Source organism: Oryctolagus cuniculus, chromosome 2 (genome assembly GCF_051225735.1).
Source record: "Oryctolagus cuniculus isolate XC-2025 breed Fujian yellow rabbit chromosome 2, ASM5122573v1, whole genome shotgun sequence".
NCBI classification, from domain to species: domain Eukaryota; kingdom Metazoa; phylum Chordata; class Mammalia; order Lagomorpha; family Leporidae; genus Oryctolagus; species Oryctolagus cuniculus.
Window position 1 is genome coordinate 181148315 of NC_142868.1, and position 280157 is coordinate 181428471.

Genomic DNA, 280157 nt, shown 5'->3' on the forward strand with positions numbered 1-280157 from the left:
AACTTAATAAGAGTTCTAAAAATGTAGCTTTACGAGCTAATTCTAAAAGTCATAGGGAAGAAGCGAGACGCACAAGAATAGCCGAGTGAATTGACACAGTTTGAGGAATGAGGAGAACAGCCCTTCCACTCCGGACATTTACAATAAAGTGGGAGACACAGTGAGGTCGCTGTGCGGGCGGGTAGTCCAATCAGCAGGACGGAACCCCAGAAGGCCAGCGCACGCTGACGGGGAGCTTTCTGGCAATGGGAAAAGACTACTGTTCCAGAATGGTTTGGGGGCCGTGGGTTGGGGACAACGAGTTTCCTACCTGGGAGAAAAGTGAGACTAGGAATTGTGTTGGTGTTGATCTGCTTCCTGAGAATGTCATTTATCCCGGGTGTTTTCATCCGTGGAAGGTGGGGGCTGGGGTTTGAATGTGGGCTGCGCCCTCTGATTTTGGCAGCAGGAGGTACCGGGAGGGACGGTACCCTTCTCCAGCAGGGACGACGCCCTTCTCCGTCTGGAGGCCCTGGTTAGTTCCTGTGGGAGAAGGCTCTGTCAAGCGAGCCTGCCCTGCGTGCGTCCCCTCCTGAGTCCCCCCCCCACCCCCACCGGCTTCTGAAGCAGCACCAGGAGGTGCTGGTCCACACTCCCGCACTGCCACGCCTCTTTCCTTTATAAGTGGCCCAGTCTCGGGCGTCCTGTTTCGGGCCAGGCCAGTGTGTACAGAGGCCAGAATTGCAAGGGGGTGGTGAAGGGGGAGGCTCTAGGTTGAGCTTACCAGGCCAACTTCCAAAGCCGCCGAGCAGAACGGAGCCACCACGGGACACGATGGCTCTGCTGGCTCTGGCTCTGACGGGTGCTGAGGTGTTAGAACAGCCGGCGTTTCTCCCAGGGCCTCCTGCGCGTTGTGTCTGCTCAGGTCCTCTAGGGAGCAGGCACGAGGTGGAATTCCGAGGTCAAGGCATTGTTTGGGAGGGTGCCTAGGAAAGAGACAGGGAAGAGGGCCCGGGGACAGTGGGGAAGCTCCTGGCTGCGAGGTAGAGCTGACAGTAGTGGGAGGAATGGGAGAAGGAAGACTGTCTAGAACGAGATTCAGGGAAAGGTCTTGACCTTGACAAAGATTGCTCACAGGGGAGTCCCAAGGTGGGAGTGGACTCCGTGTTCTAGTCCCCCACCCCTTTGTCAGTCATTGGCTCCAGGCTGGGGTGGCCGGCCCCTGGAGGCATCCACCTGGGGTAATTGCCGTTACACCTGGAACCCCAGCTTCGAGAGAATCTCTGCGTTTCAGGAAGACACACCAGGACAACACTGATACGAATATGGAGCCAGCCAATACCTGACACCCATCTTCCACGGACCCCTGCCCCACACCATGTGCAAGGTATAGTTCAGGTGCATTAGAGTGCAGGTAAAATAAAACCCTGTGCAACTATCAGAAGAAAATACAGGGACCTATTCCTATAACCTTGGAACAGGAAAGCTCTTTCAAGAAGTGTATACAATCTAGAAAATATAGAAAGATTTTAAATTAGTTTTTACTGATTTCTACGATGTGTTAAGAAAGTATTTAGTGCTGACACACTCAATGGTAAGAAACTGAGTGTTTCCCCTTAGGGTGAGAAGCTACACAAACACGTTGCCTTTCACCAGTTCTGCTGAACTGTCCTGAGAGACCCAGCTAGTGCAATAGGAGAAGAGAGAAATAAAAGGTATACAGAATTTGGGCCGGCGCCACGGCTCAATAGGCTAATCCTCCGCCTGTGGCGCCCACTGGCACACCGGGTTCTAGCCCCGGTCGGGGCGCCTGATTCTGTCCCGGTTGCCCCTCTTCCAGTCTAGCTCTCTGCTGTGGCCCAGGAGTGCAGTGGAGGATGGCCCAAGTGCTTGGGCCCTGCACCCCATGGGAGACCAGGAGAAGCACCTGGCTCCCGGCTTCAGATCAGTGTGATGTGCTGGCCGCAGTGCGCCAGCCACAGCGGCCATTGCAGGGTGAACCAATGGCAAAGGAAGACCTTTCTCTCTCTCTCTCTCTCTCTCTCTCTCTAACTGTCCACTCTGCCTGTCCAAAAAAAAAAAAAAAAAAAAAAAAAAAAAGGTATACAGTATTGGAGGGAAGAAGTAAAACTACCTTTGTAGAGAACATATAGAAACTTCCAAAGGACCAAAAAAATGTCAGAACCAATAAATCTGAGCAGGCTGCAAGATATAAGGTTAATATACAAAAGTCAGTTGCTGGGCCGGCGCTGCGGCATGGCAGATAAAGCTGCTGCCTGCAATGCCAGCATCCCCTCTGGGCTCTGGTTCGAGTCCCAGCTGCTCCACTTCTGATCCAGCTCTCTGCCGTGGCCTGGGAAAGCAGTAGAAGATGGCCCAAGTCCTTGGGCCCTTGCACCCATGTGGGAGGCTCAGAAGAAGCTCCTGGTGCCTGGCTTCAGATTGGCACAGCTCCAGCTGTTGCAGCCAATTGGGCAGTGAGCCAGTGGATGGAAGACCTCTCTCTCTCTCCACCTCTCCTTCTTTATGTAACTCTGACAATCAAATAAATAATAATAATAAAGTCAATTGCTTTTCTGTATTCCAGCAACAAATAATTGGAATTTGACATTAAAAATATCATTCACATGAGCCCAAGAAAGAAAGCAAGGCAGGATGCTTTAGGTGTAAATCAAATAACATATATACAGGATATAGACGAGGAAAACTACAAAATGCTGATGGATAAAAGAAAACTGATACTAGAGAAATAGTCCATGTTCATGGATAGAAAAAAGCTCCGTGTTGCAAAGAGGTCATCCCTTCCCAACATGATCTATGGATTTAACACTCTCCCGATTAAAATCCTAGCGAGATAGTTTGTGGAGTTCAAAACACTTAAAGTTTATACAGAGAGACAAAGGACCCAGAATAGCCGACACGATACTGAAAAAGAGCAAAGTTGGACGATCGGCGCCGCCTGACCCCAAGGCTTGCCGCACAGCCACAGGGGCCACAGGCATCAGGACAAGGTGGCGCTGGTCAAGGAACGCACGGGTCAGTGGGGGGCTCACTGCTGTGTAGAATACAGAGCCCAGAAGCAGAGCCGCGTGGATCCAGACACCACAAGTCTAGGGCAGCAGTGTTTGGCAGAGGGGCCAAGGTAATGCAGCAGAGAATTTTAAAATCCTGATTTATTTATTTTCTTTTTTTTTATTTGAAGAGCAGAGATACCAGAGATAGAGACAAAGAGCATCCACTCACTGGCTTATTCTCTAAATGCCTGCAAACAGCTAGGGCTGGGCCGTACCAAAACCAGGAGCCAAAACTCAGTCTTGCAGGAAGCCAAGTCCTGAGCTTCCACCTGCTGCCTCCCAGGAGGCAGATTAGCAGGAGGCTGGAACGAGAAGTGGAGCCAGGACTTGAACTCAGGCACTCCTGTGTGGATGCAGACATCTCAAGTGATGCCTTGACCCATTCCAAAGATAGTTTTTTCTTTTCTTTCTTTTTTTTTTTTAACAAAGGTGCTGGAACATGTGGATGTAGGCATAGAAAAAAAATCAATGAATCTAGACACCACTTTTATATCCTTTGCAAAAATTAGCTCAAAATAGGCCACAGGCCTAGTTATAAAATGCAAACTCTGTAAAATGTCTAGAAGGTAACGGGGGAGAAAGCCCAGGTAATGTAGTGATGACACCTTCAATACAACACCGAAGGTGTGATCCAGGCAAGTAAAACATCGCTAACCGGAGTTTCACTAAAATTCAATTTCTTTTGCTGGGTAGGCATTTGGGGAGCCAGGAACTCCATCTGGGTCTCCCACAAGAGTGACAGGGACTCAACCACTTTTTTCTTTTTAAACATTTGTTTATTTATTTGAAAGGCTGAGTTACAGAACGAGAGGGAGAGATGGCGGGGTGGGGGGCGATCTTCTGTCCACTGGTTCACTCCCCAGATGGCTGTGACAGCCAGGGCTGGGCCAGGCCTAAGCCAGAAGCCAGGAGCTTCTTCCAGGTCTCCCACATGTGTGGGCCCAAGCACTTGGGCCATCCTCCAGTGCTTTCCCAGGCACATTAGCAGGGAGCTGGCTCAGAAGTGGAGCAGCCGGGACTAGAAACCAGTGCCCATGTGGGATGCAGGCAGTGGCTTAACCTGCTATGCCACAAAGTAAGCCCTAGGACTCAACTACTTGAGCTGTTATTCCTGCCACCCTGGGTGCAGGTATCTGGGGAGCAGGCCAGAGGAGGAGACATTTCTGTCTCCCTTTCAAATGGGTGAATATAAATAAATAAAAAGTTAAAATATTGAAATGTTTTGCTCCTAGAAGGACACAGTTAAGAGAATTAAGACGAACCTCAGACTGGGAGAAAATCTTTGCAAAACACAAGTCTGATGAGATTTGTATCCAAAATATAGAAAAGACTGTTAAAACCCAATTTACAAATGGGCCAAAGATCTGAATAAACACCTAACGAAGACACAGAGATGGGAAGCAAAACACATGAGAAAATGCTCTGTCTCGTACGTCTCTAAGGAATCTCAAATCAAAACGCTGGGATGGCATTGCGCTTCCGAAATGACGAAAGCCCCCAACACTGGCAACACCACAGGCCGGTGAGGATGTGGGGTGCCATGAACGTTCATCCACTGCTGGTGGCAATGCCAAGAGTCGTGGTCTTACCACACAGTCCAACAACTGTGAACTGGGCATTTGCCAAAATGACTCAGAAATTCTGTTCACCCAAAAACCAGCACACAAAGCTTATAGCCGCTTTGCCGTAGTTGCCAGTCGTTGGAAGCAATTAAGATACTCTTCAGTAGGCTGAGTGAATAAACACACTGTGGTGCACGGGTGCGATAACACATTATTTGTCGATGAAAAGAAAGGCGTATCAAGCCACGAAAAGGCGCGGCGGAAACGTAAGTGCACATTACTGAGTGAGGAGAGCAGCGTGCAATGGCTACCTGTGGCTGATTCCAGCTAGGTGTCGTTCTGCTAAGGGCAAATCTGTAGCGACAGGAAAGGGATGGGTGGTGGTTGGAGGTTCCGGGAGAGTGGGAGGGCGGGAGGGCGTGCGACTGGGTGACGGGGTGTCTGTGTGCTACTGTGACGGTGGCTGCCTGACACTGTGCGTTTGTCACTGCCCACGGAAGTATGTAGCACAGAGAAAGAACCCTAGAGTGGACTATGGACTTTAGTTAATATTAATGGATCAGTGGTGGCTCATCAATTGTAACAACTGGACCGTACTAATGCAAGATGTTAATAAGAGGGGAAACTGGGTGGGGGAGGAACCGTGCTAAAGCAAGATGTTAATAAGAAGGGAAACTGGGGGGGCGGGAGGGAGAGGGGAGTTTGGGGCCAGGTGGTGTATAGGGACTGTCCGCTGAAATTGTCTGTAAAGCTAATACTGTCCTAATAACGTCTGTTAAAATTTGTTACAAAATTGATACACGTGGAGAGCAGAGGGCAGTAAAGCAGCCACACTGCTGGATTTCTCAGATACCTCCAGGCGTGCAGGCGTCCCACGCGGTTGAGGGTTTGTCCCTCTCAAAAGGGTCTTGGCTTGAACGATAATTTCCCTGATCACCGCAGGCGAAAGGTTGCTCATGCAAACATACACAGAACCCCCATAAAGCAAGAAGGGCGAGGTAACCAGGAGAAAAACGGGCCGGAATAAGGGACGAGCAGGGACATTCGCTAGCTAAGGCTCCGGGACGGAGACGGAGCGATGGGTGGCTCAGCAGCAGAGGTCTATTTTCACATGGTTTTGGGCACTGCAAGTCCAGGATCCAGATGCTGGTGGGACTGGGGTCTCCGGCGGCCTCTGTGTTTGGCTCACGATGGCCACCTCCGCCCGGTGCCCTCCAGTGGCCTTTCCTCTGTGTGCGCAGCCCTGGGAGGTCACGCCCCCTGTCAAGGACACCGGGCACAGCGCTGCGTTGGCCTCATTCTTGCTTCCTGCATCTCGAAGAGTCCCTGACTCCACAGGCAGCCACATGCTGAGATTCCTGGGCAACGTCTGACTTCCGGGGAACACACTCAGCCATAACTGTCGGCCATTCACAGGAGTCCAAATGGTGACTGGATGCGTGCCGACATGGTGAGCATCCCAGACCCCAGCAATGCGCAAGGCAAGGCAGAAATGACGTCCCCTCCCCCTACCTGGGTGGCAGAAATGACGTCCCCTCCCTCCACCTGGGTGGCAGAAATGATGTCCCCTCCCCCCACCTGGGTGGCAGAAATGAAAGATGAAAGGGCCGGCACTATGTTGTAGTAGGCAAAGCTGCCATCTGCAGCGCCAGCATCCCATATGGGCACCGGTTCTAGTCCTGCTGCTCCGCTTCCGATCCAGCTCTCTGAGGTGGCCTGGGAGAGCGGTGGAAGATGGCCCAAGTCCTTGGGCCCCTGAACCCATGTGGGAGACCTGGAAGAAGCTCCTGGCTCCTGGCTTCGATCGGCGCAGCACCTGCCGTTGCAGCCAACTGGAGAGTGAACCAGCGGATGGAAGACCTCTCTCTCTGTGTAACTCTAACTTTCAAATAAATAAATAAATCTTAAAAAAAAAAAAAAGGAAAGAAGAGGGATTGCACCCAGGGTTGGTGGGGATTTAGGGAAATGTTGATGTCGGGACCAATCTGTGGGGAGCAACTCAGATTAGACTGTTACTGGAATTAAGACTTATTCTATGCATCTGCTCTCCCACAATATGGCGCTGGGAGAGGAGGAAACAGCTTCTACACAGCTGCCTCCAGTTCAACCAATAAACAGCAGGACCTGCTCCTGATTGGAGGAGAGCAGCGTACTCGGCGTGTGGGTAGCAGAGTTGGGATTGGTGGAAGAGGACTATAAAGGAGGAGAGAGACAACATGCACCAGGAACACCTGAGGAACACCTGTGCAGCCCCCGAGAGAACCGGCTGGCGGTGTGCCGCTCCCCCGCGGAAGTGGGGAACGTGGCAGGGGGAGCCGCCCCTCCACGGAGGTGGAAGGGACGGTAGCCAACCCGGGAAGAACCAGCAGCAAACCCGGGGAGGGCCGAGCAGACAGAAGAACAGCGCAGGGTCCTGTGTCGTTCCTCCACGAAGACGGGGAGCGACATAATGGTGCCGTGACTCGGATAGGAAGCCTAGGCAGGTTTAGTGTCGTTCCTCCATGAAGAGGGGGAGCAACACCAATCGAAGCAGCTTTTTGGAGAACTCCACTAAAATGAAAATCTTCTCCTTGGATCCAGCAGCCCCACCTTCCTGACTTGATCCTGACAGATCATTTCCTAACGCGCTATTATCTTTATGTGGGAACTTTCTCGATTCCTTTAGACTCTGAATCCAGTCGGGGGCCCTTTGTGAGATCGGTCCTTCGTCTCCGGTTCCTCAGTCAGCAGAACGTCTCTGCTGGCATTTGACTCCCTCCCCCAGCTGCTGCGTCATTTCTGTCTGTGAGCTCATCCTCAGCATGACTTGGTCTTTAAGACTCCCAAGGGTCATTCACTCTGCCCCCTCCTCCTCCTCCCGGGGGATTACCCCTTCTGATCCTCTGTGGTCAGAGCTTTCTGCCCCATTTCTGGTAGCTACAAGTTTTCTTTTTCTGGAGTTTGGTCTTTGTTGTGTTTCAAAATGAACTTTAAACCATGCTGTAACATTTTGCTATTGGGGACAGGTTTGGGAAAGTCCCATGTCTGATTAGATTTTGGTTTGGATTAGATGTCTTAATAGATCTCCCATGGCAGACAAAATCTTGAAGTCAACCTTCAACCCCCTCCTCTCTCTCCTTGTTTTTCTTTGTCTGGAATGATCAAGTTACTTTGGAAGACGCTGGACTCTTGTAGACTGAGAAAAAAGTGGCATTTGAGGGTTGCAAGCTGTGCCTGCCTTTTTGGAAGGAGAGCCGAGCTCGCTTTGTGCAAGGTGATCTTTGGCTTTGGAAGGTGCCGCCTCTGTCGGCCCCGTGAGCCACTCGACGACAGAGCAAGGGCCTCCTGTGCTTCTTGGCGAGTGTGGAAAAGCAGGGACGGTGCCCGCCAGGAGATGGCTTCGTCAAAGATGTTCCCACCGAGGCTCACGCCGTCTCCAACACTCAGCGTCTTTGCTGAATTTGTCTCTGGGGGATTTTGTTCAGCGCAACGCCCCTCTCCTAGTTTGGAACCCGTCCAGGCCGTGTCAGGGATTGCAAAGCTGTGTGTGTCCCCCGGAATCAGTGGTTTGCACGAGACAAGGGGCTGGGCTGGAGAGTGTGGGAGACAAGGGCTCACTCACTTCCTCCTCTTGGGTGGGCGACCACAGCTACGCAGATGGCCCAGGCCATACCTGGACCTGGGAGATGCTGTCCCCGTGAGGGGCTGCTGTAACCTGGCCTCCCAGCTTCCTGGCCATAGGTGCTTGTATCAGCCTGCCAGGAAGAGGCCAGTGCTGGGGCAGGAAGGGAGGATGGGGACGCAGATCTCCCGTGTGTGTGGGAGGGAAGTGACTTCCTGGGGCTGTGCAGTGGGGTGTGTGAGTGTTGGTGTGTGTGGGAGTGAGAGAGTGGGTGTGGGTGTGCAAGTGTCAGTGTGCATGCATGTGACGGTGAGCATATGTGAGCATGTGAGTGTGTGAACATGCGTGAGTTTGTGTGTCTATGAGTATGTTAGCATGTGAGTGCGTAGGTAGGTATTGTGTGTGTGTGAGTGTGTGTGTGAGGGGATGAGTCTGTGTGTGGCTGGGTGTGAGTGTGTAAGAGTGTGTGTGTGTGTGAGGGGATGAGTCTGTGTGTCTGTGTGGTTGGGTGTGAGTGTGTGTGTGAGGGGATGAGTCTGTGTGTGGCTAGGTGTGAGTGTGTAAGAGTGTGTGTGAGGGGATGAGTCTGTGTGTCTGTGTGTGGCTGGGTGTGAGTGTGTAAGAGTGTGTGTGTGAGTGGATGAGTCTGTGTGTCAGTGTGTGGCTGGGTGTGAGTGTGTAAGAGTGTGTGTGTGAGGGGATGAGTCTGTGTGTCAGTGTGTGGCTGGGTGTGAGTATGTAAAAGTGTGTGTGAGGATGAGTCTGTGTGTCAGTGTGTGGCTGGGTGTGAGTGTAAGAGTGTGTGTGAGGGGATGAGTCTGTGTGTGGCTGGGTGTGAGTGTGTAAGAATGTTGTGTGAGGGGATGAGTCTGTATGTCTGTGTGTGGCTGGGTGTGAGTGTGTAAGAGTGGGTGTGTGTGTGTGTGTGTGCGTGAGAGAGAGAGAGAGAGAGAGAGACTTAGGCCTGGGACTCTAAGAAAGTGATGTGGCTGCCATGGGAGGAGACTCGCGCTGAGGGCAGGGGCCCTGAGGACGGGAAGCTTGCTTCTCTCTGGGCCACGCAGTCTCACTCAGGAAGGTCACAGATGCGTGCTGGGGGCTGGGGACCGCCCCCTTTCTCCCCTGGAGGTTGCAGGACACCTTGTTAGCTTGTCTTCCGCTGTGGGGCAGAGAAAGACAAGGCCTGCCCTGTGCTCCAGGAGGAGAGAATGAGGCCACTGGGCTCCGGGCAGCCCCAGCCTGGGGAGCCTGGGGCCGGGGCGCGGGGCTCTGCAGGCCCTCCCAGGACCAGCCTGTGGCGCGCAGGCCTGGGGAGCCCCGGCAGGCTCGCAAGCAGCACAGACGCCACCCCCCGGCATTACATCGAGGGAGAGAAGCCCGAATGCGTGCCAGCTGCCGCCTCTTCTGTCTGCCCAGCACTGAGGGAACAGAGCCCCTCCTTCCTGCGGGGCACCTGTTTGTGTGGTTTGGCTACAGCTGCTTGCCATCCTCTCAGAGACAGGAAGTGTGCTGGGGACCAGGTCAGGCCACCCGGAGCCCCGGGCCTGGCCAAGGTGCTGCCTCGGTGTCAGGGTTGTGATTCAAGTTTGCCCCGAGCAGGTGCAGCTGAGGACCTTCCAACAGCTGCTAGGCACGGCCGCCTGGTTCAGAAGGCTGGTGGATTCCCCGTGCCCGAGGTTTCCTGCCCCACACAGAGCCCGCCTCTGTTGAGCCCCCCGTCCTCCTCCCTCCCTTCCTCCCCCCCCGAGGCTCTTTGCCTCTCCCTATCTCAGGTCAAGGTGAATGTTCTTTTTCTTCAATTTCCCCAAAGCCATGGTAGCCCAAGGCACGCGTAGCATGTTTCCCCTGCATGTAACTGGGAGCTGCTCTGCATCTTTGCACAGACAACACCTTCAACTTGGGCACCAGAGGTTCCCTTGGCCGAATCCCCCGCCCCCGCCCCACCAGCCATCTCGCTCCCCCAGGTGCCTCCTGGACTGCCCCCAGCACACACAGAGCTGGACTCCCGGCCCCTCTTCACTTCCCCTCCGGGGTAGCCCAGCCCCACTCCCTGCTCCAGGCTGTCTCTGGGCCAATCTTCGGCTGCTCGAAACCCGCTAAGAACCAGCTTCCAAATGGCTTCTACCCCGAACACATCAAGTTCTTGGTCCTTTCCTCCTTCCCCGCCGGTCTCCCCAGGCAGGCAGAGTCCCGTCATCTCTTCCATAGCCACGATGCCACCCCCTTGGTGGCAGAAGTGGCAGGGATCTTTATTGACTGTTTAAACAGCAGCCTTCCCCTCCCTGCTGCCCAGGTTTAACTACAGCCCAGAGGTGTTTGCATCAGCACCACCTGCCTCCTTGGACCATCCTGCCGCACCTGGATCCATCCCTCACTCATCAGCGCTTCCTAAAACCCACCTAGAAGAGCCTTCTCGGAATAGCCCAAGCCCTCACGCCCCCCTTCTCCCTGCCTCCCAATTGGAGGACCAGCCAGGGGGTGCCTTGAGCCGTGGGAAGAGCCTCTTCTCTCTCTTCCAATAAGGTCTGAGGCACTGCTGCTTGCCTGGGGTCCATCCCGAGTGCTGCTGGGCCTCCCTGTAGCTGAGGGGCTCACGGTATTGTTGGAAACATCCTCACCTGTCCTTTCAAGAGATGAACTGGGACTCAGGACGTGCAGCGAAATCGAGACTGTTAATGGCTTTGCAAGGTCAGGTGTCTGATGAGTAGGCACGCCCTAGCAGTTACTGCAGCCGATTTATATCCCAGCGGGCAGGCCTCTCCCCCGCCCTCATTGGCTGAGTACTAGGGGGTATACAATCTCCCAGGTCGCCACCCAAGTTACAAAGTTACCTTCTTCCTTCTCTGTACTTTATAATTTCTTCTCCTGAGTTACCTACTCTGTAACACCCAGTTTGCCTAGTGAGTTTTGCCACGTCTGTAAGTCAGCTAACAGTAATTTTCCGCTCTGTGTTGAACATGGACCAGGAGACATTTTCAGACCCAGTCCCTGCCCTGGCAAGCCCTTAGCTCCCAGCTTGTGGGAGAAACGTACCCTGGCTGCTCCTGAGCTCCACCGTGTGCCCAGCCCTGGAGGGAAGGAGGCGGGCTGGAATTTGGCCTCCCAGGTGTTGCACACTGGCTTACACCCAGCTTCCCAGGCTGGTCCTTGGTCAGGGCAGCCTGGGGAAGAGCAAGGCGCCTTACCCTGAGAGGCAAGACACAGGCCCAGGCTGGGTCTGTTCCAAACTCACTTGAAGCCGTGGGCAGCCCCTCCCCCTGTTCTAAGCACCATGAAAAAGCTGTGGAGGAAGTTTTCAGTAGTGGCCTGATTCTATCTGAGCTGTAAGTTTGCAAGATGGCACTGCCTCTGTGAGGGGAATGCCCAGACCTGGGCTAGGTGGGGAGGCCGTGTGGGCGTACAGGAGGGAGGGAAGATGCCTAGGACTGGGAGGAAGCAGTAGAGACAGATAAGTGGGCATGGAGCTACATGTGTTTTGGAGGGGTAGTTGTTAGGCCTGCTTGGAACACCCATATCCCACAGGCAAGACCCTGGGTTCAAGACCCACCTCTGCTTCCAATTCCTGCTACTACAGATCCTGGGAGGCAACAGATGATGGCTCAAGCACCTGGACTCCTGCCACCCACGGAGAGGCCCGGATGGAGTCTGACCCAGCCCTGGCTGTTGCAGGCATTTAGAGAGTGGTCCAGTGAACAGATCTCTTTCTCTCTCCCCAGCTCAGAGGGCAACTAAGTTAGGAGCCTCCTGCCTCCCTCCCAGGGACTCTGGGAAGGGAAGAGCCAAAGGTGGGAAGCCTGAAGCAATGGGGGGAGGAGGGAGGTTGGCTTCCTCTCTTGCCTTGGGGGGTACATGGAACACCCCAAAGTCTGCAGCCTCCAAGCCCTTGGAGTTCCTGACTAGCTGCCGGGTCCTGCAGCAGCGAGGGAAGCAGAGCCCAGTGGGCCGGGCCTGCTGCCTCTTCCAGAGGCCTGGGGGCTGATCTTCTGCCTCTGGGCTCCACTGGCCAGGGCTGGCAGATGGGGGCGGTTCAATGGGTTGCACCTTGTAGGTGATTGGCACTCTGGAGGAACAGAGATGGGGCGGTGGGGGGGTAGGGGGTGGATCCTATGAGGCAGGGGAAGAGGGAGGACAGCCAACAGGCCCCTGTGAGAGGGGCTGGGCCTTTGCTGCCTCAAATGTAAATGTTGCCCCGGTGGCTGCCAGGAAGGGAGAGTGGCTGATGGAAACCACGCGTCTCCCAGTAAGTGGGAAGAGGAGCCCTGCTTTGTGTGCGGCGTGTTGGGGGTGTTGCCCTCGGCCTCCTGTGCAATGGAAAAAAGCTCCTGTTTGAAATAATACAAAGTGAAGAGGCACTCGGAGACAAACCACATTTCGCAATTAAGTAGTTTACAAGGTCAGTAAAGGAGGGACAAAATAAAGCAGCTGGAAAAAGCCTTGCTCAGGACCAAAATTTGCCTACAAGTTCAATGTTACAGTCGGCACGGTGACGCAGTCATGTTGCGTGGCTCAGAGAAGGAGTTGCCAAAATGATGAAGCTCGTCAGGGATGAAGAAGCTGTAAGTTTTGGTGCAGGGACTGCATTTTCTAGTGTTTGGAAAAAAGAGAGCGATTGGTTTTTTATAATGCAAACTATCATTTTCTACTTTTTCCAAATCCATGCTGAGGCGAGCTAAAATCAGAGATGCAAACATAACCGCTGTTCACTTGTAGTCTGTAGAACAGGACTCTGGTTTCTTTAAAAAAATGTTTTAAATCTATTTGAAAGGAGAGAGAGACACACAGAGAGACAGAGACAGAGAGAGTGAACCTTGGTTCACTCCCCAAATGCCAACAGGCAGATCTGGGCCAGGCCAAAGCCAGGAGCCAGGAGCTCCATCTGGGTCTCCTACGTGGGTGGCAGGGGCTGAATCCTTGAGCCATCGCCTGCTTCCTCCCAGATTCGCATTAGCAGGAAGCCGGAAGCAGAAGTGGAGCCATGGCTGGAACTCGGGCGCTCCACCATGGAATGCAGGTGATGTCCCACGCCAAACACCTGTCCTGGGACTCTTTTTTTTTTTTTTTTTAAAGATTTTTTAAAATTTATTTGAAAGAGTTACACAGAGAGAGGAGAGGCAGAGAGACAGAGAGAGAGAGAGAGAGAGGTCTTCCATCCGCTGGTTCACTCCCCAATTGTCCACAACGGCTGGAGCTGTGCCAATTCAAAGCCAGGAGCTTCTTCCGGGACTTCTACACGGCTGCAGGGGCCCAAGGACTTGGACCATCTTCTACTGCGTTCCCAGGCCATAGCAGAGAGCTGGATGGGAAGTGGAGCAGCCGGGTCTTGAACCAGTACCCATATGGGATGCCGGAGCTTCAGGCCAGGGCGTTAACCCGCTACGCCACAGTGCCAGCCCCTGCCCTGGGATTCTAATGTCCGCACCCAGCACTCAGGTTCCAGCGTAATGTGGCTCCCACTGCCCTTCCCTGCATTTTCTCCCCTGGATGCTGCTCCAGCGCTGCTGCTCGTCACTCTGTTTGCAAGCTGCCACCCACGGGAGTCCTTGCTTCCCCGGGGATGCCCTCCGCCTCCTGGCTCTGTGGAAGAATGGATATCAGTTTGCAGATCCCACCCATCCCCCTGGTGATTTCCATTCAAGTCTTTTGCATGGACTGTAGGTCTCAGATGAAACTCTCCATCTTGACATCTGTTTTCTTGGCCCCATTCATCACTGCTATTTTAGAGTGTGTATCAGATAACTCCAAGATCTGGATCACCTACGGGGCTGTTTCTATTATGGAGATACTTTTTGGCTCTGACTGATGTTATTTTTCATCATAGAGGATTTATTTTTGCTTTCCGGAAGGCAGTTAGCGGAGCGGAAGGTCATTCTAATCCGGTCTGGGATTGAGCTGGTTGGGAGCTGGCTGTCAGACCTGGAGAGGCTGATCTGTGTCCCGCTCACCTTTCTTCCTGAAGCACTGGCTTCTCTGGGCTTGTCACGGAAGGCCTGGTTTGTCTTCCAGAGCCTTCCTCTCGGGTGGAACTTCCATTCCAAGTTTGTCTTCCGAACCCCGTGAGATTGCCCGGAAGTCTCTTCGCTGAGCTTTGCTGCTGGTGGTAGGGATCGGGATCTGGGTGGGGGCAAATCCTGGAAGGAGACAGGGTTAGGGCGGGGCCACCCCAGCACATTTCTCTTCCCAGAGACCTGGGCCCTCGGCTCCGGCTTGCCCTGTAGTTTGAGCTCCAGCTGGTCTCCCAGCCCCGAGAGAACTGCCAAACCCTTCAGCTCAAGGGCTCAGCTTCCCTACTTTCTGCCTGGGGTTTTGCCACGTGGTCCCAAGCAGCTCAGGGACCCGCATGTGCCGCATGGGGAGGGGTGGCCCTGACCGTCACCTGGATCCCTGGGCTCGCCTGTCCCCACTGCCTTCGAACAGATGGCTTGTGCGTTTTGCCCCGCTCCTGCTGGCCTGGGGGAGCGGGGGAGCACTGATTTTCCAGGAAGTGGAAGCCTCCATCTGCTCTGTAGAATGTGAGCTCCAGGAGGGCAAGGCTGTGTCTCTGTCACCTCTGTGATCTAAGTGTCATCTGGCCCTGGACACGTCCACGTGTCTGTCAGAGCCTAGTGCTCTGTCCTGTGCTCTTGTTCCCACATGCCCTACTCCATGTGGCTATCCCTCAGACACCCAAACTGACCACACCCGAAGTCTTGTTCCGCCACCCAAGTCGGCATCCCCTCCATCGTCCTGCCCTGGGGTTGCCATGACGACTCCGGCTCCCTGCCTGCCCTGCCTAGAGTCCCAGTGTGGCCGAGCGGCCCCAGAGCGTGCCATGAAGTCATGCCGCTGCCCTCGTCCAGTGGCCACAGCCTTGTCCCCGCAGTGTCCCCCCGGGCTTGCTCAGCAGTCTCCTCACAGTTCTCCCGGCGCTGCACTGGCCCCCGGCCAACGCGTCACCCTATCCGCAGAGCGATCCCTTGAAAACCAAAATCTGATGATGTCATTTCTCAGCAGAGCCCCTCCATGACTTCCACTGCTTTGAGCAGAAAGCTTGGGAGCTAAGCCTCACGGAGCCCCGGGCCTTGCCCGCGCTGCCCGAGCCTCCTCCCAGACCTGTGCACCCTGGCTGTGCCCTTGCTCTGCACACTCCTCTCCAGGCCTCCCCCCAGCCCGCCACCTGCCAGGCGAGGCCCCTCCTCCGCGTCTGCCTCTCTGCTGCCTGTCCGTCAGCTCGCAGCTCAGGCCCCCTTCAGAGGGGCTTCCTTGAGCCCTAGAATGGGACAGGTTGCCCTGTTTATCTGCCGTCCTCGTGTCCCTCCTCCACTCCTTTAAGAGCTTATTTATTTATTTGAGAGATAGAGTTACAGATAGAGAGAGGGAGAGACACATAGAGAGATCCTCTATCCACTGGTTCACTCCCCAAATGCCCGCAACAGCTGGGATTATGCCAGGCTGGAGCCAGGAACCAGGAGCTCCTTCTGCGTCTCCCCCGTGAGTGGCAGGAACCCAGGAACTTGGGCCATCATCACCTGCTCGCCTCCCAGGCACACCAGCAGGGAGCTGGGGTAGAAGTGTAGAATAGGTAGGACATGAACCAGGCTCTCGGATAAAGGACGCCGTCTTCCCAAGGGACGGCTTAACCCGCTGAGCCACAGCACAAGCTCTGTAAATAGCTTTTTGAACAAGAAACAGAAGACAGACAAGGACAGCAATGGCCATGGGGCAGAAGGCAGTGTTGGCAGCACAGCAGGGAGAGGACTGGCAGGTCTCGAGTGTCTGGGCAGGACCACAGAAATGAGAGCCTGCAGTCCTCTCCCTGCTGGGTGGACAGTGCCCCGCCAGGGAGCCCGCAGCTCCGGGTTCCGGCCCCGGCCCCGACACAAGTCAGCACCGGTGGCATTTCTGTAATGCTTCCCAGTCTACGAGGCATCATAGGAGAAGGGGTCTTAGACTGGCTCCACGGCCTCCAGCAAGCAGCTTTTAGAGGCCTGTGGGGAGAGAGGAGGTGGGGACCCGGCTCCAGAGCCAGCTACCCTGGGGAGGGGAGGGGCCGACGAGGTATCATTAAGGTTTGTCTGTGGAAGTTTGCTTAGACTTGTTTTCACTTTAATTAACCCTGCCTCTCAAAGTAAACCTTTAATTAACATGTAAGAATGATGCATCTTTATGTGTATTTGAAAACATACATACAGTGTGTAATGACCCAATCAGAGTAACTGGTATATCCAGCAGACATGTATCACTTCTATGTGTTGGCAAAACACCCAAAACCCTCTTTCTCCAGGAAATTTTAGAAATAAAAACTGACAACGACTCCATCGGGAAGAGAGGTTTGGTGTCAAACAGCTGCTCCCCACTTTTAGCACGTCACTGGGGGGCCCCAGAGCCCGCAGAAGCGGACCCTGAAATGAGGACTTCCGGGGTGGGGTGGGTGGTTTGGGAGCTGACCCCCGGGGGCAGGAGTGAGGGCTGGGGAGAGCAAGGTGAGAAGCCCAGGTGGCTTCCAGGTGAGCCCAGGTCACCCGTGTGTCTCGGAGCCTTGACAGAGGAACCACAGAACCTCCCAGAGCTGGCATCCAGCGTGCGGGGGGCGGGGCGCCTTTCTCCACCAGCTCCCGCCCCCTCTGGGAAGGTCACCCCCAGGAGAGTCATCGCCCTGCTGGGCTCTGCTTGTCTGCAGGCTGAGAATGTCACGGGGAGAAGCTTTTGGGGCAGAAAACAAAGACTCAAGGGTCCCCAAGCCACACGTGGGCATTGGGAGACGGACGGAGCACACGTGGGCTGGTCCACGTGCCAGTGCCTGCAGTCAGGCTATGATGTGGGCCGCCAGGGGCCCTGAGGCACGCTGGGAAAGCGCAGGGTCACTGCTGTCTGGGGCCCAAGAACCTGCGCGCTGCGGTCTCCTCCCCTCCCCCCGCCCCGCCTCTGCTCTCTGAATGTCAAGGCCTCTCCTTCCTGGGGAGCTGGCTGGAGTCCTGGGCCACTGAAGGTGGCGGTGTCTGTCCGGCTGGGGACAGTGAAGCCTTGAGAAGAAATATAGCTGTCAGCCCGCGACAGCACGGCCGCACGCTGTGACGGTGGCAGGGCGGCTGTGCATAAAGGAAAAGCCTTGGCCATGTCCGGCTTTCACCCTCCAGCAGCGTGAACGGGAGGAAAAAAAGAAAAAAAAAGAAACAGCATCCTGTGGGAAGGCGGGGCAGGAACACAAAGATTTAAATCTCAAGGTACTGCCTGTCCACGGTCTCCAGCCTGGCCTGCTGGCCTGCGCCTGCCTGGGCTGTCCACTGGCGGCAGGGGGGAAGGGGTCCCCTTGATCTCTTTATCCCAGCCAGGGCTTCGCCAGGCCACTGAGGTCTCACTGGGGCTTCTGGGAGCTCCTGGGTTCCCTGCCTGTTGCCATCAGCCCAGGTCATTCCCGCCCGCTGCGCACCTGCCCCAGACCAGCACCGCACTGAGAGGGGGGCTGGCCTGCATACTTTTTCTCCCAGTCTGCCCTGGAGGCTCCTAGAGAATGCAGAATGTGCCACTTGGGCCTGCCTCTTGCCTCACCTTAGGAATTTAGAAAATCCTCTCTCCAGGGGAAGTTGCTAGGAACCCAAACAAAAGTCCTGCTGATGTGCAGGGCCATAGCTGGGTAATTGGGTGGAGCCCCCGGGCTACAGGCCTCAGGCTAAGGACAGAGTCGTGCATTCTGTCATCAACACAGTCCTTTAGTAATAGCCACGTGCACCTACTATGTCCCAGGCACTAAGTTAGGCATTACACACCCCTTGGAATTCTTCAATAACTGCTTTGAGATATTACTGACATACCACACGATTCACCTTTATGAAAAATAACATATATTTATTTATTTGAAAGGCAGAGTGACAGAAAGAGAGAAAAAAAGAAGTTTTCCATTTGCTGGTTCACTCTCCAAATGACTGCACCAGCTGGGATTGGGCCAGGCCTAAGCCAGGAGCCTGGAACCTGGAACTCCATGTGGGTCTCCTATGTGGATGGCAGAGGCCCAAGCATTAGGCCATCCTCCGCTGCTCTCTCTCAGGCACATCAGCAGGGAGCTGGATTGGAAGTGCAGCAGCTGGGACTTGAACGGGTGCTCCGATTTGGGGTGCTGACGTCACAGGAAGTGGCCCAACCTGCTGTGCCACAGCACCCCCCCCCCATTTACTCTTCTAAACAGTGTCACACAGGGGTCTTCCCTCCAAAGAGACCCCTGTACCAGCAGCAGTCACGGCCCAGTGTCTCCTTTCCCCAGCTCTTGGCAGGCAGCAGCCTAACCTTCTGTCTCTGCAGATTTGTCTGTTTCAGACATTTTATATAAGGGGCCTTGAAGGGTTCATGGAAAACAGAATTTAAAGGCAACATAACATCCATCAAGTTCAGGACACTTTTGCACATGGTGGCCCCAGCCATTTGCCCCATCCCTGAAGGACTGAGCGTCCTGGGAATTTAACCCTGTCGAGGCACTCCTTTCTTAGGTTACTAACCGAAGAAGCGCAGGTGCCTTTTAAAGACTTTTTTTTAAGGTTAGGAAAGGAAAAGAAGTCAGAAGGGGCTGCCTCAGGACCCCAGGCAGGTGCCTAGCAACTCCCCCAGCAAAACCCTCGCAGAACTGCCCCTCTCCTATGAGAGGACTGAGCGGGCGCGTCCCCGGGTGGGGTGGGCGCAGGCTGGAGCCTGGGGTGGCCTTCTCAAAGCCTCCTCTTGATAAGCAGAGGAACTGCTCTTTGGCCCTCCAGAAATTCAGCGAGCAAAATGCCTGAGCATCCCCCGAACACTGTTGCGAGGAGCTTTGCTCCTCGCCTGTCCACCTTTGCTCCCACAGGGCCTCGTTCGCCTCTTTGCTGGTGCTTTGTCTTCGAGACCCCAGCAGCAGAGCCACGTGTCAGCTCCTGCTCCGATTCTTTGTAGAAATGCTTCCGGACTTTGATGCCACTTACTGCAAGTTTCCACTGAACACTCGGCTTTGGCCTGCGGCTTGCCTGGGACAATAGTTTTGGCATACTCGAGCAGAGAGTCTGCTCCACTGGAATTCTGCGTCCAGAATCATGTGAGCTGAACCAGCTGGGGTGTCTGTGGCGCTGGCTGTTTGCTGTTTCTGCCATGAATCGCCTGTCCAACTAGAGCATGAGCACAGTTTTGTCCTGGTGGGTCGGTGCAGGTGTGTATGCCAGTGTGGTCTTCATCTTTAACCTCGCCCCGTCCCTTCTTAAAACGAGTTCTCCATCTGTGTGCATCTGACTTCTTTGAGGCGCTGACCCCATAGACCTGTCATAAAGCACCAGCGATGTCACCATTCTTCCACCCATCTTCACCATAATCGTAAATCTGATGTTCGTTCTTGCTTCGAGCAGAACCCACGTTGCATTGTTAGGGGCTCTTTTTTAACTGATGTCTTCTTAGTACCTCAAGCGAGGTCCTGTTCAGACGTACGAAAGCAAGTTAAGATGTGTTTCCTTTGGGGCAAGAAATATGTGACTTTGTTAAGACCCTCTCCGTGGAATCATGCAGCACGTGGCCTGTGGCTGGCTGCTTTCACGCAGTGTGTTTTCTTGCCTAGGCTACCATGAGTGATCTTGCGTGTCTTTCTCTTGCCCAGTAATATCCCATCGTATGGAGCTACCGCATTTTGTTCATCCATTCATCAGCTGATTGACAGTTGAGCTTTCTCACTTCCGGCTATTCCTGAACGTTCTTGTAAGAGCTTTCGTGCGGCCACGCTTCCAGTTCTCGCGGGGACATGTCTGGGGCAGAATTGCTTGGACATCTGGGAACTCCACTGAACATCTTCAGGAACTGCCGGTGCATCCAGAGTGGCTGCACAGGTCACATCCCACGGACCGTTCCCTGCCTCTGTCCTCTTGCTTGAACGGCCAGCCCAGGGCAGGTGCGGGGGAGGGGGAATCTCCTGGTGTGTTTTTTTTTAAAGATGTATTTATTTATTTGAAAGTCAGAGTTACACAGAGAGAGGAGAGGCAGAGAGAGAGAGAGAGAGAGAGAGAGAGAGAGAGAGGTTTTCCTTCAGATGGTTCACTTCCCACATGGCTGCAACAGCCGGAGCTGCGCGATCAGAAGCCAGGAGCCAGGAGCTTCTTCTGGGTCTCCCACATGAGTGCAGGGGCTCAAGGACTTGGCCATCCTCTACTGCTTTCCCAGCCATAGCAGAGAGCTGGATTGGAAGTGGAGCAGCCAGGTCTTGAACCGGCGCCCATATGGGATGCTGGCGCTTCAGGCCAGGGCGTTAACCTTCTGCGCCACAGCGCCGGCCCCTCCTGGTGATTTTGACTTAGCACTGGGCGTCTTTTCCTGGGCTCCTGGTACGGTCATAAATCTTCTTGGGAGAATTGTCTGTTCAAATATTTGGCCCATTTTTTTTTTTAGTACACTTATTGGTCTTTTTATTGTTGTGCTGTAAGTTCTTTACATATTTTGGAAACAAGTTCGTTTTTCCACACCTCTTGAAATGTAGGAGAGACATGAGTCAGGCCACGGTTGTGGCTGGCTGCAACAGACTGAAGAGTTCACTGCCAGGTGACAGAAACCTCGCGCAGACCACATTCCATCCCCTGCCGAGGGTTCACCGAGGGCAGAGCCTTGGGGGGCACACACAGAACTGCCCCTCTCTGGAGCCTGCTCACTGCCCAGTTACACCTCTGAAAACCCTAGGCGATCGGAGCTAGAGAGCTGCAAGGGGCGCGAGGTGGTAGGATGCCAGTCCGTTAGTGCACAAGGGGGGGGGAGTCTTTCTTTTCCAAGGAGCAGGGGCTTTGCTTTCTTAGGCAAATGAGATGGTACAGGAAAAAGGGTGCTGGAATTGTAACGGGTATGCAAATGTAAGGTGAGGTTCTCATTGTTCCTGTTGTTGCCGCTGGGAGCCAATTAAAATCCTGTCTAGGATATCACAGAGCTGGGGGGTGAAACTTCAGCTGATTGTGTGTGTGTGTGTGTGTGTGTGAGAGAGAGAGAGAGAGAGAGAGAGAGAGAGAGAGAGAGAGAGAGAGATTTGTGATTTCTAAGCATATTCCGTTACCAAATATATAATCATTTACTTGCTGTTTTTCTTTAAGTCAGTTCCTATTTCTTTTAACTAAACACATATTTATAAAGGAAACTGTACATCCCAGCCAGGCATGCTGGGCCCGCCTCCTGTTCGGAGTGGAAGGCACCATACCACACACATAGAACGAGAATGTGGCACTGTGCTGGATTCAAGCTGGCCCGGCTCACTGCTCCGTCTCTCTGGTCTCGGCTCCCGGGGCCACCTCCCTGGGAAGGAAGGCTGCCAGGAGCCCCAACCTTGTGGATTTTCCATGCCTCCCCCCTCTGGGTCTCCCACCGTGGCTGAGTGATGCGGGCTGCACGGGGGCAGGGAGCTGTCGGTCTTAATCACCCCGGTACCCCTGCCTGGCTCAGTAAACGGGGTTAAGCCCGCATCTGCGGAGGCTGTAGAGTGCTTCTCTCCGTTGCTTCTGTTCCGCATTTAGCAAGTGGCAGCAGGAGCCGAGGGGGCCGCTTGCCCCTCAGGTCAGCAGGAGGGCAGAGGGAGACTGGGGTGTGATTCCCCGCACTGCAGGCACCCCCAGCTCTGCCACTGCACACCTGGCTCTATCCTCACTTGCCCACTTGGCCGCTGAGAGGTGCCTGCATGGGACCACGTCACCTCGCTATCCTGGACACCCTACCGACCTCACGGAGTTCTGCGAGCACGGACGGAGACAGCTCCCGGGACCCGCCTGGCAGATAGCATGGATGACAGCAACCCGAGAGATTTAGTCAGTGAAGGGATCAAACGGCTGCTGTGGAGGCGGGCATTTGGCCTGGCAGTTAAGGCGCCTGCATCCCACGTCAGCACGCCTGGGCTCCATCCCCAGCTCCGGCTCCCGACTCCAGCTTCCTGCTAAGGCACACCTCGGCGGCAGCACATCTTGGCTCAAGGACTTGGGTCCCTGACACCCTTGGGGGGAGATCCAAGCTCCTGGCACTGGCCTGGCCCAGCCCCAGGTGCTGTGGGCGTTCAGGGGTCAATCAATGGATGGGAACTCTCTCTCTTTGCCTGGCTCTCTGCCTCTAAAATAAATAAGCACAAATTTTTTTTAAAAATTACTAACTTTGATTACTAACTTTGCCTGCTAAAGAGCTTCTGCTTCCTCCGGGCCCAACTTACAATAATAATATTGTTAGTTTCCCTTTATTGAGAACTCAGTATGTGCCAGGCACCTTGCCAGACAAGAGCTTTCTATGCGTCCCTGAATTGTATCCTTGCAAGGATCATAAAGCAGGGGCTTGCTAGTCCCATTTCACAGACAAGGAGACTGAGACTTCAAGAGGTTCTGTCACTTGCCATCCAGACCTTTCAAAATTCCAAACTTTTTTAAGATTTATTTTATTTATTTGAAAGGCAGAGTTAGAGGGAGAGGGAGAGTTAGAGGGAGAGGGAGAGGGAGGGGGAGAGAGAGAGAGAGAGAGGAGAGAAGAGAGAGAGAGAAGGGTCTTCCATTTGCTGGTTCACTCCCCAAATGACCTCAACAGCCAGAGCTGGGCCAATCCGAAGCTGGGATCCAGGAGCTTCTTCTGGGTCTCCCACATAGGTGCAGGGGCCCAAGGACTTGCTGTTCTCCCATGTCCTCTACTGCTTTCCCAGGTCATTAGCGGGGAGCTGGATTAGAAGTGGAGCAGCCAAGACTGAAACCAGCACCAGTATGGGACGCTGGCACTATAGGCAGAAGCTTTTTACCTTCTACACCACAGCGCCAGCCCCCAAGCCTGCATTCTCAGCCATCAGGTTCCAACAGCCACCTCACACCCCACCTCCACGAGGACTTCCTGCCTGGCAGCCTTGTCCCTTCACATCCTCACAACTCAGCGCTGTTGCCTCTCAGGTGCAGGCTGCCTCGGAGTGCATGTGTGTGCGGGAGGCGAGCCAGCGCTCCCTGAGGCCTGAGACCACGCTGGAACATCGACAGTTCTGCCCGGACCCCGCTGCATCCCCAGCCCCCTGCACAGACGGCACCTGTACCTGTCCAGTCAGTGAAACCGTGGGGGCTCCTCTGTGTCTGCTGCCAGGCGCCCGCTCTGCCGAGGACAGAGAAGAAGTGGGAGGCTGCATTTCCCGAGACCCGGATGAGCTCCCCGGGAAGCGCCGGGCTGTTTCCCTGGCTGAGTGTGTGGAGGGGCGTGGCTCTCGCCCGGCACCTGCCCCTCGAGGGGAGGGCGGGTGGGAGTGCAGACCGTCCTGGAGGCTGAGAGGGGGTTGGCTCTGGAGGACCCTCTGGGCCTGTGACACCTGGGCTGTGCTGGACGTCCTCTTTGCTTTTCCAGATTCACGTCTACCGGCGCCACCTTCCCCACGGCTGTCGGGAGATCAGAGAAACAGGAGAAGGCGGTGCTGCGTGTTTATCCCACAGGGGATTGTCCGGGGCTGGGAGCAGCGGTCACTGGTCCCTGCTTTCTGTCTCAGATGCTCCCCTGCACCTGACCCCCCTCTGGGCAGAGTCCCTGTCTGAGCAGCTGCTCACACCGGTCCACCTTGAATGGGCCCTCAGGCCCTGGGGGACCACTGAGGCCGTGCGATGCCTCTCCTGTGCTGTGGGGCTACTTCTGGAGGTCAGGGCCAATGCTGCACCTGCTCCAGGACCCGGGGCCTGGTTCTAATAGGTAGCAGTTATTTTTATGTATTTATTTTTAAAAAAATTTATTTATGTATTTATTTGAAAGACAGAGTGACAGAGAGAGATAGGGAGAGACAGAGAAAGATAGAACGAGCTAGCCTACATCACTGGTTCACTCCCCAAATGTCTGCGACAGCTAGGGCTGGGCCAGGACAAAGCCAGGAGCCAAGAACTCCATCTTGGTCTCCCATGTGGGTGGCAGGGGCTCAAGCGCTTGGGCCATCTGCTGCTGCCTTTCCAGGCGCACTAGCAGGGAGCTGGGTCAGGAGCAGAGCAGCTGGGACTCACTCCAGCCTCTGAAATGGGGTGCTGGGGTCACAGGTGGTGGCGTAACCCGGAGGCCTCACCCCCGAGATGACATTCCTGAGCTCTTCCTATTTGTGCCCGCCACTGTTCCGGAGGGCTTCAAACAGTTCTTGGAAAATATAAAAAACTATGCATGGATTCCATGGTTTTCTTGTTTTGTTTTTTGTACAAAAATAGCCTTATCGTTAAATCTCATTTTCTACGAACTTTCTGAAGTGCCCGCTTATTAGCACTATAAACCCAGGCTGGCGCCGCAGCTCAATAGGCTAATCCTCCGCCTAGCGGCGCCGGCACACCAGGTTCTAGTCCTGGTCAGGGCGCCGGATTCTGTCCCGGTTGCCCCTCTTCCAGGCCAGCTCTCTGCTGTGGCCAGGGAGTGCAGTGGAGGATGGCCCAGGTCCTTGGGCCCTGCACCCCATGGGAGACCAGGATAAGTACCTGGCTCCTGGCTTCGGATCAGCACGGTGCACTGGCCGCAGCGTGCTGGCCGCGGCAGTCATTGGAGGGTGAACCAACGGCAAAGGAAGACCTTTCTCTCTGTCTCTCTCTCTCACTGTCCACTCTGCCTGTCAAAAACAAAAACAAACAAACAAACAAACAAAAAAACCAAAAGCATAAACCCCACAGCCATCCATGGTCATGAGCCCCATCCTCCAGACAAGGAGTCCAAGACACACAGAGGGTAAGCAGCTTGGCCCAGGGCACATGGTCGCGGCTTTTAACCAAGGCAGTGCAACCGCTGAGTCACCGATGCGGGGCTGCCTTTCTGTGTGTTGTCCTGGGACTGCTGTCTCAGCCTGGAGACCCACAAGAACCTGTTTCTTTGCCAACCCCGGGGGACTCAGGTAGAATGGGCAGAAGGTGGAATGTGGGTCACCATGGCAACCGGATCAGCAGGTGCACCCTCAGGCTGAGGTTCTCGCGCTGGCAGAGAGGAGGGCGAGTGGGCATGGGGCAGTGCCTGAGGTACCAGATGCACTGGGAGGACCTGGAGGAGTACCAGGTGGGTAGAGGGGGCTGGAGAGTCTGGGCAGTGGCGGGAATGTCCCAAGCCATGTGGGTGGACGGCAAGCTCCTGCCTGGAGCACTGGGGTTCACTGGGCGAGATGGTGGAGGCCTCATGTTTGCTAACCCTGCCTCTGTGTGGCCCAGGTCTGTCCTCGGAGGCTGCCTCCCTTTCTGCCTCTTGCCACAGAGCCCACTCTCCAGGTCTGGGTCAGCACCCTCCTGCCCAAGGCCATCAGGAGACCCAGGGACGGCACCAGTGACTCCTCTGCCACTACCTCAGGCTGGGCTGCCTCAGTTTCCCAGCTCCCCACTCCCCAGAGAGCCGGGGTAGGGGTGGGCCGAGTGCAGCACTCACCTCTCTGGGGTTTGTTGCAGGCCCTGACCTTCCTGACCAGAAATGAAATTCTATGGTGAGTAGAGGTCTGGAGCCCTTGCCTTCCCCTGCTGGGTTCCCACGCTGGTCCCTGGTCAGAGCCACACAGCCCTGGAGAAGAGGCGGGGATAGGCCTGGCAGGGTCCCGGAGGCCCCAGGGTGTTGAGTGAGAAACATCAGGCTCTGGGCCGCCATCCAAGGCAGGTTTTCTGCACAGCACCACAGGGCTGGGGGCACCTTCTGGGAGACGCAGGGCCAAAGTCCCTGTGGGTTGTTCATGGCTGGGCGGCTATGACGTGCCAATGAGCGCAGCCTCTCCCCTCTCCTCCTCCCTCCTCCTCCCCCCACCCTCCCTCCTGTACCTGGGGTGTGAGGGTGAGCTGTCCCAGGCCCTGTTCTCACGCAGGTGCTGTCCAGGGCAGGAGGCTTCCAAAGACAGGCACCATGCAGCATGGAGAGGCTGCAGCCGCCTCCTTGGGAGCTTGTGGGGAGGTGGAGGACAGGTGTGGCCAGGCTTGGCCCAAGCCAGGCGCTCAAAAAACTCCCTTAGGTGAACACACTGGCTCACCAGGTCACTTCTGGGGAAGGTGAGGGTGGGGCTGGAGCGGCGAGGTCATTTAGACCCTGGCCTGGATCCATCTCCATCCCCCTGACCGTCTCTGCCCCGATGAACCTTCCCCAGGCACCTCGTCCAGCCTGCACGCCAGCAGTGTGGGACCCTGTAGGCACACACAGGAATGCAGGCTGGCCAGGGCACAGGGAGCTACGGAGGCCAGAGACAGCCTTGCAGCTGTTCTGTTTCCTTTGAAAAGTAGCAGTCATCTGTTCTTCTAAACCCGGAAAAACGTGGCAAGACCCCCCGACCCGCTTCCTGCGGCTCAAATAACCCCTGTTGTTTTTTTCTGAAAGTAGCACAGGAATAAGGCCAATGCCTCTGTTCTCTCCTCCCTGCAGCATAGGGGGTTACATGCATCATGGAGCCTTCCAGAACTTTCCAGGCAAAGACCTGCACACAGGTCCTTCGACAGCTCTGCCCCACCCATCCGCAGGGCTGGCCCCCACATACAGTGCTCGGGACCTCGTTTGGTTTTGGGTTTTCCTGTTGACCAGTTGTACAGAAAGCACCTGGCGACCTGCCCCATTCTTTCTGGAGGGCCCTGGATTGCTCCCTCACGGGGACGAACCCTGATCCATCCCCTGCCCTCTTGTGATGGACACTTAGGCTGCATGGCGCTGGGCACCACGTACTCCTCCATATGGGTGCTGATTTGAGTCCCGGCTACTCTACTTCTGGTCTAGCTCTCTGCTGTGGTCTGGGAAAGCAGTGGAAGGTGGCCCAAGTCCTTGGGATCTTGCACCCACATGGGAGACCCAGAGGAAGCTCCTGGCTCTTGGCTTTGGATTGGCACAGCTCCGGCCATTGCAGCCACAGGACCTTGGCTGCAGGAGCTCCTAGCACTGACGTGCTGGGCAAAGAGGAGATGCCTTCGAGATTTGGGGAGACAGGGACGGTGCTCATCCACTCTCAGCTGTGACCATGCCCATTCCTCCTTCCACCCTGGGGGCTTCTGCATGGTGTCATTGGGTCCCAAGTCTCATCCTGTGTACCCCGTGGCAGGTGGCCACGGGGCCCAAGGAGGGAGAGGGGCGTGGGAGGAGCTCATGCTCTTTCTTGATTTTCATTCATTTGGCTTTGGCCTCTGAAGGAGCCATCCTGGAAGGGAGCCATCCTTGGGGTCTCCTCCCTTCTGAGCTGCCCTCCCAGGCCCTGGAAGGCCCCTCTTCCCGGAGAGAGGTGCACCTGCTCTGTGCTGGGGGGGGGCTCCCAGAGAAGGCTCCAGTCCCAGCCAAGCTTCTCCAGCCAGCTTCTCTCCAGGCTCTGTCTGCTCTGCTGCTTTGGACAGCCCCATTCTTGAGCAAGAGGGGCCTGTGTGGGCCCCTGGGTAGCCCCTGGCCCACAGGCCTCCACCCTCGAAGGCCTTGAAGAGCAGAAAGGGGTCAGCACTGGGGGATGGAGTGAGGAGACACTGCAAAGAGAGCTGAGTGCGGGCTTCTGCGTCTCCATGTGGGATTCCAGCACAGAAGACAGAATGACACCGCCCTGAGGACGGCCGGGAGCTCGGGGACTCCTGGGGTGACACGAGAGAGACGTCTCTGCGGCTCCCAACCTGGGTGAGCCTCCGGCCCCAGGAGACCACAGCCTGGGGAGCAGCTGAGACATGGAGCTGCCACAGACAGCTCTGAGGGTGGGAGAGGATCGGTGGAGGCTGCAGGTGCCCAGAAGCTTGGGAAAGGCACTGGGGCCTGGCCGTTCCACCAGCATCGAGAGGCCCCCGGCGGTGTGAATGCAGCGCATCCGCCAGTGAGGAGGAGGAGGAGGAGGAGGAGGAGGAGGAGAGACTCTGGGTACCACAGGGAGCCATCTCCACAACACACAAAGCAAAGAAAGCCAGGGCCGGGGCTTCCAGGTAACACGGAGAACAGAGCATCTCTTTGAACACCTGTTTCCTCTCCCGAAAGAGCACAGGAAGAAATCCCTAAGGACGACAAGAACATGAGCGCTGTCAGCAGAGGAGAGAGCGCCGCAGCCCAGGTGCCAGGCAGACAGGCGCAGCATCTGGAGGGCGAGCTGAGCACCGGCGGGAAGAGAGTTGCCAGCGGGGGTTGGGACGATGGCGTTGGGAACCCAGGCCGTGGGGGCCAGGCGAACACACAGAGGTGGGCTGAAAGCCTGTGTGGTTCCTTTCCTATCCCTGCATCCCACCGAGCACACTGCCCGCCCCAGCGGGAGACAGGGGCTCGCCGGGAGAGGGCTGGGGCCCCCAGGGACACGAAGAGCAGGGGGCATGTCTGCTCAGCACGCAGAGCTTTGCAGTAAGTCTGACTGGAGAGCCAAGGGATGCCAGGTATTTGAGGAGAGAGTAACAGACAGGCTGCAGACACTCAGCGATGTCACCGTGACATCTCAGAGAGCCAGGGATAATGAGAAGTCCCTAAAAGCTTCCACAGAGAGAGAGAGAAAAAAAAATATAATAGGTTCTGTACAGGGGATCAGGAATCAGAAGAGCTTTGGACTTATTTTGGAAGACAGTGGCTAAACACCTTCAACATTCTAAGGGAATTTTCTAGTCTAGACTTAATCCTAGCTAAACTAGCAGGTGTTGGTGCCATGATTAAGACACTACTTGAGACGCCTACTTTCTTTTTTTTTTTTTTTTCAGGCAGAGTGGACAGTGAGAGAGCGACAGAGCGAAAGGTCTTCCTTTGCCGTTGGTTCACCCTCCAATGGCTGCTGTGGCCGGCGCATCGCGCTGATCCGAAGGCAGGAGCCAGGTGCTTCTCCTGGTCTCCCATGGGGTGCAGGGCCCAAGGACTTGGGCCATCCTCCACTGCACTCCTGGGCCATAGCAGAGAACTGGCCTGGAAGAGGGGCAACCGGGACAGAATCCGGCTCCCCGACCGGGACTACAACCTGGTGTGCCAGCGCTGCAAGGCGGAGGATTAGCCTATTGAGCCGCAGCACCGGCCCAAGACGCCTACTTTCTATATGGGAGTGCCTGCATTTGAGTCTCAGCTCCAGCCCTGATCCCAGCTTCCTGCTAATGTGCACCCTGGGAGACTGGAGATGGCTCAAGTGGCTGGGTCTCTGCCACCCATCTTGGAGACCGGGGTTAAGTTCCTCCCTCCAGCTTGGGCCTGGCTTGGCCCTAGCTAGTACAGGCATTTGGAGAGTGAAAGAGCAGATAGAAGATCTCCGTCTCTCTCTGTCTCTGTCTCTCTCTTTTTCTCTGTTACTCTGCTTCTCAAATAAAATAAATTATCAAGAGTGAAGGTGGAATAACATTGTTTCTTGACGTGCAAATGTTTAAAGTTTACCCGTAGGAAGTTTTGGAGGATGAGTTTCATTAAAACTAGAAAGTAAACCAAAAAACAAGGAAGTCATGGATCCCAGAAACACTTTCAACATGGAAGAAGCAAAATGAATTGCAAAGTGATAGGGAAAGGACACCAAATGATGGCGACAGTGCAACAGGCCCAGAAAGCAAATCAGTTCAGAACAGAGTTAAGGAACCAGGGGTCCTAAGTGTGGCACCTCCAAGAAAGTAAAATGAACCCATAGATCATGCGATGTCTTTAACCATATGAAGAGGAACTTTACAGCTATGCAGAGAAAGTTCGAAGGTGTTGTAATGTTAAGCAAACTGAAACACAGGCAAAATAAAAACAAAGTGATTACTAACTCTGGGAAAAACAAAAGGCCTTGCAAAACAGAAAGCCATCATGTTACACTAGGGAACTTGGCTGTAGGCAATATAGGAATACAACTTCCTAATAACAATTTCAACACTGATTATTGACCTAGGCAAATTGTTTTATATTGGGAGAGGGCAGGGAAGAAATGAAGTATATATAGAGAAATAATGTTTGTTATAGCAGGAGGTCACAAGGTAAAGTCTATAATAAAAAATAATGTCAACATATGGTAGTATCAGGATACTATTAGAAATATTATGTAAACATTAAGTAAACAACAAGAGAAATAGCAAAATATTTGTAAAATGTTGCCTCTGGTGGGCAAGAGTAGAGAGGTGATGGGGAGGGAGTCTTAGGTATAAGTAATTTTAACTGGAAGCTTTATGGCACTATCTGCATTTTTAACCCACTAAGCTGTATTACTTTGGTCAACCAGACTGTTATACACAGGATGCTACCATTTTTAAAAAAGATTTATTTGTTTATTTGAAAGTCAGAGTTGCACAGAGAGAGAAGGAGAAAGAGAGAGAGAGAGAGAGAGAGAGAGAGGTCTTCCATTTGCTGGTTCACTCCCCAATTGGCTGCAACAGCTGGAGCTGCACTGATCCAAAGCCAGGAGCCAGGAGCTTCCTCCAGGTCTTCCCATGTGGGTGCAGGAGCCCAAGGACTTGGGCTATTTTCTACTGCTTTTCCAGGCCATTAGCAGAGAGCTGGATCAGAGGTAGAGCAGTCGGGTCTTGAACCGGTGCCCATATGAGATACCGGCACTGTGGATGGCGGCTATATCCGCTACGCCACAGTGCTGGCCCTGAGAATGCTGCCATTTTTGTAAAGGAACATGCATACCTAAACACGTGGAGAACACTCTGGAAGGTTATCCACCTGGACTGACAGGTTCTTGGAGAGGACCAGCTGCATGCAGGTTAATGAGGGTGCGCCGTCTACAGAGTGGAGGGGCAGCTTTGCTGGGGACGCCCAGCTGCACGGTGGTGGCTCAGGGGAGAAAGGGACCATTGTGGGCTGCCCACAGCCAGGTGGGGCCACTGTTACACAATTTTCCTGTGTGACCTTGGACAACATGTTGCAATTTTCTGTGAATATGACAGAGAAACAGGTTGGGGAAGACCATGCAATGTCCAGGAGCTGGGGGTGGCACTGGGGGTAGGGGTGGTGACTCAGCCCCGTTGAAAGAAGCATCAAGAGTCCAGTGGCGGAGGACACGTGGAGGGGAGGGTGTCCCTCTCCCACCTTCTTACCTGTGACTTGCGTGAGGACATAAAGGCCTGGCTGCTGGATCCGCAGATGGTACCAAGGGGAGGGGCAGGCGCCTTCCCTGGCCAGGGCTGCCTTGGCATGGCTCCCCAGCCTTTGATCTTCCACGTCCTTTGATCTCTGTAAGAACAAGGTCCCTCTCAGTGGCCTTCTGTGGCGTCCCCCTTCGCCCCTGCCTCCCAGAGGCCTCTCTCTGGGGCTCAGCCCCTTCTGGCTCTGGCTACAGACTCTGCAGACCCAGAGACGCACACTTGGCCCCCCAGCAGAGCACAGCCTGGTCCGGTCCAGGCCCCTGTGGCTGGGGTGCAGGTGGGCTGCACTCAGTCTGAGCTCTTTGAACTACTGTGCGTCTCTCAGGTTGAGCGTGGGCCTGGTTTGGGAGCCTGCGGTTTGCACCCAGCCTCTGCTTCAAGGCTGCTTTTTCTCTTGGCACCTCCGGGAGGCCCCACTGCTGTGAAATCCCCATTAGCCCCGGGGGTCCGTCTAGAAGTCGGCAGGTGGAATGGTCACAAGTGTATTTCCTGGGTTTGAAGAAAATGGCCTGGGTTTGAGGCTTGGTTCTGGCCGGGGTGGGGGTGGGGAGTTTCTTAGCCCCACTGAACCTCAGTTTCCATCCTTGTTAGACAGGGTGTGCTGGGAGCAACAGCAGCTCATCTCACAAAGCTGTCATTAGGACACTCTAGATGGTGGCATCAGTGTCGCTGTGCCCGACTCAGCACGGAGGATGTGGTAGCTGTACTTAGCCTGGTGCTATCATCCCCTCTTGCCAGTGAAGAAATATAGCGACGTGCCCTGGGTCCTACAGCTTGGACACAGCAGTGCAGGGGCTTGAAAGCCAATTTTTTAGACTTAAAAGGGCCATTTAGGACCACAGGGCTACCCCAAGAGGTGCAGACAAAGCCCAGGGGGCCAAAACCAGACGCGTGGAATGTTTGCACTTGTCCTGAGCTGTGGTCGCCATCTCATTGGTGCAGCAGAAATGCTGGGAGCTCGTAGCACCTGTGCGTGCTGGGCCTTGTCTCGACCTTGAATGAGAAGCTTGGGGATGGGGGTGGGGGCAGATCCTTTTACAAACTCCCGGTGGGATTCGAATGGGGGACCCCATTGAGAATCATTCGAGGGTGTCAGAGGCCTGGGAGTGGATGGGTGGCCGGCGAGAGCCACAGACACCCAGAGACACGGTGCGCCCGGCTGGAGGGAACCAGGGCACCCCAGAGGCTCGTTCTGCAGAGGGGTAAACTGAGGCCCTCGAGGGGACTTGGCAGGTGCACGGCCCGTGGGGAGTGCGTGTGGAGGTGTGGTGCTGGGCCCCTCCGCTGTGCGGGCTCGGCCTGGAAGGGAGCCCCGGCCCCAGCTCTTCATTTCTGGCAGGCTGAGCGTGTGAGTTTTCCCTGCGGCTTTGACTTTGAGTGCATTTGCGATGAATCCAGAGCTCCATTAGAGCCACGTTTGGAGGACAAGAGCATCTGTGGCAGCCGGGACGCGGCCGTGATTCGTCTGCGGGCAGCCTGCCCAGGAGACAGCCTCGGGAGGCGCCAGGACCTGGCAGGCCCTCGGGTGGAGCCGGCGCCCTCTCACCTGGGTGGGCGGTGGGCTCCATCCATCTCTTGCCAGCTTAAGGCCTTGGGCACACCCCATACACTCTCGGAGCCTCAGTCTACCCATCTGCAGAGATAACAGCCCCACACCCCTCCCACAGGAGGCTGTTGGGGACAGTCAAGGAGACGGTGGCTGCCTCTCCTCTGCGGGTCTGCAGTGCCTGCCCAGTCCAGTGCCTTCCTTGGTGCCCTTCCTTCCGGCTTCCCTTCCAGACCTGGGGGGCAGCTCGGGGCCCCTCATGAGGCCCGCAGGGTCAAGGTCCTCTCCTGCCCACTCCTGCTTGTCTGGCCCTGTCTGGAGTAGGCACAGAGCCTAGCTCTGCCTGCTCAGAGAGGTGCAGTAACCCGCCCCACGTCACACAGCTCACAGTGGAGGGACAGGACGCAAGTGCACCCACAGCTGTGTGTTCAGAGGTCTTCATAGCAAAGGGGCCGTCAGGGGTACTGAGGGAGACAGCCAGGTGCCAGCCATTACCGGCCCCTGGGCTTGCGTTGCCTGCCAAGGGCTGGAGCCCAGGCTGCGGGTCACAGGGTCCAGGTGGGACACTCACACACTCACACTCACACAAACGGGGGCTCTCTTCTCCTGCCGCTGGCCCCCTGCTGATGCTGCCCTGGACCAAAGCTGTCAGGAAGCCAGAGGCCGAGCCTGGGGTCTGGCAGCTGCATGGGCAAACGGGGTCTCAGTTTCATTTCTTCTGGCTCTGCCGTGCCAGGCTCCTAGTGGTGAGCCGTGGGCTGGACAGCAGAGCCCCCTCCCCAATCCCCGCCCGGGGCTGGGCCTCCCTCTGACTCTCCAGGGCCCGGGAGGCCTCCTGTACCTCCGAGGCACCCACCTTGGGCTTTGCTCACTCACTGTGCCTTGGTTGGAGGTCAAACTCCAAATCCCTGGGGATGTCGCTGACGGGCCGCTAGTCATTCACTCCTGGGTGTGAATTAGCTCCATCCCCGTGGTGGTGGACAGAGGGGAGGGCTGGGGAAGGAGAGGGACCGGAGGGTAACTGGAGCAAGAAGGGGTCCTTGGGGCAGGAGCAGAGCAGGTCTGGGGCAGGTCAAAGTCTTCTGCAGAGGGCAGAGGGCGCTGGTGGGCAGGAGAGAGCCATCCACAGACGGGGTGGCCACGGCTCTCCTCTGGCCCGGCACTCCCCGGTGCGCTCCCGTGCCGGGCCCCAAGCCAACACGGCAGGTGCCTCCCTGTGCTGTCCTTGAGCGAGGCTGGGGCAGCTGTCACCTGCCCTGGGGGCTCAGCACTGCTCAGTGGCAGGGGCAGGAGTCGAACATGGGTCCTGGCCACGAGCCTGTAGTTACGACGCCCCCACCTCACACTCACACCAATGCTCAGCCCACCACACACATACCACTCACACTCACTCTCCACACACACACACACCATTCACACACTCACACTCTCACACTCACACTCAGCCCTTTGCTCTCGCTGTCAGTGTGCTTTATCCACACGACGACACTGAGGCTGGGAAGTGTTAACAGAGCCGCCCCCCCACCCAAGGCCTGCCGGCCCTGCCGGGGCAAGAGCTGTGGTCTAGGACGCGGGTGCCCGGCCACCATCCCTGTACTCCCCTGGCCACCCTGGTCGCTCCCTGAATCCTGGGAGGAGGCTGGGGCGAGAGGGTGGAGGGCGGGGGCCTCTCCCTCCCAGGGGAGGCACCCGCCACCTCCCATCTGTGTCGCCCATGAGCCGCATCTCCTGGACTGGCGCAGGGCCCATGGGGAGGAAAGCGCTGGCTGTGTCCCGCCATCTGCTTGACCTGGCTCGCGGCCTAGCAGGCCAGCGCAGCCGGCGGCTTGCTGGCCGCTGGCTTCTAACGCTGGCTTTCCACAGAGGTCACCAAGTGACCTTTTCCCTCCAGGCTGGGACAGTGCTGGGCAGATGGCCGGAGCTGGGACCCCTGCTGGTTTCTCCATCTGTGAGGGGGGCCTGGAAGGAGAGGTGCCGGCAGGGTGCTCCCCTGTGCCGCTGCAGCTCCGGCACCTGTGTGGCGAGTACGTGCTGGGCTCCGAGCACCCCCGGGCCTTTCCTCACGCCAGGCTCAGCCTGCATCCGCACCGTGTGCTGGGCACGGCCAGGCCTCGCCGATGTTTCTGGAACAGTAGACAGAGTTATCACTGCTCTTTTTCCTTCTTTCCTTCCTTCATTCCTTCCTTCTTTCCCCTCAATCTTTCTTAAAGATTTATTCATTTATTTTAAAAGTCAGAGTTGCCAAGGTGAGAGACACAGAGAGAGGTCTTCCATCCACTGGTTCACTCCCCAAAAGGCCACCATGATCAGCACTGGGCCAGGCCAAAGCCGGGAGCTTCATCCAGGTCTCCCATGTGGGTGGCAGGGGCCCAAACACTCTGACCATCTTCCACTGCTTTCCCCTGCCCATTAGCAGGGATCTGGATTGGAAGTGGAGCAGCCGGGACATGAATCAGCGCCCACGTGGGATGCTGGCATCACCGGTAGTGCCTTCACCTGCTATGCCACAGTGCTGTGTCTGTGTTACTGCTTTTTCTTTCTTTGTCCAGCCTGAATCCCTTCTGTGACCGTGGCACCACCCAGTCCCCTGCCCTGCCCCCACGGCCAACACGCCTCTCTCCCCAGCATCCACGACACCTTCCTGAAGCTGTGTCCTGCTGGCAAGAGCTACAAGGAAGCCACGCTGACGTCAGAGCAGCTCAGCTCCCTGCCGGCCCTGAGGGTGAGTTTAGGCAGGACAGGGGTGCCTGAGGGGGCAGCAGGGGTGGGGTGTGGCGGGCAGCAGGTGCAGGCACAGTCGGCAGGCTCTGGGACTTCCAGACAGAGGGCCTGCAGAACCAGGGTTCCAAACACTTGTCACGCATACCAGGCCCCCCTCAGTGTCATATCAGCTGTGCCATGATCAGCAGAACCAGGGCGTCGTCTCTGGTTCTCCCCGAGCAGCCGGGAGGGTGGGACCTGGAGCCCTGGCACTGTCCTCCCGGCCGCCATCTGCCACCTGCAGAGAAGGGCATTTGTGTCTGTTCTTGTCACCCTCTCCACCACCCCCTACCCCTTTAGCCAGCCCTCCCTGCACCGTGGGCTCCTGGCAAACTGGGGAATGGAGTGGAGACCGAGTGCTCACATCCCTTTCTGTCTCTTCTGTTCCTGGGGTGAACCTCACATCCCAAACCCACCCCTCGATTTCCTGGCCTGTGAAATGGGTTGTGCTGCCAGAGTCATTGGCAGCCCCCACCTCCCGGTCCTTCAGGGACAATCGTGCACGGTTTGTCTCACTGTGGAGAGGCCCTGTCCCCACCCACCCAATCCAGGGCAGCCCGCAAGACCCCCGAGGTGCACTGCCGAAGGGCTCCCAACTCCTTCCTGAGGATCCAATGAAAATGCGTGCATTGCACAGAGAGACGGTGTCAGGCCGCAAAATCGCGGCCGTGTCCGGCTTCCCTGCGTCGCATTCAGACCCCGGCGGCACAGCGGCTGGAGCTTGCCGTGGCGCAGGGAGAGGCCATCTGGGGCAGGAAGGGCCCTGGGTGCTTTGGGCACCACTGGGAGGAAGCCTAGGGACGCTGGGGCGGAGGGACTGGCTCCCGAGGGAGAGGCGGGGAGGGGGCACCCACAGAGTCGTTCAGCCAGCAGTCCTCGGCTCACCCAAGTGATAGCCTTGACCTTGGGCAGAGATAGAGCTGGGGACTGAAGCAGCGGCAGGGACAGGAAGGCAAAGACGTGAGAAAGGGTGAGGGGTGGAGCTGGGAGAAGCTGGGCTCCCGGCATGGATAGAAGCAGAATCCTCAAGGAGGCGTGGGGACAGAAAGCTCTGCCTGGGCCAACGCAGCACAGGCAGCTGGTCTTCCTGTCACCTGGTCACCGCCACTCCACACACACACACACACACACACACACGCACGCACACAGGTACTCAACCAGGGGCACACATGACACACACGTGTACTCAGACAGGTGCAGCCACAGTCAGCACGCTCTGGGACTTCCAGACAGAGGGCCCTGAGAACCAGGGTTCCAAACACTTCCCATGCGCACCAGGCCCCCCTCGGTGTCATATCAGCTGTGCCATGATCAGCAGCTCTCAGGTGAGGCCATGGCGGGTTGGGCATGCATGGTGCACGTGTGTACTCAAACATGGGCACACATAGTGCACACACGTGTATGCAAACACACATGCATCCAAACATGGGTGCACACACATACTCGAACACGTGTGTGCATGGTGCACACACACATGTACTCAAGCATGAGTGCACACAGCACACACATATACTCAAACATGGGACCCATGGCACACACATGCGTGCTCAGATATGGGTACACACAGCACACACGTGTACTTAAACACACAGTGCACACACGTGTACGCAAACACGGGTACACATGGTGTCTGGGATGTCTCAGACCTAGACAAGGATGGGGCTCGGGGCAGCCAGGGAGGCGAGGCAGAAAGGGGGCTTCTGCCCTCCCCAGGGTGCGGTGCGGCTCCCACACTCTGAAGGTGACTGGAAAGGACTTAGAGCCCACCCAGCCCAATCTCGGCCAAGCTCCCTCCCTGAGTCTACGAGGGGGTGCGGGGGGGGGGAGCTGAGGCTCTCCAAGGAAACACCTGCCTGGGGCCAGGGAACGGCAGAGCCAGGACCGGCCCACGCTCTGGGGGCACAGGCACGCTCTGGCCCTGGGCTGGCACCCCACTTCTATTCAGAGCTTGGCTGAGTACTGACTCTATGTCTTGGAGTCCCAGGGGCAAAGCCTGCCCTGGAGGGTGAGCCCTGGCCCCAGCACACCCTCCTCCCAGGAGGGCCTGGGGGCTCTGGTCTAAGCCCCAGAGAGCAAGCCCTAGACCGGGGTCAGGACAGCTGGGCCCATGTGGGTTGCATCTGCTCGCGTGCAGGAGGCCCGAGCTGCACCTGGGGAAGAACTGGGAGGGTGAGCACGCCGCACCCCGACCCCAGTCCTCTTTCCATTTCACGGTGGGGGAGGGGAGCGATGGGGCCAGCAGAGATGCAGAAGGGGCCAACTCCAGCTCCGTGACAGGAGAGCAGCCAGGAAGCAGGGCCTTGGGCCATGTGACATTATTTTTACTTTTTTTTTAAAGTTTATTTACTCATTTTCATCTACTTGAAAGGTGGAGTGACAGAGAGAGAGAGAGATCTTCCGTCCCCCGGTTCACTTTCCAAATTCCCACAACAGCCGGGGCTAGGCCAGGTCTAAGCCAGGAGCCTGGAACTCCATCCGGGTCTCCCCCGTGGGTGGCAGGGGCCCAGGCACTTGAGCCGTCCCCTGCTGCCCCCACAGGCACACGAGCAGGGAGCAGGATCAGAAGCAGAGCATCCGGGCACCCCAAGCAGCAACTCAGCCGCTGGGCCACAGCACCCACCCCTCGCTTCACTTTCCTTATTTCGTATTTCTAAATGGTCATTGGTTTATTCTGTTATATAAATAAAACCCAACGCCTTGTGGAAAGACTAGAAAAGGGGGGAAGGCAAATGTAAAAGTTACCACCGGCCCTTCTCAAGGGACCCCTGCCGCGGCCGCCTGGCTGGGTTTCTCCCGGCCTCGCACCGTGCAGATGTGTGCATGTTTATTGGGATCACGTTGACTCTTTCTCCCTACGTGGGTTTCTTTGTGGCTTTTCCAGCTGGTCTGGAACAGCCAGAACCATGTCATGAGCGGGGAGCCGGAGCCACTGCCACAGCTAAAGAACCAGGGGACGAGGCCTCGGGCCAGCACGGGGAGAACGGGGCTCGAGGTCTCTCGTTGGCTGGTCACCTCGCACGAGGAGCGACTGTGGGGAGGGGAAGCGAGGAGCAAATAGACCCTGGCCCAAGGAGGCAGGCCAGGCACAGTGGAGTGTGGCGGCTGCCGTCCTGTGGGCGGGTGAGCACGGGCTCCACCCTTGGGTCCAAGCATCTGGCCGGGGATGAGGACAGTGGACATTTCCCACCAATGCCAGAAGGCACTTCCTGCAGGGGGAATGAGCTCCCTGTCACGGACGGGGGGCAAGCAGGACAGCCAGGTTCCTGGCCGGGGTGTTCTAGCCAACCGACGGCCACACGCAGATCGGCTGTGAGGCGTCCGTGCCTCCCGACCCTCCAGGTCTGTGGCCGTGGCCCCGAACTTGGTCCTGAACGTGGTCTTATTCTCTTTTGCACCATCGACCACAATATGTCCCAGACCTTTTGTTCCCAGAACAGCATTTGATTTTGAAGAGGAACTAGAGATGCCAACTTTCCATTTTGCCAAGTACGGGCGTTAGAAAATACGCAGCAGCCGCACTTGCTGTGGTTTCGTTTCTAAGAAATACTCATTTTAAGTCAAACATGCAAACAACCAGAGCTTCCCAGACACACCCTTTCTGTCCTCGCTCTTCACCCCGTGGCCCTGGCTGTCCACAACTTTGTCACTGACCCATCGCTGGTCCTCCTGCGAATTTGAGGGGACTTAACTGCAGGACGAAAGGTCCCTCCGTGTCTTTCCTGTCCTGCGCAAGCGGACAGCAAGCAGAGGCTTGTGGGGGGCGGGGCCGGGGTGGGCCGTGTCCCCTGTCACTCCTGCCACCCAGGTTTTGAGAACAGCGGGCCCAGGGAGCTCCGGGGATGGATAGGTCTTAGCTCAGGGGTTTAAGTGTCTGGGAAGAAAGCTCTGTTTTCTTAACTGGGGTTCCCTCACTACACAGTGGCTTCTTAGTGTGGGGAAGATCTGCTGTTACAGAGAGCTGGGTGCAGTGGCTCCTGGGGGGCGGAGGCGGGCAGCCCGCCCCGGTCTCGTGCACAAGTTGCAGTTTTCCTTCTGGCCCGCCTGTATCTGGTGTCTCTGGAAGTGGATCAGTTCAGTTTTTGTTCTTGTAAATAACGACCCTGCTTTCTGTAAACACCCATGCCTGTGGCGTGGCGTGAGCTGGCTGTGTGTCCACTCAGGATGGCCGGGCAGGGACTGGGGGAAGTGTGAAAGTCTCAGAGCAGTTATGGGGGAGGCCTGCACAGAGACAGGGCCCCCTGCCCTACCCCAGGGCCCTGCATGCAGGTGGTCTTGTCATAGCCCACCCCTTTGGCGTGCTACCCAGCATCTACTGGGGTCAGAGCAGGGAGAGTGTTGGGAGCCTGCCCAGATGGAAGGAGGTGTGCTCTGGGGATGGCTGCCTGGGGCTCAGCTCCACCTGGCTTTGTGTGTATCCACAGTTTTCCTGAGCCTTGCTGAGCCCCGCCCGTGGGCTGGGATGCAGTCGCTTAGAAGAACCTGCAAAGAACCCAGGCCAGGGCCAAGAAGCAGGGACAGGGCCTGATTTTTACTCAGCCTCTCAAGAACTCACCAAAGTCGGAGGGACAGGGAGGATGCTGGCGTGTCTTTTCAATTTATTAATTACTTATGTTTGGTTTTGGTTTTTAAGTCAAAATGATTTATGCAGGCCAAGAGCTAAGGTTCCTGTGCAGGCTGCCCCACTTCCTGTCTCCGAAGGCAACCATTTTCAGCTCTTGGCTGATTGGATTCTTCTTCCCCCATCCTTATTTATTTATTGGTTAATTTTGAAAAGCAAGGAGACACAGCCAGCCAGCCAGCCAGCCAGCCAGAGATCTTCCACCCACTGGTTTACGACCTCAGTGATTGCCACAGCCAAGGCTGGGCCAGACTGAGGTCAGGACACCGAAACTCAATCCAGGTCTCCCATGTGGGTGGCAGGGACCCAAGTACTTGAGCCGTCACCTGCTGCCTCCCAGGGTGTGGAGCCGGGACTCACACCCAGGCACTCTGATATGGGATGTGGGTGTTAGGGGGAGAGTTAACCGCTGCACCAGTGCCCATCCCAGCCCTTCGGTCCTTACCTCTGCACCTTGAACAGTACACTCGGGTTTTGTTTTTTCTTGGCATTTCACATCCCCCTAGAGGAGAAGCTGGTTCCCTCCCTTCCCTCTGGGCCCAGCCTTCCCATCTTCCTCCCCACTGCCCAGCCTCCCACTATACAGTAGCTATACAATAATCCCAGAGCTGAGTCATGAAATCAGCTGTGGTGACTTCCCCTTCATGCATATTTTTGTTCTTTTCTTTCTGGATGTAGTCATTGTTTTTGCTTAGTTTTCTACAGACTTATCGTTAAGTCAACACCAAACCTTTGCCAATTATCTAAAGCTCCTTCAAAGGCATTCAGAAGAGAGAGGTTTTCTATTTGTTTCCTTTTCTTAGCAAAATTTCTCTTGGAGCCTCTGACTGATCCAGTTCCACCAGGACTGGGTTGCCCTGGGGCTGGTGTGATCCTGGACTCTCCTTCCATGACCATCTTTACTCCCCTGCACCTCGCCCTGGGAGCTTGCATTTTCTGGATTCTTCTCTCTCTCTCTGCATATTGCTCTTGTTGTGCTGGAGCACATCCTCAAGTAGCGTTCTGGGAAAGGCTACCTGGAGGTAAACGTTTTGAGACCTCACATACCTGAAAACATCTTCCTTCACCCTCCACCAGGAGTCTGGGTGAACTGAGTCATAGGCCGCATACCCCACTTCTCCAGAATTTGGTGACATGATTGCACTTAGCTTTCACCCTGCTTGTTGGGAGCCCAGAGTCTTTCTATTTCTTGATCTATTTTGTAACCTTTTTTTTTTTTTCTGAAAACTGTCCCCCAGTATCTGAAACTTTGACTGTGGTATCAGGAATTCCTGGGAATATTCCTTGGTGGGGTCCTTTCCTCCGTGTCTGAACCCCCACAGGTCCCACTACCCTGGGCTCCCAGCTCCTTCCAGTCATGCATCTCTCCTTCAATCATTTCTTTGATAATTTTCTCCATTCCATTTCCTCTGTTCCTTCTTTCTGGAACTCTAATATCCTGGTGTCCTACATCCTGAATTGATCTGTTATTTACTTTTTAAATTTTTATTTTATTTATTTATTTATTTATTTATTTTTTATTTATTTGAGAGAGAGAGAGAGAGTTCCCATTTACTGCTTCACTCCCCAAACACCCAAAACAGCCAGGGCTGGGCCAGGCCAGAGTCGGGACCCAGGGACCCAACCCAGGTCTCCCACAGGGGTGGCAGGGGCCCAAGTTCTTGAACCATCCCCTGAGCTGGGCTCACACCCAGGCACTCCGACTGGGACTGGGTGTCCTAAGCGGCCTCAGCCACGGGACCAAATGCCTGCCGGGTCCCGTATCTCCATCTCTTCTGTGCGACTTGGATCTTTCTCTCTGGGCGTTTTCCTCAACTTGTCTCCCACTCTCCCAGCCATCCTGAGCTCGCTTTGCTTCTCAGGCGATTCCTGCTTCGGAGAAGCCTCTCCGTCCTCCGGGATGCAGTGTCTCCGTGGTCTCGTCCTGCCTCCCGGGTGCTGTTTTCCATTGCCTGTTGAGGTCTTTATCTTTTGCGTCTGAGGCCTTCTTGGGTATCTGGCAATCGTCTGCTCACTGTGAAGCTGCCTGGAGCCCTGGTGCCTGCCTGGGGTTTACAGACTGGGAGCTTCCTCGGAGGACGAGCTCCAGGGACCATTTCTCGAGGATTCCCTGAAAAGCCAGGAGTCGCGTTCAGCCAGCCAGCAGCCCAGAGCCAGAGAGCCAGCCAGAGGGGTCCTAGCGTCCCACACCCCTGTATACACTCACCGCCAGTTCCCTGGAGCAGAAAGCATCTGTTAGGATCTCCCCAGAGAACAACACTCTGGTCTCCTACAGGCGCTGGGGAGGGACAATTCCCCCAGGGCCGAGCGGGGAAGCTTCTAGCACTCCAACTGCTTTCTAACACTTCCAGTCAACCCCCCTCTTAGACAACCTCTGTTTCCAGTGCCACCAGAGGCTTCAGCCGCCCGTAAGGATTCCGGGACGTAGACCAGGCTGGCGTCACGTGTCCCTGCTGTGGGTTTGGGTCCCGCTCTGTCACATGGACGGAGACCCTGGTCTGTCTGCTCCTGGCATCGGGGCTGTGATCGTCTCTCATGCCCTCTCTTTCTGAGGCTCACGCCTTTAAGAAAACCCTCGGCTTTTGGTTCAGTGGAGTGAGAGAGCGTGAGGCTAGACACCAGCATTCATTCAACTCCTTTCTTTATCCCGCGATAACCTGCCTTCCAGGTGCGCAGAGCAGCAACCTAGCCTAAAGCTACGTGCTAATTCAAAGTTTGGGCGGTCATCCACTGCCAATGTGAGATGACTATTTCTTGACCTGGCTGGCAGTGAAAGTGCACAGGATGGAAGTTTGTACATAGAGTTAAACCTCCCTTATCTTCGATTTCTGCTACCCAGAGTTCATCATCTTTCACAAATACTAAACAGAAAATTCCAAAAATGAGCAACCCATAAGTTTTAAGTTACTTTTATTCCAGTATACGGTTATAATTGTTTACTTCATTGTTAGCTATTGTTCGTCTCTAACCTTGCCAGATGTACCCCTTAAGTTTTATCATAGGCGTGTGCTTGTATATGCAGGGAACACAGGGCTGTGGTCTCTGGGGTTTCAGCACCTGTTGCAGGTATTGGAACAGAGCCCCGCGGATACAGGGGACTGCCCCATGGTAAAACATGGCGAGGCCCCCTCCACACACAACCATGACTGCCCCAGGACTCCCCCACACAGCGCCGCTCTCCCAGCCTTTCCCTCCCCGCCACACCCAGCCTGGCAGGTGCTCAGCTCTGTGGGACGCCCAGCAGTCAGTCTGCTCGGGGGCCTCCCTCACCGGCACACAGGACCTGGGAAATGTCGCTCCTCTCCCCTCTGCCTTTGTCCCCGTGGGAAGGAGCAGAGGTTCCCACACAGGGTCCCCACTGGCCCAGCCCGTGAGAAGTCAACTCCATATTTACTGCAGGCTGCAGGCTAAATTTTAGGTCTTGGGGACTTTTTTACAGGGACTTTTCGTGAGGAATCTGGGTATAGAACAGGAGGATGAAAAACCATGGGCACCTCGCAGAGGCACATTGTAGACCCAGCACCAAGAGCTGGGGCCCGGTTGGTCTCCTCCGGGCTACCCAGTGGCTGTGATCCGGTGTGTCCCCTCCCCACTTCCCAGGAGGCTGAGCGGCTTTGTGGGCACCCAGGCACAGCTGGGCACAACACCCCTCCCAGGGCCTCTTAACCAGCTGCCCCCGCCCCCAAGGCAGGCCCAGCTCCCCGGATGAGAGAAAACTGCTTCTCTAAATGACAGTCCTCTTCATCTTGCAGAGCTGGGTCTGGACGTGGTCCCAGGGACCTGCAGGTCCCCGAGCCCTTTGTCCGTGGGAGTCGGCTGGGCTGGGCACAATGTGGGTGCAAGGGAGATGGTCCCTGGACACCAGGGGTCTTCCTGGTGCATTTCTTGATCAACCTGGTCAGAGCTTTGTCACGGCCATGGCCTGCCTGCACCCCCTGAGGGTGGACAGGGTCTCCCAGGAGAAGAAACCTGGGCGGCGAATGGGCAGTGACCCATGCAGGGGCTGACCCCCAAGCTGCCCTCCCAGAGGCGCGGTCCCGGGAGGAGGAAGTAGCAGGACCCCCTAACTCCCCACGTCCAGCCCTGGGGCACGCAGTGGTCAGCAGGGCGCAGGGCCCACGCCCCCAGAGACTGCCGCACCCCCCACAGCCCCAGCAGGGACAGCTGGACCTGGTACTAATCCGCCGGCTGTATTTAGGCCATGACTCCAAGCCCCTCCCTCACCCTCGGACTCTCCCCAGCTGCTAAAAAAAGCAGCAGTTTGGATAGAAACAGCAATTCCACTCCTGGGCCCGGCGTCGGCCGCCGTTAGTCACGGGCTGCGTGGTCACGTGCTGTCTTCTTGCTGCGCCTCGCTTGCTTCTCGCAGAGGCTCTGGCTCTGGGGGGCACGGTGGGGGCCCCACCCCCAGGCTGCAGAAACCGAGATCCTGGAAAGTTACAAACCTGCAAGTGCAAAAACCCACAGGAACCCAAGACTTCTCTGCTCCTCTCCTCGCGTCTATTGCCAAGCAAGGGGCACCTGTGTGTCTGTGTGTACACGTGTGTGCGTCCACATACATGTGCATCCACATGCATGTGGTGTGTGGTGGAGGGAGCAAGAAAGATGGGAAGGAGCCCGTGGTCCCGGCAGCTGGGGAATGAATGGAGGAGAATGGCTTTTTCCGTTTATGGCTGGGGCTCCCCAACTGGCCCCTCTCTTGGTAACAGAGACACCAAGCTCCCAGCACCCACCTCCTGAGGTCCCGGGAATTGACCCATCCCCAAGGCCCCAAGCCAGCCCCTCCTCCCACAGAGCCCAGACTCTGCTCCACGGAGAAAGGCCAGAACAAAGGGCCCAGCGGGGGCTCCCAGGCTCCCACGGACCCCGCCTTGCAGGACTGAGCTCACACCCAGCCGTTGGAGAGCAGAGCAGCTGGCTGTCCCACGGCCCTCGGGATAAAGACAGGGGGCTGAGCCAGCGCCCCCCCCCCCCAGCCACACAGAGCTGGCGACTCAGCTCCTCCCTCACCCAGGGCTCGCCAGCTGGCGGCCCCCCAGCACCCCCCCCCCCGGCAGCCCTGGGATCTGCAGGATGTTGCCCGTACACCATCTCACTTATTCCTCCAGGTAGCTGCCTTCCTGTCCTGGCTGGCAAGCAGAGAACCAGAGGGGAGAAGCCACTGTGCACAGGCACACAGCCCATAGAAGCAGGCAGGGTCTCGGCCACCAGCGCTCACACCCAGCCGGCCCCACGGGAGAGTCCCCACTCCCTGGGACCCAGTCAGAGCTGGGAGGGCCGTTGGGGAACTGGCTCACTCCCAGCATTTTCAAGCATCATTAGATCTTTTTTCTGACAACTTCATCAGTTAGCAGGGCTCAGAATTGGCAAAAACCCTTATTTAGACATTCAGCCAAAGAATTACGAAGTGGCTCATTTCAGAGAAAGCCCAGGATGTCGGAGGCAGGCTCTGCTCTGGTCTGAGCTGGAGGCCATGGAGGGGCCGGATCTGGCCTCTAGCTTTGGCCTGACCCCTGGTACCCTGGTGTGGCCCCTTGGTCTCCTGCTCCCCCACCCCACCCCACCCCGGGGCCTCCTCATAGACCCCGCGTCACACCTCCTCCACCCTGGGGAGTGGCCTCCAGGGTGGTCTCCGTGTGCCCTGTCGCTCACCCTGCTGGTGTGCACAGGGCCTGGGGCTCAGCCTGTGGCCGCCGGGCTGGCTCAGCCGACAGCATACCCCAATACACCTCCTGGGGGGTTTTTCGCACACAGGCCTTTAGGGGGTGCTGTCCCCGACTCATGACTTCTCATGAGGCTCCCCAGGACAGAACATGCCATGCTTGCCCCTGGCGAGTGTGGCCCTGGGAGGTTGGACTGCCAGGGGAGCCATGAGCCACGGGGCTGACGACCCCCCTGGAGGTCACCTGAACCTGAACCCCTGGTGCGGTGCAGGCGCGGGGACAGGCAGCTGAGGCCCAGGGACCTGCAGTCCTGGGTCCTGCCCTGCAGAGCCCAAGCCAAACAAACCCCAGCCCCAGCCCCCAGCCCCGCTTTTCAAGAGCCCTGTCCCCAGGGCCCTCTCAGCCGCTGGCTTGAGGCTGTGTTCCTCGCTGGTCTTTCCTGATAACTTCATTTGTGCCCCCAGAGACCTCAGACTTGTTTAAAAATAGAAAAATAAACAACGCTGTTCCTGAAGGGCCCCCTCCCCCTTTCGGGCCTCCTAACGAGGTGCTGGCGCTGCCGGCTGGGGCTCCGTTCCCAGGGTTTTTGACCCCGTGCAGGCTTCGGGCCGGCTGCTGCCTCCGCAGAGACCAGACTCCTTGTAGCCTTGAAGGCCTGAGCAGCTGGTGCGGGCCAAGGCGTGGGGCACGCTGGGTGTCACCGCTGCTCTGCAAGGCTGGGCTGGGGACTTGGGCACCCAACTCCAGAGGGACCTGCATGGGGGACTCCTGTTCCCCTAAGCCCCTGCCTCAGCCCCTCACAGGACCACAGGCCCCTTCCAAGTACGGGGCTCTGGGTATGTCCCCAGCAGCCAACCTCTGATGCCACTCAGGCTCATCAGGCTGGTGGTTGAAAGTCCTGGACTTGAACTTGGAGTTTGTGTATGACCTCAGTTTTCCTCATCTGAAAAATGGACCTAATAATAGCAGCCCTGCCTACCTGAGAAGGTTTTGTGAAGACTGGATGAGAGGAGGAATGTAGACAAGGTCAAGGACGCTGGGAAAGTGACCGGGACCTCAGGCAGCATTCCTAGGGGCATGGCCATGTCCCCTCCCACCCCCCAAGTGGCAGGAAGCCCCTGGGCTGAGGGGAGGGCAGGGTTCCTGCATGACCAGCACCACGCCCCACGGAAGGTGGCTAAGAAACGGGTTTTCTCTTTCTCTCCACCCACCCCTACTCTCCCTCTCTGTCTTTCAAATAAATCACACACATAAATAAACAGTTTTTGGAAGAGGAGGCAGGTGTTTGGCACAAGTTTAGCCTCCACTTGGGATACCCACGGCCTGTACTGGAGGGCCTGGGTGTGGGTCCCAGCTGCACTCCCAGTCCCAGCTTCCTGCTAACGTGCGCCCTGGGAGGCAGCCGGCGATGGCTGAAGTCCTTGGGTCGCTGCCACCCGTGTGGCAGACCTGGAAGAAGTTCCTGGCTCCTGGGTATTTGGGGAGTAAACAAGTGAACGGGTGGTCTCTCTCTCTCTCTCTCTCTCTCTCTCTCTCTCTGTCTCTATGAAAAAAATAAATAGAACTTCAGAGCTCACTGTTCCTCCCAAAGACTTGGGGGAGGGGGCAAGCCCTTTGCACAGACTTGTTCATGGCAGGGGGTGGGGAGGAAGGGGCCCCTAGAGTGTCACCAAGGTGAGTGGCAGCAGGGACGCCAGGAGTTTCCATCGGCCCTGAGTGAAAAGTTCTCCAACAGCGCCAAGGCCTGGGCAGATCAGAGCAAGTGCCCGCCCTCGAGGCCTCGCAGCACCTGCCACCAGTGCCCGACAGATGGGGATCTGGCCTTGGAAGGGCTGACCTGCTGTCCTGGAAGCTGAAGCGGAGACCAGGAGCAGGTGTCACTGGTGCCCCTCCACCCACTGCGGTCACTGCACCCTGAGTCCCAGCCGGGGGGAGGGGCTCCAGCAGGCCCAGCCAGAGCCAGGCCCAAGGTAGTGACCACCACACCACCCTCAGGCAGAGGGGCACTCAAAGATCAGAAATGGATTCTCTCTGGCGAGGGCTGGGGACAGCTGCTTCACCCTGGCCCCGGCCCCCAGTGCCCGAGCCCTTCCCTTGTGCTGCCCCCCTGGGAGCCACTCCACCTGCAGAGGCGTTGTCAGAGGGACAGCGGCGGGAAGGCCTTGACACAGGGACTGGTTCCCTCTGCACGCTCTCCCAGGCCAGGCGGTCAGTGGGGTCCCTCCTCCCTGGAGTCCCAGCTTCCTTGGCGAAGGCCTCTGAGCCCCAGGGACCCCGGGGATGGGAGGCTGGGGACCCAGCACAAGGGGTCTTCAGGGCTCTTAGAACCCTGTGGAATTTTCAACAGAAACGCTCTCGGCTTGCTGGTCACCCACCATCGGCCTCGTGTTTCAGGGAGCATCAGGAAGGGTGCTATGACAGACAGGGCAGAGAGACAAGCTGGGGCCGCCTTTGCCTGAGCACCCCTGCTCCCCGAGACAGGAGCCCTGATTCCCGGCAGGATGGCGGGAGAAGGCGCCCACCGGCCCCACACATGGGGCTGGCCCTTGCCGGGAGGGGGGGTAAGGGGAGGGAATGGCAAAGCTCCCGCCTGGAACCCCCCGGGGGGGAACACTGCTTTGCTTGCTCAGCATATCATCTCTGGGACAATAGTTTCTTTTTTCCTAAATTTCATTTGTTGTTAAAATAGTACGTCAGCATGCAAATACGTTTTTAAAAAACATCTTTTGAGCACCCAATCACCCAAACGTGAGCTCTCGCTTTTTTTTTTTTTTTTTCTTTTACCATCTTCGTCCCTGGGCGAGCTCCCACTTTATGCCACTGCAGGCACACACAGGCACAATTTTAGTCTGTGCTTTTTTTCCCCATTAGGCATAAATGATTGCTCATGTCTGTGTAATTATCATGTTAATGGTTACATAATTGCATTGAGCTCTGATTTACCAAGGCTTGTCCCCATTGGTGGCCCTTAACATCCCTGCCAGGGGGTTATTTATTTTTTTGCTACTATAAATAATTTTGCAATAAACATCCTCACGTGTTATTTTCTTCTCTCTCTCTCTCTTTTTTTTTTTCGGAATGGTTTTCTCAGTTTCAATATCTAGGTTCTCCCTGGAGGCGGGAGAGAGTGTGGGCCGCCCACTCTGGGATTTGGATCTTTGAACCTTGCAATGAAAAGTAGAGGCAGCGGTTAGGATGCCAGTTAGGACCCCAGCAGACCCCATCAGAGCAGCAGGTGATGGCTCAAGTACTCGGGTGCCTGGCACCCACGTGGGAGACCTGGATTGAGCTCCTGGATCCCGGCTTGGGGCTGTCCCTTCCTCCTGGCTTCAGCCCTGGCCGCTGCAGGCATTTGGGGAGTGAACCAGTGGGTGGCAGCTCGCTCTGTCCGCCTGTCTCTCTAATCATCTCACTGAGTGTGTCGCAGCACAAGAACACGTGTGTCCTCCAGAGGGTGGGGGATGCACAAAACCAAACAACGCGGGATTTTAAAGCTCCTTCACCTGAATGAACAATAAAAGAGACTGGAGCCTGCCAGCCAGCGCTGGAGGCCGCGGTGCACGCCGACCTGGCTGCAGGCGGCATCCAGGAGCAGCCGAGCCTGTGCTGGCCAGTGCCTCTTCTCCGTGCTCCCACGAAGGTGTCTGGTGAGGGTCCGTGCACGGCTGGCCCTGCAGCCACAGTGCTCTCAGCTCTCCCAGCTCCTCCTGTTCACATGCCCGACAGGCCCCCTCGGGCCGCCTGGGAGTGGGGGAGAACTTCATGTCACCCCGCGACAGCTCCTGGCCTCCCCACCAAAGGCAGGTTTCACAGGACATCTCCTTCTTCTCGCCTTGTTCTCTGTGAGCTGGCACCGGCGTTTGTCCTAAGCACCGGCCCTGGCTCTTGGCCCGGACCTGCCCGCTGGCGGGAGGGGCTGGATGCAGCCCCGTGCATCCTCCCCAGGGTGAGGCTGGGGCTCCCTGGAGTGTGAGAGCTCGGGTTGAGGGTCCGACCGAGCTGGGACCAGATTCCCGCCTCTGCTCTTGTTCGGCTGGTGAGGCGCTCTGCTGCTCGGGTTTCCGAGTCTGCGCAATGGGCTTCCCGACAAGGGATCGCTACCTCCTGGGGCGCCGTAAGGGGTGCACGAGGAAAGGCACCCTGCGTGTGCGCTGTGGCTTGGATGCGATGTGGCCGTGGAGCCTGTGCAGATATTTGGGTCCTCGGGTCATAAGCTGACCGAGCACCAAAAGGGACACAAGTCATCAGACATCATCCCCGGGGGTGGCGGGTGGGGGCCCTGCGTCGCTGAGTTCCAGAGAGAGAGGTTGGGTGTAAAAGCCTGCGTGGGCCCGGCCTCCATCTCTGCTCCCCAGCTCACCGCGTGCCCCTTTCTCCCGTGCTGTGCCATCACCACCCGCCATATTTTACCAGAAGCCAACCAACAGGGCAGGCCGATCGTGAACTTGAACCTCCAAAACCGTGATTGAAAATAACCCCCTTACAGAGAGGCTGCCTCGGATTTTAGCGAGGAAAAGCTGACTCATCCAGCGTGGCTGCTGCAGAACTTGATGTACAGCGCGTGTCTCACCAGCACCGAGCTCCTTCCTGCCCCCTGGGGTGCCTGCAGCTCTGGCCCCCAACAGTAGATGCTTAATAAATGCCTGGGTAGTGTGGAATCGTGGCTGGCCGTCTGGGCAACCTAGCATTCAAGGACAGCCTGCTGCTATGGGGCCACGTCCCTAGGATAAAGGGACAGAGGATAGAAGGTGGGGCTTTTCAAAACTCCAGTCATCCGGAATGTCAGGTGCGGGGACAGTAGAAGTCCCTTCTGTGGCTTAGGGTCAGACTCTTTGGAGTCCACTCAGTCTCCCAGTGTTCTGGGCGCAGCGAGGGCCCCAGTCACTGGGCACAGCGGGCTGGAGCGTGCGGCCTTTTCCCTGTATTCTCACTGATCCAAGGGTTGTCTTGCTACTGCAAGACAATCAAGCCCGGTTGTCTGCATGTGTCAATCAAAGAAGGGCTGTGGCCGGGATTCGGAGTGTGGTTCCCAGGGTGGTTCCCTGGGGAGCGTGGTTCCCAGGGTGGCCCCGGGGCCACTTGTCCCCAAGCAGCTGCAAAGCAGTCCCGACACCCTCCGGAACCTCCGATTGTGCACAAACAGGAAGGCTGGGTGTAAACAGCCGGCCGGAAGCCGAGGGTGGCGGGCGCAAAGAGCAGAGGAGCCGGCCTGTGGTGGCCAACTTGGTCGCACGGGTTACCGTCTCCCGCTCTGGCCTAAGTGCCTGTAAAAGGCAGGCCCAGTTCACAGTGGAGAGGGGTTTGATGGCAGTGACCGGCGACCTTGTTTGTATTTCTCACAGCAAAACCTATAAACTGTCATTCAGCTCTCTTGCGGGGCGCCAGGACTCAGTGCGACAGAACCTGGGCCCGGCTGCCACAGCCAGGTGCCCTGCGGCTCCCCGCCCCCCAATTCCAGGAGACAGGGCAGGAGTGCAGGGCCTGCTCCATTCTCCTGCCCTCTTTGAGGGAGCAGAGTGAGGAACAGGGAACAGGTGCCCACCGCGTCCCCGGGTCCCTGCTGCCTGCACCCCCCGGCACATCTGGCTCACTGAGGGCTTCCAGCGTCTTTGCTGATTTCCTCAAAATCTCCCACCCTGCTGAGCACTGCCTGGACCATGGCCGGCACTCCTGAGCCTGGGGCCAGTGAGGGTCTTGGGAAGGACGCCCCCTTGGAGGTTTGATCCCCCCTTTCTGTCCTCCACCTGCCACTGGAAAGTACCTTCAGGCCCCCTGTCCCCCTGCTCTCACCTGGGGCCCCTCAGGGCAGGGAGAGGGGCCAGGACCCACGCTCTCTGTGTTGGAACTCAACACAGCAGCCAAGCTGTGGCGTTGAACTTGAGAGTCGGTCATTCAACAGCCGTGTTTTCTTTGCTGCTCTGGGGCAAGTGGTTTTCATCAGAAAGGCCGGGGCGGAGAATGGAAACATTCCCTAAATCCATCTGGCAGAGTTCGGGTGGGGGAAGGAAGAGGGGAGATAGCTAAAAGGCGTGTTTCAAAGAGAGCCAGCTTGTCGCAGGTGGAACCCAGGTGGGCAGAGGAGGGCGGAGGTGGGCTGCAGAGGCGAGCAGTGGGGGAGCAGAGGTGGGCTGCAGCCCAGTATTTGGGGGTGCAGGAGGGAAGGCAAGCTTGGGGGTGTGTGTGCTGGAGCAAGGTTTTCAGGCTAGGGGTGAGGCTGGGGGCTGCCCCTTCTCCAGCCGGGGCGGTGCAGGGAGGGGGCTCTGGCCCTGTGGGAGTCCGCTGACAGCAACATGCCCACTCACTAGGGCCGTGACTATGACCAGGGCATTTGGTGTGGTCTAGGGGCCTGAACGGTGTGCTGAGATGCAGACTCCGGACAGGAAGTCTGTGGGGTGTGGGTCAGGAGTTCCAGCTCCCTGCAGGACTCAGACACACAGCCCGAGTCGGCGTCTCTGTAATTCTCTCTCCGCACACGGTGGGCACGGGATACGCTAGCCAAGCTCAGCAGATGACGCTGAGGGGCCAAGCCCAGCAGCTGGGTAAGCTCCTGGCAACACATTCACCCAGGCGACAGCTTCCCCCCAGAGCTCTGCCAGGGACGCTGACAGGGGATGGGGGATGTGACACGGGGGCAGGGTTACCAATGGCGGCTCATGGTTGTCAGAGGCTGCCAGTAACAGGTGTTTTGCAAATAGGATCTCATTTGATCTCCGTGAAACCCCTTGAGCAAAGCAGGATTCTTCTCATTTCACAGATGGGAAAATGGAGGCTCCACCTCTACAAGGTCACGTAGTTTGCTTCTGTAGTTCTCGTCACCCAGGAACGTGAACTTTGCATAATCTGTTGTAAAATATTGTGAAGCTGGCCTCAAGCTGCTAGAAGAGGCAATGAAGGGCCATTGTGGTGCGGAGGGTTAAGCTGCTACCTGTCTGGCGCCAATCTCATAAGGGCGTTGGTTCAAGTCCCAGCGGCTCCACTTCTGATCCAGCTTCCTGCTAATGCACCTGTGAAAGTAGCAGAGGATGACGGCCCAGGTGCTTGGGCCTGTGTATCCATGTGGGAGACCCGGATGGAATTCGTGGCTCCTGGCTTTGCCTGGTCCATTCCTGGCTGTTGTCATTTGGGGAGTGAACCAGTGGATGGAAGATCTCTCTCTCTCTCTCTCTCTCTCTCTCTCTCTCTCTCTTTCCCTGTCTACAACTCTGCCTTTCAAATTGAATAAATAAATTAAAATAGACCTTTAGAAGGCAGTGTAGGGCAGGCATCTGCTCCTGGCTATGGCCCAACCCCAGATGTTACAGGCATGGGTGTATGGGTGTATGGGTGTGTGTGTGTGTGTGTGTGTGTGTGTGTGCTTGTGAACCAGTGGATGGAAGTGTTCTCTCTCTCTCTCTCTCGCTCCCCCTCTGCATCTTAAATAAATACAAATTTAAATTTTTTGAAATCAATGCATCCAAGGGGTCTTCCAAAGGGTCATGGGAAATCTGTTATGGATTTCAAATTTTTTTTACATCCAAAATAAACATCTTTTAATTCCATTTTTCCATGAACATTTTGAGGTCCCCTTGTAGATGTTGATAAACAGGGAAGGGAACAATTGGCTTTTGGATTCTATTTCTTTTCTTTTCTTTTTTTTTTTTTTTTTCATGTACAAGTTGTACTCCTAAAAAATTGAGATTGTACAGACCTGGGCAAAAGCTGCAAGATAGCAAAACCATGTACTATAAAATTTTATAGTAACTTTACAGAGCCTCTGTGAGACGCCCCACCCCAAAGGATGGGCAGCCCCCCAAAGTCAGGCCTGTGGTCCCCTCAACTGCGCCCAGGGGAGGCCAGGACAGGTGGCTCTGGGGGCAGCGGCAGGCCCCGCGGGCCTGGTCTCTCAGGAGAGACTGGCCTGGCTGATCTGAGCCCGGCTCAGGCCACCTGGCCGTAGGCTGTTTAATAATGTTTCCCGTTTTTACTGCCTTTTCCCCTGTTTGTTGCATTAGCGATCTGCCTCCAGCTCTGTCCCGGCCAGCCCATCTGTCACCAGGAGACAGCTCCACGCCGGCCTCTCTGTGTTTAGAGCTTGGGAGCCTTGGAACCTGAGACACAGAGGCCGCCTCTTTCTTATAAACACCGGGCAGGAAGGAGCCTGGGGGTGGCCCGGCCGGCCAGGGGGCTGCTCTCCTCCGCGCTCCCGCCCCAGCTGCCAGGGTTCCCTCCGCACGCTGGGGGTCACGCCGAAGCAGCCGGGCCTGCGAGGGGTTTCGGGCTCCGGGTGAAGCCCCACGTTGCCCTCTCCTGCTCAGCCCTGCTCTCCACCCTGGCGACCCCTGGGTAGCCTGGAGGGACAAGCCGAGGGAAGGGGGTCCCAGGGGCTCCCCTAGGTGCCTACTCCCCAGCCCATGGCTTCTCCCAGAGTCCTACCACAGCCCTCCTTCCTCCCTGGTCTGGCCCTGGCTCCTGCTCCCGTCCCTGACGTCTTCCTGGTGTCTCCTTGCTGGCACTTGGTGGGTCCTGCCTCCAGCACGCACAGGCCCACCCTTGCTCCAGCTTCTACCGCAGTCTCCTCTCGCCCACGGTGCCGAAGTCACCCAGCTTTACGGCTGGCATCCTGAGTCACGTGACAGCACCTGCCCAGGATGTGAGCTGCCTCTGTGTCCGGCGCATCCACACGGTATACGCTGTCCTCCCACCCACTTCCTCGTGGCTGGCTGGGCTGTCAGATCCACTCACGGAACCAGAGTGAGCAGTAACGCTCCCGAAAGCCTGGACCTAGGAGACTGAGTCCGGCCCCTCACCTGGCCAGTTGCTTTCCTTCCTTGGACCTGAGTCTCCTCCTTTTGTAAAACACAGAGAGAACAGCTTTCCTGCCCCTTGTCTACAAGACAGTCACAGCCTAACCCAGTGCCTTGCACACAGTAGGCGCTCAGCCTGCTCGGGGCCTGTGAAATGACTGACCCACACCTACCCAACACTGCCACCTGGTGGTAGAGCTGCTTAGTGCTGAAGGGCCAGCAAATTTTTCTGAGCAAGGCAGGCAGAGGGGCCGCCCTAGGACGGTGGCCCACCCAGCTGCTCTGGGGCACCCAGCATTCCTGCCACCTCCTAGTGACATGCTCGTCCCACTTCCCCGGGTGCTGGTAGCCCAGGGACACAGGTTCGGTGTGGGTTTCACCAGCCGCCAGTTTGTAGACTTTCCCCCAAGACCTGCGTGCCGCCAACAGGGTGAGGGACTTTTTTTTGTCACTTGAATGACCCTTTGAGACTGTTATCCTTTTCTTGCAAAATCATTTGATGCTGTTACTTTCCCTGTACACACTGCTTTCACCGTATGCTCCTGGGGGCTGTGTTTTTGTTTTCTTCTTGTTGAAAACATTTTTCAGTTTCCTCCTATGCCTTTGACTTGGTGGTTTTTCAAAAGATCTTTGCGTTACTGATTTCTAACTAACTTACTGTTGTAGGGCTCAGAGAACATACGTTGTATGATTTAAATCCTCTTAAATGTATTATAACCCTGGATAGGGCCATACGTTGCTAACGCTCCAAGGGCACTTGAAAAAAATGTTAGGAGGATCACGCTATAAAATATCAATTAGACTCGGCTGGTTATCTCTTAAAATATTTTATATCCTTGATGATTTGGGGCGAAGTCAACTTATCTATTGGTTACTGGCAGAGACAGCTTGAAATCTCTGCTACAGTGGTGGCTTCGTGCTTTGCTAAGGAGCTACAGTGGGAACAGAGTCTCACACTGGCTCGCACATTTCCCACTCCTGGTGGTCTTCACTACTCTGTGTAGATCCAGGCTTGCTTCCGGAACTTTCCTTATGCCTGAAGGATTTTAGCATTCTGTGTAGCTCTGGTTGGTTGCTGATGGCATCTCTCAGCTATTTTTTTTTTAATATTTATTTATTTGAAACTCAGAGTTACACAGACAGAGAAGGAGAGGCAGAGAGAGAAAGAGAGAGAGAGAGAGAGAGAGAGAGAGAGAGAGAGAGGTCTTCCATTTGCTGGTTCACTCCCCAATTGGCTGCAATGGAGCTGAGCTGATCCGAAGCCAGGAGCCAGGAGCTTCTTCCAGGTCTCCTACGCAGGTGCAGGGGCTCAAGGACTTGGGCCATCTTCCACTGCTTTCCCAGGCCACAGCAGAGAGCTGGATCAGAAGTGGAGCAGCCAGGACTTGAACCAGTGCCCATATGGGTTGCTGGCACTGCAGGCAGCGTCTTTACCCACTACATCACAGCACCAGCCCCACAGCTATTGTTTGGAGAACAAAAGTCTTTCCTTTGGGTTTGAAAGCTACCTTTGCTGGGTACAGAACAGCAGGAGAGAAACCCCCCGCCCCCACCCTTCAGAGAGCAGATGAGTCCTGTTAGCGTCATCCGGCTTCTTTAGCTCCGGACTGGAACCCTGGTGCTGTGTTTGGCCGGACTGGAACCCTGGTGCTGTGTTTGGCTGGACTGGAACCCTGGTGCTGTGTTTGGCCGGACTGGAACCCTGGTGCTGTGTTTGGCCGGACTGGAACCCTGGTGCTGTGTTTGGTCGTGCTGCTCCCGTTGGGTGCGGTCTCGCTGCAGAAGGTCTTTTCTCCCTCTTACTGCCTTGGACCACACTCCAGCTTCCTTCTGCTCGGTGTCTGTTGAGCTTCTCACATGTGCGCGTCTGTGGGCTTCGTGGTCGCGCCGTCCTCCGTCGGCTAGAGCAGAGGGCCCTTGTTGGGGCTGTCTTACCAGTCAGGTTCCACTTGCGCCGTCGTCTGCTCACTGCTGGGTCTCCCTCCCTGAGCTGATTTCTCTTCTGACTGAGGGCGGCTCCTATTTTCCTGCCTCTGTGCATGTGCATGACTGGCGCTTTTTGCTGTTGTTATTGGATGCTAACTGTTGTGAATTTTATGCCATACGGTGCTAAATTCTGTTGTATGCAGTTCCGTTTCACTGAGTTTTGTTCCTGGGTTGTTTTGTGACCACTATCATTTTGTCCTGGCAAGATCTGCCTTGACAATGTCCTGAGGTTGGGTCCACCTTTTACCCAGCTTTCGTGACTGGGGTACATTTATCACCACCAAGACATTTAAACTGCTGCGAAGTTCGCTGGGCCGCACCCTTCAGAGTTCACCCGTTTTCCCACGAAGGCCCCTTATCTGCCTCAGGGCCCTGCCTAGCAAGCGTCTATAATCTCTTCCAATCCCGACAGCTCATCTTCCCTGACTTTCTGGAAAGCACCGGTCTGGTATTTTTGCCAGCTCATCCTCCATTTGTCTGAGCGTGTGACAGTGGGGTCGTGGATCTGTGCGGAGGCTGTCGCAGAGCCAAAGTGTCCTCATCCCATCTCCCAAGGGGACTCTGGACACCGCCGTGGCCCTGCGCGGGTGACCTTCCGCCCGGACCACCAGGAATTCCACTGTGAAGTCACTAAGTAGAAGGAGCTCGCAAGCACAGCTGCGCACGCTCAGGCACACACAGCGCACGTCAGCATCGACTGGCTCATCTGTCCACCTGAGAGACGGCAAAAGGCCCCTGAGCTCACACTGATGTCCCGGATGAATCGATGGCCACATCCAGCCTTCCCGCTCTTGCTTATCTGTACCTCATTTATCTCTGGTTTGTTCAACCCAGGATACTCATGGTCTCAGAACTGCTAATCCACACCTCTGTAAGAAACAAACTTACTAAAACACAGTGTTTCCTCATAAGCCTTCAGATCTGATGGTCCTGGCCCAAATACTGTTACCCAGTGCGACTTGGTGGACCGTCTTCTTCCCACCCCTTCCGTGCGGTTTTGTCCTGCGTGCATAACGCAGTTGAATTTGTCACCGTCTGCATTCCATCCCGGGTTCACTGGTTCACTGGCATCCTGAAATTACTGTTGTTTTTAATCTGCTTTCTTTCATTTGTTATTATCTGAAGTGGTTGGGGAGGGGGAGAAGAGAGAGAGAGAGAGAGAGAGAGAGAGAGGTCTTCCTTCTGCTGGTTCCCTCCCCCATTCCTGCAGCAGCCAGGACTGGGGCCAGGCTGAAGCCAGAGCCTAGAGCTCCACGTGGGTCTCCCACGTGGGTGTCAGGGACCCAAGCACAGGAACCACAGCTGCTGCCTCCCGGGGCTGCTTCCAGTAGGAGTCGCTCCTATGGGCTTTAAGCAACGCGTGGGGGCCTGGATCCCCCTCCTCCACAGCCCTGAATTCGCTCCTTGGAGACCCTCTGTCCACTTACCGCCCCGCCCCCAACCACTGGCAACCCCCGATCTGTTCCCGTCTCTGTGGCTTTGCGTTTTCCGGAATGGGCCCAGACGGTCTGTAATATCTGGGTCTGAATTCTCTTGCGCGGTGAAATGCAAGGGAGGAGCAGCCACAGGGTTTCCTCTCCGCTGCTCAGTGGCGCCACCGTGTGGATGCTCGTGGTTTGCCCACTGTCCTGTGGAAGCCCAGCCTGATAGCTGTAGTTTGCATTCTTTCAATGATGACTTTCGAACAACATCCTTTTTCATTTAAAAAAAAAATTGGGAGGCAGAGAGGGAGAGACCAACAGAGCAACCATCAGCACCCTCAACGGCCAGGACTTGAGCCATCACCTGCTGTCTCCCAGGGCCTGCTCGGGCAGGAAGCTGGAACCTGCAGAGGTGCTGTGTTTTTGTACATTGCTAGAGAATCTTTGCTCAAGGTCATGCAAATATCTTCCTGTGCCCTTCCGAGTTTTATTATTATCCCAACAGAGCAGATCCTTGATAAACGTGGACTTGACTTTTGTCTATGGCGTGAGGTGGGAATCAAGACGCGTTTTCTTCCGAACCCAACACCACTTCCTGGGAAGCCCTTCCCACCCCTCGCTGCACTGCCGGGCCTGTTTGTCCTACGTCGGGTGTCCTAGGTCCTATGTGGGAGCCCGCTTCTGCAACCTGGCTTGCGGCCAGTGGTCTGCTTGCCTGTCCTCGCTCCAACACCACCCTGGAAGCTTCCAGAGCTGAGTGTGGCTCGCGATCCAGCAGTGTGTGCAGTGTGTGCCGTCTGCTTTCCTCCTCTTCTCTGGAATGGCTGGGGCCACTCTCGATCCTCTGCATTGCCATATAAAGTTCAGCGTCAGCTTGTCAGGTTCCGCGAACACAGCGGCTGGAAGACTTTAACTGGAACCGCAGTCACTCACGGATCTACGTGGGGAGAATCAACATCATAATAACTCAGCCTTCCAGCCCACAAACCGGGGAAGCTTGGAAGACCCTCGTCATTTTCAAAGACACTAAAACCCAAAAGGCTTGGGTGCATCCCGTCTGCCTGCCCAGCCTTGCACAACCAAGAGGGGTCTTTCAGGCAGTGCGTCAACTCCTCAAGACTGACAGGTGTCTGTCACTCACATGCCCCTCCCATCATATACCTCCACTCTCTGCCTTCCTAGACAGGTGCTTTACCTGTGTTTGAAATGTTTCAAAATGCAACATGAATGACATCATTTGAATAAGAATTCATAGGGGCTGGCGCTGTGGCGTAGCGGGTAAAGCCGCTGCCTGCAGTGGACATCCCATATGAGTACTGGTTTGAGTCCTGGCTGCTCCACTTCCCATCCAGCTCCCTGCTAATGCGCCTGTGAAAGCAGCAGAAGATGGCCCAAGTGCTTGGGCCCCTGCACCCATGTGGGAGACTTAGAAGAAGCTCCTGGCTCCTGGCTTTAGCTCAGCCCAGCTCTGGCTGTTGGGGCCATTTGGGGAGTGAACCAGCAGATGGAAGACCTCTCTCTCTGCCTCCTCCGCCTCTCTGTAATTCTGCCTTTCAAATAAATAAATAAATATTAAAAAAAATAAGAACTGAAAGCCGATACAGTGGACAAAAATCAAGCTTTACTCAAAACCTACACCAGAAATTAATAACATTCGATTAGCAATGGGAAATGGGAAATGAAATAATATTGCGTTCTTTCTTAAAAGGATGAGATCTCAAAACTCAAAGTGCCCCACTGATGTCATTTTTGAGTCACTGGCATATTTTCGTGTGGATTTTTTCCAGCCACTGTAAAAAGCTCTTTTTTGACAAGGCTGTAGTTGGAGAAATGGTGAGGAGATATTTTTAAGCTAAGTCCAAATATTTTCCCTCTGACTTTCATGTTCAAATCAAATCTCTTGTTCAATAACTTCGAGAAAGATCTTTAAAAAAAAAATGCAGCGCTTTGGCAGGGACTGGAATCTTTTATTGTCAACACACTGTAGTTTCTATTTCCAAAAAAGTTCCCAGCCTTTGGGGTTATTTTCATCTTCTCGGGCTGCATCACACAACGCTGGGGATCACAGCGCTGCACCACCTGTGTAAATTTCCACGCCGCTGTGTTTATGTTCCCATCACCGACAGCACCTCCAAGCTGGGGTAAGTGTTGTTCTCGAAATGGAAGCTGTGCCTGCCGGTGGTCACTTCCTGCCTGCTCCGGACCACCGACCACTCCTCCATGCCTGAGATGAGAATTTCCTGGGCAGGTCCCCGCCCCGACTGGCTCACATCTCAGATTGCCAGCATTACAGCATTGGGAGCCTGGAGCCCGTGCCCCCGCCCCCGCACCTGCGGATGCAAAGGGGTCTTTCTCCTGCTGCAGCTCCAACTGGCTGTTCCTCGGGCTGCCCAGGGCCGGGCTGAGCTGACACAGAGCTCGGAGCTCAGGGGCGAGAGCAGGGAAAGGCACAGAGGCCGCATCACCAGGACCCTCAGAAACTCCACGTAGCACCCCGAGCCCCTTTCCCGGCTGCTGCTCCTGGGCTGAGCAACGTCTCTCCGCAGCAGGCCTCCACCAGAGGCATCCACCTGGGAAGCTACGAGGCAGGGGGCCAGGGCCCCTTGTTGGCACGGAGAGAGGTCCGGGACAATCTGCTGCAGGTGCCACCAGGCCTCACAGGGAGCCGCACCAGCTGCACCGTGGCACAGCCTTGGTGACGGCTGCGGCGCTGGGGGCCTCAGAGCAGTGCCCCTGCCCTCTGCCCGCTGCAATAGCTCCTCCTTCCTGCCAGCCTAGGCTCCGGGGCCGCCTCCAGTGCACGTCCCCTTCAGGGTGACACAGCCGCTGCAGCCAGGCACGGAGGACTCTGGCCACAGGCCACATCTTTGACTTCAATCTAGATCCCAATTTTGCACGTTGTGGCCACATACACACACGCACACACACACACACACAGGTGTTTGGGTTTTTTTATTATTAAAATAAGAACTTTCAGAAGAATCCATTTCCAAGGTTTTCCTTAATTTTTTTAAAAAAAGATTTATTTATCTGACAGAGTTAGAGAGAGAGAGAGAGAGAGAGAGAGAGAGAGAATCTTCTGTCTGCTGGTTCATTCCCCAAGCAGCCTCAATGGCCCCGGTTGGGCCAGACCAAAGCCAGGAGCCTGGAACTCCATCTGGGTCTCCCAGGTGGGTGCAGGGCCCCAAGTACTTGCTGCTGCTTCCCCAGACCGTTAGCAGGGAGCTGGGTTGAAAGTGGAGCAGCAGGCCCTGGGAGCAGTGCGCATACAGGATGCTAGTGTGTATTTGATGTTGATTTGGTGCAAGACGCTGTCTGGGACACTGGGAGGGACAGGCTGGGGAGACCCGCGTGCTAGGCGGGCTTGTTCCCACACAGGCGGGGGGACCTGGGACAAGTCCCTCCCTTCCCCAGAGCCTCGTTCCCATTTCCAGGGGCAGAAGACTTGGTCACACAGGTCAGATCGCCGGCAGTTAAGAAAAAACTCCACACAGATTTCAAACTTTTTTTGCACCGAAATAAGCTGGTCTTGTAATTCCATTTTCCACAAACTTTTTGGAAATATTGCCTAAGGAAGCTTCTTCCTCGTGCTATTTTCTCGTTTGCATATGATGAATAACAATATTGTCTGGGAGCAGCGTGGGCTTGGGGTTGCCTCATTATTCACTCAGATCTTGCTCTCCCACTTTGAAATCGAGCCACTCAGAGCTCTGGTTCTGGTTCAGTTTACGTTTTAAATATTTAATTGACACATGATTGTACATATTTATGGGGTACAACTAGTTTCGTTTACTTTTAATAGCTGTCGTGGCTGATCCAGAGAGAAGAAATGTGTCAGGGGCTCATGTATTAAATCATGGTTTCATTTCTAGCCCCATCGACCAATTAAGGGATTTTTACTGAAAGTAAGCGAGGAATCGTCTGACTTCCTTTGTTAGTCATTGACTCTTAGGAGTTCATTGGAAAGAACCACATTTCTATATTTAACGAACAGACTCAAATCCACTGACCCGCTTTATATGGACAATTTCCGAACAATAAAAAAAAATAGAAGAAAAAAAGAAAAATGTGTTTCTCATATTTTCAGTCTGCAGAGGTAAGCCTTGTTATGGGTGCGACCACATATTTTTAACAACAAAATCTCATTTTCAAGACATTCTCTCCAATTTGGAAAAGCAATAACGCTGCAATGAGTCACTTTCACCTGCAAGAAGCGAGTGCATCCGAGTTCACTCGTTGGTGACTATCTGCCGGGTAGCAAGCCACCCACAGCCACTTGTCATCATCAAAGGTTAGCAGATTTCCTTTTGGAGCAAGAAAAACACATAACTCATCTTTAAGGCCGACAGCTCTTTCGAGAGCTCTGCCAACAGATAACCAGCAAAGCCCTATGTGGTTCGGGAGGTTGCCATAGTCACGTCCCTTCTCAGTACAATCCATCCTGAGCGCCCTACTAGATCTTACTTATTAATTAATTATTGTTTACTTATTAATGAGGGGGAGAGAGACAGAGAGAGAGAGAGAGAGAGAGAGAGAGAGAGAGAGATCTTACCCATTGGTTCACTCTCCAAATGCCCACAACAGCTGGGCTGAGCCGGGCTGAAGCCAGGTGCCAGGAATTCAATGCAGGTCTCCCATATAGGTGGCAGGGAGCCAACTACTTGAGCCATCAGCTGCTACCTTCTAGCACATACATGAGCAGGAAGCTCATGTTGGAAGTGGAGCTGGGACTTGAACTCGGGCACGGCAACATGGGGTGCGGGTGTCTCTAACAGTGTCTTAGGTACTGCGTCAAATGCCCACCGCTTAAGTTCTTTTTCATTTTCTTTTTAAATCAATCCCACCAGTGCACCCTCTTGCACCTGCTGTACTTCTCGATTTACCCTCTGGGCGGCCATAGCCTACAGGGAATTTGGCTGGGAACTAGTCAAACTGGGAGTTTGACTGTGGTCTCGCCCCTGAGGGCAGGCAGGACTTGGAAGCTCAAAGTCTTAATGGTGGAAACCTGATCCAGGGCAGGGCGGCATGGTGGGAGGTCCTTCCGCCGTGGAGGGCGTGCCCGTGGACAGAGGCGCTCAGGAGGACAGCACAAAAGCCTGCCCAGGGTCCCTCTCTGCCTCTGGGCTCACCACGTGCTCCTTCCCCCACCCAGGCTCCGCCTCGCCCTCCACGGCCCCCAATGTTCCTGAACCTCCAAAACCATGAGCTAAAGAAACCTTTTCTCCTTGTAAAGTGGGCTGTCTCGGGCATCCTGTTGCAGTCACGGCGAGCCAGCTGGGCTCATTGGTTTTCCAGGTGTCCATCCTGGCACCCGCCCCTGCCAGCAGCTTCTCACCACGGAGTGGCCTCTCCCTCCATGGCTACCCTCACTTTCCCCCACACACGATGCTTCTACCCAAGAAGTCACTTCCGCTCAGTCCTTATCGCCTTGGCCTTCAGTGGCAGGCAGCCATGTGGCTTTCGTGCATTTCGTGGCTGGACAGAATGTGACACGGCCACTTGGGGTCATCCACCTTTCACTGTGGAGCAGAGCGTCTACATTCTGGGCTCTGGACTGGTGCTCATCTCTGGCCGGCTTCAGCAATGTTTGCTTAGCATCTCCCCATGCATTTACCATGCCGTGTTGCGCGTGCTGTGCTTGTGGCCACGGCTACCACACAGGCGGCCCCAATTCCAATCTACGAGACAAGCGGTACACGTGTGTTAAGTCCCTGTGTGTGTGTGTGCGTGTGTGTGCACCCATCTGATGTGGGTCTGTTACCGGCAACAGCTGCATCCGAGATCCTCGTCTTCGTGTAGGAAAAGAATTTCAGGCACGAGACAGGAGCAGGGAGCATGTCAGCCACGTTTAATGAAGACAGTATACCTGACAGACGGGGCGGGCAGCTTGGCAGAGGACCAAGAGCGCGGGGACCCACCTAACAAGGTCATTGGACTCTGCTGTGCAGGTGCTGGTCTGTTTCCAAGGCACGAGTCTACATTTCTTCCCTCATGCAACTGCACGAAATCCCATAGACTGGTCTTCACCCGCTCTCCCACGTGGGCTGATGTCCAACTTCCTACCCAGGGGCATGGTTCAGGTGTCCCAGCAGCCGGCCCCCTTCCATCAACGTCAGCAGAGCCAAGTAAGAAGAGGGGGCGGGTCTTGGGCTCAGGGGCAGGGACCCTACTCCCTGGCTGGCCGGGAGCCACTGACCCGCCTCGCACGAGGCTGTGGCCGGAGTGGAGAATCCACGCAGTCCTCCTGGCCCCGGGGCCAGAGGCGGGGGTGAGGGAGCCCCATCTCGCCTTTGAGAGGGAGCGGCGTCGGCTCGCACATCTCATTCACCGGCAGTGGCCTTCTTGGCATTGTCCTCTGTTGTGGTTTCCTGGCAGGAATCTCGGGACGCCACCCACCTGCACAGGAGCTAATGTGGTGAATGGTGGTGATACAATCCATAAAGCCACTTGGCGAGGCCCGCGCGGCCTGCACACAGATGTAGCAGATAACACTTATCACCATTGATCTGAAGCCACTGCACCAAGCATTTCTGGGATGCTGGGGTTGGGGGGGGGGCAGAGTAGAAGGCAGCCTGGATTCCCCTTGGGCCTGGCCACTCCTGGGACGTGTGTATGTGTGTGCGTGTGCGTATGTGCATGTGTGTGATTACGTGTGTGCTCCTACCTACAACTCCTAGTGTGGGTGTGGCTATCTAGCCACGTCTGTCACTGGGAATCTGGCTCAGAATGCGAATGTTTACATGTGTTGCTTGCTCAGACTCCCATGGCCACCAGGCCCCCTCGGGGGCTCTCTAAGCCCTGGAGGTGGAGCGTCTGAGGTCAAGGTGAGAGCCGGGTCGGTTGCTGCCAGGCGCCCACGCCGCTCCCCAAGGGTCTGCCAGCATGGTCTCTGCCGTGACCTTCGCAGGGTGTGCCACGCTCCCTGCAGCAGTGGCCCTGTGTCCACACGGCCCCCTTTTTTATAAGGACGCCAGTCGTGTTAGGTTAGGGCTCACTGTATTGCGCGAGAAGGCGCCTTACTGTAATGGATCCCATCCGCGTGGTTGGCTTCCAGATGCACGCTCTGATGCACGGTGTGGGGGGGGGGGACATCAGGGAAGGAATCCGGGGGAGACAACGCAATCTGTCCTAGCCCAGACGATTCTAACACAGGATCCCTGGGGGTAGGATCTCAGCTTTCCCCCTCCCTCCTTGTGTGTGTGTGTGTGTGTGTGTGTGTGTGTGTGTGTGTTCACAGTGTAGTCCAGGCACCAGTGTGGTAAACACATTTTTTTTAAAGTTGTGGGAAGAATGCTGAACACAAAATCTCCCCTTCTTAACCAAACTAGGTGCACGGTAGGGCATGGGGAGCGAGAGGCCTGGGGCTGTGGCACTGATTTCTAGAACTCACTCCTCCAGCATGGCTGGCACTTGTCACCCGCCGAACATGAGCTCGTGTCTTTACGAGGAACACGGTGACTTGTTTGCTCGCTAAAGTCTGAGAAGCACACAGCCACCTGGGGTGACCCACACTCAACCGCCTCAGATAGAAACCCCGCAGAAAACAAACCACACACTGGACAATGCCACTGCCTTCGAAAGCAAGGGGAGAAGGAGTTGCACAAGTCTAAATCGGAAAACTCAGAACCGGAGAGCTGAGCACCAGTGGGTGCTGGGGAGGTCCAGGGCAGGGATGGACAGGGAGGCAGACCCCCGGGGGCTGCAGCTGGGGTCCAAATGCCCATGAGAAGGTGATGGGGCCCCTGTGAGCTTAAAGTCACACCCAGCCTGGAGCCTCTATCAGTCAGCTTGTCACTTAAAGGGGACTAGAAACTCAGTCAGAGATTTGCTTTAACAAACTAGAAATGTGGAAGATGAGGAACTGCCCGTTCACACCCGCAGTGTGGACTTGTGGGATCGTAGCTCGCTCAGCCGGGGTGCACACAAGACTTGGGGCGGGTGGGAGGAAGCATTGGGGACTCATCCTGGAATTCTAGAGTGGAGGAGGGGTCTGTCGAATTCCAGGAGCAGGAGCACCGGCACAGAGCGATCCTCACGGACTTAGGAGAAGTGGGCTTTCTGGAGCCACATGCCCCCTCCTCACGTGGGGACCTCATACGAGGCAGAGGTTGGCTTCAGTGGCCATTGGGTGGCCATGCTGACCGCTGTGGTTGTGGTTCGGCTGCTGTGGCCCCACAGCGAGCCCAGTGGGTGGACCGAACCCTCACCCACCCTGACTTGCAGAATTGCAGGCTCTGGGAGGCCATGGAGTCACCCAGCAGCACAGAGGGAAGCCAGGGCGCGGGCTGGCTGTCTTCACTATGTTCCCAGTGACTCACTGGGGGGCCCAACTACAGGTGTTTGCCCTTCCTGTTTGTCCACTTTCCAAGTTTTCTGTATAAAATGGAGGGAAATGAATTACCACGAAACAACAACACACACCAAAATGAGGCTTGGCAGTATCTGGGAGAAGGACGCCAAGCCCGGCCTCTGGCCCCTGGACCTCCGGCATGCCCCGGGGTCCTGGCTCCTCGAAGCTGAGTCTGCGCCAATACTTAGGGTGCGGCTGTTTCCTCTAACCCGGGACGCTGCACCTGTGACGGGGGCTGGGGCCTAGGGAGGCGCGGACCCGCCCCTGAAGGCCCTCTCCCCGCCCCCACAGGTCAACCCCTTCCGAGACCGCATCTGCAGGGTGTTCTCCCGCAACGGCGTGTTCTCCTTCGAGGACGTGCTGGGCCTGGCGTCGGTGTTTAGCGAGCAGGCCTGCCCCAGCCTGAAGATAGAGTACGCGTTCCGCATCTACGGTAGGCGCTTGGGGCGTGGCGGGAGGCGGTGCCTGGGCAGTGCCCCGGAGGACGAGCAGGTCTCTGCACACATCGGTGCCTTGGGATGCTGTTAACCGGGGGGTGGGGTGGGGGGGGTGGGGGGGTGGTGTTACCTGAGTCTTTGCAACTCTCAAGTGCGCAGAATAAAAAGGGTGGATAACTACCGCGGCAGCGGACAGGTGCTCTCCCTGCGTGCCTCAGAGGCCAGTGGAGTCCTTGGTGCCGCTCTTGGGGAGTCGCGTGTGCGCAGGAGAGACAGACAAATAGACTGCACATCGGGGCTGAGGAGTTTGGCTTCTATGGCGGAAGGATCGTTGGGTGAGGGGTTAAGAAATTCCAACGCAGGGGCCAGCTCTGCCGCTAAGTGGCTGAGCCACGTGGGACAAATCAGTTCACTTTCCAGGAGCTCGATTTTCTCACCGTTGAGTGAAGGGGTGCAGAGAGGTCCGTTGACGTGGGGGGGGGGGGGCTCTGATGGTGCCCCAGCAGTCACAGGCTCTACAACCAGTGCCACTCGTCACCAGGCAAATGCCCCCTCAGCCTGGCTGGCCTGCCGGGAAAGGATTCCACAGGGAGTCGGGAAACTGACCAGGCTTTGGTGCACCGTGGTGGCTCCTTGGCCCCAAGGGACTCGAGTCTTCATGGTCTCACCGTCCTTTCCTGCCTGCTCCCTGGTGGGCCTCATCTTGCTTCTGCCTCCCCCAAGGGGACTTGGGTAGAACAGAGGAGGGGGCAGTTTTAAGCCAGGTGGACTCAACTCTTTTTCCACACTATTTTTCACATGTGTCATCCTGCCCAGCATCCAGTAAGAATGAATCATGGTTTCCTCCCGAGAATGGCTGAGTCAGCTCCTATCACACTGTCCCTCCATAGATAGCAGCCATGAACTCCAAGCAAAACGTTAAAATTGGGGGCCAGCATCATGGCGTAATGGGTTAAGCTGCTTCCTGCGACACCAGCATCCCATGTGGGCACCGATTCATATCCCGGCTGCCCCGCTTCCGATCCAGCTCTCAGCTATGACCTGGAAAAGCAGTGGAAGGTGGCCCAAGTCCTTGGGCCCCAGCACCCACATGGGAGACCAGGAGGAAGCTCCTGGCTCCTGGCTTCAGCCTGGCTCAGCTCCAGCCATTGTGGCCATTTGGGGAGTGAACCAGCAAATGAAAGATCTCTCTCTCCCTCCCTCTCTCCCTCTCTCTCTCTTTCTCTCTCTCTCTGTAACCCTGTATTTCAAATAAATAAAAATAAATCTTTAAAAAACATGTTAAAATCAACTAGCAGATAGTTCTGGACAGCTATCAAAACAAGATAGATTCTAGGAAGATTTGACACTTTGGGGGAAAGAAATGGAACTGAATGGGTTCTCCAGGTCACCACCCTTTTTATCTTTTAACTTTTTTTAGCTTGAAGGTGGGCTTCGGTGAGTGCATCCTGCAGGCTGCTAAATTTCAAACCCTTCTGACATGAACCAGAGAGCCTGGCGCAGCCACGGCCCCTGCCGAGCGGAGCTGGTCGGGGGAGGGCGTGGAAGGAGGCCCAAGAAGGGGAGCCCTGTTCTGATGTATACAGTGTGCCCCGTCACTCTCCAAGGCTTCGGACCACATATACAGAAGCCCACTTAAGGATTATAGAGCTGACCTGAGATTAGAGCTGCCGCCACATTTCAACAAGGCCCCCAGGTGACAGGGACTGTGCCAAAACCCCAAATTCAGCCCTCTTTGGAGGAATATAACAGAGTACAGAGTCTCCACAGCAAAACAGCTGCAGCGTCCAAGATGCTGTGCAAGATCACTCAGCTGCAATGGCTTTCTCTTAAAGGAGGTGCATTCTCAAGAATAAAGACCGACGCTGACATGACCCGGATGTTGGAATTGTGATAAGGGTTTAAAAATCACTACTCTAAGCTATATTAGCCAGGTGTCCCAGAGAAACAGAAGCAGTTGTGGGGGGGGGGGGGTTAAGAAGCAGGAGCGCTGCTGGCCAAGGACAGGAGGGCACAGATGACTCAGCTCGGAGCCGGTGAGCGCTCCCTGCCTCTCCTCTCCCTGCTGCTGGGCCTGCGAGCCCCCGGTGCTGTCCACCCACACTGATGATGTGGCCTTTTTTACCCAGACTACTGAGTCAGGTGCTGTTCTCTTCGGAAAAGAAAGGTCATAAACACACTCAGGAATAATGTTTTACCAGTTACCTGGACATTCCTTAACCCTTGACACCTAGAATTAACACATACAATGAACCACCACAAAACCATTCCCAAGGATGTGGAAGAAAATATGCTCATAATGAATGAAAAAATAGGAAGGCTCAGCAGAGAAGTGGAAAGAATCAAGCTTAACGTGCAGAACTGAAAAGTGAAACATCTGAGAAATTCACAGAGAGAGAACCAAGACAATGGAGGAAAGAGACAGCAAACTTGAAGACGGATCCATGAAAATCGTGCCATCTGAATAACAGAGAGAACGAACATTGACAGAGTTCAAGAGCAGGGTCGGGGACACAAAGGACAAGAGAGGTCTAACATACGTTCACTTGGAGTCTCAGAAGGAAAGCAGAGGATGCATGGGGTGGAAAAGATTTGCAGAAAGAATGGCCCACGCATTCCAAACTTGATGGAAGGCGCAACTTTACAATGAACTTGAAGCACACAGGGCATCATGTACACAGAATTCTGTTGGTTTGGCCGTCTGCACCCATCAGTAACGTCTCTCTTCTTCCTTGCCTGCAAGTATTTCTGGGAAGCTGTAACGGCCATCGTCAGCCAGCCCCTCCCATTCCGGGTGATGGCCGTGCTGGCTCAAGTTCCTGTCTGTGTCTCCTGGCCAGGGCAGCTCCTCTGGGAGAATGCTGGCCAGGGCTCCGTGTTCGTGTTGTCTTTGGGCTGCCAGGCTCAGCAGCTCACCTGTGTAAAGGCAGCTGTATCAGGAGGAGTTTTCCATCAGTGTGCATGCGATAAATTCCTGCAAGCTTAAAGGCTTTGGATGACGCGCTTTATAATCTCCCAGTTGCAGGTTAGGAATCCCGAGGCGGCTTGGCTGGCTCCACCTCTTAGGGTTTCAAGGCCACAGTCAAGGTTGTGACCAGGTGGAGCGCTTGACTGGGGAAGACTCGACTCAATGAGCTCACTCAGGTTGACGGCAGCATTCAGTGCCCCATGTCTGCAGAGCTGAGGACCCTGACTCCTTGCTGCACGGGGGCTGGAGGGTGACCTCAGCTCCTCACCACAGGGAACTCCCAACTCGGCCATTTGCTTCTTCCAAAACAGCTAAGAACAGCATTGCCTGAGCTCCCGTGTTGGCAAGATGGGGTCTGATACAACGTAACGTGATGAGGGAAATGACAGCCCATCGCACTGTCAAATTCTATTGGTTGGAGGCAAGTCACTGTCCTACCCACAACTGAAGGGCAGTGGGGTGAAGCCGTGCTTGGTGAAGTGGTCACAACTCTGCCTGGAGTGCCTGGATCCCATGTCAGAGTGCCGGGTTCGAATCCAGACTCCTCCGCTTCCAGTTCAGCTTCCTGGTGCGCACACCCTGGAGAGCAGTGCTGGTGGCTCAAGTTAGGTCCCACCCACATGGGAGACCCAGATGGAGTTCCATGGTCCTGGCTTTGGCTTGGTCCAGCTCTGGCTGTCTTGGGCATTTGGAAAATGAACATCAAGAGGTGCAGATAGCAGGGGAGGGGCCCATAGTTTGTCCATCACAAGCAGCGAGGGACTCATGGTGGGGGGAAGCGGAACAGGTCCCCCAGAGTGCCCAGGGGGCAGCTGGGGTGGGGTCAGAAGCGAGGGGCTCCCTTCTCCTCTCCACGGCTGTGTCTCTTACCTCTGCTTCTCCTTGTGAACTTTCTCTCGCTGCAGATCTGATCTCTATGCCTCTGTGCCGCAGCCCCCGACACGTCCTGCGGGCTTCACTCTGGCCGACATGGGCGTCTCTGCTTCTCCCAACCTGTCCCTTTTCTCAGGAAAAGCAGGTTGGCTCAGCCAAGCCGATGATCTCGCTGCCCCTGGGTTGGGCCACCAGCCTTGCCCAGCCAGCTGCAGCCAAGAAGGAACAGGGTCACATAAACAAACAGGGCTCCAGCGGCGGCCACTGGGGGATGGGGACACTTCCCAGGGATAGCAAAGTGTAGGCTGGGCAGATGTCCCAAACCACGTCTGCCTTCGCTGACTTTCCATGGTTTCCAGAGCCAAACAAATAAAAACAGCCAAGCCCGCAGGAAGTTGGATGAGCAGCGGGTTCTCTTTCAGCTTAAGGCACAGGAGCTAAATCACGTTCCAGTTCCGTAACAGAAAAGGCGCCCTTCGTCCCCAGAGGTCAGCCTGAGGCGCTCCGGTGTGGGAGCAGACACCCATCGTGGACCCCCCCCCCCCGCCCCCTTCAGGCCCCCTGGAGCAGGGGAACAAAGAGCTCAGAACCCTCACGCAAATCAGCAGGGCAGGCGGGTGCCCAGGGGCTCGTCAATCCCGCGGCTCACCCAGACGGCCCCCCACGACGCCGGGTTCTCTTCCGGCTCTGAAGGCTCGCTGCTCACAGAGCTGCCCGCAGGATCCGCGATGGACACGGAGACCCTGAGCACCGTCTGCACGTGGCAGCTGTCAATAAACCCAAGTGGGCGTGGTCCACCGGGAAGGAAGAGGCAAAAGGGGAAGGGAGACGGAGGAGGAGGGGAAGGTGGCCGTGGCAGTGGCCGTGGTGCCATCCTCGGCACAGGTCCAAAGACCTAACTCAGTGCCCTACCCCTGCGGGCCCCGCAGACCCACCGCATCTGTGCTGCCAGGAAGCTTACTGGAAACGCGGCGCCTCGCCACACCTGCTGAGTGAGACCTGCCTTTTAGCCGATCCCCGGGAGATTCCTCCACTCCTGAAATTTAAAGAGCTCTGACCTAACCCACCGGCGCCCACACTCAACAGCACATTGGAACCATAGAGCTTGGACCCCAGCTTGAGACTGGGTAGATGGGCACTGGGCACAGCGTGGTTGGTGGGCTTTTCCCAAGTTCAAGAGCCACTGATGTAAGGCACCACATTAGCCGGGGTCGCACTCAGGTCTGGGTTAGCGTCTATGGTGGAAAAGGGAGTCAGGGGCCAGGCAGGCCGGAGCTGGGGCCATGGCTCCGGGAAGGAAGCGGCCTCTAAGCCTCTAAACCTGCCAACAGTATGGACCTTTGTCCTCATGGTCATGAAAGCGACAACCAAAGGCACAGACAAGTCACTCTCCTGTCACAGGAAGCCCTACCCACCCAGTGACTTTGGCTTATAGTTTATTGGCCGAGCCATGTCCATGGCCATCCAGAGCTGCAAGGGAGGCTGGAGAGCTGTGAGCTGCTTTTTTTTTTTTTTTTTTTTTTTGGTCAGGCTGAGTGGACAGTGGGAGAGAGACACAGAGAAAGGTCTTCCTTTTGCTGTTGGTTCACCCTCCAATGGCCGCTGCGGCCAGCGTGCTGGGGCCGGCACATCGCGCTGATCCGAAGGCAGGAGCCAGGTGCTTCTCCTGGTCTCCCATGGGGTGCAGGGCCCAAGCACTTGGGCCATCCTCCACTGCCTTCTCTGGACACAGCAGAGAGCTGGCCTGGAAGAGGGGCAACCGGGACAGAATCCGGCGCCCCGACCGGGACTAGAACCCGGTGTGCCAGCGCCGCAAGGCGGAGGATTAGCCTAGTGAGCCGGGGCGCCGGCCGAGCTGTGAGCTTTAAACTGAGCGCAGTGCCACCCTCAGTAGGAACCACAGCCCTGCTAGTAAGGACGATGGGGAGAGTAGCTGCTAGCCAGGGATCCAGCAAAACCAGCCACGCCTCCTTGGAATGGGCTCTGTTGTGGGGTCACTCTTGCCACTCTCTGTACCCTGGGAGGGGAGACTTTCTACCTGCCAGAGACCCACCCGCAGCACAGCCCCCTCCCCAGCGATAAATTCCCCATTGGCAGGTGATCCCACACCTTCCCAAGACCTGACACAGCCTTTAGGGAAGCTGGCATTGGGAGAGGCCAGGGAGGAGAGCCAGGAGGAAGGACAGAGATGTTGAGAGGATGACAGAGCCTTTGGGGGCAACTGAGGGCTGGGCCCTGACTCCCACAGCTCTCTAGCCCCCACCCCCACCCCTCTGCCCCTGCATCCCCCACAGGAGGAGGCATCTCGCTCCAGCAAGCCTTCTTCCCGATGACTTGGGACGGGAGCCATGCAGTCTCTGCAGATGGGAGCTGGGCCAGCAGGATGCCCGGGGACACTGCGGGGTCTCCCAGAGAGGCTGTGCAGCTTGTCCTGGCAGGGCGGTGTCACTGCACTGCCTGCTGCCCACGTCCCTCCTTCCTCTGCACCTGCTCCGAGCCACCCCCCGGAGAGTGTGATGGCAGAGCTGTGTGGGGATGGTGGCCCCAGCCTTGGTCTGTCCCCAGGGCTCAGCAACTCCAGCCATTGGGAGACAACGCTCAGACAACAAGGGAGCTGGCTGTGCCTTCCACACCCACATCCTGCCTTGGGAAATGGAGATGAGTCGTGGCTCTCCCTTGTGGGACACTGTGAGGCCAGCAAACTCTACGCCTCGGTTTCCCTAATAGCCTAAGGTGGCTCTGGCTCCAGGGCGGGCTGTGACGTGGTCCCTAAGGTTGGCGTTGCTAGTGTGTAAGGAGCATCGCGTGATGCAGTGCTGCCAGTCTGCTCTTGCTGCTACGTGTCTTCTCGCCTCCAGCCTCAAGCCCACGACGGCCATGCATTTTCCTACGTAAACTTTGCAGCAGCTTCTCCTGCGTTACAGACGAGGAAAACGGAGGCTCGGTGGTGAATTAGGATCCATTGGTGGCCAGTGGCAGGAGCTCCAAGCCATAACAGCTCACGCCAGAGAGCTCCTGAGATGGCTGGAAGCCATGTGCTCATTTCTGTAGCCCTTTTGCAGCCAGGGGCTGTTTGAACCTTGATGCGCGCCATATAGAACAATCAACTTAAACGATCAACTGCTGAAGATGTATGGGATCTCGGGAAGCGCCTGAGGTTGCCTGGGCAGGGCCAGAGTAAAGGATTACATGGGCCGGTCCATCGACGTCCAGATGCGGCTGCCCACTGCGCTCCTACTGTGCAGCATCAAGGCCAGGCCCCTCCTGTCTGTTGCTGGATCCTCAAATAGAAACACCGAATGAAACAAACTACACCCTTGAATGTGTCGCTGCCATACTCAAGGTTGCTTCCTTGTCCCAGAGCATCACAGCTTCCCTTCCGGGCTGTTCCCAGCAGTCACTGCTTCTGCTTACATCTCATTGGCCAGAACTGAGTCACGTGAGCCTATCAAGCAGCAAGGGAGGCTGGGAAATGTAGTACCTGCTTTGGGTGACCCCGTGCCAGCCAAGGACTGGCATTTCACTGCAGTAAAGATGGTAATGGGTGGTGAAAACATGGACTTCTCTGAGAGTTTGACTGCCTCGTTTTTTTTTTTTTTAAAGATTTATTCATTTATTTGAAAGTCAGAATTACACAGAGAGAGGAGAAGCAGAGAGAGAGAGAGAGAGTCTTCCATCTGCTGGTTCACTCCCTAATTGGCCACAGTGGCCAGAGCTGCACTGATCCGAAGCCAAGAGCCAGGAGCTTCTTTTCTTCTGGGTCTCCCAGGGGGGTGCCAGGGCCCAAGGACTTGGGCCATCTTCTACTGCTTTCCCAGGCTGTAGCAGAGAGCTGGATTGGAAGTGGAGCAGCCGGGTCTCTAACCAGCGCCCATACGGGATGCTGGCGCTTCAGGCCAGGGTGTTAACTCGCTGTACCACAGTGCCAGCCCCATGACTGCCTCGGTTTAGTCATGTCCTTGCCACTGACCAATGAGCAACCTTGGGTAGTCCATCCATTCATTCATTCAGCTGTCCATCTCCTCTGTCCCAGGCACAGAGCTCGAGACACACTAGTGAACAAAGAGATGCAAATGTCTGCCCTTATTCTGGGGAGGAGGAAGCGCTGGCCCTGGAAATGAGGGCCACCTGCACTGTGGCTGCAGCTGGAAGGGCAAAGCCTCCTGGACACACTCAGTGGGCAAGGGCGGTCAGCCGGGGGCGGCTCCCTCCGCAGCCCCTGCCGCCCACTCCCCCGCCCCCCGCCCCATGCCCCTGCTGCCAGCCCCTCTGTGCAGCCCCTCTGTGGGGTTAGCAGGGGTGAAGCTGTGTCCCCCTCCCCCACCGCGATCTGGAGGCTACCTTCGCCCCCACCCTTCCCCTGACACCCTGGGTGCGTGTGGGGGTGGGGCAGGAAGATGAGGCCCCTTCTTACCTCCCGGGGTCAGAGGCAGTATTTCTTCTTGTCCCCTGCCCCTTTGAGGGCCCAGCCAGAGTCCTTGCAGCCCACCACTGAGCAAGGGCCACTGTCCTCACCCCATGGAGGAGGCGGGCACACGCTCCGGTCACGCAGCTACCACACAGGGGCAGCAGCAGGGACTGGCACCCGGGGCTTCCAGCTCCCTGACCTGCCCGGCTCCTCCCTAGCAGCCTGGCTTCCCAGCTCTGAGATGGAGATTTCCGTGGGGCTTAGGGGTCCGGGTGGCTGGGCTGGAATTTTTGTTTTTACGCCTCCTGGCAGGGCGGCCATACCACAGCCCACTGCTGTGCCTTGGGTTCTTTTTGATAAAATTAAAACTAATCAAAGGTTGACCAGAAGCTTCAAGGACGTAAACTACGTGGCACGGCTCAGCCAGTGCTCATGGTCAAGGTTGCCTGCGGCCAGCCCTGGTACTGCCACGCCCCATCCCTTCAGGCCTGTGTGCCCTGAGTCCCAGGTTCTAGCTGCCCCTGGGACAGGTGAGCCCTGCAGGGGCCTCTGGGAAGCCTGGGCCATGGGCCCCCCGAGACTCTTCCAGGCCGCTTCCAAGTCCCTGCCAAGCAGCCCTGACCGCTCTCTGCAGATTTCAACGAGAACGGCTTCATCGACGAGGAGGACCTGCAGAGGATCGTGCTGCGCCTGCTCAACAGCGCCGACGTGTCCGAGGACCTGCTGACCGACCTCACGCACCACGTGTGTACCGTGCAAAGGCCCGGAGGCAGAAGCCCTCCGGCAAGCACAGGCCCCTGTGCACACATGCCTTGGGGGAGGGGGTAAGGTGCCCCCCAGAAGCAGGCACATGGAAGGAGAGAACCCTCTCAAATCTCTGTCCTTCCGATAAGAACCTTCTAGGGCCCCCAGACAGAGGGCCTCCCCGCCACCAGGCCCTCAATGCTGCTGGCTGTGCCTGCAGCAGCTCGGTGTCCCTGCACCATTAGCCCAGCCTGGCACAGGGCCACCACCCGCAAGCCGTCAGGGCGCGTGTCCCTTTGTCCTCGGACCACGGGAGCCTGGACTGGGTGGGGACTGGGGGGAGGCACAGCCATGCGCAGTGTTGAAAGGGGGCCCTGCCTGGGCAGCTGGCATATCTCTGCTCTCAGGGCCGGGCGTGTACAGGTGGCACCGAGGAGAATCCTCCAGAAGCAAGGGTCAGCCCCACAGGCCCAGACCTCAGCGCACAACTTGGGGTGGGGGGGACCCATGTGGCAGAGATCCGGGCATGTGGTTTGTGGCACTCCACCCCCTCCCCCAGCCCTGCGCCCCCTCCCCACCGTCTGCTACCAGGCTGCCCCAGGTCTCACTGCCCCCAGGTTCTGACGGAGTCTGACCTGGACAACGACAACATGCTGTCCTTCTCCGAGTTCGAGCACGCCATGGCCAAGTCTCCAGACTTCATGAAGTAAGGTGTTCTGCTTGGGGGTGGGGGGGCAGGAAGGGGGCCCCAGTTACCCATCAGCCAGCAGGGCGTCTCAGTCTTCCCAAGGGCGTAGTGAGTTACTGGGGTACTCGGCAGACTCCTTCGGCATCCGTGAAACTGGAGCCTCTAAGAAACTGGGGAGCCCTAGCGGATTCAAGGGTAGAGGGGGGGCCTGGGCCACTGCCTTTCCTGCACTGGTCCTACCTGCCCCCCACCCCCATGGCGGAGTTGGAGCTCATGGGAGAAAGGGCAGCCAGTCCTACCCCAGCAGAAGGGGCCATTTGGTCTTCTTGGCCACGCCTCCCAGGGCGATTGACAGCCCCGCCCCTCCCTGGTTCCAGGAGGTACACTGGGGACAGCTCAGCTGGACACATGGCCCTCCTGGCAGGCTACCTGAGGGGACCTGGCCTTGTTGGCCTGTGTCTTCTCCTGGGGGCTGTTCTGCCCAGGCGCCAAGGTCTAGGTGATCTGGAAAGCACGCAAGTGCCCACAAAGCCACAGAGCCCACCTCGGGCAGGAGGGGGCAGATGCCTCTCACCCCGGCTGCCGGCACTTGGCTTCCCGCCCCAGCCATCTCGGCCGCGCCACCTGCGGGTCTCCTGGGTTCTGAATGACCTTCAGCGACTCCTGAGCGCTGACTCCCAGAGAGAGCCCGACTGGCCGGGCTCAGACATCCGCCCTTCTAGCGAGCTCTCATCCCCATCCCGTTCCCTGCGTGGCTGCGCAGGGGAGACCGCCCCCTCCCAAAGGTGCTTCCTCTTCTCCCAGCACAGACTCAGAGCCAGAATCCCGTCCCTCTTGGAGTCCTCTGTGACTCTCTCCCACTTCCCGCTATTGGCTCCCACACCGCCAGGGGCCGCGGGGCCCTTTGCATCCCAGTGATGCTGAGAGAGAATGAGGGAGGGCCTGGAGCTGGCTGAGAACCGGCCGCAAGAGCTGGGCCCCGGGCACAGGCCTACAGGGCTTGGCACTGCAGGCTCCCAGAGGCTCCCAGCGTTCCTCCTTGCAGCTCCTTCCGGATCCACTTCTGGGGATGCTGATCTGGCTGGCAGCCCCAAGGGACGCCACAGGGGCACGGGCACACTGGATGTGAAGTGTGGCTCTGTGCCTCTCCACCCCACGCCCCCATCCCTGCCCTGGGTACTGTTTATTAAACGAAGCTAAAGACAAGCGTTTTCCTTAGCCCTGTGCTGTGTGCCTGGGTTCGAGCTGCTGGTGCTGGGGTGGGACGTGCCACTGCTGCCGAGCAAGCTGGGTGGGCGCTCTTACTGAGGGCAGGGTTCGGGGCTCAGCCTGTGTCAGAGTAGGGGGCCTGGCCAGCTGGGTCGAGGTTCCCTGGGAAAGTATCCACCCTCCCACCCCAGAGATGCAGGCGCACATAGCGGTCATTCCAGCTGGCGCCTGGCTTCCCTGTCCTCGTCCCAGGCAGACGGCATCTCCACCATGCTCGGCACCCCCAGGCCCTCGGGATGCGCCTCTGAGTGACCAGCCCCCAGGGTTTATTTGTCTTGCTCTTTGGCCAAGCTCTGGAATGGAGTTGGCCACCACAGAGACCCTTTGGATCCCAGCTGGTCGGGGACCCTGGGACACAGGCGAAACCCCTCTCTTGGTTGGGGGGGGGGGGGCTCTGACAGCTGCCAGGGCCTCCGGGGTTTCTTCTCTGCACTGTCCAGGCACAGAGGAATGGCTCTTTCCGCCCTCAGGTCACTAGAACCTTGCTATGGTTCCCTTGCCCACTTAGGAGCAACAGTGGCGTCCCCTGACTCCGATCCAGGGGGCATTGGATGCTGGGGGATGTTGGGCACACTTGGTCCGAGGGCCCCAGCCCAGCCCCCATCTGGTGAGGGGCTGTCACCCACGTCCTGCCCTTTGCCCAGGGGCCCCAGCGGCGGCAAGCAGCAGCCTGGCGTGAGCGCCCCCTCCCATACACCCAGCCTCGGAGGCCCTGAAACTCCTTGACGAGTGATTTGGTCCTGGGTCACTGCCTCCCATTACCCTTCTAGAAATGGCCCTAGGGCTGGATGCCACATCCACCTGTCCACGCCGGGCTGGGCAGAAGGCAGCATGGGGCTGCAGGGTCCCTCAGCATCCCAAGGGCTGTGTCACCCCTGCCCCACTGGTCTCCGCCTGGGCCATAGGCAGGGTGTGCAGCAGGAGACCCAGGCACGGGAGTCAGAAAGACGTGGGTTCCAATCCTGGCTGTCACCTCCTAGCTGTGAGCAGCTCCCTTCGTGCCGGGGAGGTCCAGCGTCCTTTTCAGTAACGTGGGGGACGTGAGACCTCCCTCGCAGTTGTCAGGCAGACCTGGTGATGCCAACACAGGGCTCCTGTGGCGATTCCTTCCCAGCCCACGTGCAGGGCAAGTGTTCTGGGGCCACGTCACCCTTGCTCCCGGACAGACCCTCACTGAGCTTCCTCGGTGACACCAGCAGAAGCAGACGGGCGGTCTCGGCGCAGGAGGGAGCCACCGCTAGGCCTTGGGAACCCCACAGCGCTTGCTTCCAGAAGCTTCACCTTGGGGGAACAGGTGCTTTTCCTTGGTTTGAATCCCTTGAGCTGAACTTGGCACAGGCCCTTAAACTACCACGCTGGGTGGCCTTGGGGCCACCCTCCTGCCATGGCCACATGCCCCTGGGGCCCGGAGGAGAGACACGTGGAATGGTCATGGCTAACGATTTTATTTCAAGCAAACCGACGTGGCCAGGGCCGGGCTGTCTGGTGTCAGCACCTGTCCTCACGCTCTGAACTCAAAGTAGCAATCTCGCGTCTGCCGCTCCTGCGGAGACACCCTCTTCCCCGACGGGAAGGCCTGGGCCGTCTTCAGGTTCTCGGGGGAGACTCTTAGAAGGTGCCACTTATTCTTTGGACTCAGAGGAGGCCTGGAGGTGAGGACCAGGGCCAGGGCTAAGCAGTGAGCCGGGGTGGTTGGGGAGAGGAGGGCCCCCCCGTACCCAGCCCCGCACCCCAGCTTTCCAGCCGGGGCTCCCCCTGGCGGCTGCTCCCCAGTTTAGCATGTGACAAGTCACCCTGGACTTGTGCACGATGGCGCAGCAGTGAAGAGGGAGGATTTGGTCGGCAGGCGGACCTGGGATGGAGACTGGCCCTGACTGTCCCTAGCGATGGACGTGTGCAGAAAGGGGCTAGCGCTGCTGTCTCACTCTCAGCTTCGTGCTGAGCAGTAAGTGAGGTAAGGCATGGAAAGCACTTACCGTGATGCTGGACAAGGAGTGAGTTCTCCACAGGTGTTGCAGGGAACGAGGATGGCGAGGGTGGTGGCGGGGATGCGGTGACGGTATTGGGGATGGGGATGGGGATGGGGATGATGGTGATGGTGATGATGGCGATGGTGATGATGTGATACTGATGATGGTGATGGTGATGGTGATGATGTGAGATTGATGACGGTGATGGTGACAGTGATTGTGATGATAATGGTGATGGGGATGAGAGTGAGGACGATGTTGATGGTGGTGATGGTGGTGGTGATGATGATGATGGTGATGATGTGATATTGATGATGGTGATGGCGATGATGATGATGATGTGATTGGTGATGGTGATGGTGATGGTGATGATGATGGTGATGGTGATGATAATGGTGATGGGGATGAGAGTGAGGATGATGTTGATGGTGGCGACAGTGACGATGATGGCAATGGTGATGATGTGATATTGATGGTGTTGGCAATGATGATGTGATTGGTGATGCTGATGGTGATGTGATTGGTGATGGTGATGGTGATGATAATGGTGATGGGGATGAGAGTGAGGATGATGTTGATGGTGGTGACAGTGATGATGGTGATGGTGACAGTTATGGTGATGATGGTGATGGTGATGAAGGGGATGGGGATGAGAGTGAGGACAATGTTAATGGTGATGACGTAATATTGATGATGGTGATGGTGACGGTGATGATGGTGATGATATAATAATGATGATGGTGACAACGATGATGGTGATGATGTGATACTGATGATGGTGATGGTGACAGTGATGATGCTGATGATGGCGATGGCAATGGTGATGATGTGAGATTGATGATGGTGATTGTGATGGTGATTGTGATGATGATTGTGATGGTGATTGTGATGGTGATGATAATGGTGATGGGTATGAGAGTGAGGACGATGTTGATGGTGGTGATGATGTGATACTGATGCTGGTGATGGCGATGGCGATGATGACGATGATGTGATTGGTGATGGTGATGCTGATGGTGATGATGATGGTGATGATGATGGGGATGGGGATGAGAGTGAGGACGATATTGATGGTGGTGACAGTGACGATGGTGATGGTGACAGCGATGATGTGAGATTGATTATGGTGATGGTCATGGTGCTCCAGAATGAGAGGGACCTGCCCCAGGTCACAGCATCAGTGACCTTAGGGCCACCCTGATTAGCTCCCTGTGTTGTGTAGAAACCATCACCAGCTGTGTGGAATGCAATTTGGGAAAGGGATGGAGTTGAAGGGTCACAGGCTCCTCAAAGCTCTGGGAGGGGCAGCTTCTGGCCAGCAGGGTCTCAAGAGCAGCCCTGCCCCAGGAGAGACCCACTCTGTCTCTGGGGACAGACTGGCTCCTGGCCACCCCCAGCAGTGGCAATGGCCCATGAAGGTCCTAGAGGAGACTTGGCTTCCTTTCCAAACCCTGCCTTCAACAGCCAAGCCCAGACAGGCCCCAAGGCCATCACTGGGCTTCAGTTTTCCTCTTTAGCAAATGGGCCATCTGTTTTGCTGGGAGGAACTTTAAGAGGCAGTGGAATCCATTTCTTGAGAAACCATCAACGTGCATGGGAATGACTGCTGCTTATCAATAACATGGTGATGAGGCTCTGGGCCCTCGAGGCAAGCAAGGGGTCTGCATGGAGCTGGAACCCCAGATCTGTCCACTGACCTGACACCTGCCCCCAGGTGGGGAAGTGCTGGATGGACGGAGCACAGGTACCCAGGGAAGCCGCTCCCGGGCCCGGGCTGAGCAGGGCAGAGCTGGCTTCTCCACGAAAGGACAACTCCCATAGAAAAGCATGAGGGGTGGGCTGTGAGGAGCTTTCCTATTGTGGATGGACAGTTGGGCTTTCGGGATTTTTGTCCCTGGGAAAGCATTTTCCACATCTGGAAGGGACTGAGCCACTGGCTCCCTGCCTCCTGTAGTACCCAGCACGTTCACTAGAGGGCAGCAGCTCCTTGCTGCTAGTAGCAGCTGGGTGCTCGGACTGGTGTAGCCGCCAGGTTGCCCCTGCAGGTTCTGGGCTGCGAAAACGATGGGCGCTCTTCCTGACTCCACCCATTCGGGTTCCTGGAGCCCTGGCCCCCTGTGCTGGATCTGTCACCCTCTGCACTGCAGGCTCTCGGGGACAAGGCTGTTAACTCGTTTCTCAGTTGGGGCGCCCGGGGGCAGGTGTCCTGCGGCAGCACAGCTCCAAGGCGGGCTGACACTCACAGGTCGGTGGGGATGCGGTACCGGTCCTGCTCCTTCATAGGCAGCACGAAGTAGGGCACCCGGGGCACCGTGCCCGTCTTGTCGCGGTAGTAATTCCGGTGCTGCTGTGCCATCTACAGCTCGGCCCAGGGAGAGAGGATATGCTGCTAGTGGCAGGGACCTGAGGCACCTGGGATCCGTGCCCGACTGTGCCTGGGCAAGGATGGGGGTCTCCACCTCCCCAGCCAGTGTCCTCCCAGCTCCAGCTCCATTGGGCGTCCTGGCGGAGCCTCAGCTGCTCTTCCGTCTGACTGGATAATGACGCCTGTTGTCCCAGCTTCGCTTCGGAGGCTGAGACAAGGGGCCAGCCAAGACTCAGTAGGAAAACCCAGCTCGGAGGGGCCCACACAGCGCAGGGGGAGCCTGCTCCGTGACAGTCCCTCCCCCTCCTTCCTTCCTGGCCACTTGAGTTCTGCGGAGGGACAGACTGTCGCAGACCGGTGGAGATGGTCCCACAGCCCCCCAGAGCCTGAGGCCATCAACCCTGCCCTGCCCCCCGGGGAGCTGACGTATTCAACAAGTCCTCTGCCCTGGCACCAGGAGACACATGTGACCTTGACCTTGAAACAAGGCTGGAGGGATGTTTGCAGGAGAAGATGATGGAGAGTCAGGTTTCCAGGGACAAATCAGAGAAGGAGCTGCACCCCACCCCGGGGAAGACAAGGGCCTGTGGCCTATGACGGTGGTGGGGTGTATGTGTGTCCCCATCAGGGGTTGGGGACACCTCACCAGCCTGAGAAGTATGACAAGGGCAGCAGGGGAGTGAGCAGGCCCTCTCCATCCTTCTCTTTCCTGGGACAGCTGGGCGCAGCCTGGGCTGGCCCTAATCAGGGCACAGCCTCAGGGGGACAGGGACAGAGCTGAGACCAGGTCCACCAGGGTCCAGGTGGGCGACTCCCAGGCTGGCACCAGGGTAGGGACATCACTGGGGTATGGTCCTCAAGAGAACCCATGGGGCAGACAGTGAGGACAGGGACATCCCAAAAGGTCCCCCTCCCCAGCTCCACCAGCAGTGGGGGTGAGCGGTGACCTGGGGATGGGGCCAGATCAGGGAAGCAGCAGGGGCTGTGCTGGTTCAGGAGCTCCCTGCCCCAGGCCCTGGCTGGCACCCCCTCCCGGTGGCAGGGGGCAGGCAGTGGCAGCTCACCTGGTAGAAGTGAGCGAGTTTGGCGGAGCGGCTGCTATCCAGGTTGAAGCGTGTGTAGGTGGGCGCGTGCAGTCGGCGAGCCCGGCTGAGCGTGCGCTCTGTGAGCCCCAGGGTGGAGTCAGAGGAGAAGACGGTGGGGAAGTGGCCGCTGCGGCTGAGCAGAGCCTGGCCCTTCTGCATGGCTGCGAAGCGGTGGTCCTGGAAGTACTTGAGGGTGGCGGTGCCGTAGGAGGAGCCGAAGGAGAAAGCCACAGAGGGAACATGGCCTTGGTACCTGCAGGAGTGGTGAGGGAGCGGGGGTGGCCGTCAGAGAGGGACCCCGGGGCCAGTTCTAAGACAGGCCCCGAAATCCCACAATGCAGTGGGGTGACCTTGCCCGGCTTCCCAAGGTGCCCCGAGCAGCTCAGGGCTTGGGGAAACGCAAGCAGGTGGGACTCCAGGCCCCTTCCTCCCCACAGAGGTGTCCACCCATACAGCCACTTCTCTAGGGGCCAGAATGCCTGGGTGCCCCTTGGCCAGGCCTGAAGTCACAGACGGCCTTAAAGAGCAGAGAGAACCTGAGACAGAGAACACAGAATGTAACGGGCGTAAGACTGGTCACAGCCGAAGCCTGGGGCGAGGACGCTATGGTGTTGTTCCCACACCCCAGCCTCACATGGTGCTCCTCGGGCCACCCGGAGGCCCTGACCCAGCTCCTGGAGCTCTGAGAGCCTTAGGACACCCCTCCCCCCACCACGAGGGAGACCCTCGACGACACCACCCTTGGTCAAAGGGGACTCAAGAGCAGAGAGCCAAAGATGGGTTTTGGCAAAGCAAGGGGAGGGACAGCAACACCCCCAAGAGCATGGGCAGCAGACTTCCGGCAAACAGGGAGAAGATAGGGCGCCCCCTGGACTCCGGCTCCTGCCACCCCGCAGGGTCCCCGGTGGGCACTGTCGCACCTGGCCCTCCTCAGCAGCGGCCGGCAAGGCTGGCCTCTGTCTCATGGAAATGCAGCTCTCGGCGTCTATTGCACGCGTCCCCCCACCCCCCGTGCTGTTTCTGTTGGTTTTCATCTCCATCTCTGAAGTGCTGGTGTCCCCTGAGGCCTGTCCCGGGGACAGTGTCTCCACCTGGCCTTAACCATCACCTGCTCCAGCCTGGAGTTCTCCCCCAGGGGCAGACCGCTGCACCCAACTGCACACCACACCTCTCCCTCCACACCTCCTGCCCCATTGGCCACAGAGCGTCCTCCCTGCCTGTCCGTGTCACAGATGGGGGCGACCCATCCAGTCCCCGATCCTGCCGCTTCCCCTGCTCCACTGAGCTCAGCCAGGACCGTGGCCGTAGCACCCTCACGCTGCCCTCCACCACGCCGGACTCCCTATAAGCAAGTCCTGAGCGTGTGCTGTGGCTTGGGTATCCATGTGGGTGTCCCCCAAAGGTCTGTGTGTAAAGGCTTGGTGCCCAGGGTGGCCCTGCTGGGAGGTGACGGAACCACAGGGAGCTGGGGCCCAGCCCCCATTTGACCTCCTAAGCTCTCACATCATCACTTCCATCACTGCTTTCGTAGGGGCCAGGCAAATGGGGCCAGCCAGTCGCAGACAGCAAGACTCTGAGCTAAGCAAACCTTTCCTTTTTACAAAGTTGCTTGCCTTAGGGCCTTCGTGACTGCAAGGAAACGCTGGCTAACACTGCGTGGCATTCAAGCTGTCCCTGATCTGGCCCTTGCCATGTGTCCAGCCTCACCAGCCGACCTGCACCCCAGGCCTGAAAAACCACTGTGTGGGCTGGCGCTGTGGCACACTGGGTTAAGCTGCCGTCTACAGCACCCACATCCCATGTGGGAGCTGGTTCAAGTCCCGGATGCTCCACTTCTGATCCAGCTCCCCCCCGTGCTTGGCCTCCCAAATAGTAAAAGGTCCTGCAAGACTGGCCCAGTGTCACTCTGTTTAAGAACGGTCAGCTCCCATGGGCTGAGGAGCCCTGTTCCCTAGGCACCCGAAAGCCCCCTCCATCAGCCACAGCTCTTTCTGCACTGCCATCTTGCTTTCCCTCCTCCTAGACGGCGAGCATCTTGGGGGCAGAGCCTGGTCGCGTTTTACTCGGGTTTGTACCTCTGGTTCCCAGTCCTGGGTCTGGCATGGGGAGCGTGGGTAGGAGGCCATTTCCGTGACAAAGAGAAGGATGAGGGGCGGGCGTTGTGGTGCAGTGGGTTATGCCACCTGCCTCCCCCATGGGAGCGCCAGTCCCAGTCCCGGCTGCTCCGCGGCCCACCCAGCTCCCTGCTGTTGCCTCTGGGAATGCAGCGGAAGGACCTGTGCTGATGACCCAGATGATGAAGAGACGTGTTTGGAGGGAAACACAGCCTGGAGGAGAAGCAGAGTCTCTGAGAGCATTTGTGCTCCAGGTGAAACAGTAAAATTTATCTGCAGGGGCCGGCGCTGTGGCATAGCAGGTAAAGCTGCTGCCTGCAGTGCCGGCATCCCACATGGGTGCCGGTTTCAGTCCCAGCTGCTCCATTTCTGATCCAGCTCTCTGCTATGGCCTGGGAAAGCAAGGGAAGATGGCCCAAGTCCTTGGGCCTTTGACCCACGTGGGAGACTCTGAAGAAGCTCCTGGCTCCTGACTTCGGATCAGCACAGCTCCAGCTGTTGCAGCCATCTGGGGAGTGAACCAGCGGATGGAAGATTCTCTCTCTCTGTAAAACTCTGCCTTTCAAATAAATAAATAAAATCTTTTTAAAAATTTATCTGCAATAAATCGAGAAGCCAAAGGCAAGCAGTGGCGGAAGCTGCTGCTTCCTGGATCCCGGAGTGTCCTCCTGGGGAAGGAACTCTGGGCCCCGCCCGCTCTGGCTCGGAGGAGGTGGAGCAGCATCCGGGTGGTGCCTTGCAGAGGACAAGCGGCCTTGCTGCACCACCTTTCCCTTGAAGGCCCCACGCACTGGCCCCGTGCCTGAAGCTTGGGGTGGCTGCCTCTACCCTGGGGGAAGAAAGCCCGCCCAGCCCAGGTCACTGCCAAGGGGTCCCCCAGGTACCAAGGCGGTGCTCTCCGAGCGTGAAAGTCCTTGCAAGTGCAGTGCAGTGAGAGTCCAGCCAGCCAGCCAGGAGGGCACTGAGAGCAGAAGCAGCCCGGCAGGGTGGAACTGCTCCGCGAGGGAGGGTGGGAAGCTTCGGAGCCACTGAAGGCAGAGACAGGAATAGCAACCAGCTGAAAGCCCCGTGCAGAACCGAACGTCAATGTTATAAAACCTGTCGCAGTGAAGGCAATTTAAGCACCAAAATTAGGGGGGGTGGGTGGCGGTGGGGGTGGGCCTGCCCGGGAACCTCCTTAGGCAGAGTCAGTCCCCGACACCTACACCCAAATCAGATTGCTAAGGCACAATGCAACGGGAAACGTGCCTCTCCCCCGACCCCTTTTACAAACTACTATGTCCTGCGATTAACTGACCTTTATCTAAAACCCACCTATTTTTCCATTTGACTTCCATTTCTTTCTTTTCGGCTAATATTAAACTTTATGCTTTTCATTTTGAAATAAAAAATATAATATGATCCCATTTTAACGTATTTATTTATTTGAGAGGCAGAGAGATGGAGCTGGGGGGGGGGGGGAGATAAAGTTCTCACCCGTCGGTTCACTCCCCAGGTGGGTACAACAGCTGAGGCTGGGCCAGGCTGAAGCCAGGAGCCAGGAACTCCATCCAGGTCTCCCTGTGGATGGTGAGAGCCGTCATCCACTGCCCCCCCACCCCCACCCCAAGCAGGGCACACGTGAGCAGGAAGCTGGAATTGGGAGCTCCGATGTAGGACGCAGGCGTCCCAACCAGCGGCTTACCCATCAGGCCCCAGTGTGATCATTTGTTTATAAAACTGCTTTTGCCTATCCTGGCATCCACCCACCCCCCATCTCGTCTTTCACCTGAATGCAGCATGGAGGCTTGCCATGACGCTGTCACCGGCTGCAAAGCCCGGCTAATTCCCGCATGGGGACGCGAGGTGCTTTGCTGCTTTCTTCTTTGGACACGTGCCACATTTTGAGCAGCAAGGCAGGTGGCATTAGGTCACTTGCGGGCACCTCCGGGGGCTGGCACAGCTCAACCCGGCTCCTCGAGCCCAGCGTGCCCAGGAGCCACTGAGCACTAAGCAGCGCCCTGGAGCCCGCATGGGCACGGTCAGCTCCTGCCCGAGCCAGACCACGGTCCAGGCTGGGACAGGCCAGGAGGAGGGCGGGGTGGGGTGGGTGGGCGGAGCTTCTGCAGGAATGAGGGGTAGCGGGGATGGAAGGTGGGTCTGGCTCCTTCCCTGGCTTATTCTCCAGCTGCTGTGCTGCCCCGGGGCCCAGACTGGGAGCCTCATCCATGTGGCACTTCCAACAGCTCTCGAACACCAGCGCTGCCCTGACGACCATGCTCCTGGCCACAGACCCATGCTCCCAGCAGCCCACCCAGGGCTTGCCCATGGGTGCCACAGACTCCACACCCCTGAGACCAGCCTGCTCTGCCTCCTGCATATCTCTGCCTTGCTCCCGCCACCCCCACCTAAGCCAGACACTTGGACTCGGTCGCCTTGTCTTCCTCTTGGCTCCATCACCTTCCACATGGGCCTCTCTCTGAGTCCTGGGCTCCCACACCAGCGACTTTCCCACTGCTTCCTCCACCCCTTGTGACTGCCTCCCTCTTCGCTCACCTGGGTGACCCGAGAGCTCCTAGCAGGCCTCCCAGACAAGGTTCCACCCCTGCAGCCTACTGTCTACACGGACCCATCCCAGCCCCCATGGCAGTTAGCGCCAGTCCCCACCTGCTGCCCAGGCCTCTGGGGCTTTGCCCTGGGCTGATGCCCCTCCACTGGCCCAGCGGGGAACGCAGCTCATGGAGCCCTCCCGGCCAGCACAGCCTGTACCTGATCTCTGCTCACTCCCCCATCCCCACCCCAGACCACCCCCTTGACCCTCCATGCCTGGCACCTGCCGAGTGCTCAGCACCTGCACTGAAAGAGGGAAAAGTCCAGACGTCATGGAGGGCAGGAGCGCTGTGTGAAGAAGGGCTTGGCTAGGGCAATGTTGTGGCTCAGTGGTCTGAGTGCCAGTTTGAGTCCTGGCTGTCCCACTCCCAGTCCAGCTCCCTGCTAATCCCCTGGGAAAGCAGCAGAGCGTGGCCCAGGTGCTTGGGTCCCAGCACCCACCTGGGAGACCCACAAGGAATCTGAGGCTCCTGGCTTTGTCCTGGCCCAGCCCCGGCTGTTGCAGCCATTTGGGGGGTAAACCAGCAGATCAAAGGTCTCTCAGTCTTTCCCTCTCTGTGTCTGTAACTCTATCTTTCAAATAAATAAATAAATAAATAAATATTTAAAAGGGTGGGGGCTTGGCTGGGATGCGAAGAGCACACTGACACAAAGCCTCCCACCCACAGGGCGCCGGCTCTGGAGAAGAAGGCAGCTACAGAAGTGTGTGTGACGCGGCCTGGTGATTCTTCTCCCTGCCGCCCCCAGCTCTCTGCCAGGATCCTCCTCTGCTGCCCGATTCTCCACCTTCTCTGAATGCCAGGATATTTGCATCCCAATAGAATGGAAGCCCAGGCTCCTCCGCAGCCTCCTCCGAAGCCCTGCCCCATTCCATCCAGAGGCGGGTGTGTGTGCACGTGTGTGCACCCAGCTACGTGTTCATGTTATTGTGCACCCAGTGGGCCCACCTGGCAAGCCAGGTCAAATGCATCTGCCTTTTTGGGCCTTGACCATGACCCTGGAGAGCCTTCTGCAGCCCTGCCTGTGGCCGGCTGCAGTGGGGGGGAGGAGCAGGACTGGCAGGTTTATGAGGCGGCATCCGCCCGCCGGCTGGCACAGCTTCTCCTTGAACCCGCGTCCCTCCCTCCTTGTGTACAGCACGTGAGCTGGGGCCCTGGGATCAGCTGTACTGTGAAGCCCGCTGTGGGCCGCTGTGTGTGCAGGGAGCATCTCTCCCCTGCCCCCGACAGCACGGGCTGGGCCCCTGTCTAACAGTAAAATTAATTACCGTGTGCCATCGGGGCTCCCATGGGCAGCCTGATTAACTAATTAACTTGTTACTGTCCCCATTCCACAGCGCAGCACAGCTCCCTGAACCTCCCCACGAGGACGCTTTCCCCCAGGGTGGGGGGAAGCCTGCCAGGGCTCCCCAAACAGCCAGCTGCTCAGAGCCTCCCCGCCCAGGCCTTGCCGCCACCTTCCTGTCCCGGCGGCATCACCATTGGCCCCAAAGAGGCCATTTGCTGCTGTGAGGGCTGTTCCTGCCAGAGATCCACCCCTCCCTTTCCTCCTGCCACCCCCTCCTTCCAGAAAGCTCTCGGCCCGCCTCTCCGCCCGCGCTCCTCTCCAGCCCCCGAGGTCCATTCCCGTTTGAAACATCCTCTTTGCCATGAGCCTCACCGGACTCATCCCCTGGACCCCGCCTCTCCATCGGACGCCTCTTGCTCCCTGCACCTGCTTCCATCCTATTGCCGCACGATGAGCAGAGCCCTGAACTGCAAACCCCCTGGGAGAGAGGCCTATGTTTTACCCATCTTTCCCCAACCCATTAGGTGCCCTGTATTCGCTGAACTGAGTGAAGCCGTAGGCAGCTTCTAAGGGCCCTGTTCTCTTCTGACCTCCAGGGACCCCCAAATCCCTGTTCTTAGGGGCTCCGCACATCATCAAGGTGGTGTGAGAGGCATGAATTGCCAAACTGGCCAGTCCCTTGAACAGCTCAGCGACGAACTCCAGGGAAGAGATGGGGGGTGGGGGGCTGGCCCTGGGGCAGAGGGCCTGGGAAGGGGGTGAGAGGATGGCAAGGCCTGTGACCCCTCTGGGAGAGAAGGCATTGCCGCAGGGGAGGGCACAGAGACCCAACGTGCCTGCAGCCCTCGGTGTGCTCCTGCGGAATAGAGATTGGGGCTGCCTGCAGGGGTGAGGTCTGGAGGCGGCAGGCCAGGGAGAGCTTTCAACTTGATCTTTTGCTTCTGTACTTTGTGCTTGAATCAGGGGTCGCACCTGCTCCTCTGAATGGCAGCTGACCGCTGTGTCCCAGCCTGGGGAGGGGCTGCCATGGAGACTGGCACAGGTGGGAAAGGCCCACGTCAGGGGTCCCTTTTTTAATATGCTTAGACAACAAGCCCATGCCCGCCACTTTGACAATGGCCTCTGCATTGCAAAGGACCACACAGACTCTCAGACAAGCCAGGATCACCTGGGAAGGTCAGAAACGCCCAAGGCCCAGCCCCAACTCCACCAATTTCATCAGGATCTCCAGCTGGGGCCAGATTGCCAGTGCTCATTGAAGCCCTTGGAGAGGTTCAAGTGCTGATGTGTGGGCACACGACCCGACACACCTTCCTGTCCTGGGGCTGCCCTCCAGTGCCAGGGCCTGAGCCAAAATGGCAGGGTATTTGGAGACACAAGAGCCAAATCCTCTTCCCTTCCCCAGCGCTGCCAGATCCTCTTCCCCAACAGGTGAGACCCCAGGCCTAGGGAAGCCACAGGTGCGCACGATGGTGTACTACCCACAGGTGTCTGACACGGGCTCAGACCAGCTTCAAAAAAGCCGGCCAGCTGCTCAATTTTCAGGAATCTGTACAGTCTGGTGCTAAACAAGCCAGTGTGAGAAGTTGGGCGTTTGGCCCAGCAGTTATTATGTTGGATAAGACACCTGCTGGATAAGACATCAGAGTGTCTGGGTTCAGGACCCGCCTGCACTCCCAATTCCAGCTTCCTGCCAAGGCAGATCCTGGGAGACAGCAGCGATGGTCCAAGTAGTTAGGGTCCCTGGCACCCATGGGGAGGCTCTTCCCTTCCTAATTATGTTCCTACATTTTGCTATTGTGTGTGCTCTGGGATGACTTCTGCTTGCTCGCCTATAAAAATGGCAATGATGCTAGGTCATGGTGCACTGCCTGCCGTGCCCCCTGCCCGACCTGTGTCTCAGAAGGCCACGCAGCTGCCTCAAAATGGGCCAAGGCAGGCACCTCTTCCACAGACTCGGATGAGTGCCACGAATCACGGCATTTCTCTTCTCCAGAGAGCTGGTTGTTAAACATTCACCAGTGTACCGCTGGGTGTGTGCACCTGTCGTGCAGGGATTCTGGGGACAGGACTCAGTAGGATCCCCCCCACACACACACACACACAAACACACTGACGATGGCACATGTGGGATGCACTGATTGTAGGCCCTTGGAGCCCAGTTCAGTGGCAAAGGTGGGCACAGCTGCCATAGTCAGCAGCTGGGGACACCAGGGCAAGTGCAGGCTGGGCATGTTCATGTTCAATGCGCCGCGGCTGGCTGAGTGTTTGCAGTGAGAGCCTCGGAGGGTGCACAGAGAGAGGCAGAGAGCAAGGATGGGGCCCCAGACCCGACCTGCCAGCCGGAGGCACAGACTCTCCCTGAGGACAGCCTGCTCCTTTTGAAAAGCCTTCTAGCCCCAGAGACTCTGACCCAAGTACCCCCTGCCCACTGCAGGATGCTACCCAGGCCAGGCCCCACTGGAGGTGCATGGTCCAGGAGCAGCAAGGGACCCACTGGAGCACTGTGGCCAGCACTCGAGGCCCAGCACTGTCACCCTCTTTCACTGCAGAGCCTGGAATCAGGTTTTGAACATGGCAGGGACGTGACAAATGGTGACGGCTGATGGCTATCACGTGCCAGACGCTGTGATGTTAACTGACTTCAGCCTCCTTGAACCTGCCTGGAGTCACCATCCCCATGGCACACACCAGACCAGGCAAGGGAGCCAGGGAGAGGACGCGGACTGCGTGCCGGGTAAGGCACAATGGAGCCGGGCAGGCTGGCTCTAGACCAGCTCTTAATGGCTCCTCTGCCTCCTGGCAGAATGAGGGAGAAGGCAGGAGAGGGCAAACGAGGATTTGGGATGAGACCAGCATGGGCGGCCGTGCTGAAGTCACAAAGACTGGACTCAGCGACTCACCCGCTGCCCGGCCTTGAACGAGTGCTAATTCCTCATCTGGGCTGTTGCAAAGATTTAAACAGGTTGTCTCCAGGGCCTGGCACACAGCCGGAACTCTGGCTTGGGCACATGGAGTTTTTCCCCCCGGCATCAGGGACCTGGTTCCTGCCCTGCTGGAGCCCATCCCAGGCCTCTGTGAGCACAGGGACAGGAGGGGCTGGGCCATGTGAACAAGACCACTACAAGGGGCGATCTGAGTGCCAGAAGAGACTGGCTGTGCTGAGAGTTCTGTGGCCAATGTTAGAGAAACACACAAAAATAATAATTATCCAAATGTGGTAGGGGATCTGGGATTCTTCCACTAAGCTAACAAAATTGCCAACGAGGAAGCAAACATTAAAAAAAAAAAAAAAAAAAAAAGACGACTCCATTCGTTCCTGGCTTCCAGGAATCTTTAAGGCAAGCACCCCCATCCCAGAAAGATCCAGAAAGAGCTGCAGACACAGCTCAGCCGCTAGCCCCAGCCCAGTCCAGGCGTGAAGCCTTGTTTACGAGCTACTTAGCATCAATGCTAAATCAGTCACAGCACAGAGATTGGATAGAGAAGCAACCACCCCTTCCAGACAGCGTGATGGGGGGGGGGGGGCATGGGGCAGGGTTTGCAGGAGCCCCCAGCCATGCTCCAGGGGCAGACAATGGCCCAGGAGCCAGCAAGACGGGGGACGCAGGGAACTTTCAAAAAATGTCAGTACACAAAACCAAACCTCGCCGCCCACACGCAGAGTATGGCGCAAACACCCCAACCATGCTGCAAAGACCGAGCTGACTACGCCTCCGCACCACGCCCGCCTGGGGGCCCACGAGGCGCCCACTGTTGCCTATGTCACACGACATCCTAACACCACACCTGGCACTTCCCAAACACACAACACATCTTTCTCTGGTCCATGCCCAGGAGAAGCAAAGAATTAACCTGGAGCATTAGCTTGGGCTGGTGGGAACCCCAGTAGCTTTTGAGGTCTCCCAGGCCAGAGAAGGGTCCGGCCCACAGGAGCTGGGTTCAGACCACAGCGCTGGCCCCAGTCCCTGCACCCACCAGCTGGGGAAAAGATTTCAACATGACAGCCCTGGGGGCCTTGCCTGTTCTACATCAGAACAGCCCCGCTCCGGACACAGCACACCGCCAGCTCTCTCCTTCATTCTGCAGTCTGTTCAGCTTAGGGGAGAGACCCTGTGTTTTTCCAATCCACCTGGAGACCCCATCTCCTGGCCTCTCAAGACCACACAGGTTTCAGTTCCTCCCTGCTGATTTGCTGTTGTCCCGGTGGCTTGCTCCCCAGGCCCAGGCTGGCTGATGGCAGCAAGGAGAGCACCTGAGACCCTGGAGGCAGCCGGAGGTGAGAGAGGAGTGAAGCATGGGGGCTGGAGGAGGTGAGAGGGATGGCCCCGTGCCTCTGACATCGCCCGGGTTTGAAGGAACGGCAGGTGCCACCCTGAGTTTGAAAACCCAGGGCTGGGGCAAGTTTCAACAAGGACATTCTGAGAGTGAGACCAGCGAAAGGGCTGACCACAGAGCCCGGGCAGGGGGACACACGCTGCTCCCCACCACCTGCCGCGCCGGCCAGGCCTGGTGCCGCCGGCCTGCACCCACCTACTCACCTTCCCGCCTTCCGCCAAAGAGCACGCACCTCGCCCCAGTCCAGGGTGCCCCGCACTGTATGCGGACGGTAAGAGCCTGCTCTGTTTCTGGGGCCTCCGCACACTCAAACACAAAGCCCTGTGCCCTTCCGCCGCCCCGGACCCCGCTCGCTGCGACCGCGTGACCCCCCAGAAGGGCCTCTGAGCCGGCGACAGATGGGTCCCTGAGGCGCCAGGGCCCAGTTCTGACAACAGAGGCCAGCGCCTGGGCAGCTGGACGCGGGACGGTGCAGGGCCGGCGGGGCCCGAGCGCGGCGGCCTTACCCGGGCATGAGACCGGGGGGCACGTAGGCGGCATTGAACTCGGTCAGCAGGGTGCCCGCGCTGCGAGAGGCCATGGTGGGAGTGGCGCTCGCAAGGCGGCGCTTGGCTCTTGCCCGACGGTAAACAGCCCGCGGGTCACCGGGCAACCGCGCGCCTGGCAACGCGGTCTTCTCGGTGGCCCCCCGGGGCAGATCCGGGGACGTGCCGCCGCCACCACTCTCTACAGCCCCGCTCCTCACTCCTCGGTTGCGAGCGGGATCCGTCCTGGGTGCGGCTTTACCCCGGCTCCCGGTGATACCGTTTGCAGCCCTGCGGTGGGTAGAACATGAGGGGGACTGGGGACCCATGGAGGCCCAGGCCCAGAGACCACAGCTTCTCCCCAGGGCTGCCTGCTCTCAAGGTCCCTAGGGTGGCCGTGATTCTTGGGTGCACAGCCACCCACCTGCCAGGGAGTGCAGGGACAGCAGTACTTCCCTATTGCTGCTTTCTCTCTCTGGGAACTCACTCCACAGGAGCAGTTTAAAGAGTGAGGGGCAGGTGTCGCCAGGCCCTTCCACTCCCCAATCCACAGCTGGCCTTTGCCCCAAGCCTGCCCAAGGCCCAGGCCAGGTTTGCTTTTCCCCAACTGCTGCCTTCTCCGTTGGTTTCTTCGGTGAGGGTCACACCAGCCCTGGGGGTGTGGGGACAGTGTCCAAGGCTCCGTGCTCTCTGTGGTGGGGACCGAGGTCCTGCCTCCCTACCTCCCTGTGCCTCCGTCCCTTGGCCTTGCTCTCAGTCCCATTTCTTGCCCGCTGAGGTCAGACAGGGACAAGGGCCGGCTTCACGGTTGGACTGTGTCAACGACAGCTGAGAATAATGGGGGCACCAGCAAGTGCACAGGCGGCGGCGGCTGCTTCCACCGCCAGGATTCTCAAAGACTCCCTGACAGTTAACAGTGGAAGGGGGCAGCCACAGGCTCCCGAGGGGTGCATGCGGCAGACCCAGTGAGGCCTGGAGGGGAAGGAGCCACAGGTGAGGGGGCTGCAAACCCAGGGAAGGCCCCTCTGCCCCTGCACATCCACGCAAACCTTGGTTTTCTGGGTTCTGCCTGGGAATGGTACTGCAGTAGGAAAAGCATCCCTAGAGGTTGTTGAAAGAGCGCCACCCTGTGCCCCACTGGTGGCGGCCGGCGGCCCTCCCTGTGTGTGTCTGTCTAGATTCTGACCTGTCTGCCTCCTCCTGCTGGGTTCTGAGACTGTATCACTGGTGCTCCTTGCATCGGTTCTTTGATGGGGCTTTATGAGGGTCAAGGAAAACAGGTACTACGAAAAAGAGCTATGCACAGATTCCCTTATGTGTGCCGCAAAATGAACTTATCTTGTGATTCAATTTTTTCACAAACTTTCTGAAGTCCTCATGTATATAAAAGTTACCAAAATAGGTAATAGACAGGAAAAAGGAAATTTAAAAATGAGACCTGGGTTAGGTTACAAGAGGGTCAGTGGACTCAGCTGAGTGAAATTGCTACCGTCTTACAGTTTTGCAAACAGGTTCCGCACGCTCCATGCCTTGCCTGGATTGCTCAAGATGCACACGTCCCGTCCCAAGAGGTCTCAGGACTCCATCCCCTTTGGAGAGAGGATGGAGGAAGGGGTGGAGCCTTCTTGGCAAGTGCCACCAAACCTTACAAACACAAACTGCCTGCTGATGGAAAACGCTAATGAACTTAATGTTTTTTCAAAAGAAACATTAAACATATGTTTTCTTTAAAGCTAGGCATTTACTTGTATTCAGTAAATAAAAGATTCTAAAATATTCTTTCTATTTATTTATTTGAAAGCAGAGTTTCAGGGAGAAGGAAAGAGACGAAGAGAGATCTTCATCTTCTGGGTCACTCACCAAATGGCTACAACAGCAGGGGGCTGGAGCAGGCTGAAGCCAGGAGCCTGGAGCATCGTCTGGTCTCCCACGTGGGTGCAGAGGCCCAGGGACTTGGTCCATCTTCTGCAGCTTTTCCAGGGGCTTTAGCAGGGAGCTGGATCAGAAGTGGTACAGCCAGTACTCGAACCGGCGTTCGTAGGGGGTGCCGGCATCATAGGCATCGGCTTAATGGGCCGATGTTGGTCCCCTAACATGTTCTTTAATTCAGTGTGGGTAGATAGGTGTACCAAAGCTGAGCAGGAATTGGAGGCAAAACAAGGGAGAAGGATAAAAAAGCATAAATAGGGAAACACCGGGCCAAGGGGCGAGGACACCTTAGAAAGAAAAGGGCGTAGGCTCTCGTGGCAGCTGGTGGGGTCCCCGACTGCAGCACTCGGGGGCACAACCTCTGGCTGCCATGCTGTGAAAATCTAACATTTTGCTTTTTACACCTTTAGCCTCTGCTTCAACTGGGTCATCGAGCTCACACCCTCATCCAGTCAACATTATCCGGGCGCCCTCTTATGCACAAGATAGCTGTGAGACCTGGGGTACAAGGGTGCTGTGCTCCAGGATCCCCCCTGGGTCAGCAGGAGGAGAGGCCAATGGGCAGCCCCAGGATGCCATGACACGAGAGGGCCAGGAGCAGCACAGAGCAGGCCCTCACCAGCCCGGGGGCAGGTGCAGAAGCATCTGCAGGAACAGCCATGTACGGAGCTGAGCCTAGGCCAGGAGACAGGGGTGAGGTGGGAGCATTCGCAGGAGTGAACGGCAGGAGCAAGGGCACGCAGGCTCCAGGGTCCCGGGCCCCATCCCCCAGGCTGCTTTCCCCCTGAGCCTTTCTCCCTAGGGGACCCTCCTGGGATGAGCTGCTGCAGAGAGGAGGAGCACACGCCCTTGGTCACTGGAAGTTCTGCCACAAACAGAATCCTCCTGCCCCGGCAGCTGGAGAAAGCAGGAGTGCGGGCATTCTGCTCTTGGGGGCCCCGGGGGAGCCAGACACCTGCTACAGCGCCTCCCCTGGCGGCTCCCCCAGCGTAATGCCCTGGATCTCTAAGCACGGCACCTCTGCTACCTGCACAGCCTGGCATCCCGGCCATGCGCAGCCTCATCCAGGACCCCTGAGATTTAGACCCGGGCAGCCCAGTGGGGGCAGGTGGGCAAGCACACTCCCTTCTTATGTCTGACAGGCCCTGGATTTCTACGTAGCACAGTGTGACCCGCCCAGGGCCAGGATCCCTGAGCCTGTGACCAACCTGCCTGTGCAGGAGGTGGTGTGGGTCACCCCCCCAAACAGCAATGCAACAGTCTGCCTTCCTGTGCACACCAACCAGGAAATTTGTGATCCCCATGCGAGCGAGTGCCCCAGCCCCTTGCCCGCCCCTCCCATGCTCATGCCCACCGGCATCTGTCTGCTCTTAGTGACACAGCTTGATGAACCCGACTGAGGGGTGGGCGGAGGCCTCCGCTCCCGAAGCTGCACGAAGACACCTGAAGCTGGACAGGGCTTTATCTGGGAGCCAGCGGCTGCTGAATAATGAATTCCGGCTTGGTCTCTGTGCTCCCAGGCTGCGCGCTGGTGCACAACACACACACACACACACACGCTGGGCTGACAACTTGGAGGGGCGGGAGCTGGCAGGGCTGGAGGCTCCGTGAGTCGCTGGAAGGAGCAGCTTGCTCGGTTGCCTTGGTCTCTGTGGGCAGCGTCGCAGGGGGCGCTGGAGGAGGAGGAGGAGGAGGAGGAGGAGGAGGAGGCAGCTGCGGTGAGGCAGGAGAGGCAGGCGTGAGAGCCGCTCCACCAGCTCGCGTTTCCCGGCTGCTCCCTCCTGGCAGTGCCGGGCTCACCACGCCAGCATGGCCCTGCTGGTCCACCTCCAGACGGTCTCGGAGCTGCGGGGCAGGGGCGACCGGATCGCCAAAGTGACTTTCCGAGGTACGGATGGCCCTACCTTTAGGGGGACCCCAGCCCTCGGCTGGGCCAGCCCAGGCTCTGGAGGCTGGCAGGGCTGGGGCAGGGCTGGGAGGAAGGATGGAAAAGTTCTCGTAGGGCTGGGGTGCTGGGGCTCTTCCTGGGTGGCCGACTGCGCCTGGTGGGACTGGCCATTGTGATTCCCTGAGAATCAGGGTTCCCTGTGTGTCCCTGTCTTCTGGCATTCGCCAGCGTGCCGGTGCCCTGCAGTGTGTGGAAGCCCAGAGTCTTCCTGCACTCCCTCTCTCTTTCTCCCCCTCCCACAGGCATGGAGTGGGATGGGGCTGCATCTGGACGCCCTGAGCTGCTGGCATGAGGGCAGCCCGGAGCTCTCTGGGCCCAGCACGAGGAGGTTCTGGGGCAAGGACCCTGCCTCTCCTGTGTCTGTTCTCTTCCCGTCCTCCTACTCAGGAGTTGAGTGGCCATCTATTAGTTCTCCTGTTGTGCCAGGGCTGGGGGCAGGAAGCCGCCAGGAACCCACGCCTGCCGGGCCAGGAGGACGAGTGGGCAGAGAAATAGGACAAGTGGGAGGTGCAGAGAGGAGGGGGACAGGTGCAGCATGCAAGCCCCCCATCAGTACCCTAACCCAGGCTAGGGGCCAGAAATCACGGAGGGAGTCCAGGAGGAGGCAACAGTCAGCAGGAAGAAGGTGAGGAGGTGAGGACTTGGCAGGCAGAGGGAGCAGTGTGCCCAAGGCTGGGAGAGGAGCACCCACTTCCCAGATGCAGGGCCCAGGCTGGCCACGTGGCTGCAGCCCGTTGTTCACAGAGACAGGCAGGATGGAGGTGACAGCGGTGTCTCTGCGGGAGGGCTGGGCATGGCCACTGGCTCCTTCTCCCCCCAGCCCAAAGGCTGCTTCCTCTGCAGCATCCTGGAGTTGGTGGTGCACCTGCCAGCCCGTGCGGCTTTAGAACAGAGCGCATCTTTCCCTGTGTGCAGCGCGGCCCTCTGCTCAACAGGTAGCCCGCGTCCGGCCTCTGCACTGCTGAGCTGCTGTGGGCCAGCCCAGGCGGCCAGAGGCAGAGAAACCCAGGCCAGGGGTACGCAGACCTACATGGTGTTCGTGGAGGGGCTGAGGCACAACGTCCCAGCTTGTAGGACTCATCCTGGTTGCTCAATCCTGCAAGCACTGTTGGTGGGACCCTGGCTGTGACACATTCCCTATTCCTTGGAGCACTGAGCCTGGCCCTCCAGCCCAGGCGGACCACACAGGGCTTAGCCTACTGGCCACCACGGCTCAAGGTGCCTGGAGACAGAGCTCCCGGGGCAGAATGGTAGCAGCACACATGTTTCTCTAGAAGGTATCATGGCCAGGCACCTGCTGCGTCCAGCAGTGGACAGTTCCAGGTGCCCCCAAAGACCAAGACTGACAGCAACTCAGAGGGAACTGGCCCACTCTAGAATGTTCCACAGCATCTCCTGACACATATCACTGCTGGCGTCTGAGCAGATGCCCTGCAGGAAGGAAGGGGACGGGGAAGCAGACAGCAGCCTTCAGACGGTGGCTAATGGCTCCGTTCATGGGGAGGAGGGAGTCGCTCGTGCTGGCTCTCGGACAGGCGGGTTCGGAGCAGTGAGTGGGGACGGGGATTTGCAGCCATTCTGGGTGTGGGATGGACAAAACCAGGGGCCAGAGGAGGGGGCCACAGTCCAGGACAGCGGCTGGGAGTAGAGGCTGCAGCCAAGGGGCCAGGTGCTGCCTGGCCTGGGAAGGGGCTGGGGGCGAGAGGCCCACCCAGCTCAGACTGCAGCTTAGCTTTATGTTCCCCAGTGAAATGGAGGCACTCTTCCTGTTGGTAACACACAGGACTTTCATCTGGAAACTTCTCTGCCATCCGTGAGGCTATGCAGGTGGAGGGGACGCTTAGTTGTAACCCCTGCCTCCACCTGTCTTCCCAGCACCACCGCTGGGGGCAGCCTCTGTGCCCGAAGCCCCAGGTGGTGGACGTCCCCTCCCCTGCCACGCAGGGCCGCTGCACACTCACACATGAGGCAGGCACAGCACACAGAGGAGCCCCCGGCTTCTCCTGCTTGGAGGGGAGGTGTGTGTGCCCCCACCGTGGGGATGACGCCGTCTGTGCCACGAAAGCCCTCCGGGAAATGCTGCTGGAGCAGGTGGCCCAGCCACGGCGCCTATGGCCACCTTGCGGTCCACGGAAGGCCACACCTCTCCCCACGGCTGCCAGCCATGGCTCTGATCCTCCTTAGTGTTTATTGTAGCTTTTTGGAATAAAAAATCTCAAACCCATAGGAGCGTGGGGAGACCAGAACAATAACCTGGCAGTCTCCCTTGGGCTCATGGTCGCTTGTGCCCGCCTCCCATCCTAGCCCCTCTGTAAACACTCAGTGCATCGCTGTAAGAGACAAAGACTCAATGAGTGTCCCCCAAAACATCATCATCCCTAAAAGGCTTGTCATAGTTCCCCATACCATCAAATAGTCAGTCAGTGGTCAAACTCCCATTGTCCCATCAATGTCATTTTTTTCTTTTTACAATATATTAAAAGCTTCATTGTTTGGTGTTCTATACCTCAAGTATTTATTTAAAATTCATTAATTCACTCAGGCAATAAATGTTCCAGGCACACTTGCAGGCTCTGGGGTGGGGTGGTGAGCAGGGAGTAAGGCAGGCATGGTCCAGTGCTGGGGAAGAGACCCCCGTCACAGTCGGGTAGAGTGCAGGTTGTTAGGGGCAGTGGGTGGCCCAGTGCAGGGGCTCAGAGACCAGGTCAGACAGCTGCCCCAGAGGGTGAGCCAGAGTGAGCTGGAGGAGGCCTCTATGGGAAAGGAGGCAGGAGCCCCCGCAGCCCCAGGGTCAGGCGGGAGTGGGCAGGGCCCAGGGAGGAGTCTGTCCTGAGCAGAGGGCGGCTGACAGGTATGCTGACTCCTCAAGGGAGTCATAGGATTTGGGCAGGGACAAAACCCACGACAGGCCCCGCCCCAAGCAGAGGGGCTAAGACTGGCAGAGATGCAGTGGGGTGCAGGTGCCTCGGGGTTGGGGAGTAGGGGTAGGGCCGGGAGGCTAGAACATGGAGGGAGGCACACAGTGGAATTTGAACTTTACTTTGTGAGGGAATGGGAAGCCCGAGGTTCTCTCCACTCCGGCTTGGCCAGAACATTCTGGAAGTCAGGGCTCCAGGATGCGGGCCCAGGGAAGAAGCTGGGGTCACAATCAGGCAGGGGCTGTGGGGGTGGTGGATGGGAATGAATTGGCATTCAGAGTGGAGGGGGCAGCGCTGGGATTTGGGGGAGCGAGCAAGAGGGCAGGACAAGGAGCTCTGAACAAGAGGAGCCTGAATGGTGGCGCTGGGGGACCACTGAGGACCCAGGGTGTTAGCAGCTGGGGGCAGGGCCTTAGCCGATCCTCCCGCTAGTTGCCAACACCCTGAATTCTCCCAGACCTGGAGGTGTGAGTGACAGCATCTGGGGCCATTGCCGTGCAGGTGGGCAGCTCCTCTGGCTGCCTTCCCAGGGCTGGCACCCTGTGCCTGGCACAGAGCAGACCTGAAACAGAAGTGCGCAAAGGCCACAGCCTGCAGCTGGGGCGGGAGCAGCCGGGCTGTTGGCATCAGGGGTCCCATGGCAGCCCAGGGTCCGAGCAGCGCCAGGCGGTGACCGTTTCTCTTGCCCACAGTTCCAGGGAAGTCTCTCAACAACAGTCTCTGTATTGCGTTTTTCAAAGAAGGACTCCCGTGTTCCATAGAAGGTCAATTTTCATTCACTGGCTTCTTATTTTAAAGCCAGCTTGGACGATCAAGTCAGAACGGCACTTGTGGCAAGGTTGTAGAAGCAGGCACACACCCATCCTGCCTCATTCTAGTCCCACTCCTGGCACAGAACGGGGGCTGTGCACAGCCTGTGAGTCACTAGGGCCCCAAGCTTCTCCATCTGTCCCAGTGACAGGGGGAAGCAGGGCCCAGCCACTGCTGAGTATATGGCTGGCACCATCCGGGGCTCTGCGAGAAACACCCGCTGCTCCTCAGCCTGGTGCCTGGATCTGGGAAGCGGCATCCAGAACTGTCCGCCATTTCCAAGGCCAAGTCAGAGCTCACGGGGGCACCTGGGAGAAGGCGGGGCTGAGCGGAGCCAGGGTGTCCAAGCCCCGCCCTGTCCCACTCAGCTGCAGCTTCTATGGTTTAGGAGGTAGAGTGGGGGGCAGCCAAGGAGGAGGCGGAAATGATGTTTGAATCCGATTTGTGGAAAATAAAGGTGAGAGGTAGTAGGGACCTAGGTACAGAGCTGAGAGACGGGGACTGGCTGGGGCGGCCTCCCCCTGCGGGAGGTCCAGGCGCTCCCTAGTCCCCCACATCTGGCTCTGCGAATTGATGCTGATTTTCAGCGTGCTGTGTGCTGTGTAAGGAACTCCAGAAATAGCTGCCTTCTTGAATGGTCCTTTCTGAATGGAATTTCTTCACTCAACTGCGCCATCAACTGCCTAAGACGTGTTCCTTACGGGGTGGTGGTGGGGGAATGCTTAGGAGAGAAAACCCTTAGGGGTAAAGGAGGTTGGGCAAAGCCGTAGGCCACCATGGCCCAAAAGGCACCTGTAGAGTATTACACCCCCAAACTGAAAACACGTCTGTATCCTTCTCAAACGCACGTGGAACACTCACTGGGCGGGATAGACCATAGGCTGGGCGGTTAAACAAGCCTCACTATGTCTCAAACAACCGGCGTTCCACGGAGCACGTTCTCTCATCACAGTGGAATCCAACTGGAAATCAATAAGATAACTTACAACTTTAATAATGCACGGGCAGGCCGGCGCCGCGGCTCACTAGGCTAATCCTCTGCCTAGCGGCGCCGGCACACTGCGTTCTAGTCCCGGTCAGGGCGCCGGATTCTGTCCCGGTTGCCCCTCTTCCAGGCCAGCTCTCTGCTGTGGCCAGGGAGTGCAGTGGAGGATGGCCCAGGTGCTTGGGCCCTGCACCCCATGGGAGACCAGGAAAAGCACCTGGCTCCTGGCTCCTGCCATCGGATCAGCGCAGTGCGCCGGCCGCAGCGCGTTGGCCGCGGCGGCCATTAGAGGGTGAACCAACAGCAAAGGAAGACCTTTCTCTCTGTCTCTCTCTCTCACTGTCCACTCTGCCTGTCCAAAAAAAAAAAAAAAAAATGCATGGGCAAAGAAGAAAACAAACTAAAAACCACTTCTAACTGAGCGATAATGAAAACGCAGCCTATCAGCATTGATAGTTTTGAATACTTACAGCAGAAATGAGTAAAATCTGAGATCCAGGTTCTGGCTCTAAGAAGCTATCAAAAGATATGCTAATTAAACCCAGGTCTTGAAACCTTTTGCTGAATGGAAGATGCCAGACACAAAAAAGCACATAGCTTGTGACTCTGTTTCTACGAAACGTCCAGAATAGGCAATCCGTAGAGAGAGAAAGTCGGTGAATGGAGGTCAGGGGCTGGAGGGAGAGGAGAAGAGGGAGTGAATGCTAACGGGGGTGGGGTCTCCTTCTGGGGTGATGGAACGTTCTGGAATTAGGTGGTTGTGGTGATGGCACAATCTCATGAATACACTAAAAGCTGCTTGAATGGTATATTTTTTAGAGAGTGAGAGGGCCAGCGTTGTGGCTTAGTGAGTGAAGCTGCCGCCTGCATCGCTGGCATCCCCTGTGGCCGCCGGTTTGAGCCCCGCCTGCTCCACTTCCGATCAAGCGCCCTGTCAATATGCTTGGGGAAAGCAGCAGAGGATGGCCCAAGTGCTTGGGCCCTGCCCCCACTAGGGAGACCCAGAGGAGGCTCCTGCCTCCTGGCTTCAGATTGGCCCGGTTCCGGCCATTATGCCCATTTGGAGAGTGAACCAGTAGATGGAAGATCTCTCTCTCTCTTTATCTCTCTCTCAAAAAGTGAGTTTTATAATATATGAATTATATTTCAATAAATAAAAATTACTTGAATTTCTCCCCGAAAAAAAAAAAGTCAAGAATAATACAAGAAATAGAAAACAGCCTATAGAGAAAAATTAACAAAGCCAAAAGTTGGTTCTTTGAAAAAAATGCTGTAATAGATAAGACTGATCAAGGAAAAAAAGCAAAAGCCAGAAAACACAAATTACCAATGTCAGGAGAGGAAGGAATATCATTGCATTAAAAAGAAAGCAGGGGACTATTACAAATAACTTTACCCAGTAAATTCTACAACTCAGATGGAATGGATAAATCTTTTGAGAAGCAACCTGTCAAAACTGACACAAAAAGAAATGGAAAATCTGAAGAGCCAAATTTCCTCTCTTATTTTTAAGATCGAGTTATTTATTTGAAAGGTAGAGCAACAGAGAGAGAGAGAGAGAAAGGAAGAGGGAGAGGGAGGAAAGGGAGGGAGAGAGAGAAAGAGAAAGAGAGGAGGAGAGAGAGGGAGGGAGAGGGAGGGAGGGAGAGAGAGAGAGAGACATATTCAACCTGCTGCTTTACTCTCAGATGACTGCAACAGCCAGGTCTGGGCCAAGCCAGGAACTCCGCTGGGTCTCCCACATAGGGTGGGAAATCTGAATATGTAGAAATATATTATGTTCATGGACTGAAAGGTGCCACCTTTCCACAAATTCATCTACAGACTGAATACAACACCAATAAAGGTCACAGCAGGCTACATTTTAGTAATCAAAAACTATTTAAAAATATGTACGGACATACAAAGGATACGGCATAGCCAAGCCTTGTAAGTGGAGACAAAGGCTGGAGGGTCTACACCATTTAATGATGACTTACTGTGAAGTCACAGGACTCAAGACAGCACGGCATTGACCTGGGAATGATATGTAGACCAACAGAACAGCCTACAGTTACCAGAAACAGACCCCATACATACACAATCAATTAGACTTGTCCATCAAAGTGTTAGATACCTAGAAAAGCTGTTTATGGGGGGCTTTCAAACTCCTATCTCACACCACTCGGAGAAGTTAATTCAAGGCAGATTATAGGACTAAACCTAGAAAAATAAGTTTCTAGGAGATCATATAGAATATCTTTGTTTTATTCTTAGATTGGCCAAAGATTTCTTAAAGAAAATATAAAAAAAACCACTAAACTGAAGAAGTAAATTTCGCCAAAAATTCACAAATAAGATTTCCTAAAATAACTCTTAGTTTTCAAAAAAGACAGGCAAGAATGTGAACAGGGGAGCCACACACTTAGCTGATGAAGGTCTTTAGCCACAATATATAAAGAACACCTACAAATCCATAAGAAAAAGACAAATGATCACATTTTCTAAATAGGGGGGAAAAAAACTGGAGAGTCATCTCACAGCATCAGATACACAACTGGCCAGCAAACACTGGAAAATGTGGTCGCCTTCATAAGTCATCAGGAAAGTGACAACGAAAATTACCCACGAGGTCGCGTGTCGCAAGCCCTACCACGGCCGAAATGTCGAAGCGTGAAGCCAACAAGCAAATGTTGACGGGGAGGGGACCAGCTGGAGCTGTGTTTGTGTTGCTCAGGGGCCTGTGAAACGGAGCTAGCACTCCGGAACACGTCTTCTCCCACGGCCCAGCAGTTCTGCACTGCGGGTCTCCCCAGCAGAGCTGGAAACGTGCCGTCACAGAAAGCCGCTGACAAGGACGCGCGCAGCAGCTGTCTGCATCAGGAGCTCCACCCCGGGAACAACCGAGAAGTGTGGCGGGAGAGTGGCTCGGCAACTGCGGTGCCTTCCCGCAGCAGAGGGGCCCGCAACAACACAAACAAGCACACCGCACTCAGTCCTTGTCTCCGCTGCTCGGCGCCCCCAGACCCAAGCAACTGAGGAGCAAAAATACCTGGAAGCAAAACAATTATATCTACTAAACATACGCACACTGTTTTCGTATCATGATGTCCCCGCTATTTACCCAGCATTAATATGATGCTGGGTACTGTAAGAAATCTGGAGATGGTTTAAAGCAGGAGGTTTAAATACAAGAGGATGTGCACAGGTTATGCACAAATATTCACGCTATAAAATTTTATGCAAAGAACTTGAGCATCCCAGGACTTCGGTCACAGCAGAGAACTGGTTCCAGGCTCACCTGCGGATCCCAAGGGACACCCGCATTGATATACACAACAGTATGGATGAATCACAGAACATGATGTTGATCAAAATAAGGCGAGCACCCAAAACCCACATTGTGGGGGGATACCATTTTCGGGAAGGCTGCGGCATCGTCAGACGCGGATCTTTGGTGTTAGAAAGCAGAGCCGTGGTTTCCAGGGCAGCGGCCAGGAGCTGGCTGGAAGAGGGCACGAGGGGACATTCTGGGGATGAATACGTTCTACATCTTCACGAGGTGGCGGTTACACAACGATATGCATATGTTGAAGCTCGCTCAATTGTTCCCTTAAGACCTGTGAATATAAATTGTGTCTATGTAGTTAAAAATAGAAGAGATTACCATACCTAAAGCTGCAAAAATAGTCTATAAAATGGGGAAGATGGGGTTGGCGCTGTGGCGCAGTGGGTTAAAGCCCTGGCCTGAAGCACCAGCATCCCCTATTGGCGCCGGTTCTAGTCCTGGCTATTCCTCTTCCGATCCAGCTCTCTGCTGTGGCCTGGGAAAGCAGTAGAAGATGGCCCAAGTCCTTGGCCCCTGCACCCGCGTGGGAGACCCAGAAGAAGCTCCTGACTCCTGGCTTCGGATCGGCACAGCTCTGGTCATTGCAGCCATTTGGGGAGTGAACCAGCGGATGGAAGACCTCTCTCTCTCTCTCTCTGTCTTTCAAATAAATCTTTAAAAAAATGGGGGAGAAAATATTTCCAATTACATTATGTGATTGATTCATAATGGAGAAGGCCCTTTCGATACGTTGGATGTAACTCAGAATTCTAAAGCGATGACAGGACTGTTTAGTAGAATGGTAACAGGTGTTTTTTCTGAGTAAGGAACCACGCACCCAGCACCACTCTAAACATCATCACTTCCTACATTTGATGGATAAAGAAACTGAGGCAAAGAAAGTCCAACAGCTTCTTCAACAGCACATGGCTTGCAAGTGTCGAGCTGGGATTTGAACTCAGGTGCTCCGTACCGTGTCCCCGTGACTACACAGACGTGGCGTCCCTCAGACTTTCTCAGAAACAGTCTCCTGCTGACCCTCAGAAGACCCAGGCCATCTGCTGGTGTCGGAGGATGGCTGCCACCCTGCCGCCGCCGACTCTGAGCCCCCGAGGGCTGGAGAGCCAGCTGCAGGGCTCCCAGCCGGGGAGCCACGGCACCGGGCCCACAGCTGCGTGCGGTGATGCCGGGCTCGGTTTCCTGAGGCTCTGTGAGAGCAGTGAGCCTTCCAGAGGGACAGGCTGAGCCCAGCCAGGGAGAAGGAAAATACAGCAGGGCTGCAGTCCGAGAGCCACGCGTGGAGGAGGTGCCAGGACACACCCAGCATCCGCAGGAGAGGAGCAGGCGTTCCACACAGTTCACCCAGGCAATGCGCACAAAGGAGCGCTACGGATCTGCAGTAACACCGGAAATAGCAGGGGCAGGTCGGAGGCACTGCCGGGATACTGACCAGAGGGCTGGGTGCTGGGAAACCATGACAGCCCTGAAATGTGTCCTCAGCTCCCCAGGCCCTTCAGGGACCCCAGCCTCACTTCCAGCCTTCCATAGGCTACTCCCTGAACACGGGCCTCTTTCATGCCCCCCTTTTCTTTTCTTCTTTTTTTTTTAAGATTTACTTATTAATTTTGAAAGTCAGAGTTACAGAGAGTGAGAGACAGAGAGAGAGAGGTCCTCCATCCGCTGGTTTTCTCTCCAGATGACCGAAATGGCCAGGGCTGGGCCAGGCAGAAGCCAGGAGCCAGGAGCTTCATCCAGTCTCCCATATGGGAGCAGGGACCCAAACACCTGAGTCATCTTCTGCTGTTTTCCCAGGCCATCAGCAGGGAGCTAGATCAGAAGTGGAGCAGCCGGGACTTGAACTGGTGCCCTCCTGGGATGCCGTCACCTCAGGCGGCTGCTTAACTTGCTGCGCCACAGCGCCAGCCCCTCCTGTCTCCCTCTTCTATCAGGACTTGCTCTGCTGTGTCCACTCCCTGCCGAGGGCTTGCAGACACCTGCCCACACTGTCCCCAGTCCCGGGCATCCCTCCTGCCTCCCTGCTCCCTAGTCTCTCTGCATATCCAGCTTCCATCTGATCTTCCAGTGTTAATGCCCAGGCCTCCACAACGCCTGCCTTGGCAGGCTGAGCTGTGTTCTTTATTCATACTTTTTGCATGCCATGGACGCCATTCTGCCCTATAGAACAGACTTTCCCATGACCTCTGCCATAACCCTCTCTGATTGTAATAAGCTCTTAAAGTCAACATTCAGACTGAAATTATATTTTTTTTTTCATTTGACAGGTAGAGTCATAGTGAGAGAGAGAGACAGAGAGAAAGGTCTTCCTTCCATTGGTTCACTCCCCAAATGGCCGCTACAGCTGGAACTGCGCCAATCTGAAGCCAGGAGCCAGGTGCTTCCTCCTGGTCTCCCATGGGGTGCAGGGCCCAAGCACTTGGGCCATCCTCTACTGCCTTCCCAGGCCACAGCAGAGAGCTGGACTGAGGCAGAGACAGAGAGCGATCCTCTCTACTGGTTCACTCCCCAAATGCCCACAATGGCCATGGCTGGGCCAGAGCCAGAGCCAGAGCCAGGAGTTGGGAACACAGTCCAGGTCTCTCACTCGGCGGGCAGGGACCCAGACACTTGTCTCACCACTGCCTCCACGGTGTGCATTAGCAGGAAGCTGGACTCAGAAGCAGAGCTGGGACTCAAACCTGAACTCTCCAAGTGGGACGCAGGCATCCTATCCTATCTGGTGTCTCAACAGCTCAGCTAATCGCCCACTGCCCAGATCCGTGCTCTTTGTGCAACCCCCTCCTCCAGGGCCAAATGGCCGTGCAGCAGTAGCGTGGGCTCAGACCTCGAGAGGACGTGGGAGAACACAAAGGGGTAGCAGCTGCCCTACCTCACAGATCTGGCTCGAGCTGGGTAAACCAACGCGAGAGGGAGCCGTTTTGTGCAGGTGGGACGTCTGGTCCACTTGCTTGTGAAGAAAGCTCTGAGCTCGCCTGCAGGTAGGGAGCCAGCTGCGGTGTGGCCATTGTTAGAAGGCAAATGACATAAAAGCCACTCTGTGAAGCTCTGGACCCCGAGCCCCTCCGGCTGGGGCGCTTACCGGGCTGGGGGGAAGGACTCTGCTGCTTGAACTGCCAGGGCGGAGTGGCGTCCAAGCTCTCCCACAGCAGCTGCCTGAGCAGGACGGAGGCTGGTGCTGTTTCCCACCTAAGCTCCTGCTCCCTCCTTCCCCAAGCCTCTCCACGCAGGGAAGAGAATATTTTCTTCCAAACTGGACTCTCGAGCTTCCCTGTGGCAAGAAAGGTGATTGGATATCAGGATTGGGTATTGGGATTTTCTACAGTTTTCACCTGACAGTCATTTAAAATGAGGTTGAAATATCAGTGAGGCTGGTGTTGAGGGGCCAGCACTGTGGCATAGCGGGTAAAGCCACCACCTGCAACACCGGCATCCCATGTGGACTCTGGTTCGTGTCTTGGCTGCTTCATTTCCAATCCAGCTCCCTGCTGGTGGCCTGGGAAAGCAGTGGAAGATGACCCAGGTGCTTGGGTCCCTGCACCTGCATGGGAGATCAAGATGAAGCTCATGGCTCCTGGCTTCACCTGGCCCAGCCCTGGCCGTTGTGGCCATCTGGGGGCGGGGATTGAACCAGCAAATGGAAGGTTTCTCTGTCTCTCCTCTCTCGCTCGCTCTATCTCCCTCTTCCCCCTTCCCCGAATTTCAAATAAAAAAGAAAGATGGGTTTTGAATGGAGTAGGTGTTATGTGGAAACGAACTTGAAGTAAGAGATAACCTGCAGTGGATGACAGAGGCCCACAGCCCTGTCACTGGGTAGAAAAGGACCACGGGCTGAGCTCCGCCATGGTGTGCGTGCCTTCTAACGCTCTGCGTGGGTGCCTAAGGCCGTGCTGCCTGCTTCTCTCTGTACCATCGGTTCGCTTCGGCAAGCCCTTCTGTTCGCTCTAGTGCCTCCAGGTACGTGCTAGCCCGTGCTGACCGAGAACTCACCACCAGGCCTGAGTCCAAGCGGCTTTAGTCCATTGCAGAACACAGCCCTGATGTGTGCATCCTGCAAGGGCGGATTTTACAGATATTTTATCTGCTTTCCTGCAAGCCTGCGGGGAAGAGGCAAGTGGCCGAGGGTTGGAGCTAATTCAGAGCCCCCGTGGGGGCTGACCCTGTGTGGAGGGGCCCTCCCTCCCTCCCTCTCTCCTCCAGCTGGCTTGCTCCGCTTTCCATGCTAGGAGACGCCTGGGTGCAGCCGTACCCCAGGCTCATTAAGATCTTCCAGGTTGAAAACACCTTTGGTTATTCAGAGCAGCAGGACCCTTGGGGGGAGCCCCCAGTGCACACACACTCTCCCCTGACTCCCAACCTCTGTGGGAAAAACCTCCCAAGCTCCAAGCTCGGGCAGCCCTGGGCCTCATGGTTGAGGTTTTTCTTTCTGACTTTTGGCATTTGTTTTGTCCCTGGCCAGTGCTAAAGATTCTTTGCTTCTCACTGTGTCTATGTTCTGTGTAGGGAGCGTCCGCTGGTTGCTTCCACCTCATTCTTCTGCGTGCAGCACCCCTGTCCACACCCTCCCCAAACACACACACCCTCCTCCTCAGACCACCCTCGTGTCTCTGGTCCAGTGAACCCCACATCACAGCCCCCTTCCTCCAGCTCACCCCCAGCCCCTCCGCATTTGGCACCAGTCCAGCCAGCTCTCCAGGCTTTCTGTGGGGAGGAGGCACAGTATGCTCCTCCCATGCGGGCCCCAGCCCTGCCCACCAGGGATGACCCACCCTGACCCCTGGATGGCACTGGGTTCGGACTGGAGACAGACCCCCGGGGAACAGATCTCTGGCTTAGGCCAGAGCAGGTTTAAAAGGGTTTGCCTTGATACAAAAGTAAAGCCCGGTCGCTGAGAAGAATTTGACTCCCCTGTGGACAGCTAAAAGCAAAGCCTGCCGCTCCCAGAACCTTCTCCCCCTCTCCGGGAACGCAAGCACCTTTAGTGGTTTGAGATCTTTGCCAGTTCCAGACACAAGGCACACGGGTATCATCAGGAGGGTGGAGTTTTTTATTAACAGGCTCCTCTTTCCGGGGTCCCTTTTAAGAGGTGAAATTGACAGAGAAGAATAAATGGTCCTCAATGATGATTTGTTTAAACTTTCCTGTCTCTGGGTTGCTCTCAGAAATGACAACTGCGTCTCATGTGCTTCCCCCACCCCCACCCCACAAACACTATTTGGCCTCACCTCTGGGCAGGCACCGTGTCTCCATCTTGTGCAAAACCCGTCTGTTACGACACCTGTCGCAGTTCCCTGGCTGCCCTGCTAGGCCACTGGCCCCTGAGGGTGGGATCCTGTAGTTCTGTCCATCCATCCATCCTTGGTCCTGGACGGTACCTCTGAGCCTGCAGCCAGAGTGGCCTGGGGTCGCCACACACAGCCCCACTCCCTCAACCTGTCCCCAGTTTTCTCCCTATTTGGTTCCTGTGACCACGTGGGCTCCTCATGCACCAGCCGGGCCAGAAAAAAGAGAGCAGCATTAGCTCCATGCACCCAACGTGCCCCCCAGGCTGGTGTTTGGAGGGGCTGGTGACAGATGCACCAGATGACCAGGCTTCTGCTCAGGGCGGCGGGGCGCGGGTCCACCTGCAGAGATGGGGGCTGCAAACGGAGGCTGCTGGCGAAGCAATGAGGTGGAGAAGAGAGCCCCAGGGTCCACTTCCACATGGGCTCTGACTGGCCTGAGCGCGCCTGGGTGTTAGTAGGCCTGCCTGTGAAATGGAGCCCATGGCATGACCTGCCTGAGAGGGTCAGGGACAAGGTTACAGGGCCCGCCTCACCCCAGAGAGGACCCTGTGTGCTGTGAGGGCCCACGGCTCTTAACCAGTGTCCGTGAATCAAACACGTCCAGAGATTTGACCCCGACCCCTTGTCGAGACAGGCGTGATTCCAGAACGTTCTCTCTCTCCCTGCAGGCCAGTCCTTCTACTCCCGGGTGCTGGAGAACTGTGAGGACGTGGCTGACTTCGACGAGGTAGGACCCCCAGGCCTTGGCTCCTGCAGCCTCGTACCTGCTGGGGAGCCAGCAGCCTCCCTGTTCCCGGGGCCACGTGCACTGACCCCAGACCCTGGCCCACTCTGCTCAGAGCTCCTCATCTCTTAGATGCTTCCTGGAGGAGGAAGCTGTGGAGGTGTGGTAGAGTCTTCCTCCCCCTCCACCCAGACCCTCCCCAGGAGCCTCTGCGCAGGGGAGGCCTGGGCAGGGCCAATGACAGAGAAGGGCAGGCCAGGCTGCACCTGAGCCAGCAGGGCTGCAGCAGGGGGTTCCTCTCCCTGCAGAGCCAGGCTAATCCCACCTGGGCTTCCCAGCCCCACTGTGCCAGAGCCTCTGGGTCCTCTCCCACCTGCCACCAGTGGCTTCCCACGGCGGACACACAGTGTCCTCCCGGGGGAGGCTGTGTCCTTTAGAACCCCAGGCTCAGAGGCCTGAGCTGATCAGTCATTGGCCTGGGTTTGTGGTGCACAGCCTCAGGGGTCCCTCCAAGGTGCCCCCTCTTGTTTCTCTCCTTACTTCCCCCCATACACAACCAAGCAAGCGTGTTTCATGTGTACCTTGTGGCTCCCTATGTATTCTTGCATAACATGTCCTGTTGTCTTATGAGCATGTAAAGGTTTTTTTCCCTAAATGGTGATATGCTACAGATTTTGTTTTGCTTCCCACCTCTTTTCACTAAAGATTTATTTACTTACTTACTTACTTATTTATTTATTTGAAAGGCAGAGTTAGAGAGAGATCTTCCATCTGCTGGCTTACTGTCCAAGTGGCCACAATGCTGGGGCTGGGCCGAGCTGAAGCCAGAAGTCAGGAATTCCGTCTGGGTCTCCCCTGTGGGTGGCAGGGGCCCAAGCACTTTGGCCATGTGCCGCTGCTTTCCCAGGTGCATTAGCAGGGAGCTGATCGGAAGTGTTGCAACTGGGACTTGAACCAGCACCCATATGGGATGCCGGCATTGCCTATAGGCAACTTAACCCACTACACCACAACACCAGACCCTGTGCATTGGTTTCAAGTTCTACTTGTGTTGTAACTGTGCTCTGGGGGGACCTCTGATACATAGTAAGGTGACAACCATTCTCAGTTGCCTGGGACACAGACTCTCAGTGCTAAGACCGGGAAAGTCCTGGGCAAACCAGGACAGTTCCGTTATGCTTCTCACTCACCCGCACTGCCTGCGAGAGCCCCGGCTCGCCTCCCCACACAGGCAGTGGGTGTCACTGTGCCCTCGGTGCCTGGGGGAACATTGCTCCGGGATGCACACCAGGATCTGGCACTGCTGACACATGGGGTGGCGTCCCCTTCATCCGACCCAGCACTGCCCCAGCCTACACTGCGCCAGCAGGGCGTAAGCACTTCTGTGCCCGCATCCACAATGGTAGATGTTTCCCGGCTTCCTGAATCACGCCAGTTCAAGAGTGATAGCTAATGCTTGCTTTAATTTATGCTTCTCTGGCTGCTAATGTGCTTGGACATCTCTGGATACGCCTTTAGGCTTTTAGTCTCCTCTTGAAAATTGTCCATCTGTGTTCTCTGCCCATTTTTCCTACTGGAATGGCTTTTTCTTGCTGCTTTGCAAATGTGCTTGTATAATCTAGATCATCAACCCCTATTGGCTTTAGATATTGCGAATACCTTCTCCGGTCTGCATCCATCTATTAACTGAGCCTGTGGGGACTCCACTGACCCTAATTCTTGTGCACTTTTGAGTTTTGTTTAAGAAGAACGTCCCCTCTCCCAATTACATATATGTGCTCCTACAGTTTCTGATTTTTAGTTATATCTCAAATGTTATTTGTGGTGTTAGATAAGGGTTTAGTTTAATTTTTCTCCGTATATAAGGAGCTCCTTTTCCAAACATAACTTAATAAGCAACCATCTTCTCTCCACCTGCTGTCCAGTCAGTTCTGTGCTGGACCCTCTAGTCTGTCCCACTAGTCCACGTGTCTGTTCTGAAACCTCCCTCCAATTAATTAAATTAATGGGGCTTTTTGTGTGGCATCATGTGTGGTGTGGAAATCCCCTCCTCTTGCTCTTCTTTCTTTCTGTGTTTGAAAGGGAGGAAGATGGAGAGAGACAGAGACGAAGAGCTTCCGTCTGCTAGTGCACTGCCCAAATGCCTGCAACAGCTGGGGCTGGCCCGGGGACTTCAGGAGGCCAGGACTCAGTCTGAGTCTCCCATGTGGGTGGCAGAGACTCGGTACCTGAGCCATCACCTGCTACCTCCCAGGTGTGCACTAGCAGGAAGCTGGAGTCAGAAGCGGATGAACCCGGCCACTCTGAATGGGATGTGCTCATCCCCAGCAGCAGCCTAACAGCCGCACAGAATACCCACTCCCTTACTCCTCTTTTTTAAAGCCCTAGATCTATGGGGTCAGCGTTGTGGCACATAGGTGAAGTTGCCACCTGCGATGCCAGCGTCCCGTCTCAGAGGGCCTGGCCTGTTCAAGTCCCAGCTGCTCCAATTCAGATCCAGCTCCCTGCTAATGCACCTGGGAAAGCAGCAGGAGATGGCCCTAGTACCTACACCCCTGCTACCCATATGGGAGACCAGGGTGGAGTTCCTAGCTCCTGGCTTTGGCCTGGCCCAGCCCTGGACTTGGGGGGATGTCAGGTCTTTTTATACTATTAAATCACTCACCCAAATTATCTGCCATGTATTGCTCAGGTTTTAAGTTCTCTGCAGAGAAGTCTGTGTGTCCTTGGTAATTTCCCAGGTATTCAGTGTTTTGAAATGGTTGTGAAGGATACCCCACTCTCACTGCATCCTTTAGTTGATAATTGCTGCCGTGGAAAACCGCTGTCGTTTCTGGTTTACCCACAACTTTGTTGAACTCCCTTGTTGGTTCTGTTTATCTGCTGAGTCTGGTTTTCTCATGTGTGAGTATATTATCTCCAAAAATAAGTGCTTTCTCTCTTCCTCTCCAATCTCTACTTCCCCTTACTTCCTTCTCTGTCCATAGAGCATTGGCCATGACCTCCAGGTCTTTGCTAAATGATAGTGACGGTGGGCAGCCCAATGTTAGAGGAAATAGATGATCTAGGGTTTTTTCATCAACTACATTTGTGGTGGTCGGATGTTACTATCTAAATTTGTCAGAGTTTTTATTATAAAAGACTATTGAACCTTATTGAAAGCTTTTTCTGTATTGTTGAGACCATAATAATTTTGCTCCTTCAGTATATTTCATAATTATTCACTTTAACATGAGATTCAATTGGCAAATCTTTTTATTTAGAATTTTTGCAACTATGCTCATAAAAGTTCCTAGCTTAAGCATTTCTGGAACAACACATATAGAAAGGATGGGGATTGTTCTTCCTTGACATTTTGCAAATGTAGAAACACCAAAATCCAGACTTTTGGGCTAAGGAATCTCCTTGACCCCCTTTTCAGTCTGTGTCTTCTTGTAACAACTTTGGAATCTATATTCTCCAGACAGTTTTACATTTCAGCTAGGCTTTCAAGTTCATTAGCATATGTTTCATCCTAACACTTGGAAATTACTTTTATATCTTTATTGTGCCTATAGCTATTTCCCCTTTTTATTTTTTATTTCATTTTTTAATATCTCCTCTTTGTTCTTAGTCAGTCTTGCTAAATAAGTGTTTAGTTTATCAATCTTTGGAAGGAACCAATTTTTTGCTTCATTAATCTCCTCTGGTGGTGGTGGTAGTGGCTCCACTTCATTTAGTTCTGGCTTTTTCTTGATTATTTCACTTCTGTTTCTTTTCTTTTGCTCTATGCTTGAGTTGAGTACTAAGTCTGCTATTTGTAGTGTTTTTTGTTTCTTAATAAACATCTTTAAAGTGAAATAACTTTTTCTTTTTTTAAGATTTATTTATTTGAAAGCAAAGTTACAGGAAGAGAGAGAGAGAGAGAGATCTTCTGTTTGCTGGTTCACTCCCCAAATGGCAGAAACAGCTAGGGCTGGGCCAGGTGAAATCCAGGAGCCTGGAACTCCATTCGGGTCTCCCACATGGGTGCAGGGTCCCAGACACTTGGGCCATCCTCCACTGCTTTCCCAGGCCATAGCAGAGAGCTGGGTCAGAAGCAGGAGAGCTGGGACTCAAGTCCTTATTCATATGGGATTCCAGAGTTTCAGGCAGTAGCATAACTGGCTGTCCCACAACGCCAGCCCCCAAAGGTATAAATTTTGTCCTGCAAGCAGCTTTAACTGTGTCTACAAAATTTGATATATCTGCAGATAGTATTTTCATTATTATCCTATTTTAAGCCTTTCTTAAATTCCTCGAGGACTTTAAACCCAAGATTTATATAGTACTGCGTGAGTTTTCAAGTATGTCTGACTTTGTAAGCTCTCCTTGTTTTATCCATTTCCATTGCATTAGGATCAAAGAACCATCTGTATGATGCTGATCCTTTTGAATTTATGGAGGTTTCTCTTACGGCCTAACCCTAACTTATGGTCATAAATGTTTCCTCGGCTTGGAAGCAATGAGTTCAGGGTTGAGTTCTATTTATAGCCCACTGAAAGCGCAGGCTTATTCTACAGCAGCTGAAGCTCATTAATTAGATTATAAATTTTTCTGCTTGTTTTTCTCTGATCTGTCAGTTTCAGAAAGAGTTATGGTAGAATCTACAACTACAGTGGCTGCTCTATGTATTTCTCCTGCTATTCTGTTAGCTCTGGCTTGATGTCTTTTTAAGATTGTATTATTTATTGCCTGTATGTTCATAGCAGCTGTATCTTTTCTTCGTCTTTTTTGTTGATGTATAACATCATGCCTTATCCTTTATGATATGTTTGCATATCATAATAATTGTTTATTTTGGTTCACTTGCCAGGTATATCTTTTTCAATGTTTGCTTTTTTGCTTGTTTGTTTTTTTTTTTTTTTTCAGTATTCCTGTGTTTTTTAATTTAAGTGTTATCTTCTCAGGGCACGGATTATTAGATCTTGCTTTTTACCCAGTGTGAGAGCCTCTGTCTTTTAATTAATGGGTTGTATCCATTTCCATTTATTGTAACTGTTATCACCACTAGGCTTATGTCTGCCACCATCTTGTCCGAGATTTTTCCATTGACTGTCCATTTTGTTTGTTTGTTTCTCTGTTTCTCCTTTCCAGCTTTCCACTGAGTAGGTCAGGTTTCCTTTTGTTCCTTAAAGCTACACATTTTATTTGTGTTTCCAGACTAGTTACCTTACTAAATTATGTATCCCTATCGATAGCTGGCACAAATCAGGAATCAGTTCTCCCCAGCATGGACAGCGCGTTGGGCTGTCTCGCTCTCTGGTGTCCCCGCCGCAGCCCTCTGCCCCCACCACGTGCTGGTATCGCCCGCGTCAGAGCGTTAATTCTAGGTCCCTGGGGATGTGCAGCCTTTCTTCCAAGACAACAGCAGCAACAGCAGCCTTGCCCAGGTTCTTGGTCACCTTTACTCTGTGTTTCTACTGACACATCTCAGGGACCCCTCTCTTCTCATCTGCGTACTTCCTCCAAAAATGTTTCTATTCAGGGTCTCTGTGTAGCACACCCTTGAAAACTTTGCGAATCTGAGAATACTTTTCTTATTTCTTCGAGCTGGAATTAGAGTTTCCCTGGACATAACGTGCTTTCCTCAAAGCTGTTTTCTTCGCCACCCCAGAAGCCCTCCCCTGGGTTGCTCTGGTGAGGTCTGAGGTGAGGCCATTCTTGGAACTTTGCAGGCGGGCGCCTCTCTGAGAACAAAGCTGTGTGATTCTTCCCTCTTTGATAGTCCTCAGTTTCATTGGTGTGTCTCGTGGTGGGTTCCCCTTAACTATTTCTGTCTTCTGCTATTTTGTGAGCCCTTTAATTCTTCATTCATTCCAGACAATTCTGTCTTCCATCGTTTTTTCAAATTTCCCTTCCCGCCAGTTTTTATTTTAGTTGTTTGGCTTTCTCCCCAGCAGTTTCTGCTCCTGCAGACGGCAGGGCTCTGCTGTCTGCCTCCAGCTGCCCTTGGCTGAGCGTCTGGGCTGGGTTTCCGTCTGTCTTCTCCTGCCGCCTTCCGAGGGAGCTCTCCAGGCTGAGCCTTCCAACTACTGATGTGTTTGTGTTTGTAATGATTCGGTAGCCTTGGCTCATATTGTCGACACATGTCTTCTGGTCCCTGGGTGCCACCGACCTGTCGCAGCTGGTGGTGACAGCCAGCGTGCGCCCTCCCTCTCCAGACGCCTTCCTCCAGTGTCTCCAACTTTGCTCTGTTTGCCCCATACCAGCCAGTGTCTGGTCTGCACCAAAGGCTGGTCACACGTGTCCCTAGGGCTGAATGGGGCGGTCACGAGCAGCAGGGTGGGAGCCCCAGGCACTCTCCGTGCCAGCCGGGGGTCCCCTCTGTGGAGCTTCGGGAGGAGCCCTGGCTGACAGGGGATGGTCTAGGTTTATAACAAACTAGCTTGGGAGGTGCAGGGGTTCTACACACACAAGACATGAGCTGCCGATCTGTCCACATCCATTTTTATCAAATCTCATGCCAGCAAGGCTGGTGTCACAACCTCATGACATAGGGAATAGAACTTCCATGGCTTTCCTCCAAGCGTCCTCTCCCCGCGCCGTCACCCTCTGGCCCCCGTGGGCCAGCCTCTGAGCTCACACGCATGGCTCAAACCTCGTCGGCCCCTCAGCTCTCAACACCTGGTCCTTCCTGCCTGGAGCCCATGTCTCCCTCTCGCCGCTGTGGTCCCTCCTGGGCTGACTCTGGAGTGAGCCACAGCAGTCCTGAGTCCCCAACCTGGCAAAAGCTGGAAGCACTCTGTGGTCCCCAAAAGAGCCCCTCCCGCCCTGGGCTTTACCTCTCACCTCTGGCGCCGTCTGGCCCCCCCAGAGACTGAGTGCTGGCAGCCAGCTGAGCAACCTCCAGCCGGAGGGGCCACTCTCTCCGTGCCCACGGGGCCCAAGCCACACAGCGTGGCTGTATCCACAGCCCCTGAGCTGGAAGCCCAGGGAAGCAAGACTCCACCTTCTCACCTGGGATCCGGGGCAGCCCAACCAGCGACACAGGGCTGTGCCCTCACCCCCACGTACATCCCCCCTGCCCCCTGGGACAGCTGAATTCCTCATGGAAGGTGAGCCCCAGAGCTAAACTCAGGTCTACTCTTGCCTCACCCCTCCCCTGCCCAGCCCCTGCCCAGCCCCTGCCCAGCTGCAGCCCAGCCCCGGCCATGTTGGCGCCAGCCTCAGTTTTCTTGGTGACCACACCTGTGCAGTGGGGCTCAGGATGGGTAAGATGGTGATGGGTCAGCGGTGTCTGTGTGCGACAATGAACTGAGTGAGGGGCTGTTGGCATCGTGGAGCCGCTGCTGCGTATCAGGCCAGCCGGCGGGGAGGCCTCCAGCTCACCCCATTGCACAGCCTGCCTGTCCCCACCTCGCCCCTCCCCGTCTCCTCAGCCAGGGCCCCAGAGAGAGGAGGGGCTGGCCCAGTTCCTCAGGCCTGCCTGCCTGCTCCTCTGTCCCCTAATTAGCCAGGCATAGCATCTGACTACCGCCTTGTAAGACTCCCAGGGGACATGTTTGCCCAGACCTCTGGCCGGTGAGCCACCTGACGCCCTTTCCTACGGCACTGCCCCGCCCCCTGGGACACCTGAGCCCAGATACACATGACGTTCAAGGTTAATCACCGCATCCACCTTCTTCCCAGCACAGCCCAGGGTGGGTCGAGTGGAAAGTCCATCCCTGCTGCCCCAGAATGTGGACCACGTGCTGTGCATCCAAGGGGTGCTGGCTTGGGCCAGGGACACCCCAAAGGGAGGAGTCTGGGCTCTCCATGCAGGAACTTAGGGCTCGGGCTGCCTCTCAGGCAATGTGCAGAGACCCGGAAGGACAGACGCCAGGGGGCTGTGAGCAGAAGCACAGGGCCATGACCTGAGGCAGCCACGAGATATAGGGAGGGGCTGCTCACCCAGGGACAGGGAACTTCCTGGCTGTCACAACAGGGAACCCCCTTGCACGTAGCTGTCCTCGGCAGCTGGCAACTGCGACTGCTGCCTGTGCAGCTCCTCTTCCGTCCAGCCTCTGCAGTAACCCACCCCGGATGGCCATGTCTAGGATGCAGCTCCCAGTGCTCTCTGGACGCAGCCACAGAAAACTGCCCTGGGCCTGCCTCCCGCAGCCCCTGCCTCCATCTCTCCCTCGGGGAAGTGGCCCACAGCCTGGCTACCACTGGGCAGCTGTGCCCAACCCACAAAGCAAGGAGGTGCCGGGGGCCTGGCCTCAAGGAGATCCTGGAGCTGCCTCCAGTAGATGCGCCCTCCCCTCCCCTGCCGCCACCTCCAAGAACCAGCCTGTCCTGGAACAGAATCCCATGCACGTGCCTGACAGCCCCTCGGCTCCAGGAGTCTCCTGGATCCCGCTGCTCCGCCCAGGGCCCACAGAGAAACACACAGCGCATGGCCGGGGAGTCAGAAACCTGGGCTCCAGTCCTTGCTGAGGTCAGCTGTCTGAGCCTCAGATTCCCCCTCTGTAAAATGGACACCTGCTCCTTGCTTCTCCTGCTTCACGGCTATGAAACCGAAGCGAGAGACAGGAATGAGAACATCTCCCCACTGTGCTCTGTGAGCAAGGGAGGGCCCCGCCCTGCTCAGACAAGGGTGCAGGGGCTCAGCAACCTGAGTGGGCGCAGTGGCCTGGAAGAAAGACAATGCTCCTACAACAATGAGTGGAAACAGCCCACCTGGTGTCGCCTTTCCCAGAGGCTGGAACCTGAGCCACTCTATTTAACCTACATCTTGGGAGGGGGGAGAGAGGGCAAGAGAGGCCCCGCCTTGGCGCTCTGGGGAGCAGGGGTGGCTTCGCTGAGTCCCTCTCAAGCCAGTCTGGCTGGGCTCGAACACGGGCCCCGTGTGGACCAGATCACACATGATGAAGACAGGACACACAGGAGTGAGAATGAGGACCACAGGCTCTTGGGAAGTTGCGACCCAGGCTTCCTCTTCTCTGTCACTCTCTGGGATACGGCATCCCAGGCCGCAGGAGCCACGCCAGGGTCGGACCCAAGTCCATCGGACTCCAGAGCACATGGCCGCTTGCCAAGTGGACAAGATTCAGTGCTGCCCTCAAGGGCTCAGTCCACCCAGGAGGTGGAACCAGCACAGGCAAACACGCCCACCAGCCTCCTGAGCCCGGGCAGGGAGGCCTGGCCCCATCTGCCTGCTTGGGAAGCACAGGCTCCGAGGGGGCAGGAATGTACCTTTCCTGTTGCCCAGTGGCCCTGCTTAGAGACCATTGCCGTGTGAAAGCCTGGACCAAAGAATGGACGTTCACTGGACTGGCACCTGTCAGCCCAGGCCCGCGCCGAGCTGGAGCGTAGGGCTGGGGGTGTACAAGCCCTTGGCTCAGGGCTGCCGCCTTGAGAAGCAGGCAAGACACAGACACGATCACTTAAAGGGACCCTGGAGGTCACCAAGGCAATCCTCTGTTTCACCATGAAAGAAGCAGGAGTGGAAGGGTGGGGCGAGTTACCCAAGACCGCAGCTGGAGGACAAGCAGACCTCTGCGCTCCCGAGACGTCTTTTTCTACTACATCCCAAAGCTGTGTGGCACAACTCAGTCTCCCCCCAAAGTCCCAGGGGACTGTCCCTTTAAGGAGGCTCTCTGGCTGGGTAAGGATGGTGCCGGGCCCCATTGGGTGGTCCCACTGCGTGGGATCCAGGTGGTCTCCAAAGTGCACCAGGGACACCTGTGTGCAGAGTTCTGGACCTCTGGGGCCCTTAGGAGGCAGGACTCAGCACCTGGCCAGCACTAGCCCGGTCAGGACTGAGCCTAGAGCTGGTGAGCAGGCCCAGGACACAACACGCCCAGGGCTCCTGAGACTCCCCCTCTCCCCCCGGCCAGAGGTCCTCCTTCCCTTCCTCCACTTATAATGCCCCTGCCTTACTCCTGTCAATAGTCCTGTTGCAGGTCAGTGCAGGGTCCCCAAGACAGAGGGACACAGGGCTGTGCACAGATCCCTGGGCACCGTGGGATTGAATGGGGCTTGCTGGCCCGTGACACCTTGAGCTTACCAGTGCCAGGCACACTCCCGGGGTTTGGAGGCTGAGATTGTCAGGGGAGGGGGTCTTAGATGGTGTCCCAGGTTTCCTTGGTCCAGCTTCAAGGGTGATTTTCAGGGCACCCCCAGAAATTGAAGACTACACCCTCAGCTGTTGTGGCCATGGGAAGAGAATCATGCCAGTGCCACGTAGGCTGGAGAACATTCCTCTGGCCCAGAAGCCTCCTGCAGTCCTGCAGTGTCCACCATCAGGAAGCCAGGCCTTGTCCCAGCTCCTGGGACCAACAATAGCACAGCCACAATCATTACAACAAAGCACAGTGTTGACCAGACACTGACTCGGCATCAGGCTCTATGCTAAGTGCTTAGCCAGCCTCATAGCTACCCCAAGAAGTCCTGCTTACTGAGTGCCTCCCATGTGCCCGGCCCCAGGCTAGGTGCAGGGAGACCTCGGTGACTGGTCTCTGCTCTGCTCTGGGCTCTGCTCCTGCTCTGAACTGAGAGCCACAGTGAAGGCTGTCCTGGGAGTTCTTAAGACCAATGGGAAAGACAGGAAACAAGCGAGCTGGTGTTTGGGGAAGCAGGGACTGGAGCATGGAGGCCAGCTCTGCCCCGGATGAGTCTGACACCAAGGGGCACAGCTAGTGTGGCAGATGTCACGGTCATCCAGTGCTGTGTAACAACTATCCCAGAGCTCGTGATTGACACAACCACCACGTGCTTGTGAGCTGAGGCTTGGCTGGGCTTCGCTGGGCGGTTCTTCCGTCACCTGCGTCCGGCTGGAGCTCAGTGGGTGCTGGCTATTGTCCTGGGTGCTCTGGGTCTCCTCCTGCTGGCCTCACATCCCCTGGGGCCTCCCTGTCCCTGTGGCCTTTCTCAGCAGGGTAACCTGGACCTCTTTACACAGCAACCGGCTTCTAGGAGGGTGAAAATGGAAGCTTCTAGGTGTAGGAGCCACCCGGTGTCACTTCTGCCATGCTCTGTTGGTAGAAGCCGAGCAAAGGGCCATTGTAGACTCAACAGAGAGGAACAGACTCCACCTTGTGACGGGAAGAGGAGAAGTCACAGGGCAACAAGGACTATAGGGGGTAATGAGGCTCCCTGGGAGAGAAAGCGCTGGCTCTGGAGGCAGGCAGACTCCTCGATGACAGCACCAGATGCAGCTTTGTCAGAGTCCACCCTGCACCAGGGCCCAGGGAGACAACAGTGTCATCTCCATGCCACACAGGAGGGCACGGCAGTATTCAAGGTCACAGAGACGCTAAGTGTGGAGTCAGGACTTGAACCCTGGCAGTCTGGCTTCCAACCTCTACTACTAAACTCTCTTACCACTTGCATTGGGCAAGGCCTCTCTGAGCCTCAGTTTCCCCTTCTGTAAATTATATGATGTGTGCAAAGTGCACAGGCAGTGCCTGGCACACACCACGTCAATGTTCAGTGAATAAATGCTGTTTTGTTGCTGACAACTAGGAGGACGAGCCCAGCCTCGGGCCCCCTCAGAGACTGAGCCTCAGCGAATCTCCCTGGCTTCAGGAGAGGGTCCCCTGCAGTGGATAAGCCCCAGGCCCCAGCATCCAGAGGCCTGAATTCCAATCCTGCCTCTGTGTTTGCTTGGGCAGCCCTCACCCTCCACGTCCCTGCGTGTGGGAATTGCACGTCTTTGCCGCGTTGCTGTGAGCCTCGCGATCAAGTGCCAAGAGCTCTGAAAAGCACTGAACGCCACCCGGTTCTAACTTCCCAAGCCCTGTCCTGTACCCAAACAGCTCACCAGTGGAACAGCACCATACCGCAGCATGAGCCGGGGGCCCCACGGGGCTCCTCTGCCCCCAGATGCGCATCTGTGTGCGCACAGCACTCCAAGGGGAGGGGGGTCAGGGGGCAACAGCACGATGAAATCCGGATGAGAAGAGGCAGGAGGAGAGGCACGGGAACCGGAGGGGCCCAGGCAGAGGAAGTGACTGGGAAGTGATGGACGGACAGAGAGAAGGAGAGGAAGACCTGGGCGGACGTGTCGCTCACAGACATGCACGGAGTTCTCATGGGAAAAACCCATCAAAGAGAACCATGCCTGCAGTGTCGGGCCCCGTGGGAGCTCCTCTGGTTCTCCGGCTGCGCTGGGAGGCAGGTGTTTGTCTTAGCTCCTTTTCAGCTGCCATAATGAACCACTTGAGAGCAGGGACTGCAGGAAGAGGAGAGACCAACCCGGCTCACAATTCTGGAGGCTGGGGTCCCAGAGCCCGGGCCGGCATCTGGGTAAGGCCTTCTTGCTCTGTCCTAAGGTGGTGGCAGGTGTCACATGGCGGGACCAAGCCAGCTGCTGGCCGGGGTTTCTCTTCCTCATCAAGCCACTGACGCCATTATGTGAGCCCCAACCTCCTGACCCCAGCTAATTCCAGCTATCTCCCAAAGTCGCCACCTACAAGTGCCATTAACATACGACATTGAGCATTAGGTTCCCAACACATTGGACTCACAGCAATACTGTCCCCTCTCCCCATTCGCAGATGAGGAAGCTGAGGCACAAGAATCAAAGCTAGAGCAGAGCCAGGGCTGGAACTTGAATGCCTGATGCTAACTCGGCTTCTGCAACAGCACAGAGGCCTCCATCTGCATGTGCTACAAGCCGGGGTGTCGTCAGATCAAAGTGGAGTCACCACGGAGCTTTGGGCAGGGGCACCTTGCCTGTCGTGTGCCCTACGGTACCCGGAGCCCACCGATGCTTGCCCGATGCAGAAGGCGGCAGCAGTGGGAGACTGGGCTGGGGATGCTATAAAGACCACAGCAAGTGCACCAGACCCAGGGTGCTAGGAGAGGGAACCTGTACCTGCTTTGGGAAGTAGTGGAGTTGTCATTGAAAAAAAAAAATTTTAACAAAGGAGAGGTACAAACAAACACCCAAAGAGACTTCAGACCCAAAGCCACTTTACCAAAGCTCGTGCCTGTGCTGCCAAGGGGGCCAGAGGGCGGTCCCAGCCACAAGCCGTTCCTCCAGCCAAGGCTCCCCACTCCTGCCTGGACCCCAGATCCTGGGGTAGCCAGACTTGGGGTCTGGGCCTGGAGATTTTGAAGAGCTCCTGGAAGTGACTCTAGTGAGCAGGCAGGATCAGGAACTACCCAGAGACAGAGACAGAGGCAGAGGGCCCAGGGCTGTGAGGAGGAGCAGGACAGGCGAGAAGGCAAATAGAGGAATGAGGGGCGCGCTGTGGGTGGGGAGCGAGAGTGCATGAAACAGGGAGGAAGGCAGAGGCAAAGGGGCCTCTGGACTCAGGGTGGCAGCTTCCTTCCGCTCCGAAAGCCTCTGAGAAGGTCTCGGCCCTGCCGTCCAGGGTGACTGCCCCCGCCTGGGCCCTGCTCGGCGCCTGCGTTCTCCTGTCCCCTCCTAGTGGGGCTCCGAGCGTCGGGAGCCTTCGTCCACACTTGCTTTCCCCGGATCCTCGTGGGCACCCCCAACCCCTGCTCTCACTCAGTAAGTGAGCCCAGGACATCATAGCCCATGGAGCTGTGCCCAGCAACGAGCAAGCAGAGGCCCCTACGCTGGGCCTGTCCCCCTTCCCGCTAACGGCTCCCACGGCTGCCATTCATCGGCCCAGTGAAGCCGCTGCTCAACACCCCTCCCTTGGTCAGCCCATCTCCTGTTCCTCCCAACCCTCCTGCCAATGTCAAAGCCCACCCCCAGAGCTCAGGAGGATCACACGCCCCGCCCCTCGTGCCCCAGCTTTGCTGGCCCCTGCACCTCCCCTCTCAGTGCCTGGCTGGTGGCCCGGGCCTTCCTCAGCTGCTTCATTTCCCTGCAGCCCCATAAAAGCGACTTCATTAAGGAAACCACACTGGGCTCGGCCGCGCAGGAGCAGGAGCTGTGGAGTGAGGCTGGGGCCGCAGCTGGCTGCTGCCTCCCCTCCCGGCACCCCTTCCTCCAAACCCACCTCCGGCCCCTCCCTCCCTCCCCTGCTCTTCTGCCCCCATGAGCCCTAGTCAGGACCCTTTCCTTGGACCCGACCAGTCCGGAAGGGAGGTGACGCAAAAGCCCCTGTGTGCCCCCAGCCCCCAAGGCCCCCATCCAGAAGGAGGGGGCATAGCCTTGGAACAGCAGACTGGCGGGTGGGCTCTGCAAAGCCCCTCCCCCAGTGTCTGCTGGGCCCCTGAGGGAGCTCCATGGATCACGCTGCTCCTCCGCACCCTGCTTATGGGTATAAGGCGGACAAGACGCGCCCAGGTCCTTGGGCTGCTGTGGAGGCAGGTGCGCCCCGCCGCGAGCTCCATCAGCAGCAGCTGTGGTGGCGAGCCCGGCTGTCATTCACGCTGGTCTACTGAGCGGTAGAAACCTGGTGGGCTATAAAATGTGACTTCAGAGCGCAGAGTCCTACCTCCCACCTGCTCCATCAGACACACCCCTCCCCCATCCCTCAACGCAAGCCTAAGCAGCCGCTGAGCACTCTGCTCCTTCCATCAGGACAAGGCGGCTGCAGAAGGGTTCGCGGCTCCACCTGGCGCCCTCTTCCCACCTGCTCTTCTCCCTCGTCTCAGGCTGTGGCTCCAGGCATGGAGTCGGGCGGGAAGCCCACTCCCTCTCCAGCTGGGAGTAGGGGCACGTGCTCTGATTCTATATCCCTGCTGGGGACATGGCCTCTCTCCTTGTGGGGCAGCTTCTCTGGCAAGCTTCCACCTGCCCCAGGTGCCGCGAGCAGGGCTGCAAACCCTGACTTTCTATGGACACCGCGGGGGTGGGTTCCATGGAGACCTGCCTCGTGCATCCCAGCCCAGGAGGCCTGGCTCCATGTGGCCCCCAACTCCTGCCCCTGGAGTCCAGCCCTTCTCTGAGCCAGGAAAGCAGCCCTCAGACACGATGGCATCAGGTCGCTGGACCCCATTTGACCAACAGACCGCACAACACCAGACAGCGGCATAGCCCGCTCCTTGCGCTCTCCTCCCGAGAGGAGCAGAGCCCAGCCCCCCGCCCAGGCCAGTGCCGCTGGGAGCCTGCACCAAGCTGATCTTGCAGGCGCCCCATCTCCAGGAGCTGCTTCTCCAGGGAAGGACCCCAAAGCGCTGCACCGGGGACCTCATTCCCCCTACCTTTCGCTTCCCCAGTCTTCTTCTCTCTCAGGAAGGAGAAGGGCTGGGGGAGGGCTGGGGCAGCAGCTCTCTGTAGAGGATGGCACACTTGGCCCTTCCAGCCTCCTGTTGGGCCCTTGTTGCCACTTGGAGGGCATCGGCGGAAACCCCACTCAGGTTCCTGTCCGTCACAATTACTGACTTCAGGAAGACATCAAGAGAGCAGTGGGAAGGTGAACCTAGAAACAGGTGTGGGCCTGACCCTAACGACAGCGGGCACCTCACCCCTGTCCCTGGGGTTGCCTTGCCACCTAGGACCCCCTCCTCAGGGCACAGACTGATTCTGATGAGCAAGCTGGGAGCTCATGCCTCCATTCAGCACACGCCAAAATCCAGGCTCACAACCCACAATCCTTGCTGTTGCTCCCCAAAGCCCGAGCACCGCCCACTCAGAAGCCCACCCCAGGAGTCGGTAGGCAGGTGGAGAGCAGAGGCGGGAGCACTCGCCTGGGAGACAGGAGTCCTGGGTAGGCCCAGTTCTTCCACCATATGGCCCTGGGAAGTCCCCATGGCTCTCTGAGCACCATCTCTGCAAGAGAAGTGGGCCACATCAGCCACTCTACCAGGCTGGTGGTCAGAGGCCGGTGGGTGAGATGCCACATGCGCATGCTCTGACCCAGGGAGCCCCGGGCCCATCTGAGGGGCCAGCTGGCTGTTGGGGCCCACTCCCCGCCACTGCAGCCCCCACACAAGGCCACAGCTGCCCCTCTCTCCGCAGACGTTCCGGTGGCCAGTGGCGAGCGGCATTGACAGAAATGAGGTGCTGGAGATTCAGATTTTCAACTACAGCAAGGTCTTCAGTAACAAGTGAGTGTGGGAGGGGGTGAGAGGTGTGGAGCCTGCGTGGGGCTGTGGGCCTGCCCTGCTCCTGGGGCTGCTGGGTTTTGGATTTCAAAGGGGCCCCTGTATCCCTGGCCTGCCTTGGGTTGATATTCAGGAAGATCTTGGGCTGATCTTTGATCTCCATGCTGCTCCCTGAGATGTCCTCAGAGTCCCCCAGCCCACCCAGCCGGGGTCAGTCAAGAGCACTTCGCCTCCTCCTGGGTGGGAGCAGAAGGCAGAGAGGGAAGAAGAAGGGGAGATGGACGCATGCCTTCCCCCTGCTGGTGCTTAGGAGCCCCTAAGTGAAGCGTTAACTTCAGCACAGTCACATGGCAGTCAGTTCTCCAATTTCCCAAGGACTTGCGTTCGTGTAGATAGGAGGCACCCTGGTCAGGGACCAGCACACCCCCAGGTCCACTCAGCCCCGCCTGGAACAGGGGCCTCCTTCCTGGAACCTCGGGCTTTCCCATGGGGGCAGGGTGTTGGGCTCGCAGGCCCTTGCACGTCCAGTCCCGCCTGTCGGGGCCCCTGAGAGGCAATAGCCTGGTCCGGCCACCAACCTCCTGGCTTCTGAGGATCCCAGGGCCCCTGAATAATTCAGGAGCCAGGAGCGCAGCGGAGGCCTGGCTGGGCGCCCGGCACTTGACACCAGCTCCCAGGGGAGCTCGATGAATTATTGACAGCCTCTCTGTCCCGATCTGTCCATGGTCCACCTGCACCTGAGGCCTCCCTGCTGCAGGCCAATTACCTGGGAGTCCCAGCCCAGCCCTGCCAGCCCTGCTCCTCTGCGGGGTCCAGCTGGCCCCTTGTACAACAGGTGGCTTGGATGGGCCATGGGGTTAGCTCCCAGCTTCTTTGTCTCACAGCCTGGGGACGACAGAGCCCCAGCGAGAGCCCTTGCCCGGGGTCATGCAGCAGAGTCACGTCAGAGCTCCGGAGCCCAGGCCTGCAGCCCTCCTACAGGACAGGTGGCCGTATGCCTCCATTGCCAGAGAGACAGGCCAGCTGTCCAGCAGGCCTAGGAGCCCACCCTCCCTCAGTTGCCCCATACCTCCCAAGACCCCTGCTGAGGTGACTCCTTTAGCTGTGCAACACCTCCGGGCCACAGACAGGCCCTGGTTCCACCAGGCTGTGCAGAGCTCCGAGGGTGGCGGCAACCCCATCCGCCCCCAGAGTCCGCCCCCAGAAGGACAACACCAGGAAGGAAGGAGGGCCTGGCGTGGGGGTCGGCGGGGTTGTAGGAGCTGCCCCTGCAAGGTTCTCACCGGCAGCACCTGAGAAGCAGGTGGCTGGCATCTTAGTGAATGAGAGGATCGGGGACTGGTGGGACTCACACAGCTGCCAGTGGCTGGAGTCCCCCTCAAACCCACTGGGCCAGCCCACACGTGTCTGACTGTGATGAAAGCAGTGGAGAAGGGACCAACAGTGAGAACTCCGCCACCGCCACCAGGCAGCCTCAGGAGGGTCATCGTCCCGGAAGCAGTGCTGGCAGGCTCCCAAGTTCAAGGGTGGAGACTGGGGCAGGTTAAACCCAGAGGGCTCCCGAGGCTCCTCCAAGCACCTGCCGGGAATAGTTCTGCCCTGCCCCCTGGGGGTGCCTGGTCACACTGCAGCACCCCTGCTGCTCTGGGGCCCTCCCTTTGCTATTCTTGGGCATTCGGGGATGGGCAGGGATGGGCTGGAGCACCCAGCACTGAGCTGTGGAATCCAAACGCCCTGAGGAGCCACGGGCAGAGTGACGTTGAGCAGAGATACTCTGTGGTGCGTCCCAGCCTGCACTGCAACACTGCCTGGAAATGTGCTGGAGAGACACACGCCCAGGCCCCGTCCCCTCTCTGAAGCAGAGCCCTGGGGCCCGGCCGGCCTTGTGAACTGAGCTCCGCTGGCTCTGAGTTCAGTGACTTCGAATTAGAAGCTTGAAATTGGCTGTGGTGGAGGAAGCGACACCATGGAAATCACCAAAGCTACCAATTAGCCTCACCCTCCCCTCCCCTCTCCCAGCCTCTCCATTGCCAGCCCATCCCACGTGCGATTCCCTCCGAGTGGTTCTGTTCAAGGTGAAGTCTGAGGACCAAGGCTTTTCCTTTGTGCCTCTGTTGCTAGAAGGTCTGCACGACCCAGAGACCTGGAGCCCCATTTGCTCAAGACAAGATTGAGGTTCAGGCGGGCCGGCCCCCCGAGCCCGGCGCTTCTCCTCTCTGGCTCCTCCTGAGCTGGGAGAGGCCAGGGTTCCGTGGCAGGAGGAGGCTTCACTGGACTGGCTGGGAAAGCTCAGAAGCCCAGTGTTAGGTTCTAGAGTGGAGGCGTGGCATGCAGTTTCTCCCTCCCAGAGGCTGACACCCTGGAAGACAGAGCCCTGGGCCCCAGAGGGAAGCAGCCTGTACTGGTCCAATACAGCTGCTGCAGCCCCTTCCCCTTACCCCGATGGGGTCCCCCTCCCCAGGGCAAATGTGGCTAAGCCTGAACTCATCTGACACCTCACACCTCCTACCCCCAGACTGGGGGTCCCTGCCCCCTCTTCCTCCTCTGTGACTCCACGGCTCCACCCAGCCCTCCCCCTTAGAGGCTCCCCTCAGCCTTCCTCTCCCCAGGGGGAAGTGGGTGGCAAGTTTTAATCTACCCTGTATGGAAGCACTGTGGTAGTTTCCAGTTGCCTCCCAAGCACCAGCCTGCTAGCCACAGGGGGAAACGGGTTCAAGTCAACTCCATCAGCATTTATTGGGTACCCACTGTTGTTCATTAAATCAGCCAGCAGACATCTAGTTGGGGGGTGGGTGAAATCCAAGGCTGGAAATTGCCTGCTGCACCCCGCCCTTAAGAGGTTCATGGTGGTGCCAGCAATGCTGGACAGCCCTTGGGGTGCTGAGCACATGCAGAGACCCCAGGAAGACCCCAACAGAGTCGATCAGGCGGTCCCCACACAGCAACTCCATGAAGGAGTGGATCTGGGCTTATCCTATGAGAAAACTAGGGGAGCTGAGCCAAGTCACCCAGGAAGCAGGTTACTCGGCTGTGTCGTCTGGGCTCAATCCTGTCTCTCGCCCTCTGAGACTGTGGCCTTCAGCACAACACGGTGCTGTCTTTCCCAGCTCCACAACGGGGAACAGGGGGCTCATGGGCCCTTGCCTCCAGGAGCTGAGGGGTTGTAGGCAGGATGAATGAACAAGGCGTGTCGGGGATACACTCCCTGGTCGTGCCTAGGGAGTTGGGTGCTTAGGGGAGCTTCCCTGTGTCTGCAGGAGGCTCAGCCCTCCCCAGCAGCACCCACACTGGGCACCTGGAAGCGGCTTTGCAGGGCTCAGCTGAAGCCTGATGCCACATCCCCTCAACCCCTTGTTTGTAGCCTATGGTCGTGGCCCCAGGGAGCCACTGTCCCCCAGAGCTCTTCCGTCACCTCTGTATTTCCAGGCTAATCGGGACCTTCCGCATGGTTCTGCAGAAGGTGGTGGAGGAGAGCCACGTGGAGGTGACTGACACCCTGATGGATGACAACAATGCAATCATCCAGGTGGGGCACCTGGGCCGTCCCGGGGGGGGGGGTGGCCTGGGAGCCTGCATCACCTCCCTCACCCCCTCACCTCGGGTGGTCTCAGGAGCACTCCTCATGCTCGGCCAGAGAGGCAGGAGGAGGAGATGCAGGGTGAGACTGCAGGAGCTGCTCCGTGTGACAGCCGGGCTGGAGTCCCTGCAGTGTCCCGGGGTGAACCCCCCACCCTTCCTCCACCTGAGGACCCCTCCTGTCTCCATCGGTGGGTCCCTCTGTTTGGAGCCAGCTCAGTAATTACTAAAGAAGCACCTCTCGTTAGCCCGAGACCACCTGAGCCCTGCTGGCTGCCCCAGAGTGCAGTCTTCGTGCCGTGCTTCTGGCCTCTCTGAGCCAGGACATTATGGGCAGGCAGGGGCCTCAGTTTCCCTCTATTGGTCACAGCCCAGCCTTCAGCACGCACAGGGGGACACTAATGCTGCACAGCTTGTGGACCTGCACACGCATTCCCGCAAAGGCAACCCGAGGCCTGGGCCCAGGCTCTGCAGTTTGGCATCGTAGTCAGGAAATGGTCCAGAAGAAGTGTGCATTGTCCCCTTCCTTGGAGACATCCAAGCCTGGGCACAGGAGCAGGGTCACCCCCAGACCTGTCAAGAAGGGCAGCTGCATCTGGGAAGCCCCTGTCACCCTTGCGGGCAGAGGAAGGTTCTAGAAGGAGTCTTCCCTGAGCCCTGGTGGGAAATGAGCTGAAAGGAGGGACATGACCCAAGGAGACAGAGCAAGAGGCCAATCAGAATTCTCAGTTGCAACACCTGGGCCCAGATTTGCAGCTCCACTCTCCCAGAGGAAAAGCCTTGGGCAGCTCTGGGACCAAGTGCAGGTCCCAGAAGCTGAGTCTGCACTTGTCAGTCTTTCTGCGCCTCTGTCTTCTCATCAGCAAAATAGGCTGGTGGGGGTGGGTGGGACCTCGGCGGGCTAGGGGTGTGCGAACGCTGCGAGCCCATCACACAGCGGCCAATGGGGACAGGCACTGCCGCCCCAGCTGCTCGGCCCCGCCTCTCCCTGCAGACCAGCCTGTGCGTGGAGGTCCGGTATCAGGCCACAGACGGCACTGCGGGCCCCTGGGACGATGGGGACTTCCTGGGGGATGAGTCTCTTCAAGAGGAAGAGAAAGACAGCCAGGAGACAGACGGACTGCTGCCCGGCTCCCGCCCCAGCTGCCGGCCTCCAGGCGAGAAGAGCTTCCGGAGGTAACAGCCCAGGCTCCTGGGGCTGCCCGCTGGCCCTGGAGATGCAAGGAGTTTGCCTGAGGTCCCCCTGGGAGGCCCCTCGAGGCCTGGCAGGGCTGTCAGCGCAGAGCTGAGTTGTTGGAAAGATGCGGCATAGGTGGGGGTATTTCTGCAGCGGCCCCTACTAGGTCTTTCACCCAAAAGCTCCCCGGGGTGGCAGCAGGGGCTCAGATCAGGCTGGGAGGCCAGGCTCACCCCAACCCCGACAGATCTGGGAGGTTGAGCTGTGACATGAGAGAAAGGGTTGAGACCACCTGCCCTGCTCAGAGAATGCGAGAACAGGGCAGGGGGGCTCTGGCCTCTCTGGTCCAAGATCCAGCGCTGCCACCCTCAGCCCCGGGACCCAGGATTCCCGTCCTGCAGGTGTCCTGCTACCCGCAGATGGCAGGAGGCTGGGCCCAGGCCTGCTCGTTCCAGATGCTCAGTGTTCATTAAACAAGGAAGAGCAGTCGAGCCCAGAGAGACAGAACGCAGGCCGGGCCAGACCAGCGTTGTGCGTGGTTGCTCAGGGCCCCGGGGAGGTCAGAGTGCATCTCAAGATCCCCCAGGCTGACAGCATGCCCCTCTAGTCCCTCCCAAGGCAAGCTGACTCCGTTCCTGGCTGAAAAACCACAGGTCCTAAATTAGCACAACTGAACTGATGTATTCAGACGGATGCATTTTTCCACGTTCCCCAACCCTCACAGAAAATCTTGGCACAGCCCTGGCACCAGGTGGGCAGAGTAAGAGTAGCAAGGTCAAAGGAACCAGGCCTGTGACCAGCCCAGGCCGGCATGGAGTCTGACCCCACGGCCTCCAGGCTCTCTAACAGCAGGCCCAGGTCTGAGTGCTAGCTCCACCTCGGACCAGCCCAGGAGTCCTCTCTCCCCCTCTGGGGAACAGGGACCATGGCCATGTTGTTAGGGGAGCCAAGGGGACCACAGAGGGACAGGTGGGACCTGTGGAGTGGGATGCTGCCTGCAGGTGTGCTGGCGGGGGACCAAGGGTCAGGAATGGGGCTGGGAGCGGTACTAGGAGCAGAGACGTGACAGGGCACCAGGGGACACTGCCACAGCGGCCCCCATGTGCTATCCGCACTTCAGAAGGAGCCCAGCGGGGGCTGAGAGTGAGCCTGGAGCACTGGGCTCTAAGCGAGGACTTTCTGAGACCTGGACTACAAGTCTCATGAGGGCCCCCAGCTGCAGGGAAAGGAGCAGGGGCACCAAGTTCCCTGTCGCGTCCCGACTGTGTCACTACCAGCTAAGGGACCGCGGGCTGCCACCAACCACTCTGGGCCAGGAAGAGGCAGGGGTTCGGCAGCTCTGACATTGGCAGAGATCCTGGGGACACAGCTCTCCTGGGAGCCCCCGCAGCCCCAGAGCAGCCGTCTCTGGGGTGGCTGCAGCTCAGGCAATGCCTGGCTGGTTCCTCTCTCCGTCGGCAGGAGCAGGCAGGGTGTGGAGGGGGAGTTCTCCCTCTGCCCGCTGGCGCTGGGCTGTGGCCCAGACAAAGCAAGACGGGGCACTTAGATCTCCGGGACTCCAGAGAGAGGCCTGGGCCACGGGGCTGTGGAGCTGAAGGGTCCCCCATGCCCTAAGACTCTGTCCCCAGGTCCCCCCGACTTCCTTTCAGCATGGCCTGGCAGCCCCCTCACGCCCATCTTCACAGCATGGTCAGGGCAGCCGCAGGAAGCAGAGCAGGAGGACAGGACCGGCAGTGGGGTGATGGCGACAACTGCACCCAGGGGTCACTGCCCCTCACTGGAGGGCATGGGAGGGTGGGCACTGTTCCCCTGCTGCTACTGGGGCTCCCAGCCCAGGCCCCGAAGCCCCCAGGGTGGGTGTGTGTGGATGTGATCCTCGCATTCCCCCGCCCAGCTTAGCCGTGCAGCCTGCACGCCCTGGAGGACCTCCCACCTCAGCCTCCCCGCTATCCCTTAGGGCCTGCCCTGGGAGACGCCTGGTGGGGCCTGCCCAGTGTTTCCCACTCCGCTTCACCCCATAGGCTGGGGAGGGGTGGATGCCGGATTCCCATGGCAGCCACTGATCAGTAAGACACTGCTCCTTGCCAGCAACGCGGGCTGAAGGAGAAACAATAGGGACACCGCGTCCACGGAGCCCCCGATCTACAAAGGGACTGGCCTCCCCACCAGGAGATGGAGGGCACGGGGCACCCAGCAGGCACCAGGACCTGGGTGCTGGCTTGAGGTCAGGGGCTAGGCACAGATCCTCCCTCCTGCCCCTTCTGCAGGGCTCTCTGGCTGCCTCGCAGACCCCAGGCACTCAGGCGACCAGGTCAGACAGAAGCTCTGGGCTGCCAGGCCAAGTTCCCTGGTGCCCCCCAGCACCCCTGTTCACCTTGACCCACAGCTCCCAGGACCCACATGGGCAGCCAGAATTGAAGTCCAAGAGTCCATAAATTCTCTAGACCAGCCCCTCACCAGCACATGGCCAGTCTCTAGGGTTCTCTCAACCTGCCCCACCCCAATCTGGGCTCTGATTGTCTGGCCCCGCCCCCCAAGTCCCTCCCCACCTAGCCTGCTTCTCCCAGATTTCACTGGCTTCCCTCCTGTCCTCACTCTGGTGTCAGCAGGCTTCCTGAAGGGCTGCTGTGGACTTCAGGTCTCAGCTCCTGTGAGGGCCACAAGCAGGAAGAGGCCTCTATAGACCCCGCCTATTAAAGCCACTGCTCACCCCCAAGGCCCTAAGACTGTCCCCAGGTCCCCCATGCTCCTTAGGGAATGTGTGCACCACAGCTCTGCAGAGCAGCCTTGAGTCCTACCACTGTGCGCTAAGCCCCGCCCACACAGCGCCATCCCACCTGGGCCCTGCTCAACCCTAGATGGCTGGGCCCCTTCTCCAGCTCCCAGCCCCAAGCCCGAAGCCTCAGAATCCTGCCAGTTCTCTGCCAAACCCCCTAGAATGATCCAGGAGGCCGCGCAGTACAGGGGCACACACAGGGCTCAAATCCCAGCTCTGCTGTTGGGAACCCTGCCTTCCCGTCTGTAAGATGGGCCCACTGATGTGCACAGGAGTGCTGGGATTAAAGGAGGGGCCTGGCACACGGCAGGTGCTCAGCCGGTGTGCATTTACTTTCTCCTCCTCTTCACGGACCCTCCCCACAGTGACCCCAACCCCAAATTTTCCTTTTCAGGTTGTTAGCAAGTCCCTTCTCAGCTCTGGCTCCCCACCCTGTGCTAAGGACTCTGCAAATGCTGCCCACACAGGAGCGGGGTCTCCCTGACCCCCACCTCCCCGGGCCATCCCTGTGTCAGGGAAGCAAGGAAAGAACTGTAACCGCATGGGCACAAAACCGAGGCTCTGGGCATTTGCATATCAGCAGAGTTGCCCCAGTCTCTGGAGAGAAAGGAGACTCTGGTGCTGAACACACACATGTGTGCGTGCACACACACACACACTCACATGCAGTCTCTGCATGACACCAGAGATTCCAGCGTGCTGCTCCCACCCCTGGCCGGGAGGACCCAGAAGCCACATCTTAGGAAGAATAACAGATAAAGGAAGGAGCCCAGCCTTGACCCCGCAGCTGAACTCTGGAGCCTTGGGCCCTTCCCCCAGCTCCCTGGGCTCTGCACTCTCTCCCCTCCCATTCCCCCCTAGCCCGGACCTGGCCCTCCACCTCCTCCATGTCCAACCCCTGCCTCTGGGGTCCCTGGGAATGCAGGGCTCCCAGCTGGGCTGCTGTGTGCTGGATCTTACCTGGGTGGAAGCAGCAGGGGCCACGTGTCTTGTTCTCCCCATGAATCACTCTTCCACACCAGGGGAGAGACCCATGGAAGCCAAGTGCCGCTCCCCCCATGCCAGGGCCAGGGCAGCTGGGCACGTGTGCGTGTTGAGAGAGAGGGCGTGCTGAGGGGCAGTGCACCTGCCTCATCCCAGAGTGCGGCTCGATCCGTTCCCATGGCCCCCGAGGTAGAAAGTCCCTGCCCCCTGCCTCTGGCTCCAGAGGTGCAGCAGCTCCCAGGGCAGCCCTGAGGTGCCAGGGTCAGCGAGCCACACTGGTGACGGACGGCACTTGGTGAAGTGGTGCTCAGGAGACTCCTCTCCATCCCAACCTCCTCATTGAGGGGGGGCCTGCACAGCCCGGGCCCGAGCGCCCAGTGTAGCCTGGCACCATGAAGCACCAGGATCCCAGCAAGCCCATGAGTCCCATCGGGTGGATCGCCCTGCCTTGTGGAAGCTATCTGTTCACTTATTCATTTGTTTAACAGGCAGACAAAAACTGATGTAGAGCGAGCTCCCATCCATTGGTTCACTCCCCCAGATGACTGCATCAGGCAGGGCTGAGCCAGGCCAAAGACCTCAATCCAGGTCTCAACTGGCAAGCACCCAATTAAGCCATCACTGCTGCCTCACAGGGTCTGCATTAGCAGGAAGCCGGGGTCAGGAGCCAGAGCCGGGTATTGAACCTGGGAAGTGGACACTCCGACCCCCACCCCCACCCCCGCCCCATGGTTGCTTTCAAGTCCAGTGCCTTCACCGCTTGGCCATCCCAGGACTTTAATGATTGCCCTCAAAAGTGCACAGGGAGCTCTGAGGACGACAGCTGCAGGAAGAGGCTGAACTACCTACCTGCGGCTGAGAGACAGGGCTGGGCAGGGCAGACGCTGGCTGAGCCGGGCAGCGAGGGCAGAAACACAGCGTGGGCTCCAGGAGGGAATCCCTGGGAGCCCTGCAGCCTGAGCCTCTGAGCCTCGCGGGGGACGTGGGGTCCGAATGAGGTCCTCCCAGTGAGGTGGGCAGGTTCTGAGACAGGGCCCTGCAGGCAGCACTAACGTCAGAGGCAGGAGTCATAGTGGTTGCTGGAAAACTGCAGGCGGATTCTCTCTTGGTCGAGAGAGACAGTCCTGTGCCTTCCCCATTTCCACACTATGTGTGGGCCTGCATGTGTCCTCATCAGCGCCGGGACACTTGGAACATGTGAGGAGGAGGAGGGCAGACGTGGGGAAGACGGCCAGGTCTGTGCTGCGCCCTGGCCAGTGGTGGCCCCGAGAAGCCCCCTCGGCCCGAGCCCGAGTTTCAGAGCAAAGCTCACAGGGAAGGAGAGAAGACGCCAGTTGTCTTGTCCACCCTGGACCCCGGTTCTGCTATTGTCCACCCTGGACCCCGGTTCTGCTATTGTCCACCCTGGACCCCGGTTCTGCTATTGTCCACCCTGGACCCCGGTTCTGCTGTTTCAGGGATTTCCAGATGCTCCAGTGTCTCAGAATTCTGCAGAAAATATAAAATATCCCTCAAAACCTAAAGTGATAATTCAGAAAAAAAAAGCGGCCCTGCTAGGACTAGTGGGGGAAGGTAAAGCTCCCAGTGAGATCTGGGTTCCCCAGTGGCTCCCGGAAGCAAACCCCACGGAACCCTCGGTGGAGCCTAAGGGGGGCCTGTGACTGAGAGCAGTCGGTCCCCGGCAGGGCAGGGCAGGGCTGGGCAGGGCTGGGGACCCCCGTGCCCTTGCTCTGTATCAAACAGCTCTCTGCTGAGTGCTCACAGTTGGCCTGGGCAGCCAGAGACCAGGCTAACATTACCTGTTGAAATGTGCTCCATCCAGGCCTGAGGTCCCCAGTTGCCCAGGTTTGGAGTCCAGTCTACCCGGGCAAGCTCTGTGTCAGGCCACTGTGTGAGGAGAGGGAACACTCTCCTTGTTACTCACTGTATTGTTTTCGACCTCATGGCATCAGGGAAGTGTTCAGAGAACATTCTGAAAGGATTTTCTGGAAACCTTCCTGACGACAGATAGGACCTCCTTACTGCCTCCCCCAGCCCCACTTCACCCTCTCAGAGCAGGCTCTGCCTCTGTTTCCCCTCGGAGGGAACAGGGGAGGAGACGGGGAGAAGCAGGGGCCAGGCCTGCCAGCCATGTTCTGGAATCCCCAGAGCCCAGCCTGAGTGGGACGCAGGAAATCCCAGGATGCTCTGAGGTCCCTCTGGCAGGGACACTCTGGGACCCTGCCCAGCCGACTCAGGCTGGCCGTTGCCAGAGGCGGTGGGGAGAGGCGTGCGCGGGAGCAGGGGGTCATCGGGGCCAGGGGCTGAGGCCGCCGCGTCTCTGGGCCACACCTCTCTCACGCGTCCCCTTGTCTCCTCCTTTCTCCCCCTACTCAGCAAAGGCAGACAGAAGACCAAGGGAGGCAGAGATGGCGAGCACAAGTAGGTGTCCCAGGCCAAGGCAGAGCCAGGAGCGGGCTGTCCCAGAGGGCATGCAGGGGCATGCAGGCGAGGGAGGTCTTGGCTTCTGGCATGGGGCTGGGGCGGGGCCTGCTCATTCTTCTTTCCCCTCTGTGTCCCGTTCCTCCTCTGCTACCCTGTTCAGATCCCCACTCCTGTGGGCCAGGCCCTGGGCTTCCCTGAGAGGCAGAGGGTAGCAAAGGGTGGGGGAAGCCACGAGAAATCAGAGGATCCCTCATCCAACCGTCCAAGTCCAACCAGGGACAGGAGCTGGACATGCAGTGAGGACAAGCCCCGGGCACTGCGTGGCTGCAGGCTGTGGCCAGAGCATGAACACCCAGGAGGCTAAGGAGAGGCAGTCACTGGGGTGGCCCTTCCAATCCCCATGCCCCCAGGAAGTTCCCATGGGGAGGGAGAGATTGGGGCTGCCTGGAGAGGAAGGAGGAAGGGACTTCAGGTGGGAGGGGCTGGGAGGCTGAGGCTCCCCAATCCCCAGGACTCAAGCATCATGGGAGATTTCACATAGGCAGCAGGAGCCAGGGCTGCCCACATGGGTGGGGGCTTCCAGCCACCTCCCTCTGCCAGGTGACAAACTTGAGTCCCAGAGAGGGGCAGCAGCTAGCCCAGGATAAGAGACAGAGCTCAGACCGAAGCACAGGGCACCTGGGCTTCCCTCCCGGGGGTCTCAGGAGACCAGCAAGTTGCGAGCTCTCCACTGCATTCTGAATTTAATTCTCCATACACACCAACGAGAGCTGAAAAACCGGATGGGGAACCGAGCCCCAGAGACGCTGAGAGCTTGCTCCAGTCAAGCTAGCTCCTAGGAGGGTACCATGGCAACCGCGGGCATGTACGCACCGCGGTCTGAGCTCAGAGGCGTGAGCTCATTGTGGGCTTGCGTCAAGATGCCCGGGAACTTGGGCATCCCAGCTCCCGCTTGTTACCCACAGACAAGAGCGGTGTGTCCAGGCTTGGTGAGGCACCCAGAGTGCTGAGCCCCAGGATGAGTGGGAGGTGACGGGGGTGCTGAGCCGGGGGTCCCCTTAAGGGCTCAGGCTTTGCCATGGACATGCCTGCCATAGGCTTATACAAGGCCCTTCAGAAAGTCCCGGACAATGCAGGTTATAGAAGAACCACATACAAATTTCAAAAATTTCTGTGCTAAAATAAGCTTACCTCTCATTCCATTTTCTACAGACTTTTCAAACTACCCATGAGGCATAAGCAACCTGTTCTCCTCCAAGCTCTCTGTATGAGATCAGCCATGCTCTAAGCCCCAAGTCCGTCCTGGGCCAGACCCACAGACTCTCACACTGGCCTGTCCCTGTGACTGGCCACAGCTGGAGTCCGAGGTGCTTCACAGTGCCAGCACATAGTAGGCCCACAGTAGGTGCCAATCCCCTAGCCCTACCCCATCCTATTTTCTTGCCAACTCAGTTCACATATTTGATAAACTGTCATGTATTACTATTATTATTTCAATGTGTGGCATTTAGGGCTATTAAGAGAGTAGGAAAATGAGGATTTCTAAGAAGAGATTAAACAAACTGAAACCCTCTAGCCCAGAGGGTGGGAGAGGGTGGGAACAGTTTGCCATCTCTAAAAGGCTTTTGTGTGGCAAACCTGGTTCATTTCTGTCTCCACTGAGGGGACATAGCTGGAAATAGGCTTAAGAGGCCGTAGGGAAAGCTTAAGATTTGAGGCATAAAACGATGCATGAGATTCTAGGACAGGTTGATCTGGGGTGGTGGGAAATAGATTTCCATGATGCCGTTTGCTTGAGCCTTACAGAGAGTTGAGCTGCCAGGGAGAGCCGAGCAGCCAGCTTCCCTGGGTTTGGGACAAGGACATGTGGTCTCCGGAGCTCCCTGGTGTGACACAGGCACAGGTGCAAATGGACCAGTGTGGGGACAGAGTGGTTCTTGCATGAAGGATTAACCTGTCCTGTCCACTGTGAGAAGCCATCAGAGACAAACTGAAATACGGCACACTCTTATGTAAGACACCTGGCAAGGCTGCCGTTGTGAAATTACTTGGACTTGGGGCATGGAAGATTAAAGGAATCCACCAAAGGGCTCTTGAAGAACACGGCCCCAAGCTTTGAAAGGCTGGCTGTTTACATGATGCCAGGAAGGACTTCAGCCCAGTTCCCCAAGATCAGAGTTCGTTTGCCCCGATTCACTGAGCCCCGAGAGCAAGGCTAGACAGTTCCCGCAGATGCCCCGGACAGTGAGAGAGCACAGCCATTTGTGGCCACGCCCTTTTTAGTCCCAACTTCCGGAATGATACATGGACCCCAGTGAACGCAGCACTCAGGTCGGGCAAATATCCCCAAGAACTTATGTGTGCCGGGCCTCCCCTAGGACGCCGTGTGCCTCACACAGCCACAAAGCCCGGCGTCTAAATCTGAGCCAGGGACACGCACGCTCTGCAGAGCCAGAGCAATGAAGAGTTCCCAGCGAGAGCACTAATTTTAAAATACATTCCCCAGAGATGCCTCTAGGTCGCAGGTGCATCTCATTCCTACTGTGATGCATCTGGCCCTGGGAACTCAGACGCGGTTCTGAATCCTTGGAGGGCCCTGGACGCTGCCTCCCGGCTGCTGCGTCACAAGCCGTGACACAGCCGTGAATAAGCACCACGTGGTCGTCATTTTTCACCGCAGCGCTTGCTGGCTTGTTTTGTTTCTCGGCACATCCTATTGTTAGTATTTGTAAATCCCAGCTAGACCAAATGCAGAATTGCATTACTTTTTTTAAAAAAAAAGAATCACTTCAACAGAAACCTGACCAGCAAACTACATTTTTTAAAATCGAAGTCTTTAAGACGAGTGAGTAATCTTCAAAATTCTCTGCTGCAGTTAATTGTCGCTCCCCGTCTTCGTGGGGGAACGACACAGGACCCTGCGCTGTTCTTTCGTCTGCTCGGCCCTCCCCGGCTCTGCGCGGCTTGGCTTCGCGCGCACACTCCGCGGTCTCCGCGCTAGCCCCGCGTTCCCTATGTACTTGAGCCCCGCACGCTCTGTCTGCGCGCAGCAGCCTCCGCGAGTCACACAGCGTAGCTTACGTGTCCGCCACTAGCATTCAATCTAAGTTCCCCGGGCTAACCTGGTGAATTCAACCCAGCTTACGTCTCCGCCCCACGATTTGGCTTCCCGTCCTTTGCTCCCCGGGCTAATCAGACGGATCCCAACCAGGCTTACGTTTCCGCTTCTGGTTTTAACTTTTCGCCCCCTATTCCCGGGCTAACTTGAGAATCCCAAAGTGGCTTTCGTTTCCGCCTCGGCCTGCCCCCCGCGGCTTCAGTTTCCCTAACATTTTTCTCTACCCGGTATGTTTCCCCAAGCTTTCCTCCAACAATATTCCTCCCTCATTTCTCCTGGCCTCTCCCCACAGTCCGCATCCGAGTCAGTCTGTTCTAGCTTTCACTTTCGCTTTCGACCTTAGAGATTTCTCCCAGCTTCCCCCCGTAGTCCGTATCCGAGTCTATGCCTAGGCTTTCAATAGCTCCTTCCGGCACCTTTATCGTCCGGCTTTTCCCTAGGCTGTTTGCTAGTCTCTCTCTCCGGTAATTTCCCACTTCTTCCCGTTTCTTCCCTCCTGAGTTTCATATCCGTCCTAAGTTTCCTATCCGAGTCACGGCACCATTATGTCGCTCCCCGTCTTCGTGGGGGAACGACACAGGACCCTGCGCTGTTCTTTCGTCTGCTCGGCCCTCCCCGGGTTTGCTGCTGGTTCTTCCCGGGTTGGCTACTATCCCTTCCACCTCCGTGGAAGGGCAGTTCCCCCTGGCCGCATTCCCCACTTCCGCAGGGGAGCGGCACACCGCCGGCCGGCTTTCTCGGGGGCTGCACGGGTTCCCTTAGATGTTCCCCATAGATGTTCCCGGTGCGTGCCGTCTCTCTCCTCCTTTATAGTCCTCCACCGCCAATCCCAACTCGGCTGCCCACACGCCAAGTACGCTGCTCTCCAATCAGGAGCAAGTCCTACAGTTTATTAGTTGAACTGGAGGCAGCTGTGCGGAAGCTGTTTACTTCTCTCCCAACGCCATGTTGTGGGAGAGCAGATGCATAGAATAAGTCTTAATTTCAGTAACTTAGTCTAGTCCGGATTGCTCCCCACAGTTAATATTTATTTCAAAAATCTCCTTGACCCTCGGTCAAGAGCAGCAGGCAAACTCCTTGCTGGGGTCTGTACAGCAATGAGGCAGGCGGGGCTTTTTCTTTTCTTTTCTTTCTTTCTTTCTTCTTTTTCTTATTCTTTTTTTTTTTTGATAAAGATTTATTTATTTGAAAGGCAAAGTTACACAGAGAGGGAGAAAAAGAGAGAGAGAGAGGGAGAGAGATCTCTTCCATCCACTGGTTCACTCCCCAGATGATTGCCACAGCTGGGACTGGGGAGCCAGGAACTCCATCCAGGTCTCCCACATGGGTGCAAGCACTTGGGCCATCTGCTGCTGCCTCCCAGGCGCATTAGCAGGGAGCTGTATTGGAAGTGGGACAGCCAGGATTCACATATGGGATGCGGGCATCACAGGCGGTGGTTCAACCCGCTGCACCACAATGCTGGCCCCAGAAAGTCGTTTTTTCTGTGGTGACCCTTGGATGCACCATTGATCAGAAAATCACAAAGGGCTGTGGCAGCGAGGACCTCGTGTTCTGCTGCCTACAGCTCAGGTGAACTAATGAGCAAGCAGAGGAGAAGCCCTCAGAGGCACTGAGCCCCAGCTCCAGGTCTTGAAGTCCCGCCCCCTGCTACATGTTTCTGCATTTCCCATGCACCATTCTTCTTTTTTTTTTTTTTTGACAGGCAGAGTGGACAGTGAGAGAGAGAGACAGAGAGAAAGGTCTTCCTTTGCCGTTGGTTCACCCTCCAATGGCCGCCACGGCTGGTGCACTGCGGCCGGTGCACCGCGCTGATCCATTGGCAGGAGCCAGGTGCTTCTCCTGGTCTCCCATGGGGTGCAGGGCCCAAGCACTTGGGCCATCCTCCACTGCACTCCCTGGCCACAGCAGAGAGCTGGCCTGGAAGAGAGGCAACCGGGACAGAATCCGGCACCCCGACCGGGACTAGAACCCGGTGTGCCGGCACCGCAAGGCGGAGGATTAGCCTAGTGAGCCGCAGCGCCAGCCTCCATGCACCATTCTAAGACAGGCCCAGGCACGCAGGAGCAACACCAGGGGGCCTGTCCACTTGGAATGGTGGAAACGACGCATAGTGGGCAGGGAGGTGTCACCTTTGAGTTGCTTCTGGTTGTGGCAGAGATAGATGGAGAAGGATAGTTTTACAAAGGCTCCACGTTTACATCCAAATATGTTGTTTGAAGGAAGACAGTGACTTTCAAGTTCAAGGGCTAGAAGTGCCTGTGGCACTCCCCAGATGGCTCTGTGGGACCAGGGTCAGAATGCCACGGTGTCCTGGTGCCCTGCTCTCCCTCTGGGTGAGCTCTCCCTCTCCAGTGGCAGGGCCAGATCCTGTCCCAGGACACTGGGCAGCGACTGGCTCCTCCAGACAGAGCCTACTTCCCCTGGCCCCGCCAGCTGGGAGTACTTCCTTCAGGAGCCAGCAGGAGAAGGTGAGGGCTCTGTGGCTGGAGCCGGCTGCAAAGGCGATGGCATGCTCTAGGTCACACACGGAGTGCAGCTAGGGACTCTCAGAAAGGCCCAGCTGATCATCAAACACTGAGCCCTCCAGGAGCCTGCTGGATCACTCAGGAGGGAGCAGCGGAGTGACGAGGCTGGGCAAAAAAAGACCCAAACTCCGAGAAAGGCAGGACCCTACAAGGAGAAACAGAGGAGCAGAGCAAGGCCCACCCCAGCCACACCTCCTGAGGCAGGGGTCAGAGCACAGAGGCCCCCAGGCAGGGAGAAATCGCAAAGGATACTTCTCATAAACCCGCCAGGATTGTCCCTTTCCCGCCACCCCGGGATTGTTTCCAAGGGGTCCATGGAGCTGCTCAGTGTCGGGCACCAGCAACGCAGCGTTTACAGCCATCTCTCCCCAAAGACGGCGCTGCTAAGGTTATTTTTGCACGAGCTCCTTCCCTGTGAGCACGAGCGTGGTGTCTGGGACTCCTCACAGAGCGTTCCGATCTGCCGAGTGGGCTGGTGTAAGGATTACGGGTGGGATTCATCCCGCACCGCGCCACAGCCTGGAGGAAGATGCGCCAAGAGGCCAGGAGACACTGCTGCCCAGGGGACAGGAGCTGTATGCTTCCGTCCCGATCCTGCCCCTTCCGGCGGGACGTGGGAGTGCGTCCCCCTTTCTGAGCCTGTGTTGTCACTGCTGAGTGACGAGCAAGTGCCCCTCACACAGCCCCGGGTAGCCTTTGGCCCACAGGAGTTGCTCTGGAAAGCCTATAAAAACGCTTCCCGGTCATTTTACGTACGCACTGTAGCGTGAGCGACCGTAACTTACCCTCCTTATTAGAAAGGGAAGAGCTTTTAAAAATCATCCACAGGCATCAGCTTTTCCTTCCTAGAGCCCCTCCCTTCCTTTCCCTTTCTTCCCATTGTTACCTCCCAGACAAGCTGGCACCGGCAAGGGCACACGGCAGCGTCACCCTGGCCGCCTCCCTCCTCTCCTTCGGGAGTCGTGAATGAGATATGGAACTGGTGCCACATGCCAGGGATGGCTCCTGTCTGCCCGATCCCCGGGATCCAGGCAGGCCTCGTCCGGCCTCTGAGCAGCTCAGAAAAGGCCGGGGTCAGGCGAGAGCCAGGCCAGAGGATGAGCCGGATCCTCAGTGCCTCGAAGAGGGGCTTGGGGTTTGCAGGTCATCTGTCTGCAGACGACACAGTTGCCCCAACTCCACTGGGCCCGGCATCAAGAGCAGGGAGCTGGTGGTCTGATGCAGACCCGAGGACATGCGCTGTGCCGTGGGCAAGCCCAGAGGCAGGGCCCCCAGGATGTGGGGGCCACCCCAGGAGGCGGAGAATGGGAAGTGGAGGGAGTCAGGTATCCCGCTCATGCAATATGGATGGAGTAATGGAATACCACACGGCACCCCCTGCCAATCCTGCTCCTGGTCGCTCCCGGCACCGGGGACTACAGGGTCAGCTTCAGGGACATCACCGAAGGGCAGTGAGGACCCCTGCCCCCTTCTTTCAGCCCCCTGACTGCAAGGCCCTTCACCTGGGGCACAAGGCCACACCGAGCCAGAAGAAGAGGTAGGAACTATGGGTCGGCCATACCTTCCTGCGACTGGGGGAGAAGGGATTCCACAGGGAGAGCGGACGGGCAGAGGGCAAGAGCAGGACCAGAGGTAGACAGGAAAGGACCCATCCCTTCCTAGGACCAAGGAGGGCGGGGGGGGGGGGGGGGGCGGGACACAACGCAGGCTTGGAGCACGGGGCCACCCCAGAGCCAGCATCTCCCATCTGCTTGTGGCCTCGGGCCTCTGAGTCTCTTCTGATCCCTCCCTCCCTCCTCTGTTCTGACGCTGTCTTTCTGGTGCTTTCTTTGCAGCCAGCTATGCCGGGTGCAGGGACAGGGAGGGTGAACATGGGGACAGCGGCAGAGCACCCGGCTGGGGGCAGGCAGGACCCAGGGCATTGGGGTCAGGCTGATAAGTGCAAGACCCTGGGCCTCCACTTAGTCTCTTCCCAGCTCCAGGCTCCCTTCCCCGTTTGCTGGGGCCCCATCTCAGCCGGATCTGCAGGGATCGGAAGGGGTGGGGCTTCCCTAATTCCCTGCATGGCTCTGAGCTGGGAAGTTAGCCCCCTCCCCCATACATCTCAAGACAGGAGCTGAGGGGCTGGGGTCCCCAGCTCCCTTTCTCTTATGTGTTCCCCCGTGTTCGGCTTCTCTGTGTGTGTGTGTTTTCTTCCATGGTCCATCTCCCTCCACCTCGTCCTGGCGGCCCCCTCACAGAGCAGGGAGGAGCGTGTTCTCTGCCATGAAGCTCGGCAAGACCCGGCCCCACAAGGAGGAGTCCCAAAGACCAGGTACTCCACATGACCCCGCCCACTACACCCCGCCCCCTGTGGGGGCACCTCTCCCCCACGTGACCACCATCGCACCTTTCCCTGGGCAGAGCCCAAGCAGGCCCTCCTAGGATTGGGCAGCCAGAGCCATCTGGGCGGGGCCTGGCTTCCCATTGGCTGGCTGAGAAGTCAGGCCCCACCCAGAGGGCCTTGGCCTTCTGGGAAGGGGCGCCCCTGGCGCCGCTTAGGGTGGAGCCTTCTTGAGGGGGCTTCTCCTGCCCACATTGCTCCGCGTTCTGCTTTCTTCACGCCAAAGCCCAGAGATCTTTCATTAGAGCAGGGAACAAAAAATGAAGCACTTTCCCCAATTCTCTATTTCTGGAGAAAAGCCTGGGTGCCCCGCTGTCCATTTTCCCCAAGCTCTCAGGGACGGCCCTGGAGGCCCCCAGGCCTTGGCCTTGGCCCCTCGCAGGGCAGGGGGCGAGGGAGCGAGCGGGAAGCCGCGCCCCTGCGGCCTCGCCTGCCCTCCACGCCTTCCCAGCGCCCTCCTCCCAGACACCTCTGCACCTGGCTCTGCTGTCTCCCACGTGCCCTTGGACTGAGGGGGACGGCTGCTGGCCGAGGCCCCTGCTAGGGCAGGCGTAGGTCCCAAGTGCCCTCAGCCGTTTTTTGTTTTGTTTTTTATTTGACAGAGTTATAGACAGTGAGAGAGACAGAGAGAAAGGTCTTCCTTCCTTTGGTTCACCCCTCAAATGGCCACCACGGGGGGCGCTGCGCCAGTCCGAAGCCAGGAGCCAGGTGCTTCCTCCTGGTCTCCATGTGGGTGCAGGGCCCTAGCACTTGGGCCATCCTCCACTGCACTCCCGGGCCACAGCAACCAGGACAGAATCCGGCGCCCATATGGGATGCCGGTGCCGCAGGCGGAGGATTAACCGAATGAGCCACGGCGCCGGCCCCGCTCAGCCGTTTTACATGCGTCAGCTCTTGCCAAGCCTCGGTTTTGCTGTCTGATACGCAGAAACAGCTGCGTCAGCCGCTCATGGCTGTCGGGACTCGCGATGGGCGTGTGAGGTGACCGACATGGTGCCTTGGGCATAGTGGCCCCTTGCAGATGGTAGCTCTTGGTCGCAGAGGGAGCAGGCACAGGCTCTGTACGCCCTACCTCCTTCCACAGAGTGCATCAGGGACATCTTAACATAAGGCGTGCACAGCAGGAGTTAGATTCAGCTATGATAACCGGCAATGGCATCAGTTAGGTAGGAAACACTGGCGATGCACAGACCATCGCGTTCTAAGGAGATGCTACCAGCTAAACCTTGCATTGGACACTCTGCTTTCTGGACACCCAAGTGCAGGGGGAACCCAGTCACCAGCCCACCCTCAGACCCCTCAGCCAGCCCTTGTCCATCTGCAGATGAGCCAGCGGTGCTGGAGATGGAGGACATGGACCACCTGGCCCTCCGGCTGGGGGACGGGCTGGATCCCGACTCCGTGTCCCTCGCCTCTGTTACAGCTGTCACCACCAATGTCTCCAACAAGCGGTGAGTGGTCAGGAGCGCCCTGGCTGCCTCCCACCTATGGGACAGGACCAGCTTGCAGGGTGTAAAAATGTGGGTGGGGCCCACGGACAGCTTCTCCTAAGCCTGCCCCTCTCTTCCTTCCCAGGGATGTCTTTGTCGCCTGGCTCCCTGCGAAGGCGGAGTGAGGCGGCTGCAGGCCTGCTCCCAGGTCGCCGGCCACCCCTCTGTCTCCCTGCTCCTGTAGTCCGGCCTCTCTGTGGGGCTCTGAGAATGGCCAGTTCCACTGTGCCTGGTTTCCTTGTGTTTGGAAACCATGGCCGCATCCCTCTGCCCACCCCGAGGCAGTCCGTCCCGCTATGCTCACCTGACAGCACGTTCTCCTCCACAGGTCTAAGCCGGACATTAAGATGGAGCCAAGTGCGGGGCGGCCCATGGACTACCAGGTAGGAGGGCTCATGCTGTACACACTGCGCTGGCCGGGGTGTGGGGGACTCCCGCCAGATGTGTGCCTTGGACACTGTGGAGGCGTGGATCTAGGGGTCATAGAGAGCTACAAGTTGAATATAAAGTCCCAAAGTAAGCTTGTCACTGACGGGCATTCCTAGAGGCATCGTAAGGAAATGCAGACCCCCAGAGGGGCTTCACACTCTGCTGTGCCAGGATGTTGTGTCTGGCACTGGACCGCATAGAGAAAGAGACCTGGAGAAATCACAGAGACCAAGGAAACCACATGCAAAAAAAAAAAAAAAAAATCCACAGTTAAAATAAGAGCCTGAAGAAGACTTTGTTTTTGAAGTGTGGTTTTGCATTCATTTTAATGCCAGAGTCATTTCCGTCCTGGTTATCACTGGAGGCTCAGACCCTGGGTGATTTTTTTCTCCTCTTTGCTTCTCTGTCTTCCCTGAGATCCATTTTTAACTCTTCCGTTTGTGTGTTTCTGAAATGAGATTAAAAGGCTGAGAGGGAGGGGGTTGCAGCTGTAAGGCTGTGAACATGGCCACCCTGCAAGTAGGACAGGGGATGAGCATGGCTGCTGGCTTACGGGACAGGGTCACCCTGGCCTCAGCTTTGCAGGGCCAGGCTCTCAATCTGGACTCCTCCCAGAGTGACCAGAGGCTGGGGGATGGAGTTGCACTACCACAACTCATAACAGACTGACGTACAAGCTCAGAGCACCTAGTACTAAGCTATAGACTGGAAGCAGGGAAAGAAGAGGCGTCTCTCAGGAAGGATGCTGGGACACCCCACCCCCACATACCCCCCAGTGCCCCAGACCCTGCCCTGGGGGAGCCCCTCTCCTGGGATGGAGCTTTACCTCTGATGCCCCCTCCCAGGCCCCAGGCCCCTCATCATTCACTCAGGTAATGTGATGAAGAGCTAGGGGACACCTTTTTTGTGTCAGAGGCACAGCAGGTCGTGTTTCCCGTCTCCCTCAACCCTTGCTCGAATTTGTGTTCAGGGACTCAGCAACTGTCTTCCAGAACTTAGCAGATAGCCTCGGGCAGGGCGCGTGGTTTGGGCCAGCCCAAGCCGCTGGGCTCTCGGAGGTTTGGGAAGTGCACGGCTCCTGAGTCCAGGGCGCTGGACCCAGGGCTTTGTTTCTTCGTGTGCTGAGGACAGGAAAATTCCAGAGAACGAAGACCCCAACTCAGGCAGGTCCCCGGCCTGCCAGGCCAGGCCAGGACGGAGACAGGGTCCTCATTTACAATGGAACTTATTTTCAGGAGGTTACTCAATGCCAGCCACTGTGCCAAGAGCTATAAGTACCCTTTTTTTTTTTTTTTTGCCTTTTTTTTTTAAAGATGTATTTTATTTATCTGAAAGGTAGAGTTAGAGAAAGAGGTCTTCCCTCTGCTGGTTCATTCCTCAAATGGCCGCTGAAACCAGGAGCCTGGAGCTTCATCTGGGTCTCCCACATGGGTGCAGGGGCCTTGAGCTGTCTCTGTTGCTTTCTCAGGCTCATTAGCAGAGAACTGGACGGGAAGTGGAGTGGCTGGTGTATGAACCGGCGCCCACGTGAGATGCGAGCACTGCAGGCCAGGCTTTCCCCACTCCGCCTCCGTGCATCTTTGCATTCAAGCTGCTGTCAGGTGACAGCCACCCGTGTACAGGTGTCCTGGTGTTGTATCTATAAGGAGAGGCCGGCCCAGGAGGCTAAGGAGCTTCCCCAGGTCACGAAGTCGAGGCTGGAGCCAGTTCACACCCCAGGGTGTCTGTCCGTGGCTGTCAGAGCCTGACTTCTCTATAACCAGGCCTTCTGGGCCCCGGTTCATCGAACTTCTTGTCCCTTCCCACTTGTTTCCAAAAGCTTGTCAAGCTGCTCCCTGCCAGAGACTAATCACCTGGCCCGCCAGCCACTTTTCCTGCCCAAGAGGATTTAAACCTGAGCCCAACAGAACAGTGGTCACATTTTCCCCAGAGCATAGCATTTCCTCCCACTTCCTCCACGACTCAGCCACAAGCCTCGGCACGCTTTGGGAGAGAGCTATGAGGATGCAAATGTGAAACCACTTGTGCTTTCAGTAAATAAAGGGTATAAAGCGATAAAAGCAGAGGGACTTCCCTCTCTTGGGGAACCTGGCTTTGATGAGTTAGAAATGCCTGGGACGCAGCTGGAGAGAGGAGAGAGGGGCATAGCGGAACTCAGATCCAGGAGGGCCTGGAAGGCTGGGCACCATCCTGAAGCTTGGCTCATACCAGAAGTATGGGGGGGCGGGGAGATCCAGGTGGACCCAAGCCCAGGCTGTTTCTCTTTAGCAGGGACGTGGCATGGAAAGCCCGGCTGGGGCCTGGCAGCTCAGAGGTGACCAGCCAGAGCCCTCGGCAGGGGCGTTCCTGGTGGGTCTCCTTCCTACCTCTCTTCCTGGCACCCAGACTTCACCGCCCGCAGCCCCACGTCCCCCCTGGGCTCCTGCCCTGGCGGCACCCTCCACCCCATCATCTCCAGCCCCTGGAGCGGGGCGAGGATGAAGAATGGGGGGGGGGGGGGGACGCTGCCTCGGGGGCCCTATCTCCAGCCCCTGCTCGTGCTCAAAGCCAGATCAGATTCCTCGGCACCATTACTCCTGGGGTGTAGGTTTCCCACTCCTTGTCTCCCGTGCTGGCCTCCCTGAAACCGCTTGGGTGGAGTGGTCTGTAGCCAGAAGAGGCAGCTGGTCAGCTGGCGCCTGTCGGCTCCAATGGCCTCCTCATCTTCCACCCTGTGCAGGTGGTGGCAGAGGACAGCTGGGCCCCTCCCGCGGGATCCTGAACAATGACCGACTGCTGCTGTATTGCATTTCCCCTTCCAGAGCGCCAGGCAGTGGTGGGACGCAGCAGGGATGGCGCCCCCTGCCCCCACACCATGCCCAGGGTGGCACTTCTCACACACGCTCAGGGGGCCCTTCAGGGCCTCCCCTAGACCAGCAGAGAGCACCCCGGGAATCTCTCTCCCCATCTGGGCACCTTTCAAGCCTCTGCCATCCACCATCCCCTCCCGCCTTTAGTGTCAGGGCATCCAACCCCTATCATCATTTTGGGCTCCTTTGCAGGGAGGAAGTGGAAACTTAGGAATCTGGCGGAAAGGGAGGGAGCAGCGAGGCCGTCACACTGGCCAGGCCTCCAGAGGGTTGGTACCCGGGACCGCCAGGGCTGTGTCTGTCTCATTCCCAGTCCAGGGGTATTGAAGTCTTTCCCGCTGGGGAGGGGCATTAGCTGGGGGAAAATAGAATGGAATTTCCTAAAACCAAAGATTCATGGAAGTTAGAACTCTGTGCACGGCCTGCAAGAATGTTCTGGAAGCACTTCCAGGATCTGTCTGCTGTCTTCCCAGTGAGCATCTCAGAGCTGAGTTCATCAGGCCTAGCTCCTCCTCCACTCCTAGAAGAAATGGTGGTTACTGAACTCTGGGGTCTCGGTTCTAGGCTTTCCCCTCAGTCTCGCCAGCACTGCGGCTCCAAGTAGAAACGTTGGCCCTCGCAGTCTGAGTTGCTTCGACGTGTCCATACTCCGGTTCCGTGTTCTGACAGTGTTCTCACTGGCACGGGAGTTTCTAGCTGCTTCACTGATGCCTTTGATGTGTGGCTTTTTTTTTAGCATCAGAATGTTTCCAAGACTTTCATGAACACGGTGGAAGACCGTTGTAGTGGTTATTTTATTATTAAAAGGGCACATCATTCTCTTGAGTAAAATCATATTTGGAAGTGGCACAAAAGCCCAGCAGCTGGGGGCGAGACGTTCGAAGGGCAGCCCCCCCAGTGTCATCAGGAGAGGGCCCTGTGGGAAATGAGTGTCGAGTAAAACCATCCAGAGCCTCGTGCCCGCGCGTCCCTGAGAGAGCAGCCACGTGACCGAAGGCAGACTCCATCGGGGAAGGCTTGTCCCCAGTCGCCCGCATTTACAGAGCTTTCTACTGCTTACGGGGCATTAGCCCATTCAGCCCTCGCACTTCGTGATGGGGAGCTGGTGCCAGTGTCTCAGGTCTGGGGCTCAGTGCCAGGCCAACGTCCCTGAGACCAAGCCTCTTCTATTTCACCGTGAGCAGACGTCCAAATCCAAAGTGAGATTGTGGGAAAAGCGTGGTTACACCAAAAATTACACATCTCTCCAGATAGATCAATTAGAGATAGATAAGAGAGATTAGAGAGACACATAGAGATAGACATAGGTACGGGCTAAATTAGAGATAGATGAATGGATAGACAGGCTGACTGACGCCGGCAATCTGTTTGCTAGCCATCTATAAGCCGGAAACCATTTACAGTGAGCTCCACAAAGAGAAGGAGTTTGCTTCAGTCTCCCTGTGCCTGGCCCCAGTAGGAGCTTAATAAATACTTGTTGAATGAATGCACAGCTGAGAAGGGTGACAAGTGGGATCCCAGGGAGCTGGAGCCACTCACAGGACATGCTAGAATGCACACAGCCGTCACCAGGCTGGAAAAGGTGGCTCAGGTCACCTGCCAAAGCCTCACAAAGAAATTCAAAGGAGGAGAGGGGGCAGGAATGAGGAAGGGGGGCCAGGTTTCAGAAACACAAAGAGCTATCAGAAGCCTGCAGGCTTCAAGACTTCAAATGAGGAATATTGGAGGAGGAAATTAACTGCGCGTCACTGGAGACTGAGAGCTTCATTGCTCAGTTCGTGAAGCCTGAGACGTGGGCCTGGCAGCGCCACAGATGCAGGGAGAGGCAAGTGCACGTGGCATCACCTAGGGGCTTTCAAAAATGCCAGGTACCACCCCCCACCCCCAGTGCTGAACTGGCTGGGTCTGGAGCCTGAGCACCCTCCCCTCCAACTCTAGCCAGCACCAGCTCGGGAGGTGTCCAGCCTAGACACAGAGGCTTTGGAAAAGGAAGATGAGCTCTGGATCAAGCAGCAAATTCGCAGTAGTGGTCAGCATGGAGCCCAGGGGTAGGGCTCCCAGCCTAGTGCCGTCAGCCCTGCTGCACGGCCCCAGGCTCCCAGGTCCACCCAGCTGTCCATCTGGCCGCCCCTTCTCCCACCCACAGGTCAGCATCACGGTGATCGAGGCTCGGCAGCTGGTGGGCTTGAACATGGACCCCGTGGTGTGCGTGGAGGTGGGCGATGACAAGAAGTACACATCCATGAAGGAGTCCACAAACTGCCCCTACTACAATGAGGTCGGTGGTCCCAGGGCCCTCGCAGGGGAAAGGGGGCTCTCCAGATGTGGCAGGCGCTGGGCCTCAGCCCCACTGAGGCCAGGAGGAGCGGCCAGGAGTCGAAGGGCTACCAGTGGGGGCGACTTGGACCCGTCTTGCTACAGCCCCTGGCACACTGCATGAGCCGCCACATCCTCTGATGCCCCCGTCTGGATCCCAGATTGACCTGGGCTGGCCAGCGGCCACCTGCTGAGCTGACACAGCACCTCACACCCCCACGCTGCCCCCAGCAGTGCCAGGCAGAGCCTGGGGCAGTGGCAGCATCCATGAGCACTTCCCTGTGCCAGGCCCTCACCTGAGGCCTTAGGCACGGGGTCTCTGCCAGCCCTGTGTCAGAGGTCATCACGGTTACTCTCACTACACACAGGGGCACTGAGGCTCCTGGAGGAGGCCTCGCCCAACGCTGAAGCGCCTGAGTCAGGTTCTGATGCTCACGCCCCTGCTCAGCTGTCTCCACAGGGCTTCCCTCCTAAGCACTGGCCTTGACTTTGGGATGTAGGGGAGAAAGTGATTGGCTCCAGGATCCTTTCTAGCCATTCGAGGCCATGCCGAGGGTGCTAGACTCACAGACCCTCTAGTTCAGTCTCCCCACCTTACAGAGGGGAAGACTGAGGCCTCAATACGGGAGGGGCTTCCCGCAGCCTCGGAGGGTATCATTAAGGGAGCAGGGCCCACGCCGTCCAGCCTCCCCCACAGTGCTCTGGCTTGCCACCTCGGATGCAGTGTCCTGACCCCTGGGCTCCAGGCAGGAGGCTCTGGTGAGGGTACCTGTGTGCCTGGAAGTCCCTGGCCTGAGGGCTCTGGGCAGCCCCTTCTTGGAGGGGACACCAGTTTGTTTCTCCCGGTGGCTACAGGCGCGAGGGGTACCAGGCTGGCCCAGGTGAGACTTCAGCGTCCTATGTCCCAAGGCAGGCGGGGCCAGCTGGGGGAGCCTCCAGCCCTGCACTTGCAGGAGGAAAACCTGGACACACCTCTGTCCTGCCCAGACCTGGCTGAATTGTCTCCCCTGTGGCCACAGAGGGCCCTCGGAGTGGGATGTCACCGCCGGGGACCTTTCCCAGGTGGAGTCAGCACACCGGGCCACCTGCTCTGACCTCACCTTGGGACTGATCCCTGACTGGAGAGCCCCTGGGCTAGGCGAGGCTCTGCACTCCCAAGCAGAGAGGGAGGTGGCCCTGCTACCTGCCCCGTTACCTGATAGCGGTGCAGCCCGCTGCGGCTGGCTCTAGGGTTCCCCAGGCTTCCTTCAAGTCGCTTCCTCCCGCTGAGGTGCTCCCAGCTCCGTGCTTCCCCACCCAGCTCCTCCTCACCCTGCAGCGCCAGCTCCGACGTCCTGGCCACTGAGTGGCTTTCCCTGCTCTCCCTGGGGCAGTGCTGTCCTCGACTTGCCCCTGTCCCCGTGGTGGGCTGGAGACCCCTGCTCTCCTGCACTGCCGTGCCCAGCTCAGAGCCCTACACAGGCATGAGTTGGAGGGTTCAGTACCACTTGGCCGAGTGGACGTTCACCCAGGTGAAGCAACCTGTCCTCACTAAGCACCAGGATCACAGCACGGGGGCAGGCTGGGGGCCACGGAGAGGGTGGAGACACAGCCTCTGCCCTCACGGGTCACACCCCCCACCCCCTGGCTCCAGCCTCTGCACCTGTTCATTCTGCACCGTCTTATTGCTCCTGACGGCAGTTTTGTCCTTTTTCATCAACCCTAGTAGCTCTGATTCTGCTTCCGTTGGTCTCCTCTGATCCGGGGTTTCTCAGACCCAGCACTGAGGCTGCTGTGGACAGGAGAATTCTCTAGACGTGGGAAGCTGGTGGGCAGCATCCTTGGCTCCTTCCCTCTGGAGGACAATAGCAAACTCATCTGTCCCCAGCTGTAGCTGCCAAAAATGTTTCCAAACATGGCCTGCTGTCCCTGTGGGGGTGAGAATCATCCCCAGTTGAGACCCCACCCTAAACTGCCTTGCTGGGAGACTTCAGCTGCTTCTGGCTGATTCTCCGAGCTGCGGGAATCTTCCCTCCCTCGGCAGGAACAATCGGCAGGAAGGCAGGACTAGCAGATTCCTGTGCTGTCATAAAAGGCAACGATGCCTTGGGGCTACCCTGAGGCACCTGGTCTGGCTGCAGCCTGCCCGCAGGGGAGACCCCTGCTCTGCGCAGGCGTCTGGATGGGCATCTGGGAGCCCTGTCTTCCCTCCTGCCCTTTGCCGCGGATCCTTCTCCGTCTGCATCCTGAAGAACCCGACGTTGCACCATCCCCCAACAGCCCGACTCTCTCTTTGCTTCCCGCCCCTCCTCTGGTGCCAAGGGGTCCTATTCCAGCACAGCCTGCCTAAACACAACCAGGAAAACCCACAGATGCCCACGACAGGGGCTAGACGTCTGGCTAGGGATCTCTCCTCCCTCACGCCTCTCTGGGGACTACCCCCTCTCCTGGCACAGTCATACCTGTGAGTTGTCACCTCCCACCCTCTGTCACATCTCAGTCTCTGCAGAAGCTTCTGCCCCACGGTGTCACTGAAGCTGGCTCCTCGGGGTATCAGGGCCTGCTGCTCCGAGCACAACACCCTCTGCTGTCCCCTCTCCCCTCACTGCTGACTCCTGTCCTCTTGCCTGTCCCTCCCCTTGGGGACCTCCCATGCCGTTCTTGGCTTTCCTTCTCCTGCCTCTTCTCCCCAACTCCGTACTTTGCATCACTTCCTCCGCCCACCACGGAAAAGCCCTGTCTGGGCTGCTTCCCGCCTTCTCTCTCCTGGGGAGCCTCCCCCACCCCAAGGCTTCAGTGACCCACCCCTAGCCTCCCCCCCGCACTGAGAGCTGCAGACCCAACCCTGGCCAGCAGCCCCTGCACCTGCCACCCAGGCCTGCAATGGTCACCCTTTGCTCTGTGCTCGTCCCTGCCCTGGGCTGAATGCTTGGCTGGGCTCATTGTTTCCACCTCATAGCCTCCTGTGTGAACCGTGTCCCCCGGTTCAGTGGGGCAGCCCAGGATCATTATATACATAGCACAGAGGGGTAAACTGAGCCTTGGGGAAGGAGGTGAGCGACCCACTAGGGACTGCACAGTGAGGCTGGCTCTGAAGCCAAGGGTGAGCGTCCCGCGGCCCAGGGCCTGTTCTCTGTGGACATTGAACCCGTCAATCTCCCTGCCACATGCCCACCAGACAGTGGGCCCTCTGCTCACTTCTCATACCCTTGTACCCAGGGCCTGCAACACCCAGGTCTTGGGCAAAGAACTTGCCAGTTACAGCCGGTGAAGTGTCTTCATTCGCCACACCACGGTTCATCCATCCTAACACCTGCCCCGTCCGTTCCTCTGTTCCTCTTATGCATCTCTGAGGCTGGGATGTTACGACACATCTTCTAGGCAGTGGCATGGTTTTGTGGCAGTGTCTGTGGCCTAGCAAACCACAGCTCAGCTTGCAGTACGCAGCATTTTGGAGCCCGTGGCATACGCTACTGTTTCTCATCTGGGCCTCATAAAGGGATTCTGCCATCGTCCCCATTTTACAGCTCAGAAGACAGAGGCTCAGAGAATGAGTTGCTGATGACCATGCAGCTGGACAGGAGCAGAACTGGGACTAGAACCCAAGTCTCCCTGGCTGCCTGGCCCTGGCCCTTCTGAGCACAGCCTGTGGGTGTAGACTTTCTACCTACTGCTGCCACATCGCTCTGCTCCCACAAAGGCCAGCACCGGCCCTGTCCTCCAGACCCCAGATGGGCTCCGCCTCCTTCGAAGGGTCAGTTAGAACCAATGCATTGCCTGTAACCTATGCATCCGACCTTCAGGGCTCAGGAAGAAAAGGCAGGGTACAGACAGGTGCTGGCCTGGGCTCCAGCTGCTACCCGCTGGTGACAACAGCCCGGTTCCTTCCCCTCCCCAGTACTTCGTCTTTGACTTCCACGTCTCTCCTGACGTCATGTTCGACAAGATCATCAGGATCTCGGTGAGTGGGGAGCAGCCCCAGCCAGCCGGGCCGCTCACTAAAGCAGCACCCTCATGCAATTTGTGAGGTTCCCCCTCTGGCTGGACCCATCATAGACAGCCCTGTGCCCGGACAGACAGCTGGGCAAGGGGTCCACCAGGCTGGATTCTGGGGTATGTGAGCCAGCTATCTCTGCAGAATGTACAGCTACCCATGGCAGCTAGCACAAAGCTGGTGTCTGCAGGAAGGGCTCATGCTGAGCCCAGCAAGCGACCTCTGTCCCGCCCACCCAACACCCTCCTGGGTCACCACAAAGCTCGGGTCCCCAGAAAGACTGGGGTGGTGCAACCCCCAGCGGGTCTGACTGCAGATCCTTCCGGAAGGTGATTCACTCCAAGAACCTGCTACGCAGTGGCACCCTGGTGGGCTCCTTCAAAATGGACGTGGGGACCGTGTACTCCCAGCCTGGTGAGTCGCCGTGCGCGGGCTGGGCAGCCACAGCCTGGAGAGCTGCTGCCAGTCTGGGGGGTGCCCCTCCTAGTCACAGCCACCCCGCCCTGCTCACCTGCGGCTGGAGAGCCCCCCAGGGCGGGGTGCCGGGTGCAGTGCCCGCTTCTCGCCACTGCAGAACACCAGTTCCACCACAAGTGGGCCGTCCTCTCGGACCCTGACGACATCTCCGCTGGGCTGAAGGGCTACGTGAAGTGTGACGTCGCCGTGGTGGGCAAGGGAGACAACATCAAGACGCCCCACAAGGCCAACGAGACAGACGAGGATGACATTGAGGGGTGAGGCCCATCTCAGCCCAGCCCCTGCACACCTGGGCCCAGCGCAAGCTCCCGGGGCGGACTTGGCCCAGACCCAGGGCCACCCACTCTTCTTGCCCACACAGCCCATTTTTCCTGGAGGGACTAGGGCAGGGTCAGGCCAGGGCCAGTGCCAAGTGGTTAAGGAGTGACAATCATCCAGACCTCTGACCGTGAGAAATCTGGCAGGAAGAGCGGGTGCTGGCAGACCAGAGTCCTGAGCCTGTGGGATCCCAAAGACACCAACAGGATGCGCCCAGGACAGCAAAGAGATTTCATTCTGTGTGCCAGTTACAGGCAGCTGACGGCAGCCTTTGGAAATATTCTGGGACCTTCATTAGGCTTAGTGGGACAGGTGCTGAGATCCAGTGAGTCGCATCCTCCGTGGCCAGGGGAAGGAACAGTTTCTTGTGGGGTTTCCACCTGGGGGGCAAGGGCCGTGCACAAGACTGGGAGAAGTTGATGGTGATACTGAGATTGGTAACCTACACTACAGCTCTCCAAACACTGCAACCTATCTGAGCCTTGTCGTATTGCTGGGAGGTGGGTATCATTATTGCCATGGTAACAGGGAGGAAACTGAAGCCCATGGAGATGGGGAGGTTCACCCAGGATCCCATGAGTGAGCAGGTGTCTCTCCTTCACCTGGGGCCTCTCAGCCGTCGCTCAGAGGCTGTGCCAGGCCCCAGGGGCGTGGTGATGCTAGACAGGAGCTGGGGGCCTGGACCTGGTTCCTGTGTCAGCAGGAACTTGCTGCTGCCGGAGGGGGTGCCCCCGGAACGCCAGTGGGCCCGGTTCTACGTGAAAATTTACCGCGCAGAGGGGCTGCCCCGAATGAACACCAGCCTCATGGCCAACGTCAAGAAGGCGTTCATCGGCGAAAACAAGGACCTCGTGGACCCCTACGTGCAGGTCTTCTTTGCTGGCCAGAAGGTACTGGGTGATGGGCACCAGGGGCACAGGTGGTGGGCAGGGGTCCGGGGACAGGCCTGAGGCAAAATCAGAGACCTCCAGTGGGTGGGGCTGGGCGGGGAAGGCCAGGCTGGGACTCCGGTCCCCATGGGCCTGGCTTACAGACTCCTCTCCACCAAGGCGTCCTCGGACCAAGAGCTGGGGGGGCAGTGGGAGAGGGGGGAGAGCCAGGGGCTCAGGGTGGGGAGAGAGTGGAAGCGACAAGTCCATGAGCATTCTGAATGCACACACATGTGTGCACACATGCACACGTCCCAGCCCTCGACCCCTCCCACCAGGGCAAGACCTCCGTGCAGAAGAGCAGCTACGAGCCCCTGTGGAACGAGCAGGTGGTCTTCACAGACCTGTTCCCCCCACTCTGCAAACGCATGAAGGTGCAGATCCGAGACTCGGACAAGGTCAACGACGTGGCCATCGGCACCCACTTCATCGACCTGCGCAAGATCTCCAACGACGGAGACAGAGGTCAGGCACGGGGACCCCGCTCCACGCGCTCCTCCTCGGGTGTCTCCAGGCTTTTGTCGGCAGACCCTCCTCAAGGGAAAGGGGCAAGCCTGCACCTGCCTGAACCCGGCTGGCCGGATGTGAGGATTGGTAGCCAGGTGCCCTCTGTGAGATAGAAATAGCATCCACAGACAGCATTGTGATCTCCACGTGGAGGTCCACACAGCTACAGCACACATGCCGTGTAGACACTGTCATCCAAGCGTACTTCAGACACTCCGTGGAAACGCGTATTAGGGGGAAACCGTCCACGAATGTCCATTTTCTGCAGTAAAATAGACTTCTCTGTCATTCCATTCCCCACAAATTGTTTGAAGTAGCCTGTAAAATGACAGTACCTACAGGCTGCTGATAGCGGCAGTGCCTGGCTGTGGACCCATGGGGACAGATCACCTCCCAGGCCCCAGGCACCAAGCACCTCTCCTGTCCTCTGTGTTCGCTGGGTGGGCACAACATGGGCAGGTGACACAAAAGGCCACATCTTGCCTGATTCCATTTGTATCCAGGACAGGCCAATTCAGAGACAGGAAGCAGATTCGTGGCTTCCAGGGCCCCGAGGAGGGGAAACCAGGCCCGGCTGCTCCTAGCGCAATGCGTGTGGGGAGCAGGGGACGGGAATGCTCTGAAACTAGATGACGGCTGCACAGCCTAGTGAATGAGCTGAAACCACTGACGTGCACTTTAAAATGGGGAATTTTATATTACGTGAAATATCTCCCCATTTTTAAACATGATGGACATTTCTTAAAAAGCATGCAGAATAAAAACATCAAGGTAGAAGTGTTCCGTGCTACACGTGAGGCCCAGCAAATCCTAAGCATGGGAGAGCGAATGCGGATGAGGAACTGGGGGGCTTTATGATGAAGCAGGGAGGGAGGGTTCTCGCAAATGGGGGATACGGGTCCCCCAGGACGTCCCCCAGGGCCGTGCTCAGGCGTCTAGGGAGAGCGGGCTCCATCCCGTAGGCGGGTTGTTGGCAGACCCCCACAGAGCGTCAGCACTGTGTGCGCACACCAGATGCCGGCTCAGCAGCCCTCTCCCCGGGAGGCCGCTGGGCGTGACACGGGCCCTCCTCCCTGTCCTCGCCACCACAGGCTTCCTGCCCACGCTGGGCCCGGCCTGGGTGAACATGTACGGCTCCACCCGCAACTACACGCTGCTGGACGAGCACCAGGACCTGAACGAGGGCCTGGGCGAGGGCGTGTCCTTCCGGGCCCGCCTCATGCTGGGCCTGGCTGTGGAGATTCTGGACACCTCCAACCCCGAGCTCACCAGCTCCACAGAGGTGCAGGTGGAGCAGGCCACGCCCATCTCCGAGGTGATGTCCCCACTGTGGCAGCCCAGTTCTGGGGCTTTGCTTGTTGCTGCCGTGTCTCCCCGAGAGGGCTGGACCCCAGCATCAGGCCCCTCCCCCAGGAAGCAGAGACCCCTACTTCACCCCTCAGTGGGACTTGCGTCCCTGTCGACTGCCTGCCCGTGTCCTTCCCACAGGTCCCTCCCTCTGCCCCTCCCCCAGCCACAGCTGCTTCTGGGGGTGCAGAGCCAGCCCCCCATCCAGCGACAGCCTTCAGGGTGTGGACTTCCTAGGACGCCCCACCATCAGCCAGGGGACCTGAGGGAGACGCTGTGAGCTGCCGCGTCCCCTCTAAGGTTCAAGGATGGTTTGAACTACCTCCCCACAGAGCTGCACCGGGAAAATGGAGGAATTCTTTCTATTCGGAGCCTTCCTAGAGGCCTCCATGATTGACCGGAAGAATGGAGACAAGCCGATCACCTTCGAGGTGACCATAGGTGGGTGCTGGGCTCACAGCTGGGGGCCACCAGGCTTAGCGGCTGTACCCAGCCTGGCAATGGGAAACTTGGCCTCTTTTCCCTGTGTTGGCCTCACGGCACCTTTGGTGGGGGGGTGGAGGGTGCACACACTTCATGGAGAAGAAGGAAAGAGGAAAGGAGGGAGGGGGCATCCCTGGGGGCTGGATAGGAGACTGTGGGGACAGCCGCCATGTCCAGAGTGGGCCTCACTTTCCCTCTTCCGGCCCCAGCCCCAAGGCAGCACTTGGACTGTATAGCATGTAGGGCCTGGCAGGGAAGGCCGCTGGGCCCTAGAATGTCCATTCTGCCTCCAGGCAACTATGGGAACGAAGTCGATGGCCTGTCACGACCCCGGCGGCCTCGGCCCCGGAAGGAGCCTGGGGACGAGGAGGAAGTGGACTTGATCCAGAACTCAAGTGACGACGAGGCCGATGACGGCGGGGACCTGGCCTGCGTCTCCTCCACTCCCCCCATGCGGCCCCAGATCACAGACAGGTGGGACCCGCCTCCCCCTCTCCTGTAGCCTGGCCCTCCACCTCCCCAGGCTCCCAGACCTCAACCTCCCATCTCCTCTGCCCAGGAACTACTTCCACCTGCCCTACCTGGAGCGCAAACCCTGCATCTACATCAAGAGCTGGTGGCCGGACCAGCGCCGCCGCCTGTACAACACCAACATCATGGACCACATTGCTGACAAGCTGGTCAGGGCCGGCCGGGAGGGGGACAGGGGCGGAGGAGCAGGCACTGCCAGGGGCCTGGCCTGCAGGGCACAGGCCCACCTGCCCAGTTCTCGCCATGGAACTGGGGCGGCTGCAGGGATGGCCTCGGCAGCACCTCTGCTCCGCCCTGGATTTGGGGTGGAGTCCTGGGGCTCCCTGGAGGCGGCTGGCCAGCCCCCCTGTGTGTAGCCTGCCCCAGGCCCTCCACTGTAGCCTTGATTGCTGCCCAGAGTGCCCGGGGCCGCAGGCAACTCAGAGATAGTCTTCCTTCAGGGACCCAAGAGCCTGCCAAGGCCAAGGTCTCCAGGTTCTGATTGCAGAGCCCAGGACATTGGCCTCGTCCCCGTGAAGCTAGGGGGTGGCCCTGTGAGGGGCCCCGAGGGAGGGGGCATCCACTGAGGCCGCAGGGGAGGGCGCGGCTCAGCGTGTGCCCACCCCGGCCGCAGGAGGAGGGCCTGAACGACGTGCAGGAGATGATCAAGACCGAGAAGCCCTTCCCGGAGCGGCGGCTGCGGGGCGTCCTGGAGGAGCTGAGCTGCGGCTGCCAGTGAGAGGGAGGGCCGCGGGGGGGGCGGGGGGGTGGCGGGGACCCCCGCCTGGGCCGGGAAGGGGAGGAGGCTGCCACAGACTGAACCCTGGCTCCCCACACCCCCAGCCGCTTCCTCTCCCTGGCTGACAAGGACCAGGGGCATTCGTCCCGCACCAGGCTGGACCGAGAGCGCCTCAAGTCGTGCATGCGGGAGCTGGTGAGGGCGTGCGTGCGCCAGGCTGGAGGGTGGATCTGCTTGGGAAAGGGGGACTTCTGCCTCTGAGGTCACAGCCCCGGGCACCCTGGCCTGAACAGTCCCCCCACCAGCAGCTGAGCTGCCCTTTCCTGCACTGCCCCTCAGGAGAGCATGGGCCAGCAGGCGAGGAGCCTGCGGGCACAGGTGAAGCGGCACACGGTGAGGGACAAGCTGAGGTTGTGCCACAACTTCCTGCAGAAGCTGCGCTTCCTGGCAGATGAGGTGGGGGGCCTGTGGGACGGGGCCTGGGCTGCATGGCAAGGGGTGGTCAGGACCCCCAGAGGCCCCATGCGCTGATGGCCTCGGGTGGGGACGGAAGACCCAGCCACCGGGACCCTTCCCACATAGGCCCCCGTCCCTCCTCACTCTGGCTGGCCCTCAGGGGCCAGTCCAGCCCGGTGAGCCCCCTGACCAGCACCCCACGCCCACCCGGCCCCAGCCCCAGCACAGCATCCCTGACGTGTTCGTGTGGATGATGAGCAACAACAAGCGCATCGCCTACGCCCGAGTGCCCTCCCAGGACCTGCTCTTCTCGCTCGTGCAGGAGGAGATGGGCAAAGACTGCGCCAAAGTCAAGACGCTCTTCCTCAAGGTGCCGGGGTGCAGGGCTGCGTGGGCGCCGCCCCCAAGTAGCACGCGCTCAGGGAAGGGCTGCAGAGGGCAGCCAGCAGGCTGTACCCCACCCATCCCCTTCTGCCCTCTGAGGTGTCTGTGAAGGGGCAGGGGGGCCCTGATCGAGGCTCCCCACCAGCCCCCGGGGCCCTTCCCCACCACCCTGGGCCCTGGCAGCCGTGAGGCTCCCCATGACCCCGTGCCCGCCCCCAGCTTCCGGGCAAGCGGGGCTTCGGCTCGGCGGGCTGGACGGTCCAGGCCAAGCTGGAGCTGTACCTGTGGCTGGGCCTCAGCAAGCAGCGCAAGGACTTCCTGTGTGGCCTGCCCTGCGGCTTCGAGGAGGTCAAGGCGGCCCAGGGCCTGGGCCTGCACTCCTTCCCGCCCATCAGCCTGGTCTACACCAGTGAGTGAGGCCTCGCTCCCGGCCCTCACCCTGGGAGGGGCCGGAGGGGTTGCCCGGTCTGCAGCCTCAGCCCGCTCCCTGCCCGCACACAGAGAAGCAGGCCTTCCAGCTCCGAGCCCACATGTACCAGGCCCGCAGTCTCTTTGCTGCCGACAGCAGCGGGCTCTCCGACCCCTTCGCCCGCGTGTTCTTCATCAACCAGAGTCAGTGCACGGAGGTGAGGATGTGGGCCACTGGGGAGGCCTGGGGGTCTGCAGGGTCCTCAAAGAGCCACCCTGCAGGTGGCTACAAGCCCCAGTCTCCCTGGAGCAGGCTGCGGCTTTGATGGTGGCCATGCTCACAGGGCAGGGAACCTGCTGGAAGGGGCTAGAGCAGACCTCGCCTTAGCCTTGACTTTGAGGTTTCCGGAGGAGGCTGGGAACCTGGCCCCTGGTTCCCTGGGAGCTGCGGTGACTGGGGCAGGCTCCAGCCCCGTTTCTCCACGCCCCACACTGCAGGTGCTGAATGAGACCCTATGCCCCACCTGGGACCAGATGCTGGTGTTTGACAACCTGGAGCTGTATGGCGAGGCTCACGAGCTGCGGGATGACCCCCCCATCATTGTCATCGAAATCTACGACCAGGACACCATGGTATGGGTGGGCCCTGCCACCAGGGGCCCCCACCAGTACCACACCTGCCCTGGTTTCCTGCACTCCACCTGCACTGCGCAGTGCCAGCCACCTGCCCGCCCACCCCAAAGCTCCTCTGCTGGGAGTCTGGGCCGCCGACCAACCCCTCCAGTGGCTTCCTAACAACGCTGTGGGCCTCAAGGGGTCTCAGGAGCCAGGCCAGGGCATCAGCACCTCCTGGCCCGGACAGAGTACTGGGAGATGGGCAGCAAGTTCTGCTGGCACCAGCCTCCCCTCCACACACACACACACCCGGGCCTCATCAACTCCATCCACTCCTGCTGCAGCCTCCCAGCCCCCACGTAACAGCCTCCCAGCTCTCCATGAGGGGACCTGGAGGAGGAGTAGAGGGTCCGGTGACCCCGAGAGTTGGGAAGCCACCCCAGAGGACTCTGGATAAGAGGCAGGAGGACCTTCCATCTGGTCCTGGGTCCTGGGTCTGCCATTCACTGACCGCTGGCCTTGAACACGTCTTCAGTGGGCCCTGAGGCTTGGCTTTCCCATCTGTAGAATGGGGTGGTCATGCCTGCCCCTGTGTAACTTATGGGGCCAAGGTGAGGACGAGGGAGGGAGTAGGTGCAAACTTGAACAGCAAGCGCCAGAGGCCACAAGCTGTTCACCCTGTTAGGGCAAAGCCGACTTCATGGGCCGGACCTTCGCCAAACCCCTGGTGAAGATGGCGGACGAGGCGTACTGCCCACCCCGCTTCCCGCCCCAGCTAGAGTACTACCAAATCTACCGCGGCAACGCCACGGCCGGAGACCTGCTGGCTGCCTTCGAGCTGCTGCAGGTGGGACGCCACGGGGGAGGCTGTGGGGAGTGCTGGTGCCTGGGGGGTCTCTCCCAGGGTTTCTCAGGGTCCTGCAGCCCTTCGGCCTGCTCTGTCTCCCCTGAGCTCATGGCAAACAATTCATGGGGAGAGACCCCTCCAGCCCCCCACCCAGTGTGTGACCTGTGACCCCTATCACCCAGATCGGGCCAGCAGGGAAGGCCGACCTGCCCCCCATCAACGGCCCGGTGGACATGGACCGGGGGCCCATCATGCCAGTGCCTGTGGGCATCCGTCCTGTGCTGAGCAAGTACCGAGTGGAGGTGGGTGAAGGCCACTGACTGCCCCCGCCTTCCCCACACAGGCTTCCTGGGTCTCCCGCCCCCACTTCCTGTTCCCCTCACCTTCTCTGCACCCAGCACTGTTGGTGGACACTCAGCCCCTCATCGTTCAGATCTGGAGACTAAGGCCCAGGAGAGGAAGGGGCTCGTCCAAGGTCACCACCAGCAGCCAGCAGTGTGTGCCAGGGCCACTCGTGACCTCCCTGCCATGCCCTCCCTCCACAGTGCCCAAGGCCAGCTGTCCCGGCCCCACCCTGCCCTCTGAGATCTGTGCTCTGCACCACCACCCTCTCCTCCCTGCCTGAGCCGCGCCCTCTCCTCCTCCCCACCTCCTAGGTGCTGTTCTGGGGCCTGCGGGACCTGAAGCGGGTGAACCTGGCGCAGGTGGACCGGCCGCGCGTGGACATCGAGTGTGCAGGGAAGGGGGTACAGTCGTCCCTGATCCACAACTACAAGAAGAACCCCAACTTCAGCACCCTGGTCAAGTGGTTTGAGGTGGTGCGTGCCGGCCTGGGGGTGGGGGTGGGCAGGCAGAGCTGTGTGCGACCCGTGGGGCTCCCCCGGCCCCCTCCTCTGAGGCCCGGGCTCTGTGCCCCACCCCAGGACCTCCCCGAGAACGAGCTCCTGCACCCACCCCTCAACATCCGCGTGGTGGACTGCAGGGCCTTCGGCCGCTACACCCTGGTGGGCTCCCACGCCGTCAGCTCCCTGCGCCGCTTCATCTACCGGCCCCCGGACCGCTCCGCCTCCAGCTGGAATACCACGGGTATGGCCACGGCCACGGCCACGCCAAGCCCAGGCCGCCCTCGCCAGCCAGGCAGGGCACCAACGCAGTGCCAGAGTTGGCCCCAGGGGCTGGGGGAGGGGCAGGCCCTGTTCTGGGAGCTGAAGGAGGCTGCCGGGGCGGCCCTTCGCCGAGCAGAGAGAGCGGCAGCCCGCAGGTCTGGGCAGCAGGGCTGAGCCAGGCCTCCACCAGGCTGTCCGGCCCCACCACCCTCCGCCTTCTCTCTGGCTCGCTGACCCTCCTCAGGCCCTTCTTTCTCCCTCCATGGCCCTCCTCCCACCTCAGAAAGCTCCAGAGTCAGTTCTGGGCCCCTGCTCCCACCTGCCCCCAACCCTCACTGCTCCTCCGCTGCCTGTCCCGGGCTGCTGTGCGATGGGCCCCCGTCTCACCCTCAGGGGAGGTCGTGGTGAGCATGGAGCCCGAGGTGCCGGTCAGGAAGCTGGAGACCATGGTGAAGCTGGACGCGGTAAGACAGCGGGCCGGCGGGGGCGGCTGTGGTGCCGACGCATCATGTGAGCCAGGCCGCTGTGCCCCCAGAGGGAAGAGCGTGATCACGGCTGCGGGGTGCGATTGTCAGGGCTCACCCTCCACGCCCCTCCATGCCGATGCTGTCCTGGGTCCCACACACCTGTGCATACAGGTGTCCTGTGCATATGCCTGAGGCTATGTGTGCACAGGGACAGAGTGCACAGGAAGAATAGAGGTGCACCTGAGGCGAGGGAGTCCTTGTGAGACCTTCAGGGGAGGGCGGGGCGGGGGCTGCCTAGAGCCGTCGCCCTGGGGTCGGGGGGCTGCTCTCCACCTCCCACTCCCAACTTCGGCACTGCGGGCAGCTGGGGCGGTCCCCCACATCTGAGGCCTGAGCTCACTCAGAAATGACCTCCCCTCAACCGGAAATCCGTGGCCCCAGGGGACCAGGGTGGACAGCGTGGGCGCTGGCCACGCTGTCAGGAAAGGAGAGCCATGAGTCCTGGTCCACGGCCCTGGGTGGCGCTGCCGGAAAGGTGTGCTCCTTGGGGCTATCGGAGGCCAAGGCCCCTGCAGCCCCCGAGCCACTCTCTGGCCACCTGCTCCCTAGTTTCTGGTCACCACCAACACAGCACAAGTGACCCTGGCCAGAGCTCCTGGTCCCACAGCCCTGGGCCCTGGCGAGGTGTTGTGGCCGTGCCTTTCCCCACCATGTAACTGCACATATCAGCTTAATCGTGACGCAGCCTGCCTGGGAGGGGGTGGGAGAGAGCGAGGCTGCAGCTGCCCCTGCAGAGCCAATACTGCCGACCCTGTGTGCGTGCTGGCATGGGTGCCCTGGCCCCCATGCGGACTCAGTGGTGCTACAAGTGGGTACCGAGGGCAGCCAGGGCCAAGGCCACCTCCCTAGAAGGGCTGAGGGACAACGGCAGCCTGAAGAGAGCCTGGCGGAGCATGCAGGAGGTGCCCTTGTTAGCACCAGGCTGGCCTGGTGGAGGGCACTCGTGCCCGGCCCCACTCCCTAGGCCAGGCACTGCCTGTGGCCCGAAGGCCCCGCGGCTGATCTGCCCCTGCCCCTGTCTCATTGCTTCTCCTCTGCAGGCTTCTGATGCTGTCGTCAAGGTGGACGTGGTGAGTACAGGTGCCACTCAGGGGCTCTGGGGCGAGAGGGCCCTAGGCTGGCTGAGCCACCCTGGCCCGGGCCGCTTGGACTGGCACAGTTTTCTGGAGAGGCTGGGCAAGCAGCCACAGTCCGCTATCACCACTGACTCACAGTGGCAGGCCGTGACCCTCCCAGGGCCGCAGCAGTGTCCTCCCCACAGAGCCCTGAGCCTCGACGTCAGTGCCCCTAGCGTTCATGAGGGCCAAGGCTTTCCTGCAGCAGATAGTCAGGGTGGGAGGTCCCCGGGATTGTCTGGGGCCAGGATGGGGGTCCCCAGGATTTCTAGGGTCAGGATGGGGGTCCCCGGGATTTCTAGGGTCAGGATGGGGGTCCCTGGGGTTGTCTAGGGTCAGGATGGGGGTCCCCGGGGCTGTCTAGGGTCAGGATGGGGGTCCCCGGGGTTGTCTAGGGTCAGGATGGGGGTCCCAGGGCTGTCTAGGGTCAGGATGGGGGTCCCCGGGGCTGTCTAGGGTCAGGATGGGGGTCCCCGGGGTTGTCTAGGGTCAGGATGGGGGTCCCAGGGCTGTCCAGGGTCAGGATGGGGGTCCCAGGGCTGTCTAGGGTCAGGATGGGGGTCCCCGGGGCTGTCTAGGGTCAGGATGGGGGTCCCCGGGGCTGTCTAGGGTCAGGATGGGGGTCCCAGGGCTGTCCAGGGTCAGGATGGGGGTCCCAGGGCTGTCTAGGGTCAGGATGGGGGTCCCCGGGGTTGTCTAGGGTCAGGATGGGGGTCCCCGGGGCTGTCTAGGGTCAGGATGGGGGTCCCCGGGGCTGTCTAGGGTCAGGATGGGGGTCCCCGGGGCTGTCTGGGGTCAGGATGGGGATCCCTGGGGTTGTCTGGGGTCAGGATGGGGGTCCCTGGGATTTCTAGGGTCAGGATGAGGGTCCCCAGGGCTGTCCAGGGTCAGGATGGGGGTCCCCGGGGCTGTCCGGGGCTCTGGAAAGGGTCAGGGCACAGGGAGCCAGCAGGCCTCTTCGCCCGGCCCACCCACAGGCTGAGGAAGAAAAGGACAGGAAGAAGAAGAAGAAGAAGGGCACCTCGGAGGAGCTGGAGGAGGAGGAGCCGGACGAGAGCGTGCTGGACTGGTGGTCCAAGTACTTCGCCTCCATCGACACCATGAGGGAGGTGAGGTCTTGCACGGGCTGGGGGAGGGGGCCACCCAGCCCACCCTGGGCCCCCAGCAGTCCCTTCCTGCTCCCCTGCAGCCCCAGCCCCTCCACTTCCATTCGTGTGAGCCCAGAATGGCCGTGGCCCACCTCCGGGAGGGCCCGGTGTTCCCCGGCTGGTGGCCCCACCTGCCTTCCCGGTCTGGCTGTCCCCATGTGCTCATCCACTTGTTCCCAAACATCTGGAGTCTGTGATGAGGCAGACACTGCACTAGGGCCTGTGGAACCAGAAGATGCCAAACCCACCCTGGGGAGCCCCAGATTAGCAGGCACAGGAGACATATGAGCGGTTGCATACTGGGCGATATCGATGGCAGTTCAAAGCCTGGGGGAGGCAGGGAAGGCTGCATGGAGGAGGCGACCTTAGGAGAAAAGGAGAAGGAGAAGTGTGTTCAAAGACCAACAGGGCCCAACGGCCTCTTGGCAGCACTTCCAAAGCTTCCTCATTCTGTTCGGTTTACATCTTGGTCACCGTCCCTGTGGAAGGTTCTTCCCCCGTCGCGTGTCTGTGGGTTCTGCCCACTGAGCCAGATGGAAGCTTCATGAAGAGCGCGTGTCCCTCCTCTTGTCCGTGCTTGCTCAGGGCGCTCCCTGAGAGGCCGAGTGGCCAGAGGGCCACATGCCTGCACACCCTCCCTCCCCCAGGGTCCTTTCCGGAACCCAGGCTGGGTGTGGCGTTTGCCGTCCGTTAGCTATGGCACAGAGTACGCAGCAGGGGTGGGGTGGACGAGACGCAGGTTCCCTTCGCTCCCAGCACATCAGGGAGGACAGGCCACAGGCCAGCTGCTGACCCAGCGGGGTCGGGTCTCCAGTGGGTGGGGTGGAGATGGCTGCCTTCGTGTCCTAACTCCAGTGCCCAGGAAGGGGTGGAGAGGAGGCAAGGCTCGTCCCCTCCCTTTCTGGCACTAAGCCCAGCCCTTGCACGCACCTCTTCCCCTTGCCCTGGCCAAGGGAGGCTGGGAAATGCAATCTTTGCAAGCTGGGTGTGTGCCCAGCAAATGTTGTAAGAACAGGAGAGTGATAACGGGCCAGCCGGTAGGGTCCTCCCCAGCATCGCCCGCGTTCACCTTGCCAGCCGGGAGCTCCAGGAGGCGGCCTGGTCGCCTTCTACTCCTGCAATTTTCATGTGCTGCCACCAGGTGGCGGTGGCGACTTGGGGGAAACTGGTGATTGCCCAATGGGTGGTGCAGACTTAGATAAAGAAAATAAGGCACGTTTTCTTACTCAATATTTTCTGCATTAAAAAATAATATCGTCATGAAGCAGCATTAGCATGATATATTTAAGTGATACACGGTTTCAAGATTCACAGGCCGTGTGTACAGTAGTCGGATTGTGCACATCATCAAGTTTTCAAACCTGCGTTAATAGAGCACATGAAGAAGTTGAAATGCAGCAGGAAAGACCCTCTGCTCCCAGCAAGCCTCACTCTAGACTGGTCCAGGCTGCAGTTTGGAGTCAGCAGACCCCTCCCCAGGAAGCCCACCCTCCCATGCTCCCCTTATTTTTGGCAGCAACTTCGACAACAAGAGGCCTCGGGAGTGGACTTGGAGGAGAAGGAGGAAGCAGACAACACCGAGGGTGAGCCCTGGGCCCGGCTCCCACCTTCCCCACCTCCCAGGGCCCTCACAGCCGCAGCAGGCAAGGCCAGGCTCTGTCGCGCAGGCCAAGACCCCATCTGCAGCGGCTGCCACGCTGACCGCTGGCCGGGCAGCACCGCAGCAGCAGGTGCAGGGTGGCCAGGCTGGAGGGGCCCCGGCGTTCAGCCCGCCCGGCCTTTTCCAGGCCTGTCCCATGGAACTGTGTTCAGGGGTGTTCTGGAGCGAAGCCAGGGTCCCGGGGGCAGATCAGTGCGGGAAGTGCCGCTCTTCCAGCTTCCTGTGCTGTGGCACTTAGAGCCTTGAGCACGCACATGGCTGTGGAAGTCTCTAGAAGGAAGATACGGCATAAAATGCTTCCCCGGCGGGCACTTGCCTGCTCGCATGTCAGAGCGCCCCAGTGGAGTCCTGGCTCTCCACTTCCGGTCCAGCTTCCTGCCCTGCACACCTTGGGGGCAACAGCTGACGGCTCGAGCACCTGGGTCTGTGCCTCCCACACAGGAGACCCAGACTGAGCGCTGGGCTCCTGGCTTTGGCCTTGAGCACTTGGGAACTAAACCAGCAGATGGCAGATGTTTCTCCGTCTGTCTCTCTTTCAAATACAATGAAAATAAGTGTAAAAAAAAAAGTTAAGTTTATCTCCCCAACCTGCTTGACCACAATACCCCTTTTCCTAAATTACAGCAGCAGTGCCGGAGCCTGGTCTTCCACTTCCTGCCGTTTGGGAAATGCCTTCTTAATGACAGGGACACGGGGCGTGGCACGGGGCAGCGTGCGGACGCCTCCCGGCCGCAGCCTGCCGAGTGGCGCCCCGGGTCCACGCGCGCTCCCAGACGTGACCTGTCGCCCCTGCTTTACAGATGGCCGCACTGAGGCCCAAGAACTTAGATTAGTGAGGTGCATGAGCAGCGGAGCGGGGCCTCGAACCGGGGCCTTCCCGCTCTGCCAGCTCCCAGTGCTGACCGAGGCCGCGTCTGCCTCTGCCAGGCCTGAAGGGGCCCGTGAAGGGCAAGGACAAGGCGAGGGCTGCGAAGGAGGAGAAGAAGAAGAAGACACAGGGCCCCGGCCCTGGCCAGGGGCCCGAGACCCCTGAGAAGAGGAAACCCAAGATTGATGAGCTGAAGGTGAGGGGGTAGGCGGGGGCGGGAGGCCGCGGGCGCAGGGGCCCTGGCCCAGGCCTGACGCTGGGCTGGCCCAGGTGTACCCCAAGGAGCTGGAGTCCGAGTTCGACAATTTCGAGGACTGGCTGCACACCTTCAACCTGCTGCGGGGCAAGACCGGTGATGACGAGGACAGCTCCACCGAGGAGGAGCGCATCGTGGGCAGGTTCAAGGTCAGGCCCCGGCCCCTGCTCCTGCCCTGGCAGCTCCAGAACCCCTGGGCCTCCCCAGGACCCAGCCAAGCCGGATGTTCCGTGCCCTTAACACCTTGGAAAGCCTCCCTGCCCGTGCCAGGCGGACCTGCACCCTGAGCCTCGCGCCTCGCCGCAGGGCTCCCTGTGCGTGTACAAAGTGCCACTCCCAGAGGACGTGTCCCGGGCAGCCGGCTACGACCCCACCTACGGCATGTTCCAGGGCATCCCGAGCAACGACCCCATCAACGTGCTGGTCCGAGTCTACGTGGTGCGGGTGAGCCCCCCGCCCAGGAGGGACTGACAGCCCAGGACTGGGAGGGCCCCGGGGACGTCGCCCGGTCTGAGTGTCCGGCCTCGGGTCCCCTGCTCCTGGCCCCACCCTCACCACCACAGCCCCTGCTCAGGCAGCCTCCTCCCCACCGCAGGCCACAGACCTGCACCCGGCCGACATCAACGGCAAAGCTGACCCCTACATCGCCATCCGGCTGGGCAAGACGGACATCCGCGACAAGGAGAACTACATCTCTAAGCAGCTCAACCCCGTCTTCGGGAAGTAAGGCCTCTGGGAGGCCCCGCCTCCCCCCCCCCCCGGACCCCCAGACCACCTGCCACCCGCCCCGCCCTTCACTTGCCCCTGACCCCTGCCAGGTCCTTCGACATCGAGGCCTCCTTTCCCATGGAGTCCATGCTGACGGTGGCCGTGTACGACTGGGACCTGGTGGGCACCGACGACCTCATTGGGGAGACCAAGATCGACCTGGAGAACCGCTTCTACAGCAAGCACCGCGCCACCTGCGGCATCGCTCGCACCTACTCCACGTGCGTGCGAGGCCAGGGCGGCGGGGCGGGGGTGGGGGCGGGGGCGGGGGCAGGGAGGGGCTGTTGCGCAGAGCACGGGGCTTTGGGAAGGTGCACTAGTGTGTGGTTTGTGTCCCGGGCCCAGAACTGGCCAGAAGCAGCTGCCCCTGGGGCCGGCCCTGTGCCCACTGAGCCCCGCCACACCTGTGTGTCCCCTCCCACAGGCATGGCTACAACATCTGGAGGGACCCCCTGAAGCCCAGCCAGATCCTGGCCCGTCTCTGCAAGGAGGGCAAGGTGGACGGCCCCCACTTCGGGCCCCCCGGGAGGGTGAAGGTGGCCAACCGCGTCTTCACCGGGCCCTCGGAGATGGAGGACGAGAACGGTGAGGGGGCCTGGCACAAGGCTGCCTGGGCGAGGGGCGCCCCACACCGCCCTGGCCCAAGCTGGGCCTTGTGCACCCCTGCCCGGCACCCAGAGCCCCTGGCACCTGCCCAGTCTGTGCCCTCCCCCGCCTTATCTAGCACTCTCGCCACACCCCCATGGCATAGGAGGTCACCCCCACGGAGACCCAGCGAGTTTCAGCGACCTGCCCACGGCCAAGGAGCTGTCTGGAGACACAGGGAGGGTGTGGGCTTGGGTCCTTCCCTCTCCAGTGCCTCATGCAGCCCTCACTTCCCCAGGGGATGGGGAGTGTCTGTGCTGGGAACTTGTGCCCGCCCCCTGGGAGATTCCCCCCTCCCTGGCCTGCTCACGGCCCAGCAGGGCTCTCTGGTCGCACAAGGAGCCAAGGGCACAGACCTCAAAACCTTGGCCAAGCCTCTGCCCCTCTGTGCCTCAGTTTCCCCAATAGTAAAATGGAGGTGGGATGGACTGGGGATGGCTCAGCAGGGCTCCTTTGTGCCATTAAGTGCGGGACCGCGGCACAGGTCTCCTGCTTCTGTGCCGGCACCCACAGGTCAGAGGAAGCCCACAGACGAGCACGTGGCGCTGTCCGCCCTGCGCCACTGGGAGGACATCCCGCGCGTGGGCTGCCGCCTGGTGCCAGAGCACGTGGAGACGAGGCCGCTGCTCAACCCTGACAAGCCAGGCATCGAGCAGGTGACGCTGGCCTGGCCAGGCCTGGGTCCTCGGGCATTTGGGGGAGGGGGCTCCTGTGCCAGCTCCGCAGAGGCAGAAGCAGGGCTGGGCGTGTCTGCCACTTCCGGAAAGCCTGGAGCCTCAGCCGCAGGGTAACTTGGTGACAGGGGTCTGCTCCGGGTGAGAGTCACAGCAGCCAGGGAGGCCGGCGTCTCCCGCAGAAGCCATGATTGGCTGCCGGTGACGTCACAGGGATTCCTGGCGGCCAAAATGAAATGGATGTCCTCAACAGACAGGGTTGGGGGTGAGGAGAGCCCACATTCTGGGTGGAGGGGGGAGTCCCTGGAGACCTGCACACCCCTTCCCCAGGGCCGCCTGGAGCTCTGGGTGGACATGTTCCCCATGGACGTGCCGGCCCCTGGGACGCCTCTGGACATCTCTCCCCGGAAGCCCAAGAAGTGAGCGGCCCAGGGCCCAGTGCTGCTCCCCCCACCTTGCCCTACCTGCCCAGCCCCTTTCCACCCAGCCCCATCCTCCCTGGGGGACTCGGGCCCAGATGGCCTTAGCCTGTTGCCAGCTCCCCAGGCCCTGCATGTGACCGCCTGGCCTCATGGGGGAGGAACGGAGTGGCAGGGCCTACCCCTATGGGACCCCCTTGCCCTGTGCTCTGCAGAGGGAGAGGGAGACGAGCACCCTCAGCTTGGGTGTGACCTCACACAGACACGTCCCTGTGCACACACACTCCTCACACACACATGTTCACAAGTCCTACTCACATACACACATGCATGCACACAGACACATCCCCATGCACACACGCTGCTACTTACACACATGTGTTCACACAGTCCTACTCACAGACATGTCCCCATGCACACAGACACATCCCCATGCACACATACTGCTACTTACACACACGCGTGTTCACAGGGTCCTACTCATGTACACACACGTGTGCACACAGGCTCCTACTCACATGCACATGTGTGTATACACAGACACGTCCCTATGCACACACATGTTCACACATACACTCCTGCTCACATGCACACAGCCACGTGCCTGGCTGACCATCGCGCTCCCCGGGGCTCCCCTGAGGCCCATCAGCCCCAGGCCCTTCCTGGCCAAGCCCCCAGGGCCCGCCCGGGCTGCCCGGCCTCGCGCCCCTGCCGCCCCTCCCAGCCGCTCAGCAGCCCCGCGTGCCGGCAGGTACGAGCTGCGGGTCATCGTGTGGAACACGGACGAGGTGGTCCTGGAGGACGACGACTTCTTCACGGGGGAGAAGTCCAGCGACATTTTTGTGCGGGGGTGGGTGAGCGCCTCCCACTGGGCGGGGGAGGGGTGCGGGGGTGGGTGAGCGCCTCCCACTGGGGGGGGGTGCGGGGGTGGGTGAGCGCCTCCCACTGGGCGGGGGGAGGAGGTGCGGGGGTGGGTGAGGGCCTCCCACTGGGCGGGGGGGGTGCGGGGGTGGGTGAGCGCCTCCCACTGGGCGGGGGAGGGGGTGCGGGGGTGGGTGAGCGCCTCCCACTGGGCGGGGGAGGTGCGGGGGTGGGTGAGCGCCTCCCACTGGGCGGGGGGGGGTGCGGGGGTGGGTGAGCGCCTCCCACTGGGGGGGGTGAGCGCCTCCCACTGGGCGGGGGGGTGCGGGGGTGGGTGAGCGCCTCCCACTGGGCGGGGGGGGGGGTGCGGGGGTGGGTGAGCGCCTCCCACTGGGCGGGGGGGGGTGCGGGGGGGGGTGAGCGCCTCCCACTGGGCGGGGGGTTTGTGCGGGGGTGGGTGAGCGCCTCCCACTGGGCGGGGGGGGGTGTGGGGGGGTGGCGCGCTTGGTCCGCAGCTGTGGCGCCCTGCAGGTGGCTGAAGGGCCAGCAGGAGGACAAGCAGGACACGGACGTGCACTACCACTCGCTCACGGGCGAGGGCAACTTCAACTGGCGCTACCTGTTCCCCTTCGACTACCTGGCGGCTGAGGAGAAGATCGTCATCTCCAAGAAGGAGTCCATGTTCTCGTGGGACGAGACCGAGTACAAGATCCCCGCGCGGCTCACGCTGCAGATCTGGGATGCCGACCACTTCTCCGCCGACGACTTCCTGGGTGCAGAGCGGGCAGGGCCGGGTGGGGGTAGCAGCCGGGGTCCGTGTCCCGCCTCTCCCCCCGCCCCCCCTCCGCATGCGCTGTGGCTGACAGCCGTGGCCTGAGTTTAGTGCAGGCGGGAGCAGCAGGGAGGGCGGCCGAGTGGAGGCGCTCGCTGAGGCCGCGGGGCTGCAGAGCCGTCACCCAGAGCTGACCGGGCGGTCACTGCAGGGGCCATCGAGCTGGACCTGAACCGGTTCCCGCGGGGCGCGAAGACAGCCAAGCAGTGCACCATGGAGATGGCCACCGGCGAGGTGGACGTGCCCCTGGTGTCCATCTTCAAGCAGAAGCGTGTCAAGGGCTGGTGGCCCCTGCTCGCCCGCAATGAGAATGACGAGTTCGAGCTCACGGTGGGCAGCGGGCGGGGCCAGGCTGGGGTGCCAAGGGCTGGGCACCAGCCCCGGGCGCTGGAACCTGCCTGTCCTGTCCTGCACAGGGCAAGGTGGAGGCTGAACTGCACTTGCTGACGGCGGAGGAGGCGGAGAAGAATCCGGTGGGCCTGGCCCGCAATGAACCTGACCCCCTGGAGAAACCCAAGTGAGCGCCCCACCCCGCCACCCTGGCTCCTGGGGACTCTGGGACAGGAAGGGGCAGCCAGAACCTTCCCACCGTCCTCCCCTCACACCCAGGCCCCGGCCTCCTCCCTCCCCTCTCCTCCCGCTCTGAACCAGAGGAGGGGCTCTGGGCGCAGGGAGCACCGCCCCTCCCAGGGACGCCCTCATCCAGCAGAGGCAAAGGCTGCCCCTGGTTTTTGCCAAAGGCAGGCAGCTCCGATGGTGGCATGGGTGGCATGCAGGGCCCCAGCCGGCGCAGGCTGCCGGGGAAGTGCTTGGAACTGCACCGCGTGGCCCGGACGGGCTTCCCCAGGCGCAGCCAGCCCAGCCCCAACCTCACCTGGTTCTCGAACCCTCCGGGCTGCCGCTGTTCCGCGGCACACGAGCCACTGGCTCTGCCTGACGCTGCTGCCCTGCCGCTCGCTCTGTCCCGCTGCTCTGTGCCTGGCTCCCTGGGCAAGACGTGAGGTCTGCGTGTCTCCCTGCTGCCTGTGGCGCACACACACACACAAGTACATACATAAGCACACATGTGCATACAAGCACACATACACAGCAACTTTCACGTTTTTATTTTTGTTTAAATAATTTATTTGAAAGGCAAGGGTAGAGTTAGAGGAGAGAGAGACACACACACACCTTCCATCGCCTGGTTTACTCCCCAAATGGCTGCAACGGCAGGGCTGTGTTAGGCTGCACCCAGGAGCTTCTTCCAGGTCTCCCTCATGGGTGCAGGGGCCCAGGCACTTGACCGTCTTCCGCTGCCCTCGCAGGTGCACTAGCAGAGAGCTGGATTGGCAGTGGAGCAGTCAGGACTGGAAGCGGCGCCCAGATGGGATGCTGGCATCGTAGGCCGAGGCTGAACCCACTGTGCCACAGCGCCAGCCCCAGCCCCAACTTTCATGTTTTTAAAGCTGACTCATCAATTCCCAGAACTGGAAGTGACTATTTTACATTTTTACTTACTCGTCAGAGAGGGGAGGCAGCTCAGCAGAGTCCCAGAGAAACAGGCGGAGCCTGTCAGTCCAGCGCGCTCTGCACCCCAGCCCTGGCTCACACTGCCCTCCGCCAGCTCCACAGGCGGGCGGCAGGAAGCTGAGATACGGACAGGGAAGGGGTTTGGCTGGGACCTGCCAGCGAGTCGTGCCAAGGCTGCTCCCAGCGCGGGGCCTCCCAGTAGCTCCATTGGATTCTTACTCTCTCAGCCACCATGCCTGTGTCAGTGCCCCACGCACCAGCTCTCCAAGCGAGGCTCTACCGTGAGCCCCATTTTATAGAGAAGTCAGGGCTCAAAGAGCCACAGCTGCAACTTGAAGCCAGGTGTCCTCTGCCCAGCGCCTGCCCCATGGCTCCCCTTGCACGGAGCCCAGCTGGGGGAGCAGCCCAGGCCCTCCAGGAGGGCAGGGCACTCGTTCGAAAAGCCCCACCAGCGCGCTGAGCCCCTTGGCAGGGCCTGCCGGGGTCGGAAGTTCTTGTTCATCAGGAAGAGGTTGAGCAACACCGTGTTGGGGTGCGGGTGGGGGAGGAAGGGCGGGCACTCGGATCACACACCGTGAGCTGCCGTGGCCACCTGCTTTCGAACAACTACAAGGGCCTGCAGCGGCCAGCCCCATCGCTGCCCGTGCTCGCATAGAGCCGTCCAGGCCCCGGGGGGGGGGGGGGAGTGCAGGAGTTCCTGCAGAGGGCACAGGGCTTTGAGAGCGGCAAGTCAGCTGCTTAGAAATGGACTTGAACCTGGGCTCCAGAACCCCAGCTTTGGAGGCTGGGGCCGTGACAGGGCCTCGTGGGGTCTGGGAGGACACTGGGGTGAGGACTCCCGGGGCGGCTGTGCCCTCCCTGACGGAACCCTCCCGCCACGCTGCAGCCGGCCGGACACGGCGTTCGTCTGGTTCCTGAACCCACTCAAGTCCATCAAGTACCTCATCTGCACCCGCTACAAGTGGCTCATCATCAAGATCGTGCTGGCGCTGCTGGCGCTGCTCATGCTGGCGCTCTTCCTCTACAGCATGCCCGGCTACATGGTCAAGAAGCTGCTGGGGGCGTGAAGGCCGGCGCCTGCTGCCTTTGCCCTGGGGAGCCCCAACCAGCCCCTCGTCCTCACCTGCAGGCTGGGGGGCGTGGAAAGGGATGGGGCCGCAGAGCAGCCACCTCCTGCCCCATCTTGCCAGGGAACCACCTCCTCCAGGCCCTGGCTCTCCAGGAAGTCTCCCCAAACCCGCCCTGGGCTGAGTCTGGGACCCTGGGCCAGGGCCAAGGGCTTCCAAGAGTAAGGAGCAAAAGGTGCCCCCACCCATTCCCTAGACAGACTGAGGAGAGCTGAGGCCACCAGTCCCCACCCCCAAGCCCTGTGGAGGCTGCTCCGCCCACTGCCCGTGGCTCCTCCTCCTTCCCAGGCAGCCCCTATCCTGTTGCAGGTTCCTGTCACTCCCCACAGCTCCCCAGCCCAGAAAGGAGCCGTGCCCTGCCCTGCGGCTGCAGCCAGAGCTCCCTCTCCAAGTGCTGCCCTCGGCCTGCACCTGGGTTTCCGCCGCCTTTCTTCGTTTCTTGAGTGTGACTTTTCTCTTAATAAAAAGAATCCAAATCCTGGCAAGGCTGCCTTGGTCTGGGGGGCGGGGTACAGGGTCGGTGAGTCTGGCTCCGTAAACTGGGCACCAGCTGGGTGCCTACAGCTTTGCCCTGCAAGCGGCCTCTCCTGGCCCAGGGTTCCGAGCAGGTCCAGGCTGTCCATGGGAGGAGCCTCAGCCCACAGCCCAGAGGGTACGCCAGGTGGACCCAGGGGCCCCTCCCAGGGCACCCAAAGTGTTCTTCAGGCCTAGAGACCATTGGAAGGTGGAAGACCCCACAGAGACCCCAAAGCGCCAGCTTCCACCCATAGAAACCAGCTGCTTGCAAGGCAAGAAGGGGCCCCATGGCCCTGGCCATGGCCTCTGTTCACCCCGTGGGTGACTGCAGCCTGGGGACTAAGTCCACAATGACACAGGCAGGGCAGCGGCCCCCGTGTCACCAGACCTGGCCTCTTCAGAGAGATTCAGCCACAACTTTTTTTAAAAAAAAAGACTTTAATCACAACTGCAGGAGACAGGCAGTGCAGGCCTCTCGTTGCCCTGTTCTGATGGGCTCATGAAGACGGCTCTGGGAGACCCAGGGGGTGGGCCCGAGCACAGGCAGAAGGGGCCAGCCCTGACACTCAGCCCTTTGAGGTCTGCTGCTATTTTGTGGGGACCCGGAACACCTGAGTCGGAGGAACCTGCAGTTCCGAGTTTATCTGGAAGAGAGAGAGTGAAGGTCATCGTCCTCCCCTGGGCCCTCCCGCAGGACCCGCAGTCAGGGGCCCAGGTGGCTCCCCACGGCCGCTTCTCCTGTCCAAGGCCCAAAGACGCCTCTTGGAAAGGCCACGGCTGCCTCCTACCCAAGCCACGGACGGGGCGTCAGCCCCCTGCGCCGGTCTCCGCCTTCCCCTCTGATTCACTCTCTCAAGCCCTGCAGGCTCGCCCCAGACCACAGACCACAGACCCTGGGCTGGCAGGGTGGAGGACCTCGGGACCACCAGCAGGTGAAACGGGGGAGTGAGTCTGCCCCAGGGAAGATCACACAAATGAGGCTCCATAGGCAGTGAAGCTACTCCTGGCTTTGGTGCTACTTAAAAACCAGCAGTCCCAGGCCGGCGCCACAGCTCACTAGGCTAATCCTCTGCCTTGCGGCGCCAGCACACGGGGTTCTAGTCCCGGTTGGGGCGCCGGATTCTGTCCCGGTTGCTCCTCTTCCAGGCCAGCTCTCTGCTGTGGCCCGGGAGTGCAGTGGAGGATGGCCCAGGTCTTTGGGCCCTGCACCTGCATGGGAGACCAGGAGAGGCACCTGGCTCCTGGCTTCGAATCAGCGTGATGCGCCGGCCGCAGCGTGCTGGCCACGGCAGCCATTGGAGGGTGAACCAACGGCAAAAGGAAGACCTTTCTCTCTGTCTCTCTCTCACTGTCCACTCTGCCTGTCTAAATAAATAAATCTTTAAAAAAAAAAAAAAAAAAAAAAAAAAAACAGCAGCGGTTCCAGCAGGGCGCTGGTGCCCAAAACCACAGCGCCCAAGGGACCTGGTCACAGCCCGGCTGCCCTGGAGCAGACTTCGGGCGTCGTCCACTCCAGTTACTGCCACCACTTGAGGTGCGGCTGCAGACTCCTCGCCCCGCACCCCCAGCTCCTGCCCTGCCGACAGCGTGGGGTCTCGGGGCCCCTCCCTGGCCGCACCTGGGCGTTGAGATACTGTCGCAGCAGCTGCTGCAGCTCCGTGTTCTGCTTTTCCAGGGACTCGTTCTCCAGCAGCAGCTTGGCCCTCTGGGTAAGCACGAGGCTGTGGGCAGCAAAGCAGGGTGGAGGCCCACAGAGTCCCCGATCCTTGGCCAAGGATGGAAGACCCCAGACACCTCGCCTTTCCCCAGGCCCCTCACTGAGCCAGGCCCGCAGAAAAGAACAGGCAGGGCAGGGCCTGAGGGCTGTCACCCCCAACACGAGCTGCCAAGGGCGGCTTCTGTCTCCCAGGCTTTGCGGGAGCAGGGCGGTGCCCCGTCCCGGCCTCCCGCTCCAGAGCCCTGACGCATGCTCACTGGTACTTCTCCAGGGCTGTGTAGAGCGCATCCCAGAGGTTCTGCTTGGAGGAAGGGATGACCGTGGTCAGCGCCCTCCAGTACTTGGAGTCTTCGGAGTCATCGCGCTCCTCCTTCCGCATCTTCCGCGGTGCCCGGGCATCCCTGAAGGTCAAGAGCAACGGAGCCGTCATTGGCCCCCTCCCTTCCCCCTGTCCCTAGCAGTGCCGTCACCTGCTGAAGCCAGGCCCACACTGCTCTTCCACCCTTCCTTCCCGCTCGGCTCTCCGGGCCTGACGCTCGGCTCTCCGGGCCTGACGATCAGCAGGACACGGTTCCGGGCCCTGGGTACCACCGGACATCCTGAAAGCATCACCACCCCCACCCCAGTTTACGCCCCGCCCCCAGTGACTGCATGTCCACACCCACTTCTTTCACAAGGGCATCTGAAACGGCTCTCACTTGGTCACCCCCTCTGATGGCCTCAACCCAGGACACTGTCACCTCCTGAGTGCTCTCCCTGTATTCTCTCTCTCTCTCTCTCACACACACACACACACACACACACACACAGCTGCCAATAGGATCTTTCTAAAATGCAGCCCTGACCTGGGCTCCCCCGCGGCTCCCAGCTCTTTCCTGGCCCCAGGCCCACAGGCGCAGTGAGAGCTGGCCGGCTCCTCGCCACCAGCCCCAGCCTCACAGCCCATGGCACTGTGGTCATCCCTCCCTGTCCTGAGTCCCGGGCGCACCAGGCCTTCCCTTGGGCCCTTGCGTCCTGAAAAGCCCTGTCCCCACCTGATGCACCTGGGAGCATCCAGCTCCTGTGCCAGCTCCTCCCAGAACCCTCTCTGATAGGCCACTTCCTCATGAACCACACAGTGCACCTGCTACCGTGCTCCGGCATTGTTCTCTCCATGGCGCCCTCACCTGGCAGGCCTAGCAACTGCTTGCCAAATGAATGCATGATGAGTGAATAAAGTGCCCAGCACTGCCATACCCCTTTCCTTCTCAGCCCAGCGACCCCTCCGGCCCTCCTCTGGAGGCCCACTTCCTGCCCCCGCGGCCCTCACTGCCCTCTGCCAGGCTCCGTGCCCGAGCCGCGGTTCACCTGGGCTTCCGCAGGCCCATGACAAAGGCCTCCAGCACCTTGAGGACGTCGTTGGGGTGGATGAGCTTGGGGGAAGGCGGGCTCTCCCTCTCTGCCTGCTCCCCTTCCACCGGGCTCTCTGCCTCTCCCTCGGGCGCCGTCTGCTCGGCCAGCTCCTCCTCGGAGGCTGACGTCAAGCTCAAGTGCTCGGGCACAGACACCACGCTCGTCTGCTCCATGAACGACACCGTGCTCAGCCGCTCTGCGTTCACTTGGTCCGAGGGGGCGATCTGGGGAAAGGTGCAAGGGGACCACGGTCAGGGACGCCCACGCCCCACTGCAGGAAGGGCAAGCACGGCGTGAGACGTCCAGAAACCTGGCCGGGGTGGAACAGAGGCCAACATGGGCGGGGGTGGGGGGGGTGCTGGGAGAGGCACACGAGGGCTTCCAGACAGCACCGGGGTTCTTCCACATCTGGTCACACAGGGGTGCATCTCACTGATACTCTTTTTTTAGGATTTATTTACTTGAAAGGAAGAGCTACAGAGAGGCAGAGAGAGAGAGAGGTCTTCCATCCACTGGTTCACTCCCCAAATGGCCACAATGGCCAGAGCCGGGCCAGGCTGAGGCCAGGAGCCAGGAGCTTTTTCTGGGTCTCCCACATGGGTGCAGGGGATCAAGGACTTGGGCCAGTTCTTCTGCATTCCCAGGCCATTAGCAGAGAACTGGGTTGGAAGGGGGCAGCCAGGACTCACACCGGTGCCCATACGGGATGCCAGCATCGCAGGTGGCGGCTTTACCCGCTACGCCACAGCGCCGGCCCCTCAATGATATTCTTAAAGCTTACACATTATACATATCCTTTTGAATCATAATACAAAATAAATGTCTTCAATTTTAAATTTAGTCTCCTTCCTATTTCTGTCCCGAAATCTACTCAGTTTACCTCCTGGGGTCAAGCAGATCCAAGAGACCGAGTTTCTCCCGACCCCTCCCAAAGAAAGCAACGGCCCCCAGCCCTGGCTCCCCTTCCATGCCACCGCTCGTCCCCAACTGTGTGCACAAAGAACTTCCTCCAGCCCCACAGCGCGGTGTGAACCTCACCCTCTGCCATTTCAGACGATGCCTGAAGAGCGAGCAGCTCATCTGCACCTCGGCCCCACTGCGCCGGGAGCCAGCGCGGACCCGGAGCCCAGAGAGGAGCAGCCAACGTGGCCAAGGGCTGCTCCCTGGAGGGCACAAGTGACACTCGGACTCTGCCATCACCATGATCTGGGGAACGAGGCGGGCAGCTGGACAGGGTGCCAGAGTTTGTGCTAACCCTGCACTGCGACTTTATCCCTCTCACCCATCAGCTTCGACACGCCCACCTTCCCAGGCTGCACCTGTCTCAGCTGGGACCCGGCAGGAGAGGACGCCATGACGACCACATGGAAGTCAAATCCCGGCCTGCGCCGTGGCTCACTAGGCTAATCCTCTGCCTTGCGGCGCCGGCACACCAGGTTCTAGTCCCGGTTGGGGCGCCGGATTCTGTCCCGGTTGCCCCTCTTCCAGGCCAGCTCTCTGCTGTGTGCTGTGGCCTGGGAGTGCAGTGGAGGATGGCCCAAGTACTTGGGCTCTGAACCCCATGGGAGACCAGGATAAGTACCTGGCTCCTGCCATTGGATCAGCACGGTGCGCCTGCCGCAGCAGCCATTGGAGGGTGAACCAATGGCAAAGGAAGACCTTTCTCTCTGTCTCACTGTCCACTCTGCCTGTAAAAAAAAAAAAAAAAAAAAAAAAAAAGAAAAAAGAAAGAAAAGAAAAAGAAAAAAGAAAAAAAGAAAGGAAGTCAAATCCCAGACAGCACCACACTCCTGCCTCATAAAGGAGACTGGCGGTGGGGCAGGGGCTCCACTGCCCTGACCGGGCTTCCTTGCTGAGGCACCGCTCCGTGTCGGGGGGCCACACTCACACCTGAACTGCTGTCCACTCTGCCTTTAGCATGCCCCACTCTCACTTCTGCACTGCGTGAGGCCTCCACTTTGCTAGCAGGAAGCTAGAAATGCACCCACAGGTGAGAGGGGCAGGGAGCCAGCAACTGCAGACGTCCCCTTCGGAAGCAGCCCCGTGTTTACACTGCGCTGCCCTGCCCAGACCCTGGGAACTTTCCAGGCAGTCTCAGCCCTTCCCTGAAGGGAAGCTCCCAGGAGGGTGCCCCCCCCCTCAATGGGGCACCTGGCCTGGTGACCTCTACAGCCTTCCTCCAAGACGGGCACCCTGGGGGAGGAACCCGTCCCAATTCACACTCAGCAAACCCTTTCCCCTGGAGGAGGAGGAGGAGCGGGAGGAGGAACGGCGGGGGGAACTCGGCCCCTTTCCCCTATAAGCCCCCGCCTGAAGACGGACTGCGCCCAGCACTCGGCTCCCTCTGGCCTGCCAGGGGCATTCGCTCTATTCAACCACGTCACCTTGCCTTCCCCAGTCTGAGCGACTGGCCACCTCTCGGATTCTGTACCACCCGGTTCTGATGGATGCCCTACCCCGTAAGCCTTGCCTACCACAGCTGTCTATGCCTGAAATCTTTCTCACGGGAAGACAAGACCCCACCCCCAACTCTGAAGTCTCCTCTCTGTGGGCAGCAAGAACCTGGAGCCAGATTAAGATCCACGGATCCACGGATCCACGGCCCGTATCAGCCATGTGTTAGTGAACTTCCATGGTGGTGACAGCCCAGCAGGTGGAAAGTGGAATCTGGGAAGCTTTGGCGCACGCTGCTTTTACTACAGGGAAATCCAACGGCTTTGTAGGAGTTTAAAGGTCGTCTCTACCGCCTCCTGGGGCATTCATTCTTATCTATCATCCGCTCTACTGAATTCCTGGTCATTTTCATACTGGTTTCTGGGAGCTCTTTATATACCAAGGAAACTGGCCCTCCCTGTAATATGAGTTGCAAATACTTTTCACCAGGCCATCATTGTCCTCCTAAGGTTGCACACAGTGACTGCTGCCCTACAGAACACCTATGAAAACTGTCAGTGCATCGTCTTCTCTTCTCCTTCACGCTTCTCGGCTTTGTCCACCGGTCAGCTCTTCCTGAGACACATCAGGATACTCACTGCGTGGCTAGCCAGACTGAAACATTGTGCAAATTCAATGTTTTTATTTCACACCACACTTCTATAGCTTACACTGTCAGTACGACGACTTCTCCGGATGGGCTGACCTGGTTACGGCGGAGGTGTGGGCGGCCGTGGGCTGACCTCGCAGTGTCTTCCCCTGCCTTGAGGCCGGGCCCAGGGAAGGAGCAGCCGCCTCTCAGCCCCAGCAAACAGGAAATGAGAACAAGGGAGGCTGGGGGTGGCCCCCCGCACGAACCCCCAAACTCCCCACCATCTCTGCAGAAGGGCCGCTCCCTGGGGCTGCTCTCCCCTCGGCCCAAGGCCTCCTCACCTGGCTGGAGGACAGATGGTGAGCCCGGTATTTCAGGAAGAAGTGCACCAGCTTGTACAGGTCCTCCTCGCTTTCGATCCCCAGGGCCTGCAGAGGAAACAGCACGGCTGCCCCAGCACCCGCGACAGCGGCCTTGGGCCCAGGGTGCTCCGCCCAGCGTCCGGGAGGCTGCCCTGGCCCACGGCACGGGGCATTCATGGGGCGTGGGGCACCTCCAGGAAACAGGCGCCTTTGTGCTGACAGCAGCGCTGCTGGCTGATGTGGGGGGGTGGGGGTGGGAGAAGTTGATGACAGGCAGCTGCACACACAACTGCGAAGCCAAGGCGCACCAGAGACGCGGGCAGGGTGCAGCCTGGGGACAAGCCGACGGCTGATGGCTGCGTGCAGAGGCAGGGCAGGGCAGCCCGGAGCCCAGTGGCACTCTGGGAGACCCTGCCTACTCCCAGGGTGGAGACGAGTTCCAGGTCGGGCAGACGGGGCTGTCCCCAGCCCGGCCCGCGGCACTCACCGAGAAGATGGCGTCCAACCGCAGCAGGTAGCACTCGCTCGTCTCCAGGGGCAGGAGGAGGCTCATCAGCTTGCTCTCTATGAGGAAACCCTGAGGAGGCGCAAGAAGGTGGCTCCAGTCAGAGGGGGGCTTCAGCCTGCGGCTGCGCCCAGGAGCAAAACCCAGGAGGCGAGCAAGGCCTTGTGCGCATGCCCGAGCCTCTACAGGGGGCACGGCCGGGGCCTGCCCTGCCTCAGACATGGGTGCCCTGCACCCATTCCCCTCAGCCACCAGCCACTGGGCGCACACCCAGGCCCTCCCCCAGCAGTCCAGACCCGACCCGGTCACAGCACCCACATTTCTGACCCCCCAAATGTTGTAGAATGCGCAGCAGCAGGCACTGCCGAGCTGGGCGAGGGGCAGGCATGGAGCGAGGCGGGCATGGGGGCCCTGAGCGCCTGGGGCGGGCTCCCCGCAGCCTGCAGAGAGGGGAGGCCCTGCCAGCTGACTCCCTCAGCCCTGGTGCCACAGAAAACTACCCCAGCGGTCCCCAGGGGACAGAGGCCGCCCATCCTTGCTCCCCCACTTCCCCGTACCTCAGAACCACACACTCTAAGTAAGCGCTCAGCGCGGCTGAACCAGCCCTAAGTGTTGTCGCTGATACCCGGTGCAGATGCCCAAGCCTAACAGACGTCCAGCAGCCTGAAGCTGCGCCCCCAAAGAAGGGTCACAAGGCAGGGGGCCTCACCACTTGGCAGGAGACGGGGCTTGCCGGCCGGCACCCCCTCTATCTCACAATGAGCACTTGGCAGTGGGCACGGGGGCGTGGGCACGCCCAGCCTCCCTTGCCGCCTGGCCTGGCCCACAACCTGAGGAGCCCCAGGGGCAGCACCACCTGGCAGCTGGGCCAGCTGGGCGCGGGGTGCAAGCTCCAGGCCTGGTGCCCGGCCATGGCCGGGGTGGGGCGCCTACTCCCGACTCCGGGCCCCGCCCAGCCCCGACGCCACCCAGCCCAGCCTCACCGACTCGTCACACAGGAGCATCAGGATCTTCCTGGTGGTTTTTGCTGAAATCTGCTTGGGCAGGTCCAGGTAGGACTCGGCCTCCGAGACGGCCTCTTCTGCCCCTTCCTCTTCTGCAGAGGCCACAGAGAGGGGACAGAGAAGAGGTCATCTCTCGGCCTGTGGACTTGCAGAAACAGGGCTTTTCTTGAGCCAAGTTCCCTCCTGAAAGGCCTCGTGGAGACCCCATCAGTGGCTGCCCACTGCAGGAAGAGCCGCAAGTTCAGGAAGTAGGAGAAAGCCCACCGCGTGAGGGAGGGGGCCTGGGCTCAGAACTGGGGCTGTCTAACACCTCACTCCTCCACCTGCACCCGCCGGATGCCCCATCCCCACAGGCCAGCCATGGAGTCCAGCAGGCATGCAGCCTCACTGCGCAGATGCCGGCAAACGCGAGCATGCCCACACCACGGTGCCTGGGTTCCATTCCCGGCTCTCACTTCTCGCTGCAACCTCCTGCTAATGTGCACCCTGGGAGACAGCACCAGGCCACGGCCCAAGAGGCCGAGTTCCTGCCAGCCAGGAGGGAGCACGCGGGACATCCGATGGAGGTCCTGGCTCTGGCTTTGGCCCAGCACAGCCCTGGCTTTTGCAGGCATTTCACAGTGAACCAGAGGATGATCTCTCTCTCTCTCCCTCTTTCCCTCTCTCTCTTTCTCTCTCTCTCTCCCTCTCTCCTTCTCTCTCTCTTATCTTTCCTTCCCCTTCTCCCAATACCTTGCAAATAACAGAAAAATTCTATCCATGAACCAGGAGGTGCAGGGGGAGGGACGGTGAGCCTGGTAGGTGTGCTGTATTATTTCTTTCTTTTAAGATTTACTTATTTACTTGAAAGGCAGAGTTACAGAGAGAGAGCGTGAGGTCTTCCATCCATTGGTTCACTCCCCAAATGGCCACAATGGCTGGAGCTGCTCTGATCTGAAGCCAGGAGCCCGGAGCTTCTTCCAGGCCTCCCACATGGGTGCAGGGACTTGGGCCATCCTCCACTGCCTTCTAAACCTGCAGCAGCTTAAAATCAGCCAGCTGAGAGAGGCAAAGGGGCTTCCTCTGAGGAATGTTATCGACATGAAGCGAGGGCCAACAGCAAGAGCCACCACGCAGAAAGGAGAGTGGGCACAGGGACCACTTAAAAAACCTGCTGCTTTGTGCACACGCGTGTGTGTGTGTGCGCATGTGCATGCGTGTGTGTGCATGTGCATGAGTGTGCATGCGTGCGTGTGTATGTGTATGTGCGTGTGTGAGTGTGTGTGTGTGTTTTTAAACAAGCACTGGAAGTAGAAGCCCTGGGTTGTAACAGCCGTGTGTAGAGAGGGATGGAATAGGGTGCAGAGAGTAAATCGTGATCTCTTTGTTCATTTGGCTTTGGAAGCATGTGAATATTTTACTTAACTGCAAAACAAATTAAACTATAAAGAGCAATCCTAATAATCAAAAGTAAAATGTGGGACTGGCGCTGTGGCATAGCAGGTAAAGCTGCCATCTGCAGTGCCAGCATCCCATATGGACACCCGGTTGCTCCACTTCCAATCCAGCTCTCTGCTGTGGCCTGGGAAAGCAGTGGAAGATGGCCCAAGTGCTTGGGCCCCTGCACCCACGTGGGAGACCTGGAAGAAGCTCCTGGCTCCTGGCTTTGGATCAGCGCAGCTCCGGCAGTTGCAGCCAATTGGAGAATGAACCAGCAGATTAAAGACATCTCTCTCTCTCTTTCTCTTTCTCTTTCTCTTTCTCTTTCTCTTTCTCTTTCTCTTTCTCTTTCTCTTTCTCTTTCTCTTTCTTTCTCTCTCTCTCTCTCTGCCTCTCCTCTCTCTCTGTGTAACTCTGACTTTCAAATAAATAAATAAATCTTAAAAAATAAATAAAAGTAAAAGTAAAATGGAACAGCAGCAACAACAACAACAGAAGAACCGCTGCGCATCCAGCTGCTGACGTAACCACACAGGCCATTCCAGGTGGCTGCGGGATGCACTGCTCTCAGTGCAAGGAGAGTGGGACACGGCTCAAGAACAAAAGGACTACAAAGGATTTAAACTGTTGCTACTTCTCACCTGTTGCTGGTAGGCTTGATATTTTCTTGGGAGAGTAATTATTTTGGAGTCACTGAGCACCAAGAGTTACAAGTTGCAAGAAAGCAGATACACTTGATAAGGTTAATGACCATCCTGGCACCCTGCTGATGGTTAGGGTGAACTCGGGATTTATTTCATCATCAAAACATGATTCCACACCCTGGGCTCTGTCCCTTGGCCTAGAAACAACAAGGAGCACCAGAATCCACAGTGTGGTTCCAGAATCCTGTTCCCGATTCAAAGGGCCAGGTGTCTGTCCCTTTGAAACGCCTGGCTCCAGATTGGAGGCAGGAAAAACGCAATGTGTGCCTGGAACAGCTGGCCGTCAGGGTAAGCCGGGCTGCTCTCGAAGGCCAGTAGGGCTGCTCCCCAGGACCCAGAAGCAGACAGGAAGAGACTCCACTGGCCAGAGAGACGGCACAGTCAGAGCACCGGTGAGGACAGCAACTGCAGGAAACGGAAAGCCATCAGCTCTGTTCATAAGGACTGAAAATGGAACGGGACCGCAGACTAATGCATTATTGTGAAAACTGACAGCAGAAGGGAACGTGGGCACCTATCCCGCCTTTTCTATACAAACTGTAGCTCAGGGCAGCAAACGGCTGATGAGCACAGTGTCTCCCAGTAGTGTTGTAGCTAATAAATGAATGTATCCTAACAGACCCCCTCTCTCACTTCCCAGAAGTCCCTGTGGGCCAGAGCTGGGAGCCCAGTCCAGGTCTCCCATGTGGGTGGCAGGAACCCAAGTACCTGAGCCATCACCAGGCCTCCCAGGGTCTGCATCAGCAGGCAGCTGGAGTCCGCAGCCAGAGCCGGGTGCCGAACCCACGCGCTCCACTCGGGGCGTGCGTGTCTTAAAAGGCGTCTTTACCACCAGGCCAAATGCCCTCCCCGAGAATTTCCAATTTCACCATTTTGCAGCGCGAATGTCATCACGGATCTTGGACCATGATTAACAGTGGCTGCCGGCATCACACCAAGAGCAGCCCAACAGAGGTACCCGACAGCGTGCGCAGCAAAAATGAATTGGACCTATACTGGATTAAGTGTCCAGAGCTGCTGGCTTATAATACAGAGGAAACAGAAAAGCCATAAATTAGAGGCGACTTGCAAGTCATTCCAACCCCCTCCCAGCTCCCAGCTCTGACACCCCCATGGGCCCAGCGAGCCCATGGGCTTGGAGGCTCCGCGCGCCGCCCACCTGCTCCCAGCAGCACCTCTTCCAGAACCTGCGCGGCAGACTTGCGCTGCCGCTTCTGAGAGAGGGGCCCCACGTTCCTCAGGAGCGAGGTGTCGGGCGCCGTCCAGGGCAGCCCCAGGTGGTGGGTGTGGATGATCTTGTCGACATCAAAGGCTCGGCCTATGAGCGCCTTGGCCTCCTCTTCATTCATCAGCCAAATCTCCTGGAACTTCTCATCGTCGGTGACGGCAAAGTGCCTGGGAGGGAGAGTCACAGAGCACGGCCCGCTGGCGCCAGGCCCTGGTCAGCCTCCCCTTAACTGGCAGCAGGCAAAGGACATAAGAGTGAGCCGTGGTCATCGCTGGGCCTGGTCCAATCCCCGGGCGGCCAGTCCTACCTAGGATAAACTGGAACGCATCCTGACACAACGCAGGAGCAGCAGGTGGCCCATGAGTGCGGGGACTCAGCCCCAGGACAGCTGAGGAACGCGCCGGGACTGCCGACTCCCCCCACCCCCCGGCCACCTCTGCTAGGAGAGGGGCCTTAGGACCCAGTACCTCTTGGCTTTCTGCAGCTCCTTGAACTGCATCACGAGGCGCCTGTAGTCGCTCGCCAGAGCCTGGTTCTCCTCCTGAAACTGCTTCACCTGCCTGGCGTACTTGGACCTCAGGTTGTTGAGAATGTCGTGCAGGCTGCGGGGAGGGGGCGGGCGTCGGGCTGCGGCTGAGCGCAAGGTGCGATCTGTGCCTCTCACCCACCTCGCTCAGCCCGGCCACAAACCCTCCCCAGTACTCCCAAAACACAGCTGCCACTGTGGCCAAGGAGAGGCAGGCACCAGGAGGTGAGGGGACTGCCCAGAACCAAATGCACGTAAACACCCCCAAAGCCCAGAGCCACAGGAGGATCCTACTCCGCAGTGTGAGGGAACCTTCCTTAGCACACAGCTGGCCAGCGTGTTCGCATTGGACCAGCCTCACACTGCACTCTGGCTCAACTATTCTGGCCATGGTTTGCATGTTCACTTCAAGTCCGCAACAAGGAGAATTGAAGAGAGAAGATTACAACTGCACAGCCGGGCCCGGCGTTGTGGTGCAGCAGGTTAAGCCACCGCCTTCAACCCCAGCAGCCCTCTCCTATGAGCTCTGCTTCAAGTCCTGGCTGCTCCACTTCTGATCCAGCTCCCTGCAAATGTGCCTGGGAAACCAGAGGAGGGTGGAGTTTCTGAAGACCTCTCTCTCTCTCTCTCTCTCTCTCTCTCCCCCCCTCATCACCCCTCTCTCCCTCTCTCTTTGTAACTCTGCCTTTCAAATAAATAAATCTTTAAAAAAAAACGTGCAGCACAAGCCTATGATTTATGAATCATCCATCCTCAAAGAGCTGATACTGTTAGCAGGTGTAGTAGCTTATTCATTAATTCGTGTACTCGTTCATGCATCAAACATAAGGCGCCTCTTTCATACCAAGGATATGTCTGAATACACAGATACGCTTGAAAACAAGGCACTCTCAGTCCAGTCACAGACAAGCACTAATGACAGTGCAGCGTGGCAAGTGCTACTGGAGAATTTCACCCAGGGTTCCAGGGATCCCAGAGCCGGGGTATCTAACTTAAGCTCAGAACAACAGCGGGAGAGAGCTACAGCCTGGCCAGGCACCATGAGTGCAGGCAACACCCCAGAATCACACAGCTTCAGACCCAGGACCATTCTGCAGACTCCACACTCGTGTCCGAGACCCACTTACACAGGAGTACAGAAGTGGAAGGCCGACACACGGCACAGGAGGTTAGGCCTATGCCTACAGTGCCGGCATCCCACCTGGGCACCAGTTCTAGTCCAGGCTGCTCCTCTTCCAATCCAGCTCTCTGCTATGGCCTGGGAGAGCAGCAGAAGATGGCCCATGTGCTTGGGCCCCTGCACCCACATGGGAGACCCAGAGGAAGCTCCTGGCTCCTGGCTTTGGGTTCGCTCATCTCCGGCCATTGCGGCCATTCCAACCAGCAGATGGAAGATCTCTCTCTCTCTCTCTCTCTCTCTCTGTAACTCTACCTCTTAAATAAATACAATCCTTCAAAAAAAATTCTGAAAAATGAACTTTTCCCTCTCCTGAGCATTATTCTGAAATAATCACGAGGTCCTCACACACAAACACTAATCATTCATATTTTCATCAAGAAAATGAAAATTAAAAAAAGCTGGTCTCTGATAAAAGAAAATACCTACAGGCAGGCATTTGGCCTCGCAGCTATGATGCCATCAGGACGCTAGACTGGAGCACCTGCACTCAGCTCCTGACTCTGGCTCCCGACTCCAGCTCCCTACTAATGCAGACCGCAGGAGGCAGTGAGGATGGCTCAAGTGACCGGGTTCCTGCCACCTGCATGGGAGACCTGGGTTGAGCCTCCTGGCCCCTGGCTTCAGCCTGGCCCAGCCTTGGCCATTGTGGGCATCTGGGGAGTGAACCAATGGATGTGACTTCTGTGTGTATGTGTGTGCCTATGCCTCTCAAATAAATAAATACATAATTTTTGAAAAGGAACTATTTTCTTTTTTTAAAGATTTATTTTATTTATTTGAAAGACAGAGTCACAGAGAGAGAGGGAGAGAGATATCTTCCAAAAAATAAAAAGAGAGAGAGAGAGATCAATCTTCCATCTGCTGGTCTACTCCCCAAATGGCCTGGGCCAGGCCAAAGCCAGAAGCCAAAGCCAGGAGCCTCATCCTGTTCTCCCACATGGGTGCAGGGGCCCAAGCACCTGGGCCATCCTCCGCTGCTTTCCCAGGTCCATTAGCAGGGAGCTGGATGGGAACTGGAGCAGCCAAGGCTTGGACCAGGCCCCATACGGACTGCCAGCGTCACAGGCGGAAGTTCGACCTATTACACCACAATGCTGGCCCCTAGTCTACTTTCTTAATTACAGATTCCAGGAGGCTTTCCAAGCATGGGTGTAAAAGTTAATGTTCAAGTAGTCGTCCCAAGGCATTTACTTCCACGTTCTGTAATCACAGAAGTCAATGCAACAAAAATTCACTCAAGGAGCAAACTGGAAATCTCAACAAGGCCGCAGGAACGGGAGAGGACAGCAAAGAATGGCCACGAGAGAAGGCTCAGCAGACAGTGGCAAAGGCCGGAGTCGAAGAGGGGTGACGCTGGAGAACCAGAAACCCGGCAGCGTGGGCTAGTCTGGTCTCCAGACCTACAGGGAGATGACAGGGACTCTCCAAGTCGAACGGCGAAGTTCCAAGTCCCAGATAAAGCAGAGTCACAGTCAAGACGAGCAGCTGGCAGTCGACAAAAAGGTGACACCTGACACCATGGGACCGATGCACAGGGCAGGTGGAGTAGCAGCAGGAGACGAGGATGAGGCCGGCCTGTGCTACGAGACCACCCTGCCCACACGGGCCAGGAGAAGCCGGACCACCAAAGGATCCGGTGGTGGGACAAGTTAAGAAAGAAAAGCAACTATTTTAGGGTCAGAAAAACCAAAGGCAAGGAGTTCGGGATTACTGCCCCTGTGTTTGCCTAGGCCCTAGGAGGACACCACTGGTGTCCCACTGTGGGATGTTCTGGGGTCTGTGGCTTGACCACGTCCCCTTCAAAGCCCAGCATCAGGCCACGAGGCCTTGGGGAGGTGATGAGGCCACGTGAATGGGATGGAGGCCCATGAGAGAGCCTGCGGGGGCTCCTGGGGAGCTCTCCCACTCTCCTGCCCCCAAGGACAAAGTTTTCCTCCCCCCCACCTGGACGAGGTGGCCCTCGCCGGACAAGCAAACTTGTGGGCACCTGAGCTTGGGCTGCCCCGCCTGCAGAACGGTGGGAAGAAAGCCCCTGATCCTTATAAATGAGCCAGTCCCCTGCATTCTACAACCTCTGAAGTGGAGTGGGACACACCTCCGACCATGAGCAGGCCGGGGAATGGGCAACAAGAAGGGAGCTTGCAGTGGACACAGCGAAGCAAGCAAGCTCTTCCGAGAAGCAGTCGGGTCAGCTGAAGGGCTCCTCAGGCCCAGGGAAACCTGGGGTCACAGGGGCACCTCAAGCTCCACCTCCTGGCCCCACCGTACCCACCTCTCTGCTTCCCCTGTCCCCCAGTTGCAACTCTCCACCTCCCTGCCTTCCCGGCCACTGACCCTGCCTACCTGGAGTCTCCTCCTAACTCCTTGTTGCCAATTCCTGCCCCAACCTCCTTCTCTGCTCCATTTCTTTGGGAAGCTTTCCCTGGTAATGCTCTGTTTTTTAAAATATTTATTTACTATTGACTTGAGAGGCAGAGTTACAGAGGGAAGGAGAGAAAGAGGTCCTCCACCTGCTGGTTCATTCCAGTAACAGCCAGAGCTGGGTGGATCCGAAGTTAGGAGTTTCTTCCGGGTCTCCCACATGGCTGCAGGGGCCTAAGCACCCAGGCCATCTTCTGCTGCTTTCCCATGCCATTAGCAAGGAGCTGGACTGGAAGCAGAACAGCCGGGTCTCAAACTGGCGCCCATATGGGATGCCGGTGCTGCGGAGAGAGGCTTACCTCCCTCTGCCACAGCACCGGCCCCCAACCCCTTCTCTCCGTACTGTGTCTCTGTGATGTCCCCCCTAGCTGGCATGGTACACACAGTGGAATTTGTCCAGAAATCCTCCAACTGTTGTCAGGAACTTAGAAGACAGTTGTCAAAGGCAGAAAGGAGACGAGAAGGAAGGGAGGAGACACAAGAAGGGAGGGAAGGGGCGGGTGAGAAACGGGGAGCAGTGAGCCCCAGGACCTGCACCAAAGCAGTCGGGCACTTTGACGTGAGTGCTTCTGGCGCTCACATCCACAAAGGCAGGAGACCTGCAAGGATCCACGCAGCCGTCCGGAGACGGGTACCTCCGCGCAGCGGGGCCACGGAGCAGCTTAAGCAGCAGCGGGAGGGCTCTGTGCGCCAGATCTAGTGCCGGGTGCGGAGAACACCATCTCGTGGGGGAAGAGCAACGGAGGGATGAGCCTGTGGGCTTGCACGGATGCAAAGAAATCCCCAAGGGAACCACTGACAGGCGCCCGGCCAAGCAAGGTTGGGTTGAGAGCACTTTCTTGCTCTACACCCTCAAGGGGAGGGGTGGAACCAGTGAATGCGTTATCTTTTCCAGGAAAGCCTCTGAGTAAGAGCTGGCTGTACTTGTAAAGGTTTCTGCCCCTCCCGTAGCGAGGAGTTCGCTCCGACCCGCGCGCGCCGGCTCACCGGTTGATCTTCCGCTTCTGCTGCGATTTAATCACCGTGTTTTCCTCGTCTCGCTTCTTCAGCACCTGGAAGTTGTACTCCAGCTTCTCGCGGTTCAGCTGATGAATTGCTTTCATCTGCTGAAGCTGCTGCTCAAGAATCTAAATTTAAAGAAAGCAAGCGAAGCACCAGTTGTGCCTGAGGCGCTGGGGTCATTTGTTGGAGCCCTGTCAGAGGAACCTCAGAGACAAGTGCCTCGCCCTGGATTCTCGGGCAACTTAAAGGCCAACCAGGCTGAATACAAATCAATCCACTTCAAGCCCAAAGATCTCTAAGAAAGATCGTGGAGCTTTCAAGTCCAACGACCCAGGGACCTGAGCCCCAGCTCCCGCAGGGAGGTGAATATCCCCCCACTCAAAACACCGCAAAAATGAATGCTGCCGCAAAGCGTGGTGTTTTCCTGCTCTGGCCGTCCAGAGGGGCAGCGCTCATGGTTAACGTTCGGGGCGGGGGGGGGGGGCAGACACAGGCGCTGCTGCTTTTCCATTAGCTGCCTTTATGCTCTCCACAGTCATGGAGCGCCCAATACACGGCAGCCACTTCGCAGGTGCTGCTGGGATGGAGAAAAGCCTCGCCCCGCCCCATCGGGGAGGGGCAGGGTAAGCGACCACGGAAGCATCCCTGAGATGATGGCACTCCCCTGTCTACGTGGGACCTGGAGAATGAGCTGCCTGCACGTGGTGGCAGAGAAGACACAGCACACACACGGCACCGCTGGGTGGCTGACCCAGGGCTCAGTGCCTGGTTCAAGTCCTTGCTCCAATTCCAGCTTCCTGCCAATGCACACCCTGGGGGGCAAGAGGTGGTGGCTCAAGCATCGGGGTCCTTGCCGCCCATGGGGGAGTCCTGGATGGAATTAAGGCTCCCGGCTTTGGCCTGGCCCAGCCCCCGTTGTTGTGGGCATCTGGGGAGTGAACCAGAGGACAGAAAATCTCCACCCCCCCTCTCTCTTTCTCTCTCCCTTTCAAAGAAAATGAAAATTATTTGAAAAGAAAGACACAAAGGTGGGGACGTGTGGGACTCCACCGGCACTGCAGGGTTGAGGCTGAGGCCAGGGTAGCAGCCATGAGAAACGGACAGCACTCTCTCCTCAAGTGACCAGCCAGGGAGGCAGCAGAGGGCAATGACCTGCCAAGCACTGCGGCCAGGTCGCCCTGACCACCAGGGAGAAAGACCTGACACAGAGGCGAGGCTGGAGCGGGGCCACGGCCGCCCAGCTGGCACACGACCATGCTTCCTGTGTGGAAGGTAGCGAGGAGAAAGTCACCGAGGGCAGAGAGGGTCCATCCAGGCACGGGCTGGCCCCCATATGCCTCTCGGGGCTCTCTCCAGGAGGCCAGGGGCTCCTGCAATGGAGTCAGCCGCAGAGGCTACTCCCCGCAGCCATTAGGACCCCACTCTGGGGCATCTCAGACAGGGTCCTGCTGAGGAGCAAGGCAGCAGCAGGGACAGGCACATCACTCCCATGTTCAGTGAGACAGGCAGTGGCTCCCACGCCCCAAATGGGGGAACTAGTCAAGTATAGTCTCCCAACTACTGCAAAGGGTTGGCTTGTTTCTTTGTTTGAGAGGCGGAGAGAGAGAGAGAGAGAGAAAGAGTTTCTGTATCTTGATTCATTCACCAAATGCCCGCAACCACCTGGAATGGACCAGGCCAGACAGAAGCCAGGATCCGGGAACTCAACTCGGGTCTCCCATGGGTGGCAGGAGCTCCGTTACTTGAGCCATCACCGCTGCCTCCCAGGGTCTGCATTAGCAGGAAGCTGGAATCCGGAGCCAGAGCCGGGCAGCAAACCCAGGGACTCCAATGGGAGACTCGGTGTCTTCAGCACCAGGCTAAACGCCCGCCCTGGTGGCCGGGCAGACTTCATCTCCACTGCGAGACGAGTGCTCGAACATCTCCCAGGGGACAGGGGACAGGGGACGATGGGATCCGCGCTTTAACGGACGGCCGAGGAAAGACCACACCGTTCCCTGAGGACTCCTCGGGGAACCTCGCCATGTCTCCACTCACTCAGTCAATTCCACATTTCCTTTCCTCCAGTTAGATACCTTCCTTTGCGGAAAAGCCTTCCTGACTGCAAAAGCTGCATTTCCTCACGGCTGGAAATTGGGAAAGTGCAGCAAATGAAAAAGAAAGTGAAGACATGGCAGAAGGGGCGGGCAAGTGACCCCGAGTGCCCCCACCGCAGGCGGCCTCGGTTAGCACACTGGCACCTCCAGTCCCTGGCTCCCTGTGCCCCACGAGCACTGACACCACACAGGGCAGGCCGGGAGTCCTCAGCCAGGGTGGCCCTTGGGTGGGGCACTCTGGGTGTGGCAGGGAACACGTGCCTGTTTCTCCTGGGATCAAAAATTAATGCTGAAATGCCTGACAGGCACAAGATCCTAAACGGCCTATGCGAGCGACCAACGGTACACGGGGACATCCCTTCCCAGTGCCTCCTGCCTCTAAGCTTCCCCTTGACCTCCACTGGCAGAAAGCACTCGAAAAGCACTCCTTCTGTGTTCTCAGCCCTTACACTTCACCCATCAACCCCAATCTGTGCGCAGTAGATCTTCTCCACTTTGGTTTGCGAGAAGTGCAGCTCTGTATTTCAGAACTGAGTGGGTGCTGTGAATTACGTGGGAAGAGCACATTTGAGGTTGAGCTGCGTGCGCCATCTTCCCGACAGAAACTGGCGCCATCTGATGCGAACGCCAAGTGCAAGTACACCTAGGAGGCATTACAAATCCCATGTGTGCCTTACGGCCGTCCCTGCATTGGTGAAGGGCAGCAAGCAGCGTTCTGTCTCCACCTACACAGGAAAGGAAGCGAAGAGCTGCACCCCTTTCCTCACCCCGCACGCCCCATCTGCCTGCCTCCCACATCCGCACACCCCACTCTCAGCCCACCTGGACTGGGCCGGCCAGGAAGGCCAGGAGTCCCAGTCTCTGCGCCTGAGGGTCCCTCCCCTCGGCTCCTTCCTCTCCACCCACCCTCCTACCACATCTCCCCATGTCCTAGAAATGCTGGCTTCGTTCAAGTACTGGAACATTGGATTAAGAACAGGAGGTAGCATATATCTCCCTGTACTGAGGCCAACAGCATGTCCTTTTCCCTTATCAGTTATCATAGAACCAAGATAAATTCAGAAACCTTAACGAGACATTTTCAGTAAAATCATAACATGCACAGCCCACACAACAACACTGCCCTCTTAGCGACTTGCCCCGTTCTTTGTCAGTGACTCCAATTCCATGGCATTAAGTAGGAGAAGGACCTGGGAATGTTCTCCAGACTGATAAACGTATTTACAGTCTGATGGGGTTTTGAATCCAACATCGTGACAGAAAGCTACAGGGCGAATGGGAACTGAGAGTGTTTGTGCAGACACTGAAATGAGCAGTCTGCAAGGCGACCAAGATGCAACCGTGCAACATCTAAACGTAATCAGAGATGCATTTTCCTAAACTGGTGTTGAAGCAGAATCCTAGCTCGGGAGAAAATTTGGAAGCCAGACGTCTGACCTCCTCCCACTGAGGGAAGCCCCCTCTGGCACGGAGCACACGCAGGCACTCCCACTTGCTGGGATGCCCTTCCCTGCGCTGGCTAGTGCTAACTGCTAGAAGGTTCTTTCTGATGGCAGAAATCGGTCTTACTGCAATTTCTAAACATCAGCCGGGGGCTGCTGAGAATAATGAGAAGAACATATAGGCTTTTGAGGCAGACGGAAATGGGTTTGGAGCCAGGGCTTACCATGCACCAAGGATATGTAGCCCTGTCACAGAGCCCCAGTTTCCTGCTGTATGAAATGCTGTGGGTGATGCCTCTCTCGTGTGTAATCACATGAGGAGTGTGTCGCTGGCAGCAGTAGGCCTGGCTTTGGCCCTGGGATATGGCGAACTTGGCCTGGGGACACGCCTCCGGCCAGGGTAAAATGACTCCTCACGTGCCAGAGCTTCCAGACCCCTGGAGCACCGTGGCAGTCGCTCCACTGCTTTCTTAAAGACAGCTCTTCTCCTTCAACAAGACGCGTTAGAAGCCGGCAGGTAAGAAGCAGCTGTGGCACGGATCATCTCAAGAACCTCCCGGCCAATGGTAAGGCTGAAACACCCGCAGGCGGTGCGCGCGCGCCTGCCCCTCCGCCCCCGGGCGAGGCGTGGTGCCGCACCTGCACGTCCTGCTCCAGCTTGACCTTGATCATGTTGTGCTCTTCGCAATCCCAGATGCTCTGCCTGTTCAGCTGCTTCTCGTAGTCCTCCACTTTCTTAAGGCGGTTGATGAGATACTCCAGCTGCGGGCACAGGGAGACCAGGGGAGGTGAGGGACCCCCGGCCCCGGCCCCGGCCCCGGCCCCGGCCCGCTCAGCCCTTCAGGTGCCCAATGAGCACGGCACAAGGGAGGGGTTGGATGTTTCAAGACCCGGGGGCCGCCCTGAAGCACAGGACTGTGCTGCTAAATGGGATCCTCTCTGTAGAAACTGCAAGAGGAATGTTCCTTTAAGCAATTAACACAGGGGCTGGTGCCCTTTACTGTGTCTTAAAACACCTTCTTGGACCATGAATATCCATGGCTGGGGCAGACCCCCGGGAAAAAGCGACAGGACCATGGAAACACTGGCAGGTTGCAAACAAAGGTGTCCCTCATCTCTCAGAGGGGACCCCTTCACCAAGGCCACAGTGATCATCTGTGAAGTGTGGCAACGGGTGTCTGCCGTGGCAATCCTACCCACACACACAAAGGCTGGCAGATGCAGTCACGGTCAAGACCACCCTAGACTCCACGGCTGCCCAGGCCCCCTCGAAGGCCCTGCCTAGCCCCCTGCCCAGGCCCCCTGGCAGGCCCCTGCCCAAGCCCCTGCCCAGAGACCCGCCCAGCCCCCTCACAGGCCCCGCCCAGACCCCCACCCAGGCCCCGCCCAGATCCCCGCCCAGCCCCCTCGCAGGCCCCCTCGCAGGCCCCTCGCAGGCCCCGCCCAGGCCCTCACCTCTTTGGCATTGTGCGCCTGCAGTGCCCGCTCCCATTTCTTCTTATTACTGCTCAGCAGTTCCTGTCGCTCCACTTCAAACGCTTTCTACAACCAGCAAGGAAGAAGGCTCACGTGCCGGCTTTGTTTAGGCCATTCCCAGCCGCAGAACGGCACCAGGGCCGTGTCACCAGCCACACACGCAAAGACAGCTCCATACGTGAACATGCCACGTGCCACGTGACCAAATGCTTGTGGACTTCAGGTGTTAGAAAGACTAGACTTCACAGGCATCCAAAGAGGAAATGTGCCCAACAGCCAGGCGTCAGCCAGGATCAGAGGCCCGGGCCCTTGCTGGCAGTCCCAGGCAAACCTGCCATGCCATTCAACCTTGACCGGGGTCACTGTACTGCCACAGCGTGGTTCCCAGGACACAAAGGCAACATGCAGCTCACGCCCTCCACCTGGCCCTCCATCCCTCCCTCCCGGGCCCCCACGCGGGGCGGCACCTCGATGTGCTGCAGCTCCTGGCGGAAGCTCTTCGTCATGCCCTTCACCTGGTCCTCCATCCGCTCCAGAAGCAGGCAGATGTCATCGGACTGCTTCTTCAAGTCCTTCACGTACTGGTCATCCTTGATTTTCAGCTCCTTAAAGAGAGCAGGTGGAAGGCGGGTCATCCAGGGGACAGCAGCAGATGTGCCAAGCACGGTCTCCGGGCCCCGCTCATCCAGCTCTGTAGGCACCAGGAACTAAAGTGTGCAGAGAGTGGCTGTGGAGAGCTCAGAGCAGGCCGGAGCAGAAACGGGCGCCTGGGGACGCATGCGCTCAGCTCAGGGCGCAGCTCGGAGCAGGACCCACCTCTCGGACTATCCTTTGCTGCCAACCCCACCAGGCTCCCAGAAAGCCGAGCGGGTCCCCGCCGAGGAGTTAACAGCCCACGTTCCAACACAAGCACATATCTACTGCAGGCCAAGTTCCGCTCCCTGAGAACAGTAGACCTGAGACAACTTCTGCTGTTAAAGGACACCTCGTGGGTGGCAAACAATGCAAACATCACTACAAAACCGCTTCTCGCGGCTAAAAACTCATCACCAGAAAAGTCATCCGAATTGGAACAGGAGAGAGAAGATTCTCACTGTTTCCAGGTGACACGATCTTATACACAGAAAACCTAAATACCCCCACACTGAGAAAAGCTGTTAGAACTGAGGAATTCAGCAAAGCGTAGGACACAGCACCAACACTCAAAATTCAGTTCCATTCCTGCCCACGAATAATGACCAACCAAAGAGAAATTAAGAAAATAATTCCATTATTATCACATCAAAAGTAATGAATACTTAGGCAAAAGACTTGTACACTGAAAACCAGGAACAGAAACAAACAGAGACATCGCGTGCTGGGGACGGGAAGACTCAGCGCTGTTAAAAGTCCATCCTACCCAAGGTGACCTACAGATCCAGTGAAGTCTATCAAATCCCAACGTCATTTGTGCAGACATAAAAAGGCATCCTGGGGCTGGCGCTGTGGCACAGGTTAATCCTCTGCCTGTGGTGCCAGCATCCCATATGGACATGTGTTCGAGTCCCAGCTGCTCCTCTTCCAATCCAGCTCTCTGCTGTGGCCTGGGAAACCAGTAGAAGATGGCCCAAGTGCTTAGGCCCCTGCACCCACGTGGGAGACCTGGAAGAAGCTCCTGGCTCCTGGCTTCAGATTGGTGCAGCTCTGGCCGTTGCAGCCATTTGGGGAATAAACCAGCAGAAAGAAGACCTTTCTCTCTGTCTCTCTCACTATCTGTAACTCTACCTCTCAAATAAAAAAATAAAATCTTTAAAAAAAAAAGACATGCTAACATCATATGGACTCTCAAGGGGCCCTGAAAAGCCAAAATGATCTCGAAAAAGAACAAACGTGGAGGCCTCACCTGCCCTGATTGTAGAACACACAGAGCAGCAGTCGGGAAGAAGGTCTGGTGCTGAGAGACACACAGAGCAATGGAATGGAACGGAGGGCCCAGAGACACAGACTACGCATGGGAAAAGAGCAGCCTGGCCCACAGGGGCTTGGAGAAAACTGGACATTCACACGCAGGAGAATGCAGTTGGACCCGTCCATCATATACAAAAATGAAGTAAAAATGCATTAAAGACCCAAATGTAATAGCTAAAATTGTTAAATTGCTAGAGGAAAGCCTTCAGGACATGGGATTTTTTTAAAGGATTTTTTTTTTTTATTTGACAGGTAGAGTCATAGACAGTGAGAGAGAGAGACAGAGAGAAAGGTCTTCCTTCCGTGGGTTCACTCCCCAAATGGCCGCCAGGAGCCAGGTGCTTCCTCCCGGTCTCCCATGCAGGTGCAGGGCCCAAGCACCTGGGCCATCCTCCACTGCACTCCCTGGCCACAGCAGAGAGCAGGCCTGGAAGAGGAGCAGCCAGGACAGAATCTGGTGCCCCAATCAGGACTAGAATCGGGGTGCCGGCGCCACAGGCGGAGGATTAGCCAAGTGAGCCACGGCGCCAGCCTCAGGACATGGGATTTGACAATGATTTCTTGGCTATGATACGAAAAGCACAGGCAACAAAATCAAAAATGGAGAAACGGAACCGCACCAAACTCAGACACTTCTGTGTATCCAGACAGCAAAGATGGTACCAAGGCAACAGAGGGAAAGAGTGAACTCACACCTGGTGGGAGGTTGGTACCCAGAAGATGTAATTCCACAACAGCAAGAAATAACCCACCCAAAAATGGCTGAAGAATTTAAACAGACATTTCTCCAAGGAAGAGATATACATGGCAGTAAGCATATAAGCTGCAAAACATCTCTACTGATTAGGAAAATGCACGTTAGAGGCGCTGTGAGACACCAGCTCACACCCACCAACGTGGCCACCATGAGGACAGCAGCATACAGCAAGTGCCGGCCAGGATGCCCGCAGTTAGCACGCTGTGTGCTACCACAGACAGCGCTATGGAGTTTCCCAGACAAATTAACAGTAGAATTAGCAATGATCCATCAATCCCAAAGGAACCCAGAGCGGGACCTCAACGTGAAACGGGTATTCCCATGTTCAGGGCACCACCACTCACAACAGACAAGGTGAGAGCAACCCAGAATGCCCCTCACAGATGAGCAGATAAAGAAAATGCAGCACACACACAGGACGGAATATTCCACAGCCTAAGCAAAGAAGCTGACCCTGCCACGGGCTGCAGCCCAGGGGGACCTCAAAGACATCACGCCACTCCACAAAGGACAAACGCGTCCTGCGAAGCTACGACTAAAGCCCAGCTCACAGAAGCAGGGGGGACAGAGGGGACTACGGAGTCCCAGGGCTGCAGGATCACTGCAGTGCACACGGCACACTCGACAAGGAGAAACAACTAAGGACTTGAACTTGAGTTGTGTGTAGTGTTGCTGGTTCCATCCGGGAAAAGCAAGCCGGCGAGACGCCCCAGGCAGACCCCGCTCGGCCCGGCGGGGGAGGGCCCGCCTCTCGCCTGCTGCAGCTCGCTGATCAGCTTGTTCTTGTCCTCGATCAGCCCGGCACAGTGCAGCTGCTGAGTGTTGAGCACCTCCCACAGGTCCTGGGGAATTCTCTTCTGCTTGCCCTCCTCCCACTTGGACGTGATTTCATCAAATTTGTCCTGGCTGGTCTTCACTTCGTTCTCCAGCTTCTCGATCCTGCAAGACAAACCAGCCAGCTCTTCTGGAGTTCACAGCACAGGGCAGGCCGAGGGCAGCGGCCCACACCGAACCACCCGCGGGGGAATCTTCCTTCGGTTTCAGCAACTTAAAGCAAGGAAGCAGAGTGACACTCTACATACTTACACACACACCACACACGCTTGGACAGGCGTCAGTCACACATGAGCTCTGCTCCCCTTACATTCATTTTAGAAATTAGAAAAAGTCAACCAGTTGCGTTCTCCTGATGGGCCTGGAGTCAGGTAGGCCGTGCCCCAGTCCTGACCTGGCTGCTGACTGTCAATCACACACAAGTTGCTTAACCTCCTCCAGCCTCACTCTCCTCATCTGTAAAATGGGGGCATGCAATGAATCCACCAAGGCTGGAACACGACTGAAGGCAGGCGCTGGAGCTGAGACGGGAGCCCCCTGCCCGGGGACCCCCCGTCCAGGACATGCCAGACTCTCTCCTGCAGGACCACCACAGACAAGAGCCCAGGAGTCACAAACATCCCGTGGGGCTCTCCCCCCACCCCGTCCCCTTCCATCCCCTACTCTGCCTTCTAAGCTAGCAGACATCCTGCACATTAGAATCTAATGAACATTTTTCTTTTAAGAAATGAGAAAAGAGCTGTCAGATCACTTTTCTTCTTCCTTTTATCTGAAAGACAGAGTAACAGAGAGAGATCTTCTATTCACTGGTTCACTCCCTAAGTGGCCACAGTGGCCAGGGCTGGGCCAGGCCAAAGCCAGGAGCCTGGATGGAACTCCATCCAGGTTTCCCACGTGGGTGGCAGGGGCCCAAGCATCCGGGCCATCTGCTGCTGCGTTCCTGCTGCTGCAGGGAGCGGCAGTAGAAGTGGAGCAGCTGGGACTCGAACCAGCGTTGCTAAGGGACGCCAGCACTGCAGGTGACAACTTGACCTGCTGTGCCACAAAGCCAGCCCCAGGGTGTCTCTAAAACACACTGAACTTGCTTGCAACCCTTGCTTCCATCTTCCCTCAGTGTCTGTGGGATGAAGCCTGACTCCTAAGCAGGACATTCAGGGCCTTTCACACATTGGCCCTTGGGGCCAGCGCTGTGGCACAGTGGGCTAAGCTCCACCTGCGATGCTGGCATCCCATATGGGCACCAGTTCAAGTCCCGGCTGCTCCACTTCCAATCCAGCTCCCTAATGGCCTGGGAATGCAACGGAAGATGGCCCAAGTGCTTGGGCCCCTGCACCCACGTGAGAGACTCGGAAGAAGCTCCATCGGGTTTCCTGGCTTCAGATCGGCCCAGCTCTGCCCGTTGTGGCCATTTAGGGACTGAACCAGCAGAAGGAATACTACTCTGTCTCTGTCTCTGTCTCTGTCTCTCTCTGTAACTCTGCCTCTCAAATAAATGAAAAAAAATCTTTTAAAAAAATGTTGGGGTTGGCACTATGGCATAATGAGCAAAGCTGCCACCAGTACCAGCATCCCACATGGGCGCCAGTTCACGTCCCGGCTGCTCCACTTCCGATCCAGCTCTGTGTTATGGCCTGGGAAAGCAGTAGAAGATGGCCCAAGTCCTTGGGCTCCTGCACTCACGTGGGAGACCCAGAAGAAGCATTTGCCTCCTGGCTTCGGATCAGCACAGCTCTGGCCATTGCAGCCATCTGGGGAGTGAGCCAGTAGATGGAAGACCTCTCTCTCTCACTCTCTCTCTCTCAGCCTCGGCCTTTCTGTAACTCTTCCTTTCAAAAAAAAAAAAAAAAATCGACCCCTGCTAGGGATCAGCTAATTCAGCTCCTGGTGCAGTCCAGACAGGCAGTGGGAAGTCTGAAAAATATAGTCACCAGCTACAGACTGCTAAGGCTGGGAGGCTGCTATCCACAGTCCCTCTACCTTCGAGGCACACGCTGCCACGTTTGTACCTGACTCTGATCAATTTAAAGCCAGGACTGCCCGGCCACCTTCCCAGCCTCCCCTCTCTTCTTCCACCATCACCCCCACACACGTTTCACTCTCACGAGAACATCATGGGGTGTCGTGACTCTGCCCAAGTGTTCTCTCTGCCTAAAATGCCCACTCTCCAACCTGCGAACTCCTTGCCGTCCCTCGCAGCAACCCCAAATGGGAAGTTTGCCTACTCCCTGCAGAGAGAATTAAGGGCCTCCTCATATGTTTCCACAACTCTTCACACGTCTCTATTTTTTTAAGACTTACCTATTATTTATTTATTTGAAAGGTAGAACATCAGAGAGAGAGGGAGAAACAGAGACAGAGAGAGAGAACAAAATCTCCCATCTGCAGGTTCCTTCCCCAAATGGGTGCAGCAGCCAGAGCTGGGCCAAACTGAAACAAGGAGCTAGGAACTCCACCCTGGTCTCCCATATGGGTAGCAGGGCCCCAAGCACTTGGCCCATCTTCTGCTGCCTTCCCAAGTGCATTAGCATGGAGCTGTATCAGAAAGAGAGCAGCCAGGCCCCAACGTGGGATGCCTAGGTCGCCAGGGACAGCCTAACCTGTGTGTCACAACGCCAGCCCCCAGGCCTTTATTTTAACATGAATGATGGCTGAGTGTTTCTGTGTCTATCACAAGCGGAGGGCACACAGATTGGCCCATGTCAGTAATTAATGCATGCAGGAGGGAGGGAGGGAAGGATTGGAGGTGCGGGATTCCTCAGGGACAGAACAGGGAGACCCTACTAGGCTAAGTCAAAGTCACTGCCAATGCCTGGGGAAACCACATCATGTCCAGGCCGCAGAGCAGCAGGCTCCTCACCTCTGACGCTTTATCTCCTCCTCCTCCACCCTCCTGTGGACCTCTCTCGTATCCACGGCCACCTGGACATTTGTCACCAACTCAGTGCCACACAGCAGCAGTTTAGCCAATTTCTGAAAACAAACAGGTAAGAATTTTTAAAACTTTGAACACTCTGTAAAGAATTTAGAAAGTTAGAAATATTTTTTAAAAAAGATTTACTGATTTATTTGAAAGTCAGAGTTACACAGAGAGAGGAGAGGCAGAGAGAGAGAGAGAGAGAGAGAGAATCTTCCATCTGCTGGTTTACTCCCCAGCTGGCCACAATGGCCAGAGCTGGGCCGATCCAAAGCCAGGAGTCAGGAGCTTCTTCCAGGTCTCCCACATGGGTACAGGGGCCCAAGGACTTGGGCCATCTTCTACTGCTTTCCCGGGCCATAGCAGAGAGCTGGATTGGAAGTGGAGTAGCTGGGACTCGAACTGGCGCCCATATGGGATGCCAGCACTGCAGGCAGCCTTACCCACTACGCCACAGCACAAGCCCCAACTGCAAACATTTTGCACAACTGTCTGTAGCTCCTCTAGCCATCCAAGCAGGAATCAGCAGCATTCTCGAGACTTGGCGACCCTGTTCCATCAGAACAGTGGTGGCGTGATGTCGCTCCTCCCAATTTCACATCAGCCGACAACTCTCCACTCACCTTAGAGGAGGGACCGGCTACCCAGGCTCCGCACATGCCCGGTCTGAGCATGTCAGCACCTTCCCCAGATGTTTCCAAGTGACTGACAGGCTAGGTCTCCCCAGGAGGCAGTCGGGGAGCTGAGGCACACAGAAAGCAGAAAGCCACTGTCCTCCCATGTTCCTGTCCCCATAGCCTGGGAACACAGCGCCCAGATTCAAGCCAGGCATGGGATCTCCTAAAAAAGACACATTTCCCGGCCGGCGCCGCGGCTCACTAGGCTAATCCTCCGCCTAGCGGCGCCGGCACACCGGGTTCTAGTCCCGGTCGGGGCGCCGGATTCTGTCCCGGTTGCCCCTCTTCCAGGCCAGCCCTCTGCTGTGGCCAGGGAGTGCAGTGGAGGATGGCCCAAGTGCTTGGGCCCTGCACCCCATGGGAGACCAGGAAAAGCACCTGGCTCCTGGCTCCTGCCATCGGATCAGCGCGGTGCGCCGGCCGTAGCGCGCCAGCCGCGGCGGCCATTGGAGGGTGAACCAACGGCAAAGGAAGACCTTTCTCTCTGTCTCTCTCTCTCACTGTCCACTCTGCCTGTCAAAAAACAAAAAACAGACAAAAAAAAAAAAAAAGACACATTTCCCAGCCTCCCTTTCAGCTAGAATACGTCTGACCAACGCCACGCGAGCAGCAGGGATGAGGGCCGCTCTGAGGGGTGCCTTTACAGGAAGAAGCCTGTGCAGGCCTTCAAGGTCGGCTCAGAACCGTGTGGCAGGGACATGGGTTCCGGCGATGCTCCGTGCTCTGTAGGGGAGCTGGTTCTCAGTGGCCTGGGGCAAGTCCATTTTGGGGGCTGCACCTGGAGGAGGGCCGGGGCAGGACCCAGGCCCCCGGCATCACCACATCCATTCAGTGGCCTGGATGATAGGAGTAAAAGAAGAAATCCAAAAGAACCTACAGGTAAAACATTGGAATTAACAAGCAAATTTAGCAAGGTCATTGGATACCAGGACAACAAAAACCAACTTATCTTCTACATATCAACAGTGAATGATTATAACCTCAACAAAAAGCACAAAATGTTCTTAAGTGAAATTGAAGGCCGGCGCCGTGGCTCACTAAGCTAATCCTCCGCCTAGCGGCGCCGGCACACCGGGTTCTAGTCCCGGTCGGGGCGCCGGATTCTGTCCCGGTTGCCCCTCTTCCAGGCCAGCCCTCTGCTGTGGCCAGGGAGTGCAGTGGAGGATGGCCCAGGTGCTTGGGCCCTGCACCCCATGGGAGGCCAGGAAAAGCACCTGGCTCCTGGCTCCTGCCATCGGATCAGCGCGGTGCGCCGGCCGCAGCGCGCCGGCCGCGGCGGCCATTGGAGGGTGAACCAACGGCAAAGGAAGACCTTTCTCTCTGTCTCTCTCTCTCACTGTCCACTCTGCCTGTCAAAAAATAAAAAAAAAAAAAAAGAAAAAGAAATTGAAGAAAAGAAGGATATTTTATACTCGTGGATTATAAACTCAATTCAATCTCAATAAAACCTCAGAAGACATTCTGGTAGAAACTGATGCTTACAAACGCAAATGGCATGAACGGCAAGACAGAGGCAGGCATTTGGCCTAGCAGTTAAGCCAAATGTCCACCGGGCACAACTCCCACCTCCCATATCCACTGCCTGGGTTCAATTCCCAGCTTCAGCTCCTGATTCCAGCTTCCTACTTATGGAGGCCCTGGGAGGCAGCAGCCATGGTTCAAGTAACTGGGTTGCTGCCATCTAAGTGAGAGATCTGGATGGAGCTGCCTGCTCCTAGCTTTGGCCTGGCCCAGCCCCAGCTGTTGCAAGCATCGGGGGAGTGAACCTGAAGATGGGAGTTCTGTTGGTCTGTCTCTCTGTCTCTGTCTCTTTGCTTCTCAGAGGAAGTGGGGTATGGGGATGGAAGGAGAATAGAGCCAAGACAACCTGGAAGAACAGGGCTGGGGGGCTGCCCCTTACCCAGATACCCAGACTCGTCATAAAGCTACAGCAATTAACACAGTGTGGAATCGCTACAAAGACAGACAGAATGACTAACAGGACAGACTAGAGAATGCAGAAATAAACTCACATGTATACAATCCACAGCAAAGGTGCACCACAATGCAGGGGGCAAGGTTACTGAAAACTCTACACACAGGGGCCCACGCTGTGGCACAGCATCCATAGGGGCACCGGTTCACCATCTGTATGGGCTCCTTTCAATCCAGCTCCCTGGGGAAGGCAGCAGAACCTGGCCCAAGTTCTTAGGCCCCTACTATCCATGTGGGAGACCCGGAAGAAGCTCCTGGCTCCTGGCTTCAGACCAGCCCAGCTCTGGCCGTAGCGGCCATCTGGGGAGTGAACAGCGGATGGAAGACCTCTCTCTCTGCCTCTGCCTCTCCCTCTCTGTAACTCTGCCTTTCAAATAAATACATAAATCTTTGTTTTAAAAAATAATGACTGCTAAGATACAGAGTCAAGGGCAGGGCCCGGCTTGCCCAGGTCCTAGGGCAGAACTGGTCGTTGGTACGAGGATCCTGAGGAAAGCAGCACCAAGCAGAAAGCACGCATTTGCCCAGTGCCAGTGCCCCTCACTGCTCAAGCCTTAGGTGGGAAGCACCTTGAAAAGCTGCTGGTGAGGGGCCGGCGCTGTGGTGCAGCCAGTGAAGCCGCCGCCTGCAGTGCTGGTGTCCCATATGGGCACCGGTCCAAGTCCCGGCTCCTCCACTTCCGATCCAGCTCTCTGCTGTGGCCTGGGAAAGCAGCAGAAGATGGCCCAAGTCCTTGGGCCCCTGCATCCAAGTGGGAGACCCAGAAGAAGCTCCTGGCTCCTGGCTTCTGGCTTTGGATCAGCCCAGCTCCAGGCATTGCGGCCATTTAGGGAGTGAACCAGCAGATGGAAGATTCTCTCTCTCTCTCTCTCTCTCTCTCTCTCTGCTTCTGCCTCTCTGTAACCTGCCTTTCAATTAAATTAAAAAAAAAAAAACTTTAAAAAAATAGCTGTTGGTGAAAACACCATTATCTGTTTGGTTTTATTCTCAATAAGGAGGCTCAGAACAAACCATGTATGAGTATAAGGGGACTTCCAAAAGTTGAGAGAAAAAATGGAATTAAAAGATGCTTGTTTTGGTGCAAAAATTTTTGTAACCATGAAAACATGGCATCTTCAGAAAGCTGACAGAAATTGCAATTGCATATTATTATGAAAAAACTATGCATGAATTTCAATATTTCTTGCACCAAAATAAACTTACCTGTGAATGCCATTTTCCACAAACATGACTTAGCCTCATGTTTTCAGGGCTGTCAGATTCTGTTGTTCTCCACAGAAATGTTCAAAGATTACTGACCATTAGACGAAGACAGCTAAGCACAAAGAGGTGATGTGTACCACCTACTCCACAGTACACAACAGAGCTGAGAAAGAACCCACGCCAGCCCAGTGTTCTCCCCACCCCAGTAAAGCCACTCGCCCTCGACACAGTGTAACACAAGCTATTCACTCAGTCTCCTCTCCACACTTCTATGATGTAGCAAAGTATTTCAGCAATCAGAATATTTCATCCCACACTAAAAGCATTAGTTTTGCAGATTGTTTAAAAAATTTTATTTATTTACTTGAAAGGCAGAGTTACAGAGGCAGAGAGAGGTCTTCCACCCATTGGTTCACTCCCCAAATGGTTGCAATGGTCGGAGCTGGGCAGATCCGAAGCCAGGAGCCAGGAGCTTCTTCTGGGTCTCCCATGCGGGTACAGGAGCCCAAGGACTTGGCCATCTTCCACTGCTTTTCCAGGCCATAGCAGAGCGCTGGACCAGAGTAGAGCAGCTGGGGCCAGGACTCAAACCAGTGCCCATATGGGATGCTGGCGCTGCAGGTGGTGGCTTCACCTGCTATGCCACAGCGTCAGCCCCACTTTTTTTTTTTTCTGCAGATTTTTAAAAAGACTTATTTACTTATTTGAAAAACAGACCTTAGAGAGAAAGAGAGAGACAGATTTTCCATGTGCTTGTTCACTCCCCAAATGCTGCAATGTCCAGGACTGGGCCAGGTTGACAGCAGGAGCCTGGAACTCCATCCAGTCTCCCATGGGGGTGGCAGGGACTCAAGCACTTGGGCCATCTCCTGCTGCTTTCCCAGGGGCGTTAGCAGGGAGCTGGATCAGAAGTGGAGCAGCCGGAACTTGAACTGACACTCACAGGGGATACCGGTGTCACAGGCACAGCTTAGCCCCTTACGCCACAGCGCCGGCCCCTCCTGATTTTTGAGAGCCCACTTTATTGCTCTAAGACTCAGCTCAAGTCCCACTTTTCCCCGACAGCCTTTCCTCCCCAGGCCAGCTTGAGGAGCTGTTTCCTGAATCTCAATACGGCCTCCCGGGTCTGCCTTTCATTCAGCACTAATTAAATGCCACATTTTGCATCTTCCTGCATCTTTTGTTGCAAGTCTTTATCAAATATCCCAAGAGCCGGGTCAGTGTCATGGAGGAGCAGGCAGTGGTCGTCTTGCCGAGGTTTACTGAGCACAGCTCCGCAGCGCTCCACGGCTCTGGCGCAGCCCGCGGTGCCATGAGGGACACTGCACGCACGCACGCACGCACATCTGAAGTCATCCGAGGAAGACAGCCACCCAAAATGAACGGGACAGACGCAAAATATTCCATCTGTGGACTGAAGGAGTTCAGACTGGGCTGGGGAGACCTTCAGGGGTCGCAGTGTGGGATGGTGGAGAGGATGCGAGGGCGGCCTGGGGAGAGGGGGGAGGGGACAGACACTCCAGATGATCAGACATGCAGAGCAGGGATGAACGAAGCCCCACGGCAGGGAAGCAAGTGGAGCAGCCCAGCCAAAAGCAGCAGACATGAAAGAGGTAAGATCAGGGACTGGACTAGAACATTAAGATGGCAACAGACTAGCACAGGCCTTGAAAGTCTGGCTACAGCACCTGGACGTCATCCCATGAAGAGTGAACAGCCATTAGAAGCACGCGGGCACAGAAAAGAACATAAATAGAAGAAACTATGCTGTTGGGGCGGTGCTGTTGTGTAGTGGGTAAAGCCACTGCCTGCAATGCCAGCATCCCATATGGGCGCCGGTTCAAGTCTCGGCTGCTCCACTTCCCATCCAGCTCTTTCATGGCCTGGGAAAGCAGTGAAAGATGGCCCGAGTCCTTGGGCCCTGCACCTGCTTGGGAGACCGGGAAGAAGCTCCTGGCTCCTGGCTTCAGATCAGCACAGCTCCGGCCGTTGCAGCCATTTGGGGAGTGAACAAGTGGATGGAAGCCCTCACTTGCTCTCTCTCTCTGCCTCTCCTTCTCTCTCTATCTAACTCTTTCAAATAAATAAAATAAATCTTAAAAAAAAAAACTATGCTGTCAACTGCTACAGAGCTCTCAGAGGAGAGTGAGTCCAACCCAGCTGTGCCCAGAGGAGGAACAAGGAGTGTGTGACCCACTCCCTGCTGAGTGTAAAAGTTGTGACACGACACCCAGCACAACCCCTCCCCCCAGTGTGGGAGTCCTGACATCACACTCAGCACAACCCCCTCCCTCAGTGTGGGAGTCCTGACGTCACACCCAGCATAACCCCTCCCCCCAGTGTGGGAGTCATGACATCATACCCAGCACAACCCCCTCCCCCCAGTGTGAGTCGTGACGTCACACCCAGCATAACCCCCCTCCAGTGTGGGAGTCATGACATCTTACCCAGCACAACCCCCAGTGTGGGAGTCCTGACGTCACACCCGGCACAATCCCCTCCCCCCAGTGTGGGAGTCATGACATCACACCCAGCACAATCCCCTCCCCCCAGTGTGGGAGTCCTGATGTCACACCCAGCACAATCCCCTCCCCCCAGTGTGGGAGTCCTGATGTCACACTCAGCACAACCCCCTCCCCCAGTGTGGGAGTCCTGACATCACACCCAGCACAACCCCCTCCCCCAGTGTGGGAGTCCTGACATCACACCCAGCACAACCCCCTCCCCCAGTGTGGGAGTCCTGACATCACACCCAGCATAACCCCACCCAGTGTGGGAGTCATGACATCTCACCCAGCACAACCCCCAGTGTGGGAGTCCTGACGTCACACCCAGCACAACCCCTCCCCCAGTGTGGGAGTCATATCACACCCAGCTCCCACAGTTCATACCAATCTGCTTTCTTCCTTCTGTTTGTAGCTCTTGCTTTGCTCTTCTTCACTCTCCTTCTTACCATCTAAATATTCTCCAAGTGCTTCCCTGTGAGAGGAGAGAGAGCGTCACAGTCCCCTCCAGGACTGGAGTTCTGCAGGCAGAGGGTTAGGGCCCATTAGCCAAGCACAGAATACACCCCATGGGGCGAAAGTTTAAATATCTAAAAAACACTACCATAAAAACACCAAGAGAAACACAGGAGAAGGTCTGTGTGTGCTTAGCGTAGACAGCCCTTCTTTGAATAAGATCAAAGTCAAGTGTAAAAAGAAGACTGACAGAGTTTTGCTTCCTAGAATTTAAAATGTTTATCCTTGAAAGTCAAGGAATAAACTGGTAAAGGCTATTTGGTGAAATTTTATAACCCTTAAAATAGAAAGAGTTCCTTAAAAGCAATACCAGTGAGAGAGAAAGAGACCGAGAGAGAAAGATCAAATAGAAAAAGTAGCAAAGGATAAGAACAGGCAACTTAAAAGAGAAATACAAATAGAAAACAGGCATTTGCAAATGCAATTGGCTTCACGTATAAGCAGAGAAACTGAAGTATCGTATGGTATCATTACCTAGAAAATAGGTTGTTAAAGGTGGGTCTTATGGGGATGGGCCTAGGGTGCAAGTGTCCAGCCACACACACTCTACCGGTGGCAAGGTAGCGTGTAACAACCAGGGTAAAAGGCCATTTGGCAAAATCTCTCAAAAATACACACAGGCCTCCCCTCTGACTCAACAACCCCATCTTCAGGAATTTTCTCCTTTTAAAAAAATATTTATTTATTTGAAAGGCAAGAGTTCACAGAGGGGGGCGGGAATCTTCATGGCTGGTTCACTCTCCAAGTGGCCGCAACAGCGGGAGCTGTACCGATCCAAAGCCAGGAGCCAGGAGCTTCTTCCAGGTCTCCCAGTTGGGTGCAGGGGCCCAAGGACCTGGTCATCTTCTGCTGCTTTCCCAGGCCATAGCAGAGAGCTGGATCAGAAGTTGAGCAGCTGGGACTCGAACCGGCACCCAAATCGAATGCCAGTACTGCAGGTGGTAGCTTTTCCCACTAAGCCACAGTGCCAGCCCCAGATAACTTTATTTGGGTGCAAAAAATTATGGAATTTATGCACAGCATTTTCATAATATGCATTTTCTATGAAACTTTTTGGAGACCCCTCATATATGCATAGGAACTTTCCTGGAAGAATACATGATAAACAGATAACACTAATTATTTAAGGAAAGGGAATTCCATGACTGAGGACCTCTGTTTTCTACACTTTGTACTGCATGAATTTTACATGTGTGTGTGTGTGTTTTAGTCAAGACATGGGTCTAAAGAGGAAGGGAAAAGACAGGTTCCAGATGGTGGACTTCCTGGAGGAGGCATGAGGGAACCTTGCTGACCCCACACCACCTGTCAGGGAGGCCCCACTCTCCCCTGGCACGCAGTGGCCATGAGGACTCCCAGCGCTGCCTTCGGGAAGATAAAACCTTTGCTTTATGGCCTCACCATCCACCATGAAGCAAGCAGCTCCCTTTATCTCACTCCTTCTTCTCTGACTTCCCTCCCCAACCTGTTTGTTCAAAGTCCAGCTCTGCTCTGCATAATGTGACACTACTGTTGAGGTAAGAGTTCAGTCACCATTCTGCGTTTAAACCTGTTCATTTCTTTATTTTTCAAGATTTATGTATTTGGGGCCAGCGTGTGGCGCAGTGGGTAGAGCCGCCACCTGTGACCCCAGTATCCCATACAGACGCTAGTTCAAGTTTGGGCTGCTCCACGTCCGACCCAGCTCCCTGCTGCTGGTAGGCCCGGGACAGCAGCAGAGGATGGCCAGCCACGTGGGAGACCCAGATGGAGTTCCTCACTCCTGGCTTCGATTGATTTATTTATTTGAAAGGCTGAGTTTTACAGAGACAGAGAGATCTTCCAACTGTTGGTTTACTGGTTGGGCCAGGAGCCAGGAACTCCATGTGGGTCTCCCACATGGATGGATGGATGGCAGGGGCCCAAGTACTTGGGCCATCCTCTGCTGCCTTCCCAGGTGTGTTATCAGGGAGCTGGATTGGAAGCAGAATAGCTGGGACTCGAACAAGAGCCCCAGCATAGGATGCTGGTGTTGCAAGCCGCAGCCTAGCCCACCGCATCCCAAGGCCAGCCCCAAAACCCTCTGTCATCTCACTCCTATCCCTTCTCTTAGTGAACCTGGTCTTGGCTCTCTTATATGAAGACTCCTTGTTCCCTCTGTCAGGTCTTCAGGCACTGCCCGGCTAACAGCGTCTCATCACCACTCAACGTGCGCCCATGCCGTGACTTTACACTTTGACCTCCAGCTCACCTCCGCCTCCCCTGATCCCTTCCCACGGCTTCCCAGAGCAAAATCAGTGCTTCAAAAAGAAAAGGGGGAAAAAAGCCTATGCGGTCCAGGTCTCCCTAGTTTCACCTTAAATCCCCTTGCTCTTAGGCATCGTTTCTGACTGCCTAGCCCTGTGCCACCCACTATCACAGCCACTACCCACACGGAGCTACTAAGCACTTGAACGGCGGGTGGTCCAAACTGAAGTGTGTTACGTAAAACACATACGAGGTGGATTTTGAAGGCTTTGAACAACAACAAATACAATACACAACAAGTCTCCCATATTCAATAGTTAAGCATCATGGAATAAAGTAAAATCAGAAACAAAAAATGGGGGACCAGCATTGTGGCACAGTTTGCACCGCCAGCATCCCTTATCACAGAGCAGGCTTGAGTCCTGGCTGCAGGCTTCAGATCCAGCTTCCTGCTAACGCGCCTGGAAAGGCAGTGGAGGATGGCCCACGTGCTTGGGACCCTGCACCCATGTGGGAGATCCAGATGGAGTCCCTCGCTCCTGGCTTCAGCCTGACCCAGACCTGACATTGCAGCCACTCTCTCTCTCTCTCTCACTCCCTCCCTCCCTGTCTCTCTGTTGTTAAGCCTTTCAAATATATACATATATATATTTTATTTTAAAAGAAAAAATTTCATCTTTACCACATATGTACAGACTATTTTTTTCTTGTCATTATTCACTAAACAATACAGTACAACAACTCTCTACAAAGCAGTTACATTGTATTAGGAATCAGAAGTAACCTCGATGACCTAAAGTGTATCAGAGGATACATTTAAGGTATATGCAAATACCATTTTCTTTATGTTACTTTTTATTTGAAAGGGAGGTGGGGAAGGAAGGAGGAAGAGACAGAGAGAAAGCACACCCCTCCACCGGCTCACTCCCCAAATGCCCACCACGACCCCTGGCTGGCACCCAACCTGGGAGCCCACCTGGAAGGAACCCAACTACTCGAGCCGTCACCACTGCCCCCCTAGGTCGGCATTAGCGGGAAGCGGGAACCGACAGCTGGAGCTGGAGAGCAAGCCCAGCCCTCCAGTGCGGAACACAGGCTTCCTCACCGGCACCTTAACCACCAGGCCAAGCGCCACCCCCTTGCCACCTCATGCAGGGACTTGAGCATTTGCAGATTTGGCATTTGAGGGGGTCCTGGAACCAACCCCATGGGCACTAAGGGACAAGTGTATCTCATGAATGCAATTTATACTGATTGCATATAAAAATATCTTTATATATTAGGTTAAATAAAATAAATCACATTAAATGTAATTTCCCTGCCCACCTCGCCCCTGCCTTCCAGCTCAGGGAAGGACATGTCTCCTGGACCAGTCTGTAAAGTGTGTAAAACCTCTTCTCTACCTTCTCTGTCTTTTCTCTCTGTGCTCCATCTCCTAGCAAGTCCATCACCTTGCCCCCCAGCCTTCTCTGGTTTCCATTCCCTGAACCCTCCTGCTAACAGCATCCTGTCCGCCTGTCGTGGTCACCACGTCACCCTCGCTGATGGTGGCTGTGCCCTTTCTTCCTGCAGGGCCTCACCTGCCTCTCAACTGGTTTCAGGGCAGTGCTCTTGGCTCCTCTCTGTCCAGCAGCCCGCAGACCCCGGCCCCTGCTTCACATCCCCTGGGCAAGGCGGAGAAGGGTTCTGTGCACCTCACTACTGATTATCCTGTCAATTCTGGCACCTTTTTTTTTCCTTCAGATTTTATTTTTTCATTTGAGGAGCAGAGTTGCAGAGAGAGAGAGAGAGAGAGAGGACTCCCACCTGCTGGTTTACTCCCCAAATGGCCACATGGCCAGAGCTGGGCCAATCTGAAGCCAGGAACCAGGAGTTGCATCAGGGTCTTCCATGTGGGTGCATGGAAGCACTTGGGCCATCTTCCACCACTTTCCCAGGCCACAGCAGAGAGCTGGATCGGAAGTGGAGCAGCCAGGACTCACAACAGCGCCCAATGGGATGCCAGCACCACAGGCAGAGGCTTAGCCTACTGCACCACAGCGCCGGCACCTCTGTCCCCTTCTTCACCTCCACTTGTTTGGGAGGAAAGTTTGCCACAGAGCAAACGCGAGGAGTTCTCAGCCGCCTTCATCACCAGCTTAGAGTTCCACATTCTTGAATCACGACGCCATTTTCCAAACATCCTTGTGCTTCCAAGATCCCAAAATTCTGCTGCCATTGAGTTCTCCCGTTCCTGACTGTGTGGGTGTATGCGTTTCTACTTAACCCCTTTCAGCGTTATTTTCATGGGATTTTGATCATGGTCCAAGCAGATGCAGATCATTCCATCAGCCATCTCTCCCTAGACACTGGGAACTTCAACTCCAGCGTCTACAGTTTGGGAGTTCCAGGGGCTTCAACATGTTATTTCTATTCTGTCTCTTTATATGATGTTTCAGCCTGTTCCCAGTTCTCTCCTTAAAACTACACCTCAGGGGCCTGGCGCCTTGGCGTAGCCGCTAAAGCCACTGCCTGCGACGCCAGCATCCTGTATGGGCGCTGGTTCTAGTCCCGGCTGTTCCATTCTGATCCAAATCCCTGCTACCCACATGGGAAACCCAGATGAGGCTTCTGGCTCCTGGCTTCAACCTGGCCCAGCCCCAGCCCCAGCCATTGCAGTCCTTTGGGAATTTAACCAGCAGATAGTTAGATCTCTCACTCTCTCTCTCTCTCTGTATATCTCTATCTCTGTAATTCTGCCTTTCAAATACATAAAATAAATCTTAAAAAAAAAAATAACTCAACACCTCAATGATATAACAAGGCCCAGGCAGCTGGAGCTGTGAGCACCACAGCAATAAAGGGGCACACTGTCTAAAGATCATTTTCACACAATACCAGTCAGGGCCGGCGCTATGGCGCAGCAAGTTAAAGCCCTGGCCTGAAGCGTCGGCATCCCATATGGGCGCCGGTTCTAGTCCCGGCTGCTCCTCTTCCAATCCAGCTCTCTGCTCTGGCCTGGGAAAGCAGTAGAAGATGGCCCAAGTGCATGGGCCCCTGCACCCAGGTGGGAGACCTGGAAGAAGCTCCTGGCTCCTGGCTTTGGATCAGCGCAGCTCCGGCAGTTGCAGCCATCTGGAAAGTGAACCAGCAGATGGAAGCCATCTCTTTCCCTCTCTCTGCCTTTCAAATAAATAAATAAATAAATCTTAAAAAAAAAAAAAAAAAGTTGACTTTGAGCTCTTCTCCATTCTTCTCAGCCCTTCCCCAATGTAATTTAATTCATTCTCATTCCTCCGGGTCTCCCATGCAGGTGCAGGAGCCCAAGCACTTGGGCCATCTTCTACTGCTTTCCCAGGCCACAGCAGAGAGCTGGATCAGAAGTGGAACAGCTGGGTCTCGAATGGGTGCCCATATGGGATGCTGGTGCCTCAGGCCAGGGCGTCATTATTGTAAATTCAGCTGTAGTGCTGCTCTCTCCACACAGTGTGTCTAATCCAGAATCCTCTTCTGAGTTTAAGACCCACAGCCAATCGCCTAACATCTCAATTTTAACATCTCACAAAAATCTGCTCTGCTTAATGTGTTCCAAACCCAACGTGTGTCCCCATCTCCTCCTCACTGCCTGCACCAGCTCAGGAAAAGGCACTACCAGCTACCAGCAGCCCAGGCATCCTTCCTTCTCCCCTCTTATCTCCACAGCCAACCCGTCAGAAAGTCCCTCCAACTCCAAACCATCAGCTTCGCACCAGACCCACGGCCAGTAATGAGTCCAGACCTCCTCCCCCGCCAGGACCACAGCAACTGCCTCTCAACCGTCTCCTCCCCTGACTTCCGGCTCTTCCAAATCACTCCCCTAAGAACCACCAAGGGGCTCTGAAGATCAAATCCAATCAAGTCATTCCTCAGGCCGAGGGAGCCTGTGGCCATCTCAGGAGACTGTGTGAGAGGAAGGGGGAGACCCAGACCCTTGCAGGACCATGAGAACAGGGTCTGAGTTCCCACTGATACCCAGAGACCCAAAGTACCATCATGCCCTCACCCCGATACAGTGGGGGCATACACAGGCCCAAATCCCCTTACCCAGGGCCTGCTAACTCCACAGATGCCACCACCAGTCACTTCTCAGGTGACCAGAGTGTAACTGGGACTAACAGTGTGAGAACTCCACCTTAGGAGGCACTGGGTAGGAGCTGGCCTGGTGGGGAAGACCAAACAGGCACTGGGACACTGGCCCGGACACGAGGGGACGTCAAAGGCTGCATGGAAGGGCATGCTACATTTTCTTTCCCAGAACTTCTGTAGTACACTGTCCAAAACACAGTGCCACCGCCCGGGGAGGTGGAGGGGACAAGGGCCACTCCCAAAGATCCCAAGGATGCAAGAGTGGTGGGCGCTACCAAATCTCCATTTAATTCATGGCAGGAGGGTGGATTTGGGAACATGACTGTCCATCATCGCAAGCTCAACCAAATGCAGTCCCAAACAGAGCGGCTACTGAGGGCGGCAGCTTTGCTGCAGTCGGTGAGTACGGCCTCAGGTCCAGGGAACACGTCCACTGATGGGGCAGTCTTTGCCATCGCAATCAGAAGGGCTCGGGTAGGCTGGCGCTGTGGTGCAGTGGGTTAATCCTCTGCCTGCAGTGCCAGCATCACATATGGGTGCCTGTTCTAGTCCGGGCTGCTCCTATTCCAATCCAGCTCCCTGCCAATGGCCTATGAAGGCAGTGGTAGATGGCTCAAGTCCTTGGGCCCCTGCACTCACGTGGGAGATCCAGAAGAAGCTCCTGGCTCCTGGCTTCAGATCAGCATATCTCCAGATGTTGCAGCCAATTGGGGAGTGAATCAGGGGATGGAAGACCTCTCTCTCTCTCTCTCTGCCTCTCCTCTCTGTGTGTAATTCTTTCAAATAAATAAATAAAAAAAGTCTATTAACTTTCTTTCAAAAAAATCAAAAAGAAGCCCATTTTGCGCTATGTGAACATATACAAAAGTCAGTGTCCACAAAGCCCCTTGGTTTCCAGACTGCCAAGAGCAGAGCTGAGCGGCTGGGACAGGAAGCAGAAGCCCCGAAACGCCTAAGACATCTACCAGCCTACGGCACCACACCATAGCAAACAAGGCCAGCCTGCGGCGCCAGCACCACAGCAACCAGGCAGGACCAGCAAGGGGTGGCAAAGGAAGGAGGGTGGCCGACTCCACCAACACAGCCCCATCACACTGCCAAGTTCTTGGGGGCCCAGTGGTTGGTGGCACGCCGGGACTTCCGGTAAACAAAAGACAGCTTACCGTGTCTGGCAGACTCTACCCAGAGAGGGAAGTTCAAGGCTGTTGGACCACTCAGGCTGACATAAGAAGCTGCCAGTTCTGAGCGGTGCCTGGAGCAGGAGAGGACACTGCAAGAAGCCAGGGGACCACGGACTGTGGTCTGGAGGTGTGAGCAGACGAGGCGCCACGTGGAGCCTAGGGCAGACCCCGGGGAGAGATTCTTGGCACAGGTCCTAGAATTCAGGAGCAAGACTGTGCCATCTGCAGCAGAGAACTACGCACCTTGTAGAAACAGCACCAGCAGGCGCCTGAGCTCTGGCAGAGAGAAGACAGCTGGAGAGGTAGACCCCGAGAGCAGGCTCCCAAAACCAGGCGCCATGAGCTGGGAATATCTGCTCCACACAGACCCCTGTGGCTCAGCAGGACTCCCACACCACCCCCGAAGAAAAAACAGCCCGCATTTAGTTTATGGAGAGATTGTCCGGGTTCGCCAGTTCAGGCCAGCAGTGAGTCTCCCCAGCGGTCACAGATCCAGGTGGCACAGGGGACCACGGAGTTTGCATGGAAGTGAAACTCACCCACGAGTCTTGGCCAAGCCCGCAACCCAGGGCCTTGAGGGAGCCTCAGGCATGGCGTCCTACACAACAAGCTGACCAGGTGACCCAGTTCACACGCAAGCAGGGCGGAGGAGGCCTGTGTCACACGGCAGACCCTCCAAGATAGCCAGCCTGAGGCCCGGCTGAAGCCCCAGCCTGGAGGCACTGTCCAGAACCCAGAATGCAGGCACTGCCCTGAGCCAGAAACTACTACGTGGCTGTCTCAGCAGGGAACAAATACAAGGGTGCGGGGGCTTCCGTGGCTCCACTTAATTCTAGAGACCCAATGGGGACTCTGTTTGCCGTGGCCACAGCGCTGGCGACCCCAAGGCCAGAAGTCTCGGTTCCCACAGAACCACAGGTGACAGCAGGTACCCGGGCAACTAATGACCAGCAGACCGGAAGAGCGGTCACCATCCCGCTGAGCAAGCTACGCTGACAGGAGCCCCTTGCTGCCCCCAGCCCTGGTGGCTGACAGGGGACACGCCAGAGAAGGGTGCGGTTATCAGGGTCACACAACCAGAGATGCCCCCTGTAACCAGAAGGAGCCACAGGCCAGGGCCACTAAGTATCGCCTGCAGGAGGGCAGGCCAGGCCCCAGGGCACACGTGGACCCTCAGCGCCTGCGCAAGTCTGACTCTAAGGTTTAAGGTCTTAACAACCCGCACCTATTCTGCAGGACACTTCTGGAAAGAACGTTTTCTAATTCCGTGCCCTGGGCGCACGGCCCCTGCTCGGCGCACCGCGTCCCCGGCTCCGCCCCGGCCCGCCCCGACCCGGCTCACCGCCGCCGGGCTTCCAGGCGCGCCGCGATGCGGAGGCGCCGGGCCTGGATGCGCTCTTGCGGGTTATCGGAATATATGGAGGGCCCGAGAATCGGCGTGGACACGTGCTCCTCCGCATTCTGCTCCAGGACCCCGAGGGACACTGAGGGATTCATGGCGGGGTCCCCTCACCCCACCGCCGCTCGGTTGCTACGAACAAGCCGTTGCTAAGGGGAGGCAGTCACCTGACCCCCACCCCCGGCGCGACTGGTTGCGCGCGCAGCTCCTCCGGAGCCGCCCGTCGCTCTCGGGGTGGTGGTGCCCAGGCTGGGGGCGCGCCCCTCCCCTGCCTTTGGGACGACTCGCGGCTTGGTCCCCACCAAGGCCCGGGCCCAACAGCGGAGACTGTGCAGGCTCACCCATTCTGGAAGGCTAGCTGGACCGAGTTCATTACTGACTGACCCTAACTCGCCATCCATCCATCGCAGGAGTCGTCCTACCTCTAACAGCCTGCCTACAGTAAGTCACGTGCCGCGCTAGCGCCAAGATGCAGGTGTTGGGCTTCCCCGGTGGAGAATCCAGAGTAACTGGCCGGCTCTGCGAACTCAAGAGCCTTGCACCCAGCATTCGCCATCAGCTCGGAGCTCCTACTAGATGCATGCAGGCCCTGTCTTTCTAGAATGTGAAACCACCTGCCACCAGTATGTTTAGACCTAGCAACCACCCCACCTGCAATCACGGGGAGACGGGAAGAGGGGAGGGAGCCCGAGCTGGGAATGCAGATGCACTATGAAACGCCCAAGCGCTGTCTTCTGAAAGGCATGACTTCCTGCGCGCTTCCTATCTTACCAGTAACCGGAAGTGTTCACACTGAGAATTAACCTTGACTACCCACCTGGACACCGTGGGACGGGGTCTGAGTTCATGGGAGTCTAAGGAAAGGGAGAGAATGAGGGTGCCAGCCCTAGCCCTGGCAGGACACCTTGGGCAAGTCACAACTTCCCGAGGACAGCACACTGTCTGCCGACTCCACTAACAGCTACCTGTGAGGCCAAGAGAAGCCCTCTGTAAGACCCACCCTGCGGCAAAGCGAGTGGGTTTTTGAAGTTAACTTTTCCAAGTTTGCTTCTAAGCGTCAGGGGCCCGGCCAAATCTCTGTCCTTTGGTTGTAATGTGGGGACCATGGAATCAGAGGGGCAAGGTAGAGAGCTCATCCTGGTTGTGGCCCGGGTTCCCACCATCCCTCCCGAGAGAAGCAGTACATGTGTGTGCACGTCTGTGGCTAGGAGGGGGAGACCATGAGACAGGGAGAATCAGGTGTGACCTGATGGGGCAGAGAACAATGACCAGGGAGACGGCTGGTCCCAAAGCGGTTCCCACCTACCGCTGCACACACGTGCTGCAAGGACCAGGCTGCCCAGCGCCCGGGCTCTGAGGCGGAGAGCCCTGGGCTAGGAGCAGCTGCTGCCGCCTGCCCTGTGCCCCAGTTTCCGAAACACATCATGGGCTCACAGAACACCCAGGAGCAAGCAGGCTGGTGTTTCTGCTTTAAAATAATCATTCGTCCCTAAGACAAGTGGCTGGAAATTATTTTTCCTCCCTTTTTGAAACCTACCAAGGATAAACAAAGAAAGACAAGTTGAAAACAATTAAAAGGATTTAAAAATTATTTACTTTTACTTTTATTACAATAAATATTTATCCATAAAAGAATTAAACAATTTAAAATTAAAACCTACTGCATTACTTTTGGGTTTCACAACAACAGAAATAAACATAAATCCAGTTGAAAGGGCAAGGCTTCCAGAATCTGGTGACAAGGAACAGTCAAGTCTTGATTATCTGGGCTGGCACTGACGCACGGTAATACAGAAAACGCAAACAGAACATTGCAATGCACTGTTGTACTCCGTAGCACATCAGCTTATCTGAACATCCCAGCCAAGTCACTGGAGCAAGTATGAAGTTGAGTTCTCTGAGAGTTAAGAGTTCTCCCCATCACTGCTCCCATAGCTGCCCTGTGGCCAGAAATGGGGCCCATCCTCACGCAGACCCAGCAGCCTCAATCGAAGTGCAGGCAGCCATCTTTTTGGCTCACATAATCCCTGGTTAAAAGGAAACAGGAAGTGACATACCCAAAGGGCCTCTTGCAAGGACTGAGATGAACTGGAAGACAGACTGTAGCTCCAGATCAGGAAGAGGCTTGAGTTATGGGCCACACGTGGATTAAGTCAACATGAAGAAACAGCCGGACAAAGGCTTACCGTTTAGCTGATAATCAAGAGTAGACTGCATGTGTACAAGAATATATCATACATACATATGCAGGGAGTATATGTGTACATATTAGATGTGCCTATATACACACAGCACACACAACCATATTAAATAAATGCTACATTAATTTACTAAGAACACAGCAAGTCCTAGTCAGACCAATTACTAACAGGTTCAATTAAACTACATAAAAGACTTTAGGCTCCTCTTCATCTTCCTCTCTGCTACAGGCTACTTGTAGCAAACACATGCCACTTGCTCTAGTGGTGCTGCTTCTGGGTACCCGAGAGGGAATGGAACTGTCCTGCTGCTGCAGAACACCACAGAAAGCCGGCTGCAACGGGACAAGCTAAGCACATCAATAATGGATGTGGCCAGGACACCTACCACCTATTCTTAGCTCATGGGCCCTAAACTTTAATCACAAAGTATCTATTTCCTTTTCTACAACTGGCTACACATATAATCTATTACACTGGGGGGGGGGCGGCAGCAGAGTTCCATCTTGGCGATTATTCATTGCCTTCCTGGTTACCCAAAGGAAACACTACTTAAAAAAAAAATTGGTATTTGGAGTTCAATACTGAATACTGCCTTCTTGGCACATTTCAAAATGACTAAATCATTAAGCATAGCCGAGTCTCTGTCCCCTGAATGGCTGTTTCCAACCTGGCCAAGTATGCAAACAAAATAACCTACAAAAAAGTTAGTATGGTGAGCAGTCTCAATTAGTAATTAAATGCGAAGTCCAATACTGAATAACAGTAATTCAAACATATTTGTAATACAGCATTCACACCTTTTGCAAAATTAAAATAACCTTCATTACAGGAGGTTACAATTCAACTAAACATGTTCCAGTTTAGGAATTTACTTATTTTTTTTTTAAGATTTATTTATTTGAAAGTTACACACAGAGAGCACAGAGAGGTAGAGAAAGCGAGAGGTCTTCCATCTGCTGGTTCACTCCCCAGATGGCCACAATGGCCAGTGCTGCGCCAGGCCAAAGCCAGCAGCTTCAACCAGGTCTCCCATGTGGGTACAGGGGTGCAAACACATGGGCCAGAAATGGAGCAACCAGGACACAAACCTGTGCCCATATGGGATGCCAGCATCATAAGCGGCAGCTTTACCCACTATGCCATAAGGCTGGCCCCAAGAACTTACTCTTGAGGTCCTAAAAAGTGCTTATCAGGAATATCAGAATGCGTGGGGCTGGTGTTTAGGATGGCAGCCAAGACACAGGTCAGAACACGTCTAAACACCTGTGTTCAATTCCTGCCTCTGGCTCCCGACTCCCGATTCTTGCTAATGCAGTTCAGGGGAGGCAGCTGGTGATGGCTCAAGTACCAGCCCCTGCCACCTACTTGGAAGACCCAGACTGCGTTCTGGCTCCCAGCTGGGACCCTTGTCCAGCCACTGCAGCCATTTACGGAGTGAATCAGCAGAGGGAAGCACTCTCTTTCTCTGCCTCTCAACTAAATAATTTTTTAAAAAAAATCAGAATCTAGAATTCATGGCAAATTGTGTACGTTTTAATAAAAACCCAAATAAATTCTCATTTTGTTACCCATATAGAAGAGTCTCAAGAGAAGAAAGTTAAAAAGCCTCAGGCATCTCCACGCCAGCGGGTGTCCAGCTTCAGCTTCAGGCTGCACGCAGCAGAGAGCGCAACTCTGCGCAGCGCTGAGCTACCCTGCGGCCAGGGCCCAGGACGCAGGCTTTGGAAGCGGCCCTGCTCTGACGCACAGCCTTTCTAACCACACGCCCTAAGGAACAAGACAAGGTGAACAGTCTATAGAAGGCAAAGCAATCTTTTTGTTTTTCCAAAAAAATTTGCCTGGAGACAAGTCCTTGTTAAAATATGCCAAAATCAGTTCATGCGGCACTTCCCAGTTCTGGGAATCTGGCCTTCCTACCAAATGCAACACAACCCCCTCGCCAAGGCTAACTATGACAGGGTTACTATGGCAACATTTCTTTCATTACCCTAAATGTTAACTTAAGATCTGTCTGATAAAGAGCAGATCCTTGCTTTAAAAAATAAAAGGCCAGCTACAGCTACATTACTATCTATTGCATACTTATTAAAGAGCAAAGCATATTCCTAGCATGCAAGTTAAAAAGTAAGGTTACATTTATTTTGCACTGTGGAAGATGGCGGAAATGAATTAGCCAACAAACCTAATTCCCATGGTTCCATGCAAGGAAGAAGCAAACATCACCACCTTCTCTGGAAAAGTTAAAGACACCATGATTGTGCATATGCCCTAAAGTAAGTGCTTGCCAACGTCAGTCACTCGTACCACTGTCAGAGATGGAAATGGAAACACAGAAATCATGTGGGTTACATAATTAATAAAAGAAAACGAGAAATTTACCTAAGCTTCCTAAAATGCCCAGAGCATCATCAAGTTTCACAGTGATTAACAGCATTTTCCTGTTAAAACTGTCACTTTCAATATGCGTGTCAAAGTGCTTCAAACGTAGCATACTCATTAAAATTCTTCCTGGAAGGTTCTAGCACTGGCAGCTAATTTACTAAGGTTATTCACCCACAGGGTGTTCAAGAAAGAGCATGCTGCCTTATAAAGACACCTCATGGGATAAAGAAAATTCTGGTCTGACTTCACAGATTCCCTAGAGGGCTTAATCAGCCCAGAATTAAGGTCAAGATAAGGCCATTCTGAACACAGGCATCAACACAACCAAAGATTTCTGTACTGTTTTTGGCTTGTGGCAGACCCAAGAGTGGAAATTCCAGCCCCTCACGTTTACATTGGTCCCCCTGGCACGCTCCCTGTCCTGGACTAGCCTGAGACCCAAGGCAACCACGGAGCTCTGACTGCAGTGAGACCGAGAAGCAACAACGCCAGGCTTGACGGGCTGTCTGCGCCCCACGTGCCGGCCAGCTGAGTCGAGGAACGAAGAGGAAGGATGACAGCAGGCTCCTAGTTAAATCCAAGGGGGAAAAGCAGGTCACCTATTTTTTGGATTATCTTTTTGGTCTCCGGATGTCACAGAATCAAAGTCTGCTTTGGAACACAAGGTACATTCCAAAAGCTTTTTGAATGAGAACAGAGTTCTTGGAAAACTGGACATTTAGGAAACTCTGGAATTCCTAGAGCACTAACATGGTCCCTCCTTGCGGTGAAGTGGGTACTGGGCCTGCTTTTTCCTTTGTATATCCCCCAGCGCCCAGGCTCTGGCCATAATCAATACTCTCCTGGCATCTACTCAGAATGTGGCTAATTCTAGACATATACTCCTCTTCCCAGTTCCTATCAGAATAAATGACACACTGGTATTAAATCAGTACTATAACATCGCAGGCAACAATTTTCTTTTCAAAACTAGAATTAAAAGTATTTTAATCATACTGAAATGGAAGAATATTTAGTTTTTTATTTGGGAGTTATTCACTCTATTATGCTTAAGATCAAAACAGATAAACTGTATCTACTATCTACTTATGGAGAAAGAACATTTGGAATTGCACCAAGCTTATGAATATTATTAAAGGATTACAAAAGGCAGCATTAGCATACTCTATCCAAGTATTCAAGGTTTTCCATCCCAAACTCTCCACCCCCTCAAACACAAGGGAATTAATTTTGACAAGCTTAAAAAGAAACCTCTTACTTATGTATGTTATTTTGGTCAGCAGAAACAATGCAAACCTCTAGCCTGGCTAAGGCACTCGATTCTGAAAGTACAGAAAAACGTGTGTGTGACCAATACATGCTCCCCAGAAGGCAGCTCCGTGTGCGCGGGGAGAAACTTGGGGTGTGAACTTGTCCAGGACAGCGCATGAAAGCTTGAAATACCTTGTATCCTTGGGAAGCCTTAGATTAATTGGCATGATATAAACGCACAGAGCGACTGGTCGTGAAGTCCCGTGTTAGCTGGGCTTCCAGGACAAACTTTCCAGACAGAGACTGTAAAACAGGAGGGTCGGCAGGACATGGCAGATTTGACGGCTCAGGTTCCGCACACCCCCACAGCTGGCAGCTTTCGTCCACCTAACGAGGGCAACGAACTGACTGTAGCATCATCCTTGATCACCATCGGGAAACAACGCCATAGAGTAGAGGCACAAAACAATCTTCAAATTCATGTGACGCAACAGAAAGAGGGCAGAGCCCATTTTAAAGTAAAAGAGCCCCTAGAACACAGGACAGGACCCTAATGCAGAAGCAAAGGGTATTCTTTTACTACACTGTACAAGGTGAAGAAGGCCTGTGGTCCAAATTTGTCTTCTTATAAATATTTATCAGTTCTTTGTAGTACAGACTAATCTCATTCTTGTGTAGAAGATCAACAAAGCAGTGAATGATTATAGTTTAGAAATCTTGAAGTATCTTTCCCCCAAAATTGACACTTTATCCAGATCAGTTTTATAGATGACACAGAGCCAGGCATACAAAAAACAGTTCCCTTCACCTGGTTCTTCCTGACTGCATGCAGCAATTCATTAAAACACGGAGTCGCTATCCACATTTCCTTCATCAATTTCTCATCTATTTCCAGTGTTCATTTTTATCTCAGAGAAAGTCACCAAATATACCTTGGCCTTTACAATCTTCCTATTGAGTATGGAACTAGGAACTAGCTCCCTGACTCTAATAACCTGGACAACAATGATTAGAATTTTAAAAATGAAATATCAATAACTGTTATCTTTTTACAAAGCAGCATACTAGAATCACAAAGAAATATGCTATACTGAAATTTTCAAATGGTCACATTCATAGATAAATAATGGTTATAAATTTAATTACATATCAACAGTGGTGCCTATTTTATCCAAGTGCAACCTGTCCAAAAAAAAAGGGTTTAAGATACACTCTTCATTCAAGCACAAACTTCATTCAGTAGAAAATAAAAGAAAATCAGCAAGTAAATTTCTCCACCACCAAACTAAAAGACTGTCAAAAAAAAAAAATCCACATTCATGAAAAAAAATGTGACTTATAAAACCACATTTAAGTTAAAGGGATGTTTATGTTGTCAGTAAACCTCAAAAATCACTGCAGTATGATCAAAGGGAGTGCGTACTCAGTGAGGCATCTGTATCAAAAGGCTTCTTCAAGTGCAGAAGTGGGAAGGTTGGGGAAGAGAGACTCTCTCTGCTTCATCTTCTATGAAATAAAAAACAGTGTCCCCACCCCCAAAACGGAGACAGAGACCAAGAGGAAGCAAGGACAGAGGAATAAATTGAATTAGAAAACTCATTTTGGTCCTAGTGAGGCTCAAGAGATTCCTAACTGCAATTTAAATTTCTCTACCAGGTTCATTATCTGCATGCCTGCCACTGGCGTTCCTACTCTCACAGCTCACAGGCACCAAATCTCAGCAACCTATAGCTGAGGGGTAAAAATGTCACATGTAAACAATGAACTATGCCCACGGATGCGCTATAATCACAACTCATTCTCTACCAAGTCTCAAAAGAATGTTTCTCTTGCAAAGAAAATTAAACCATTTATCAAGATCTATTCCATAACAAAGGAAACCAGAATACTTGAGAACCTCTCTTAGCATGTGAGGACAAAAGGCATTTCCATGGAAAGAGAAACGGTATTTGGCAACTATGTTCTGTTCTGTAATCATTGGCATCTTTTGCTGGGAGTGTTTGTTGATTCTCTGCCCTGCAGTAGATCTGGGCTATTGATAGCTCCCAGCCAAAGACCTATTCCCAACACCAGATCTGAAAGCTCACTGTGGCTTGCTGAGCATTACCAGTGTTCCTAAGCCAATGTAGGTTTTTTTTTTTTTTTAAATAAAAACCAAGCATCTTTAACTTTCTATGAACCAAAACATTATGGACTCACAAAGGTAAAATCAGTAGGAACATTTTGCTGGCCTAAGGCATGTTATGCTTAACCAAAATGTTGCAAGGTTTTATAAAAAAAAATAAAATAAAAGAAGCTGGGAGTTAGTAGGTCCACAATTCCACAAGTTCAGATCACATTTCATTCCTGCTGTCCAAACACCAAACACACAGAGACCCCACGCCTGTCAAGCAGATCAGTTTAGTTCAATGGTGATGGATGAAGTATTTACAAGCATCTATTGACAGTACTTCTTTCTGTAGATTACAGGGCAATGTTCTTTTCTTCCATTCCTAGTCAATCTGAGTTCGGTTTCCTCAGTGAGAAGGGGTAGATCTGAAAATGACTGCTCAGTTGCTTTACCTATGGAAAATCAGAACATGAGACAATGATAACATGTTCCTTATTTTTTCAAAACATTCACTTATTCAGTTATTTACTTGCAAGACACAGAGAGAGAGACACAGACAGAAAGATCCCCACACCAGCCAGGACTGGGCCAGGTTGAGGCCAGAAGCCTGGGACTCCATCCAGGTCTCTCATGTACATAGCAGGAAACCTCTTACTTGAGCCATCACCAGCTGCCTCCCAGGGTCTGTATGAACAGGAAGCTGGAATTGGGTGTGGAGCCAGGACTCAAACCCAGGCACTCTTACGACACAAGGGCATTCCAACAGGTGGCTTATCTACTAAGCCAAATACTCGCCTGTATTATTTTTTAAAAGCACACAGAGGGGTGGGCGCTGTGATGCAGCAGGCTAAGCTGCCACTTGGGACACTCTCATCCCATATCAAAGTGCTGATTCATGACTCAGCACCTCAGCTCCTGATCCAGCTTTCTGCTAATGCATCCTGGGGAGAGCAGAGGGTGGCTCAAGTGCTTGGGCTCCTGCCACTCAGGTGGGAGACTCAGATGGAGTTCAGGGAGCCTCGTTTAATTAGCTTCAGGGGCATTCGGGGAGTGAACCAGCAGACTGAAAACCTCTGTTTCTTTCACTCCCTATCCCCATCACTCTGCCTTTTTTAAAACAAAGTGCACAGAATTCACTCCCTTGTGAGATAATGATTTGGAGACATGGCCAAAAAAAAAAAAAAAAAAAAGATGGGGGTTGGCCACAATGACCGGAACTGTGCAGATCCGAAGTCAGGAGCCAGGAGCTTCTTCCGGGTCTCCCATGTGGGTACAGGGGCCCAAGGACTTGGGCCATCTTCTACTGCTTTCCCAGGCCACAGCAGAGAACTGGATCAGAAGTGGAGGTCTCAAACCGGCGCCCATTTGGGATGCCGGCGCTTCAGGCCAGGGGGTTAACCCGCTGCACCATAGTGCCAGCCCTGAACTGGCACTCCTAATGGATGTCAGCATTGCAGGTGGCAGCTTAACCTGCTATACCACAATGCCAGCCCCTAGTCTCTTATTTTAGAGGAGAGTAATAAGGGTTGCAAAATATTTCTTAAATCCATTTTCTTCGATATTTCCCCTTACATATCATTTCTGCTTATGAGGAGGGCTCAAAAATAACACAGCGGGCCAGTGCTGTGACGTAACAGGTAAAGCCACCGCCTGCAGTGCCAGCATCCCATATGGGCACTGGTTCGAGTCCTGGCTGCTCCACTTCCAATCCAGCTCTCTGCTATGCCCTGGGAAAGCAGTAGAAGATGCACCCCCATGGGAGACCCAGAAGAAGCTCTTGGCTTCGGATTGGTACAGCTCCAGCGATTGTAGCCAACTGGGAAGTGAACCAGCAGATGGAAGATCTCTTTCTCTCTGCCTTGCCTTCTCTGTGTAACTCTTTCACATAAATAAATTAAAAAAAAAAAAAAAAAAAAAAAAAGAATACAAATGATGTAAAACCTCAATAAGGCCAGTCTTCCTGCAGTCAGAAAACCTAACTGCCCTTATTACATTGCTCATAGAATTGAACAAGGAATGGGAAGAAGGGATACAAAACCATCTTTAGCTTCCTTCCAAACTATGTTAATGAGCAATGAAAACGCTCCAAAAGATAAAGCTGTTGAAGAAAAAGATAATCAACAAATGGGGTTAATAGTCCCTTACCCATAAAATTTTAGCTCAAAACAATGCACAATTCTACTCACAAGGAAGTAGCTTACAAATATATTTATTTAAAATAAGAACTAAATCCTCACACTAAGTATAATGCTTTAAAATCATTTATAGTTGTAACACATTCATTTAGAGAAACAGTATCTGAAATTACACACCTGGCCTTTATCCAAAATTTTAAAAATGTCTCAAAACCCTTCTAAGCCACTATAGTGAACAACTCTCTTTTCAAAAGAGAAAAATTTCAAATGTTATTTTGCTTCCTTTCCACTATTTTTAAGAACCAAACGGAACCAGTTTTGCTTCAGATTACTCACCACTCGTACTCCATAATGGATGTGGGCCAGGGTGAAGGCAGCTGTTAATGCATACAGGAGAATGCTCTCAACGTAAGAGGCTACTCCTAAATTTACTGCCATGACAACCACGAAGAGAGGAACCAGCAACCAATTCAAAGTTGGGCAACGGGTACTGCTCATCTGACAAACAATCAGCTGACACTTGAAGTTAGTTAAAAGAAAAGAAAGCTTAATTAGCAGTGCACTTCCAAAATTAGCCACTCCAACATTTCAAATGCATTCACATACTTGAGCCAACACATTTATATCATCTAAGTTCAGAGGTTCTCAATGACAAGGGTAGGGGAGACTGGGCTTCTACCCCTGCCCCCAAACCCATGAACCTTCAGAATATGTATTAGAAGAGGCCAGAAGACAATTTAGTAAGGCTGTTAAATCAGGCATTCTTCTATAGGTTAACAGCAGTATAGATAAAGTAAATTTCCCCCAATTCTAAGATTCCATTATATGTGCAGAACATTTTCAACATGGCCTCCTATACCACTACACAAGTAAATTTCTTTACAGCAGGGATGAGGAATTGCCGCCTCCAATTTCGTCATACTGATGTAGACAGGAAGGCAGTGAGCAGAGAGGAATTGAGCTCTGCCTGCAGCACCCAAACCCCACTCTCTTCTACGCAGATGCAGCTGCCAGGGTTGCACCAGCTAGAAATACCCAACATGGATACAGACGGGGTGCCTGCACTAATGACACTACCGTGACTGGCACACCCACTCCCATCAAGTACCTGACACCATGACACTTTCAAGATTTCTAAAAAAGGGGCAGGGAAATAAGTAGTACCCAAGCCCCACCCCAAACTGCCTTCTTTGAATATTCAATGAGGCCCTCCCTCAGGCACCATTCCATATCTTATAAAGACAACCCAGACCTTTAATTGCATCACTCTCCCCTGTGGGTTGCCAGCACTCCCTCCTGGGTGTGCACTTTCTCTTTAAAGAAATCTTGCTTTCCTGCTGTCCTTTATCTCCGAGTTCTTCCTCAAGCCTAGCCAGGGCCCTTCCCAACAACTGCCATAATAAACATCTCAAATTCTCTTTATTTTCAATATCCTCTTCCAATAGTTTTATTCTTTCAGAGACACCTTTTTTACAAAGTTTTTTTATTCCCTGCTCTCAATTTTAAAAAGCAGTTGAGTTTAAAAAGACAGTGTATGTGAGGCTGGCGCTGTGGCGTAGTGGGTTAAGCCGCCACCTGCAGTACCGGCATCCCATAAGGGTGCCGGTTCAAGACCCAGCTGCTCTACTTCCAATCCAGCTCTCTGCTGTGGCCTGGGAAAGCAGGAGAAGATGGCCCATGTCCTTGGGCCCCTGCATCCGCGTGGGAGACCAGGAAGAAGCTCTTGGCTTCGGATCAGTGCAGCTCTAGCTGTTGTGGTCAACTGGGGAGTGAATCGACAGATGGAAGACCTTTCTCTCTCTGCCTCTCCTCCTCTCTCTGTCTAACTCTGACTTTCAAATAAATAAATTAAAGAAAAAAAAAGTGTATGTTTTCTCTCAAAACTTTCTGTGAAGTTCCCTAAGTTACTCATTAGGTCTGCTGCCATTTCAGTGACAGTTATTAATATTCCGTCTAAAGGCAATCTTTCATGTATTCCATGAATTCTTCAATAGGCAATAACATAAAATGTAAGTATGCCATGGTTCCAAAATATTACCGTATTATCCAAAAATTGGCTTCAAAGGGCAAAATAATTTTTAGTATGTTGAGATTATTCTTTCAAATTTCTAATATAAGGTATCTTTAAATGTTGCTTATTCAAATACCATGTAAGAAATTATCAAATCCTATCACATAATCCATAAATTATGATTTTTTTTAAATCTTGGGGCAGACATTGTACAGCTGGTTAAGGCACCACTTGGGACACCTGTATCCCATATCAGAGTGCTTGAGTTTGAGCCCACAAGTGCTCCCAACCCAGCTTCCCCCTGATACGTGCCCTGAGGGGCAGCAGGTAATGCCTCAACTACTTAGGTTCTTGACACCCAAATGTAAGACCTAGATGCAGTTCCTGGCTCCCAACTTCGGTCTGGCCCACCCTCAGCTGTTGTGGGCATTTGGGGAGTGAACTGGCATATGGAAGATCTCTCAATCTCTCTATGTGTTCCCACAACCACCTTCCAAATAAATGAAGATAAACTTTTAAAAACATCTTACTGTGATGTTAGCAAAGGCTGTTCCAACCATAAAGTAGAAAATTCTGGGATGTAGCTCTAAAATATCTGAAGGTGATCTGAGGATCCATGCTGTAGACAAAATGAATAGCAAACATGGAGAAAAGAAGGGAACCATAGCTTCGTATACAGAATTGTGTTTCAAGGTGTTGTTTTTATAGCTTCTGAAAAAAAAAAGATCAAGTAACAGATTATTACCTATCAAACATTACATAGTATTTCATAGTTTCCAAGGTGTTTTGCCTCTTATTCTCACTTTATATTCACAATAATCCTATGGCAAAGACAGAATCAACATTATGAATCTCATTTTGCAGAAAAGGATAAATTGAGGATACCAAAATTTACATTTTCATAACTTGGGGTGGACATGTAGCCTAAGGATTAAGACACTCAGGTTTCACATCAGAGTACCTGGGCTTGGTATCAGGCTTCCTGCCAATGCCAACAGTGACGGCTCAAGTAACTGGGTCGTGAACACCCACATGGGAGACCTGTACTGAGTCCCAGGCTCCCAGCTTCAGCCCTGCCTTGCGCAGTGATGCTCCCTCCCCAGGTGTGTATATCTCTATAAATAACAAATATAAAATAAACAGCTACATACATCTTGTACCCCAGAGGCAGGGCCAGGATTAGTCATTGTCTTCTGACTCCTAACTATCGAGTCTGTGTTAAATATGTAAAGACGGGCAGGCGTATGGCTTAGCAGTGAAGACTCCCACAGCGGAATACCTAGGTTCGAGTCCTGGCTTCACTCCTGATCCCAGCTTCCCACTAATGCAGAACCTTGAAGACTGCAATGAAACAAGTAGTTGGGTCCCTGCCACCCACATGGGAGACCTGGATTGAGATCCCAGCTCCCAGCGGGCCCCAGCCATTGCAGTCATTTGCAAAGTAAATATGTAAACCAGTAGATGGGGCATTCTCTTTTTGTATCCTGTCTCCCAAATAATTAAAAAATAATAAAAGTATTTTTTAATGTAAAGACAAATAAAACTTGGTCTTTGCTCTATGAGACAGTCCAATAGGGTAAAATGAACCTGAAAGACCAGAAAAGGACCTCAACGTACTACTCTGAACAAAGCAATACAGAACCTAGAGTGAGAGAGAACTCACCCAGAGGTTCTGAGATGAGGCTGCCCACAGCACATCCTGGTGTCTCTGGGCACACGGGAGGAATCCAATAGATTTCTTCCATCTGAATAGAGCCTGAAATTCTAGTCTTGGTTCTGTCAACGCTTATATCACCTTGGGCAGTATGTTGCCCAATCAGAACCTCATTATAAGATGAGGAGGAAATGATTCAAATAATCGCACAGCTTTCAGTTTCTGTAAATCTATAAACGCTTTTATGGCTTCTATAAATGACTGCCACATGCAATAAATAGGGAAGATTCACAGAGCTTGGTTTAACATGGGTAAGGGTTCTGCAAGGCAGACTGACAACTGAAGGATGAAGGACAAATACAAAAGTGCTTTGACCAGGGTGGACAGTGGGAGCAAAATTACTGATGATGGAAGGAACAAAATGTATTCAAGACACAGCATAAATGGAGTGCGGCTGAGTAAGGGGGGGTAGGTGCACAGTGCAGAGACAGAAACTCTACCAGGGCAGCTCCCTTCTCCCACACGCAGGCAGGAACTTTTTGTTGTTGTTGAAGTTAGGGAATATTTCAATCACCCCTTAGCTCAGAGTTCATTTTAGCAGTATGGAAAATACATAAAACTGTTGGAGAACTAAGATTAGGAATAGCTTTTAATTTTATTTATTTGTTAAAGATTTATAATTTTTTGAAAGCCACAGAGAGAAAAAGACAAAGAGAGAAATCTTTTTTTTTTTTTTTAAGATTTATTTATTTATTTGAAAAGCAGAGGAGAAACCTATATACTGGTTCACTCCCCAGATGGCCACAACAGGCCAGATGGGCTAGGTTAAAGCCAGGAGCCAAGAGCTTCATCCGTGGGTGCAGGAGCCCAAGGACTTGGACTATTTTCCACTGCTTTTCTCAGACCATTAGTAGGGAGCTGGACTGAGAGTGGAGAAGCTGGAACATGAACCTCTGCACCCATATGGGATACCAGCATTGTAGGCAGTGGCTTCAGCTGCTATGTCACAAAGCCGGCCCAGCAGGGTCATTGAATCATTTCAGGGGTGCCTTAGGAAAGGACATGCCGACAACCCGCTGCATAGCCGAACACCTCCAGCACTCTCCGACAACTGACCAAGCAGGAACTTCTAGAGAACTAAGTGCTACTGCAAAAGAATCACTCTGTGTCCAGTTTGGTCCTAACCTATACACATTCAGAAATTTGTTTGATACTGCTAACTAAACTTACAGATAATCAATTTATAAAACAAAATGAAAGTTATCAAAAGGAATATACCCTCCTGATAGATAAATTCACTCATAAAAATGACAAATAAGGAGACTAGCGAGCCCAAAATCATGACAAAAGAACTAGTAGCCTTGTATTGTGGCTGAGTTGACCACACGGGCCTCCATAGTCACCCCAGGTTATCCTCAACTCATTCTAGGACTCCATAAGGAAAACAGATCCTTAAATTCACCTAAATAACAACTGTTAAGTATTTTCATATTGCTTGCCCTGTTAAAAACAAAATACTTACCTGAAAAAGTTTAATAAACTCATTGGAAGAGTCACGCATAACGCACAACCTAAAGGGAAGAATATTTAAACCATCATGAGTTATTATCTGAGTGATGATAACAGCTGAGCCATGAAAACACGCAGTACTTCAAGACTCAGCCCTCTCACACAGGCTGAGTGGCAGCTCCACCTCCCACAGATCCTGCCTGGGCCCTGCACGGTGCTCACACCCCGCTCCGCAGGATCTCTCACAGCTCACCGTCAAGCTCCCAGCAGACAACTCCAATGTCCCAGTAGGTAGTCTTAGGTGACTCAGATAATCTCTCTGAGCCTTAGATTCCAGGTGTACAATGAGGGGTAAACTACTTTCTAAAGTCCTTTGCATCTTTGAAATTCCCTGATTTATGATATTTTGAGCTCTAAATTCCTGATCCTTCTCTCTTTCAAACTCCAAAGCAACACTTCTGGCAACTTTCTGGATACCACACTAACATGCAACATGTTAACTCTAGTTTGTCTACTCTGGGCTGCTGGTGACTGTATCTGACTTGAGGATAAATGTAGCTATGATGGTAAAGACCAACAGTAGATAACATTACTTCAAATGTGGCTAAAAACAAAATGAAAATTCAGGAACCCAAAAGAAACCTTATTCAAAAGATGAATTATTCTACTACTTCCAGGTCCTACTGAACCAAGTCCACCAAATGAGAAGACCTCAGAGGCAAAGGAAGGAGACCAGCTGAGTCTTCAGTGTTCTCGGGAATTTTTAGCATTTACTTCATGTCAAGCTGGGGAGCACAAGAGTGGAGCCAAGGCGAAATGAATTCACCCAGAATTACCTGAGGTGTTAGAAAAAGGCCAAGACAAATGAGCAGATTTGCCAGCAGAATAATTTTAGTTTAAAAAGTCTTCAAATAGCTGGGGCCAGTGTTGTGGCAAAGCAAGTAAAGCCACCACCTGCAATGCAGGCATCCCATATGGGAGCCACGTTGTGTCCCAGCTGTTCCACTTCCCATCCAGCTCTCTGCTAACGGCCTGAGAAAAGCAGCAGAGGATGACCCACGTGCCTGGCCCCTTGCCACCCAAGTGGAAGACCCAGATGAAGCTCCTGGATCCTAGTTTTGGCCTGACCTAGAGGATACAAGGTCTCTGTCTCTATCTCTATCTCTATCTCTATCTCTATCTCTATCTCTATCTCTCCTCCTACCCTGAACTCTTTTAAATAAATAAGAAAATCCTTTAAAAATAAAGTCTTGGCCAGCGCCGCAGCTCACTAGGCTAATCCTCGACCTGTGGTGCCGGCACCCTGGGTTCTAGTCCCAGTCAGGCGCCGGTTCTGTCCCGGTTGCTCCTCTTCCAGTCCAGCTCTCTGCTGTGGCCTGGGAAGGCAGTGGAGGATGGCCCAAGTGCTTGGGCCCTGCACCCGCATGGGAGACCAGGAGGAAGCACCTGGCTCCTGGCTTTGGATCAGCGCAGCGTGCCGGCTGCAATGTGCCACCTGTAGTGGCCACTTGCGGGGGTAAACCAACGGAAAAAGGAAGACCTTTCTCTCTGCCTCTCTCTCTCACTGTCTAACTCTGCCTGACAAAATTTTAAAAAATGTCTTAAAACAGCTTTTTCTCTCTCCTTCTCTCTCTCTCTCTCTCTCTCTCTCTCCCCTTCTCTCTCTCTGTCTCTCTGTGGCTCGCCTCTCTTCCTCTTCACCTCTCTCCACTGCACCACCACTTGCCTCTGGTCAGTTGCCCTTTGGCTAAAATCAGAAAGGCAAGTTATCACCATCAAATCCTTGAACTAGCGCTCAGTAGGATATGAAGGGAGATGGGTGATCTGAAAGGAATAGGGGCTTAATGTCTGGAGTGAGTATAAAATAATCTCCCCATTTCATCTAGTCTGTGTCACACAAACTAATAATCCTTTAACTCTGAGTTAAGTATAAAACCCACACCAAATGTCCACCTAAATGCAAAGCCTACAACAGTCTACACAAATTTGAACAGTTACTTTACAAAGCATGTGTGATCTATTCTGCTATTTCCCACTGATTAGAATTAGCGTTGCTCAGACAAAAACACCAAAAAAGAAACTTCATTATTAATGGTTAGGCTGAAATCCTACAAGGTGATAGGGTTGTCTGTTTGCTGGGAAGGAGAGGATATTATTGCGTGGTATAGTCAAATACTGGTTTTGAAAATAAAAGTGATGGTTAAAACAAGCTTCAACATGGAGCTTCTTACCAATAATCATTGCAGTGAATAGGTCTCTATATAAGAAATTAAACAGGAAAGGTTCATACCAGGCCTCAACTCCCACAACTGCAGTCACTATGTAGACAAAAGAAATTGTCTGGAAGGAAAACATAGACAAAAGCATACAGAGGCATTAACAGCTGTGAGGGCCAGAGAGTCAACAATGCTTAATGCAGCATTAAGTCTCAGTCAAACAGCTGGAACCAAAAGTAAGAAGTACGCTTAAAATCTGGTATGTGGCAAGTCTTCCTAACTTTGAAAAAAAATTTTTTAACCTACAATGCCATAAAATAACTAAGCTTTAGATGATGTGAGCAACTGGCCATCATATGGATCAGATTAAAGGCACCTCAGGGGCTGGCGCTGTGGTGTGCTGGGTAGAGCCCCGGCCTGCAGCACCAGCATCTCGTGTGGCCAACAGTTTGAGTCCTGTCTGTTCCATTTCTAATCCAGCTCCCTGCTAATGGCCTGGGAAAGCAGCAGCAGATGGTCCAAGTGTTTGGGCCCCTGCACCCACATAGGAGACCCAGATGAAGCTCCTGGCTCCTGGCTTCAGCACTGCAGCCATTTAAGGAGTAAATCAGTGGATAGAAGATTTCACTCTCTCTGCCCTCTGTCTCTCTTTGATTTTTTTGTTTCTATTTATTTATTTATTTATTTAATTTTTGACAGGCAGAGTTAGACAGTGAGAGAGAGAGAGAGAGAGAAAGGTCTTCCTTTTTCCATTGGTTCACCCCCCAAGTGGCCACCATGGCTGGCACGCTGCAGCTGGCATGCTGTGCCAATCCGAAGCCCGGAGCCAAGTGCCTCCTCCTGGTCTCCCATGGGGTGCAGGGCCCAAGCACTTGGGCCATCCTCCACTGCACTCCCAGGCCACAGCAGAGAGCTGGATTGGAAGAGGAGCAACCAGGACAGAACCAGCACCCCGACCGGGACTAGAACCCGGTGTGCCGGCGCCGCTGGCGGAGGATTAGCCTAGTGAGCCGCGGTGCCGGCCTCTCTGTTTCTTTATAACTCTGCTTTAAAAAAAAAAGGTACTTCCTGAGTTGGTTGAGCTATCAAACCATCCAATTTGCCCAACCCACCAACTTCTGATTTCTTCACTGGAGGTATGGGTACAAAAGGGCAAAATGGCAACACAAAAAGCTGGGGTTCAAAGGCAGGGAGAGTTAACAGCAAGCCTACTAAAGTCAGAGAAGTCATTCTCTCCACTCACCAAAAAGTTGGTGACAAAGACAAAAAGCTAACAATTTAATTATACATGCATATCTTCATTTGAAAATCAACGGTCTGGGGGGCTGGTGCTGTGGCATGGCAGATAAAGCTGCCGTCTACGGCAGGGGTTTGAGTCCCAGCTGCTCTACTTCTAGTCCAGTTCCCTGCTAATGGACCTGGGAAAGCAGCAGAAGATGGTTCAAGTGCTTGGGCCCCTGCAACCACACAGGAGACCAGGATGGAGTTCTGGCTTCTAGTTTCAGCCTGTCCCAGCCCCAGCTGTTGCAGCCATTTATGGAGTGAACCTGGTGGATGGAAGACTGATCTCTGTCTCTCTGTAATTCTACCTTTCAAGTAAATATATAAATCTTAAAAAAAAAAAAAAAGCCAACAGTCCAAATGAACATTTAGTAATATGAAATTGTTTAACTTTTGGTATAATAATGGCATTGTAATTATATTTTTATAAGGAGTCCTTATCATATATTTAGAGATATGTAACAAATATTTATCACATAATGTCAGGAAATTCCCTTAAAATAAGTGGGAAGAGGACTGAGGGGAGGTACACATGAAACTAGACTGGCCACATGTCGCTAACTGCTGAAGCTAAGTAAAGGTACACAAGGGTTCACTACAACACGCTCCCTACTTTTGTAAATGTTTGAAATTTTCCATAAAGAAGTTAGAAGAAAAGGAGATAACATCCAAAATTGTTTATGACAAGCACTTATCAGTTCTAACCAAAAAAGTGCAAGGGTAATAAAGAAGGAATATACATACTCACCACCTGGCTAATGTCATATCCCCACGGCAGGAAAAGAATTCCTGTGTTGTACTTTTCCCAGTGGGACAGGATGAAAGAAAATAAAACCACCCATAGCAGGAGATAAAGAACAAAAACACTGACACCAGTTGGTCCTCGTCCAAAGATGGAGTACACAGTTACAACAAAATAAACACAGGACCAACTGTCCAGGCCATGGTCAAACAGCTCCCCTAAAGGGGTGCTGGAGTTGGTTCTACGGGCTTGCTTCCCGTCCACACCATCTGCAACAAAACATATGCCACAGGAAAAGGTCAACATCAGCACCAGTATGAACAAGGTCATCTTAATACACTGCAGGTAAAAACAAACCAGCCTATCACTAGAGTGCTAAGTGTAGCTTACCAGCCAGTGGTATAAAAACCCAACCTTTCATTCCTATAATCCAAAGACTTCCAAAATATCTGTCAAAGCTTAATCTAAATCTGTCAAAGTTTTATCATATCTTGTCATGTGCTCTGTCAATTTTAGATCTGAAAAAGAAGTATTCTAGCTGGACTCTGAATTCCTCCAAATCTAACATCTGGGATGTTCTACCAGCCACAAATAGTCACGCTTCCAGAAAACATTTAATAGCTTTTCATTACAATTAACCTAACCCCTGCTTGCTATAGGACCCAAAAGTACCTCAGTCATAACACCCATTTCATCCCATCTGAAATTACAATGGAAATCTGCAGTAGATCTGCCACCTCCAGAATTTTAAGTGTTTTCAGAAAATACACATAGCAAGGTGCTCAGGGAACGGAATAATCCAAGTTGTCGAAACTGTGTAATGCACTCTTCTTGCTGCTGTCAAGATTATAAGAATCTTAGAATAAACGAGGCTTCTGTGCTTTGAATGCTTACAATTGAGAAAGGGATGAAACCCAGGAGTGAAAAAAGTGTGGTATGTCACAGACCCCAGGGAGTAGAGAGAGGAAAGGGTTCTCTTTCGGCTAAGAACACTGAGGTGAAATCTGAGTGGGGACAGAAGGTCCGAGTTGGATTTCAGTAGAGAAGAGATAAAGGAAGAGGGAGTGCTATCAGCAAGTAATACCAAACCAGAAAAGCACAATGTATGTCCAGACAATGCCCCGTGGTTCAACTAGAAGCTCCAATGTGTGACGAGGGTGACATAAAAAATCTGGAAGGCCAGGCTGAGCCAGTATTAAAGCTCCATGGAGCATGGGGAGGCCTGAATAGAGAAGAACACAAGTGAAAGCTGGTCTTCAGGAAGACTCACCGATGTCAATGAATGGCATGCTGGAGAGGAACACTACCTTGCAGGTCTACACTGAAATGGAAAGTGAAGGTAGGAAGGACTTTACAGGAGGAAAAATCACAGAATACAGCAAGAGATGAGATGTAGGCCTAAGGACAAGAAGACAACCTCCAAAGTTCTGCATCCAGGTAACTAAAGAGAATGGTAGTGTTAACAGAAGGACGGAAGTCAGATGGAAAGGCCAAGACTGACAGGAAGGATGTGGAGAGGATGAGGGGAAGGGAGCCGCCATCTGCCGGTGAAGCGTCCTAAGTGCCTCTACCAGCTGGGGCTGGGCCAGGCTACAGCCAGGACCCTGGAACTCAATCCAGGTCTTGCACATGGCTAGCAAGGACCAAAGTACTTGAGCCTTCACTTGTAGCCTTCTGCAGGAAGCTGGAAACGGGAGCTCGGATACGGGATGTGGGCATCCCAAGTGTCACCTTAATTGCTAGACCAAATGTGCATCCCAGAGTACAAGTTCAGACATGGAAACTGAAATGCTGCTGGATATCCACATGCAAATGCCAAGAAACTCAATCCAAAGGCACTCGCTAGCAACTCAGAGCTCAGAACTGATCACCTCATCTACTGTGCTTCCACTCACATTACTGTTGATCTCTCCCACTATTCTGTAATTATTTGATACTTTTCCTACAAAAATAGGCAATGGCCAGACTTGGCCTGTAAGTAGGATTATGCCAACTCCTACCTTATTCTGTATATTCCTAATGATGGATGACAATGTATTTTATAGACATCCAAAAACATTTTATCATTTTGTTATTATTTAGGATAGCAACAAACCCTAGTTAAAATGAATAAAGCGTAAGATTCCCCAGCCACAGATGGAGAGTCTAGCGACCTCTTACCTAGAGTGTAGGCTATAAAGTTGAGGATGCCCACCACAATCCAGACCCAGTCAGGCACATGCTTGTGGCCAGGTGCTGCAAAGGAAAAGCAGCGCAGTGTTGAATTCAGAAGTACAACTGTCTGACCACAGCACATACCCTGATAAATGTTTCCATTTCATTAACTCTACCCCATAAACATGCATAATTACATACAACTATAGATTTTTTTAAAAAATGTTTCTTTTGGTACATTAGAGATTAAAATTCTTAACAGTATATTTTGCATGCAGAATTAGGTAAATGCTAGAATATATCAGTAAACTGTGACAAAACCAAAGAAGTAACTCCCCAGTCCCTCATAAACAGTAAGCATCTATTGCTTTTTTTTTTTAAATCCCAGAGATACCCTAAAAAGTCTATGTTTGTAACTAGAAATATGTTTTCTCTATTGTTAGGAAACATTATTTAATAAGCTAAGTACTAAATACATCTACATGTTATATATATTCTCCCAAGTCATAGAACTTGAAGGACTAAATAAACTTTGCAGTCCCTGTATGTTTGGGAAACACAAGATAGGAGAGGTTAAATGATACATTCAGGGTCACACTGCTGGTTGATCAGAGTCCACCAGAACCCTTATTCCTCAGTTGTTTTAATTCAAATTCTCAGGTGTTTTTATCAAAGCAGGACAAACTGAGGTACAGACATTTCAGGATGATTGTGATGCTAAAGTATCCAGTTGAGGTAATCTATATCCAAATCAAAGATCTTGTCTTTGGTTAATTAACAATATAGTGAGAAAATATAGAATGGAGCCTCGACAAGAATTAGATTAAATGCAATCATTTTAGGCATGTAAACAATTTTCAAGTAAATGTGCACACTCTTTTTTTTTTTTTTTTTTTTTTTTGACAGGCAGAGTGGACAGTGAGAGAGAGAGAGAGAGAGAGAGAGAGAAAGGTCTTCCTTTTGCCGTTGGTGCTGCGGCCGGCGCACCGTGCTGATCCAATGGCAGGAGCCAGGTACTTATCCTGGTCTCCCATGGGGTGCAGGGCCCAAGGACTTGGGCCATCCTCCACTGCACTCCCGGGCCACAGCACACAGCAGAGAGCTGGCCTGGAAGAGGGGCAACCGGGACAGAATCCGGCGCCCCGACCGAGATTAGAACCCGGTGTGCTGGCGCCACAAGGCGGAGGATTAGCCTAGTGAGCCGCGGCACCAGCCCAACACACTCAAGTCTTGACCCAAACTGTTCTTACTGAAATTCAATCTCACCTATTACTCACATATCCTCCAAATTGACATTTAGGACTTCTATTACCATTTTATTACATGTATAGAAGCTAAAACTTCTTGCCAACGTTCAGTATATATACAGCCTCAATATTCAAAATTTCTATAACATCAAAGTTGTAAGCATTTGAAACCCCAGATTTTCCTACAAAAGCAATGTCATCAATGATGTTAATTTCTACAAGGCAGGTCATAAAAGTCTGTTGAGCCCTCAGCACAGATGAACGACCACTCCTGACACACCACTGAGAAGCATTCCTGTTAGAAAAGAAATTCTTAGAAGGCAAAAGGTACTCCTCTACCTCTGTCTTTCTAATTGGAATTCTTTTCAATCCACTGACTGAGCAGTAAAACTGAACTCTCTCTTCCATTATCCCCCGATCCCAAACATAATCCAGACTGTCTCCCAGGGCCTGGTGCAGAAGTTGGGTATGGGACAGAGTAAAGAGAGGGACAGGTGTCAGATATTGGAGCAGAGGGTGGGAGCAGGTAAACTCTCATTCCAAAAGCGCTCCGTCCCTTCCTTTCCCAGAAGCAGCCCAGACATCTGTTGATAGATATTTAAGGTCTAAGAAGAAAGTGGGTGTCATCCAAGGCAAGCAGGAAGGCCGAGTAGAGGGATGAGGAGGGATCGCATGCTTTTTAGAAGAAAGGGGACTTTTCTTTCAAGACTACAAAAAAGGAAAGGACATTCCTGGAATTGGTAGAACTTGACGAAAACATATACAGCATTAGGGGCCGGTGCTATGGCGTAGCAGGTAAAGCCGCCGCCTGCAATGCCAGCATCCCATATGGGTACCATTTAGAGTCCCGGCAGCTCCACTTCCGATCCAACTCTCTGCTAAACCTGGGAAAGCAGAAGATGGCCCAAGTCCTTGGGCCCCTGCACCCACGCGGTAGACCCAGAAGAAGCTCCTGGCTTCAGATTGGCGCAGCTCCGGCCACTGGGGTCAATTGGGGAGTGAACCAGCAGATGGAAGACCTCTCTCCCTCTCTGCGTAACTCTGACTTTCAAATAAATTAATAAATCTTAAAAAAAAAAAAAAAAGAAAGAAAAGAAATATATATGGCATAGTGAAAATACAACTTCCTATACAATTCTGATATCCTACATACTACCTGAATATCCAAAACTTTTCAGAACCACAATCATCTTAACAGAATCAGAAAATAAGCAACCACATCTCATTCTTCTGACGTTCACAGTTTTGTATTAAAGCAATCCCGAATTCTTACCTGAAGCATAGAAGTCGGGATCAAAGTAGGCCATAAGCAGAAAATTGAATACAACCAGCAAAAAGCCAGAAAAGGTTATAAGATTGGGAGCCAGCCAAGTAGGAAATACCTATTTTTTCAAAACATATAAAAAAAATTAGAGGAATCTCCATTCCACATATACAATATACAAATTTAACTCATAATGAAAACAAAAAAATGTGCAAGACCATATGTAGGAGTTACAAATGTTAAAGTGTAAACCATAATCTTCAGTTGATAGAAATAGGCATTTCTTTCTTCTATATGTCCTCTGCATTTTAGGTAATTTTAAAAATCAACAAGATTTTATAATCCTAACTTTACATTTAAAAAGTTATTACAGAAATGATAAGCCTCAGCCATGAGGTAACTCAAAGGCATGGGCCTCAGGGGAAGGAAAGGCTGCATTTCCAGACACCTTCAGTTGTGAGCTGCAGCCGGCAACACTCACAAAACAGGTGAAAATACTTAAAAACTTAATGAAACGAGGGCACATCTATAAGCCACCTTACCTTTACTACAGTGTTCCAAAATGGGTGCATGATATACAGAGAGAGAGGATTGGTATCCACAGCGCTGTACTGTGAAGAGATGAAATAAAATATGCAGAGTTAATTCTTGCATACTAACACACAGAACAATATTTCCCAGATGGAAATAATAGCACAAAAATAACCTGGAGAATACATCTGTTATGTGATACCTTCATCTGAGTAACAAAACAGGAATAGCAACATAAATGAGGCAGACTGGAGGTACAGCCACCAGGAACTTGTATCGGGGGAGGCAGGGGTCATAAAGGAGGTCTAAAGAGCAACTCAAATCATAGCCGATCAAACAGTGGTTGTTTCAGTCATACACGTTCATGCAGGGGCTGCCTCTCCCTTCCCCCTCAATCAGCCTTTATAATACTACAGTGTTCTAGTAGAGAAATGTGTACTGCTTGTGTTTCATTAGTTATGCAGGGTAATCAAAATGCACACCGTGTGCAATCAAACACTGACCACATATGACCTTGGGCGAGTAATTTAACCTCTGACTCAGTTTCTTCACTTGCAAAGTGAAGATCAAAGCCATAAGGATTAGGCAAATTAACAACATATATTAATTGCCTAGAACAGTACCTGGTTCACAAGACAAGTATGTAAATATTAGCTAGTATTATTAAACATAGCATCAAAGGAATGACAGATTTTTTTAAAAAAAAGGATTTTATTTATTTGATGAGATAGAGTTAGAGAGAGAGAGACAGAGAGAGAGAATCTTTCATCTGCTGGTTCACTCCCTAAATGGCCACAACAGCCCAAGGCTAGGCCAGGCTGAAGCCAGGAGCCAAGAGCTTTATCTGAGTCTCCCACATGGGCATAGGGGCCCAAATACATGGGTTCTCTTCTGCTGCTTTCCAAGGCACATTAGCAGGAAGCTGGACAGGAAGTAGAGCGGCAGGGACTCAAACCACAACCCATACGGGTAATGACATTGCAGGTGGTAGCTTAATCCATGATGCCACAACCCAGGCCCATGATAGGAAAATGAGTTGTATAAATAAGCAAACGGCTGTGTGGTGATGAAGATTATTTTCCAATGACCGTGCTAGTTAGTAATAATCCAAGAAAATTCTAACAGATGTGCATATATAAAGATGCAGAACTTTAAGAGTCGTGTTGATAACTTATTCAAGTGACATACACAACACATACACACAGCAGTACCTGGGACTTGAGGAACACTCCTCTAGGTATGGAGAACAAGAGACACAAAACTGCTAAGAGATAGTCAAGGAATTCACACTAGTATCTGGGCTAATAAATTCACCCATCTAACATTTAAATGATATTAAATGTCAAGTGTTTAATAATTTTGGTTATATTTTATGTGAGAATACTTAAAAATTTTAAGGAAAAACAGAATTAAAAGATTAGCTTGGGGAGGGCCAGCACCGTGGCTCACTAGGCTAATCCTCTGCCTGTGGTGCCAGCATCCCATGTCGGCGCCGGGTTCTAGTCCCGGTTGCCCCTCTTCCAGTCCAATTCTCTGCTGTGGCCCGGGAGTACAGTGGAGGACGGCCCAAGTGCTTGGGCCCTGCACCTGCATGGGAGACCAGGAGGAAGCACCTGGCTCCTGGCTTCGGATCAGCGCAGCACAGGCCATAGCGGCCATTTGGAGAGTGAACCAATGGAGGGAAGACCTTTCTCTCTGTCTTCCCTGTCTCTCTCTAGGTCTATAACTCTACCTGTCCAAAAAAAAAAGATTAGCTTAGCGGCTGGCACTGTGGCAAAGCAGGATACTGCAGCCCTTATGGAAACCAGCTCAAGTCGTGGAGAATTAATGTGACAGACCTGGAAGAAGCTCCTGGCTCCTGGCTTCAGATTGGCCCAGCTCCAGCCATTGCAGCCATTTGGGGAGTGAACCAAGATGAAAGATTTCTGTCTCTTATTGTCTCTGCCTCAGCCTCTGGTGCTGCCTCCCTCTCTAACTCTGTCTTTCATACTTTTAAGAAATTAGCTTATTTTGTTGGAAAAAATTTTTGAAATGTAGTTGCAGTTTCCTCATAATACACATTTTCAAGAACTTTTTGAAGATTCCTTTCATGCAGAAATTTGTTGTACTAAAATAAATTTATTTTCATGAACTGTTAAAAGTACCTTTGAATTTATGCTTAATACACATATGTGCATAAAACAAGCAGAAGAATTCTAGTATCTAATTTTTTAAATTATTTATTTACCATATTTTTTTAAATTATTTATTTACTTGAAAGTCAGAGTTACACAGAGAGAGAAGGAAAGGCAGAGAGAGAGAGAGAGAGAGAGAGAGAGAGAGAGAGATCTTCCATCTGCTGGTTCACTGCCCAGATGGCCGCAACATCCAGAGCTGCACCGATCCGAAGCCAGGAGCCAGGAGCCAGGAGCCAGGAGCTTCTTCCAGTCTCCCACGTGGATGCAGGGCCCAAGCACTTAGGACATCTTCTACTGCTTTCCCAGACCATAGCAGAGAGCTGATCGGAAGTAAGCGGCTGCTATGCTATGGTCTCGAACTAGCGCCCATATGGGATGCCGGCGCTTCAGGCCAGGGCGTTAACCCGCTGTAACACAGCGCAGGGCCCTATTATATATTTGAAAGGCAGAAAGAGAGACAGGTCTCCCATTTGATGAATCACTCCCCAAATATCCACAACTGTCAGGGCCAAGCCAGGAGACAGGAATTCAATCTGGGTCTCCCACATGGGTGACAGGACCCAAATATCTGGGCCACTAACTGCTGCCTCCCACGCCACGCAGCATTAGGAAGCCTGAGTCAGGAATAAAGCCAGGAGTCAACCCAGACATTCTTTTTTTTTGACAGGCAGAGTTAGACAGTGAGAGAGAGTGAGAGAGAGACAGAGAGAAAGGTCTTCCTTTTCCGTTGGTCACCCCCCAAATGGCCACTATGGCCGGTGCGCTGCGCCTATCCAAAGCCAAGAGCCAGGTACTTCCTCCTGGTTTCCCATGTGGGTGCAGGGCCCAAGGACCTGGGCCATCCTTCACTGCCTTCCTGGGCCACAGCAGAGAGCTGTACTGAAAGAGTAGCAACCAGGAAAGAATCTGGCACCCCAACTGGGACTAGAACCCGGTGTGCCAGTGCCGCAGGCGGAGGATTAGCCTAGTGAGCCGTGGCACCGGCCCAACCCAGACATTCTTTTTTTTTTTTTGACAGGCAGAGTGGACAGTGAGAGAGAGAGAGACAGAGAGGAAGGTCCTCCTTTGCCGTTGGTTCACCCTCCAATGGCCGCCTCAGCCGGCGCACTGCAGCCGGCGCACCGCGCCGATCCGATGGCAGGAGCCAGGTACTTCTCCTGGTCTCCCATGGGGTGCAGGGCCCAATTACCCGGGCCATCCTCCACTGTACTCCCGGGCCACAGCAGAGAGCTGGCCTGGAAGAGGGGCAACCGGGACAGAATCCGGCGCCCCAACCGGGACCAGAACCCGGTGTGCCGGCGCCACAGGCGGAGGATTAGCCTATTGAGCCACGGCGCCGGCCCAACCCAGACATTCTTAATATGGGATGTGGACACCACAGCTATTGTGTAGAATACCTACCCCACATCTAATATTTTTAAAAATCAAGGGGCCGGTGCTGTGGCGTATTGGGTAAAGCTGCCACCTGCAGTGCCAGCATCCCATATGGGTGCCAGATGGGAGTCTTGGCTGCTCCACTTCTGATCCAGCTCTCTGCTATGGCCTGGAAAAGCAGTGGAGGATGGTCCAAGTCCTTGGACCCCTGCACCCGTGTTGGAGACCTGGAAAAAGCTCCTGGCTCCTGATTTCAGATTGGCACAGCTCTGGCTGTTGCAGCTAATTGGGGAGTGAACCAGTGGATGGAAGACATCTCTCTCTCTTTGCCTCTCCTTCTTTCTCTGTGTAACTCTTTCAAATAAATAAATCTTTTAAAAAAATCAATTAATGATCAAAATTATTTCCTGAACATTTTATGAATATGTAAGAAATAATTTCAATGTTTCAAATCTTAAATGTGTGATAGAGCAGAAAAGTAAAACAGGGGCAAACAGAGGTGGTGCCTGGCACAGCAGTTAAGGTGCTGCTCAGGACACCTGCGTCCCGTGCTGAGGCGCCTGGCTCAAGCCTGGCCCTGCGTCCAATTCCAACTTCCTAGTAATGTGCACCCCGGGAGGCAGCAGGTGATAGCTCGGGTACTGCTGTCGCTGCCTCCCCTGTGGGAGTCTCAGACTGAGTTCCTGGCTCCTGGCTTAGCCCCAGTCCTGGCCATTGCAGGCTTCTGGGGAGTGAAATTAGTGGTTGGGAGACGAGCCAAATCTTTCCCTCCCTCCCTTTCTCTCTGTTCTTCAAATAAATAGAAACGCTTTTTAAAGGTAATTTAACAGAAAATGTATAAAAAACACTGTTAGCAAAAAGATCAACCTGTAAAAAGGGTGTACTTAATGGACTGCCTATCTGAGGTTCCTCCATTTAACCAATCATTCTGATTAAAACAAGGTAATGGGAACAAAAGATCTGAGACAGGTAGAAAGAAGAAAATGATGGAGAACATGGTTTGCTTCTACGGGTCACAGCTAGAAGCTGTGAAGCTCCATCCAGCCTCCCTGCAGGAGCCTACTAAAATTATTAACGCTGTTCTACTAAGCTCTCAATTCTTAGTAAGCTTTCAGCTTTCACTCGCTCGGCATCTACACTTTACAGGGCTTTCCCACATAATCTCACTACCTCAGAACTTCTGCAGAATGAAGGAGTCCTAAATTGACAAGATCAAATGAATCTGCGGCTCAGACTTAAAGGCTGGGAAGCAACACAACCCCAAAAAGGCTGCCAGTGACAAGGTAGGAGGACCCTGGCCTCCTCCACTTCATAAAAATCTGCACTTAGAAGCATGTATAGCCAGTGATTCAGATACACAGATGCACTGCAAAGCCACACATTTCTTTTTTTTTTTTTCTTTGACAGGCAGAGTGGACAGTGAGAGAGAGAGAGAGACAGAGAAAGGTCTTCCTTTGCCGTTGGTTCACCCTCCAATGGCCGCCATGGCCGGCGCACCGCGCTGATCCGAAGCAAGGAGCCAGATGCTTCTCCTGGTCTCCCATGGGGTGCAGGGCCCAAGCACTTGGGCCATCCTCCACTGCACTCCCGGGCCACAGCAGAGAGCTGGCCTGGAAGAGGGTCAACTGGGACAGAATCCGGCGCCCCAGCCGGGACTAGAACCCGGTGTACAGGCGCCGCAAGGCAGAGGATTAGCCTAGTTAGCCACGGCGCAGGCCCAAAGCCATCCATTTCAAGCCCACCATCTACTGCAAAGTACAAAAAGTTGAAAGAAGTTCAAATCGGAAGAAAATGGTTCAAGATATCATATGGACCTAATATGGTGCACGAAGTACAATATTCTTAATTCAAATGTTTTCTCAATGAGTCTCATTCAGCAGCTTTCCATAATTTTAGCTTAGAACTGAAAAAGATTCTCTTATGGATGGTATTTTGACTTGAAAAGCTCCCTTTCTTAAATTCTGGAGAATTAACTCTAAATCTCTAATTTAGGAGACCAAGAGAAATAAGAAAATACGGAACTAAATACAGGAAGGTCAGTTTACCTAACTGGATTTCAGCTACTTTACATTCAATAACAGTTGATAAGCTCAAGTATAACAACAAAGATTAACATGAGATTATAAAAGGCAGCACACAATAAATCTAAGGAACACTCTGCTCCAGTCTTACACATCTAAGTATTTTTCTAGGTCACATATCAGTCTCTATGAACAAGGAAACTCTAAACTGTTTTGTGAGTCAATACAAGGAACAGTGATCTAAATCTTCCACACATTCATGAAAAAAACAAACAGAATGCAAACTTTTTTTTACAAGATTTTATTTATTTATTTGAGAGATAAAGTCACAGACAGAGGGAGAGACAGAGAGAAAGGTCTTCCTCTCTTTGGTTCACTCCCCAAATGGCCACAATGGCCAGAGCTACGTCAGTCCAAAGCCAGGAGCCAGGTGCTTCTTCCAGGTCCCCAACATAGGTGCAGGGACCCAAGCACTTGGGCCATCTTCTACTGTTTTCCCAGGCCACAGCAGAGAGCTGGATTGGAAGAGGAACAGCTGGGACTAGAACTGGCGCCCATATGGGATGCCGGCACCCCAGCAGAGGATTAACCTACTGTGCCATAGCCCCACAGAATGCAAACTTCTAAATGTGCCAAACTAGATTTAGGATATTTGGTAGTGCTTGTTATTTTCCATTGTAATCATGTTTAATATGCACCAAAAAATCTAAACCAGGTAATCACTAGGAAAACCCAAAGTGACTTTACAACCTATAGGCAAGGCCAAGCTAGTGCCCTGAAAAGATGATTGAAGACCACAAACTGAATTTGAAAGCATCATCCTAAGGCAAAAATTTCAGAACCAGAGCAGGCTTTTAGCCAAGTTGTTTAAACATCTGCATCCCACATTACAGTACCTGGGCTCCAGCTCTTGACTCCAGCTTCTTGCTAATGCAGACCCTGAGAGGCAACAGTGATGGGTCAGGTAACCGGACTCCTGGGACACACGTGGGAGACCTGTTTATTGCTTTCCCAGGCCACGGCAGAGATCTGTATTGGAGGTAGAGCAGCCGGGACTTGAACTGGCACCCATATGGGATGCCAGCACTGCAGGCAGCGGTTTCATCCATGACACCACAGTGTTATGACGGAGTGCCTAGCACTAGGGAAGAGAATGGTGAACAAGATCCGGAGGTTTCCTGTGCTCATCACATCTATGGCCTAGTATGAGATAGAGGGTAAGCTAGAAAATGAGTAAAGAATCACAAGCTGTATTAAATGCTCTGATAGACAAGTGCACGGGGACAGAGTGGAGAAGGTCACAAGGAGAGAGGCCAAGATGGGAGAGATGCTGCCACGAGCCAAGGAACGCCAGGGGCCAGCAGGAGCTGCCAAGGGCGATGTGCAATGAAGTGTACAACGAAGCATGGAGGCTGTGCGGTGCTGATCCGGTCTGAGGTCAGTGCCTTGCTGACAGATATCGTTACTCAATCAGGTGTAGGTATAAAGTCTTTACAAGGCACAGCCCATGTGGTCAACAGGAGCTCCACCACCCCCGAAGCAGAGTTTTTTGTTTTTTTTGTTTTTTTTGCATGCGCCAAAGCAGGGCCCCGTGGGCCTCGCAAGGAGAAGCAGAGTTCTTTAGCCATGACATTCCAATTCAGCCTAGTTTCCCTTCCCTCCAGCTAACTTAAGTCACTGAAACACAAAACTAAACCAAGGGATTCCAATTATTAAAAATTGTTACATACTCAAAAAATATCAAGGAAGTCAGAACCATTTCTTGGTTTTATTAACTACTCTTCAGACTGCAACATAATGGAATATCTCTTTGATACCATGGTTCTCAAAGTGTAGCTACCAAAATGGATGCAAATTCTTGGACACTATTCCAGATCTACTGAATCAGACTCTGTGAGGGGTGGGAACCAGCAATCTGCCTTAACAAACCCTCCAAGCAACACTAGTATAAACAAACATGAATGAGAGTCCCTAGGCTGCTGAGCTAAAGGGTAAGCCACTACCCACAGCTGAGTGGGCAACACCTATCTCCTTATGGCGACTTCAAATAATAAAGTACTCCCCAAATGTCTACTAAATGCAGGCATTATGCTACCAACAATCTAAGATATGAAAACACCAAATCTAAATTTAAAATGAAAGTGGGAGGAGGGAGATCAGGCCTATATTAACCCCAGGACAGAAGTAAAAGTTTCTTTAAAGTACTTTTTATCTATACAAGACTTCAAGAACTACACCCACGGAGAACATGACTCAGTGAGCAATGAGTTCTCATTTTAGTGAATACTGTCATTTATATCTGCTAACAAGGCAGAGAGAAGACTGGAGAAGAGTTAGAGCAATTAGATGAATACATGCAAGTCAGAAGACAAACTGGTTTGCCTGCTACTCTTAAGCAAGTAAGCCCCAACAAGAGATGAGAAGATAGGACAAAAGGCAAGGTAATTCAGTGAATGACCTTGTGAGAAACCTGGAGATCAAATACATGATAAACACATGGATGCCTTGGCAGACTCTTAACTAGGTGAACATCATTTGAGAAAAATCATTCATTCTGACTGCTCTACCATTGCATAGGATGACAACGAGGAAGGAAGCCTCTCTGGTTGAAGCGAGGACCTCTGGTCTACACCCCCACAGGTATGCATCCAAGGGCCTGCTACAGTCTAAGCAGGTCTTCCAAAGCAAGAAGACAGCACAGGGGCTGGCTCTGTGGCATAGCAGGTAAAGCTGTCGCCTGCAGTGCCGGCATCCCATATGGGCACCAGTTCAAGTCCTGGCTGCTCCTCTTCCAATCCAGCTCTCTGCTTTGGCCTGGGAAAGCAGGAGGGGATAGCCCAAGTGCTTGGGTCCCTGCACCCGGGTGGGAGCCTTGGAAGAAGCTCCTTGCTCCGGATTTGAGTTGGCCCAGCTCCAGCCATTGTGGCCATTTGGGGAGTCAACCAGCAGATAGAAGACCCCTCTCTCTCTCTTTCTTTCTCTCTCTCTCTCTCTCTTTCTCTCTGGAGTGAACCAGCAGATAGAAGACCTCTCTCTCTCTCGTCTCTGCCTCTCTGTAACTCTACCTTTCAAATAAATAAGTAAAATCTTAAAAAAAAAAAAAAAGAAGAAGAAGAAGAAGAAAAAGAAGGCGGCCCAACCCATGGTCCATGGTGCACTGCAAACTGGGCAGTGGCCTGGCCATGGCCAATCCCTGGAGATGACGAGCTGCCACTCTGCAGTACTCTGGGCAGGGAGCTGTTTGTGGGCATGAACGTCCATATCCGAGTAAAGGACGGTGGTTATGTGGCTCAGATTTATGCGACCCATCAGTCCATTTCCAAAGCTCTGGTGGCTATTACCAGAAATATGTGAGTGAGGCTTCCAAGAAGGAGACCCAAGACATCCTCATTAGTACGACGGGACCCTGCTGGTCGCTGACCCCATCACCAGAAACTTTAGAGGCCCTGTCCATGCTTGCTACCAGAAATCCTATTAGTAAGCCCGTCACCAGGATCAGCGTTCAGTTTCAGAATAATGCTTGTGGGATTTTAAGGTTCAAAAATAGACAAATTCTTTTAGAAAAAGAGGGGAAAAATTGAAGTCAAAGACCATCTGTGGGACCCAAGCTAGACACAGCTGTCTCTCACACCCTTTCCTCTGTCTAGTAAGTTGCCACCCTAACCTTTCCTAAAGTATACTTTCTCCTGCTATACCTCCTGGAATGTATGAGTGAACATGTTATAGACCAGCTAATGCTCACAAGCAGGGAAGCACAAATGTCTGCTGTTAGCTTCCAATTTACTCCCACTAATGTAGCACTACGCGCTACACACTTTAAAAATACGGTCTCATTCAACTTTTATGGTTCTACAAGGTAGGTACAACCCCATTTCAGATAAGGAAACCTGGTTAAAGAGATTAAGAATCACACTGCTAGGCCGGCGCCGCGGCTCACTAGGCTAATCCTCCGCCTAGCGGCGCCGGCACACCGGGTTCTAGTCCCGGTCGGGGCGCCGGATTCTGTCCCGGTTGCCCCTCTTCCAGGCCAGCCCTCTGCTGTGGCCAGGGAGTGCAGTGGAGGACGGCCCAGGTGCTTGGGCCCTGCACCCCATGGGAGACCAGGAAAAGCACCTGGCTCCTGGCTCCTGCCATCGGATCAGCGCGGTGCGCCGGCCGCAGCGCGCCGGCCGCGGCGGCCATTGGAGGGTGAACCAACGGCAAAAAGGAAGACCTTTCTCTCTCTCTCTCTCTCTCTCACTGTCCACTCTGCCTGTCAAAAAAAAATAAAAAATAAAAAAAAAAAAAATTAAAAAAAAAAAAAAAAAAAAGAATCACACTGCTAGCATCTGAGTCGTTTCAACTTAGTATTAGCCCCAAAGCTAACTAGTTAATCTCAATTATCCTTTTAATCTCAATTAAAGCTAACCGTAGTACCACAGTCCTCTCTTTTTTGCAGTTTTGCCTTCTGTAGATTCAGTTACCTGTGCTCAATTGTTATCAGGACACAGTAAATGGAAAGTTCCAGGTTTAAATAATTCAGAAGTTCTAAATTGTGTTTCATTCTAAGCAGTGTAATGAAATCTCACTCCATCCCAGTTAGGATGTTTGTCCAACAAACCCCTGCTGCACGCCCTACCCACCAGTAGTCATTTAGTTCTCTTAACCATCAGATGGGAATGCAGTACTGTGTTCCAGTAGCCTACGGCTGTGTCACAGCCTCTCATCACCCCAGCATTCTATCATCTCCTGTCCTTACAAGGGTGCATACAGAGACTGCATTCACATAACTTTCACTACAGCATATTGTTACAACTGTTCTATCTTATTACTGATTATTTCTGCTAATCTACTGTGCCTAACTCATAAATCAAACTTTATTCTAAGTATATATGGATATATAGAAGAAAAAATCATATATAAAGGTTTGGTACTATCCAAGGTTTCAGGCATCCCATGGGGATCTTAGAATACACCCCAGAAGATAAGACACTAGTGTACTCAATTAAATGCATGACTACTAAATACAAGCCCACCTGCATTCTACCACTAATTTTAACCCTGTGGCTACAGCAAATAAATGGGTTTTTCCCACTGTACATTTTCTCCATAGGCAAACATTAGAAACATATCCAATTAAGCATATCATTTTGAAGCTCTCTATTCTAACACTTACAAAACATATATACAAAACAGCCAGTACCTACCTACAAGGCAGAGTTGATATTTCATTCTTAGTTTTAAGAGGTAGCACATGAGGCTGGCGCTGTGGCGCAGCGGGTAAAGCTACCACCTACAGTGCCAGCATCCCATATGGGCACCAGTTCAAGTCCTGGATGTTCAACTTCCAATCCAGCTCTCTGCTATGGCCTGGGAAAGCAGTAGAAGATGGCCCAAGTCCTTGGAGCCCTGCATCCACATGGGAGACCTGGAAGAAGCTCCTGGCTTCGGATCGGCACAGCTCCAGCCGGGTGTTGCAGCCATCTGGAGAGTGAATCAGCAGGTGGAAGACCTCTCTCTCTTTCTCTCTCTTTTTTCTCTTTGTGGTTCTGCCTCTCTGTAACTCTGCCTTTCAAATAAATAAATCTGAAAGAAAGAAAGAAAGAAAGAAAGAAAGAAAGAAAGAAAGAAAGAAGGAAGGAAGGAAGGAAGGAAGGAAGGAAGGAAGGAAGGAAGGAAGGAAGGAAGGAAGGAAGGAAGGAAGGAAGTAGCACATGGAGCTGGTACTGTGGTGTAGCAGGTAAAGCTGCTGCCTGCAGTGCTGGCATCCCATATAGGCACTGGTTCAAGTCCCAGCTGCTCCACTTCTGATCCAGCTCTCTGCTGTGGCCTGGGAAAGCAGTAGAAGATGGCCCGAGTCCTTGGGCCCCTGCAACCATGTGGGAGACCCAGAAGAAGATATTGGCTCCTGGCTTCGGATCAGCCCAGCTCCAGCCATTGCGGCCATTTGGGGAGTGAATCAGTGGATGGAAGCCCTCTCTCTCTGCATAACTCTTTCAAATAAATAAATAAATCTTTAAAAAAAAAAAAAAAAAAAAAAGAGGTAGCACAGTGTGAAGAACATGCCCAGGTTCAAATCTCAGCTCAACCACTGACTAGCTATGGAACCCTGAGCAAGTTACTTAAACTCTGTGTCTCAGCAAACCAGGGAAAGTAACAGTGCTTTCAGCTCACACGGCAGTCACGACTACTACACGAGATGACGCAGAGGACTTCCAGCAACACCTGGCCTACAGTGTCTGATATGTAACTGTTTTCTATCATTACTATCAGCCAGTATTTATGATACTGCTCTTGCCATTGGCAATCTTCCTCCACGGAGCTCCCAAGGCTGGGCCTGGTCCCTCACATACCCCTGGACTTTCCTGTGCCTGGACATACCACGGTCTTTGGAGTCTCCTAGGTCGCTCTGACATCTTTCCTCAAGTCTACCTTAAGCCATGGGCAAATCCATATTCCGCAAAGCTGTTAGTATTTAAAGCATTACAGCAACTGGAGAAACAAGCCATCATCAACCAACCGATACTTCAGCAGAAGGGAGTTATAGATCTAGCTCCAGATGCTTCCTCCAAATAGCACCTAAAGAGATAGAACTCCATGCCCTACCACTAAAGGGCTCTCCCCCAGTCTGCAGAAGGTTCCTCCCCATTCTTCCACTCACTCAAAAATACTCCTCTGTCTCGAGGAACAACTGCAGATGTAACCCTTTTCTGGGACATCTCTATCAAAGACCACTAGGATATGTTCCAAGCCTTATTACTATTGTACTCATAGGGAAAAGGGCAGTTCCCCACATCCAGGAGGCCACCAGGGTACAACTAAAGATAAGTTGTACCTGAATTAACTGCAGCATGCAGGGAATGCCATAATTAACTTACTATAGTCAATTTGCAGTCATAATAAATGAAAATCACAAGGTCAAGAATTTCTCAGGGGGGCTAGTGTTGTGGTTTAACAGGTTAAGTCACCCCCTGCAACGCCAGCATTCCATGTGGGCGCCAGTTTGAGACCTAGCTGTTCCACTTCTGATCCAGCTCCCTGCTAATGCCCTTGGGAAAGCAATGAAAGATGGCCAAGGATGGTCCAAGTCTTTAGGCCCCTGCACCCACATGGGAGATGCAGAGCAAGCTCCTGGCTCCTGGCTTCAATCTGGCCCAGCCCTGGCTGTTGTGGCTATTTGAGGAGTGAACCAGCAGATGGAAGATCTCTCTCCCCCTCTCTCTCCCCTCCCCCTCCCTCTCCTTCTCTCTCTCTCTCTCTCTCTCTCACACACACACACACACTCTCTCAAATGAATAAAATAAATCTTAAAAAAAATTTTCTCAAGGCCAGCATTGTGGCACAGTGGTGGGTTAAACCGGCACATCAGAGTGCCAGCTTTGAGTCCCAGCTGCTCCATTTCCAATGCAGCTTTCTGCTAATACATTTGGGAAGGCAGAAGATGGTGCAAAGACTTGGGCTAGGAAGGAGTTCCTGGCTCCTGGCTTCGTTCTGGCACAGCCCTGGCTGTGGCAGGCATTTGGGGAGTGAACCAGAAGGGTGGAAGATATAGCACTCTCCCACTCTTTGCATGCTCATGCTCTCTCCCCTTCTCTCTCATGCTCTGCTGAGTCTAAAAAACAAGAATTTCTCATACTGCTTCTATTGTAGCTCAGGAGGAAGTGGTCTAATCCTGGAAAGCATTATGGATATATCACCTAACATCAGGCACTCCTCCACAAGTGATATTGCTTTTTTAAACTCAGTTTTCTTTAAAAGATTTATTTATTTATTTATTTCAAAGGCAGAGTTACAGACTCCATACAGGTCTCCCACAGTGGGGACTGGAGCCCAAATCTTAGACCATCCTCTACTGCTTTTCAGATCCGAAGTGGAGCAGCCAGGACTTGAGCCAGCATCCCAGCGTCAGGCAGCAGTGTAACCCATTACGCCCCAACACTGGTCCCCACAATTGACATTTCTTTAGAACAAGTTTTATTTTCATTCCAAGTGCACAGATCACACCTTCCTGTGGCCCCATTCAATACTCACAGTGCCCTGCACAAAGGTCACTGTAACTCTTCTGAGAAGCAAGCCCCTGTCTCAGTGCCTCTCTCCTCTCTCCACCCAGGCACCCTATCAGAACCTGAATCATCCTAGACTCCTCAGCTCTTATGTGGCTCCCATGCCATTTCCAGCTACACAAGTCACCGTGTTTTTGTTCACCTTAAATCTTTTATTTATTTATTTATTTGACAGGTAGAGTTATAGGCAGAGAGAGAGAGAGAGAGAGAGAGAGAGATCCTCCTTCTGTTGGTTCACTCCCCAAATGGCCGCCACTACGCCAATCTGAAGCCAGGAGCCAGGTGCTTCCTCCTGGTCTCCCATGCGGGTGCAGGACCCAAGCACTTGGGCCATCCTCCACTGCCCTCCTGGGCCACAGCAGAGAGCTGGCCTGGAAGAGGAGCAACCGGGACTAGAACCAGTGCCCATATGGGATGCCAGCGCCACAGGTAGAGGATTAATCAAGTGAGCCACAGCGCCGGCCCCCATCTTAAATCTTAAATCAAGGATCACAGGGACCACCCAGGTAAACTGAACACAGCAGGCCGGCATGAAGATGGATTGGCAGGAAAGTGGCAAACAAGAGAGTGCATCCCCTTTCCAAAGAGGTCAAAGACTATTCAGTTTCAGCTGATACTTGGAGAGAGGTAGTTCAGGGCCAATGCTGTCCATTTCTGGCTTTCTCAGAGAGTTCAGAAAGATGGACTTCTGGGGCCAGTGCTCTGCTGTAGAAGTTACACCTCCACCTGCAGGGCTGGCATTCCACATGGGCGCCAGTTAGAAGCAGGAGATGGCCCAAGTGCTGGGGCCCTGGTACTCAAGTAGGAGTCCCGGAAGCTCCTGTCTCCCTCCTGGTTTCGTCCTGGCCCAGCTCTGGCTGTTATAGCCATTTGGGGACTGAACCAGCAGATGGAAGCACTCTTTTTCTCTCTCTGCCTTTCAAATAAAGAAACAAAAGATGGACTTTTGTGAGGAAGACATTAATTTTGCTTTTATTTTTAATTTATTAATTGAAAGGCAGAGAGAGATCTTCCATCTGCTGATTTACTCCACAAATACCCACAACAGCTGGACCTAGGCTAGGCTGAAGCCATGAGCCAGGAACATCCGGGTCTCACACAGGAGTGACAGGAATCCAAGTACTTGAGCCATCACCTGCTGACTCCCAGGTTGTCCATTAGCAGGAGACACAGCAACTACATACTCCAATAAGGGACATGGGCATCCCAAGTAGCATTTTAAACCCACCCCTAAACACACTAATTTTAAAACAAAATACAGGCCAAATTAAACCTATGTGTGGCCAAAGTCAGTGTGTGGGTTAACCAAATCCCCACTCCTTTCTTTCTATCTCCACAATTTCTTTTTTTTTTTTTAACTGACTTACTTATTTGAAAAGCAGAGATGCAGAGGGAGAGGGAGAGGGAGAGAGAGAGAGAGAGAGGGCTCCCATCCATTGGTTCTCTCCCCAAATGGCCGCAATGGCCAGAGCTGGGCTAGGCTGAAGTCAGGAGCTTCTTCCAGGTCTCTCAGTGGGTGCAGAGGCCCAAGCACTTGGGCCATCCTCCACTGCTTCCCCAGGCACATCAGCAGGGAGCTGGATCAGAAGAGGAACAGCCGGAGCCCAAACCAGCACCCATATGGGATGCCAGCACTGTAGGTGGCAGCTTCACCCGCTGTGCCACAGTGTGGGCCCTTACATCTCCACAACCTTGATTCAGGCCTTCTCAACATTCCTCCCCTCATTTTATGCAGAGCACCCAAAATCCCCACCTCCCCCACGCCCACCCATCTACAAGCTGCCAAGGCAGCTTTGTAAATTCACATCTGATCCAGCTGAAAACGCGTCAGTGCCCCCTCAAAGCCTAGAGCTCTACAGTGAGCCCTAAACCTCCTGTGACATTTGCTCGGTGTGCAGACAGTAACGCTCTATCCCACCTAAACCTAAAAAGGCCCTAGGAACTGCAACGTCCTTCCCCGGCTGATCTCGACACCGATCATGGAAGGCAGAGGTACTGGTCTGTGGGGTAAAATGCAAGACAACCCACCCCTCTGACAGGCCCCACCTGCCCCGCAGTCCCATCCCTGCCACTCCACCCTATGCCTCCACTTTCCGGTCCCCAGGAAGCACACAGACCTCCATCTCTGCACTCACTGCCCTCTCCTCTTCACCTGGTGATAGCGGATCCACTCAGCCTTCGTCTTCCCCAAAGGAGCTCCGCCTTCACCTCCAAGCCCTCCGAAGCCCTTCTCAGCTCAAACCCACACCCGGGAGCTGCCTCCTATCCTCTCCCAACACCCAGCTCTTACCTAACTGCATCACTTAACTATTTTTAACCGTGTGGTTATACGTCCACATGCCACCAAACTGGGTTCTCTGAAGTCAGGAATTTCAGCTCAGCTAACTTTGCAGGCCCAGTGTTGTGCCCGACAGAGTGGACCCTCCATAAACACTTGCTGAATAAACAAAATCAAACTGTACGGGGGAGCAGGCAGGTACTGTAAGCAAACCAATGGATGGGAGTGCTCCATGTCTCTATTTTCTCTTCGTGTGTCTCTCTGCCTCTAAATAAAATTATTGAGTCATTAAAAAAAAAAAAAAAAAAAAACCTGGGGCCGGCGCTGTGGCGCAGCAGGTTAAGGCCCTGACCTGAAGCGCCAGCATCCCACACGGGCGCAGGATCAAGACCCAGCTGCTCCACTTGCTGTCCAGCTCTCTGCTATGGCCTGGGAAAGCAGTGGAGGATGGCCCAAGTCCTTGGACCCCTGCACCCTTGTGGGAGACCGGGTGGAAGCTCCTGGCTCCTGGCTTCAGGTCAGTGCAGCTCCCTTGTGGCCATCTGGGGAGTGAACCAGCGGATGGAAGACCTCTCCTTCTCTCTGCCTCTCCTCTCTCTGTGTAATTCTGACTTTCAAATAAATAAATAACTATAAGAACAAGTGAATTTCAAGGCCAAATTCTAGCTCTTTTTTTTTAAGATTTTATTTATTTGAGAGGTAAAATTACAGACAGTGAGAGGAAGGGACAGAGAAAGTTCTTCCTTCTGTTGGTTCACTCCCCAAATGGCCGCAACGGCCAGAGCTTCACCGATCTAAAGCCAGGAGCCAGGAGCCAGGAGCTTCGTCCTGGTCTCCCATGCGGGTGCAGGGTCCCAAGAACTGGGGCCATCTTCTACTGCTTTTCCAGGCCATAGAAAAGAGCAGGATTGGAAGAGGAGCAGCGGGACTGGAACTGGTGCCCATATGGGATGCCAGCGCCACAGGCGGAGGATTAACCTACTGCGCATGGCGCTGGCCCCAAATTCTGGCTCTTAAGAATTGCCATTAACACGCAGTTTCCCTTTAAGACCTCTTAATTGTAACTGTAATTTATTAGTAAATAAATTCCCAATTATTATGATTCCTGAAGTCAGGTTGTTCTTGTTGGCAACCAAGTTAATAAACTATATTAACAGCAGAGACCAAGTCTTGATGAAATCATACTCTTAAAAGCAAACAACCGATTTCCACAGAACATCTCTGAGGCAAAACGAAACAACGTGAAGCCAGTTGCTACACTGTCAAGTTTGCCTGAGCTAGATAGACAGGCACACCTCACCAGCCATTTCACCCTGAGTAAGTGGGGAAACCCCTCGACTGAGAGCTGTGTGCCTATCCTGACATCTTCACATCTGAAATACAAGCGCATCCTTGCAAGGCCCAGATGTTCAGCTCCTCCACCACACTCCCCAAATGCCTTGTATTCTTTATACTTTGATTCCATCAACATCTACTGGACACCCACTGCTCAGGACTCCAGGCTAGACCTTTGTCATCTGAGCAGGGAGGCGACAGCCCCCACCCAGCTCATATCCCTAGTGAGAAGCAGACTTCCTACTAATTATTCAACTGTTTAATCAAACAGCTGAATAAAACTGTATCAAGTAACACAATGCAGAAAACAAGCGCTAACAGAGCATGACACAGAATCCACCCCGTGCTTTCTTCTGTACAGGCAATCAATCTAAATCTTGATTTCTTACTACAGAAAGGTAACAACCACTCTACATAGGCACCCCTTATAACAGCGATTCCATGTGACTGTCAGGTTTCCAACTGCCCCTTTCAGATGTACCTCCAGGGAAAATAAGGAAATTAAACTAGTTCAAAAGTAATTTTTTAACCAGCTGCTTTTAAAGTATCAATTTTTCTCATCTGTTATAAAAGGTCACACCAGGGAATAAAGATCTCTGGAAAATTGAGTCTTTACCCATTTACACAGAAAATCTGTTTTAACCCCAAAAGCATTTGCAAAGCACTAACTATCTGGAGACTACTCGACAGGAACGCAAGGGCAGGAAGAAAAGACTTCTGTGCCCAAGTCACACTCCAGCAAAACTGGCCACACAGCTTCCTTTGGACACCTCTGGATTCCTATTTTTAATTAATGTAGTACTGGAGAAAGAATCCTGTACCTGAAAAATGTGTATATATAAATATATAAATATATATATAAATGTATTTTTTTTTTCAAGGATGCCTCATTGTGACTAAAACAACACCAACAAAGCATATTTTAGTGAACATTGGACACTTGCTAAATCGACCTTTGTTTTCCAGGATAGGAAATCTGCTGTCAGACACAGAAGCTGACTCAGACAGCACTAGAGGGAAAAGTCGGGAACAGAAACCCAACTGAGATCCCTGGAGACGGGACACCTGTCCAGTTGAAAACATACATGTAAGGCTGCTTCTAAGAAAAAGGAGGTTCCCTGCGACACTTAGGACAGAAACTATCAGCACCTACTGACAAACTCAGACTCTCCCATGGAAGACAATGTTTTATCTGTCAATATTTACAGTGCTGAACAGATAACAAAAAGGGGACAGAGCTGAAGCCAAAATGCCTTCAGCCCTGTTCTGAGTTAGAAGGCTCCAGAACTCGCAGCCACTCACAATTTTAAGGTACGGGTTAGACTATGACAGCACAAGACTTCTGGAAAGCAGAGGCTCCCCTGTGCGGCCCTCTAAGGCCCCAGTTAAACGACACCCGTGAGGCTTCTTCAGTTGCTCATTCATTCCGCCCGACATTCGCCGAGTAGCCAGTAGGAGCAGCGCTGTGCTCAGCCCATGGTGACCACACACGTCCAGGCGCCAGGACTCCATCCTAATGGAGAAACACTGCAGAAGCTGTTCCATGACTGACTCAGGGGGACACGGGGGCACGCAGGGAAGGCTTCTCAGAGGAGGCAACATTTAAGCCGGCATGCAAAGTCCAACAGAATCAAGGATGAAAGGTTCAAGCCCCTGCTTCTGGGGTGAGGGGTGGGGGCTGGATGCTGAGTGGCCACTCACTGACGAGGGGACAGTAAAGGGGAACCAGATTTGTTGGAAAGTTCACCGCCAGCCCTCACCGGCGGCCCCCGATGTCCCTGCCGGGCGCTTCCCAAACCCCGATCTCCATCTGCACGGTAGAAACTCAGCTCACGAACGTTAACCCAGGAGCTGCCTGCGGCTGCAAGGACTCGCCCAGGGCCGAAAGCCTTGGACGCCGAGTCGGCATCAGCAGGAAGCCCGCGCGCTCTCCACCACCCGGGTCCTCCCGTGCACACCGGCTTCACCGGCAGCCCCGCGCCGCGAGCCACTGCGGAGATGGACGCGGAGCGCAGGAGCGCGGGGGCCTCGGGCAGGCACTCGACCCCGCGGGCCCCAGCGGCCGAACGACCTCCGGGCTCTCTGAAGTTGTATGCAAGACAGGCAGGTGGGAAGTCCATTCAAACGAAGGCAATCAGTACACCACAGAGCTCCGCATCCTTTTCGCGGGACCCAAAAATAATCAAAGACGAGAGAATCCGCTCGCTCCCTTATCGCCCAGGGTGCCCCCTCCCCGACCTCGAGACCCCAGGACTCGCAGGACCCCCGGAGAAACGCCCGCCGGCCCGCCCGGAGCCACGCGGCGCAAGGTGACACGGACCGCGCCGGCCCCTCAGCCGCCTGGGCGAGGCCGGGGCGAGGAGGGAGAGGGGCGGCCGCCGGCCCTCGCTACCTTGTACTTATCAAAGCCAGCCAGCTGCTCCGGGCTCACGTATTCGTAACCAGCCATGACGACCCGAAAACCGAGCGCCCACTCGGCAGCGACTCTCCGCGACGAGGCGGTGAAACACGAGCACCACACCGGCCGCCAAGGCTGGGAAGCACTGGGCTGGCAAAGAAGGCAGGAGAGCCGCGCTCCGCCCACCGCGCACGCGTAGCCGCCACGGCCTCTTCCGCTGCCGGCCGGCGCGCAGGCGCAGCCCTCGCTCCTCCCCGCCCACCGAGGGAGGGCTCGTGCGGCCGGCTCCTCGGCGCCGTCGCAGTCCAATCGGCAGGGATCGGACAACTCTAAGTCCCGCCTCCCGGCTTTTCTCGTCGTTTCATTCGCCAGCGTCAAAATTGGTGAGCTGAGGTGAGGCACGAGCGGAAGCGAAAGGTCAATTTCCCAGTGGGCCTTGCTGCTTTTCCCGTGGGGGACAGGCTGGGTTTCTGGGGGTTATTAGCATCCGGGTGGGAAGTTTTGGGGGGTCCCCTACTAATCCTGGGGGTGGGGGCGAGTGCCTGCGAGCCAGGTCCGGAGCGCCCCGGGTAGGAGGGCTGAGTTCCCTCACCTGGGGTGATGTAAGCGCAGACCCGGGTCTGTTCGCCGCCGTCTTGCCGCTCCCGCAGCTCCGCCCTGGTTGTTTGCGGTGGGAGCCTGGCGAGCCTGGCTGGATGTGGCGAAGACTGAACGCCCGCCCTCGCAGGGGGAGGCTCCGTGCGGCAGGGCAAGGGGACGAGCCCCTCGGGTCCGCGGCGCCCCGTGCACCTTGCACCTCCTCGTCCCTGGCCCCGACTGAAACTGCTGCAGATAAAGGCGGTGGCTTGGGTCTCGACGGCTCCTTAAGTGCGTTTGCGGGAGGTGTTTTACGTCCCTGGAGCCCAGTTAACATCAGGGGCTACTGTGTATCTGATAATGATAAACTTGGTAACAGTTGCTGTTTCCAATTGAGCGCCTTCCACGCGGGGAACTTGACGTACATTGTCGCCATCCGTCGTGACAACACGATGCAGTGGAAGGCTCTCTGCCTACTTTGCAGATTTGGGGAATTAAAAATCAGATTACATAATCTGCACGGAGTCGCTCGCCGATACACAGCTCAGACCTGGCTAACAAAACACAAGATGAAGTCTGTTAGGGAAACCCACTATCCCAGGGAGCTTCCCACTCTCTGGCTCTAAAACAGCCCACCCCCCACCAGCCCCCACCTTGTTTTTAAGCAGTTTTTCTGTTTCTGTAATTTAGTGGTTTTTGTTCATTTGTATTTTGAAAGGTAAAGAGGCAGAGATCTTCTATGATGCCCACAACGATCAGAGTTGGACCAGGCCAAAGCCAGGAGCCAGGGGTCCCTGGTGAGAGATCAGTTGGGAGTGCGGGAACCCAAGCACTGCCCTAGGGGATGTGGGGGTCCCCGTGTGGATGTGCCAAACGCTGGCCCCCTGAGATCTCTGCCATGTTCTTCCCTTCATTCACTCAACAGACACTTATTGGGGGCCCAACATGTGTGAAGCACGTTATCAGTTCTGGGATGTCTTACTCCCCTCCTAAAGTACAAGATCCTTATGATGTAATCGATATAATTCATCTATTATTCCTGGTGCATATTAGATAATCAATAAATTTGCATGTCCTTTCCCAGACTTGCTCTCAAGGGGAAAATTTGTATCTTAATACGTCTTAATTTTCTCATGTCCTATTGCCCAGTTGCTTGCAAATAATGCGTGGTCATTTCATTCCATTGAGTACGCATGAGCAAGGATCACGCTCTGCTGTGAAGTGTTGTTCTCCCTGACTTGAAAAGGAGACGGGCGGTAATGAAAGGAAAACTGGGACCCGGCATCCTCCAACCTAGGTGCTTGCTTTATGCAGGGACTGTGTTTAAATCAGTGCTGAACGCCAAGTGGACACACTTTTGTGCAGAGTGAGTACAGAGCTTTGGACAATGTATTAATCAGCCGATTTCCCCAGTAATGCCACTACCTATAAACAGCAGCAGCTTTCCCTGCTGCGTTTCCTCTAACCAATATAAATACAATAAAGAGACAAGAACTCCCATCTGATGACATTTAATGCAAGGTCTACACTTACCCATTTGAAATATGAACTTCATACTTGCAAAACAAATACATAAAATGTGACTGGCATACAAACTAATAATAATTCACAAAATATGCTTACCGGTAACACCTTGAGATGTAAGCAAATTCATCCTGTCAAATATGGTCTTGGAATTTCTTCCAAAGAGCAGCCTGAGTTCTGTGAGAGCAGTTGACATTTGCTGCTTCCCTGAAGAGGATACTGACAAGCTCCACTCCACTGTGAATCCAACTGAGAATTCTTGAACCGAAACACAACACACAACGCTGCTCTGTTGTTCTCTAATCTATCACTTACTGGCTCTGGGATCCCAAACAACATATTCCCTTAGCCCCAGTACTGCTGTGTTTAAAAAGGGCATTAGACTACATCTCTACGATCTTACTCATCTCTGAAACTCAGCGAAGCTCTTTCCTTTAACTTCTGTAGAGTAAGTCAACCCACCTGGAAAAAGACAACCATCCCTGTCCTTCCACACCCATCACAGCACAGAGCGTGCTGAAGGATATCAGTGAAGCCGGTTAAACAATCATCACATATCTTTTCCCCAGAGTTCCATGAATCCTAGCCCTGGCTGAGCCCCACCAGGCACTTTGACCTTGAAAAAGGAGATTGTCAAGTAAGTGACTCTGCCTCTGGAACGGAGGCTCCTCTCTGTTCCTGTTGCCTGGATTCTGTCCCGGAGGCTTTTATCTGAGGCCCCTCACAGCTGCAGGGGCTGCCTTCTTCCGGCCTGCCTGCTCCCATCTCTGCCTGTTTGTCCCTGTGCCCCATAATGCTGAGCATGGTTCATTGTTGCCCTGCTTCCCCGCCTCCTCACCTGCTGAAATTTCTCTCTTCCACGTCTCATACACTCACGATCGGGCATTTGGCCTTCCGGAATGATAATCACATAAAACAGCCAATTCATTCTAGAAACAATATTGTCATCTTTGTAATATAACCTATAAAAAGAAGTGTTTTAATCCTTGGAGTTCCTGTTTTGTTTAGTCTGAAGAGTATTTTAGAGCTAGTATTTTAGAGTAAATAGAGCTAGAAAATTGGCAGTTAAATGACTAATACAAGTAGTAATTCCAGTATAAGTTTTTGAAGCCATTCCTATGGAAAAGGTCTTCAGTTTATAAAGAGGCTTTGGATTTATTCTTCTTTTTTTATATATTTTTTATTTTTATTTTTGCCAGGCAGTTTGACAGTGTGAGAGACAGAGAGTTATAGACAGTGAGAGAGAGACATAGAGAAAGGTCTTCCTTCTGTTGGTTCATTCCCCTAATGGCCACCGTTGCACCGATCCAAAGCCAGGAGCCGGGTGATTCCTCCCGGTCTCCCATGCAGGTGCAGTGACCCAAGCACTTGAGCCATCCTCCACTGCTCTCCTGGGCCACAGCAGAGAGCTGGACTGGAAGAGGAGCAACTGGGACTAGTATCCGGCACCCCAACCGGGACTAGAACCTGGGGTACCAGCACCGCAGGCGGAGGATTAGCCAAGTGAGCCACGGCGCCGGGCTGGATTTATTCTTGTTTTCAAATAAAAACCATGCCTTATCTTCATAAGCTCTGTGTTTCTTAAAACAATTTAGCATCACTAGATCACCCTAACAACCCTGGGCCGTGGGCTGGGTGGATGGTTGTTCTAATTGTGCAGAATATAATAATAAAAGAGATATGTGTATATTTGCCCACAAGTCACCAAGTTTGTTCAGTGTAAAACAAATCCGAGTGCAGATCCAGGAGCTAATGTTGTGGCACAGCACGTTAAGCCACTGCTTGCGATGCTGGCGTCCAGTAGGGGAGTGCTAGTGGAGTCCCAGGTGTTCCACTTCCAGTCCAGCTCCTTGGCCTGGGAAAAGCAGGAAGTGATGGTTCAAGTATTGGGGGTCCTGTCACCCATGTGGGAAACCCTGATAATAGTTCATAGCTCTTGGCTTTCTGTGACCATTTGAGGAGCATTTCCCCCTCTGTGTCTGTCCCTCTGCTTTTTAAATAAAATAAACAAATACATCTTTTAAGAAAAATAGCACAGGGTCTAGTGTTGTGGTGTAGCAGGGAAAGCCACTACCTGCAGCTTCGGCACCCCACATGGGCACTGGTTGAAATCCTCACTGCTCCACTTCTGATCCAGCTCCCTGCTCATGGCCTAGGAAAGCAGCAAAAGATGCAGTGACAGCGTCCCATATGGCTTCAAGTCCCGGCTGCTCCACTTCCAATCCAGCTCTCTGCTATGTCCTGGAAAAGCAATGGAAGATGGCCCAAGTCCTTGAGCCCTGCACCTGTGTGGGAGATCCAGAGGGAGCTCCTTTGGATCAGAGCAATTTCAGCCATTGCTGCTATCTGGGGAGTGAACCAGTGGGTGGAAGACCTCTCTGTCCTGCCTCTCTGTAACTGCCTTTCAAATAAAATCTTTAAAAAAAAAAAAGATGGCCCAAGTGCTTGGGGCCTTGTGGGAGACCTGAATGAAACTCCTAGCTCTTGGCTTCAGTCTGACTCAGCCCTGGCCATTGTGGCCATTTGGAGAGTGAACCAGTGGATGGAAGATCCCCCTCTTTTTTTTCTGTCTCTCCCTCTTTCTCTGTAATGCTGACTTTCAAATAAGTAAATAAATCTTTAAAAAACAGCACAGATCTACCATACATTAGGGTGACGATAATTCACCATGGGTATTATATGCTACACAAAGACCTGAAAGAGGGGAGCTTACAGGCTCCAGACATAAAGAAATGAAAAGGAGGGGCCAGCGTTGTAGCATAGTGGGTAAAGCTGCTGCCTGTGATGCCAGCGTCTGATACAGGTGCCAGTTCAAGTCCCGGCTGCTCCACTTCTGATCCACCTCCCTCCTAAAGTACCTGGGAAAACAGAGAAGATGGCCCAAGTCTTTGGGCCCCTGTACCCACGTGGGAGACTCAGAAGAAGCTCCTGGCTTCAGCCTGGCCCAGACCTGTCATGTTTCAACCATTTGGAGAGTGAACCAGTAAATAGAAGACCTCTCTCTGTGTGTGTCTTCTCCCTCTCTGTGTTATTGCCTTTCAGATAAAAAATCAACCTTTAAAAAAAATGAAATGGGGAGCCAGCACTGTGGTGCAGTGGGTAAAGCCACCACCTGCAGTGCCGGCATCCCATATGGGCGCCGGTTGTAGTCCCAGCTGCTCCACTTTCAATCAAGCTCTCTGCTATGGCCTGGGAAAGCAGTACAAAATGCCCCAAGTCCTTGGGCCCCTGCACCCATGTAGGAGACCTAGAAGAAACTTCTGGCTCCTGTCTTTGGATCAGCCCAGCTCCAGCTATTGTGGCCACTTGGGGAGTGAACCAGCAGATGGAAGACCTCTCTCTATCTCTTTCTGCCTGTCTCTAACTCTGCCTTCCTAATAAATAAATCTTTAAAAAAAAAAAAGTGGAAATGGTTATTACCTGATTTGCACAGTTTCCACTGTATTCATGTGTTGAAATAATTGCACTGGACTCCCATAAAGCAAGTATTACATGTTAATCAAAAAATAATTTAAAGAACGCAAGTCATCAATTTTTAGCTAATTATTGTTTCCACTGCACTATGTTTCTATAAGTTACCAGGCTAAGATTTTAATAGCAACAAAGAACTAAGAGATAAGTTCTTGTTTGTTTTTTTTTTTTTAATTAAATTAAAAAGATTTATCCATTCACTTGGAAGTCAGAGTTACAGAGAAAGGGAGAAACAGAGAGAGATCTTCCATTTGCTACTCCACTCCCCAGATGGCCGCAACAGCCGGAGCTGAGCCAATCCGAATCCAGGAGCCTCCTCCAGGTCTCCCACATGGGTGCATGGTTCCAAGCACTTGGGCCATTTCCCCCTGCTTTCTCAGGCCACAGACAGAGCTCTATTGGAAGAGGAGCAGCCAGGACCTGAACCAGCGCTCCTATGGGATGCCGGCACTGCAGGCAAAGGCTTAGCCCCCTACACGGCAGCACCAGCCCCCCAGGTCAGTTTCAAATCAAGGCTTAGAGCAGAGTGGGGGGACTGAGGTGGGGATGGAGACTAGGCGGGAGCTCAGAAGAGTCACTAAGTTGCTTATTGTTTCTTATAAACAGAATTCTCTGGCTGTAGGTAAACCAGCTAGGGTAGATTTTGTCTGCCTGTTCTTTGCTGTATTTTATACTTTTCATGCTAATCCTTCTAGGTAAGGACGTACAGGGAACTTTATGTGAATAGGTCATTCATCATATTCTTTATCACAGCCAAATCCTGTGCAATACACTGAGGCTGGCGTGAACTGATATCATGCCTCCTGCGCCGCATTAGTGGAGGGAGAAGGTGTCCTTGCTCTTCTGGGACGGGACATTTCCACCGGCTTCTCAGTGACTATCTGGTCATTTTTGAGCTTTTAACTTTGAACACTAGGCCAATAGGCTCAGCAGTCATTCAAATTCAAGAGAGGCCCTGCAAAGGTTCAGAGAGAGCCAGGGACCCAGTGTAACGGGAGGCAAGAGTCAGCTCACCGGTCTAGTAATTCATTTAGACCATGTACATATTTGTCATTCTTGTTCAAAGATAAGTGATTATTTCTCCCTTAAAACCATCACACAAGAGCGTGGCTGTTAAATAAAAGGGACATTGTTCTTAAAACTGATCTTGGGCCAAGTACACTGGGCACAGTCTTATCTTCAGCATTCTTGAAGTTCTGGTAGTGATCCAGCATCTGTGTTTTATGAACAGAGAGAGAGCTGATACCTCTCCTACACACGCCTCCTCCTTCTGTCCACTATTGTTGCACTTAAAAGGAAGCAGGACTCTAGTCCAGTGTAAATCATCCCTGCAGGGGAGTAGCCACAGTGGCTTCACTGAGGAACAAGATCTCTCTCTGTTGGCAAATGTGAGTTAGCCTCCTCTAGTACCTACACATATAACCAAATGTAACCACATTTTTAACTTGAACTTGAACATAGAACCATTCAAGGGACTTCAGTGTGGAGTAGGATTCCTTTTTGTCTTCGTGAAACTTTTAAATCATTGAATCAATGATCACTTAGTAACTAATTTAAAAAAGACTGTAGGGAACATTACTATGATTTGTTATGTTGTAGGAATCCTGGACAACCTGGGGCAGAGATTGAAGCAACAGATTGTTAACATGGGTGACTGCTACATAGGACCTTGAAATCTTCCTTTAAACACCCAAGACTGTGGCCTCCATGACCAAAACTCTAGCAGAAGCTGGCTTTACTTTTAGAAAACAAGAAATACAAATAGAAACAATATGCAAACGCAGCAACTTCATTATCTCGTCATGTGTCCTTATTGAACACTGGCTATGTGCCAGCTACAAATATCATGTCAGACCAGGGAAATACAAAGTTGACTAGGACGTGGTCCTAGATCCATGTAGTTTTGGTCATAATATGCATTTTCTATGTTTTTTTTTAAGGCCCCTTATACTTTGTCTTGAACAGAGAATTGACAAAAGAACAGGAAACAAAGGGTCAGAATCTAAAGAAAACTCTAGGGGCCGGCACTTGCAGTGCCGGCATCCCATATGGGTACCAGTTCGAGTCCTGGTTGCTCCACTTCTGATCCAGCCCCCTGCTATGGCCTGGGAAAGCAGTAGAGGATGGTCCAAGTCCTTGGACCCCTGCACCCTCCTGGGAAACCCGGAAGAAGAAGCTCCTGGCTCCTGGCTTCAGATTGGCGCAGCTCTGGCCATTGCAGCCATCTGGGATGTGAATCAATGGATGGAAGACTCTCTCTCTGCCTCTGCCTCTGCCTCTGCCTCTCTGTAACTCTGCCTTTCAAACAAACAAATAAATATAAAAGAAAGAGAGAGAGAGAGAGAGAGAGAGAGAGAGAGAGAGAGAAAGAAAGAAAGAAAGAAAGAAAGAAAGAAAGAAAGAAAGAAAGAAAGAAAGAAAGAAAGAGAAAGAAAGAAAATTAAGAGATCCTGCAGGGACTGATTTCGTTTTTGTTTTTTTTTTTTTTTAATTTTTATTTATTTGACAGGGAGAGATCTCCTCCATCCACCGATTCACTTCCCAAATGCCTACAACAGCTGGGGCTAAGCTAGGTGGCAGCCAGAAGACCAGGACCCCAATTTAGGTCTCTCATGTGGATGACAGGGAACCAAGCACTTGAGCCAACATGTGCTGTTTCCCAGCATGCACAGGGCCCACAGAAGGGTAAGAGGAGTTATTGCAACCCTCTTTATTTGCCATAATTCCCCTTCAGATTAATTTTTAAAAGATTTATTTGTTTGTTTGTTTGTTTATTTGAAATTCAGAGATAGAGGTAGATACACAGAGATCTTCTATTCCATGGTTCACTCCCCAAATGGCTGCAACAGCTAGAGCTGGGCCAGTCTGGAGCCAGGACCCCTATGTAGGTCTATGACGTGGGTGCAGGTGCCCAAACACCTGGGCCATCTGTTGCTGCTTTCCCAGGCACACTAGCAGGGAGCTGGATTGGAAGTAGAGCAATCGGGACTCAAACCATTGCCTATATGAGATGCCAGCTTCACAGACATGGGCTTTACCCACTACACCACAATGCCAGTCCTGAGATTAATTCTAAAGCTGAAAGACAAGACAGTAGGCTTGTTATAGAACATCCTCAAAACTAGTTGGAGGAATTGCTATACAACTCCCAAGGCTAGATTCACTTGCCCAGCACACAGCGATCCAATTATTTACACCAGGGTGGTGAAAGAAAATAGGTGTTTACTGCGAAGCACAGAGCAAAGAACCAGGCACCTCTCACTAACTCCTGATCTCCTCAAGGGATCATGGGGAAAGGTTCTTTCAGATTGAACTTGGGCTGAGCAGTGAGTGTTCAGTTCCTGTGCAGGTCCCTGGTGGGCCTGCAATGCTCATAGCCCGCCTTTGATTGGCCAGTGATGTCATGTTCTTTTGGGAATGTTGATGATGGCAAAGTGGGCCCCCACCAATCAGGTCATCTTGCCTGGGACCTGGGATTCCTGGTAACACCCAACATCAAGATGCTATCTTATGCTGGCACTGCAGCTCACTAGGCTAATCCTCCGCCTGTGGCGCCAGCACACCGGGTTCTGGTCCCAGTCAGGGCGCCGAATTCTGTCCCGGTTGCCCCTCTTCCAGTCCAGCTCTCTGCTGTGGCCAGGGAGTGCAGTGGAGGATGGCCCAAGTGCTTGGGCCCTGCACCCCATGGGAGACCAGGAGAAGCACCTGGTGCCTGACTTCAGATCGGCGCAGCGCGCCGGCCGTGGCAGCCATTTGGGGGGTGAACCAATGGAAGGAAGACCTTTCTCTTTGTCTCTCACTGTCTAACTCTGACTGTCAAAAAATAAAAAATAAAAAATATGCCATCTTAGGGGAGATAAATGTCCTCATATCTGCAGGGATCCTGTAGGATGAACTGCACCACTCCCTCAACTTAGCGATTTAAATTTTAGTAAAAGCAGAGCAAAGGAACATAAAGCTATGGGAGGGAAGCTGGGCAACACTGGATGACCAGGACCTGGTGGTGTCCAGCATCTGCATCTAGGGCATTGCAGAGGGGCTCAGTCCAGGCTTTATTAGGAAGATATTTGGAAACCACTGACTCACACTTGAATTGTTTTAGGATACTCAGAGAGGGGGCCGGCGCTGTGGCGCAGTGGGTTAACACCCTGGCCTGAAGTGCCGGCATCCCATATGCGCGCTGGTTTGAGTCCCAGCTCTTCCACTTCCGATCTAGCTCTCTGCTATGGCCTGGGAAAGCAGTGGAAGATGGCCAAGTCCTTGGGCCCCTGCACCTGTGTGGGAGACCCGGAAGAAGCTCCTGGCTCCCGGCTTTGGATCAGTGCAGCTCCAGCCATTGTGGCCAATTGGGGAGTGAACCATCGGATAGACCTCTTTCTCTCTCTGCCTCTCCTCTCTGTGTAACTCTGACTTATAAATAAATAAATCTTAAAAAAAAAAAAAAAGAGAGAGAGAGGGCCGGCGCCGCGGCTCACTAGGCTAATCCTCCGCCTAGCGGCGCCGGCACACCGGGTTCTAGTACCCAGTTGGGGCGCCGGATTCTGTCCCGGTTGCCCCTCTTCCAGGCCAGCTCTCTGCTGTGGCCAGGGAGTGCAGTGGAGGATGGCCCAAGTGCTTGGGCCCTGCACCCCATGAGAGACCAGGAAAAGCATCTGGTTCCTGGCTCCTGCCATCGGATCAGCGCGGTGCGCCGGCCGCAGCGCGGCGGCCATTGGAGGGTGAACCAACGGCAAAGGAAGACCTTTCTCTCTGTCTCTCTCTCACACTGTCCACTCTGCCTGTCAAAAAAAAAGAGAGAGAGAGAGAGAGAGAGAGAAAGAATGGCAAAAGCAAAAGAAAGAATGGCAAAAGCAAACAAAACAGTAAAAACCCTTGTTAACCTAAAACTCATGCAATCAAGAGATCTCTAAAACAAGAGTTTATTGAGATGGTGGCCAGAAAATGACCAGTCCTGGAAGAGACTCCCCAGCTTCCAACAGTCAGGTTCAGGGGTATTCGGAAAAAGTAGACCAGAACTAAGAGCAATTTTTTAATGGAAATTTGGCAAAAACAGGCATACTGTGTTGACATGAACCTGCATTGGCTGTAGAAAATAGGGACAGGATACCCAAAGCAAGGAAAGTGTGCGGACAGAGGACCCTCCGTAAGGAGAGGTCGGTTGGGGTTGTAAGGAGAATTTGTTCTCTGCCCCAGTTTCCTGGCACACAGCTCTAAATCCCCTTGGAATCTCCACAGTGGTAGCTTTTGTATGCTAAGGAGATGACTGGTAACTGGGGTTCCTGGATTACCTTGGATAGAAGACTTGTTGCCAGGGGAACCAACCTTGTGATCAGAAGCTTGGAAATTTCAATGCTGCCCCCTTGCCTAAGGCGGGGAGGGGCTGGCTCTGTGTAGCGGGTAAAACTGCAGCCTGCAATGCCAGCATCCCATATGGGCGCCGCTTCAAGTCCTGGCCACTCCGCTTCCTACCCAGCTCCCTGCTAATGCACCTGGGAAAGCAGCAGAAGATGGCCCAAGTGCTTGGGCCCCTGGACCCACATCAGAGACCTAGAAGCTCCTGGCTCCTGGCTTCGGATCAGCCCAGCTCTGGCCATGGTGGCCATCTGGGGAGTGAACCAGTAGATGGAAGATCTCTGTCTCTGCCTCTGCTTCTCTGTAACTCTGCCTTTGAAATAAATAAATAAATCTTTTTTTTTTTTACAGGCAGAGTGGACAGTGTGAGAGAGAGAGAGACAGAGAGAAAGGTCTTCCTTTGCCGTTGGTTCACCCTCCAATGGCCGCCACGGCCCTCGCGCTGCGGCCAGCGCACCGCGCTGATCCGAAGCAAGGAGCCAGGTGCTTCTCCTGGTCTCCCATGGGGTGCAGGGCCCAAGCACTTGGGCCATCCTCCACTGCACTCCTGGGCCACAGCAGAGAGCTGGCCTGGAAGAGGGGCAACCGGGACAGAATCCGGCACCCCGATGGGACTAGAACCTGGTGTGCTGGCGCCACTAGGCGGAGGATTAGCCAATTGAGCCACAGCGCCGGCCCCCAGAGCCACTTTCAATCTCTCCCTTTTTGTGACTCAAACTGCACAGCCTTTCCAGGGCTGGCCTGCAGATGGAGACCACTTCCTTAAAGGCCTCGGTCTTCCCACTGCCCTTGAGGAAAGTTGCCTACATAGCCAAGGCGGGAACAGCGGATGCTTCTAGGGCCTAACCCAGAGCTGTCAGAGGAGTGATGTGGGCTCTCCCTTCTGGAAAGATCTAGACTGTGACTGCTATGATGAGTGGTCCAGTTGGGAGAAAATTGAAATTTGTTATTGTTTGAACTGCTGATTATGTGGATTATTTTTATTTTTTAATTTTTGACACACCGATCTTTCTAAACCTAGAGAGAGAGTTCTCCCTCCTCTATCTCAGAGACTGGCAATGTCAGCTGTGCCCTTACGCTGATTCCGGGACAGCGGTGCAGACAGTGGCTCCAGCTCTGGCCACCCTGCTCCTGTCACTGAATCGCTCCCAACCAGAAGATCCCCATCACTACTCCCTTGTAGGCCAGAAGCGGATGCCAGTGCAGGGCATGTGCCCCTGACCGTTAACAACGGGGCTGGTTTTTCCCTCCAGAATGAGATGTTGGAGAAGACATGCACACATCATGAAACAGACAAACTGCATTAGGGCTCTCCTGGGAAGCCACCACTCTGAACCCCTGTGTGTGCTGGAGAGGAGGAGGGAGGGCCTGCCGTGGCT

The 280157-nt window shown here is 55.2% G+C and overlaps 5 protein-coding genes and 3 long non-coding RNA genes across 15 annotated transcripts; 3 read left to right on the forward strand and 5 right to left on the reverse strand.

The window, feature by feature from the left end:
* The first annotated feature begins 25118 nt into the window (after positions 1 to 25118).
* CIB4 (calcium and integrin binding family member 4) lies at positions 25119 to 77681 on the forward strand. The gene is made up of 7 exons (XM_002709972.6): positions 25119 to 25172; positions 25553 to 25587; positions 35280 to 35376; positions 66527 to 66668; positions 75556 to 75665; positions 76283 to 76371; positions 77399 to 77681. Exons 1-7 carry the CDS (start codon positions 25119 to 25121, stop codon positions 77427 to 77429), a joined length of 558 nt encoding a protein of 185 aa, XP_002710018.1. The 3' UTR covers positions 77430 to 77681.
* On the reverse strand, positions 68057 to 70734 carry LOC149128168 (uncharacterized). The gene is made up of 2 exons (XR_016230505.1): positions 70511 to 70734; positions 68057 to 70315 (listed from the first exon to the last, which is right to left on the reverse strand). It is a non-coding gene; the product is annotated as an uncharacterized LOC149128168 (long non-coding RNA).
* A 1367-nt stretch (positions 77682 to 79048) lies between the features above and the next one.
* CIMIP2C (ciliary microtubule inner protein 2C) lies at positions 79049 to 94007 on the reverse strand. 2 transcript variants are annotated; one of them, XM_070069342.2, is made up of 4 exons: positions 93877 to 94007; positions 83022 to 83295; positions 81836 to 81948; positions 79049 to 79268 (listed from the first exon to the last, which is right to left on the reverse strand). In XM_070069342.2, exons 1-4 carry the CDS (start codon positions 93948 to 93950, stop codon positions 79124 to 79126), a joined length of 606 nt encoding a protein of 201 aa, XP_069925443.2. In that variant the 5' UTR covers positions 93951 to 94007; the 3' UTR covers positions 79049 to 79123. The 2 variants fall into 2 exon arrangements, with proteins under 2 accessions (XP_069925443.2, XP_089183908.1); XM_089327782.1 differs by lacking the exon at positions 81836 to 81948.
* Positions 94008 to 97422: 3415 nt separating this feature from the next.
* OTOF (otoferlin) lies at positions 97423 to 179794 on the forward strand. 4 transcript variants are annotated; one of them, XM_089326698.1, is made up of 47 exons: positions 97423 to 97711; positions 111760 to 111818; positions 127645 to 127733; positions 131157 to 131256; positions 132301 to 132482; positions 138620 to 138664; positions 146554 to 146627; positions 148021 to 148147; positions 148515 to 148569; positions 153611 to 153742; positions 157658 to 157720; positions 158083 to 158167; positions 158328 to 158487; positions 159252 to 159438; positions 159756 to 159942; positions 161076 to 161299; positions 161664 to 161772; positions 162108 to 162288; positions 162374 to 162494; positions 162959 to 163059; positions 163168 to 163258; positions 163403 to 163519; positions 163737 to 163889; positions 164123 to 164312; positions 164405 to 164529; positions 164810 to 164944; positions 165612 to 165773; positions 165956 to 166075; positions 166430 to 166591; positions 166697 to 166859; positions 167273 to 167343; positions 168447 to 168476; positions 169499 to 169630; positions 171186 to 171252; positions 172257 to 172393; positions 172468 to 172602; positions 172760 to 172897; positions 173049 to 173176; positions 173272 to 173442; positions 173646 to 173806; positions 174380 to 174522; positions 174871 to 174959; positions 175711 to 175809; positions 176352 to 176593; positions 176804 to 176982; positions 177069 to 177169; positions 179051 to 179794. In XM_089326698.1, the coding sequence occupies exons 1-47, from the start codon at positions 97633 to 97635 to the stop codon at positions 179229 to 179231; spliced, it is 5982 nt and encodes a 1993-aa protein (XP_089182824.1). In that variant the 5' UTR covers positions 97423 to 97632; the 3' UTR covers positions 179232 to 179794. The 4 variants fall into 4 exon arrangements, with proteins under 4 accessions (XP_089182824.1, XP_089182825.1, XP_089182821.1 ...); XM_089326699.1 differs by lacking the exon at positions 138620 to 138664; XM_089326695.1 differs by having other exon boundaries at positions 97424 to 97711; positions 173646 to 174522.
* Positions 104390 to 109295, reverse strand: LOC149128169 (uncharacterized). The gene is made up of 3 exons (XR_016229696.1): positions 108889 to 109295; positions 105765 to 106083; positions 104390 to 105515 (listed from the first exon to the last, which is right to left on the reverse strand). It is a non-coding gene; the product is annotated as an uncharacterized LOC149128169 (long non-coding RNA).
* Positions 179795 to 180225: 431 nt separating the features above from the next.
* DRC1 (dynein regulatory complex subunit 1) lies at positions 180226 to 223719 on the reverse strand. Of its 4 annotated transcripts, XM_051843124.3 has the most exons (17): positions 223486 to 223719; positions 214504 to 214591; positions 207702 to 207814; positions 204766 to 204949; positions 201774 to 201911; positions 201286 to 201372; positions 200470 to 200592; positions 196278 to 196417; positions 191631 to 191765; positions 191095 to 191330; positions 187792 to 187904; positions 186791 to 186880; positions 186283 to 186369; positions 182872 to 183140; positions 181782 to 181925; positions 181426 to 181528; positions 180226 to 180451 (listed from the first exon to the last, which is right to left on the reverse strand). In XM_051843124.3, exons 1-17 carry the CDS (start codon positions 223638 to 223640, stop codon positions 180395 to 180397), a joined length of 2262 nt encoding a protein of 753 aa, XP_051699084.3. In that variant the 5' UTR covers positions 223641 to 223719; the 3' UTR covers positions 180226 to 180394. The 4 variants fall into 4 exon arrangements, with proteins under 4 accessions (XP_051699084.3, XP_089182826.1, XP_089182827.1 ...); XM_089326700.1 differs by lacking the exons at positions 204766 to 204949; positions 207702 to 207814; positions 214504 to 214591; positions 223486 to 223719 and adding an exon at positions 202706 to 202982; XM_089326701.1 differs by lacking the exons at positions 200470 to 200592; positions 201286 to 201372; positions 201774 to 201911; ... (2 more) ...; positions 214504 to 214591; positions 223486 to 223719 and adding an exon at positions 200055 to 200377.
* Positions 223720 to 229992: 6273 nt separating this feature from the next.
* On the reverse strand, positions 229993 to 268052 carry SELENOI (selenoprotein I). Its single transcript, NM_001199841.2, is given in 10 exon segments — positions 229993 to 231938; positions 233958 to 234140; positions 236163 to 236343; positions 238809 to 238857; positions 241027 to 241135; positions 243041 to 243303; positions 245195 to 245269; positions 247709 to 247817; positions 248242 to 248310; positions 267850 to 268052. Coding segments are annotated over 10 exon segments (1194 nt in total). The 5' UTR covers positions 267907 to 268052; the 3' UTR covers positions 229993 to 231839.
* A 65-nt stretch (positions 268053 to 268117) lies between these two features.
* On the forward strand, positions 268118 to 269516 carry LOC138848657 (uncharacterized). The gene is made up of 2 exons (XR_011386740.2): positions 268118 to 268248; positions 269150 to 269516. It is a non-coding gene; the product is annotated as an uncharacterized LOC138848657 (long non-coding RNA).
* The last annotated feature ends 10641 nt before the right edge of the window (positions 269517 to 280157 follow it).

What these genes read in the sequence shown, in the direction of transcription:
- CIB4 (XM_002709972.6), top strand. Translation starts at nt 25,119, where the DNA reads ATGGGGCAGTGCCTGAGGTACCAGATGCACTGGGAGGACCTGGAGGAG. An exon ending in AGGACCTGGAGGAGTACCAG is followed by an intron (nt 25,173 to 25,552) that starts GTGGGTAGAGGG and finishes GGTTTGTTGCAG; the next exon opens with GCCCTGACCTTCCTGACCAG. An exon ending in GTACGCGTTCCGCATCTACG is followed by an intron (nt 66,669 to 75,555) that starts GTAGGCGCTTGG and finishes CGCTCTCTGCAG; the next exon opens with ATTTCAACGAGAACGGCTTC.
- CIMIP2C (XM_070069342.2), bottom strand. Translation starts at nt 93,950, where the DNA reads ATGGCCTCTCGCAGCGCGGGCACCCTGCTGACCGAGTTCAATGCCGCC. An exon ending in AACTCGCTCACTTCTACCAG is followed by an intron (nt 81,949 to 83,021) that starts GTGAGCTGCCAC and finishes GCCGAGCTGTAG; the next exon opens with ATGGCACAGCAGCACCGGAA. An exon ending in TACCGCATCCCCACCGACCT is followed by an intron (nt 79,269 to 81,835) that starts GTGAGTGTCAGC and finishes CCTCACCTCCAG; the next exon opens with GCCTCCTCTGAGTCCAAAGA.
- OTOF (XM_089326695.1), top strand. Translation starts at nt 97,633, where the DNA reads ATGGCCCTGCTGGTCCACCTCCAGACGGTCTCGGAGCTGCGGGGCAGG. An exon ending in TCTTCTTTGCTGGCCAGAAG is followed by an intron (nt 159,439 to 159,755) that starts GTACTGGGTGAT and finishes CCCTCCCACCAG; the next exon opens with GGCAAGACCTCCGTGCAGAA. An exon ending in TCTCCCCGGAAGCCCAAGAA is followed by an intron (nt 174,960 to 175,710) that starts GTGAGCGGCCCA and finishes GCGTGCCGGCAG; the next exon opens with GTACGAGCTGCGGGTCATCG.
- DRC1 (XM_051843124.3), bottom strand. Translation starts at nt 223,640, where the DNA reads ATGAATCCCTCAGTGTCCCTCGGGGTCCTGGAGCAGAATGCGGAGGAG. An exon ending in CGCCTGGAAGCCCGGCGGCG is followed by an intron (nt 214,592 to 223,485) that starts GTGAGCCGGGTC and finishes CTCCTCTCACAG; the next exon opens with GGAAGCACTTGGAGAATATT. An exon ending in TGCTCCTGTGTGACGAGTCG is followed by an intron (nt 186,881 to 187,791) that starts GTGAGGCTGGGC and finishes GCGCCTCCTCAG; the next exon opens with GGTTTCCTCATAGAGAGCAA.